The 288,358-nt window shown below is 35.8% G+C and overlaps 5 protein-coding genes across 8 annotated transcripts in view; 3 read left to right on the plus strand and 2 right to left on the minus strand.

The window, feature by feature from the left end:
* LOC149072927 (transient-receptor-potential-like protein) overlaps positions 1 to 15,812 on the plus strand; it is an 18,990-nt gene extending 3,178 nt beyond the window's left edge. For both annotated transcript variants that reach the window (XM_089246570.1, XM_089246571.1), the window contains exons 5-15: positions 1 to 164; positions 373 to 607; positions 1,465 to 1,617; positions 2,804 to 2,943; positions 3,072 to 3,187; positions 4,784 to 5,041; positions 5,686 to 5,881; positions 8,011 to 8,172; positions 8,284 to 8,325; positions 9,432 to 9,618; positions 14,356 to 15,812. The exon at positions 1 to 164 is cut by the window's left edge and continues 7 nt beyond it. In XM_089246570.1, the coding sequence (XP_089102696.1) occupies positions 1 to 164; positions 373 to 607; positions 1,465 to 1,617; positions 2,804 to 2,943; positions 3,072 to 3,187; positions 4,784 to 5,041; positions 5,686 to 5,881; positions 8,011 to 8,172; positions 8,284 to 8,325; positions 9,432 to 9,618; positions 14,356 to 15,554 (2,852 nt within the window). In that variant the 3' untranslated portion in view covers positions 15,555 to 15,812. The remainder of the gene's footprint in view (positions 165 to 372; positions 608 to 1,464; positions 1,618 to 2,803; positions 2,944 to 3,071; positions 3,188 to 4,783; positions 5,042 to 5,685; positions 5,882 to 8,010; positions 8,173 to 8,283; positions 8,326 to 9,431; positions 9,619 to 14,355) is intronic.
* Positions 15,813 to 21,941: 6,129 nt separating this feature from the next.
* sl (small wing phospholipase C gamma 1) lies at positions 21,942 to 119,270 on the minus strand. Its single transcript, XM_089246985.1, has 30 exons — positions 118,977 to 119,270; positions 110,023 to 110,172; positions 109,783 to 109,921; positions 109,212 to 109,293; positions 102,711 to 102,881; positions 101,683 to 101,778; positions 100,438 to 100,553; positions 96,203 to 96,288; positions 95,382 to 95,502; positions 90,451 to 90,536; positions 90,164 to 90,246; positions 90,000 to 90,054; positions 88,502 to 88,698; positions 87,863 to 88,032; positions 83,979 to 84,179; positions 83,310 to 83,435; positions 82,775 to 82,952; positions 76,669 to 76,740; positions 71,212 to 71,412; positions 70,649 to 70,715; positions 70,413 to 70,570; positions 63,242 to 63,338; positions 56,508 to 56,595; positions 45,995 to 46,165; positions 42,443 to 42,545; positions 33,541 to 33,655; positions 28,948 to 29,106; positions 27,391 to 27,479; positions 24,673 to 24,842; positions 21,942 to 24,272 (listed from the first exon to the last, which is right to left on the minus strand). The coding sequence occupies exons 1-30, from the start codon at positions 119,194 to 119,196 to the stop codon at positions 24,233 to 24,235; spliced, it is 3,807 nt and encodes a 1,268-aa protein (XP_089103111.1). The 5' UTR covers positions 119,197 to 119,270; the 3' UTR covers positions 21,942 to 24,232.
* A 5,324-nt stretch (positions 119,271 to 124,594) lies between these two features.
* On the plus strand, positions 124,595 to 201,115 carry LOC149072929 (src substrate cortactin-like). 2 transcript variants are annotated; one of them, XM_089247082.1, is made up of 16 exons: positions 124,595 to 124,803; positions 133,438 to 133,535; positions 142,275 to 142,351; positions 150,167 to 150,296; positions 155,376 to 155,486; positions 157,037 to 157,091; positions 160,350 to 160,571; positions 165,590 to 165,700; positions 173,065 to 173,231; positions 184,004 to 184,067; positions 188,258 to 188,415; positions 188,511 to 188,711; positions 193,599 to 193,716; positions 198,428 to 198,511; positions 198,724 to 198,779; positions 200,594 to 201,115. In XM_089247082.1, exons 2-16 carry the CDS (start codon positions 133,449 to 133,451, stop codon positions 200,675 to 200,677), a joined length of 1,725 nt encoding a protein of 574 aa, XP_089103208.1. In that variant the 5' UTR covers positions 124,595 to 124,803; positions 133,438 to 133,448; the 3' UTR covers positions 200,678 to 201,115. The 2 variants fall into 2 exon arrangements, with proteins under 2 accessions (XP_089103208.1, XP_089103209.1); XM_089247083.1 differs by lacking the exon at positions 165,590 to 165,700.
* Positions 201,116 to 213,001: 11,886 nt separating this feature from the next.
* Positions 213,002 to 248,774, plus strand: Gmer (GDP-L-fucose synthase-like protein). 2 transcript variants are annotated; one of them, XM_089246202.1, is made up of 9 exons: positions 213,002 to 213,299; positions 219,262 to 219,456; positions 228,317 to 228,431; positions 233,596 to 233,724; positions 237,057 to 237,264; positions 238,408 to 238,539; positions 238,643 to 238,722; positions 244,691 to 244,790; positions 248,569 to 248,774. In XM_089246202.1, exons 2-9 carry the CDS (start codon positions 219,272 to 219,274, stop codon positions 248,622 to 248,624), a joined length of 1,005 nt encoding a protein of 334 aa, XP_089102328.1. In that variant the 5' UTR covers positions 213,002 to 213,299; positions 219,262 to 219,271; the 3' UTR covers positions 248,625 to 248,774. The 2 variants fall into 2 exon arrangements, with proteins under 2 accessions (XP_089102328.1, XP_089102329.1); XM_089246203.1 differs by having other exon boundaries at positions 213,104 to 213,299; positions 219,249 to 219,456.
* Positions 248,775 to 251,286: 2,512 nt separating this feature from the next.
* On the minus strand, positions 251,287 to 284,427 carry LOC149072931 (solute carrier family 52, riboflavin transporter, member 3-A-like). The gene is made up of 6 exons (XM_089246634.1): positions 284,312 to 284,427; positions 283,126 to 283,418; positions 282,501 to 282,947; positions 263,282 to 263,497; positions 262,863 to 263,093; positions 251,287 to 255,123 (listed from the first exon to the last, which is right to left on the minus strand). Exons 2-6 carry the CDS (start codon positions 283,354 to 283,356, stop codon positions 254,923 to 254,925), a joined length of 1,326 nt encoding a protein of 441 aa, XP_089102760.1. The 5' UTR covers positions 283,357 to 283,418; positions 284,312 to 284,427; the 3' UTR covers positions 251,287 to 254,922.
* Between the last annotated feature and the right edge of the window lie 3,931 nt (positions 284,428 to 288,358).

Genomic DNA, 288,358 nt, shown 5'->3' on the forward strand with positions numbered 1-288,358 from the left:
GAATTCGTTGCCAGGACTTTGCAACAGCTTTGCTGGCTCAAATCAGAAGTTCAAAAGAACTCGGTGTAATTTTGACACACGACCCTGTCCGACCACCGCCGCAAGAGATTGAAAATTTGCCCTTAACCAGAGTAGAAATGGCTCTCAAGTACAGACAAAAAAAAGTGAGTTCCACTTTTGTTTTTTTATCAAATTTTGTGCCAGAGCAAGATGATTCGGTTGTTTGCAGAAAATGGCTTTCATTCACACTTATCAGTGACATTCAGCAGTTGTTCTACTCTTATGATTCATTTTATAAACCTTCTCAATGGTCTTCTATTGAGGATGTAAATTAAAACCAATATTAATGATTTATTTTTCTTCATATACCAGTTCATTGCTCATCCAAATGTTCAGCAGCTCATGAGTAAACTATGGTATGATGGCCTTCCAGGATTCAGACAAATGAACTCCGTCCAACAACTTTGGGAAATCATCAAAATCGGGGTTCTCTTCCCATTGTACGCAATACATTATATGCTTCTCCCACACAGTGAAAAAGGAAAGCTGATTAGAAAACCATTCTTCAAGTTTATTCTTCATTCTTTTTCTTATCTATTTTTTTTGTGTAAGTATGCTTTGGAATTACTGTAGTATTGATGCAACTGTTTAGCCTAGCCCATAATATAGAATTATCATTTATTTACCTTTCAGATTCTAAAGATTTTGTTACGTACTAGCAAAACACCCGGTGTTACCCGGGGAAAATAGTAAGTGATCAAAGTATGATAGAGGACTTCTCAAGCATATTTCAACAGTTTTATGGCCTCATGGTTCCACATCTTTATGGTCTCATGGTTCAGACAAGTAAAATAATAGTCCGGTCTCAAGTGAATTGTGAGAGAGTGGGATTTTTATTGGTAATAATGAAATATTTTCTCTCCTTTCACTTTTGAAAAGGGAATACCATTAACCCTATAAACTCTCCGTCACGAATACGAAAACAATGATTTGAGTGTCTTTTTTGACAAATTCTGACATTTCTTAAATTTAAAAATTCAAAGTAGAGAGAGAGAGAGCCTATCATTTGAGTCGTGTCAGATTTAATGTACATGCCAGTGATTCTCAAACTGTTGTCACCTGCGGCTCCCTTGCTCAATTCATGGTTCATCTGTGGCTCCCCAGTCCCTCCCATAGTTTAGTAGATATTTTAAACCTTATAAAAGAACTTCAAATCATAAATAGGCATACAAATTAATATCTCCACCTCACCGGGACGCCCTTGCCAAAGATTGACGACGCCCGTAGCAACCGCGACGCACACTTCGAGAACTGCTATACTTGAAGTATATGCTGTATAAAATACCGTGGAGATTAGTCGAAAATTATAGATGTGAATTAAGATCATATACACAGAGTGATAACCAGAGATAAAATATTAGGTTGATAATGATATATTTCCCCTGTATTTCTGTCTATCTCAAGTTCTATTGACACTGGCTTCTCAACGTGTGGAAACTGTACTCGTGCAGCTTTTTGGAACCGAGCGTATGAAGGTGGAACTCATAGAGACGCTTAAAAAACAGAGAGGGCAACCACCAACCATTATTGAGACGAGCATTCTTATTTTCATCATAGGTGCGTTGGAAAATTTTATTGTTTATATTAAGTTCCCGATAGATTTTTACGAATAAAAACTCAAGAATCAGTTTTTTTACTTATCCAAGCTTTAGTTCCTTGAGGGTTTGTAGGACCCCGTAGCATTTTAAGTCTTGGATTATAATTATCCACTCTTAAATGGAAGCATATTTGCAGTTTAATCACTCGATACTGCAAAAATATCCCCATCCTGATGTTAAATCTCTAAAAGATCTTTCCAAAGATGGAAAAGAGCAGTATTATGTCTCTCAAACCCCGACAAACGCCGATTTTTATACAGTTCCCCCGGCAAAGTATCTTTTCTATTTATAGTAGGAAATTTAATACTTCCAACTAAATCACTAAGGTGAAAAATATAATGAAAATTATGAACATACAAGGTGGTTATAATTTAAGTTCCCGTACTCTGAGTTGTTTTTCTCAAAAACTGATTATCCGAATAGAGCCATATTTTTAGGATATCTTAATGAGACCATGGGCGAGATCAGTGCCGTCTTAACGCATGGGTCCACCCGGGCACGGCCCAGGGCTTCAAGAGAAGAGGGGGCCCCCACAAAAATTAGATCTGGTTGAAATTTTCTAGAATTAACCAGGTGGGGCCTCAGAAAAATCACTTGGACCGGAGGCCCATGATGCTCTTAAGACGACCCTGGGAGAGAGATTTATGAAATAAAAAATAGTTCAATTTTTGACCACCTGGTGATAAAGAGGTGCTTTTTCTGGCAATTTTACATTTCCCACAGTCCATATAGCCATATACCAAGTTTCAATAGAATACGTCCTCCAAAACGGGCGCTACATAAGACGGAATAGTATCAGTATACTGAAACTACTCAGGATTATTTAGCGCCCGTTCTGATAGAAAACTTGGTATATACGCTATATGGTCGATGAAAAAAAGGAAAATTCAACAAAAAAAGTGCCACTTTTTCACCTGGTGGTTGAAAATTTAACTTTTTTTTTCAATTTCAAAAGTCTCTCTCCCATGGTATCATTAAGATATCCTAAAAATTTGATTGTACTCGGATAAGAAAAACTACTCAGAGTACGGGAACTTTAATTATAATCACCCTGTGTAATCATTAATGATACATATTGAATGTTCCGAAATAATTAATGCTTTTAATGACTGGCATATTCATGATTTCTGATATAATTTTACTAGCTCACGTATGGCAAGAAACTAGAGAACTATGGAAAAAAGGACTTGTCGAATATTTACATAATATGTGGAATGTCATAGATTTCACTAGAAACCTTCTCCACGTTGGTACTGCAGCACTTCGACTTCTAGCCTACTTTCAAGTAAGATTGCATTTAAATTTCCTCATCGTGGAATCGGTATTTTTCCTGCTGTTTCCGAACAACTAAATATTAAAATGTTCATTAATGTAAATGTGATTTCGTATATAACTTTCGCAAACTATTTCCAGGCTCAGGCTGAGATTCGGGACAATCCTTTGGCCGTATATATACCTCGAGAAGCATGGGATGCTTTCGATCCAATGCTAATTGCAGATGGACTTTTCGCTGCTGGAAATGTATTCGCGTGAGTTTTAAATTTAAAAAATGTACACACCATTCCTCGCTTTACGTGGTTTTGGTATAACGCGATCTTGAAAAGTTAATTTTAGAAGTTTTGACCCGTAAAATTTGGTCTGTAGTTTGATTTTAATCCTGGAATTGGGCTTACAAATTAGAAATATGACATAATTAAAATGACAAAATCCGTTGGATTCGCTGATGTAGATTAGACCATGGGTTTCCAACTGGTGTTCCGTAACAGGTTTTTTGGAGTTCACATGATCGAATGCCAGGGAATCCTCAAATATCCCGGCACCCAGAGAGCTTTCAAAGAAGAAAAATTTCTTGTTACTAATACTCGCAAAGCTTTTACTTTGAATTTTAATGAGATAATGCCGGGTTAACAAAAATCTACACCACTTTCTTGGATGACTAAAAAACATAGAAACAGTAACATTAAACTTTTTTCACATCGAATTTTCAAACCAGAAGCTCCAGAAGTTCGTGAATGCCATTTTCCGTTTCATCGGAAAATTTATAAGTCATAAAAATGATGGGTTTTATTGGAAATTTTTTTTATTCACGAGAAGTGAGGATTCTTGAATTACATAATTTACATGTACTTTACGGGACACTCAGGGCCATCCTACCACATGAGTGTCACACGGGCACGGCATAGGGACCTCATTTGCATACGTGCTTCCACGATAAGATCTAGCACAATGCTTTAGGACAGTAAATATGTAGATTAAGAGGTGGTGTCTCTGAGTCCTCTTTCATTTTGCCCTGGGGTTATGATGCTGTTGAGACGTCAGCAGGGACACGCTTATTTTGAATAAATATTCAAAATTTGTTTGAGTTCCGTGGAACAGCCTCGTTATCATCAAGTGTTACACGGAACATCATTATAACTAGCCTACTTTTGCAGCCTACTTTTTTTTACTAGGCTGCTGCTACCAAGGCTTCCGCATGAAGTTTTACGTTGGAAACCCCTGGATTAGATAAATATGGAAAAAACACTCGAATCCATCTTACCAGGTCTTATTCATGAACATCTTTTGGTAATACATCGCCAATGCAATCAGAATTTCAATCAAAAACGATTCTAACGAATCTAGAATTGTCATATTTGCGTGGAATATTCAGAATTCTCTAGCTTTGTTTCTAAAGTTTTCATAAAGAGACGAAGAACACTACTTGTCGGGTGAACCTTGACTGCTTTCATTAAAAATGTTATCATCCTATCACATCAGGCTCTTCATGAAAGAAAACATCAACACTCACTAGAATCAATATGCAGTAGTGAAGACAGAAGCAAAATTTATAGCCTAAATTTTTACGAAATTTATTTCTAAGCTTAGATAAATAATTCATTCAAATAATTGTATTTTGCTGCTGGAAGTTTGGTTTTCTTTTTCTTATCCTTCTGAAAAAAAAAACCCATCCCTGTCTTACCCATGCTAAATTTAAATCACTTTATGCGATTTCGTCTTTGTTTTGGGCACCAATTAATCACGTAAAGCGAGGAAGCCTGTACTCCACATCGTACTTTTCTTCCTAAAATAGTGTGTGTATTTGAGTTACCATCTTGAAAAATTAATCATGTTCTTATTTTTTCTAGGGCTCTGAAACTGGTCCATATTTTCTCAATTAACCCTTACCTTGGACCTCTACAAATTTCTCTAGGCAGAATGATCATAGATATAATCAAGTTCTTTTTCATATATACCCTCGTACTATTTGCATTCGCTTGTGGATTGAACCAACTTCTCTGGTATTACGCTGATGCGGAGAAAAAATTATGTTTTACGGGTCCTGGTGGAAAAGAAAACTGGGTTCAACAAAGAGATGCTTGCTTAGCTTGGAGACGCTTTTCGAAGTGAGTTCAGCTCATGGGCGGAGATACGGAGGGGGGGGGGGGCGTGGGGGCATTGCCCCCAGCGTCAAAGGTGGAGTCGACTGATCTAATGTATATATGAATTGACATCGTCATCATCATCTTGCCCCCAGCAATAATAACCGTGCCCCCCCCAGACTTCCAAGTCTATCTCCGCCTATGGTTCAGCATCCTGGCATAATTGATAACCATAATTTTAGAGTTTATTGAGTTTGTTTGGTATGTATCGGGATGGCCAACTTCTTTCTGTTCGCGGTCCAACATAATGGTCAGCTATAGCGTCGCGGGCCACATCAGTGGTGCAACTTCGATGTATAAGCCGCTTTATTATTAGTTGAATTAATTAGTTAGTTATTAAATTAATTTCGTCACTAGACATAAGAAGTTTGTAAGCAGTTTGTTAATCAAGAAATATCTGCTGTTGAAGAACCGATAGTTCAAATATAATGATCACAAATTTAATTCTTCACGGTACTTTCACCTTGTCGCGAGCCGCACAAAATCACTTCACAGGCCGCATGCGGCCCGCAGACCAACTGTTGACCACCCCTGGTATATATCAACTAGACTTTATAAACTTTATAAGAAGTGTCTTAATAACTAAAATGATCCATCGCATTTTTCAGTTTGTTTGAATCATCACAGACGTTATTTTGGGCAACGTTTGGTCTCGTCGATCTTAGTACGTTCGAACTAACTGGCATCAAGACCTATACTAGATTCTGGGGTCTACTTATGTTTGGATCGTATTCCGTAATCAATGTGGTGGTTCTATTGAACCTCCTCATTGCTATGATGAGCAACTCCTATCAACTAATTTCGGTAAGTTTACCTTACTTTTGATCATCACATATTATGTTTTGTTCCACCAAACTTTGGTTTTCATAGAGTTTAAATAAATTAATTCGATTCGAGGTGACTCAGAAACTCTCATGGCATCTACCTTCTTCTTTCAGAACAAAGTCACCTAAACTCTCGTGAGTAGTAGAGAAATGACTACTGCTTTTACAGATTGAAGATACGTCAGAGAATGATGCCATCTCTCAACTGAAAAATAAGGGTTGAACTATTCCCGTTATAATGTACTATACTGTATATTTGTTTGTTACGGCTTTTCGTTTAAAGGCAGCGAATTAAGAGTTACTAATTGCAGTTCCAACTGGCATGTCAAGCTCGTGATTTGCTTGAAATTTGGTAAATACAGATAGAAAGCTTTGACGCATAGTAGCCTCGTTGCCATTCAATGTTTCACAGTCACCTCTTATCGCAGTCCATATCGTACTAAAGTCCGAATGTATGTAAAAGGAGATTAATTAGTCACATATCAGCAGCAAACAGCAAATAGAGCATATCAGCTTGGGGAATGTTGCTTTTACTACCTAGCTGAATTTAAACAAGACTGGGAAGCTTGAAGTCGGAAATGATGTTTCCCAGAAGAAAGTTCATACAAGTGTTGTCTTGTACATTGTCTTGTAGCATTTAGCCATTTCTCATCAGTATTTGAACCTTTTATCGTTTCAAAAATCTGCTGCCCCTTTCCGAATGTTTTCTTAAACGCCTTTTCACCACGTCTATTTTTAATTCATCGCCAATTCTGTCATGCTTTTCTCTTTGCTTATCCCTTTCCGATTCTGGTGCCACAAATGCGTGGGTTGCTTTTTCTCATTGTAGATTTTTTTTCTTTTGACCTGAGGGAGTAAAGCCCTGACGTGAACCATTGTTGAACCAGTTTAGAGTTAGAATTATGGTGAATATGAACTTTATGGGATTTCATCAGAGGTCAGTACTTGAAGTGGAACTTTCAGGGGGTTTTTGAGATGACTTCCAGGAGAAAGTGCCTCCGGGCAAATTTTATTACATAAAATTTAGCAGTTAAAATTCTGGAAAGAATTGTATGTGAAGATGAATATACCCTGCATCATCTTGGCTGAAAAAAATTGAAGCAAGTGAATTATTCCTTCACAAAAAAAGAAACAAAATTGTAAATTTGAAAAAAAAAATTGATAAAATAGAGATTTGCTGAAACTACTGTTTTTAATGAATTTTCAAGTATCAAAAATGCAAAAACATTTTGAAAAATCCATAAAATGCATACTCGAGTCTGAAAGGGATATAGCAGTTTTTCTTAAACTTTTGCATTTGCAGCTCCCTTCTCTAGTTAACGTCTATCGGCGGCTTCCCACAATACATAGTATGACAAAGAATCCCTTCAAAGCACCGAACTGGCACTTATCGATATCGACAGCTCACTGCGAAGCACACTTTCAAACCACTGGCTTCTAGGCTACACGCACTTCAAGATATTAGGCGGGCAACGAAGCTCTTGCCAGGAATTTATTGTTTGGAAAAAAAAAAAGCAAGGAATATCTTTTCGGAAGAAAATCATAGAATATTATTCCACGGTGATGTGATTTCTTATAGACAGACAATATGACCTTGTTATAGTGTACGTGTGGCCAACACCTTCGTCTAGCGACTTTCTCTGCCCTCGCACCGGGTAATTTTCAGCTGGATTGTCGAGGGGGAATGTCCATAGTAGAAACAGTATCCTGTTGGTCTGTTCTGGCACTTACAGTGGATTCTCCGATAAGACGGAATTTATCGCAGCTTCGAAAGCACCAAGTTTGGATTTTCAGTGGAACCAAATGATGCGACGAATTTTAGATTTTTCAACAGACATTTTACACGTCTCGTATCACACCTAAAAGATACAAACAAAGAACAAAATTTAGAGTACTACTAGAACACACTTTAACGTTTCGAAAACGATTTCGAATATACAAATTGGAATGCAAACACGACTACTGCAGCTCGTCTGGCGCTACCTATCAATTATGGCAAGAACTTTGTTTCCCCCACCTAATATTACACTAATTCCCTTATTTAATCTCATGTCCACCAGAACAGCTTGAACGTGTTGATCCATTGTTGATTCATCTATCTTTCTCCAGGAACGCGCTGACGAGGAGTGGAAATTCGCTCGAACGAAACTGTTCATGAATTATTTTGAGGAAGGAGGCACCGTCCCACCACCATTTAACGTCTTTCCAACTTTCAAGAATATCATCCGTTTATTCAATAAGAAAGATTTGAGAAAAAACCTGTCTTTCAGGGTAAGAAGATTGCTGTAACAAGAATGATTTTTAAATTTGATGCCCGTCTATACATTTACTTATTTACAGACAAACAAGAATTTTTTTCAAATATTGCGTGTCTATTTGCAGAAAAAAGAAATGAAAGCGAAAGAAAGAGATGCTGTTTATCAAGTAAAATTTTTGCTCACTCTTATTTACGTAAAACGTGTAAAAATTATTTTTCATCGTTGACGATGACTTTAAGGGGTCTTCTACCTTTTTAACATGGTAAAAAAACTTTCTTATGTAGAAATATTATTATGTTAAAATTTTATTTTTTTTAATATTTATTATTATTATAAACTTTATAGTTATTCAAAAAAACACAAATACAGAAGAAACAAAAAAAACCAAGGAGCTAAATTGCTCTTACTGGAAATCACAACCTCGAATGAGAAAAAAAAATTATACATGCAAGAGGAAAAAATAAGAACAAAAATATTATTTATTCATTGATTTATTTCAAATTTTTAAAACATATATGGAATTGTGTGTGCTATCGTGTGCCGGTACAAAATTTTACATATCTTTAATGCTTAATTTTTTACAACTTTCCAAAAAAATGCATTGAAAACAGCTTGCGCGCATGATAAAACTTCATGAAATCAACATGATTGAATAAAAAAATGATTCAAAATAAAGAAAACTGTTCAGTTCATAAAAAGGTAAAAAGGATTGCGATTTTATCGACTCCTTATTCAAAATTAAATTTTTTAAATTTTAAAATTTAAAAAAATTTAACAATTTTATAACCCAGGTATTTATGAATGGATCTCAAATCTTTTTCGTCATTTTAATGAACCGAACAGTTTACTTATTTTGAATTAATTTTTATTCAATTTTATTGATGTCATGTTATTTTATCATGTGCGCAAGCTGTTTCTAATGCATTTTTTCTTTAATTTGTAAAAAATTAAGTATTGAAGATATGCAAAATTTTTTACTGGCATAGGATAGCATATACAATCAAAATATATATGGAAAACATTTGAAATAAATCAATGTAAACACGGTAGGACCCCTTAATATTACTTCAGTTAATCTAGTAATAATCGTATATGTGTCTATTACATTGTCACTTGAATGATGCGTTTACAGATATACGGTCATTTTTATAGCATTGAATCAGAAATACGACAAAAATTAGCGATATTTTGATCTATAAATCTAGCTTCTAACTATTATTATTATTGATTATGATACACTTTTTAACACAGTATAAAACTTCATTTTTCCAGAGTGTTATGTGTAACCTTGTGTGGCGCTACGTAACAGCACAGCAGAAAGCCTGTGAGACCGACGCCGTCACAGAGGATCATATCAAAGAAGTCCGTCAAGATGTGTCCTCCTTCCGCCATGACCTCATGCATATTCTTAGGTGCAATGGGATGAACACCAAAGGAATTGAGCTCAATAAAACAGATGGTAATGAGAACTCCAAGTTGGATTGAGAAATGTTCAGATGATGATTATGCTATTCTTTCAATGCTATTTCTGCCAAGCTCGCGCTATATACAGAGTGTCCTGCATGTCCTATAATTCGGCCTTTATCTCATCAACCGTTCATCGTAGAGATATAGTTCCAGTTTAAAAAATGCTCAAAATGTGTTCCAAAATCACACTGTATCAGTTTTGAGAGTGAAAATACAGTGTGTCGCAAAGAAATCAAATTTTTATACGTTTCCCTATCTTCTAAGCTCCAATTTTGCCCTTTCTCTTCTGAGCCCAACATAAAAATTCCACGTTCCTAAATGCAATATTCGCTGAGATATTTGAATTCAAAAACTGGAATAAATTTGGTAAAGAACAGTAAAAAATAACGGACAATGATCCTTTTCCTCATTTATGCTTTTCTTTCCCAGATTTTCTCCAATTTTTGAATTCAAATGTCTCAGAGAATATTAAAGTTAAAAACATTGGATTTTTTTTTTTTCGTTGGGCTCAGATCAGACAGGAAAATCCGTATAAAAATTTATATTTCTTATTCTGTACAACACTGCATTTTCATTCTCAAGACTGGTACAGATTGAACCCTGGACGCCTTTTGGGTCATTTTTAAATCGAAACCATATCTCTAAGACGAATTGTTTATGAGACAAAGGTCGAATTAGGACTTGCAGGACACCCTGTATACAAATACTAACACAAAGGCTGCAACAGGCAAAATGCCCAACGAGGTGGCCGAATCTGTATACTAATACAAATACAACGCCACAACAGGCAAATTGCCCAACGAGTTGGCTGACTTAAGAACATCATGGATCCCCGAGCCATTTTTTGGAGGCCCTACCTACTACTGCTACACCACACATGCACCCCCCCCCCCCCCGCGGAACCCCCAACGAATCGGTACATGCGGCAATGTGCGTGTACGTGTAGTGAAACCTGACGTGAAGTTTTTTTTTGTTTCTGTGTAATGCTTGTTATGTGTAGTGCTGCCATCTGTTTTTCTAACTATGAGTGAAGTGTTATGATTGAATGATTTATCGTTGTAGGACTGTTGCTCTCTGTGGCGAGACTTTTTAACGGGGAGATCGGCTCGCATTTTCACCTTGAAGTTGGGAACCACAGAAAACCAACTCAGCCGACCACCACTGTGGGGTTCGAACCCGGATCCTCACATCGCGAGTCCGTCACTATAACCACTCGACCACCACAGCGGCATCTGTACCTTGCTTGCAGTTTTTTAAAATTTAGTCGTGTTTTTTTAGTAAAACATTTTTGAAAATATTTTCATAATTTTTCAGGCTGTCATCATCTGGGGGGGGGGGGCTACCGTCATTAAGATCTATTGGCTGAGCTGGGGTGTGGGCTGCCCTTGCGCTGTCCCGTTTGGTGTACATATACTTTCTGGGGGGAAAAGAGTGCCGATACTCTGTAACTTAATGGCAGAGCAGTCGCCAGTCTGTGAGATGTTGGTGGTTCGATTCCCCGTTGAGGCAAGTGAATTAATTTTGCAAAATGCATCTTCTTCTCCGCTTGGTCGTCGTACTTTGTATGGACTGCTGGAAGTGACATCGTTTCTCTCAAAACAGTTTTGGTCGTGATTCATTGCCATCTCACAAACTATACAACTGCGGTACAAAGTTTTAAGATACCAACTGTTTTCCGATTATAGTCAGTAAATGCCGTGGCGTGTGTGTATGTAGTTGACCAACATGCATTTTTTTTTTTTAATTTTTAGGTATAATATTAGTAACCAATAGTTTGGTGTATCTTGTTATCATCTTGAAAAGTAAATGAAGTGAGAAGGAAAAAAGAAAATTCTAGGATTCATTCGAACATACATATACGTCTCCTGTTAATTATCTCAGTTAAAATATGTGAACTCGTTACTGTACTTGTTCTTTAGGCCCCCTTAATAAACTTTCAGAGAGCAGAGCATTCTCTTTCAATTTACCGTCATGCCCTTATAAGAGTGGACCGTGTCGAACGATTTGGTGAGGCTCTCGAGCCCAGGGACAGCACACTCGTGTGGTTTGAAATCGAAACACTAAGAACAACTTCTTGGCTTCTTCTCTGGCCTGTGCTATAAGCTAGATTTGTCTCCTATTGAAAATGTATGGAATCTGATCGCCACGACTGTCTTGTCTGCCCTCACCACCAGCAACAATGAACGATTAGTGGATGTGCGTTGAATCAGTATGAAATGACGTACCTCAGGCAGCAGAGGAAAAGCTCTTCTTTCTTGTCACCTGTGTTTTTCTTAGTGTTGCAATTTCAAATCACATGGGTATATAAGCGTCACACCCATGTACAGATCCGCGTGGGGGCGATGGAGGCGATCGTTCCCCCCAAGAGCAGAAAGAGGAGGAAAAAATTGATCTGGCCAATAAAATACGGGCTGATTCGACGGACCTAATGGTGTCTGCCTCGGCTTCATTCACAGCTGATGACGTCAGCATCCACTCACTTCGAAGCTTAATAGGAACTCCATTCGGAGCTGAAGATATTTGCCTCGGCTTTAATCGCAGCTGCAGATGTGTGCCACCGCTCCATTTGAAGCTGATAGTGTCTGCTCGATTTCATTCGCAGTTAATAGTGTCTGCTCGATTTCATTCGCAGTTAATAGTGTCTGCTAGATTTTATTCGTATCTGAATATATCTGCCTCCGCTCCATTCACAGTTGGAGATGTCTGCCTCGGCTACATTGGCAGCTAAAGATACCTGCCTCGGCTACAATTGACAGCTGGAAGATACCTGCCTCGGCTACAATTGACAGGTGGAAGATACCTGCCTCGGCTACAATTGACAGCTGGAAGATACCTGCCTCGGCTACAATTGACAGGTGGAAGATACCTGCCTCGGCTACAATTGACAGCTGGAAGATACCTGCCTCGGCTACATTCATATATCGCTGGAGATGCCTACATTCGTATATAGCTAGAGATACCTGCCTCTACCCTATTCAATGCTGAAGATGTCTGCTTCCACTGTATTTGTAGATGGAGATATCGCACTATCTTTATTCGCCGCTGAAGATGTCCGTCTCGGGCCCCATACGCGGATCCGGGGGGGGGGCGAGGGGGGCAAACGCCCCTTCCAAGAGGAAAATTTAGGAAACAATTTATGTCCCGTAAAAGACGGAACGATTGAACAGAACCGAACGCCCCTCCCAACACATCGACCTAGATCCGCGCCTGGCCATACTAGGTGTATGGAGGCTCTGGAAATGATAAAACGATGATAGAGGGCCATCGAGTAGTTTATCTCTGCAGTATCTTGTGTCATTTTGGTGTATCTCAGCTTCTTATCTGATGATTCAGGACTTATACGAAGCGTATTTTCATCTTCATACATCTGCTCTTTGATGTTCGTATGAAAGAAATCTGTTTTACTTCTAAAAAAACCAAGGCAAATTAATCTTGATCCGTAGAACCTTCAGGGCTGTCGGGCCCAAGGGCGTAGCGAGGGGGACTTGGGGGTCTGGCCCCCCCCCCCCCCGAAATGTGAGAAAATGACCGAAAAAAGGGGAAAAGATGGCCAAATCCATTGTTCTGTCACTTTGGTCCCCCCCCCCCGAAATGAAAGTGGTCCCCCCCCCCCCCGAACGAAATTTCTGGCTCCACCCCTGGTCGGGCCGTCATCCAAAAGAAGTTTTTCCAAGCATTTCTCCTACTTCTCCAGTAGCGACGGAAGCTAAGACGAAGTCAATCTACTTGGCTGTCCAGTTAACAGAAATTGTCTTATACTGATCTTTCTTCAGTTTTTTCTTTCATCTACGCTACTATGATATCCATCTTCGGCCGTTTCATCAAGCCTCATTCTACCAATTTATTTCGTTGAGCATTATATACGCTGTTGTTTATGCTGCTGATATGTTTCGATTTTTGTCAATTATGAGTCAGTTCATGATAACATTATACCGAACGCTTAGACCTTTCACCGTCAAATTCAATATTTTTGTACGTCCTCACTCCCATAATGACTTTGGTATTTTTTAGTGTGTGTGTGTGTGTGTGTGCAATTTAGTAGAAGTCCAAAGCATGGACAAACCTTTTTCTTTGAACAAAGAGTTGACATACATATATAATGTGTTCTAAATACAACCTAACTTATAGAGTATTTTTTACTGCAGCTAAAATAATTTCCCGTTGTGTAAACACAGTAATTACTGTAATAATACATTTTTTTAAGTTAACAATAACACTTTATTAGTATCCGCAATGTACCCTCTTACCGGCATTGATGAAATACCTCGCCTTCTTAAAAGCCTTTTATTTTAGCAGTAACAAACCCAGATGCCTTGTGAAGCTGATTTCTCAATGGAACACATTTTTTCCTATCCCCTTGACTTTGCACCTGGTGAAAATCGGAAGAAAGCTCACAACCTACAAAAAAATAATAAATGTCATAAAAAAGATGTGACATTTTAGAAGGGGGGGGGGGTGGTATAGTGGTTATTGCTATGACACTTAAAGGAACACACGAATATAAAATGCAAAGGAGAAAAAAAAACTGCCAAATAATTAAAATGTAAATTAAAAAATCCATTGTTTTTTAAGTACTGAAAACGACTTAAAGTGAATTTAATATTCTATACAACACTTAATTTTCTGATTGAATGTTAAATTTTTGAAGAAAATATAAACTTTAAAGAATAAGCATTTTTATTAATATATATACACTTAATCTCTTTTATCTTTTTCATTTATGGAACAGTCACCCCTGGTAAGATCCAAATACGCAAGCGCCGCCTGATAAATGACTTCAGCATTGGTTTAATGGAGGTGTGCGCAGAAGATGCTGCTCCAGAGATTCGAGGGAATAAAAGCGTTTTAGCACGACTTGTAGGCTTATCAGCTCCTGAAACAGCAGGAAGTCAACGATGGAGAGACCTCATACAACTGGCTAAGAAATCTAAAATAATCGGTAGGACTGACAGTCCAACAAGGCAGTCCTCAACAGTCAGTGATAATGAAGATGAAGAAAAGAATCGGGTGCCAAGTTCTCCCATTAAAATGGATGGTCAAAAAGAATTGAAGTCGAACATACCTGTTCCTAACGATACCAGTTTGATACCAGATGCAGAGATGAAAAAAACTGAGGCATCTAAGACACAGACGGCCCAAGCTAACATGCCGTTTGATGGAGGCCTTAGCACGACCTTGCGGGATAATGACTCAGCAGTTATGTCTAAAGACATCGCGCGACCAAAACCACTCCTGCAGAAATCTACTGAAAATTTTCAAAGGCAAGATAGCCCGCAAAAAATTGCTGCCAGCCATCCAGCAACCAATAAAAACATAGCTGATATTTCTCATGTACAAAAGAGCGTATCTTTCAAAACGACACCGAAAGTGGTCGAGTTGAAAAATTCTCCCACTGAAATGAGTGGGAAAAAGAGCAAGAGTGCTGCTCCTCTGCCCCCTCCAGCTTCAAAATCTACAGAAAGAACTAAATTATCAGTTCAGCAAGACTGCAAAGATGAAGTCCCAAGAACAGGGGTGTCAACAGGGACGAGAAATCCTGACCAAGTAGTAACCTTAATCGGCAGAACAACTTCAGAAGCGACTGAAGTTCAAGATTCAGGTAAACAAGTGAACAAAACACAGGCTGATCCATCAAGTATGGGAGATTCTTCCATCACAATAGACGTTCCATTTGAAGGAGACGGAAGATCGGAATCTCGACCCAGAGTCGAAAATCTAGAGTTCAAGATGTCAGAGAATTCTGTCGTTGTTTCGATCCATAGTCCAACAGGGAGTATGCCAGAAATTATGAAAATGCAAAAATCTCAAGATGGGATAAAATCATCAATACCGGTCCCGCAAAAAAAACAACAAAATGAAGATAAAAAGGATGTGAAACCTAAAACTGTAGCTCCTGATATCGAAGGGTGCCGCCATGGATGGATATAAAAATTGAATTATTATTTGTTGCAGTATATATTCAAACTAGTGATGATTCAAAATCTGTAATTAATGCTGATTTGAAGAACTGTTTCAATTTCTTACCTCGAATATCTTGACAAACTTGTATTTATCAAGTTACTTTGAATGTTTAGAAATAACTAGACTCCTGTAATTGCTCAACATCACTAAATTTATAATTTGCAATTGCTAAGAGCTTGCTTAACAATTAGTTTCATCAATAAATAAGAATTGCTTAGAATTTTTAACGAAGGAGTAATTTGACTTATTTTTCAAGCAATTTTACTTCTAATATATGTAGTAGGAACCGCAATGCATTAAAAATATGTATAAAATAACTAATAATAGCCCGAAGCTGCTGAAATATGGACTGACGGTTTTTAGTTTTTTTAAATTTCCAGCTCGATTACTCAGTACTCATCACCTATATGTAAACATCTTTATATACAGGGTGTCCTGTACGTCCTAATTCGGTCTTCATCTCATCAACCGTTCTTCGTAGAGGTATTCGTTACAATTTAAAAAAAATGCTCAAAATTGTATTCAAGAATCATTCTGTACCAACTTCACTCTTGAAACTGGTACAGAATGTATGGACGGGCTGAAGCATTAAGCGGCCCGGTGTAAAAACAGCTTTACGGCCCTCTATAACGGAGTTTCCCAATCCCCCCCCCCCCCTAGTGTCAATGAACATCTTGGTGCATGCCATGTTTACATTAGCACGAGAATGCATATCAAACTACTATTTCATCGTCATAAAAAAACCATTCGACAGTAAATTTGGACGATGATGCCCGCTGCTCAATTAAAGAATTGCAAGTGTGCCCCTAGACACTTGAAAGTTGGGGGAGGGGGAATGTCGGAGCTAGACAACCGATTATCTACCCAGGGCCGCAACTAGATACTCTTTTAGCCGGCAAGCATGTATTGCATGTATTATGGTCTTCCTCATGTAATTTTGAATAATTTTAGCGCCCTCTCTGATCCAGTGCCCAGGGCAGTAGATCCACCTCCATTATTCTCCGGGTTTGGCTTGATGGGGGGGGGGGGAAGTTCTGCGAAAATCCTAGACCAGAGGCGTCAATGCCTGAATTTTAGAGATCTTGCATGTGTGCCCCTCCCCCCATTTCCTTCAGCAGAGCCCCTAAGCTAGGATCTTTGATGGGCCCCACCATAGTGAATTTGCAATATCTAAAAACAAAAAGTTATAAGAATCGTCCCGAGCTGGAGTCCTGTCAGCCCCACCCTTATGGGGACCGTGGGTCTTGAACAGAATTCTAATCGGTTTGCTTCGTTAACGTTAGGGTAACGTCAAAATATAAGCCAAGTATTTTTATCCCGTTTTACGGCCCCTAAAATTTTGCTGCCCGGTGAGGCCGCACCCTTCACACATGCTTAAGTCTGGCCCTGACGGAATGGAAAACACAGTGCATTATAAAATAAAAAATCTAAATTTTTATACGGTCGCCTTTTCATTTAACTTCCAATCAGAAAGTTGTTGCCCTTTCTCTCCCGAGGCCAACAAAAAAAATTCCATGTCTCTAAGTGGAATATTCGTTGAAATATTTGAATTCAAAAACTCGGAGAAAAGTTCCAAAAACAGCGTAAATGAGGTAAAGAAACGTTTACCGTTAGTTTATGCTATTCTTTCCCAACTTTTCTCTTCGATTTTTTAATTCAAATATATCAGCGACACGTAGGAACGTGAGGTTTTTGGTTTTTGGTGATCTCAAGAGCGACAGGACAACAACTTTCTAATTAGAAGTTCAACGACAAAGGATCATATAAACATTTAGGTTTTTTTTATTTGATGACACATTGTATTTTCACTCTCAAAACTGGTACAGAATGATTTTTGAATACATTTTGAGCATTTTTTTAAATTAGAACCTGAAACTCAAGTTTTTAACCAATCCTTAACAGGGCGGATTTGCAGAATCGGAAACCAGCTTGCACTATGTTTCTACCCTAAAGTGCCAAAGGATGTTTAGAGATGTCGCGAGAGTTCGATACCCAAATCATTCTTGTCAGAAACGTTCCTGACTCGGGAAGGGGGGGAGGTTGCAACAGAAACGGTGACAACATGATTGCTGCAGCAGGGAGTCCCACACCGAGGGCTTAAGTCACCAACCTCTCGGTGAATATAAATAAAAAAAGCAAAATGTCGAACGCTGCCGTTCGGAATCGGCAATAACTTGTAGGTTCCACTGTAATTAGTCCTCGTGTGCAGAAAATGACTGACAAAAATTATGAATAGAGTGACAAACTGAACATTTTTACGGAAATAAGAAGACAGCCTAACCATACAAGAACGGAAAAAATGCTCATGTCCCGTAAAACGGGATGTATGGTCTTAATTTTAAAAGTCTCCATAATTACAGGTGGGCAGCTAAACGGGTTTTAACCCAGGGCGGCAAATTTGAATAGCCCGCAGGTGGCTTAACCATAAATCCGCCTCTGGTTGTGTTAAACAAGTGTTTGAAACAAAAGCATACATTTTTCTGGTTGCATCTATTGCTACTACAGTCGATGCCACTTATTAGAATCACTGATAAAATTATCATTCAGGTATTGTTATCACTTTTGCAAAGGGTGGAACGGACCTATATCATTTGATTTTCTAACATGGGTTGTGTTGATCTGAAACAAAATCATTCACGTCTAACACCACCTGGTCAAACCAAAATTAATTTTTTTTGCACGGCAACACCAACTTCTCTATCTCTCAGATCACTTATTCGTGTTTAAATGGTGCTGGAAAGGATAGGGGTGTAGCTTTCTGATGATAATTCGTACTGAGAGAGTTAGGGAATTTGAAAAACAGCAATTCTTTTGTTCTCAATGCTCAAAATCAATAGATTATGGACACTGAAATTCACTAATAAACTTGAAAATATGTTAAAATAGCCATTTATGGCAGGAAAACTTCAGAAAAGGCATTTTTACCAAAAAAGTTTGAAAAAAACAAAAAAAGGCATTTATATGGCATTTTGCTTGAACTTCGGAGCTCTAGTTATCAGATTGTAAAACAATATAGGAGACTAGAACTAGAACCTTCTCTCAGGGCCGCTACTAAATGCTTGGTCACTCGGGGCAAGTGCTCATTTTGGCGCCCCCTTGTAATATTGAAGGTAAGGTTTGAGAATGAAATTGGTGCCCCCTCAGGTACAGCGCCTGGGGCACTAGACCCGCCTGCTCTCCCCCTAGTTGCGGCCTTGCCTTCTCTATCCTTTTCGAAATGTCTGAACTTTCCCTGTTGTTGGCTAGATGTTCCGTGCCCTTTATATTGAAAGCCATAAACATTTATTGCTTCCCCGAGGCGACCGCGGATCCTGAGAGAGAGACAAAGACCTTTATTATCTTCTACTTTAATTATCTTACCCTGCGACGCGAACCAAGTAATCGTGGGATCCGTCCTTTAGATTAATTTTTTTTTTCCGAGAAACTTTCTCAGGAGATCTATAAAACATATTGTGCGTTAAAAAAGATGTTTGTGATATACATTATTTAGACAGTTCCATTCTCTACGCCTCACAATGGTTGAATAACAAAAATTCAGGATTTTAGCTGAAAGGAAGAAAAATTCCCGTTCCAAATTCCCTTGCAGATTTGTACTTATTGAAATCGTTTTGAGTGGAAAGCGTGAGTGGGTAAATAAGTGCAAGTAACACAATACTTTTGAAATGCTAACTCTTTTGCTATTCAATGCTCAATTCGTCTCATATACCTCCTTCCTGCACTTCCAAAAGTACAGCTGGACTATATCTTTTCTAGTTGCATCCATCGTTCGGGGAAGTCCGAAATCGCAATCGCATTAAGTGGTGAGAACCTGAGTGCATCTGCTTCTTCGGGTTCAGGTCTCTACATACAGTGTCGTCTTAACGCATGGATCCACCTGGGCACGGCCCGGGGGATCAATAGAAGAGGGCCTCACAAAAAATAGGATATAATATAGTTGAAATTTTCACGGAGTATGCATGGACATTTGTCGGGTAGGACCTCATCATAAACTACCACGAAAAATGTCGACACTATATCAGTGCCGAATTTGTCTCCGACATAGAAAACTTTAAATCTTTGAGTTATTTATTTTCTGTGTCTTTTCTATGGAATTGGACCAGTGTTTGTCAAAGTGTGCACCGCGAGTCCTAGGGTCCTCACGAACATTTATTGAGGACGTCACGGAGAGCTGTTAACAATGATGATTGCCTATTTAGTGCTTTGAAGTGGCTTTTTTTAGACTATTCTGGGGAGCCGCGTAGAAACGTTGTCGTGACAAGGGAGCCACGGTTGGCAGAAGTATGAAATATAGCACCCTAAATCACCGGTGTGACCCACTCCTCCCCAGGCGGTCACGATCCACACTTTAGGAGCCACTGTATTAGGGTAAAAGATGTGAAAAAAGAAAACTATTTTTAGACAGACATATTCAAAAGATGGCAAAAAAATCATTCGCCTCAGGCGGAAAAATTTCTGGGACCGGCCCTGCTTTCACCCATCTCTATTGCAGTAGAGTTCTGGGACACCATATACAACAAAAAATTATATTTTTCTTCTGGGTTAATGCGGAATGTCCTAGAGAAAACTACCATTTCAGGAAGTCACCAAAATATGGCAACCTTGCTCACATTATAGGGCGTTTGTGCTCACCTTTCTCACATTTCACACAAGGTGTGAGATTGAAAAAAATTCTTCCAGTCGTAAGAAATTACAGAGGGAAAAAATGTCTCTTTTCCTCTCTAACAGTATTATGAGTGTAGGGGAAAATATTTTTTCAACTTCCACTCTCAAAGGGTTACTTTAGGAACTTTGTTTCCCCTCCCTTTTTTCTAATGCTAATGGCTTAAATTACATAACCATGCAATAAAAAAGTCAAAAGAAAAATTGTTTGTCTAATATATTTTTAAGACGTGTACGTCCCTTCTCATTTTTCTGTAGAGTTCATAGACAAATTGTATATTTTACTGGATGAAGTACAGTTTAAAGCTAGTACCGATATGATACTTATACTATGTGCTAATGTGAGGAAAAAAAGCAAGAATGAGATGCGAATGTATGTTTAGGGATCTTGTCCTCAATAGGGTTGCAACATGGTAACTTGCTAACTGAATGAAAAGCTATTCAATTGTTGTAACCAATATTAGTAATATATATCTTTCTGAGTTGAAGTAAAAATTAAACCTTCACTTATGGTAATCATGTATCTCATTGAGAAAAATGCAAAAAAAAAGTCTGATCATAAGTACGGGATATCATTAAATGTAGCCAAAAAATAAAAATTATTACTAAAATCATTGACGGGTGAGTGAACAAAGGGTTGCTGCAAATCTAAGTAAATAAAAAATGTAATTCACACAAAAAAAAAAGAAACATTCCCCCTGACTGATTGACCATATTACCTTGATAAAAAATACCAGGAATTATGATCACCTATTGTCTCATAAAAGGGCAATTAGTCAGCAAAATTACCAATTGTTGCTAAAATAGCTGAGAGATTACTAATATACAAGAAATAAAGAGCTACTGGAAATCGCAATGAGCTGAAATAAAGGAAAGAACATTGAAAACATGAATATTTAAGATGAATAGTTATGATGAATATTTACGTATTTATAGCCATAATTATCATAATATAATTTATAAATTATGAAAATTATTTTTGTTCATGATTTTAGTAAAGATTAAAATTCAAACAAGCTTCATCGAAAAAAACAGGGTAATTTTATGAAAAACTAGAAATGGTCAAAAATATGTCATATAAAATTATGGATATTCCTGTTCACATGTATTTTATTCCTGCTTATAAATGTCTGTATTTTACTGGACATATGCATCACCCATTCTGTATGTCTGTGGTTCATCAAATTCTTTCAGGCCTTGGGTTCAAAAAGGTTGAGAAACACTGAGAGCTGTAAGTAAAGGCTCAATTTTTATTACCATTATCAAAATTATTATGTTAAACACATTTGTTCCAGAGACGCATTCAAAAGGCTGATGTCCCCCGATTTTTATGGCATGTTGGCGAATTATATTATTTTGTTCCATTGAAAAAAATGAAACAATATTCTATGAATGGGTATTTTAGCCAACTATAACAGATATGTGAATATGTTGGGCATGTAAGTCACAAATGTATTTGAATGTAGCCAATGTAATTAAAATTATAAAATCTTGAATTAGAATCACATTTATCTCTTTTGTCTTATTTTATTCAATGGTTCCATATTGCATTTTTTTTCATTATTGGATAACATGTAATCCAGTTAATGGAAAATAATTACCTTGGTCCTTTTGGTTAAATGTTAATGAAGGTTGATATATTTTATTTATACATTTTTATTTAATTTATAAAAAATGAACACAGAGAAGATGATTATGTGTCAAAAAAATTTATTTTTCGTGTGTTTTCAAAAAAGGCTTGAAAAAAAATTATAAAAACTTATACGTATATATACATATACCATATTTCTCATTATAAATGCAGCATGGTCATATGAACGCCATCAACAAAATACTTGTGAGCCTAAATTAACTGTTGCATCAATGTATGAGCTACAACTTGATACGGTAAAATTTGCCTTTCAGATTATGTCTACATTCTTTTATCCTACAAACAAGTATTTATTTGAGAATATTCAATAGACAATCAGTACAAATTTCTGTACTAGCATTACAACTCAATGAGCTGATATTTGAAAATAATATCTTATTTTTGCATATTATAGGAAAATGTGTTCCTAAAAATAATAAATGCACTGCGTCAGGGTAAGTGCCCTAACATATAAAATTATGATGAATTTGAAAAACATGAATGCTGTGTCACTCATTGCAAGAAATATGGTACTTGCTTAATGGATGGATCATGTTGAAAAACTGATATAGAACCATACTATCTATTTTTAGTGGAATTTTGAGAAAGAAACTCACAGAGATTCAGCATTCAAAAAGTAGATAAGTATGGATCAGTATCATTCAGTGATATGTCACAGTAAAAGCCTGGAGATAAGACCTAGGTTTTGCCAAGGTGAGTTGGTAAAAGCCCAAAATATGCTTGTAAATGTTTTCATTTTAGACTTTTACCAAGTCAAAGCCTGTTTTTATTGAATCAATTAACCATCATGAACAATAAGTAAATACTACTTATAATGAAGAAGTAGGTAATTAATTGTTTAACTTCATTAATTTAATTAATTTACCATGAACAGTAAAAGCTTGTTTTTCAATGAAGGTCTATTAAATTAATTAATAAGCATCTGGAACTAATAATGTGTACTAACTAATAACATGATGGTTAACTGATTCATTAAAAACAAGCTTTTATTGTTGAAGTAAATAAATAAATTAGTTAATTAACTATAAAATTGTTTGCTTAAGTAGTGTCAGGAAAGTAGTGTTCATGGTCTTATTTAATTCATTTGTTAATTATTTTGATAATTATAATTATTGATTAATTAATAAGTGGCAGCAACTAATGAGTTCATGATGGTTAATTGATTCATTAAAAATGGGCACATTGACTTGGTAAAAGTCTGAATTGAATGTTTGTTTGAAATGTAATGTTTACAAGCATATATTTCAGGCTTTTACCAACTCACCCTAGTAAAAACCTAGGTTTAACCAGTCTTCTGGCTTTTACCACAACGAATATACATATACATAGAATTAAAAAATGACTGAAGATAGGTACACCTGGAGTTGACCACAAACATGGTAAAAACAGTTATAAACAAAAACATGCCTTCATAAATGTATAAAAACTCAGTATCACCAACATTACAAACATATTATGAATAAATATCACAAGATGCTAATGCAATCAGTTTTATACATCAATTTACATCGCTATTGACAATAAAAAAAAAGAAAAGACTGATCCATTTCCATTTTTTTATGCAGCTAAATAAATAAAAATAAATTCTATTACTTCCAGCAACATTGTTTGTTCTTTTCTTTTTATTAAAAAACTCACTTTGTATTCAAGCTGCTTTTGTTTGATTAAAACGATGGAACTCATTTTTTTTAAATGTAATGTAAACATAATATAAAACATATTTCATAAATATATTGCACATAAATACACAAACAAAATTTGAACTAGAAAAATTACAGCAATACATATTACATGTCTCTTGATCAAAAAAAGGTCAATGCTATATCAAATAGGCAATTAAATTTTTTGATATTCATTTATGAGAAAAATAAAAAAAGAAAAAAACTATAAGCAGCAAACCCCCTGAATAAAATGTTTCATCAGATAAAATTAAAGTATGTATATGAAAGGGGGGGGGGGAATGTTCAGTTTTATATATATATATTTCTGGAACCCATTCAAACTTGATTTGATTACTCAAAATAATTCTATTTTATTCCAAAAACAGATGCTGCTCTAAATTATGATACACAAGAATTATAAAATTTATAAAAACGGAGTTTTAAAAACTGTTGGAAATCAACTGCACATTGTCCACAATCTTATAAAATACATGCTTCAAAGTCTTCATTGATCCAATACTGCACAGCAGCTAAAGGATTTCGATAAAGTTAATTTTCATATATACATGACAAATATTGTATTTCTAGCATCATTTATACAGCACCACATAACATATTTTGTACAACATCAAGAATGCTACTATGTCACAATTTCAGAATAATGAACTACTATGTCAGTCAATGGAACCAGATGTTGTACTTTGTGCAGCTCTCCTAAAAAAAAAAATTAAGAAAAAGTTAATTTTGCATTTTTTTTTCTAATTTTTTTAAAATACATAATTAAAACTGAAAAGGAACCTGCAGATACACTTCAACTGTAAGCCCACTATGATATCAGATTATCATATTGCAAAAAAAATGGAAATAAAAAACAGGAATGGCAGTGTACAATGTAGGTAGATGGGAGAAAACATCTCCACAAATGCAAAGTTCTTCCTCGACTTGGCATCACTTGATCACTGTGTCTTGAAGTTGTTTGTCGCTCATGCGAGTAAAAATTTTTTTTACTCATTTACAATGACCAAAGAGCACAAAATCTTCCCCTCATGGTATAAAACATAGACACGAAGTCCGATAGGTTTCATTAATTCACACTGTAAAACAAAACTCTCACCTTCTCTCCTCAAACTTGTTCAGAAGCTCTTCTTCTGTAGCACTGAGCTGAGCTCGCAGTGACTGAAGCATGGCTTCATCACCTGATTGTTGAACTTCCTCTATCTTTTGAGTGAGCTCTCTAGATTTGTCTCTCAGTTGCTGAATGCTGGCATACATATCAGCTTCTTCCTAGAAAATTAATCCAAAAAATGTGTAATAAAATTACAAAAACAAAAAATTCTTGAAAAATATGTTTATGATGAATAGAAGATGCATTCTATTCAAATTGGAATTTTATCATGCACCAAAAAAAAAAAAAAATTTACATAACTTCAGTAGAGACTTCTTACTTAGATATATTTATAACCTTAATATTTTTCTCCCAACTAAATTAAATAAAAGCACAAGCAAGTGAACAAATACAGACAAGTGATTAATAATACACTTATTCAGACATGGTGTATTTCCATGTTTCAGAACTCAAAATTTCTTCCATCAATATGTGAAGATCAGTGAAACCTGTCTAAGAAGGCACTGTATGAGATGGAAACTTGTTTGAAACGGAATCAAAATATAGTCTTTCCAATGATTCGTGATGTGATTTGCACTTTTATAAAATGGGAATCTGTCTGAAACGGAATATTATTTCAGTCTTTTGACGTTCTGTCTTGTACAGGTGGACTGTATTATGAAAGCATCTATGACATAAGCTTCTCACCAACAAATTTCTAACATATGCAATAGGAAAATCTCAACCGAGTAACTTTATATCATAAATGATAGCCTAATTATATGATAGCCTAAAACTGTGTTGATCTCGAGAAAATAAATTTATTGGATCAAAGGTGAGTATGAATTTCCTTGGCAACTATGTGTTCAAAAGGTTTGCAGCATGAGGAGGTAATTGAGATTGGCCTGAAGAATTAAGGCGGGTGCAACAGTGGAACTGATTTATGAATAGGTATTATTTCATCAATTTTCAGTCAGAAGGTAATTTGGATGTGTTTAATGAGATGTTGAAAATGATTCAGAGATAGTCTGAGATATTGGTGCACAACATTTGAGAATATAATTTGGGATCCCATTGGAGCCAATAGAGTAGGGTTTTATTATATTTTTATGAGATTCAGACATGCTTCTTTAACGAAAAAAAGAAGGACTGGAGTTTTATAATGAATTAGTAAAAGAGTATTGGAGAAAAGTGGGATCAGAAGAAAAAAACAAGGAGAAAGTCTGATTGACCTCAGAGGCAATATCTAGGGGAGAAATTATTTCTTTATTGGAAATTTTAAGAAATGAAAGGCCAACAGATTTAGGAGGAAGGAAATGCTAGAATTTGATAGGGTTTGTTTTCAGATGGTAGGACAAGGAATAAGTGAGATGACTGATTTTTTGGCAAAAAGAGAGAGAGAGAAAGAGAACTCCAAGGTAACATATGGAGATGATGTGACATGAATAATAAGCTGGAGAAGAAAAAAAGACACTTTATAAGTGGTGTATCACCTTACAATGGCTGAAAAAAAATGTGTCCATGGATATATATATATATATATAATAAAAAGCTTCTCTATTCTCATTTATAAGGATGTTGAAGATGTTGAGCAATGGATAGAAATTGATGATCAAATCCAAGAAGCAGCTACAGTCACTGAAGATGGCATTTGTGAGAGTGTGTGTGAATTGAATGATAAGAAAAAAAATTAGTCTTAGAAGGATGATATTGGAATGTCAGTCAACATCGATGAGAACCCTCTGACTAATGCCAAAATGCAAGAGGCACTGCAGACTTTCCAAAGGTAGATAGTTGTGTGTCAGATAACTTTCCAAAGGTAGATACTTGTGTTTCAGATAACTTTCCAAATGACTTTAGAAAACAGTATGGGTATGAAGCTTTTATTAATTACCTCATTCGAGGAAACTGTAAGCAAACCAAAATTGATCTGTTTTTCCTCAATCATATAACTGTATCAACTGCTGTATACATATTGCAAACAATTTTGATAATAATGATATACATATAAATTAGGGTTGGTTCAATTAATTGACTAAGGGCCGTATTCACCGACATGGTTTAAACCTGTAGTTATAATTTTTGGATAAGAGATCAACATAGATTGGTTAAAACCCTGAATTTAACCAATCCGTGTCGATCTCTTATCAAAAAATTGTGGCTATAGCTTAAACCATGTCAGTGAATACCGCCCTGAGATAATCAATTAATTGATAATAACAGTGCCCTTTATTCTTTAGCAATATCCATCAGATATAATTATATCCCACTATCCCACAAACACACATGCTAATAAGGCTCCTATGGTTCATACCCGATTCTTAAATGCTGGCTACTTGAAGGCATTAAACCTAAATTTGTCATATCAGAGGTTGGCAAACAAACTTTTTTTTCTGAAAACATATTTCCAGTCATCATCAAACAGTATTCAAACTTGCAGTTTTAATACATTTAGTTCTAATTAGTTAAAAATTTATTCACTGATACTTTAAATCAGCAGTTCTCAACCTTTTTTTTTTACTCTTCAAAGCCCCGTAAGCCTCTTTTCTTCATTTATTTATCAAATTTACTTATATATCTTGTTGCTTTGGAGCTGGCACAGACTCCAGGACTCAGCAGAGCAAAGGTTGAAATCCCCTGATTTAGATAATAAAAATGTATTTTTGCACATGCCCATACAGTTTTACAGCAGTTATATGTACAGTACACTGAAATATAAATACTTACCCTGGCATTATGAATGTCGATATGTACAAGAAGTGATGTTAGCTCTAATTCTTCACTATATTCATTTTTTAGAGGAATACTGCGGTAACCTATAATTCATCACATTTTATTTCAAATAACATTACAGATAACTCTAATCACTGATTTGTTAAAAGTTTTAAAAACATTTCAAAGGGGAAAAATAAAATGTAAACACACACAAAAACCTCTCCACAATGATATTTTTTCAAATTGCATTTGGAATTACCTAGTCTAATGTTAAACTCCTCTCAATACAACAATATCCTTTACTGTGATAAATCCCTCTATAACAATATATTTTTGAGAGATTTGGAAACTGCTACAATGATATTTCTTATGTTTTGCTTGCAATCACCTTCAATATATTTTTCATTCCTCACCATTTTTTGTTCTTTCAAGGGTGTCCAATAGCATCAGTATTTTGCACTACCTGTCCTTTAAAAGTGTAAATGAAGTCGCTGTAAAGCTACTTTCTACATAGTATACAAAAGTGTCATGCGGTAAACAACTACAGAGGGTGAAATAACTTACTGAATTTTATTCATTATCTGATCAATCATAACTTTTTGTTGTCAATAAACAGTGATAAATACATTTTTTGGTGTTACTAACAGCGGCAATTCAGAAGAGATGTTAACAGCAGCTTAAATTTGCCGGCATCTGATGATAATGCTACTCTTTGATATAATGATAACCTCTATACAACAATATTTTTTCTTGGTTTGAGATCAAGGTTTCACTGTAACTCAAATTATTTACTTTTAATTATTAAACAATCAGAAATGGAAATTAAAGAAAGTGAAATAAAAATTGCGAGTAGCTACAAGAAACAAAATATTGGTGCATTTTTGGTGGAGAAAAAAATTACAGAATTATTTCTAAAACTCTTGGAAATAGATATTGCAACACTATTTATCCTCAGAGGTGTACCTCATTTTTAATGGTTTTTAATGATTCTTTTATTAAATTAAGACCTGGAGTAAACATACGTGTACTTAATGCCAATGGTCCTAGTAAAGATATTGATTCACCTTAATTAATTAATTTGTTTATTTTTAAATTACATTTTGACAGACAATAAACACAAATCAATCAAAAAAAATTTTATAATAGTCAGTTTTGGCTCAGGTGTGAAGAGGGGAACATACAGGAATGGGCATAAAATTAGTTTAAAGTTTTCTGTATGGCATTTTGGCGGTGAGCATTTGCATAGTGCAACATGTTGGAAAGTGTTATGTTTGTCTCCTTAGTATAATGCTTGGGCTGTTTGTGTTGTTTATTCTGCCCTGTCATCTATCTTCAAATAAGAAGTGAAACTGGCTAATGCATGTACTGTGATTTTTTCTATTATGAAGCAGTGGATGCCATAAAATTTCATTTTAAGCTTTTATAACTAAATCAAATCCGCTACCTATTCAATAACTTTTTTGACATTCTGACCTCATTTATGTTTCTTTTTAGTCCAGTAAAAAAATCAAATTCTTACTTCAGAATAAGCCTAATGTTTGAAATTATTTTAATGTTCTTCTTAGTTACCTGATCTCAAACACAACACTGGATATGTTGCTTGTGCAAGAAAGTTTGGGTCAGAAAACATATCTTCATATAGAACTGTGAACTTAATAAGAGCGATATCTGGATTGCATACATCTAAGACAAATGTATCATTGAAAACTGGGTTGAATCCATTGTCATCTGTAAAGTACAATAGATGTATCTCTATGTAATATATATATGCAAACATAAACTTACACATATGTACTGAAATACAAATACAAAGACCACAACAGACAAAATGTCCAGCAAAGTGTCTGAAAAAAAGATGCCCATAAAAATATGGTTGTCGAATATAGATATAAACTATATCAAAAATACAGCAACCCAATAAGAGCAATAAAAAATAATAATTATCATAAAATATAAATATAGATACTGCCCATAAAAAATTATGGTTGTGTCATTTAGGTATGAATAGCTTCTTGATTGGGATTGATTTATCCCAATATTTTTATCATATTTGTTTTTAAACATGTCAATCATGTTGAAGTTCATGACCCCTGGAGATAAGCTATTCTATTTATTCACAACCCTATTAGAGAAAAACTCCCTGCAATACCACAAACTAGAATTATTCCTTACCAATCGGTACTGGTGTCCCCTTGTCAAAGCAGTTGATTGATGATGAAATAATAACTCATGGTCAATTTTATCCATCCCATTGAAAATTTTAAACACTTTGATCATATCCCCCCCCCCCCGACACCTGCGCTCTTCCAAAATAAACATTTCCAAAAAAATCAAGTCTCTCTTCATAACTTAAGCCCAGTGTGCCATTAAGAGCATGCATGGGTCTTCTCTGCACCCCTTTGACCAACTCAATGTCCCTCTGTAAGTATGGTCTCCAAAACCTAACGCCATACTCTAATCCAAGACAAACTGGGCCACGGAAAAATGGAAGGATTACTAATGCAAAGAGACTTTTTGAAAATGAAACAAAACATTGTTTGCTTTTTTAACCACTACTGCAGAATGTTCAGAAAACCTAAGCCGCTCGTCAATGAGAATTCCCAAATTGGTGATTTTAGTATCATCTGGAATGACACCACCATTCAACTCGTAACTAAAATGTGGGTTGTTCAAACCAAAATGAGAGACTGTGCACTTGTCAACATTAAAGGTGATACTCCAATCATTAGCCCATGCTGCAATCATATTCAAGTTTGTCTGGAACCTCTTCTTTTAATTCCTGACTACCTCCATAAGCTTCGTGTCATCTGCGAATGTGCTCACAATCCCATTCACACCCTGATCATGCTGCTTATTGATGAAATACTACAAAACCAACTATAATATATCAATATATATATTAGGGTTGGTTTTTTTTTTATAGTGGCAACTATTTATTTACTAGACACCTAGAGTCATAACATGGTTATACACTTTACAGGCTAGTTAGTCAATAACATTTCAAAACATTTACATATACATATTGCCACCAGTAATAAAGGAGCTCATGAAAGCAATTGGCGCAGTGCCATCTGTTGGTAGTGCAAAGTGAATGATCTATGATGCCTAAAAAATGTCTGCAACTATTCTGAAGCAAATGCCACAAAGTGGTTCTTTCACCTTCAAGAATGGGTCAAAGTTTCAGCATAGTCATAACCATCATGTATCAATTATACAATAATATATACAAATACAACGCCACAACAGGCAAATTGCCCAACGAGGTGGCTGACTTAAGAACATCATGGATCCCCGAGCCATTTTTTGGAGGCCCCACATACTACTGCTACACCACACATGCACCCCGCCTACACACACACCCCGCGGAACCCCCAACGAATCGGTACATGCGGGAATGTGCGTGTACGTGTAGTGAAACCTGACGTGAAGTTTTTGTTGTTTCTCTGTAATGCTTGTTATGTGTAGTGCTGCCATCTGCCACTAGTTTTTCTAACTATGAGTGAAGTGTTATGATTGAATGATTTATCGTTGGAGGACTGTTGCTCTCTGTGGCGAGACTTTTTAACGGGAAGATCAGCTCAGATTTGCGCCTTGAATTTGGGAACCACAGAAAACCAACTTCAGCCGACCACCACCGTGGGGTTCGAACCCGGATCCTCGCATCGCGAGTACGTCACTATAACCACTCGACCACCATATACGGCTTGTGCTGAATGCCGTCAGACATTCTTCATTGAAGGCTTTTACACCCTTCTTGTAACTGTTTTGCAGCATAACATGGATATCATGAAAGCTTCATGGAGTCTTTTGTGACATTGTTGTAAGACATCTAGCACATACAGTTTTTATTTCACTTCACTGCTTCATTGTGACTATACTTTAAAAAACCGCTTTTAAAAGGGTTGTCTCAGACCAGAGTAAGAAGAAACTGTTCTTCATACACAAACCAATTGCTTAAAAAATTCAAGCAGGAATATGAAGTCATCTCATCTACAGTATGTATTTGGTCCCTACTGATTACTACTGTAATTTCTGGCAAATTAGCCCCTGGTATATATATAAGCCAAACTAAGAAAAATGACAGAAGGGATTTTTTTTGTAGAAATGCTGCAGCTTTTTATATAGTTTTCATCTAAGGGAACTCTTTAGAGATATCAACACCAAAATAACATGTTGCACATTTAACTTACCATTCAAGTTTTCTTTACGAACTTTATAATATTAAGCAAAATTAGACAAATCAGCATAGAAATTTATTTTTTTTAACCGTTTCCGGCACGGTGTCCCCCATAGCGAAACCACCTTTTCAAAATTCCATCAAAAAATAACTAATTTTCGCACAGTAATCATTTAAATCCTATTAAATAGCTTAAGATTTAGATTTTCTGTCAGAGATGGCAGCATCATACTGGTTTTGTTTTGCAAGTGGTAAAAAAATCCGCCATTTTCTCTATTTTTTTGGTACTTGTTTTAAAATTTATTTCCTAATATAAATTTTTTTTTTCAAAAATTGATGATGGTTTTTTATAGATTTTGCCCTATTTGTTGAAATTAAGCCATTCAATAAACTTAAGAATAGTTTAAAATCAATTTATGAAAGTTTTAAAAAGGTCGTTCCATACTGAGGACACCGCACACCTAGAGCAATTAGATACACCAAGTGACGTCAGTGTGAAACCACCTCTCTGAGACAAAGCGACCTTGTTTTTCTTCATTTTCTCCCCTCTTTCTTGTTTACTAGAAAATGGGTGACAGCAGCAATGGTGTTGAAACATCTCAGATGTGTATTTGTGGTGGAAATTTCGGGGGTTAGAATGGAAGACACAACATATGTTATTTTTTTGTCCCACACAAAACCATTCTTTCATTCTAGTGGTTCTAGAGCAGCTTTTTCTTTTGACGACTACTTTCTATACTCTCTCTACTGCTTTAATTTTATTTTCTGGAATTTATTTTGCCCTGAGTCCCCCCCCCCCAACCGATTATTGGGCATTTGTCACTTTTATTGGTGGTGAAATGACTATAAAATTCCTAAGTACAGTTGAAGCAATATTACACTAATTTCAGAGCTTCTCTCTGATCTGGAGTCTAATGCATCTGATGATACACCAGATAAAGAAAATAAAACAAAGCATACTGCATGGATTATCACGAAAATGATGCTGATGTATACACTGCCCAATGCCTGGATCCTCTTGACAATTTCATATGGTTCAGGAGAAAAAACCAAAACCCAGATTTCAAGGAAGAAGTGGGACCATCTCAGTAAATTCTACCGATGCCGGATACATCGCCAATCTTGATGTTATTATTTTTTCAGTGCCACTGATGGAAAATTTGGCATTTCGAATAAATTTGTATGCCACTCAAGAAGGAAAATTTACACTGCCATCTCATTGAAAAAGATTTACCAGCTATCAATATGCTTATGTTGATCATTTTGGCCTACAAAATCGTTGGAAAGGGAATTTTTCAAACAAAATGTTGCTTTTCCTGCATTACACCTTAGGGAAGCTTTCAGTGTTCTAGGTGTGCGATGTCCCCGCTGCGCGACCACCTGTTATTTGCTGGATTTTTATGAAAATAAAAGAATAGTTACAAAACATATTTATATGAGTCCTATGTATCAAGTATATGAAGTTACTTCGGCCAAAAACATTTTTTTTATATGGTGCCCCTCAAAGGGTTCAGGAATTAAACAAGAAAAACATAAAAAAAGTTCATAAAAACTAATTTGAATCCCATAAAGTCAAAAAAATCAAGAAAAAAAAGATCAAATAGAAAATAGCTTCGAATTAGCTGCAAGAACTAAAAATGAACTTTTAAAGCTGTAAAAGACGCAACTTTATTACAGAAATTATGATAATCTTTTCTTTTCTTAAAAAATAATTTATGTGACATCTGATTCCATTCTGCAATGTTTTGCTACAGCAGCTGCTGTACTAGGGCTGCAATAGCACAGACATTCTTGTTTTTTAAATTAGAATGGAAAATTTGGTTATATGATCTGATAAATATCACAATCCACATAGAAATTATGTCAAAAAATAGTTTAAGTACACATGCAATGTTCAATATCTGAATTCTGGCCAGTTCACAAATTAGTAAATCAAAGTTTGAAGTAGTCTAACTTCTAAAAAACTGAATCTCATGTACAATTACCTTTTGTGCAACTCTTACAACGATTTGAATCATATTCAGCACCACATATTTCCACTTCAACATATGGACTGACTATCCCTTTGCTTGCTTTCATTAGGTGCCTTGCAGCTATGACCTATTGATGTGAACAAAAAAAATAGGAACAAAGGGAAATTAAATTTTTATTACAGATTCTGTTTAAAAATATCAAGTTAATTCTTTTTGCATTGTTTTGAATATTTGATATAAATACATAAACAAAGACAACAGGCTAGGACAAAACTAGGTGGCTAAATAAAAAAAAATTTCATAGCCAAATATGATTGTCACTTTAGGCAGCAATCTAAAGTTTTATTAAACAAACAAAAAAAACTGCAGAATTTGAAAAGAAAATACAGTACTCATAAAAATATGGTTCACAATTGAGAATGGATACTTTCTTAATCAGGGTGTCTACCACATAACCAAAGGAAAATTTTGCAACATTTTCCTCACTGTTATTTGAGCTTTCCTGGTTTAACCAAATGGGCACCCAAAAATAATGAACAGTCACCCTGTATCTTTGGTAACAACTATGTTATAGTTTATTTACATATTTATACCACATTGTTGACCCTGTAGACCTATACAAGAGAATACAAAAATAATGAACAGTCACCCTGTACCTTTGGTAACAACTATGTTACAGTTTATTTATATATTTATACCATATTGTTGACCATGTAGACCTATACAAGAGAATAAATGAAACTGCAAAATTTGAAAAGAAAATACAGTACTCATAAAAATATGATTCACAATTGAAAATGGATACTTTCTTAATCAAGGTGTCTACCTTGGAACCAAAGGAAAATTTTGCAACTTTTTCCTCACTATTATTTGACCTTTCCTGGTTTAACCAAATGGGTACCCAAAAATAATGAACAGTCACCCTGTATCTTTGGTAACAACTATGTTATAGTTTATTTATATATTTATACCATATTTTTGACCCTGTAGACCTATACAGGAGAATACGGTTGAATCAGACAGATATTGTTTGATATTGTACAAAAGATTAGTGATAGTGGGGTAATCTACCATAGAGCTGGGAAGTTTTTTCCATTCACCAATGGTATGAGGAAAGAAACTATATTTAAAGCAGTCAATTGAAGCAAAAATAGGTTTTAAAAACATATTTCAGTTTTTAATGAAGTAGAAGCATATTTAGCAATAAAATTTGGACATATGTGGCCACCACCCTTAAAAAATATTAAAAATGAATTTCTAGTCACATAAAGTTGACAAGAAAATTTAAACCTCTAAATGTTCCTTGGTACACCAACATTATGAGCTAAGGAGGTGCTGCGATTTGTATTCCACATCTTTTCCAGGCCAAAGCGTTTATTTTTTGGAATTTTCAAGATATTTTTGCATTTTTGATATTCAAAAAATGCATCAGTAGAAACATAAATGTCATCTTACGTTTATTTCTTCAAATTTTCTTATTTTTTTGTGAAGAAATAATTAATTTCATTCAAATGTTTTCAGCCAAAATGAGATGCAGGGTATATTCATCTTCACATACAATTTTTTCCAGAATGTTATTTCTAAATATTTTATGTAATAAGTCACACTTTCCCCACAGGCACTTTCTCCTGGAAGCCATCTTAAAAACCCAGAAAATTCAACTTCAGTGCTGCCCTCTAATGAAAGCCCCCAAAGTTCAGGGTGTCTACCAAATACCAAAAGCAAAATTTGATGACTTTTCTGTGACCTTTTCTCATTCGATAAAATGAACCATGCTGGACTATTTTCTTATATCAGTGGTTTCCAAACTGTGAGTAGTGAGCACCTGGGGGTAACCCTTTGAGAATAGAATAAGGGGTCTTAATGAAAGGGGGAACGCAAGTGAATTTACAAAATAAGAATATTTGATAAGAAATCAATTATTTTAATCCTTCGAAACTTCCCACAGAGCATGATGAAGATGTCGATGCAGGTACACACATATAGACATGCCAACATTGGCATGAATCCTCTCAGTAGTACTGAATCTTGAGCTTCACCATGATGTGGGGGAGGGGAAACAACCCCCTCCACCCACAGTAAAAAAAACCAATTTTTAAAAAATTTTTAAAACTTTTAAATTTAAAGATTTAAATACAACACCCCATAGGAACTGGACCCTAAGGGCTCAAGCCACATAAACTGCCTTCGCCCCCACAAAAGCATACGCGGCTACAGGTTGTTTCTTGAATGGGGGGAACAAATGTCCTTCTTTTGCTTATGCCAATATAGGCAGAAGAAGGACATTATTTGTATATAATTATATTGTATAATAATATTATATAATTATACATTATATATTTTCATGGGGGGAATCATCCCTATCACATCCCTACCCATGGCTTCAACCAACTTCCCGAGGTTGCTCAAGCGCTCAGTAGATCATAATCTATCCAATGCAATCCATCCCAGCATACACCCTTGCAGGTCATATATACGGCCGTCTGGCAACCCTACACTCCCCCCATGTTTTTGTCTTATCATAGTCAGAGTTCCTTTGGCACCTGTGAAAAAAAACTCCACAGGCTCACCCGCGCAAGTTGAAAGCGCATCCTGCAAATTCAAAACTACTGAACACACTACCGTTCAATATTAAGCTGCATGCACAACAGCAGCGTTGCATTGTGAAAGGCTGCAACACATAGCAATAGTGGGCTCAAAACAGAGCAAAAGAGCAGAGCAATGTTGAACAGAGCACAGTGGGGGAGGGGGCTGACAGGGTTCCAGTCCAGGGACTCTAGATAATGATAATTCTCCGTTTTTTTCACACAATCAATTCACTATACAGGGGGGCCAAGAAGAAAAATCTGGCCTGAGCTCGTCGTATATCTCCCTCTCCCTCTCTCTCTCTGAAGTCAAAAGAAAAAATTCTATGGTTCAGAAAAAGCAACCCACACGTTTGTGACATCAAGTTCATAAAAGGTTATCAAAAGTATGAAACTGATGATGGATGAATATTTATGATAATTTTTTTCCCTAATTTTTTTTTTTTTTTTTTTGGGTGGGCATGATTTCTGCTGGATTCTTGTCTGCTATAGGGATTTGGCTACTCAGAAAGGAATTGTTACCAAATGGAAGAAAAGGTTGGGAAAACTGATGTGATGTCTGGCGATTTTAACACTTATTTGGCAATAAATTGCAATTTAAGACTAATTTTTTGTGGCATTAGCTACTTCACACGTTATTTAGTGACATCATTAGGGAATTAACATTTTTTGTCTGGCAATATTGGAGATTTAACACTCATGATTTGGCAGAATAGCTCTTTTACTCAAAAAATAAAACATTCCATATCAGTTTGGTGCAATGATGATCAATAATGGAAGCTTGGGCTATTTCTGGTGCTTGCTGCGATGACTTTTTTTAAAACAGAAAATGACTCTGATTTACACTTTAAAGTTGGGAAACCAGATAGAACTATCATCAGCCAACCACCATGGCATAATCACAGGTACTTTTTGGGCCCTCTCGATCAGTACCATCTTAAAGCATGGACTCAGGCATGTCCTAGGGGCCTCAAGTGCTCAGGGATACTTGTGAAAATGAGATATGGTTAAAATTTTCAAAAGTTAACATGTTTTTTTAGGTAGGGGAGCCTCAGAGAAATAACTCTGCCTGAGGATAGGATGCTCTTCAGGTGACCCTGCTCCCGATGGACAGATAAAGAACATGATTTTCAGTGAATCAGTGAATAAAATTACGCATGGGAAGTTACAGAGAAATCAGAAAATTTCTTTCTCGATTCATAAAAAATCTGTTATTCATGTTAGATCTCTCTTATTTTGTGAAACTTTTTTTACCTTTTCCCATTTTGTGACCAACAGTTGTCTCCAACTATCGCTCTATGAGTTTGACTACCTCCTTCTAGAAAATACTAGTACTTCTTTACCATGAACCAACTGCAATTTACTACTAATTGAGTTGTGTCTGAAATGAAGGTGCCATTTTTATTGGTGGTCAGCTCAGGTTTGGTAGGAAAAGAACTTGTCATCTGTGTTCTTCCCCAGAATTTTTAAACATATCAAAAAATGAAAATGTACAATTATAAATGCGTACTACTGTGAGCGGAGGCTCTGTATATGTATATTATGTGTCCGTATATTGTTATTCTGTAAAAATAAGGTATGGAAAAACTGCCCAGCTCTGTGAATGGATGCTTTGTTTCCTTGTTTCCCGTCACAGTGAAGGCTCTGTATACATTTTGTACATATGGTGTATATGTTCAACCATTATCAACTCTCTCTCTCTCTCTCTCTCTCTCTCTCTTTAACATGCTGACTTCTTTTCCCTGCTCCACAGTTCTTCCTACTTTTATTTTGAACCCAAAATCCCAGACTGTAGTCTCATACTTTTAGGTGCCAGTGGGTACGTGTGCAATTACTTCTCTCTGGAAATTGAGTGCAGCTATATATTTTTGTCAAATGCCTTCTACATTTTACATAGACTTGATGGCTGCCTCTTCCAAGGAGAACAACACGAGATATTGATGCTAGTGAGCATGAGGCAGGGGGGGGGGGGAGGTTCACTGCTACAAATTTTCACTTTTTTCTTTTCCGACACAACCCTGCCTCATTTGAGGTAATGGAAGTAAGTTGCTCCACATCAGTCTGGAGGTTGTGAGCAGTTCTATCTATCTATAATCAACCTCCTTTGTCTTCATGATCAAGTGAGTAACTTTGGGCGAAGGCAAAAATTTCAAAAAGTTGTCTATCTAGATTTTTAAAAGGCATTAGATTGGGTTCAATGTGGTGAAATTTTGAAGTGTTTACATGAGATTGGGATGAGAGGGACAACTTGTTGAATTGGTTGGAATAATGGTTGAAAGATAGGTTAGAATATTATGGTGAACAGGGAATTTTAATTCGCAGATGACCTAAAACTAATGAATGGAGTCAGGAATCAGTCACGGGGAGATGCTCCAGACAAAGGTTAATATGATTGAGGCATGGGCAAATAAATGGAGCATAAATTTGAGAATTGACAAGTGCATGGTAGCTCATTTTGTTTCAAACAACTTACATTTCACTTGGTAGCTCATTTTGTTTCAAACAACCCACATTTCACTTGGTAGCTCATTTTGTTTCAAACAACCCACATTTCACTTGGTAGCTCATTTTGTTTCAAACAACCCACTTTTCACTTGGTAGCTCATTTTGTTTCAAACAACCCACATTTCACTTATAAGTGTAATGGTAAAAATTATTATGGATGAAATTAGACTCACAAATTTGTAAATTCTCATTGATGTGCAGTAAACTTCTGGTGGTGTTGTGCATGACTCCTTATTGAAAGTGCAAACTTGAAGAGTTAACAACTATTTATTAAACTATTAACAATTAAACATTCGATAATTAAACATTGAGTAAACATTAGTATTAGGGTCTATTACTAAATTACATAAAATCAAGAATTGAGATCGGCATCATCAGCACGACCAGCATGGATGTGATGGCTAGAGAAAGAGCGAGGTAGAGAGCACCGGTGCTTCCAGGTTGATTCCGGTTTATATGCAGGTGGACTGCAGTGCCAGATGTGCATGTCACAGCATGGCAATTTAGGCAGCAGGAAATTCCCACCCAAAAACCCTACTATGATCAAATTCAGTTAGTCTATAGCAAGTCCTGTCACTAGCCTTCTCAACTACACCCATTAGTTTCAATTAGTTTCAAGTCATTCAATGAATTTTCTAACACAATCTTGTCTCTCTCTACATCTTGATGAACTTTAATAAAAGTGAAGTTACTGTAAGACAGGGGTGGCCAACTTCTCACTGTTCAAGGGCCAACATAATGGTCAGCTGCAGCGCCGCGGGTGACACGAGCGACAACACTCTGTCGTATAAGCTGCACCAATAAAATTACCCAGGAAACTCGCAGATTTGTGTCTGGTATAAGTAATGTACTACAAAAGGGCAATTTAGTCATTAAAATTTTACCCTGGGCTCCACTTCATAAACTGATGCATATCCATTTTTTTCCACTCATTAGTTCATTCAATTACATTCATAGTTTGAATTTTGCAGAAAAAAACACTTTTCTTCAACATTTTTCTACAATTATTTTTATCCCTGGCTCTCAATTTAGCAACCCCTGGAGCACGAGTCGAATAGATGCTCAAGGAATTGATTCATGCACCGAAAGACTTCAAGAGGAGTTTTATTACTGGGATAGAAAGCATGCCAAAAGCCAGTTGTTTGGATAGTATTGACTATCATGGGTAAACCCATGATGGTACCAAGATAAAATGGACTAGCTTCACATGGACCAGGCAGACTACCTGTAGATGGGAAAAGATGTGCACATGCACCATTACATGGTACTCTTGTATGTCCATGAGATTACATGGAACCAGACTTGCATTACACGCATTCTTATTACTTGAGTTACCTTCTTGCAACAGAATATCAGTATTTTGGTGGTTTGAGCAAGTGTAAGTCTGCTTCAACGTGGAATGCCACCAACCTGCTATGTTGAAATTTAAAGATGCACTGCTTCTCTGTTTCAGATACAAAAATCATTGTGTATGAGTGTGGAACTCTTTTGTTCAACGGCACAATATGAACCTGACCATCCCACATGACACATTGTTGCTCTTTGGAATTCTTAGGGTTTGCGTAGCCTAGTCGGTTGCAATTTTGAAGTGTCATTGTGAGCTGGGATCCACTTCAAAAAAGTTTTGTCACTGTGAGCAAAACACCAAAGATGCACTCAGCTACAAATACACAGGCCACAAAAAAGCAACTTGCCCAATGAGGGGGTGGAGAGAAATTGGGTAAAAATCTCCATAATAAACTTTAAGAGCAATACAAGTGTACGAAACTGAATTTAAAACAATCTGTAGAGGCAAAAATAGGTTCTAATTTTTTGGGTAGTCAAGTCTATTGGAAACATAGAAAGGCTTAGTCAGAATACCAGACGTATCGAAATTTAAATGACCATGAATAATCTTCTAAAGCATGGCTAAGCGGGAGATAAGTCGGTGAGTAGAGAGTGGGTTGAGATTAAGTTAAAGTTTAAGATCGGAAACTGAACTGAAAGATGACCAGCAGTCGTGAATAAAGCGGGTAGATTTATTTTGGATAGATTCAAGTTTGTCTATGTTACTAGAGGTGTGGGGGTACCAGACCTCAGCTGCATAAGAAAGAACGGGAGAAGTTTGGTAGCAAAGAAGTCGGACGTCATGAGTAGAATGTTTGAGATTGTGGCGAAGGAAAAAAGTTTGTTGAGGCATTTTTGGTAGACATAATCGATATGATTATTCCAACGGAGATCAGCTGAGATTATGACCCCCAGATATTTAAATTGAGAAACTTAGGATATTGTCGTTGTTGATTGAGTATGAAAATTCGAGGGGAAGAGTTTTATGAGTAGCTCTCATAAAAACTGTTTTAGATAAATTAATAGGCATATGCCAACATGAGCACCAGCCTGAGATGGAAATAAGATTACATTGGAGAGTTTCTTGATTAAGATTTGTGATTAATTGTGCGGTAGATTACAAAGTCATCAGCAAAAAATCTAGTGGTGCAGCTGAGGGTTTCAGGGAGATCGTTTATATATATTAAAAACAATAAAGGTGAGAGAACAACTAATTGAGGAGTACCTGAATTAACAGTGGAAAAAGGTGAACCATGATCTTTAAAATGAAAAAATTGTTTACGATTTTTTAGGAAAGCTTCTAACCATTTGAGCAATTGTACATCAAGACCAATATTTTAAAGTTTGGTCTTAATGTAAAACTGACTGAGTGAAGAGATATAGATGTTCCAGGAAAGGGAAATTCATCTCTGCCCTCACAGGGACTCAAATCATGGTCTCTCTTGTTTGCAGGACGAGTGCTCTACCAACTAAGCTATGAAGACAGATAGAATTTAACCTCCTTGGAGCTTATGTATATGCTGAATGATTCTGTGCAATGGTCAGTGGCAACATTCTGCTAATAGCTCGCAGATGACATCAGGGCCACCAGATGGTGGTATATGACAAAATACGTCACTCTCTCTTGTTAATACAACAGAAACGGAAAACTGGCTGAATGAGGAGATATCAATGTTTTAGGAAAGGAAAATTCATCTCTGCCGTCATGGGGACTCAAACCCTGGTCTGTCGTTTGCCGGATGAGTGCTCTACCAACTAAGCTATGAAGACAGATAGAATTTCCTTTCCTTGCAGTGTCTTTTGTCACATCCATTTAAGTAGTTCCCACTTATTGGTAATTTATTAAATTTTTGAGAGTGTGTTGGTGTTAAACTAACTGGCATTCAGGTTGAAATGGCTTCCTCACTACATTTATTGAAAACTAGAACCATACATTAGCTAATTTCCAATCCTGTATGATATCCTCAACAATGCTATTTCTGTATATCTGTACAATTTTTGGGAACTGATTCTCTCTGAACTCTAATTGGCATATTCTTTTAAAATCTTGTGATAAATATTGTCTGATCCTGGTGCTTTTGATAAATTTTATAGAAGTAGAAGAACATCTTTTCTACTTGAATTTCATGGTTTTTCATGTCTACTTGAATTTAACCTTATTGCTCCATTGAGATTTGAGATTTATTATTAAGCTTATAGATTTAATTTTAAAAGATTGCATTTTGAAACAGAGGTGTCTTATTTGAAATAACTGGTGAAAGTTTAGAGCTGGTGATTTCAACTTTGAAGACCTAGAGTGCTCAGGTATACTCTCTACTACTGATGGTAGACAAATCAACAATAAATGGATGACAACTTATGCTACTTTATCTGTGAATCAGCAAAAATACTAAAAATATCAAAAAATTACCATTCAATGAGAAGTTATGCTAAAGGTTTCCTTAAAACTAAACACAAACTTCTAAGCTTTCAAATACACATTTCTCAATCATACTTACTCGTATTGAAAGTGTAATAGGTTCGACACCCCTGATTGTTTCTCTGTCATATGGATCAAAAGTATCATCAAACATGAAAGCTGGTCTTAAGACATATCCGCAACTAAGAAAAAAATTAATTTGCATATTCAGGAATTGAGATGAATAAAAATGAAGCTTCAAAACAACAAATTTCAATCATTTAAGTATTAAAAGAACATTTTAAATAAAGTTATAGTTTTAAATTAATGCTTTTTGACACAATCCATGATGGCACATTACATGTGGCACAACTAAATGTAGCTATGAAAATTTTTTATTTGAAATAAAATTGTAATGAACCTTTCATATTAATTGTAAAATAAAGTAACTGTTGTTACATTTTAATAGTAAACTGTACATTCAAGATATTTTTAGAGTATCTGAAAGAAATAGTATCATACATGAAATTTCATTGAGACGTAAAAATTGTCTTAAAAGAGACCAACCATACAATAAATCTAAAAAATCAAATTTTCTACTGGGAAAATGCTAGTAACACTAAAAAGCATGTCTGACAATAGCTTACAATACAAAGGCACTGTATCATTCCTTTTATGTTAAAGCTTAGAAATTCATGAAATAATTTGTACAGTCGATGCTTGTTATAATGACCCCATGTTATAGCAACCATTCCATTACAATGACCAGTATGATACGTCCCAATAACGACTATCATTCATGTTTTCCTTTCAATATAACAGCCCTCCCAATATTACATCCACTTTCGACAGGACGAAGGGGGTGATTATATCGAGCCTCAATCATAATATGAAAACTCCATATAAAATTTCAAGTTAAACTAAGACCTGGATTACACCATGAACTTGAAAAAATGCAGCCAATAAGCTTATTGATTACATTCGAGCAAATGCAACCAATAAGCTTATTAGTCAAACTTGTCAAATTTCATAAAAGAATTTTTATAAATCCTCTATAGTGTATATAATCCTAGTTTAATCAATAATCTTTACACAGCAGTTAAAAATGTGAATATCAATAACAGTAGCACTTAAAAGTCATTGACAACAATAAATTTTTCTATGAAATTTGTGTCTTGAATGTTTCTTAATGAAATCTATCTTATGAAGCACAAACACAACATCTTTACAATCTCTACAAACTATTATATAAACAAAAATTGTGTCTACATTTTCATAAAATCAGAAAAAAAACCACTTGCATGTTGAGTGAAAAGTGTTTCAAAAGGAAGAAACTAAAAAACAAACAACTAATTAATAATCAAATCTGCCGTGTAATTTATTATGAAAGAAAGCAAGTCAATACAGTGAAACCTTGCTACAACGATAATTTCCTCTGAAACAATATTTTCTAAGTTCTGTATGGAAATGTCTATGCTCTAATGTTAAACTGCTGTCTCTCACTACAACAATGTTTCTTCTTGGTCCACAGGGTATCTTTATATCGAGGCACCACCATACTTTGTTGGAAAAACTTTGAATTGTAGAACTACTTTGCATGTTTTGGGCATAGACTCAATGAACTTGGCTCATTGTCAGTGGGTTGTTTTTTTTCCCCAAATCGAAAAAAAAAGGTCCTAATTTAGATAATTTCTGGCTCTGACTAGTTTATCAAGCACAATCCACAAATGCATGATAGGATTCAAATCAAGAAAATGAAGCATTCCCATATCATAATACTTATGCCTTCGTGTTTGACAGTAAGAACCTACTTTAGATTGTTTTTCTTCATCAATAGGATGATGGGTATATCTTTCTCTTTGCTCCTCTGTTCTTAGCACTAACAAAAACTTTTTATTGAGCCAACAACCAAACAAGCTTGCAATGTTCAGGTGACGTTTCACAAGTGATGTACTAACATTCAGTCAATATCTCAAATTTATAAGTTTTTCTGCCCAGTAGATTTTCAAATATTCTTCCTTTGCTTTTATTTAGATTGCTCTACCTACCATATCTGTTGTTCTCTAAGGTCATATTGAAAGAAAAGTGTTTTATATGTTCCCAAGATGTTTGAACATGATTCCACACACTTGGTAACCATAGGTAGATATTCAAGTGGTTAGTAAAGGCAGCACTCTCCTTTACCCCCTTCACTTGAAAAATTATATTATTGGCACAGGTGGGAGGGCAGAGGTGAGCATTAGCCCCCCTTCACTTTACACACCTTCTGTGATCTCCCTTTTGTTCTAATAGTCTGTACCCGCCTAATCCTATCATAAAGACAAAAAAAAAGAACTAATCCCTTTCTATACACAATTAAGTATAAGATAAACCAAATAACATAATTAAATTCCAGGTTTCAACATGCAGTAAAATAAGAACCACTGGTGAGAATGACTTGAAAATTTGCATGAGGTTTCCTGAAGAAATGGAATTTTGTTTGGCGAAGGGAAAAAATACTTTGAAATTCACTAATAGATGGTGTTTTACTCGTGAAACATGGAGAGATTTTCTCGCAGAATGGAAACAATAGCCAGCCAGGGCAAAATTAAAATTTCATTAACATTGCATAATTCATGGAAGCATCACAAAAATGAAGTAATTAAACAAACACCTGACTTACACAAGAAATGTTTAATATGTTTTATACAGTGTTCTGCTATGAGATGGAAGCACAAAGATGGGACTCAAACCCAGGCCCTCTTGCATACCGGGCAAGCATGCTACCATCTACACCACTGGAGACACATGAATCTGCCTTCCTAATTTCACGCACTGTGTCATGAGGCGCTGAAGTAGAGGCATTAGTAGCCTCTCTTAACTTCAGGAAATGGCCCCTGGGTGGGACGGTTTAGAGAGATATAGATGGCTTTTTTCTCAGCCAGAGATATCAAGGAAAGAGTTATTTTCCGGATATTATGCTGAGGTGAGCTCGGAAAGAAAAGTCATCACGTCTCCGCCGGGACTCGAACCCAGGCCCTCTTGCTCTCCAGTGGTGTAGATGGTAGCATGCTTGCCCGGTATGCAAGAGGGCCTGGGTTCGAGTCCCGGCGGAGACGTGATGACTTTTCTTTCCGAGCTCACCTCAGCATAATATCCGGAAAATAACTGTTTCCTTGATATCTCTGGCTGAGAAAAAAGCCATCTATACGACTGGAGGGTGTTGGTGGTAATGCTGTGGATGTGGTGCATAATGCATGATTTCAAGTCAGCCAAGTTTGCAATCCAGCCTTTGTGCATATCATTCTTGAGGTACTCCTGAAAGCCAGCAATCTCAAGGGTTAATGTCAGGTGAACCTGACTACCAGGGGAGGTCACAAGTCACTATGGGTAGTGATTCGTATTTCACAGTGTTTTGAAATTGGAACTTCAATTATAATCACCCTGTATATTTATCAAAATAATTTCATTCCAACCCAAAACAAAAATAAGACAATAAAAGCTCACTAACCCCAAACAAAAAATTTTGATAAATAGCTTTTTTCTGCTTTATATATGTCAATTTCACAGGAATGCAGGTAAATGAACTGGCACATCTGGCAGTATTGCATTTGTCAAAAGCTTTTGAGAGCTAATGTGTATCCTGTATTTATAATAAGAAGATGCTTCCTACCTGCCATTCTTTAAAAAACGCCCTTGATTTAGCTGCATTGCTCTATCTGGAGTTTGATAGTTCAATGCACACATTTGAACACCAGCATTCCACATGTGCATTGGATCATAATTGGACGAGTCTATGCGGCTGCCTTTAGGGTAAACTCGACTGAGTTGTAATCTATGATACATGGAACAGTTAAGGTAACAACTTGCTATTTTATAATACATCATTACTTTTCCACTTAGTCATTTATCATTCATTACTTTTTCACTTAGCAATTCATCACACACATACATTACTTTTTCACTTAGCAATTCATCATACATTACTTTTCAACTTAGTCATTTATCATACATTACCTTTTCAGTTAGTCATTCATAATGTTATTTTTATAAGCATACTAAATCAGTCTTAACCCTTTAAGTGGCACAGCAGAAATTACTAAACCCCCCTTCAAAATGTCATATCTTTTTTTAATGAAGTAGGCTTCCTTTCAATTTTCAGCGGGTGTAAATAAAAGGGTATAGGTAAAAGCATTCCACTGAGAAATCAACTTTACAAAATAGATGGACGTGTCAATGCTAAAATAAGAGGCTTTTAAGGAAGCAAGATATCTTGTCAATGCTTTTTAAAGGGTTAAGACTCAATTTTTGATGTCTTATTTGTTGTGCTATCTATTAAACATCAATGTCAGTAAATACCTTGAAATGTCACTTAAGTCTCCCAATATGCTTGTTTTTTTTTGGTTTTTTTTTTGCATTCCATAATGAATTATTGTAATTTGCTTTCTTGTGTGAGATTTATTACCTTGTCACACCATCAAGCTTTAGTGACAAAACTGGAAATTTTGTACCAAAAACTTGAAAGATGATGAAAGTAATCCATGAGGCTGCATGCGCTACCTGCATCAGCATCCAAGTTTTGAAACAAAACTTTATAATAGCTTTCTCTTTCTCACTCTCTTCTCATATCAAAAAGTGATAAGGTGAAAAATAGGAACAAGAAACCACAATAACTTACCACAGAATGTAAACAACATCCACAAATTGAGTCAAGGCATTTTAGTGCAGATGGTGTGTATATACAATGAATGGCCAATTTATAATAACCAAACAGGCTTTCTACTTCTATATCCCATGCAATGCAGTTTACTGTGAACAAATTACTGTGCAGTTGTGTGGACATTGTGATGAACTGCTGTTGTGAAGACCCAGGTTTCACTCTCACGTGCAGCACAGTCATAGTCTGCAGAAGTTGTGTTGCAAATTTTCATGAAGAAACATAAGTCAGTCTCTCATTAAGAGAAAGTCCTCTACAGAAAGCCGACAGCTGTTCTAACACCAGAGATTCCATTGACGTGCTATAACGTGTCAAATACCCAGAATTTCGGAAAAGGACGCATAACAATTTCGTTTGCACGTCCTCCACTCCAGGACGTGTTCTTTCCTAGTTCTAAGAAGAAGAAAAAAGTAGAGAGAAAAACCATAGGCCGAGATAGACTTGGAAGTCTGGGGGGGGCGCGCGACACAGTCATTATTTCTGGGGGGGGGGGCACGATGATGATGTCAATTCATATATGCATATATACATTAGATCAGTCAACTTCACCTTTGACGCTGGCGGGGGAATGCCCCCCCCCCCCGTTATCTCCACCCATGAGAAAAACCTCCCAACGCAATCTAACCCATGGGATCCTATGTTACACCCGTAGCGCTTTTACCGCCCCCCCCCCGGAACATTCCATCACCCCCAAGGGGGCGTTAACACCCACATTGGGAATCACTGCTATAGTGCATGGGCGGAGATACAGGGGGCATGCCCCCCTCCCCGCGTTAAAGGTGGAGTAGACTAATCTAATGTATATATTTATATAGGAATTGACATCATTATTAGCGTGCCCCCCCCCACCCCAGACTTCCAAGTCTATCTCCGCCTATGGTATAGAGCAGCTTTTTCAAAGTGTGCGTAGCTGTTTCTAGGGGCATCGCCAACCTTTATGTGAGGCGTCACGGCGAGCTTAATATATTCATTTGTGCACCTATTTATGCTTTGAAGAAGTTACGGGAAAAGTTTATATGGGAAAATATCTATCAATCTATCTTGAAGAGCCCCTGACGAATCGTGAATTAAGCAAAGGGAGCAGTGGTCGACAAAAGTTTGTGAACCATTGGTATAGGGAAAAGTGTTCCACTGAGAGAGGGATTAACTTTACAAAATATTTGGGCTTGTCAATGCTAAAATAACAAGGTGAGATATCTTGTCAGTGCCACTCAAAGGGTTTAGATTCAACTGAAATCAGCGATGAAGCGTACTATCTCAAGTCTATTGCTGTGACTGCCGTTGTGGTATTCAGATTCTATGATGCTCATTTTATTCTCATGCTTAATGGATATACAGGGTGTATTGGATGTGAAATGACTAGCAAACAAAAGGAGCTATTTACAGCTATGCAACTCACAAGGAAAGGGTTTTTTTTCAAAAATTTTAATTAAAAAAAAAAAGCTCTTTCAGTGCAATATTTGAGCTATGTTCAAATAGTGATTGGTATGATTGGTATTGCTGAGCCGGCGTCCCTGCCACTTTCACTCAAAAAGGACCCAGATTTTTTGAATAACCTGGGTCCCAGGTAAATTAGAATACTGCAGCATCTTTGAACATGATACTGCCATAAATGCAAAAATCTGGGGAGCAGCCACTTTTACTCCTAATATAAAAGATGGTTAGCAGCATTTGTTGAGTAGCTGTCAGTGGTGGTTGAGTGGTCATAGTGACAGATTAATATCGTGGGGACCCAAGTTCAAGCCCCACCATTGCCACAGTGCTGGTTGGCTGAAGTTGGTTTTCTGTGGTTCCCAACTTTGAGGTGCAAATGCGAGCTGATCTCCCCGTTAAAAAGTCTCACCATAGAGAACAACAGCCCTACAAACAGTACAAATATTCAATAATTTCACTCCACTCACTTCATTTCTGTAATATAGATGGCAACCCTGAAAAATCAGACACAACTCTATATAAACACACTCAGACTGTTAGCTGCACCCTCACTTACACTTCCGGCACAACTCACTAGGTAGTAAATTGCCCTTGGTGATAGACCTGAGTTGGGCATGGTTTGAAAAAAAGAAAGAAAGTATTTGTTGAGCGCTGTTGTGTGGTGATAGAGGAATCATGCTGGATTTGCATCACAAGGATCCAAGTTCGTACCCTGTTGGTGGAACAGTGGTGGTTGGATAAAATTGGTTTTCCAATTTGAGAACGAATGCCAACTGGTCTTGCATTTGAAAAAAGTCTGTCAGCACACAGACCTCTTCAACACAATACTTACATAACACAAAAGATCATGATCCAAAAAATCATGCTTCTGAAATTTTCACTTTTAAAATATGAAGCAGAGATTGCAGCACCACTAGGACAAAAAGAAACCACATAATTCTGACAAAATGAATACATTGGAGCCACACATTCACTCAGAACATAGGTTTGGGAAAGTATCAATTCATTATAATTTCCCAAAGCGTTTTATGAGGTGCATGTACAGCTGATTAGTAGCAGCACCTGTTAACCCTTAACTGGCATTGCCAGTTAAATTTGATGTGTTGTGAAAATTTGGTGTGTAACTGGCATAGTGTTGTCATTTTGACCGCAGTAATTATTAATGCATTTTAAAAATCAACAAAAGAAATTTTCATAAAAGCAATAGGTATTTTACATGACTCTTCATGCATCTATCAATTAATTATACAAATACAAATACAAATACAACGCCACAACAGGCAAAATGCCCAACGAGGTGGCTGATAAAAAGATGCCCATAAAAATATGGTTGTCATATGTTTCAAAAATACAGCAACCCAATTAAAAATGCAATTAACACAAATTACAAACAATATATACACATGATAAAATATTATACAATGCCCATAAAGAATACTTATGGTTGTCTTATTCTAAGAATGGATAGCTTCTCGATTTACCCCAACATGTTTATCGTATTTCTTTTTAAACGTGTCAATTGTGTTACAATTTACTACCTCCGGGGGTAAGCTATTCCATTTATTAACAACCCTATTGGAGAAAAATTCCCTGCGACACCATAACCTTGCATTGTCCCTCACCAATCGATACTGGTGTCCCCTTGTAAAAGCGGTTGATTGGCGGTGTACTAAAAGTTCATGGTCCATCCTATCCATCCCATTGAAAATTTTGAACACTTCGATCATATCTCCTCGACACCTGCGTTCATCCAATGTAAACATATTCAAAAAATGAAGTCTCTCTTCATAACTCAAGCCCTGTGTGCCAATAAGGACACGCGTAGCTCTTCTCTGCACCCCTTCAATCAAGTCTATGTCCCTCTGTAGGTATGGTCTCCAAAACCTTACAGCATACTCCAGTCCAGGACGAACTAAGCCTCGAAAAAGCGGAAGAATGACTTTAGGAGAACGCGAAGAGACCTTTTTGAAAATGAGACCAAGCATTCTATTCGATTTTTTGACAACCGCTGAACAATGTTCAGAAAACTTAAGTCGCTCGTCAATGAGAATTCCCAAATCGGTGACTCTAGTTGCATCCGGGATAGTGACACCATTCAACTCGTAAGAGAACCGTGGGTTGTTCGAACCAAAATGAGCGACCATGCACTTATCTACGCTAAACGTCATGCTCCATTCATTTGCCCATGCTGCAATCTTGTTTAAGTTGGTCTGGAGCAACTCCCTATCGCTTTCATTTCCGATTACCCCCATTAGCTTTACATCATCTGCGAATTTGCTAGTAATTCCATCGATACCCTGATCGAGTTTGTCGATAAAAAGTGAAAAAAGTATGGGGCCAAGGACACTTCCCTGAGGAACTCCACTTGTGACGTCTGTCCAACCAGAGAATTCCCCGTTCACCATAACTCGTTGCGACCTATCTCTTAACCACGATTCTATCCAATTCAGCAAGTTGCCCCCTATTCCAATCTCGTGTAAACGCTTCAAGAGTTTGCCATGTTGGACCCGATCGAATGCCTTCTGGAAATCAAGGTAAACAACGTCGACATTTTTGCTCTTACCCAAAGCCTTAGTCACGTAATCATAGAAGCAAAGGAGGTTAGTTACACATGACTTCCCCTTCCTGAACCCATGCTGATTATCCGACAATACATTATTCTCGTCTATCCACTTCACAAACTGCCTTTTGATGATAATTTCCAAAATTTTCGAGAGGGAGCTCGTCAAACTCACTGGACGATAATTAGACACCACTTCTCTACTACCCTTCTTAAATATCGGAACAACGTTAGCCAGTTTCCAATCTCTCGGGACGATACCCTCAGCAACACTACTCCTGTATATCTGTGCGACTGGCCCCAACAATTCATTAGCACCTTCCCTGAGAACCCTGGGATAGATATCATCTGGTCCTGGTGCTTTGCTTGCACATACATTTCTTAGAAGATTTAGGACCTCCACGTCTTCAACTTGAATATCGTTGAGCGTTTTATTACCCCATGCAACACCCGTATATCGAATATCATTATCTCCATTAAAAACCGACGCGAAAAAGTCATTGAAAGCACTACACATGCCTACATTGCTCTCTACTTTTGAGCCTCCTATCGAGAGGGGGCCAACTGTCCCCTTACATCCATTATTGACGTATCGAAAAAATGATTTTGGGTCAGAGCCAATGTTATCTGCCAACCTAGATTCAACTTGCTTTTTACTATCCCTTATCGCTTTCTTCAACAGTCTTCTTTTATCAGTAAACAATGATAGGTCACCTCGTCCACTTTTATACTCTCTGAATGCTCTTTTCTTTTCAAGATAAAGGTTCCTCACGCTATCCGTGAACCATAGAGGGTGTGATGTACAAACACGCTTTTTTCGAACAAAGGGTATGACGTCGTGCAAAACAGAGGACAGCTTCGTACTAAATTCTTCCCATTGACTTACCACCCCTACTGATTCCAACCGGTCTTTGAAAACTTCCGCTAACCTTCTTCGCAAAACATCGAAGTTAGTTCTCCGAAAACAAGGAACCAGTCTTTTGTTATCAACCTTACCCGAGGAAAAGTTACAGTGAAATCTGACGATACGATGATCACTGGAAGAAAACTCTTCCCCCACCGAAACATGTTCAACTAGATCCTCAGAACTAGTAAGAACTAAATCCAAAATAGCAGTACCCCTTGTGGCTTCTGATACATGCTGATACAAAAAATTTTCGAGCACCAACTTAAGAAAGTCTCTTTCATACTGATTTCCAGATGAAAGGTTCTCCCAATCAATACCCGGGTAATTGAAATCCCCTAGTATGAGAACCCTCTTTCGCTTACACATGTAGGAAATTTCATCATGCATTTTGGCGATATAGTTTTGATCCCTATTCGGTGGATTGTAACAAACCCCAACAATAAGCTTATGACGTCTTTTGTTCTCAAGTTCAACCCATATGGTTTCAATATCACTTCTCTGCACGTTACACTCTCTAGCCTTCAAACATGATTTCACGTATATCAACACTCCACCCCCTTTCCTATCAGATCTATTTCTCAAAAAAGTATCGTATCCGGAGATGTGTAAGAAAGATTCATCCCCATCGTTTGCCCAAGATTCTGTAATGGCTATAAGATCCAAGCCCTCCACAACTATCATAGTTTCTAAAAAATCTTTCTTATTACCCAAGCTCCTGGCATTTATTAACACACATTTTAATTTGCCCGGTGGTTTGTTGTCAATCGAGAAGCCATCCAAGTCAGAGGTGGGTAATTCCCCGTCAGTACTGTTGTGATTATCATTAACTAACCCGCATTCCCGACTACGTGGTCTGGGAGTAAAAAACCTGACCTAAGACTATCGTAAACCTCCCAGACCCCTCTCTTATTTAGATGGATCCCATCCGAACGAAGCCACCTATCGGTAAATGCGGGAAGCTCCAAGAACGTGACCCCAAGTGAGGAGCAAATGTCCTTCAGGCCTATATTGAATTGGTGGATCCTACTCCTATATCCCCTACTACCCCTTGGCAGCACTGGAATCACTGCCACATCTGAACCCCCCTCCCTAGCGGATAATAGTAAATCCCGGTATTCTGACAGAGACTCACTAATATTCGCTCCTACCTGATTTGTTCCCACCCACAGAATCACCCGCAAGGGCAACTTTCGGCGATGAAAAACGTCTCGAACGTTGCCAATCTTCCCCCCAGGAAGACAACAGCGCTCGAAACCCCGAAAATCCCTACACACTCGGTTCCCAAGTTCCCTAACCATAGAATCGCCGATGATTAAACCCCTATCACTATCCCCCTCTACCTCATCCACGACCACCCATTCGCCCTCTAAAATGTCGTTGTTCGTGGAGATTGCTTCTTCATCAACAGGTGGCTCGACGACCAGAGGGTCCGTTATAACCGGGCCCTCTAGCACCCTAACTTTTTCGCGTAAAGCTTCGACCTCGAGTTCCAGCCTTTTCCTAACCAAGCACCCTTTACAATTGAAACTATCAGCTACTATGCCCCTAGACCAGGGAAACCTCCCGTCACAAGCTCTACACAACACTAGTCGAGGTCGAGGCATACTAACACTATTGCTAAAGCTAGATAAAAATAATAATACTTAAAAATAGGAAAATGAGAAACGTTAACTGGAATTTAAAATAATGTAAAATACATTACTATGCAAAATATACATAAGAGATTATACGAAAAAATTACGTAAAGTAGAATGCTCAGCACTAAATCACGAAGAATAAAATAAATATGTATATAAAGAATACAACACCCTCTAAAAAAAGTATTAAGCTACGAAGTACAATTTATACTTATTAGAATTAGCTAACTATCTCAAAACACTAACACTACAACAATAGGCCCAAATGGAAGGAAAACAACGTTATTGAGAGTACCCGGGAAAAAGTATACACTGTTTGCTAACACTAACGTCCAAAAACCTACGAACTTATATCAAAGAAGCGAGCGAACCTGGCGAAAAAACAACGAAAATGAAATGCGAACGAGAAAAATAAATATAAGTCGATCGAAAATACACAACGAAAATTTAAAAAAAAAATGAGAGCAATATAAAAAAAAAAAAAAAAACACTTATCTCACAATCCAACGTGCGCTAAAAAAAAAAAAAGAAAATCACCGCAGAATATGACCCAACAATAAACAACACGCTAAGTAAAACTCACGAGAACGAAGAAAAACACAAAGAAAGACACAAAATGGCGCACTGGCGTGTCGGTGAGCGGAGCGCGATAATAGCACGTCCGTTCCCAACGACGGCGAAGACACGAATGAATTCACTAAATAACTTTTAAAATTTTTTTAATTATTTTCCCAAAAACGGTCTGTTATTAAGAAACATTCGAAAGAAATGGAGGGATACTTTTGAATTTTTTTAAATTATATATTCAATTTTTTGAATGCAATTTCCATGATTAAAAAATTAAAAGATATGATTAAAATATACTCAGAAAATAAAATTTACAAATTTAAATAATGTTTACTATATTTTGACAAGCACAAAAATTAGTCTTATTCTAAGTTAGAAACACAGCAGTTGCAAACAACACCATGACATGTAGATTACACAAATCTTAATTCACCAGCAACAACTAATGTACAATTAAAACTAACTAATATAACTAACGTACAATTCACTAACACACTATCTTCATGCTCACATCAGATATCTGATATTTCACCATTAATTTGAAACAGTTATTGAGAAAACTGGCACTCTTCCAATATGCCAATTCGGTCTGAACACTCCGGTTGTCAGACAAAAAAAGACTTATGCAAGTGGTGTGGTGGGGTCATTTGACCTCATAGAAACTTTGATCAATGATATAGAGGGAAGAGAAAGTACAACAACATCATAAATTTGCCAAACATATGTAAACAACTAGCTTGAAAGGTACTGAAAACAAGAAGGTCCAGATCTTTCTCAAGGGGTGGCAAAATGAAGAATGTATTGGGTCAAAATGACCCCACCACGCCATTAAGGGTTAAGCACAAAACATGCCTAACTCTGTATCATAAATATGTTAGGGCCTTACATACAAACAGCAACTTGCACATGCACAAATTTGTTAGAAATTCCAATGAGAAGCTTATTTTTAAAAGGAACATTTTATTTTTTTTTTTAATTAATTTTTCAACGGTTTCTGAATTTTTGGGATGAGCTCTACTGGATTATGCAACAGGATTTATTCCAATGGAAATATTAGTGGTAAAAATTACAATGTAAAGTTAGTTATTTTTTTTTTTACCAAAAGGGAACAAATTCACCTCACCTCATTTACTTTGGTATTTCTTGATAGAACCTCTCGATAACAGTCACCCATAAGAAATAAAATTTTGTCTGCTAACAAGGAGTGTCCATTAATAGATAGTAAAATATATTGAGTCCTGTTATCCTGTTAACATAATTTAAAAAAGTGTCCACTAACAGGTGTGTCTGTTATGGTAGAATGATCATGTTTCTTATGTTAATGACAAGAGCGCAGTAAGGGTACCTTCCTGGGCTAGGTAAAACCTTCTGGAATCAACAGGTGATGTAGAAACTTCCAATTTTTCAGACGTGACCAGTCCCAATTTTACTCAAAAGGTAACATTTTCACTAATTTCCTTTCAAAAAAGAACGTTTCTACTAATTTTCATTCAAAAAAGAACATTTCTACTAATTTTCATTCAAAAAAGAACATTTCTACTAATTTTCATTCAAAGCAGAACATTTCAAAAATTCAAATATAGATAACTCCATTGAATGTTGATCAAGAAACATAGCATTTAAATATCCTTTTACCATGCCTATAATGATGCAACCTATTGGGCTATTTTCTACTTTAAATTTAGCAAAAGTAGAAATGTTTCCTTTTGAAAATAAACTCCTCTCATTTGAAAGCATCCCTGATTAAGATGTGCTATAATTTGCTACACTGTGCCTTTCTGTTATCTTTTAAAAGTCTGAATACACTATATTTTGCACAGCTATTCACTAGTCGATGATGACCACATATTTCATGTTGAAACATAGTTTTTTGGCTGACAGTCTTAAAAAACCTTTAACACCAGTTGCTCTAGAATAATTCACGAATAAAGAGTTATAAAAGGCATTGTGCTACTCAGGAGTTTTAATGTATTTTAAAATATTTAGATATTCAATCAAAATAGTCACTGGCATACAAAATAATGTGGTTGATATCGGTTATAAGGGGCCATTAAAGTATTACGTAAGTAGATTTTTAGCCATTTTTGACCCCCCCCCCCTGTCAGCAAAATTTTGTCAGCAGCTTAGAATATTTCATATCTTCAAAAAGGGTGGTTGATGGCATAAGCAACCTTCAAACCCCCCTCCCCCCTTGTCGTCAAAGTCAGCAAATCCGAAACCCCCCCCCCCCGATGCTGACATAATACTTGAATGACCCCTAATACGCAGACTGATCTATCTGCAAAAGAATGTATTGCTCACAATCAATTATTTGCACAATTTGTCTTTGAATTAATATTCATATTACCATAACCAAAAGGATATTTTAGAAAAAACTTGCAATTGGCTGGACTAACCCATTTTTCAATTTTCGTTTCAGGAAAAGATGACATTTCTGTGAAGTTTCCTATTTCTACAATAAGAAAGGAAAAAATTGATATTTCATAATATTTACTATGAAAAAAAGTTATGATGATCAATCACAAAATGTTTTTTTAATGTACAGAGCACATCAATCTAAACAACACATATAGTAGGACTAATATGTAGCAAGGACCTTAGGACTAATGAAAATGCTTGTTAAATTTGGTCACTTGTTAAATCTGTTTCTATATAAAAAAAATCAAATTTCAGAAATCAAGTTCTTGAAGTGAGTATTTATAGGGCGCGGTAGCCCAGGTTGGTAAGATACTCGCCTGAAGTACCAAAGGATGCTTAGAAGTGTTGGGAGTTTGATACCCAGTTCATCCTTGTCTGAAACTTTCCTGACTCAAGAGTACAACAGAAATGGCGACATGATCACAGAAAAAAAATTGCTACCACAGGGAGTCCCACATCAACACATCAAGGGGTTAGCGCACCAACCCCTCGATGAGTATAAAAATGCTGCTATTCAGAATCTGCCGTAAATTGTAGGTCCCAGTCTAATTAGCCCTCGTATGCAGAAAATGACTGTGGTGCGACAAAAATGATCAAGTGAGTATATAGTATAATATTGATATTTCATAACAATTATACTGCAACATGTAGCTATTCAAGATTTTCTATAAAATTTTTAGTACAGTAATTAAATACATAATGTATAGAAAATAATTCAAGTTCACATGGGGAGTTTTCTACTGAAATTCTTATACAGGTGACCCTCGCTTTACAAAATTAATTATATCTGCACAATAACCATGTAAACTGATTTCAGAATAGGTAAGACCGGAATAGTGAGTTTTTTCAAAAGGATAAAAAGAAAATGCAACTGAACACCTATCAACAAAAGAATCACTCAAACTTATAAATAAATCTTATGAAATTACTCTGAAAGAATAAATTCAATTAGCACTCTTTTATAAATATTACTAGCTGTTACCCGCGGCTTCGCTCACATGGATTTAGTAATCTAAAAATTCTTCCTTGACCCCTTTAGGACAGCGGTTCTCAACCAGTGCTCCGCGGATCCCTGGGGGCTCCTTGTGCACTCTCCAGGGGCTCTGCGGGCCGCTCGAGGAAAATAAAAAAAAACAGTAAAATTTAAAAAAATAATTATAAATATTTTCAAATAGTTAAAATAAATCTGTACCTTTGATGAATAATTAAAAAATTGGCCTTCTGGGCTCTGCCATAGAATTTTTTTACTTAAAAGGGTTCTCCGCGAGTCAAAAAAGGTTGAGAACCACTGCTTTAGGAGTTTAATTTTGAAAAATCCCTTCTTGGTAGGTCTCTACATTATAAAATAAAACAACTGACCAAATTTCATATTTATAGCTTTAGAGTTTCTTTATATAAACTTTACAGTCATGAAGGAGGGAAAAGGGAAAGGGATGTTGTTGATTCGTCCACCATTTGGGAATCCAGCTTCAGATTTTGCTCCTAATTTACAAAGCATTATTATCTAAAAAAGAAAGTAACTGCTATTTACTTTATTAAGGTGCATCAACATTGTCTCACTCCTCCTGAACATTGTTAGCAGTGGTTTTGCTTTGCAAATTTGTTATGCTCTTTCTTTTCTCCCCGTCCCGCACACAACCCATTCTGACTGCAGCCTGGGCTATACAGAAGGCAAGCTTCGCTCGTGATGACATATTTTGTGACAGGTACACATGGATGGGAAATCTGAGCAGAGCACTCAAGATCAACTCATAACGTATGTGTAGATGCACCTTTACACAATCGTTGCTATGATATCCCTGTCACCTCGGTCGTTTTGGAGTGGTTTATCCAGTTTTAAGTCAATAGACTCATTTTAAGAAAAATTAAATAATGTTTAAATGAAAATTAAATAATATTTAAATGAAAGTTAAATAATGTTTAAATGAAAGTTAAATAATGTTTAAATGAAAATTAAATAATGTTTAAATGAAAGTTAAATAATGTTTAAATGAAAATTAAATAATGTTTAAATGAAAATTAAATAATGTTTAAATGAAAATTAAATGTTATATCCTCTTTGCTCCAGAGGTATACATATGGTGATATTGCCAGAGTTGGTGTTTGGTGAAGTAGGGGTATACATATATGTATCTTTTTTCAAAATTTTTAAATGGTTTTCAAGGATTTTTTTTTTTACATTAATTCTTGAGGTATGCATAAGGATACCTAATTAATTAATCAATCAATTTTTTAAAAAGTTTCCTTTTTAAAGGGGATTTTGACACAATAAGCACAAATGAATGAAAAAAAAATTCTAATGTCAGTTTTGGCTCAGGATTGAAGAGGTTAAGAAAAATTAAATATCTTAAGAAAAAACAATGTTTCTCTCATACAAACTTTGAACATCCTTATGACCCCTCAGAGGTTGAATTTTGAAAAATCCCTTCTTAGTAGATTCTACATCATGAAATAAACTATTGACCAAATTTCATGTTTATAGCTTCAGTGGTTTCATCTTGGCAATATTGCCCCATATAACATTTGAATCCCCCTTAGGGGTCGAATTTTGAAAAACCCCTTTTTAGTGAGTCTTCACATTATAAAATGAAACTACTGATCAAATTTCATATTTATAGTTTCTGTGGTTTTTGCTCTGCATGATTTCTGTATATAAACTTTGAACTCTCTATGACCTCCTTAGCAGTCCAATTTCAAAAACCTCTTCTTACAAGGAAAGGGTACAAAGGTGTCATCCTACGAAAATTATGAAAAAATTAATACACATTCATCCCACCCAGAAACACATAGAAACAAAAAAAATAGCGGCACAGTTAAATTATTAAAGCTGCAAAAAATTATTAAAAATTACAACAGTAGGCTACTTATAGCCTCTCGCACTTCTTGGTGGTATCTATAACATTTTCTTTCCACTCCCTGGCTCCTCTTTTTGTTTTCTGTTGATAACATACTAAGCGAGGAGAAGAAAAAGAACAGAAGGGGGAAGAAAATAACAATAAAAGAAAGCAATGGAAGATAAAATAAAAATTTAAACTTCAAACCGTATAAAATAAAGATCAAATTTCAAAAATTTTTTAATGCAAATCACTTTGTAATAGCTTTGCCTTTTGTATGAACAAATTGCAAAAGTGTGGTACATCAAAAAAAATTTCAAAACAAAGACAAAATTTGCACCAGCTACATTTGGCAAATTTCGAATGAGAGCAATTTGGTTTGATACAGATGACTCTGTCAAAGTCAGAGTTAAATACAAAGTCAACTGGATTTTCAAATTCTTCGGGGGGGGGGGGGGGGGGTGTTCGTTTCTGTACAAACATGCGTGTGATGAATATTTCCACACATTTATGTAACGTGGAAATAAAAGCTGGTTGTGGACAATGGCCAGCAATTTCACAATTTTACTTCTTTCTGATAATGTGCATGAAATTTGGTCAATTATCACGATGTCCGAAAAATTTTGTACAAAGTTTGTCCAAATTCTGAACCCGTATTTTACCGAGTAGTTGAATAAGAGCAGTTGTTTTTGGTGAAATATTCAGCAGCTGAATTTTTTTTATTTGGAGGTGCACCCTCTTTAAGCTCACAATTTTTTAAATATAACCATGAATCTATGAGAAAAAGGGTTTCTCATCTGGTGTACTCTTGAAGTATATTTCTTTCAGAAATGTTGTAAATGAAATTGTTGTTCACCCATTCTCTTGTTCACCCATTTTTCCTGATTTGGAAGCAACCACGTAAATATTGGCAGATTCAAAAATCTTTTTATTCACAGTAACTCTGATTTTGCCTGTATTTTTGGGATACACAACATATAGAGGAGACAGTAATTTACCACCCTTACTCATTATGGGCATTATTGTGCATGAATGAGTCATTTAATTAACTGACTGTGCACTGCTTTCTACATGCTTCACACCCACATACCAAAGCATGCATCCTGAATGAATTTCTTTACTAAAACTGGATTGATCTGCATTGAATTTATGAGTGCTCGCCAAGGGAGGAAATTTTGCCATCACCCTACATGAAATTCTCACTGAGGAAATCATCGCCAATGTTAAAGCAGCCATAAGAAACACGCCAGAAGAACAAGCAAAAGAAATACGGGTTGAAGCATCCAGAATTCTAACAAGAGCTAACACGCCCCGGAAAAACCTAAAAGCAGCTGAACTACAAGCGATTAGGAGCCTCAATTCCACCAAAGACAGTCTCATTCTGTCAGTAGACAAGGAGAATGCAACGGTAATGATGAAGAAAGAGGAATACAACTGTAAGATGACAAGAGCTCCTGGATCCATCAACATATAGAGTGCTCAAAAAGACCCAACGCAAAAGATCCTGTGCAAGATGAAAAGTTTGGTAAAATCCTTGTCTTTACCTGAGAAAGAGAAAAAATGTATTTGTAGAATGTGGAAGCTCTTTCTCCTTGTACACATGTACAGTTTGCCAAAAATACACAACGAACTGGTTCCTTTACTGCTGATTATGCGTTCCATTGGATCACCCACCTACAACCTAGCCAATGTTCTAACTACCATCTTATAGCAGCACATAGGAAAAACAAGCACATTTGAGAAAGACTCTGGTCACTTCATTGAAAAAATAAGAGATATCAACTTGCAACCACACGACATACTGGTGAGTTTCGATGTGGTGTCATTGTTCACCTAAGTGCCACTGAGAGATGTCTTATCACAGCTTCATGAAATATTCCAAAAAGATATAGTAGGCCTTTTCCAGCTATGCCTTACTACAACCTACTACACCTGGAACATCATCTATGAACATACGGATGGAGTAGCTATGGGAAGCCCCTTGAGTCAATTGGTAGTTGCTAACTTCTTTACGGAAAAATTTGAGGAGAGGGCAATAACAACAGCGCCTTTCCAACCAACAACTTGGCTTCGCTATGTTGATGATACTTTCGTTATTTGGGGGCATGGATAAAAAATCTTCATCGATTCTTGGACCATCACAATGGAATTCATGAAAAAAATCAAGTTCACTATGGAAATAGAGAAAGAAAGACAGCTCCCATTCTCTGATGTTCTGGTCAGTCATCAGGGTCAAAGTTTAGCCCACAACATTTATTGCAAGCCCACTCAAACCAACAGATATGTTCATAAGCTTACCAATCATCATCCTCGCCAAAAACAAGGTGTACTAAAAACCCTACTAATGCTAGAACGCATTAGAGGCCGTGGAGAACGATGAATCTCATAAAACTTTTTTTCTAATTTTGTCTTTTAAACTATAAATTTACTAGAAAAGGGGTTCATGAAACTTTTTGGTCTGAAAGCATGCCATAACACTACCCAGAGACCCTATTCCAGGATGTAGAGGTCCTCTTGAATATAACTCTGATCAGTCAATTCCTCATCTTCTCATTCTCTACCCCTGTAAAGCATCTCCTAGAAAGGAGAAGGCACTGGCTTATCTCATTCTCCCCCCCCCCACTTTGAATAAAGTTCTGTGTGTTTCTGCTCAATTCACAACAAGAATTAAGATGTGACAGCCTTTTTGTTCAACCATTTGATTGACATTCATTCCTTGCCAAGTATAATATCTCTCTATTATTAGAGTATTAAAAGAAATTATAATCGTTTTTTTGTCCCCTTTAGTTCATTAATTAAATCCAGAGGATACAGAAAAAAACTTGGTCACTAAAACCAACAGAATTGAAATACAATTAATATTGTTCCAAACAAAATGCATTAATTTCCTTTCTAAATCCAGACAGTCGCTAAATATGGGCTTATTATAAGTGAATTATACTGATAACTTAGGTAAGAAATAAATCGTATTTACAGATCTTCTAAAATCGGAGTCTGGAACTTTCTTCAAAATAAGAAATGCCTACAAGTTTATTATTTTCAGTCACTTGACAGAATATGTACAGTATACAAAGGTTTTTAACAGCTGGATGATGCAAAGAGATGTATTTAGGAAAGAGAGAAAATTCAACTGCTCTTGCGGAGAATTGAACCCCCATCCTTTTACTTTCCGTGTGAATGCCCTAGACCACTAGATTACAAAGGCAACGAATATCTCACCATCTGGTGGCAGTGTCTGCGGTTGTGAACTTTGGCCTGAGTTAGGTCTGACCATCCATGCATGGTCCAGTTCAGAGCACACGAACTCCAAGGAAAGATTGAGATATCCGTTGCCTTTGTAGTCTACTAGTCTAGAGCATTCACCCGGAAAGTGAAAGGGCGTGGGTTTGATTCCCTGCAAAAGCAGTTGAATTTTCTCTCTTTCCTAAATAATCTTCACATCAGCCAGCTTTTAAAAACCTTTGTATGGATAGCAGAGAGTGACATCATCCTCAGATAAAGGGAAAATAAAAACTAGTCATGGCACTCCATGGCATGTTTTACTCTGATTTAGCAATCACATATAGAAAATTTTAAGTGCCAATACTGACTTTCTCGTTACCATGGTGACCTAGTGCCTGGGATTTCCCAGGCCCAGGCTTAGAGACTAAGCTGGATTCATTTTGTCGCCTCACAGAATTGTGAACCATATTTCAGCATCAGAAAAACAACCCAGATTATAACATTTCCTCTGAGACTTGCATAGTGGGTAACACTGCTTTTTTGTCTGCTTATGTATATTATTATATGTGAATGTGACCTCTATCTCATCAAATAATCATATGATAACTATGTGGATGAACATACTTTCTGCACAGAAAGGCATTGATCTGCAATAAATGATCAGGTTGGATAGCTCTTTAGCAATACGCAATGTCCTTTCCATTTTCCTAGATTCTCTGAGCTAAAGAAAAAATAAAAATAACAAGATTAATTAGATAATCTAATTAAATTTTTCAACCTGATTAAAACTAAATTTATTAAACCTCTCCAATGTCTAACCTGAAATCAATAAAAGCTGTTCTTTACATACACTGTGTTCATTTTATAACCAGTTGATGTAAAAAAAAATTATTTACAGAAAAATACTTCAGAAATGTTTTTGTTTTTATTAATAATCAAAATAGGATATGTTCCAAATATCCAATTAGTTTTTGAAAGTGTATATTCAGAAATCAATCACATTTTTAATTTCATCAATTATTTTACGTCTGAATTCAAATGAATAGCAATCAGAATTTTTTTAATATTTGTTTCGGTGGAAAAAACAGTGACACAGAGAGGGTCACTAAATTAGGGGTCATCATGGACAAGTGTTTACAGTTCTCAGAAGAACATTGTGCAGCTGCACTTGAGAAATGAAAGAGAATGTTGGATCTCATTTTAGAAATAGTTTGCTCAAGGTCAGAAAAAATTATCATCCCCTTGCTTGAAGGTTTAGTTATGCTTTACTTGAAGAATGCAATGAAGTTTTGGAAGCCCTATCTATGACATTGACTTGATTGAAGGTGTACAAAGATATATAGTAAAGATCATTGTCATGCACACACACATACTGAGTAAAAACTATAGAGAAAGATTATAGACACTTAACAAGTTTTCTTTAGAAGAAAGATGCGATCATAGGAAATAATGAAAAAACATTCAAAATTTTGAAAGATATAGACAGGACAGACATTACCTATAGGGATACATAATTTTTGTATTTATGAAATAGATGTGATAAATGCAAAATTTCCTAATTTTTGCATGTAAATATGAAAAGTTAATTTTTACTACTTTTTTTCAAATCTTGATAATTTACACTTTTTAAAGTGAAAATATGTCATAATTGTGCTGAGCACTTGAATTCTAGCTCTTGAAATACAAGTTAATTTGACTTTAACTCCTCAATTCTGTTCCAAAATTATGAAACTAATAAAACAATTTTGAAGGATCAAACTACCCAGTCAAGCAAGTTTTGTGCAGTAAGTTAGTAAATTTAGTCTTCTCTTGAAAACAATATTATTCTGAAGGCAGATGAGTTTAAATACACTAGTATTTCAATGAGCTCTATATAGTGAGTGTTTCAAACCAAAAAAAGTTTCATATTATTATTTGTGCTCAATTTTTTTGATGTATCGCCACCAAAAAAATCTATGGAATTGAATCATTTAATGTTTCCTTAAACTGCCCAACTAGGCACAAACTTAATGATTTTTAATTTATAGGAGTTTCCTAAAAATATATCTGGAAAGAGAGGTTTTTAGAGGAACTTTTAATCTTTTTTTTTTACCCATGCTGTAGGCATCTAGCCTCAGGGGTACAAAGATTCAACAAATAATGGATTTTTTTGGCATCAGTATCACACAGCAATAATATTTATTTAAATACATAAGTGCTGGAAAAAAAACTGAAGTTAAATTCGTAAAAATTTTAAATTTTGTCCTGATATCCATACAAACACACTAGGGACGGAGGTGTACACAGGATTGGTTTTCGGAGGGGGAGGGGCCACAAGTAATCTCTTTCAAAGAATTAGTGTTTCTAACCTTCAAAAAGCATGGTATTAAATTAATAAAAATTGGTTAAGGTAGCATAAAAAGGCATTTTCATTCAATAATTCTTTTCTTGCGAAAATATTTAATAACATTTCAATTTTTGATCAGGTAAAACGGTACCCCAGGCCCCTTATACATGGGAAGAAGTGCCTTTTTTTCCCAAGTGGCCCACCAGTGAAAATTTCTTATAAAATGGCCTGGTACACAGGAAATGTTTAAAAAAAAAGACTAAAAACAACAAGAAAAAGAATTAGATGGGTATTTTTTCCAACTAAATGGCTGAAAAAAAGAGCAGATCTGGTTGGAAAATAATTAAGTTGGTAACACTGGTTGAGATACAAATACAAATACAACGCCACAACAGGCAAAATGCCCAATGAGGTGGCTGAGAAAAAGATGCCCATACAAGAGTGATATCTCAATATATATATATCACCATTGTGTTACTGACAGGAGACAAACACTTAACCAGTCAACTGTCCAATTAATTTCTCCGAGCGTTACCCGCAGTGCCCACTTTTTTTTGAAGATGCACGCGCTTTTTACCTTTTTTTTCCCCTTTTCTTGGAAGTTTGAAATATTAAAATATTTTTTATAGCTCCAATGTGTCTAGACATAATATGACACCCCAAAAGTGGGGAGGGGCGGTCATAATGTCCTGTGACTAAAAGAAATGCTGTTGATGGATTTATGTGGAACCATAGTAATTGAATCTTTGCTAAAAGATACATGAGTAATAAAACAGATGCATCTTCGTAAGGGAATCGGAAAAAAAAACAAACGATGAGGATGCAGCTTCGCAAAACATGACAAAGATAATAGTAATAATAATCTCAGACCTTGAAATATAATTGTCAACTCCATCTAGTGATGAGATAATAAAGTAGAAGGATGGCTGTACAGAGATGGCAGCACATGTATGACAAATTATTTCGTCATATCTGTGAAAAAGACAGAAAAGTCTTCATGTCGGCAAATGCTGCCGTAGGCAACACCATTACATATATCAGCGTCGGCAAATGCCATCGTAGGCACCAACATTACGTATGGCAGCGACGGCAAATGCCGTCATAACCACTTGACTGGTTAAGGAAGAGAATGTGGGGACTACTAAAATATAAGCTTTTAACTAAATACTTCAATACTTAACCTTGTAACTAAAATTGAAAAAAAAATGTGCCATTACTTTTGTTTTTGCAAATAAATGTAAAATTTTTTCAATTCGGAAATTTTTATTTCCAAATTTCAGCTATCTTTCTAACTATAACATATTTTTGTACAGACCAGCAAGTTATCAGGCGAAGGAGGAACATCAATCAAGAATAATGAAAGATAGGGATAGGTAGGGTTTTTGGGTGGGAATTCCCTCCTGCATGTTCTTGGGAATTTTTTAAATTTCCTAATCCTGAGAAATCGGGAAAATTAATGTAGTAAAAAAAAGGCCACAGTGTTATGATTCCGGGTCTGTTTTGATTTCCAAATGTGTTGTAGCACGTCAATAGCTATCCCAATTATCCTATGTGTGGGGTCTGTTCATTTCTGAAAAAGACGGAAACTCTCTCTGCTCTCTCTCTCTCTGTCTATTCTAAAGTCAAACATACATAATCACCAATATTTTTCCTCACTCATAAGCACTCTTACTTTATGGCCTTACTTAAGGGTCACTTTTTCCATGGAGAATAATTGTGTAATACCCTCTAATACTTTCTCTCTCCGCAACCTTAATCATTAGAAACTTCTCCTTTTTGTCTAACCACCTGCAAGTGATTGAGAGAGGAAGTTTTATAGCTTTATACAGCCCAATTTTGTGCCTGTGAATCCTGCACTGGAAAAATTTGTTGTTCACAACTTACCTCTGTTTTTTAAGCAATCCTACAGGAAAATAAAAGAGCGATTACGGAAGATGGTCATTTCTTTTTGTTACTTTTAAAAGGGATGACCACTGACCATGATGAGCCTTTCAATCTGGGGTCTAGGTCAATTCGTCGCGCTCAACTTGTCGCGGGACAATTCGTCGCGTTCAATTTGTCGCAGCGTCAATTCGTCGTGCTACAAACTCGTCGCGGTACAATTTTGTCACGATTTCAATTCGTTGCGACAAATTTAAATTGCTTTAAAATTCATATGTTTGTTGTGATCTTATAAATATAGGGTAGTTGTTTTATGCGTAAAAAATTGAATCAATTTCTTTTCTCATTTATTGGAAATGTTCCCCCTTCCCATCTCTGTTTTAATTTTTAACAAATGAAGGAAAGTATTCATTGAAGTCATTGAGGGACATTGGAACGTACACCAAGATAACAAATTGGGATCCAATAAATTTTTAAAATTTAATTTCCACCGTATAAGTCGCATTTCCCACTTTTTTGTCGGGATTTCCATTTCTCGCAGTGAGGGGCGTTGGGGAGCTCACCCAAATAATAAATTGGGATCAAATAAATTTTGAAAATTTAGTTTCCATCGTATAGGCCACGCTTCCCGCTCTCTGTAGGGATTTCCATTTCTTGCAGCGAGGGGCGTTGGGGGTGCACATTGAAACAATAATTTGCTATTAATATGCCTCCAGCACGATTTCCGTAATTCACTATTAAATGTATCCATGCATAGAATATATCTTTAAGTAATTTTTTATCGACAATGTATTTAAGTTTTATGTGTAACAGCTGCGAAAAGTCTTATTTTCAAATTATTTTTGTTGCAACGCAATGTACATCCAAATCACTTTGTATTATCACATCGAAATACTATTCAAACACTCTGACCATAGGCGCCAGAAACTGGGGGCTGATGCCATTCGCGTCCCTCCTCACTCCAATAACTCATGAATATACAATGCAATGTACCATTTCGCCTTCTGAGTACGGGTTTGAGTCCCTTATATATGGAATGAATGGCGATTTTCAGCCCCCTCCTTCCTCAATATTTCCTTCATGTAGGCGCCTTTGATTGGCCAAGGATGCCGCAAGTGTTTGGAACTTGTGGGTTCTTGTCTTGAACTTGAAGTAGGAAATTTTGATTTCTGAATCATTTTTCTGGGTGCTCATACCCATTTCATAAAGTACCGTGGGTATAAATTATTATATTTATCAGTATTAAAAGTGATGTGTAAGCATGTGATCAGTATAATTGGAATGAAGTTATCTTAGTGTCACATAGGCAAGTTGGAATTCAAACTATACAAAAGCTAAGGCATTATTATTTTTTTTCTTCTTTGCTAAGGATTCATTCAACTATTACGGCAGCATCCATGGGGGGAAAAGCGGTTTCAGGTTTCTGAACTTTTGATGCCAAGGGGGAGGGATTTGAATGATGCTTATGTCATCGACCACCCTTTATAAAAATATGAAATATTCTTAATGGCATCTTACTTGGTGTGCCAAAAACTAGAAAAACCTTTCCCTAGTTTGTGAGCACTTGAACTAACATTTTCCCTATTGATAAGCTCTCTGTAGAGCCTTTTTAGTGATCTTTAAATGTTCCACAGACAGGGGCGTCGGAAGTGTTTCAAAACTGTGGGTGCTCGTCTTTAGTTTTATATCAGAAATTTTAATTTCTGGATCAATTCTGGGGGTGCTCGGATCCATGTCACAAATTACTGTGGGTGCTTGAGCCCCCACAGCACCCCCGGCTCCGACGCCACTGTCCACAGATCCTTCTGATCAAGAAATGTGTCCAGACTGCTCAAGTGTTCTTTAAATGTGTTGCAGGCTGCTAAGTACTCTGAAACTGTGTCACAGGCCACTAAGTATTTTAGAATTTTATTGCATGATCCATAATCATGCCATGAATCACTTAAGTAATCTGGGAATGTGCCACAGATAACTGTATGTAATGTAGAACTGCACTGTGGACTGCTTAAGTGTTCTGGAACTGTGCTGGGGACCACACAAGTGATCTGTGAATGTGCCATGGGCCTACTTGAGTGATCTGAAAATGTGCCACAGGCCACTTGTATGCTCTGGAATTGTGCCATGGGTCAATTATGTGATCTCTAAATGTGCCGGTTTGGTTCATTTTACAAAATTAGGTTTGATGTGGCGGGCCACGTCAGACAACCCCAAGGACACCATTTGGCCAGCGAGCCATGGGTTTAGCATATGTGGCTTAGAGGGTGGGTCGCAATGAATTTCTTAAAGAGAAATTTTGAGTTCTTAGCCTTCAAATAGCATAGAAATTAAAAAAAATTGATTAGGTATTTTCTTCCAGAATTTTAATTTTTTTAAAAATATTTTTTGCATCAAAAACATTTTTTCAATCGTCTGCGGGGGGGGGGGGGGGCATAGGGAGGCTCATGCCCCCAATCCCACATACCCCTATGTCTCTGATCCCAATATGCATTATGAGATAGGGGGGCAGAGCTGACGAAATTTTTCTGACAAGGAGAAGAGGGGGCAGGTTTGCTGACTTTTGCTGCCAAGAGGGAAGGGGGTCAAAAATGGCTAAAAATCTGCTCGTGTTATACTTGAACGACCCCTAACTGAGGGAAAATTAGAGAAAATAATATTTCATGCTGCGTAAACCTAATTTACTCTGCAACAGGAAAAATATGAAATTGTAGACAGGTATGTATATGAATTTAGGACAGGTACCAGGGCTGCCACCAAGAGAGTTGAGTACAACATGAGAGTGCAATAGTCACTCTTTAGCACAAAGATTTGCAAATCTTCTACATTTAATTGCATGGATCATTAATATAATAATAATATATAAATATAATAATAATAATATAATATCAATAAATTAATTATAAAATTTGGGATTCATGTCGTGAAAGTATTGTGTAATTGAAGTTGTGGGGTGCATAAAAGAAATATGAGTATAGTGTATAAAGAGTAATCAAGGGAGAAAATAACATTGTATAAACGGAGGGAGTTGTGTAAACAGGGTTCGTTCCACTGCAAGCAAGTGATTTCCCATTCCAGAAGGCTTCAAAATATCGGGACTTTGGAAACCCTAGGGCTAGGCTCTGATGCTGTAGCAGATTTTTCTCAAACAAGGTAGTCAATGATGGGAATGGCGCGCCATCTGGTGTGATTAATTGTCAGTCTATAAATACATTTAAAACTAAGTACAATAATCACATCAGGCACATAAAAGACAACAGCAGGAGGCAATTTTAAGACAATTAGGAAAAGAGGGAAGAAGATTGGGAATTTTAAAATTTTCTTAGAGAATTCTTAAAACTTTGAAGAAGGAAGAAACTGGGCCAGTTTCATACAGCTGCCTGCTGGGCCAATGGCCTCTTGTGACTGTTTAGTATTGTATAGTATAACTTATAGCTGAAACATTTTGTTTCGTCATCTATCTGTAATTTATATAAAAGAAATATAAAAATAGGATCATAAAAGTGAAACAATAATCATAAAATGCAAAATTACTAAACAAACATTTATTCATAGCTAGATTTACACAAAAGATCAGAAACAGGACAAACTCACCAGATCATTAGCACACTGAGCTGTCTCTCGAATTTTTTGTACCCATTCGGTCATTTCCACATTTGAAGCTGCTGCTATTTCAATTGGTGTAACCTGTGTTGGTGAGACTATGCGAAAAACATGTTCTCTGCCTCTGTTTGAAGCATTTTGCAGAATGTCTGTGGATTTAAGAAAAAAAAATTGTTATACTGAACATTAAAATTGTTTTAATTACAATTAAAAAGAAAACTTCTTACCCACAGTACAGTCAACTATGTCTATGCTTCCTTTTTGTAAGCTTCCTAGAGGCATAGTTTCCCCGCACTAAAAAAAAATATTAATTATGCATTAGATGTATTAGATCACGAGAGAGTATTTGAAAAGTGAAGTAAATTGGGAGATAGCAAGAAAATATAAAGTCCCTAACTTTTTCTAAATAAACATGATTTTTGTCCCTTTGAATTCTCATTTTAGAGTATATATAACATATTTATCCAAAAAAACAAGCACAATAATAATTTCTTTCAAATGCATTCTGGATTACAAATAGTGATGTTTTATATTAACACACTAAAACTTTTATCTGCATCAAGCATAAACACCTATTGTTTTAATCTTGGTAATATATTTTTATTATCTGTGTTTTTTTGTCCACATATATCATTGCCACAAACATAAAATATGAAATTTATGGTGAAACTAAAAAAATTATCACTTCATTTTAAAATTCTGTCTAAGGATATTCCAATCATATTTTTCATAGATTTGTTCTCTGTATGATTTTTACATTACAATGAAAATATGCAATAATATTATTTACAGCTTCATCCATATGTGTATGTTCTTGGGGTTCGATTTCTTCCACATAATTAGCAGGAAGGTAATGCTGCTTTTTGCCACCATAATCGCCTTTCCACCATCCACCATCTTGTTTCATGACATTAGTTATAATGGCATGCTTACAGAAAGACAACTCATCCTCTCTTTGAGCTCGATAATCATACATTGCTTTTACTGTTATCTGTCAACATAAATAAAAAATAAAGAAAAACCAGAGAATTTGTTAAATTTACTATTTGTTTCATACATACTATACACTATGGATGCAAAATATTTTAGGTAAAAACCATGTAAGAGGCAGTATTTGAAGTTTACTTGGTATGAAACTCTTGTAATAAATGTATGTAGCATTTTATTTAGGAACATTTGGGCATGCTGCTTTTCAAGTCTTACGCAGTTCATGAAGTCAAATAAATGTGATATTCATAATACAATATATGCAAATAGAACAAAATTTAGGCTTTCTTAGTCTCAAGATTAAAAGTAAGTGTGTGTGCATGCGTGCTCTGCTATTCTCCTTCTATAAAAATGTTTTGTCAGTGCAGTCAACACCATCTATAGCAGAAAGCCACCACACAAAGCTTGTGACGTCACTGAAGAAGTTATTTCACTCATAGTCATTAGATATATTGCAAAAAAGGAAAGGTAAAGATATCGCATGTGTCGGACTGCTATATTCAATGGGTACAGGTGAAACAACTTCATTAGTGATGTCAAAGCTTTGCGCAGAAGCCTTTTGTTACAGATGGTGTTGGCACATCACCCTCTTCCTAAGCAATTCTAATCAAACTTGATCTGCTTTGTTTTGATCACCCTGAAATATCTCAAGTTCTTAACACGCTTTTATTTCCAATGTATCTGTTATAATGTGGATCAGGGAAATTTTAAAAAACCGTTTAAAGGGTTAAAAAACACTAATCTTCATTATGACTGCACAATGCTTTTTTTTGGGTTGTTATGCAGTGATCTAGAAGTATGAATACAATATTAATGTTGATTAATGAATTTTGTTCTACCACGGAGGAAATAATAGAAATCGTCTTTAGTTTACCTTGGTTAGTTTGGTACTTGATTGTATCATAAATTAGTGATCTTATATTTTATTCTAGTTTTTATATCTTCACACAGAAATTTTTCAATCTGTTAACCTATTATTCTCAAACTGATTTACTGGATTGATGCAAGGCTTGCTGAAAAATAAGACCATAAAATTCAACTCGCATTGATGCGGCTTTTTGGATTTTTCAGGGCATAGTGACCCTCTTTCATGTTGGCAGATATGCTGCTATGAATTCCAAATATTTTGTGCTGCTGTCAGCCTGCAATATAATAACTACACAAAAAAAAATTTTAGGCACCAATACCAATTTTTAGTCACCATGGTGACCTGGGATTGGTCCAGCCCTGTCCTACACAGCCAAACATTCAAATTAAGAGTGTGTGTGTAATTTACATCATATCTTAAAACTAGTTACCAACATTCAGTAGGATTCAGTGGTTCACTGTTACTTCTACTGGTTTCCTTTCTAAGCGTAAACGTTCAAAGTCTGACTTTTGAAAGAAATCAGGCATAGCTGATCTTGATAACAGACATAGCTGATTTGATGTAGTCATCTCCAGCTTCATGTCCATATACTATGGTTGAGGCTTCGGTAACAAGTTTCGATTGTCTGAGTGTGACAGGAAACTTTTGTGTCTCTAATGGGGCTAGTATTAGAACTGATGAGTGATGTAATATCATTATCACATACTTCCTGTAGCATTGGGGAGAATACAACAGGCCTCCAGTAAATAATTTCAGTATAATCGGTAACTTCAAAGTTTATCTTAGGTGACATGAAACATCTAATAGTTTTTCCTTTACAGATGGATTTTGTCTTACTTTTGAAACTCTCTTATATCCAAGCTCTCTTATGTGTTCTCTACCATTAACAATCATAGCCAACAGTGAATTTTTAGGGTAAGGACGTAATTTTTAGATGTGTAAAGGACATAATGTGTTAAATTACTGGATTAACAACTTGAAGTAAGTCGTCAGATAAATACCACAATGTTTGAATTGCTATAAAAACATGTTTTGGGCTATCAGTAAAATAATTGTTCTTTTTTAAGTTGAACTACACTACTATGTATAATTTCAAGATGAAGATTTGAAGATGACTATTTGTTTCAAGTTCTCAGAAGGATTGAGCAAACTTATGTACAACCTAAGCACTCTATTGGCCATAGTTAGCAATCTAGAAAGTGACACAGGATATTGAATTGACAAATCCCTGTACAATGTCCTGACTTAATTGCTTCAGATATGTCTAATACAGGGTTTTCCAATGTGGAAGCTTGAGCAGAACCCTTGATGATTACAAGGCTATTCTGTGGAGCCCTTAACAAATTTTGAAAATTTCTTCACTATACAGGGTGTCCCAAAAGTCTACATTAGCTTTGCGGAACAAGAATCCTCACTTGTAGTAGATAAAAGTGTCAAAGAAATATATTTGAGTTACACATAGAGAGTGACCATATGACCCATATTTTACAGGAGAGAATTATTTTTTCATTGGCTATCTCATCGTTTTAATAACAATGTTGATTTTGTGAAGCTTGCTAAAAAAAACTCACTTTGAAATTTTTAAATCGTGAATTTATTTTAACATGAACTGTGCATCAATGAAAATGTGTTTTTTCAGGTTTTTTTTTCATTTGGTCATTCTACTTATATACATAGCTTCTGGATAATGAAAAACATGGTCATTTAATTTTTTTTTTCCTACAACCTTTATTTTCTGCCCAATAAAACTAATAAGACTGTTACTTATAAAGTTCACAGCTGAGTCTGAACGGCTTTTTTATGTTTCTTACTGAGAGGTTCACACACCAAATGTTTGGTGTGCAGATTTTCTACAATAGCTATGTGCTGTTTGATCATCATGGCTCTGTTTTAGCAATTGTTCTTTGTATCAGAAAAGGCACTCACAAGGACAAAAGAGGGTATTGAGCACACAACATCTCTGAGCATCTTGTGGCACAATTTGTGAGTATCCTACCAACATGCCTTGTGAAGTGACTCATTCAGCCATTCTTAAAAAATATTCTTTTTGCTGATTCATTCTTCTAAACTAATTAGGCCTGTACAATCAATTATGAACTTTTTACAGAAACTCAGATGAAACTCCTTTGATTGTGAAAGCAACTTTCCTTGTTTCATTAACTACAGCTTGCAAGGTACTGCAATAGCAATGTCGCAATAACAAATTAATAAATGGAAAGACAATAAATAAAATTTAAATAAATATTATGAAATGAAAAATTAATTTAACCTGATAAATAATAAATAAATTGACAGGTAAATTTAAATGGAAACAATAACTCAATTTGATTACGTAGATAATTAATATCATCAAGTGTTGATTCTATTTATTTTAATTTTTATTTTCGTCAAGTTTTTTTTCTCCCTTCTACATTATTAACAATTTGTCGTTGAATTAATGTGAAAAAAAAGTTGTTAGCACAAAATTCTGTTATATCAACTTTTGGTTGCCATAATTCACTTTTTAATTTTAATTTAATTAATAAATATATTTACACCTATTGGGCCGATATACTTCGTTCTTTTTATCTTTCTTTCAGGTCAAAAGAAATAAGAAGATATATGTGTGCCACCTATAGAGATGTCATCATAGGGTCGAAAGCCTTTTACTAGATTTTAGCTACTGCACTCTTACCTGTCCCAGCTTTCTTCATCACATTATATGAATTCTACCATATTAATCAGTGTCATGAGTTCTACCATGTCAATTAAAATATAATTTATTATTTCTCTCTGTATTTTCTTTCAAATATTGTAAAATATGCAATTTAATTGTAAACTCTAATTTGTATAGTTTTATCATAATTGACTGGAGACAAATGAATTATGTTGTTATCGACCTAGGCTACCATATTCTACTGCTATGTATTTTTAATCCCATGGTTTTTAATCATGACAACTGATATGCAAGTATCACTGATTTTTGTGTATTCATATTAAAATTCATGAGATGCAAGAATCTGTCAAAAGAATAAGAAAATAGTAAAAAAAAAAAATGTTTGATGAAATCTGGGCCGGAACAAGAGGGGGGAAAAGGGGGGGATTGCTCAAGGTGCCAAATTTTAGGGAGTGAAAAATATTAGGAAAGAACACAATAATACAGTTATATACAAAATCATTGGAATCAGAAGTGGAGAGGGTGGCAAAATCATGTTTGCCCCTCCTAACAAAAATCTTATGACCCAGGATGAAATCCCTGGTCATAAGAGGAAAAAAATTACTACTCACTATACTTGGTCAGCAGCATTGAGTGTGAATTTTGGCATACACCATTCTCATCCGAAATGTAGAATGAGTGGTCAAAGGATTAGAAAGAGTGAATTCCTTCCCCCCGATCCATTTTGCCAAACCGGCACCAGCTATAGTAAATATGAACAGAAACTATTTAGTGTTACACTTCTGCAGAGTAAAACTAGACGAGCTGAGGTGCTTCACACAAAAAAGAACACAACGAGAACTACATCAAAATCGCTAGATCACTTCTCCTCTGATGAAAGAGAAAAAAAAACTGAAATCACACATGGTGCCAGAGGAGCAAAAAATTAGAACTTGAGCAAAACAAGAAGAAGCATGAAGTGAAGGGAGAGTCAGTTTTTAGCAATTGACCATGTAGGTTTTTTTCCCTGGAGCATGCTAAATGTTTGCTTGCCACGTGATGCTATATGACCAGCACTGATTGGACATTGAGAGAGATTATGTGTTAATTGGGTGCAGAATCGTGAAATTTTCTGTGAACTCACCCACCTACAATGACGGTTACTCATCAGAAATTTCTTTTACACTTTTCTTTCAACATTAAACAAAAGAATAATTGGAAGAAAAAAATTCTGTTCAATGCCAATGCCTTTCTCGATTTGAATGACCTGATGCTAACACTCTAGGGTTGCCAGATTTTTCAAGTCATTATTGGCCTCTATCGGCATTCAAAATAGCAATACTTAAATTTCTTTTGACTGACCCATGATAATTCTGCCAGATTTTTTCATATTTTTGGGCATATTTAAAAGAGTAGAATCAGTGGTAATTTTTTCAAAACTTTTTGAAGCCGTCAACTTGAGACCCTTTCCTTGTAAGAGAGACAGCTAAAGTTATAATACAAAATCTTTTGATTTTTTTTCATGTAATGATATTATGTATATGGAGAGATCTTTTCATTGTTGGTTGGTAATATAAAAAAACAAGATATGTTTAATATTATGAACTCACAAAAATATTACAAGCATTTTTCGATTTTTGGCATACACATTTTGAAAACTTTGAGGTATCATAACATTTAGTTTTCATAGAGACGAAAATCAAAGACACAATTATCAAGCAAAAGAAAGCTTTTGAACATTTGGAAAGAAAAGTTACCTTTGATGTGAATGACTCTGGGTCCATGTACATTGCATCTAACCCATATGCTGGTGAATAATTTGGGGGCTCCTTTAAAATAAAGAAATAGACCAAACTCACATAACCAAATGTGTTACATATAAAAAAGCAAAATAACTTTACAAGATAAATTAGGGTATACTTCACAAAAGGGATTTTTTTCTGGTCTGATTAATGTAATTTTTATGCATTCTGTAAACTTTCATATTCAAGCATTTACATCTTAACAATATGATGTCTATCTCGGAACCTGACGTTGACATGAAGGAGCAGTGCACAAAGTAGAAATTAAGGGGGTACCTGCAACTGGGTCAGAGGTGCTTGGTTAGTTACTATAAATATATGTTATTTAAAGTTTGGACCTACAAAATTATGGGGCCTGGGTAAATGCCCAACTTTCCCATGTGAAAATCAGGCCCCACTGTTACGATCGCACCCCTCTCTCTCCCCCATAGCGAAACCACATGCTTACACACACAGATACATTAAGCAACACGTAGAGTAGGGTGGAACGAAAAAGGGTGTTTTTTCACTTTTTTTGGAAATTGATGTTGCCTTAGTATTCAAAAGATGCCTTTCTAGGTTTTACAAAGTTATACCAAAATCTAGGACAATATTTTGATCTCTTGAGGTTCCTCACAGACCCTAAAGGTCGAACAAAAAGACTTTTCTAAGTACACATTATAAAAATCTTTCCAAACATAAACGAAGTTGATGATTTTTAAAAAGTATTTTTTAAAAAGAAAAACATTTAATTTAAAAGTTATTCAGTACTCATGAGGCAAAACTGAATATATATATATATATATATATACACCCAGAGAAATATATATATACTCACAAGTTAAAAAAGAGTTCCATTTTATATAAGTTATAACTCACAAGAATATTTGCTTATTTGCAGCTGTCATGGCAGTTGAAAGGAGAATTTTTCAAGCACTCCAAACATAGTGATTGGTAGAGGGAGATGAAAATAAACTTCTTTTTTTTTGGGGGGGGGGGGGTTGGGGACAAAACTATAACCATGTTCCAAATTAGAAAAAAACATAGTTTGATGATATAGGTATCAGGAGAATGCCTCTATTGCTTCCTCTGTTATCACATTGTTATTACATTTCCCTTTTTTGCAAAATAGTTAACTTTTTTTCAAACGATGGAAGAGTACTCCTTGATTTCATTCTGGCTTGAATGAAGCCTTCACAACTCTCGGTTGTTGATACGGCAAGCGATGCTTCAATTATGAGTCATACGCACCGTTCAACTGCTTGTGTGTGACATAGAAAATTCTGTATAGATGGGAAAAGCAGGTTCAGATCATTTTTGTTGGTCCATTTTCTGATTTTTTATAATAGGTTGTTCAGTCACTTGCACTTGATCCCATGAAATTAGTTCCGAATACTGCTTAGCAGAAAAGTTTATTTTAAGAACATGGAATGTACAAATTTCTGCTTCTTATAATCCTTCATTTCTAATTTTCATATTGAAATTGATGAACTAGTTTCTGCTGTTTCTTCTTGAGATGACTTCAAACGGGATACCATTTTCATTTTCCTTTGTTGATTGTTTTTCAATTTCTTCGTTGTTAGGACATCTTGCGTGTACTTCTTTGATCTTGCAAGAAATCTCGCTCTATAAATTTGGGATCTTTCTCAACTTGTTACACTTAGTCTTCAAAATCACATTTGCATGCTGCAATGTCAAAAAATTTCTGTGCTTCGCACTGAAAGGATTTCACGTTCAACTTGAAAGTTTGAGAATCTTTCCTTTTTTTCATATTTTTCTGAAGATTCTTGTATTTACAGTAAAAGTCTTTGAAAATTTTGCATATCCGTTGGTGAGAAACTGTAGGAATTGAAACAGTTTTCCAAATATTTTCTGTGTTTGGCATGATAGTTTCAAGAATGTCTGCAATAGCTGGATCTTTTCTTGATTGTTGTGTCTTCATACTGCGTTGAGTCAGCAAATAACATCGCCATAGGTGGGCGAGACCCGAGAATCTCACTCTTCAGGTAATTCTTAAAATGTCACAACAAGAAAAGCTTCTGGTCATCATTTTGACTGCTATACACCCTCTCAGTTAAGGCGTAAGATTGAAGATGAATACTGAAAACAAGGGGAAAACATCGGGGTCACTGAACAAATCACGAGTTCAGGGGAATAGCAAAGCCTCCTAAGCGGTGTCATGTTAGAGAATTCCACATGTGCTTAAAACTTCAGGGGCGATGAGGAACCTCAAGAAGTTTGAATTTTGGGGAAAAAAATTAGGAATGGCATTTCTTCATATAAAGGCATATTTTAAATTCTATTACGATGGCAATTTCGGAGAAAAAAAATTTCGTTCCACCCTAAAGTAGAGTTCCCTTTTCCTTCGCCAGGAATTCTACGACACATTTTTCTTGTACTGAGATATGTATAAGATTGCACAACATGAGCACATTTTTCTTGCAATAGAAATCACATTTTCATACATGTGTGTACCTCTGAGCCAATGAAAACCCTTGATAGATATCAGGTGATTGCTTTCAACCAATAGCAGGAGTTTCCACCAACTTGGTGTGAAAACACATGATGTTTTTTTCGGCAGAGAGATTCTAGGAGTTGGTCTGCCAAAATGTCGCGTATGAGTATGTTTTGTAACGCTCTCTCTCTCTCTTTCTACCCCGGGTTGAGGGCACCTTATGATGACTGGTGGGTGAAAGAAATCGTCGTTGAGACCTCTAATGGAGATGATGGTGAGTGAACCAAATTTCAATATTGATTATTATGTGACCTTTTCTGTATAAATCATTGTGTGAGAGTGCCCTTATTTGATTATATTCTATATTGAGTTTAGTGTAATGTACAATGATTAGGGATTTCCATGAATGAATAAAATTAACTTGTACTTCTCTAAGTGAAAGTGAAGTATCATTATTTTTCGCAATGTCCTTTTCATAATTTTTGTATCATAATATGTTGCGCAAAAGCTTGAGAAGATGCTCATGTGGTGCTGTTTGACCAGTCAAACCTGTTGTAAAATTTTTTGTGTGGTACTCTTAAATATTATCAGGATTAACCTGGGGTAGTTACACGTTTATTTTGATTTTGAATTGTGGTGACGTGTTTTGCCAGGGTTGATGAAATCAACTGTTTTATTTATTTATTTTGGAACTCTATTGATTATATATGGTTTGAAATGTCGCTGACATGCTCGGTATTGTGATATTATGTAATCTTCTGCTTATTGTGTTGCCATGCAAATTTTTTTTCTTCTCTTGTTGAATATGATTTTGAGTTTCATATTTTTTTTTTTTTTTTTGTGTCTCATTGCGGAAAAACATGTGAATTTACCATTTTTTTTTCTATGAGTCTCTATGTGAGGGGAATTTTTTTTTGTCTTCCCCTTTGCAATGATGGCCACTGCGTTTATTTTTCAAGGACACGCCCTTCATTTTTTTTCTCTCTTCCCTTCGTTCGTCTCCTCCCTCATAACCCACTCTGTGTTTCCCAGAGAAATTTTTATTAATGTTTCGTTGGTTGTGTTTTCTTGATCACCGTTTAGCCGCACTTAACTTGAATTTTATATTTTTTACATATATTTGTCCCTAAGTGTTGTCATTGACAGTCGGCTAGATTTTTCCCCCCCACACAACCACTGATGGTGCAACGCAAAAAGGTTGCATTCCCGGTTCAATTAATCATTTATGTATTCCAATATTGCACCACAGATGACAAGAATGAATTAACACATTTGTTTTAAAACATTTATTTTAACACTCCGAGATCAGGTCGCACATAAATAATATTTCATTCAAACTTGGTTATGAATATTAGACTTTTTGTTAAAGTTCTTTTAGCAACAGTTTCTAGAAAAAGTTTCAGTCTCACCAATTACATATCATCGGACCACCGTCACAAGAGTGAAATGATTCAATTGAGAGGTTCATCCCAACCATCTCTCGATGATGTCACCACGGCATCGGGCAAACAACGGCAACTCTGACGAACTTACATGTTAGTAGAGTCGATGTATTCAAATTCAATCAGTAATGTAGCGGCCATGTGAAATCTGCCGACCACCATTAGCACATGATGTCTGTAGAGGCGATCGGCAACCAGGCGGAGCCGTACCTGAGTCTGCTACTCAATCAACGGTTGATGACGATGCAAAAGGCGATGTCCGGCGCGCACCTGACCGGGCAAAACGCCTTAGTAAGAGCAGTTCAGTGCATTGGTGATTCGGTATATTTGCGCCGTTTCCAGCATGCCGCAGCTATTTAAAGGGCTATTCCCAGCATCCCCTGCTTCACCATCGAATCAGGATGCGCGATCTTCTGCTGTGGAAAGGCAAGTGCTATTTGCATAAATATTCAGAATAAAAATGCAGTGACATGAAATCTTGCAATACTGATATGTAAACAATGGCGGCCAATCAGTGAAAATCTACAGCGGACTGGTTCTCGGAGGTGAATTAAAAGTAAATAAAGATTTCAAAATGACTAGATCTACAACTATTCCGTGGGGGGCCCAAAGTAATGTTACAATGGCTCATAAAGAACCCCGAGCTCAGAATGCTAAGCTGTTCGAAAAGCCACATTGTTTTGTAATGTAATGTATGTATATATTGTAATACATATATACATACACACCATGTAAAATTGTCTTTGAAATTGCATAGCACTACATTTTGTTTGCTTGTTGTACACCACATTATGCTTACCCATGTTTACGTTATCGTTGTCATATATATATGTTGATTCACTCTCATCTTATCTATCCCCCCTTCCCGTAGGTAATATGTCCCGATTGCACCTCTATATCTCCCCCATAGTGAAACCCCAAGCACACGCTTACAAACACAGATACATTAAGCAACGCGTTGAGCTCTTTTTTCCCTCGCCAGGAATTCTACGATGCATTTTGCTTGTAATGAGATATGTATTCAATTGCGCAACATGAGCACATTTCTCTCACAATAGAAATCACGTTTTCATGCATGTGCCTCTGAGCCAATGAAAACCCTTGATAGATATTATGCAATTGCTTTCAACCAATAGCAGGAGCTGCCACCGACTTTTTCGGCAGAGAGATTCTAGGAGTTGGTCTGCCAAAATGTTGTGTTTGAGTATGCTGTAACTCTCTTTCTTTCTACCCCAGGTTGAGGGCACCTAATGATGACTGGTGGATGAAAGAAATCATCATGGAGATGTTGGTGAGTGAACAAAATTTTAATATTGATTATTGTATGACCTTTTCTGTATAAGTCATTGTGTGAGAGTGCCCTTGTTCGATTATATTCTATATTGAGTTCAGTGTAATGTACCACAATTAGGAATTTCCATGAATGAATAAAATTAACTTGTAATTCTCTAAGTGAAAGTGAAGTATTATTTTTCACAATGTCTTTTTTATAATTTCTGTATCATATTATGCCGTGCAAAAACTTGAGAAGTCACTCTGCAATTGATGTATTTTGAAATTTTTTACAAAAGTTACATTTTAGGTATTCGATATTATTATTTTTAAAAAATTCATGCAATATGACTCAAAATAGTAAAAATACCAGGTGGTTACAAAAGTTTGTCTACAATTTGAAACCAAAACACAATATTGAAAAATACAAAAGTTATATACAAAGTATAACAGTTTTGTTGATCAATTTTATAGCCACACTATTTTCTATAATAGCCTGTCAATTTTACTGGCTTATGAAACACTTATTCATTAAATATTAAGTGGTTTTTCTTCAAAGAATGGCATGTGGTAGTTTTCTACTGTCTGCATGGAACTAAACTTCTCACATTTCATACCGCACTGCAGATAACTGAGTAGTAAAAAATTCAACACAGCTGGCAATGAAGAACATAACATTTAGTGGAGAACTTCCCATTTTAACTTGCGCTGAAGGAGAACAATTCTTTTCAATTGTCCAAAACCAGAATTTTTTTTCTAAGTTTATACCAAACTTTGCCTTAACTAAGGTCTTAGATATGTTCAATGGGAATGACAAATACATTTTTTTTAAATTTCTGTAATTAATATTTAATTACAGCTTTTATAATTAGAAAACATTAAGCAAAAAAAAGAATATCTTTGACAAGCATACCCTGCCAATCCTACGAACAACTTCATCATTCACTGGATATCGCAACTTCACTCTCCTGTAGAAATTATGGTTTTCGTAATAATTTACAAGCTGAACAAGGTCTTGAAAATGAGCTGTTCCCAAAACAAACAATCTGCCTTCTTGCTTTACTCTGCAATGCTTGATTTTATTTTCAGCTCTATGAAAAAACATAATATATGTATAATAAATATTTTTTCTACATTTGTAATGAATTTAAATGTAAAATCAAGACCAAATTCCACTTCACCAGTTGCTGTTTAATGATTTCCAATATTTTTGAGAGGGAGATAGTCAAACACAAAATAAAATAAACACATAGTATAAAAGATTCTGTACTATCTTATAAAAGGAAAATGGATCTCTTTCTGTATGTCAATCAAGAGTTAGCCTATAAGAAGTAAAAAAGAGCCATCACACCCACAAAATAATCTCTAATTATATTGTTTTATGCAGGAGAAAACCCTATTCTTTAACTTTAAAGAAAACTATGCTTTTTCTCCCATAACAAGCTTACCTGAATGATATTGAGTAGCAGTTATCTTTTTCTTTTTCACTAGGTCGAACCAAAAAGCAACCATCATAATTTACTCGTCTCAGCATATCTTCTGCCTGTGCTCTTGTCATACTAGGATGATACCACCTGTCACATGCACAATAGCAAAGAACAAGTTTATTTTTCATATTTGCATCATATAGAATAATTTTAAATTCAGTTGGATACACTTATAATGAACAGTGAATTTTCAAATTTTTTTCCACTCTCTTTCTGTTTATAATGCTGCTTTGCACCTATTTCAAGTATAGTCCAAATTTGTTGCTAAAAGCCTGTAAATAAAGGAGGTTGAAGGTATTTGTGGCTTGATTTCACCAAAAACAATGTTCTCTACTTGAGATTACACATGTGCTGTTAGTACTTAATGTTCTAACCAAATACAGCTATTAACTTATGGATACACAAAATTTTTCTTCTTGCCAGTATTGCTTTTGTGGACCACATATGCGCTAAATTAGGTCTTTGATAGCAAAATATAAATGAAAAGTACAAATAAAATAAATTTAAACACACTTGTTTTGAACGGTGCACAGTTCTACATGATTATTATTTAATTTGTGTAACTTTGTATTTAAAAAATAATAACTAATTGCTTTACAGTTAATGTAATTCTACAGTTAATGCACTCACTCTTTTCCTTCGTGTTTGTTAGGTTGAGGTACCGGTTCTGTTAGGCACATTTGAAAATCTTGACTGCGTAACGGATGACTTTGATAATATGTTATCAGACTATACAAATTATCAAACGTCACTGTATCTATCAAATAATATTTGGTTTGTCCCCGTTCTTTTTTTGAACGAATACGACAGTGATTAACTCTGCCTTCTCGCCTGAAATATAGAGAAGAAAATAACAGATAGCCAGATATGCCAGAATAATAAATTAAATATAATCAGTCTTGCAAAACTTTTTTTTCAATATAAAGTAAAAATAAACATTAACCCTCTGGCTGCTCATCCCGTGATTTCCGCGGGCATGTGTTTTTCTTGCTTTATTGAGGAGCGCATCCCGTTTTTTCCCCGTTTAACCACTGAAATAAATTATATACAGTATTAAACGTTTCATTAATGTTTTGGCCAACAGATGTCGTTAGTTGTCCACTAAATTGCGGCATTTGAACGCACGTGGTATTACCGCTCAAACTTCACTTTTTGAGTGAAAAAAATTAGACAATTTTTGAAGCAATTTCGGTCCACAAATTGAGCAATCAGAGGGTTAAGATCAATCTACATAGCTATTTGTTTATACAAAAATTTGCACAAAAAATATCCCAAAACCTCACCAATTCCTTCCTTATTCAATTAGATACCATCCCTATTGGCCCCATGTGTATGAAAAATCATACTAATCCAAACAAACAAATTTTTTCATATTTATCTCTTGGTGCTGGTTTGATCATGAAAATGTTATCCAGCACGTTAAACTCATATTCCACCTAGGTAAAAAGAAAGTATTATAACCTTAGCTACACCTTTTCAACAGTTCTTTTACAAATTCCTTACGTAAGTCACCAAGAATGGACTAGTATCCCCTAGCTTGTTCATTTTGTAACTATGTTCCATAATGATACAACTGCTTCTGTTTTTCTGTTTTAATGAAAAAAATAATAATGATCTAATAACCTAAATTTAAAACTAAACATAATTTTTCACAATGAAATTAATATTATGTTTGTTTGCAAGTAAAATAATAGTGAAAAAATACATAGAGTAGAACCCTGATTTAAAGAGTCAGATAAAATTGACATTTTTATTTGTTAAATCGAGGAAAATTGTTATATCGGAGTAGAGATAATTCAAATATACATACAGGGACATCTAAAAACATTCATTAAACCGAGGAATTTGTTGATTTGGACTTCATTATATCAAGGCACATATATAATTTTTTAAAATAAAAAATATTCAAATCAAGCATTTAAAAATTTGTTTATGACATATAGCCTCTTGATAAAATAGTTTGCAAATGAGTGTCAGCAAAATTAGAAGCCACTACATCTTGAATTTTTGCAAAATACAAATATCAGAAACTTTATACAGCAATATCTCAAATTATGCTCTACCCTGACTTAGATAACTCTGACTTCCACAATTTCCTGTGAAAAATGCACATTCCCCAAATTCAAGCGTAATCACTGGATTATTGCTAACATGGTAGTGATAAAAAGTAATAATCATGTAAGAATTAGTTAGTTGATCGGAAAAACCCATGCATAACAAAACCCATGCTACTTTTCAATGGACTACAGTATGAGCTGGCAAAGCTGAAAAAACATGAAAACTGTCATGATTTAGATATGGAATCTAAACACTTGTACATCATCTGTCATTTTGACAGACTGTTCGTAGTTTCATACCTGTGATCCATCATTATTGCCAGTCTTAAAAATTAAAAAAATATTAATTTCCTGCAATGCTCATTATTGACAATGCACCTAGTCTGTAACTCTCAATCAATTTCAATCTGCAAGTAAAAGTTGTTTTCCCTGCCTATGCAAGTAAAAGTTGTTTTCCCTGCCTATGCAAGTAAAAGTTGTTTTCCCTGCCTATGCAAACAAGAAGCTTATTATTGTTATTTATTTTTATTTGATAGATCAGGGCATTCTTAAAACATTCAAAGCACATTAAATGTGACATTTGTTTGTATATGCCTCTACAAAGTACTACCCAACAGAATCAATATATGCTGCATACATAATTGGTTTCATAGTGTTTTTTTTTTTTTTTTTCAAACCGAGCACAACTCAGGTCTATTGCCATAGGCAATTTACTACCTAGTGAGTTGTGCCGGAAGTGTAAGTGCGTGTACCTAACAGTCTGAGTGCGTATCTAGTGTTGTGTATGATTTTTCAGTGCTGCCATCTATATCTCAGAAGTGAAGTGAGTGATGTGTAGTGACTGAATATTTGTACTGTTTGTAGGACTGTTGCTCTCTGTGGCGAGACTTTTTAACTCGCATTTGCGCCTTGAAGTTGGGAACCACAGAAAACCAACTTCAGCCGACCACCACTGTGGTGACGGTGGTTTCATAGTGGTTGCAATTTTTTGTTTAAACATGCAGTAAAACCTCCGAACAACAGCCACCAACAGGGCCATGAAAATTTGATCACTATTGGGAATGGCCATTTTATTTCTGAAAAAACCACTAAAATTTGTGATCTATATAACATGTACAATGATTATCCATTCTGTAATTTATTATAACTATATAATTCATTATATTAGAATATGTGATTATATTTATACCGTAATATTATAATAATTGATTAATCATCAGGGCCCCATGCCTTGGGCACCAAAATGAGTGCTTGCCCTGGCTGACCAAGCATCTAGTTGTGGCCCTGTTAATCAATCTACAGAGCTATTTTGGCATCCTAAAATTTAGGCTTACAGTGCTGAGATAGAACACAACACAAACGATTTGGTATGAACTTGGTGTACCAGCAACTTCCAAATAATTCTTAATTCCCACCCATGATCAACTAGACCAGTGGTTCTCAACCTGGGTCCATATGGCCCCCTTGTGTTCCTGGCTGATGAAATGTGAGCCACGACAAGTGGTGAAGGGACCACAGAGAGATGTGATTTTTTCACATCTTTTACACTTGAAAACAAAAGTTTTGAAGTGAAATATGTTGGGGGGGGGGGGGGAAATGTGACTACTTTCAAAATCCAGCAGAGCTGTTCATTGAGCCATGGAGCCAGTTTCATCTTAACTCATGTGGGCATGGCTTAGGATCCTCAAGTAGATATCTGTCCTCCCACCTCCAGAGTGAGCCTACATGATGACATATGGTACTTTGATTTTTGAGTGTAAATATGTAAGCTGTTACACTTACTTTAGGCCAAGTATAGGGCCCCAGAATATCACTTTGCCCAGGAACCCAGAATGGTGAGACGGCCATGCATATAACCCCCACAAGAACCCAGTCACTTCACTGAACTCTAGCCCAAGGTAGGGCAGACCCATGGTGATGTGTCGGGAAGAGCGATATATTGTGTAGGTTAGTTGGATCGTCCTGTATTATTAGTCCATGCTGCAATCATATTCAAGTTGGACTGGAGCAGACTACCCCCATTAGCTTCATCTGTGAATTTGTTAACGATCCTGTCTATACCTTGATCGAGCGTATCAATAAAAAGTGAAAAAGTATGGGCCCAAGGATACTTCCTTGAGCGACTCAGAAAGTTCAGAAAATTAGAAAATTCCCCATTTACCATATCTCATTGTGACCTATCTCTCAACCACAATTCTATCCAATTCAACAAGTTGCCCCCAATCACAATCTCATCTAAATGCTTCAAGAGTTTACCATGTTGGACCTGATCAAATAAATGCCTGCTAGAAATCAAGAAAAACAACATCAACGTTTTTGCTTTTTTCCAAAGTCTTAGTCACATGATAATAGAAGCAAAGGCAGTTAGTTACACATGACTTCCCCTACCTAAACCCGTCTTATCATTATGAAACACATTGTACATGAAATATGAAATACAAGTTGAATACAACTTACGAAAATGACAATGAATAGTCTCCAATAAACGTTTCACTCTCTCGAACCAAATATGTGCCATCACCTAGAAAGGAATATTTATTTAGCAGCTCTTGGGCTTGATTCCGTCCACCTGGTAGCTTGCCATGGAACCATTTTTCCCCAAAATGCAGTTCATCACTTGGCACATTCTATAACATAAGAAAAAGAAATGAAAAAAACCTACAAAACTGATTAGATATTATTGAAATTATTCTTTGTAACACAATTCTTAAATAAGTAGGTGTATTTGTTATATTGTCAGCATTCAAGTCCAAAAATGTTTTTGGATAGACTTCTGCAGTTGATTGAAAATTCTAATTAATTATTTCATAATATGAACAGTTATGAATGACAAATCAGTTATCTAAACATCAGTGAATCTACTTTAGGAGTTAGAAATCTTTAAAATAATTATTACTATTTTTCATAAGGACTAAAAAGTTTAAATTTAAAACATCTTAAAACAGGATTTAGTGACTTTTGCTTGAACGCCAACGATATAATGTCTCTCAAGAATATTTTATATCAAATTGTTACATTTTATTTACTGGATATATATGCGTGCGTGCGTGCATATATATATATATATTTAACATTTTAAGGTGGAAAAATAATTACTTCTCTTGCTTGGGTAGCATTTGAAGGTGCTTCATCAAAATTTTCTTCTTCTTCGTCAAAGCCTTGCTGTTCTTCTGCATAATACATTTTTCTCTGTGTCAGCATAAAGAAATGGGGCTTCCATTCCCTATCAAGAGGATCTTCCAAATAAAGAATGCCATTTTTCACTGCATTGCTTATATCTGTCTCTGCTCCACCTAAAAAAAAATAAAAACGTGTGGAAGGTTAACTATATATTTTGGGCAGTCAATTAAGGATACATACAAGCATAAACACACATATTTGAAAGAAAATTCCTCCTTCATGAATAGTTTCTTCTAAATTTGTAATTTTATATCATCCTCTCTCATGCTAGATGCATGAATGAATGAATTTCCAAAATGTGAAAAATGTCGTTTGATTGGTTACTCTACCCATTTACTCTATGATTATCATTTCCCTAAAATGCTTTGTAAAATGTGTTTAATAGAGGTTAAACATTAACATTTTTCTGGCTAAACCTAGCTGATAAAACAGAAAAGTTAAAATTTGCACAGTCATGCTTCTGACATGAGGGGGCTGATATGAAAAAAGATGTCAACCTAAAGACTGTTCTCAATATAAACAAAAAATATCAAATTTTATCTCATGAATAAAAATCAATTAGTATGAATGAATTTCATCTTGATAAAAATGTCAGCCAATCTAATCTTATTTGAGCCTCTCATTGCAAAAATAATACCACTTATCTTAAAAACTTTTCACTGGAACTAAACACCCAAGCAGAAATCACAGTAACCAAAATTTCTGGTGAAGTTAAACACTCTCTTCAAATAGTAGACATTTATTGAACAGAAATTTATTTCAAAGAAATGAGAAGAAATTTGTAACATGTTTTGAAGATAAATATATGAATTTTTTTCTTTTACTGGTTTGTGTGTTTAGGCCCCACAATAAAAATCTGTCTGCAGAACATCATGGTCTGAAACCACAAAAAAAAACAACATTGGAGCGAGGAGTGGTCTTTATTGTCGGTCATCTGGATAAAAGTTTGCCTTTATATTAACTGAGCTTGATTGGGATTTTGAATGCAAATTGGGGTGCCATCTGTTGAAAAGTGTGAAAAACCTTTTCTCTGCTTTGGTCTATCAAGTTTGCCAAAGCTGGTGGTATATATATATATATTTGACATCTGTATTTTTATGGGTATTTTTTTTCAGTCTCCTTGTTGGGCATTTTGTCTGCTGTGGACTTTTTACTTGTATATTTCTTCCATCATTTATAAAGAAATCTTGGCAAGTTCTAATGAAATATCTCTCGAGAAAATTCCGATTAGAATTATGTGTTACTTTATTGTATACAGAAGCTTTTTCAAAATCAAAATTATATGGCAGCTACCAATAATGTTGAGCAATGGCTGAACTTTATTAGACAATGAGAAATTTATAAATAGTGAACACAAAACATATTTTTTTTATTTAAATGTAAGTTCAAATCATACAATACTCAAATTGCTCACTTTCTTCATTTCGCACCACTATTTTTTCATCTGTACCTTCAGGTAATTTTTTATGCTGAAAAATAGGGACATAAAAAATTAATATTCTGATATCAATTAAGAAATAAAAGAACTGTGAATGATATATCTAATGCTCAAAACTAAACATCTTCATTCTCATTTACCTTTATTATAATCCTTCTTTTAAGTTGGCTCGGCGAAGGCATTTTTGTACCATTTTTTTCAATAGGACTGGTTACAAGCATTTCTGAAAAAACACATTGGAAATAAATGAACTTACATACTAATAAATAGATGGCCAAATAAATACAATGCATATTTAATAATTCATTACTTTTTCAATATTTTGTACAACATTGAAAAAAAATTTCTGATTCAACTATTTTCTTAAAAAGTTTATTTTTATTATACAGTTACAGAAAGTTTTTATGATTCCCCATCAAACACTTACCACCAAAAACTTCTAGAAATGCAGCTGCCATATTCCTCTGTTGAGGTAGGGTGCAATGATTTTCAATGGAAAGTATAACAGGATACCTATGAAATATATTTTATTTATTAAATTGAAATAAGAATTTTATATAAATTCATTATTAACTTTAATAATGAAACTCAATATAAATTGCCAATTTACAAAAAGAATATACAAAATTTTGTTGTGAGAAAATTTATTATTATACAGGGTGATTCAGAAAAGATGGGAAACAGTTTAAGAGCTGGTAGAACATACAAAAACAAAAAAAATGCTGCCTCTGTGGTACTTCCATTTGCAGCCCTGTAAATGAAATGCATGTCTGCTTTTTCAGTATTACTAAAGTGCGCCATTATCCCGTATGTTACAACTGTTAGAACGGTTCCACACTGGAATAACTTCACAGGGCTGGTGTCCGTGCATTTTATTTACTGTGACGCAGATTCGCATATGGTTTCTTCTTCTTCCTCAGGTTACATTTGCATGTACGGTGTTCTTTTTTTCCTGATAAATTTCAACAGGAATGCTGTTTTAACATTAGAGGAGCAGCCGTTTCGAAATGCACTAGCCCGTTTGCATTTCATGTTAGACCATGCACTCTTTGATGACAATTGTCTGTATTGGTGTGTACTATCACCTCTTAAAGTTTTTCCCATCTTTTCTGAATCACCCTGTATACAGAGAAAAGGATACATACATAGGGTGGTTCTAAATACTACTGAAAAAAAAAATACGAAGTGATAGTGCATATCAAGGGAAACAGTTTTTGCTATGGAACACAAGATGACAATCCACTGAATTAGAATGGATTGTGACCTAGATATTTTTCTAATTCGATAAGAAAAATATTAAAAAATAAAAACAATGAAGCCCATGATAAAACAAGTGACAAGATTAACATCATAACAAGGATCTAAGAAAGAGAGACAATGTGAAAATTTTTCATTCACTGGTGTTCATGTCAGCTGACACTGGTGAATGAAAAATTGGTCATTCCCTCTATTAGATTCCTGATATTATGTTAATCTTATCACTTGCTTTAATGGTGAATTCAAGACCACCCAGTAAATTTTTATATCTTGAAGTGCTTCCAGAAATTTATGTCACTTCAAGTTATCAAAAAGTTGAGCGATTTTTAGGGAAATTTTCATTTATACAGGAAAATCCTTTCAGCTATTAAAAATTCAGGTCAGAGCCAGTTTTTAACAAAGTGGCCCCTGTGCAAGAAAATTATGTTGGCGCTCCACCCTCATTTGTTTTATTTTTTATTGTGGACCCAATGTTGTATTGCCGTTCCATGGGTGCCCAATAGGAATCACAAAAATATTTTCCTATCACATAGGCCCAAATCATCTGAGCATACTGATAAGAAAAATTCCCTCTTCACCTTTTTCGACCCAAAACCTTAACCACCCAAAATCAATAACACGATCAACTTCGCAACCCATTGGTCTATTTTCAATTTGAAAAATGTTAGTTCCAACATTAGTAGAACCAGTCCAGGGCACGTAATTACAATCCCTACTTTCTTAGTAACACAGGAAGCGTTAGCAAGCCGGTGATTGGTTACTGCGAGCAAAAAAGCTAGCAAGATGTCATGAGAGACAGAGTTTTTGGCGAAACTGAATTTTAAAGTTCATTAACGAAAAATGAAAGAATTTTTTATTGAATCAGTAAATGATAGCTGGGCGCTCGCTTCGCGAGATGTTATCATTGTCTTCTTGATGCATGTGAACCACATTTGATTAAATCAGAAAAAAAAAATTGAAACATTTTCAGTAATGACAGCAAAGATGTAAAAAAACTTGGGATGGGTTTCAGACCGAATGAACACAAAACCTTTGGTACATTAGTCTCGTACTATAACCATTACTCCAACGGTGGATGTCGAATTCAAGCACAATTAAATTATTCTATTGTTAAACGTTGCCAGCAAAAATTTCACCATGAGTGACGTAATGATTCATCACTCATTTCGACCAATCCTGATACGCTAAATTTCTACAATGTAGCTAGAAATCATCATTTGGTGTCCCATAAGGGAAAAGCCTACGCAAATTTTGCCCATTGCTCTAACACCAAGTGGTTTAACATGAGTTGTGGGTCATGTGAAAATGAAGAGAAACATTATTCTGTGGAAATTCCCAGAGTTTGGTGGCTGCTCCGGGGACGAAAGTTATGGTATCTGTTACCACATTATATTGAATCTCTGTATGTGGGAGATTATGGAAAACTGCAACCGGTAAAGGCCATATCAGAAAATTTGAGGCTGCTCCTGTCTGCGGTGCCTTTTTTAGAAAAGGAGCAGAGAAGGTCTTGGAGAGATATGGCCAAGAACTCAACATGAAGTTATTAAATAGTAACACGTGAGAGTTCAAGTTAGAGCAGAATTGAAACTCACCATGAATTTAGGTGTTTAGTGTAATTGAGAAAATTTACCAGGTTGTAAATGCTGGGAGCATTTACAACTTCATTTAGTGTCACCTGATGATCACCAAAGTAGTTTCTTCTCGGGATAGAGAAGGCGGAACATCGTCCCACATAGTGGAGTGGAGTTTCGTCTTCTTCTCCACACGCAGGACAAATAGGTGAATCTGCATAGCCACAGTTGTGTAGGTGTTTCGCTAGGTTAGCATGACCAGTGATGATCTGTATAACCTGTCGAATTTGTTTCATGTTCAATGAGATATGTTTTTTGGCAATATTCAGATAGGTTCCCAAGGCCAGCTTGGCCTATCTGCAGTCCTGCCTTGAGTTCCATTGCCGCATGTGTTTGTCTTCTATCCATTGTTTGACATCTCCTTTGATGGTTGACATTGAAACAGGATAGAAAGGTTCAGGTCCAGATAGCTTCATGTTCACTGTCTCTTTGGCTATCTGGTCTGCGAGTTCATTTCCCTGGAAATTTACGTGACCAGGAACCCAGTAAAGGTTGATGTTGTTGCCCAATGCTGCCAAGTTATTCAGCATGTCAGTACAGTATTTTACACACAGTTGAAACTTGAGGAAGTTGTCAAGAGCCAATAGTGCTGCTTGGCTGTCAGAAAAGATAACAATTTGTTTGCCATAATACCCTTTGGTAATCAGACTTTCAGCCAGTATGGCTATTGCTAATACTTCAGCTTGAAAGACTGTGGTCGTTTTGCCTAGATACAAATGTATCTTATGGTAGTCGTGATCCACTCCAAAGATGCGGAAAATTGCTCCGACCCTAGTATCAGTAATCCTAGAGTCCCATCGGTGTAACACTCAATAACTCCTGTTGAGATGTTGAGATTGTTGAGACTGTTGAGATTGTTGCTCACATAATTATCAATTATGTGAGCAACTTCATTTCTCCTGGGTATGTGGATAGTGAAATTTTTTGTTTTGGAACAGGAGTCTTTTGGCATTAGTAGAGAGGGGATCTCCACTTTTCCCAGTAGACAGCTGTCAAGGTGATTCTTGAAAGAAGGTTTGTATCCCATATAAGGGCGACTGCACCATGTACCATTTCTTTCCATCCTATATATGGTTTTAAAAGCTTCTCCTTGTAGGTACCATCTCAGAGGTGGTATCTTAAGAGTAGTTTCAGGGGCGATGGAGGGAGAGCTGGGTAAGGCTCCTGTAATAAGAATGCAAGCTAGTCTTTGCACTTTTTATGTAGCTAGAAATGTAGGGATTGTGAATGAGCATCCAGGGCTTCTTAACAGATTGGGCAACAGGGCCTGATTCCAGAGCCCTGAATCAAACAGGGACCCCCTAAATAGATGAATTTTTTCATCAATTCTAATAATATATTGTTCATTAAGTCTGAATTTTAATTAATTTGCAAATTATTTTTATCATTAATTTTCATTTTATTTTGCATTAATTCTAGAATTGCTTTGCATTAATTCTAGAATTGCTTTGCATTAATTCTAGAATTGTTTTGCATTAATTCTAGAATTGTTTTTCATTAATACTCGAATTACTTTCTTCGACTTACTACAATTCTAGAATTGTTTTGCATTAATTCTAGAATTGTTTTTCATTAATACTCGAATTACTTTCTATTAATTATGAAATTTTTTTTCATTAATTCTGGAGAATAATGTTGTCCCTTTATTAATTTCAAACTTCATACAGGGCCACAGTGAATTAACCTTATAGTTACCGGGATACGTGATCAGTGGCATATGCAAAAAGGGGAGAAAATTCTATTTTAATATATTCCTACGCGTAAAATACATGTGAACTTTAATTTTTCCCTTTTATTTATCTTCATGATCATTTCTTGAACAATAAAAATTATTTGAACCATCAATTATTTTAAAATTTCCAATGCGTTTTAGCACCCCCTAACAGGTTGCACTTCCCTAAAATCACTGCAGCACCCATGGCCCCACATTTGGCAGTAGGTCCCCAGATCAGAATTTTCATGGGCCCTCCTCTATAGTTAATTTATAGTGTGAAAAAGCAAAAAATTATAAGAATCGTCCCGAGGCTGTAGTTTTGTCAGCCCACTCTAGTAGGAATGTCATGCTGCACTCCACAGAACTCAGGGTGTGTAACTTTCCCAACTTTTTGCACCTCCCTAAGACTGCCCTTGATTCAGGTCAGTAGTGGACAGATGTTTTCTCCTATACGTTATATCATGTGGCCCGAACATATAAACCAAATAGGTTAATAATTTTTAATTCTCATCCTTTTCATTATTACCAGAGAATTATCTTAACAAATGATATAATCATGCTATTTTTTTTGATCAACTAACTACAGTAGAATACTTAACATTAATATAAAGCACAATTTTTCTACACTTCAATTGTTAGACATTGTTATTATTTTTTGCAAATTAAAATATATATAGATGCATTTTAATTTATAAAAATGTGAACAGTTAATTTAATTAAAACAGTTGAAAAGTGCCAAAAATTTGCTGAACTTACTCTGAAGTAACAAAAGCGTGATCTTTAATGGTTCGAATGACATCCAAGAATTTAATTTTGCTTGTCAAGGTGTGTCCATGGTATATCCATGGAATACCTTCTGGGCCATCCCAAAGGTCTACTGCAAATTAAAGAAAGTAATACTCTGATCAACAAATTTTTTAAATTTTAACTATCAGTAGCATTAATTTTTATAGATTTGTAGGGTTTTAATAAATATGTTCCACAATTATAGAAGGTGACGTAACATGAAAAAGTGAATATGATGAAATGAGTAAAAGATGTTTACCAATTTTTACCCTATTTTCAAATAAAAAAAAGAGGTAAATAGTTTTATACCAGCACTGCGCACTATCCATAACGAAAATCCATAAGATTTTTTATGCTCATTTCTATATAATATGAATTCATTTTTTTTGATCCGAAGCCTCTCCTTGATTCTTATTGATAACAGAATCACCACTTTATATAGTTTACATCTCTGAGTTTTAATATAAAAAAAGTTGTTGGTCAAACTTGTACACATAGAGAAACCTGAAATATTAATAGTTCCTCTCAGTTAATAATAGAATTGAATGAAGTTGAAAGTTAAAGAAATTGCAGTTGGAAAAAAAAAATTTCCTGCTTATTTCTGATTACGTTCACATTTGATTGCATTATGATAATTTTAGCCAAATGAGTGCAGCTTTTGTTAAAATAACATGCTATCTATCCCATCTTTTGTCAAAATAACATGTTATCTATCCTCAATCTAAAATATAAGAATAAAGAATTAATCTTTCCAAAAATAAAAAATATACTTTTTTTTTACTATTTCTTACATTCAATACATCTACACCCCATTCTAAGACATCTTGCATAAGCTTCTGTTGAAGATTCACTCTTCACTTGATCACCTGATAGATATCTGTAAAATAAAGTTCATGCATATTATGAGTATTTTAAGCAGTTTTGTTCAACTATTGTCAAGAAACAACATGCAAGTGAGGATTTATAAATTTTTCTAGTAACTTGTTCACAGTAACCTTCTGCTTAAATAAGTTGTGTAAATGTTATTGATTCATAAAACCTCATTATGGTCCCATAGAGCTAGGATGTGAGTAATCAAATTAATTAATGCACGCACACAACTCTATCTAATTTCAAAACCTTTTCTACAGCTTCCGACATCACTACTTTCTTTAAAACCGAAAACAACTCCAGTTTATTGCCACAAGCAATTTACTATTGAATGAGTTGTGTCAGAAGTGTACATGTGTACATAAGTCTGAGCATGTATCTAGTATTGTGCATAAATTTTGATGCTGCTATCATATTTTCAAACTATGGCAGCACTAAAATTCATCTTTGGGTAGTCAACATCACTGCTCGAAGAGTAAGATTTTAACAGCTGGATAATTCTATACAGAGTATGCCAAGACAATGTACTGCATGTACTGTGGTATCAGATGACCATACTGAAAACCTTTAGATTTATGAAATCTTAGAGTTTATTACATCAGATTTGCATTGTTCATTATCTCTATAGGAATATTTTTCTCTCCTTTCTTGCCTGTGTGGAAGTCTAGCAATATTTTTCTCTTTTTTTATAATCATTTCTTTTATCATTCTTTATATATATACATGTTTACCAGTTCTTTAGGTTTATCTTTTTTAATGTTACATCCCTCTAGTTGTAGTTCTGGGAATCGAACTGCCTAAATTGACGATATCATTAATCTTTGCATGTGAGCATATTTCTGTATTATTTGTATTTTGTATATACAGGACAGGGTAATGAAAAGAAAGGATAGGCAAAACTTTGAAAGGTGATAAAACAAACCAAAACAATGATTTTTTCATTGACTGAAACCATGAAGGTGCTAGAAGGCACTTGAGGGTGAAACTGAAGAAGTAAGGCACAAGATTGATACAAGAAATGAAAAACCAAGTTTAATTAAGAATAATCAAAGTAATTGCTTCAAGGAATGACTGACAGTCATAGTGATCACCTCATGATGGTGAAGGAGGGATTAGCGGGCATTCTGTCACACAACAGCAGGCATTTCGAGCATAGCTGCTGCAGCAAACTAAATTCTGTAAGTTTAACTAAATTCATGAGTTTATGATCAGATTTGAAAGGAACCTAAAGAAAAGCTCTTGAGATATTCCCACAAAAACTGTGATATGGGGCCGTTCAAGTATTAAGTAAGCAAAATTTCATCATCAGCTCTGCCCTTCTGAATCCTAATGCATATTGGTGAGATCAGAGATGTGCACATGGGGGGGGGGGAGCAAGGGGGGTTCGTGCCCCCCTCCCCCACGATCAAAAATTTATTTTTTTAATGCAAAAAAATATTTTTTAATCGAAATTTTGGAAGAAAATACCTTTATATGTTATTATAATCAATTTCTGTTCATTTCATTTTTATTTGAAGACTATGAACTCAAAATTTATCTTTAATAAATTCATTGCGATTAATGAATTTATCCTCGAAGCCATATAATCATAAATCCCATAAAGGCACTCGGCCCGCAAAACCAAATATGGCCCTGGGGGTTATCTGATGCAGCCTGCCCTCTTCAAACCTAATTTTGTAAAAATGAACTAAGCGGCACATTTACAGATCACTTGTGTCCTGTGGTACAATTCTAGAACATTCAAGCGGCCCGTGGCACATTTTCAGATCACTTTAATGATAACTCGGTTAATATACGAGTATGCTCTTACCGACCCGCGTACACAGTTTCAGAAAACTTAAGCGATCCGTGACATATTTAGGGATCCCTTGAGTGACATATGACATAGTTTTGGAGCACTTAAGTGGCCCCCCAGTGTGGTTCTACATCACTCAAGTTACCCACAGCACATTCTCAGATTATTTAAGTGATCCGCGGCATATAATTACAGATCACTTGAGTGATGTGTGGCACAGTTCCAGAGCACTTGAGCGGCCCAGACACATTTCCAGATCACTTGGAACCACGAAAAAATTAGAGATCACTAAAGTGGCTCTGTAGGGCACTTATCAATAGTGGGGGGGGGGGGTGTTACTTCAAGTGCCCACAAACTATCGAAAGGTTTTTCTCGTTTTTGGCTCACAGAGTAAGATGCCACTAAGAATATTTCATATTTTCATAAAGGGTGGTTGATGACATAAGCATTATCCAAACCCCCTCTCCCCCCTTGTCATCAAAAGTCAGCAAATTGGAAACCTCCTCCCCCCCGCCCATCGATGATGATGTAATACTTGAACAGCCCCTATGACAGATTGGAAGATTGTAAGGAGCCATGTTATGGAACTCTTCCACCCAATCTACCAATCCTGTAGGAGAATTTCCCAATTTTTTGTTTCATTTCCCTCTTCAGATTTTTTTTTCTCATCACCCCCCTCCATGTTAAGATTCTATGTTACAGCCTATGACAGATTGGGAGATTGTAAGGAGCCATGTTATGGAACTCTTCCACCCAATCTACCAACCCTATAGGAGAATTTCCCAATTTTTTGTTCCATTTCCCTCTTCTTCAGATTTTTTTTTCTCATCACTCCCTCCATGTTAAGATTCTATGTTACAGCCGTAGCTTTTCCCGCCTCCTTAGATATACCCCGCCGAGGGTGAGACTGATATGGTTCCAGCCCTGGGGCAATTACCATAAGTTTTTGTTTTTTCATGCTATAAATTCACTACAGAATGACACGTGAAAATTCTAGTTTGGGGGTCCGCTAAAGATCCCAGAATAGGGGGGCTCTGCTCCAGGAGGGGGGCTATGCATGGATCATTCCATCACCCCCCTCAAAGGAAGTAATATTGTCCACTTTGAGAAACACTGCTCTAGCACCTTTATATTTGGTTTTTTATTATCCATTACACTTCAAAAGATAATTATTTTTGCAAGTTCTATCACACCTCAAAGTTTTTCTCATCTTTTACTTTCCTTACTAACCTCATGTGTTTACACAAACATAAAATATATAATGAATGAAAATCTAACTGTTACAAAGCTTTGTTACGGTAATAGAACTCATATAAAAAGAATCACACAACAAATAAAAAATATCAAGATGGTGAGAAAGCAAATCAAATTTTCTAGAAACTCTATTACCTTTGTAATGCTGTCAAATATTAGTATAAGCCTTAACACCAAATAAACTTGCAGATCTGGTGTGGTGACTTTTGATATTGAACTCATATAAAATTTTATGCTAAACCTACTGCATAGGGAGGTGGCGTATGCAATACTATTATATAATCCAGTGTTGTTGTTGTTTTTGTAAAATAAATAATCTTAGGCTGGGATTACACTATGAAAGTATTATAAAATACCTTCAAAAAAACTTGAAAAAAGCAACCAATAAGCCTACTGGTAGCATTTCAAGCTTTATAAAAAAACTTTTATCAAATTTTTATTGTGCAATCCGGGTACTAGAAAACTATTATAGCTGTTGCGAAAGAGATTTCAGATTATTGATGCAAATTTTAATTTAGCTATAATTAAGGCATCAAAGAGTTAAAAAACTAAAGTGTCAATATTCTTTAACTCTGTTAAATTTTTTTAGCATACGAAGATTCCAAAATAGCTCTACATTTTTATCAAGAAGTCGATTATTCATCATAGCTGAAGTAACAACAGTTCATTATGAAGGCAACAGAAAACTATGATCTAACTCAGTTTCCCAAACTGAGCTATTTTTTATATAGTTTTGCTCCATCGCCCCTTTCTTCAGAAATTTTTTTCTCTCATCGCACCCCCAACTGAACCCATAGGATCCCATGTTAGATTTGTAACTTCTATCACCCCCACTGGACCATTCCATTGCCTATTGGGGCAATATTGCCCACTTTGGGAAACACTGATCTAAATAATTGGATCATAAATCATACAGTGAGTCAAACATACAGCGTCTTCAAGTTCATTAGAGGAAAGGGTTTGACTACAAATCTTTCCACAGTAAATAGATGATAATCTATTATTCTTATAAGTCTAAATTTTTTCCTTAACCATCTTCTATTATTAATGTGATAGTTGACTGTAACAATATAGCACTAATTACATGCATATAATAAACACACTCACGTATTATGTGATGCTGCAATGTAATAATGTGCCAAAGGTTGTGTCATGTCTTCATTAACTAGATCATGTTGGCTATCAAATGCTTGATTTTGTTTTGAAAATAGGAAACCTAAAAACTAAATAAAATAACAAAAGTACTTGAAACAATGGATAAAAATAAACAAAACAAATATGTTAATGATACAAAATTTTCTATAGATCCCACTAACAAATGTACATATTGCAATCTTTTGGTTTTTGAGGATTGGAATCATGTATTTTTTCACTGCCCTTTTTACTCTAATCCCAGATCAAAATATTTAAATTCCTCTTCAGGTCCCGTTAATATAGTTCAATTACTTTCAACAACTGACAATGTAGTAGAGCGTTCACCCTTTTTTTCTAATTGAATTTTTATATTTAAAATAGATATGGTGAACATACTTAAGAAAAAAAAAAAGGAAAAGTTGACAATAAAAAACCCACATTCCAGCATAATGTTTGAAAAGTGAAACTTCTCAATTAAATTGTTAAATCAAAGAACAAACAGTAGATTTCAATGGAGTTCTATCTGGAACATATAATTTCATTGTTGTGTGTATGTGAATTGAAATTTTTCCCTATAGTTTCATAAAATATTTATTTGCACTTATAATAACACTTCCTCCTTCTTTTTCAATTGGTTTTATCAATATCTACAGCTTAGATTCCTGAACAATGTACTTGCAGCACTTTAGAACATTTTGGCATTGCTCAATTTAAGTGAAATTATAAAGCACAAAAACCTATAAACATAAAACCTTTTGTATCATGATATAAATCCTTAAAGCGCTCCCATCATCTATAGATGATGAGCGTAGTAGCCTGCTACATCATTCTCTTTTAATTTCAATTGCTTATTTTAAGATGAAATTCTTAAGATGATGAAAATTAATGACATATGCATATATGCTCTAGTTTTATTCATTATTTCTCTATTCTCTGACAGATTTGCTTGTACTGTATGAAATGGGTGCACATGGGACGATGTAGTGGTAGAGCACCAGCCTCCAATCAATACTGCGTTGTTACAGTAAGTTTGAACCCAGGTTTTGCATTTTTATCACTTCCTTTTTTTTATGGTATTAAATTTTCTATGTCTGAGTTTGATTGCCATATGTTTTTCACAAACAAAAAATGGAAAAAAGAAGTATTTTTATTTTTTGCTCCTGCATAGAACATTCCTGAGACTATTTGTGCAGCTAAAGGGTTAAGGGAAATATTTACCTCGGGTACAGTAAAAAATGGCTCTTGTGCATCTCTTGATGGATCTTGTAAATACATTCTCATGAATTTACTGACACTTTGATCAGATAAAATTTCCTTTAATTGAAAAGAAAAAAATTTCAGAATATATTAAAATTTTGACAAAAATAAAATAAGAAAACACAGCAATGGCGTAAATAAATAATCAAAATGTGCAAGATGCGTAAGAAAGTACTTCTGACTTGAAAATAGCTGGTGGATAGAGAGAGCTACAGTTATACAAATTATACAATGGTATAGCAATGTGACTGCTTAACCAGATGCAATAAACAGCAGAGTTTAAAATAATAACTGGTGGGGGGGAGGATAAAAATTTATATACAGCTCCTTCTCCAAAAAATTCCAATTAGCAAAATTTGTGCGTCTCTTGTTATACTAAAAAAATTTACCCCTATAACCATTCAGATGAAATTCTTCAAAGTTATTGATAATTGATGCTCTTGATTTGTACTTCTTTTTAACCAATATCTCCATATTCCTTTTAAGACAAAGTTATTTTAGCACATGAATGGGGGCAAAAATGAATTAATTTCTAATTACTGATAACAACAAAAATTTGTAATGTAGAGGAAGATGTCCTCCCCACCTATTAATACAAGATTTTTCAGAAGACTAGTTATATTTAGAGATGATTTTAGGAAGAAAAGTCATTGCTGCCTCAGGGGGACTGGAACAGTCGGTTTCTCATGTGTCAGATGAGTGCTATATCCCTAAGCTATGAAAACACATAAAATATTTCTTCCTTGGAGCATATATATATACATGTTGAATGACTCTGTACATGGACAGCGGCAACAATCAACTAATAGCTCAATTATTACTACTTAAAATCCATAAGTATCCAAAAATTTTCATAAGAAATGGTGACAAAATGTTATAAAAATATTTTTTATCATATAGCACATATTTTTCATATAAAGTGAGTTATAGTTTTAATTGCTTGGATTAATTTGTGACTACAAATATTTTATAAAATATTTCAGCAATACCTTTTGCTGCTCTCGAAGGAAGTTTTGAAATTCTTGGAGGGTGACTCTTTGCCCATCTGTTGTGTATTGTAAAAATTCTGCGTTGAAGAGCTGTTCATCATGTATCAAATTATAATAAAGCTGAGCAAAACCATCGAACCCTATTTCTCCAATCCTCCTAGTGTCAACCTCCTGTTTTCAGTTAAATAGTTAAATAAGAAAATAAACTAAACATAAAATATATCACTAAAGTGAAAAGTTTATACACCTAATAAAATCCCATTTTTTAAAGAACATAGAATGAATTCTCACAGCGTTTCTCTCATATTTTTCTATATACAAACACTTTATATATAAAATAAAAAAATTTTAATCAAACAAAAAAAAACATGAAGTGTGAAGTCTAAAAATAGTATTGCCTCAAAAATTTAGACAAAATTCTATTTGGTAGTTCTAAGCACTATTTGTTAAGTAACTAAGCAAAGGAAAATGTCCATGATTTAGTCTCTGTTCTTAAAGTATTCTCTATTTTTTTCCAAAACTTTGAGCTATCGTTTACTCTGTTATTACATCCATATAGAATGAAGCTAGTTTGGAGGCAAAAAATATCATTATATTATACCAATATTTTTATACAAAGAAAGCCCAGTGTCATGATGAAAGAAAAGTACTAGGCTAAGAGAAATGGTACAGTGTAATTTCAATTCCCAAAAAATTTGTTCTAGAGCTACAGCAGCCATTATCAGTGGATAGTTTACATCAACAAATAAAGATAAGAATCTTTTTTTCTTGTTCAGCATGTGTTTGAGTCTATTTGTACACAACAATTCAATGTCTTCTGCTGGAGTCTATGGAATACCTTGTTCTTGCAGCTTTATGTATATTAGAATTTCTGAAGCAATGGAATTTTTTTTAGCAAAGGGGGAAAAAATACTTAAAAATGCACCAATAAATAGTGTTATACTTGTCCAACAGGGGATAATTTGATCACAGAATGGAAACAATAGCCATGCAGGGGCAAAACTGAAGATTTACTTGGCATCGCATGATTTCAGGATTCATGGAAACACCATGAAAATGAAATCATTATACAAACACCTAGGATTTATGCAAGAAATGTTAAAAATTTTGTGCACCATGTTCCAGTACAAGGTGAAGCACAAAACTGCATGTTAAGATAATGCTGTGGATATGCTTTGAAATCAGCTAAGTTTGCAATCCGACCACTACACAACATTCTTCAGGTACCCCCAAAGCCAGTATGTGGCGGCCAGGTGTCATGTCATCATGTTATTTTTGAAATGGTTCTTCAGCAGCTGCTACACTGATGTTGTTACAATGTGCATCTTGATAAAAGTTGTATTATCCCCACACTGATACTGTTGAAGTGCCAAAAGTATGTGGTGTTGTAAAAGAAATTAAACTGCTGGCCAGTGACAGGACCCACAGAACCTATCTCCTCGAAAAAATATGGGCTGATCAACGCAGCCTCAAAACTGCACTATACAGTGATGCAGAATAGTTGCAATAGTAAGGGATTCTTGTTAGTCCATATTCTGCAATTTTACGTATTGACAGCATCTTACAGATAGAAATCTTCTTCCTCTGCCCACAAAATGTTTATTTTGATTTGGCTGACTATTGTATCCATTTTGCAAACAAATTTTAATAACTCACAAGTACAGCACCATCTGTTGATACATTTTTAAAGTTTTTATTCTTTGCCTAATAAAATTCCATTGCTTCAAAAGTATTCATGCAAACTTTCATGTCATTCTCACTAGTGGTTCTTATTTTGAAGCATTCTGAAATCTGAACGTGATTATAATCACCCTGAATATATCTGATTATTTTTATAAACCACTTACTACAATACAGTAGAACCTCAATTAACTGAGGGGTTATGGTGACTAATAAAACTAATGAATATTATACCTGGTGGTGATATATCAGGGTTCATACAAAATTTTCAAAACAAAAAGTAAGGAGTTTTTCAGGAGTCATGGCCGACTCCCCCCCCCATAAAAAAATTGCATCACTAATGGCCCGCATGTGGATTTATTTTCTTTTAAATGTCCTTTTTTTAATTTCTAGTCCAATGGTTCCAAGATTTCAATTTTCAGAATTAAAAGTATGGTGTATAGAAATTTATTGAACAGCTGCTGAGAGAGAGAGAAAAGGAAGAGGTATGCTGCAACTGTATGTGCAAGTAACAAGCTACTGATATCATCCATATTTTTATGGGCATCTTTTTCTCAGCCACCTCGTTGGGCATTTTGCCTGTTGTGGCGTTGTATTTGTATTTGATTGAGAACACAAATTCGAACACTAAGAGAACATTATGATCAGGATTAGGTATTGAGAAGTTCAGTAAGAAAGAAGAAAGTGTGAGTTGTGGCAGTAGCATTGAAGTGATTTAAAGAAGTCTGAAGTGAAGTACTGAGTTGGCAATAAATTTATTTTTTATCGTAAAAATAATTAGAGTTCATTGCTTTAGCCACGGCCACCCCTGCGAGAGAGAGATAACAGATGTTAAATAAATGAGAGTTAAATCACTGTTTAGGAAAATATGCTAATGAGATGCAAAATAACTAACAACTTCATTAATTTACTTTCATATAGTTTTTTTATGGAGCCACAAAATGTATTTTTAAGAAAACTCATCTAGTTTTTTCTTATGCAAGTCATGGGAGCTTCCCATGATCTGCATTTGTGAATAAGTCAAACATTTTTTATTAAAATTAAATATCAGGGAAAAGTTTATGAATACAGCTATATTGGGGGGGGGGGGCAAACCCTCCTGCACCCTTCGGTAGCCAATCCTGCCTTTCTCTTCAAATCATATCTTTTTAATTTCGTCCTACTCTGTCAGAGTGCTATGAAAAGTGGCATGTGAAAGTACCAGCTTACTGATGAATTTTACTCTCTTAAAGCAATAAAAAATCAAGGAGATTCATCAAGCACCCCCTCCAACTTCCCCATGGGGGTCCCCAGACTGGAGTCCTGTTACTCCCCCCCCCCCAGTGAGGGTAACGAAAATTTTTAATTCATATTTATTTTACCAATGAATAAAATCCAAGGGGCTCCCAACCAAGAAGCGAGAAGTCAATACATGGATTTATAGCAAGCTTCCGCTTTAGCAAACTTTCACTGCTAAAGCAACAAAAAACAATGAGATTCATCTAGGGCCCCCAAAATGAAGCCTGTCAACTTCCCCATGAGACCCCCCCAATCTGGAGGTTTGTCAGACACCCCACTCTATCCATAAAAAGCATAACACGGCCCGTTTACAAATTCACGGAAAAAAGAGGTGGTTGGGGGGGGGGGTGTAACACCATACTAAAAATTCATTACAAAGTTATATAATTACAATCAGAAGAAGTAATTGCTGCATAGGAAAAGAAGTTACGGTTTAATTTAAAAAAAGAAAGGTAGAGTATAATTTAAAAAATAAAGAAAAAAACATTCGAGAACCACTCAGTAACGAAAAAAATTGTTTGCTTGTTCACGAAAACCTTTTGACATTTTCACTCTACCGTAATATTTTATCTAAAATGAAATGAGTCCCTTGATCACGCAAAAACATCAAAAAGATAATAGTTGATTAGATGGAGGCTAAAGGGTTGAAAATCAGACATTCTAGTCACCTGAATTTTAATAGAAACAGTGAAACCTCTCTTTCTCAAAAACTCCATATCTCGAAAAATGAAAAATCCTTGCATTTACTATACTAAGTCAATGCATTTTCACCTCTCTGTTTTGAAATAATTTTCGGAAACTCTCTATCTATCTTGAAGGCTAAGCCCAATCATAGTAAAAAGAAAACATGGAAATTCATTTTCTTTTGCGCTAATTTGGCTTTTCTCCAGAGGTGAAAAAACTGATTAAAAAAGGATTATTCGTTATTACAGTTCATTGTGTTACTGGATCTTGTCAATCATAGGCAGATACTATAATTGACAAGGGTGGATTCCATGTGGATGGCTTGTTCAGCATGGCAAAAAGTCAGCCAACAGACAATTCAAAATGACTTCAAGAAAACTGTGGGTTTGGAATCAGTCATCTCAGTGATGAAGGATCAGATCTGGTGGGGTTCACCCGAATTTCAACACATAGGGACATTACTAAAACACACTTGAAAAACTAGAAATTTCATTAATTTCTGATTGATTTTTTGGAAATGGACCAAGTTCACTACAAACTTGCAGCACCTTAACAGAAAACTGAAATGTGTCCACCCACAGGGTGACAAAAATACTGTAGAATATGATTTAGAGGAACTAATAACAGTGAAAACTAGGAACCATAAAAGTAACAGTGAAACTGCCGAACATTCTGCAAAAACGCTGAGGCATTTTTTACAATAAACTGAGAGAAGATAGGGCCCGAAATATTTGTAGCTCTTACTAGTATGGACAAAATTTTGAAGTCTCTAAGAGCAAAAAATATGCATCGATCTAAGCTTATGGATTATTTTAAAAAAATAAAGTATGTAAATAAAATTGAATTGAAAGAAATTCAAATGCAATTTAGTGTATTTGCACACAGTGTGACTGAACATTGAATGTGTAACTGATTGTGCAACCAATAATGTCATTAGCATGTGATATTACATGATCAGCACTGATTGGACATTGAGAGCCATTATGTGTTACTGGGGTACAGAATCTTGAAATTTTCGGTGAATTCACTCACATACAATGATGGTCACTTGTCGGAAATTTCCCTTACGCTTTTCATTCAACATTCAACAAAAGAATAACTGGAAGAAAAAAAATGCAGTTCAATGCCAATGCTCTTCTCGGGTGGTACATACCCGAGTCCCTCACAGATGAGAACGGGAGCAAAAAAGGAGGCAACACGACATTTATGAGTGGGAAAACTTAAATTATTCAATGTTTACATTTCAACTCGAACTCCAAATGCTTGGAAAATTATCGTTTCTATAAGTTGAATCGATGTAATTATTCTGAATTACAAAAATGTGTACAACTATAATAGTTTTTAATTGCATATCGTCAACTCAAAAGCCTTAAATTTTGATGATTGCCTAATTGACAGAGATACGGTATCCAGGCCGCTATTCGATATTTAGTCAGCCGGGGCAAGCACACAATTTGGAGAGGCTAAAGGGTGAAATTTGTGCTACTTCTGATCCAGCGCCATTGACACTAGACCCCCCTATCCCTTTGAAACACTAAACAGACAATCAGCAATGTCGACAGCTAGCCGCGATGCCCTTGACAAAGTTTGGCGATGCACCCTGAGAGGCGCAACACATGGTTTGAGAAACACTAATGTCCAATATTTCAGTTCTTTTCTTTTAGACAACCTTTAAAGAGCTAAATTTGATTCATTGTCTGCTTTGCTTTTAGATATGGGAAACAAAAAAAAATTTTCTTCTTGAAAAAGTAAAAAATTATGTTTTTTCTTTCAAATATTCAGAAAATCAATATAAGAATACTCAAGATTTAAGCAACAGTGATGTAATGCGAATTACAGTTATTTAAGTAATTTATAATATGATTTTGAAAAATTTAATGTGGGGGGTGGGGTAATTATTCTCAAAAATGATTATTATATATATATATATATATAACAATGCAAATGCAATTAAAACCATTGAATTTTTGTGATATTGTCTTTGAGATCTACGGGGCAGGGGAGGGATCATTTTCAGCGAAGTTCCAGTTGTACGATTTTCACTCGTATATAATGTTTTGACGTGGCCTTGTGAACGTTGTATAAACAAGGTGCCATTTGTGGTAAAGAATCTGTAGAGTGGGAGAAATCACCTCAGGCAAGTTAGAAAGTGAAGTTTTTCCATTTCTGTGTCTTACGATTGCTATTTAAGATTTGCTATTCAGAAAAGCGATAAGAATCCGACATCATGAAGCTCAACTGGACATCCCAAAGAAGAGGGGGGACCACAGAGAATGCAAAGAAACAATTTAAAAGTTCCACATCTTTGGAGGAAAGTCCTCATAAAATCTGCATGTAGGTGTTGAGTTTTGGGAATACCAATTCCGAGGAGGTCTTCTTATTAAAAATTGCTTCAGGTGAAATAGTAACAAGAAAAATTTCAGAAAAAATCAGGGTTCTGGGATTTTTGGGGTTCCATCACTTTTGATTCCGCAGAACCCCAAAAAAGCTCTTACGGAACCCTAGGGATCTGCGGAACACCAGTTGGAAACCCTGCATTAGCATATCCAATGCGCAAAAAACAATTTTGAGCATTTGTATGCAATATAGTTTGATATTCAAAAGTTGTACAATATTGTCATGTTTTCATTGTTCATGGTCAATTTATTTGAAATTATATTTTTCAAAACAAAAATCAATGTATGTGCAACACAGTGTAAGTGTGCTGTAAAGCATTCAAAATTAACTTCTTAAAAACAAGCATTTAGATGCTTGTTCTAAAAATGTGTTATTTCTAGAATAATTTTAATTAAAAGAAAACATTCAACGGATAAGAAAGAATCAAACATCAATAAGAAAAATCATAAGATAGAATCAAACCTGGAAATATTCTTTTAACCTGTTGGTTGGCAGTTTGTAATTGATCCGAGGCAGAAATGCCTTCAAATCTTTGATGGTTATCCTAGAAGAAAAATCAAAATTATCAGACAGCATGAAAATGAAAATTAATTTGTTGTATTAAGATGAAACATTTTCTTGTTTTTAAGATGCACATCATGTTTTATTTATTTCTGTTAATGTGTTGGAAAATTGTGCAAAATTAAATGATAAATGCACTAATAGGCATCATGGATTCTAACCCAGTGATTCGGGTTTTAACACTTTTATGCAGCTGTACACTTGGAAATGAACAAGTAAACTTACTATTATTTTAGAGATAAGCTATTGTGTTTATACAGTTTTAAAAGTAAAAATTCTGGCTTAATGAAAACTGATGATACATCAAAAATGTAGATATTCATAAATTAAAATGCCTTGACCAGAACAAACACACACACGTTTCATTTTATTTATTTCTGTAAGAAAAAGAAAAATTTAAAAAAAATTTACTCTATGCATTACTAACAAAATTAGAACTGTAGGCCTATATACATAAAGTTAAGACACCTACACTCCTCTGGAATTTTCCATCCTGTAAAATTCTTTCCTCAGATACCTTTCTGCCAGCAAAGGGTATGGTGCTTTGGCACTGTCAACAGCAAGATGTCGTATACCTTTGACCCATTGTTCAGCTTCTTTGCTGGACATGGCTTAAATGGTCACAAAAATATTTTCTTATCAATAAAAATAAGAATATAAATTAAATTACAGATTTATACTAATACAAAGATAACTCAACAAATTTACTAACCTACACAGGACAAAGTTTTCAAAGTGAATGTATTTCCATAAAATACAATGAAACACTGAGAATGCTCCCATCTACGTAATTCATCCGGAAATCTCTCAAACATTTTTGAATTCTTTCCAATGCGAACTTCTTTCACTTCTCTTAGATCAACTAAAAAAAGTAATAAGAAATATATATTTATAACTCTGCACTGCATCATCACTCAGAATATTTTCAAGGGCAATTGTATAGCTTTCAAAAAATAAAAAAAAGTTTAACTAGACTTACAAAAGTTAATACATTCTTGTGAATTATCGTTACAAAAATTATGCAAATAGTCCTAATTTGTCCTTAATTATGCAATTTTTTGCCTTAAATAATGTAAATAGTCATTATTTTATGTAAATAAAACAACACGTTTTCCTATAAATTACGCCAAGTTGGCGGCTTTTTAACTTGGTGAGTTTGGTGACAACGCTGATATTCAATGACGTCATAAGAAAAAGAAACCAGTAAAAATGTACTGAGAAGACTGGAAATTTCTCAAGCATTTGCATTTTTTTCTCCCTCGTACATATATAAGCATGAGCCAAGCAGGATGTGTTGTAGTTAGAAAGAAGAGAAACTCTTGTATACTCTTGAGAAGCTGCCTGACAGGAGCTCTCTGTTTAGCATGTATAGTCAAATCTCTGCTTGTTCATACTTGCAAATAGCTTTTGTAAATAAATCTGTGTCATCCTGCATTCTGTTTCATCCTTTACTCATTTCAAGAACTTGTGCGAGAGATTGGAACACTATGTATTGTCAATTGTATAATGGTCAAAGATATACAGTAAAACCTCCCAACAATTACCACTGACAGGACCGTGAAAATGAGGCTATTATTGGGAGTTGACCGTTATTGGGAGTGGTAGTTTTGTTTTTCTGGAAAAAAACAACAACTAAAATTTGCAATCTATGTGTATAGCATGTGAAATGACAATCTATTCTGTACCTGATTACAATACTTATATAATTTATTATATTGAAATACATGATATATTTGATAATATAATAATTGGTTAATTGATCTACAGCACTATTATGACATCCTAAAATTCCAGCAACCCCAAATAGTTCTTTGTTCACATTGGACCTTCAACTAGACCTTCTTTCCAGGATATTCCCAAGTCCAATCGGATAGCTGAAGACATATGCACTGACATACATTCTTGTTTAAAGAAAAAAAAAAGATTGGCATCTCTCTCAAAAAATTAATACCCTGGACATTTCTATTCCTATTGGCAAGCACAGTTTTTTTTTTGGATGAAACCACCCCTTGGAGTAGGGAGTACCAAATAAACAAAGGGTTTCTAGTAATTGGATAACTTGCATATCCTTCTAGTGATTAGAGTGTTGACAAGGGGTCTCTTCTGTTGTCCCCTATATTATCTCCAAGTGTTTTCTCGCTCTACAGCCTTCAATATACCCATCTAGCATCTGTACCCAGGAAAGAATTCATACATCTTTTTCCCTCCCATAAAGTTCGGGGAGAAAAATTCAGCTAGAAATTTTTTTTTCTCAATGTGATGTGCACATTTTTTTCCAGACTCTATGTCCAAAGTGGCCATTGTCCAGAGGTAATGTTAAGTTTATGGGACGTGTTTGGTTCCAACAAAGCGTGCCCATTGTTCGAAGATTACAGTTATTCGGGGGAAGTTTTACTGTATATTAGTGGTCAAAGATAGGCCCGTAACTAGGCTGAGGCAACAGGGTCACTGCCATAGGGCCCCCAAGCCAAATAGAGGCCCACAAAACATGTACACTTATTTTGCATAATAATAACCTTTTCAAGAGGGCCTCCAGAGAAGGCACGCTACGTTCCTGGTCAAAGATATATAATAATATTAAATACAAACTTTTCAAGTTGAATTACTGAGCACACCATCTTTTGAAGTTGCAAGTTCTGTAATCCCAATACATGTAAAAAAAATTAAACTGTTTTCTTCTTTTTTTATCACTTTTTGAACTAATATTCAAAATACCACCACAAAATTTCGTAAAATTGAAAGTTCCTAAATGGGAAAGACGTTTGAAGGAATAGTATATTGCGTGGTACCAAAGAGAATTTGTTTGAAAAAATATGTGATTCATAAATTGGGTGTTCATAAAATCAGGTGTTGACTGAATATATAGTCAACGTTAATCATAATGACATGTTATCCAATATAATGACATGCAAAGACCACTCAATTCAATATAATGACATGCAAAGACCACTCAATTCAATATAATGACATAAAAAGACCACTCAATTCAAGATAATGACATAAAAAGACCATTCAATCCAATATAATATTCAAACTCTACTCTGCCCTGCCCATAGCCCCCACAAGGGTGGGGTTGATTGGGCGGCTGCAGCCCTGTGGCTCAGGACAAATACCATCATTTTTCAATTTTTCATGATATAAATTCGTTATTAAAAAAACCTATAAAAGTCTGGCTTGGGGGCCTGCCAAAGATAAGAGCCTGGGGGGGGGGGGGCTACCCAGGACGTGGGACCCATTTTTGTGAAGAAATGACCAAAATCTATCCTTGAGTGTGTTTGAACATGTCAATTTGGCATATCAAGTAAATATAAATAAATTACAATATTGCAACTTTATTATTTTACTAGCTGTTACCTGCGGCTTGCTCACATGGAATTTGTAAGCTGGACATTGTTCGAGATGATTTCCCCAATATAATATTTGAGCCCTCATGTGACCTTGGGGTTTAATTTTTATAAATCCTGTCTTAGTGAGTATAAAATACTAGCTTACGTGCTGCTGCGATCTCAGAAGAAAGGAAATTCAAGGAAACTCTTTCATTATGATAACATTCAATTTACATTGTGTCATTTTTATTGAAACTTATTCATTTTCATATGGAAAACATGTCAAAGCATCGTTTTAATTCTGTTTATTAGAGTGCTTGTGGATACACGATATTTTTTGTTTTTCCGTCTGGTGCATACACGAATAAATCAGAAGGTTTTCCGACACGTGAGCTGGCCACATACAGTTGTCCATGTGAGAAGCACGGATTCTCCAAATCTAGCCCACACACTTGCAGCGATTGTCCTTGTGCTATGTTGATGGTCATTGCAAAAATGTGAGTGGCACCGGAAACTGTAAAGGTTTGAATTCAAATGGCATATCTGTTGGAATCATTGGAATATGTGGCAACAATACATCTTCCCCCTTGAACTCACAAAAAATAAATGAGTGAACAGCGTGCAAAAAATTTTTTTACCTTATCGCTAGTTGGAATGGAAACCCCAGTTGTAGTGGATATGCCACACCTGATTTTTGTTATTTTAAATATTTCTTTTTTTTTTAATAAATCAATATGTTTAATATAATAAAAAAATTATTTTTAATATTAATCGCCATTAATTAATTTTAACATATTAATCGCAGTTGTGTAGCACCCGCTACAAACTATGCCAGAAACCTTCGACACGCGCGCCACCTATCGTAGGATAGATATACTATGTCAGAAACCTTCGCGGGAGTGTACTCAACAACTTCCCAAAGTTTCATGGCGATCGGATGAATGGTGTAGTAATGCATAAAGGACAAACAGACATACACATTCGTTTATATATATATAGATGATACGGACCAAATTTCATCTTTATAGCTTCAACGGTTTGAACTCAGCAATGATTGCCTCATATAACCTTTGAACCCTTCCCCCACTTATGAACCCCCTTTAGATGCAGTGGCGGTTCCGGAGACTGTCTGGGAGGGGGGTTTTCTTTTTTTCAGAAAGGATTTACTAATCCTGGGGGGGGGGGGTTTAATAACTTTTTACGATGATTTGTGCTATGACTTTTTTCCTATTTGATACTTCATCAAAACTGACTTTGTATATGTGTGTGTGGTTGCATGTTCTCATTTATTTTTTCTCCCAGAATTGCAAAAAAAGAAAAATCAATTTAACCGAACGTCTGGGAAAGGGGATAATTACCCTGATTATGCCCTGCTCTCATGAAACCACCACAGCTTGGATGTTGAATTTTGAAAAATCCCTTTTTAATAAGTCTATATACATTACAAAAGAAAACTACTCACCAAATTTCATATTTGTAGCTTAAGTGGTTTCGGCTTGCCGTGATTTCTCTGTGTAACCTCTAAGCCCTAATCAGGGATCAAATTTCGAAAAACTACTTACAGAGTCTTTACATGATGAAAGGAAGATATTTATCAAATTTCATATTTATAGTTTCAGCAGTTTCAGCCTGGCATGATTTCTCCATTTAACCTATAACATAGGCGTACGAAGAATTTTCCTGGGGGGGGGGGGTTCAGATTTTTTCATTCTGAGGGGAGGGGGTTTAAGTTTTTCCTGCAAAATAATACTATAATCTTGTCTCAAGAGGGGTTGGAACCCTAAACCCCCCCCCCCCTTGCATACGCCAATGACCTATGAACATCCTCATGACCCCCTTAGGGATCAAATTACCAAAAATCATTCTCACTGAGTCTTGACATGATAAAATGAAAGTACTGACCAAATTTGATACGTACAATTTCAGCAGGTTTGGCTCGCATGATTTCTCTACATAGCCTTTGAATACTTTTATTACCCCCTTAGAGGTCAAATTTAAAAAAAAGAAAAAAACCCTTCTTACTTAGTCTTTACATGATAAAATAAAACCGTTGACCAAATTTCATGTTTATACCAGGTGTACAAGTATGAAATGCAGATTTTTTTTTTAAAAAAACACGTTAAATTCGGAAGAATGATAAAAAGTGCTTTATTCAAAGTATGCTCCATTGCTTGTTATACATTTCCCCCATCTTTCCTGAAATTTGTGAATACCACACCAGTAAAAATCTTCCCCTTTTTCTGTGACCCATTCATCGAGATATTTTTTCACATCTTCGTATGAACCAAAGCGTTGCTCAGAAATTGCATGACCCATCAATGCAAACAAGTGGTAATCGGAAGGAGCCAAGTCTGGTGAGTAAGCTGCATAGGGTAGAACTTCTAGCTGAGTGCTTCCAACGTGCCACGAACCGCTTTTGCTGTATGTGATGGAGCATTGCACATTGACAATTGAACATTGTCAAGGAGCATTTCACGTTATCATGGGGCACTGCGATTGGAAACAGCTTGTTGACTAACGCCCAATTGCTCTGCGAGTTGTTTTTGTGTCTGTGTAGCATCATCTTCATCCAACAATGCTTCCAATTCCACATCTTCTTTTTTTTTTGGCGGTTTTCCATGTTCCTTGTCTGCAACAGCGAAGTCGCCACTTTTGAAACACCGAAACCATCATTCACACGTATCTTGCGATGGAGCATGTTCACCATAAGCTTCTCAAAGTAATCGGTATGATTCAGCAGCAGTTTTCTTCAAATGAAAACAAAAAAATTAATGCTGTCCGCAAATGCTCTTTGTTCAGTATAACTTTCGACATATTGAACACAACAATACAACACTATGCACACACTTTTCCAATTTAACACTCGTGCGCATCTGACACTTGTTGATGACACAACAAAATGGCGCAGTGTCAAATCTTTATAGCACAAACTGCATTGATGCACCATCTGTTTTCTGAAATCCGCATTTCATACTTGTACACCTGGTAGTTCATGACCCCGTTTGGAGAGTATAAGTTCGGAAAACAACTTCTTACTGAGTCTTCACACGACAAAATGACAGTATTGACCAAATTTCATAGTTTCAGCGGTTCCAGCTTCGCATGATTTATCTATATAACCTTTGAACCCCCTTATGACTGCCCTTAATGGGTCAATATTTAAAAAACCTCTTCTTAGTAAGTCCTTATATCATAAAATGAAACTATTAATTGAATTTCATATTTATAGCTTCAGTAGTTTTGGCTTGGCTATGATGAATCAGTCAGTCAGGATATGTTACTTTATATACAGGGCGTATGGCATTTTAATGGCGAACCATTAATCCTAGAGGAATAATTCCAGTTAGAAAAAGTTTTCAAATAACGTGTAGTACTCAGATATGTTACTTATGTTGCAAGGGATTGTTTACTTATTAAAATATAAAAATTACAGGAACATACTTCCAATTAGAAAAAGTTTCCAAATAATGTATAGTATAATATATGTCATTCATGTTGCAAGAGGTTGTATAGTTTTTAAAATATAAAAATTAACTTTTTTCCAGTCAATGTGTTTCAAAACCCAATTAGAAAGTTGTTGCCCTATCTTTCCTGGTGCCAACTTCCAAAACTTCCTGGTCCAAAACTTCCATGTCTTTAAGTGCACTATTCACTGAGATATTCAAAACACAGAGGAAAGTTGAAAAAAACAGCATTAAATGCGGGAAAACGGTTTACCCATATTCAAAGCTCTTTTTTCAGAACTTTCCTCCATTTTTTGAATTCGAATATCTCAGTGAATATTGCACTCAGAAACAAGAATTTTTTTTAATTGGCATCAGGAGAGACAGACTGCATAAAAAGTTAATTTTTATATTTTAATAACTATACAATCCCTTGCAACATGAATGACATATCTGAGTACATGTTATTTGGAAATTTTTTATAATTGGAATTATGCCCTCCAGGATGAACGGTTCACCAGTAAAATGCCATACTCCCTGTTTGCTATGAATCCTGTATATACCCTAAAGCAGAATATGCCGAAATCTGTGACATATCTTGAGAACAATCAGTGCTGCTACAGAAAAATCTGGAAGAATTTTAAGAAAAGTAAAGAAAAATTAATATGGGAATTTTTCACAGCAGAACATTTCCACTCAGCCGAGGCTCATTGCAGAACAATGCCAAGCATTCTGCTTTGGGGTATTTATAGATAACCAGATGCATTTTCATTGCATCTGCTCATCTGCTTACATTATAATAAAATGATTGACATAGTTTATTCTGTCCAAATTTAAAGTCGACATGATATAATTTCCAAATATAACACCCATTTTTGGTGGAATAATGGGGGTCATCACAATGACTTTTGACTGTATTTTATCACTGCTAATTACAGTACACTGGCAGGAAAATTATAGAAAAAGAACATGATTTCATGTTTAAGTCTCTTTAACTTCTTTACGATCACAGGCATAATATTACATCCAAACACCAGTGGAATAAATTCAAACAAGTTCTCTGTGTTTTCTTTGCTTGCTCTTCACCATTGCAAAGCTTTATAGTAACCCTATTTCTACAGAAGTTGCTCTTTTTTTCCCCTCTTTTATTCCTACACTCCTGTTAAAGATTTTTTTTAAAACATATATAATGTATCTTTCTACTATACATACATATAAGAGTGACAAAGAACCCGTAGGCTGAGGGTGACAAGAGGACTCTAAAAAAATAACTCTTATCTACTTCATCTATTATACTTTTTCCTTTTTCTAACATGTAGTTAGGTTAGCACAAGGATACCAGATTTATCGCTGATTCGTCAAATAGAGATAGTCCAGATTTCTTGCCAAAAACCTTGTATGTGAAGTGGTTAATGTTGAAAGATGGGTTCATGAATGTATGACACGAAGAACAACTGATGATAAAAATATAACAAGTTATATTTAACAAGCGTGATTAAAGGTTACATGCAGGGCCGCAACTGGGGAGAGCAGGTGGGTCTTGTTCCCCAGGAGCTGGACCAGAGGGGATACAAATATACAAATTTCATTCTGAAACCACTCCTTCAACATTACAAGAGGGCGTCAAAATGCCCCGGGTAACCAAGCATCTAGTTGCAGCCCTGGTTACATGACTAGAGAACAAATGCAACATACAAATATGATGTTCATATTTGGCTCTATTACATTACTCACTAAAACGTGATATGAGAAGCCTTCAAACTTTATTCAAAATGTGTCTAAATGAGAAAAATATAATTTTTAGGATCAGATCACATAAAAGAAGGAGTATTACTATATTAGTGTATTTTTTCTTGAATATTCGTATTTTTTCTGTAATTTTACCTTGTTTCAAGGTACAAGACCCATGTTATAACTCGGGTCCTCATTTTAGCCTTCTCTAAAATTCTATATTTTATCATTACAGTAACAAAGAAAATTAATTGAAATTCATATGTGAAAGAGATGGTGTATATAGATACTAAAAATCAATTTAGTGAAATTTTAGGATATAAACTGACTGACTCTCTCTCTCTCTGGGAAAAGTTTGAAAGTAATGTTCTATGGCAGTGGTACTCAAAGTGTGTGCCGCCAGCCATTGTCAAGGGCACCGCAGAGAGCCATCCTTATTAACCCCTTTGCTTACAAGTGGTTGTCAACAAATTTATGTGATCCGTATTTGATGAATTGGCAATAAATATGGTAACCTTGTCCTAACCTAACCACACAATAGAAAAGAAGCCACAAAAGGAAGGAATGAAAGCATATAATAGTACAATAGATAATAAGATAAAAGAGTGGGTGTCGTGTACAAGTAGATTTCTCTTTTTATCCTCACCCTACCTGTTCTCTTTCACTCTTACATGTACATAGTAGAAAGATACATCATATACTGGAGAAAAAAAATCACTGTCAAGGTATAGAAAACGCAAAGAGGAAAAAATATAAGGTTACAACAAAGCTTTACAATGATAAGGAGAGAGGAAAGGAAACTTGTTCAAATTTATTCCAAAACATAATATTGCGTTCAAACGCAATATTATATTTATATGGGTCCTTATGGTCCCTGATCGTAAAGTAGTTAATGTGTGCCTATTTAATATCATGAAACGGTTCTTAGTTAAATTATTCTGGGGAACCGCGGACCCACTGTTCTATGGTATAACAGTCTCCCCTACTTTCATCCCTTACACAGAATGTAAAAATGAGATAGAACTGATTTAATCTAACTTTTTAACGTGTCAAGGTCCCTTTAGAATGATAGAAATAAAAACACTTTACTTCTTGAGAGATGGTAATTTTAAAGGCATGTATGTTCCATGGCCTGAGTGAGTTAAATGGAATGTAAACAAACATACCAGCTCCTTCTACAACACTACGCCCTGCAACAGGTCTGAAGCAGATAATTTCTCTGGTTTCTAATTTTACACAGAAGTTCCGACGTTCAGGTCTCCGTTTTAAATACAGTTTGACCAAGACGCTGCCTTGTTCTAATTTACGAATAGTTTGGTCCATTTCGGACGAACAGGACGCAACGTGAACGCCGTTCATTGCGGTGGAAGCGGCCATATTTACCATGAACCAGGCCGTCCAGACGATAACTCGTCCTAAGAAATGAACGGATCGCACAGATTACCGGTCCGATCCGAAATCAAGTTCAATACGAGAAATTCATCGTTATTCTTTATTTTCCTTTCACGGTTTCGTTTCTCCTTTCAATTCTTCTTTTTTTAATTAATTTTTTTAAATTATCATTTTATTTTTATTGTTTTTTTTAATCATTGACTCTTTTTTCTTCTTTTTAATCATTGTTTCGTTTTTCTTCTTTTTAATCATTGTTTCCTTTTTCTTTTTTTTTTCTTTTTAATCATTTTGTTTCGTTTTTCTTTTTTTTTTCTTTTTAATCATTGTTTCGTTTTTCTTCCTTTTTCTTTTTAATCATTGTTTCATGTTTCTTTGCAACCATTTTGTTTCATGTTTCTTTGCAACCATTTGGTTTCACGTTTCTTCTTTACCTTTTTTTATTCGTCTTTTTCTTTTCGAGATGATAATTCATTCATAAAAGAGGTGATAATTCATTTTTTCTTTCTTTATTCATATTTTTTCCTCTGTATGAGTTATTTTTTCTCATTATTAAAAAACCAAAGTTTATTCTAGTCGGTGGCGTCTTTTAACTCATGGGCCCACCCGGGCTCAGCTCGGGGGGGGGGGGGGGCTCATGATAATGAGATCTGGTTAAGAATTTCGAGATTGAATCTCCCTTTCCTTTTTCATTCATTTTTGTGTCCTTTTTTATTATTTACTTTTCCTTATCCTTTCTTTTTATTCATTTTTCTTTTCCGAATTCCTCTTTTCCTTTTTTATCTTTTCATATCCTTTTCAATTACTTCTTTTTGTCTGATTCTTTCTTTTTTATCGATTTTTCTATTTGATCTTTTATTTTATTTTCCACTATATTCGTACTTTTTTTGTACTTCGCCTTTTCTCTTTTAAATTATAAATAACCTCTTTTATCTTCTTATCAAAATTATTTATTACATGAATAATTTTAAGCATCTTTTTCTTCTTCACCACTTATTTTTTAACGCCTATTCTTTTTCATTTTTATTCATCTCTTTTTTTATTCTTCCACTTCCTTTTTTCTTCTTTACTGTGATTCGAGGAAAAAAGAGGTGATAATTATAGACGTGATTACTCATGATGGCACGCAAACACGAAGCACAAGTTGCGTGTATTGTATGGTTCCCTGTAGAAAATAGATATCATCTAAATAGGTACATCTGTAGAAAGTAGTTCAGCCAGTGGCCATAGCCCCCACAAGGGGTGGGCTGACAAGGCTCCAGCCTTGGGGCCCTGGAGGATTTTAATCATTTTTTTTTGTTTTTTCACGCTATAAATTCATCATAAAGGGGGCCCCGTGAAAGTCTGGTCGGGAAGCCCGTAAAAGATCCCAGCCTAGGGGCCCTGCTTCAGGATGTGGGGGTAATGGTAGGGCTCCCTGCCTGGAGTCCGGGACGATTCTTATAATTTTTTGTTTTTCACACTATAAATTCACTATAGAGGGGGCCCGTAAAAAAAATCTGCCTGTGCCCTCCGCTAAACGCCCCAGCCTTGGGGCCCTGTTGCCGGATGTGGGAAGACGCATGCTGATGGCAGCATAGGCTTACGCAGAATTTTCTCGAGGGGGGGGGGTGTATTTACGTTTTTTCCTGCAAAATAACACTGTAATCTTGGTTCTTTCCCCTTGCGTACGCCAATGGGTGGCAGGCTTTGTGTTATGCTGTAAACAAGCTTATGATTTTATTTCGGATGATTCAGCAGAGTTGCTAAAGTTGGTAATTCTTTAACTTCGATGAAGAATGTACGGACATGGTCGAGCATTTGATAACGTCGTCGGGTTTCGATTTGCTTGGTCGCCTGGAAATTTCTTTTTTGTTTTTTCTTCCTAAAAGTAATTTTACAGGAGACAGGATTTGAGCACAGCCTGACGCGCAAAACGTCGGTAATGCCGGGTTTTCCTAAGAGCAGGTTTTATGCACGCGCGTGCAGCGTGAAAATGTTGATTGGTTAAAAACCTGAATTTCAGGTTTTTCAATCAATCAGCGTTAATTTTAAAACAAAATGCAAGAAACCGTCCAAGTTTAGTGGTGGTTTGAAAGTTTGGAAAAATCAAAATCGTTTTGACTCCACGGAATAAATGATTTCCAGAAACTTGAAAATGAGTACAAAAGGGGGAAATACAGTAAAACCTCTTTTTTGCGGACACCGGTGAGACAAAAAAAAAAATCGTCCGTGAAAGAGGGGGGTGACCACTGATCAGGGGTTTGAAATGCATATTAATATTATACCAAGGGAAATTATTATTTTTCCGTAAAAGAGGGGTGACCGCATTTGAGGAGTATCCATTAAGAGGAGTTTTACCGTATTTGAAACGTACGTGAGAGGACGGCCAAAACAACATAAAAAATGAGGATGCCTGTAACCCTATATGTGTAACTTGAACTTAATGTTATGCAGGGTAGAAACACACACATGCACCTCATCCATATTCTCTTCTAACAAATTGGCAGATGTTAGAATGTGCGTGTGCATGTTATGAATTCAGAACCTAACGTGAAGTTGTTACAGTGCTGCCATCTATTTTTTGAACTATGAGTGAAGTGTAGACTGAATATTGTACCGTTATAGGCCTGTTGTTCTCTAGACATTTAGGCAAGACGTTGGCAAGACTTTTTAACGGGGAGACCGGCTCCCAAAGACTAGAGATCGTTCTTTGCTAGTCTACCACCATGAAAGCTGTCGTCAGGTTCGTGGGTTTGATACTGGAGAAGGACAAAGAGGGCGTGTTCTTTCCCTACCGAACCCGAGGTGACACGAACCTGACCCCCCCCCCCCGAACACCGGGAGATGACGCTTTCATTTCCGACCCAACTCGATCGCTAGTAATTTGCTGTATGGTGCATGGAGGGGGTAATGCCCTCCTCCCCCACACCAGCGTCAGTGGTATATGCACCATGGCCCCCATATCCTGAAGCAGGGCTCCTAGGCTGGGATCTTTTACGGGTCCCCGACTAGACTTTCACGGGGCCCCCTTTATGATGAATTTATAGCGTGAAAAAACAAAAAAAAAATGATTTAAATCCTCCCGGGCCCCAGGGCTGGAGCCTTGTCAGCCCACCCCTTGTGGGGGCCATGATATGCACTTCTATCAATTGGCATCATCATCATCATGCCCCCCACCAACTTTCATTATCGTATGTCATGGAGGAAAGAATAACAGGAGGTGACATCAGGCAGGAAAATTGAAGCCGTTGTGGCAACCCTATGGACTGACAAGTAAGCCCAAACAAACCGCTCTTTTCCCTATACTTAACATGGGTTTTGCCGGATCGAATTCTCTTAAAATATTAATATCTAAATAAATTTAAGCACCATGACTGTTTAATGCGTCTTCAGGTAATCTACATGATCCGATAAAGGGGAAAGATAAAAGTTTATCCTTGCATAAGGGGTTTTTATATTTTTAATTTATTTTTGAAAGGGGAAGATGATTTTTCGCTCTCAACTCGTCACAAGTTTTTAGTTCAGTGCCTTCAATTTATTTTAAAAATTCGATGTATCACATTAATGTCTATGGAAATATGATTAATTAAAATAATATGAAGCTCCAATAAAATGCAATTTTCATAATTTTTTCTTTTAACTGTTTATTTTGTCTTTTTGTTTTGTTCATCATTATCATAGATCCGGGACATTTCGAAAGTGTTTGAGGCCCGTGGGCGCTCGTCTTGAGCTTAACATGAGGAATTTTGATTTCTGAATAAATCCTGAGGTGCTCGAGCACCTTCTGACGGGGACGTAGCTAGGATTTTTGCCACACGGGGCAAAGAGCATTTTGCCGCCCCTGTGCCTCAAAGTACTGGAAGTGCTCGAGCGTTCTCCGCCACTGTGTATTTATGGTTTTGCTGCCTGTAGGCTGTACAAATTTCGCCACCCTTCTTCCGTTCCACTCTCATATTCTTGAATACGTATGATTGAAATATATGCCGCCCATCCGAACCTTCCGCTATGTAGATGTACTATTGAGAAAAAAAATATTAAAAATAAAAAAACTTTTTTTACGAGCCGCGATGTCATCTTTCTGGCCTATAGTATTTAGGAAAATAATCACTTGGGCTGTTTTTTTCCCCCTCTTCATTTTGTACCTATTACTTTGCTTTTAAAGTGGTATGTGTACAAAAATTTGAAAAAAAAAAAAAACAGTTTCGAATTGAATTTGAAATCTAAAATTGTCTGTGTTCGAGTTTTTGTTGTTCTACCTGGACTGGAAGTATTTCTACAATATTTTAATATAAACAGCTGAAAAGCATTATATATGCTAATGTTTTGCATATATAATGTTTTTCGCAAAAAAAAAGTCAGATTTTTTCAAACACCACTTGTCAAGTGTCTTTAAACATTGTGTCACTCTCAGCACTGTGGTATTACATGCTTTGGCATAATATTTTTAAAATTAAAATGCCGAGAAGTAATTTTAGGGCACAAGATATGGGTAAATTTTGGTTATTTTTGCAAAAGGTTCCATGTTGTTGAAGTTAATATTCGAAAACAAATAACAACTAAAATTGTAAAAGCTCTCGTTCAATCGTATAAATATATCCACAGAATTTGAGGGAAAAAAATAGAGTTCCTAAAGTGAATAGTAAATTTTTAAATGATTTTTAAAAACGGGGATGTTTCTCATAGGAAAGCATGGGAAGCCACGGTTTGTTTGGGCTTACTTGGTCCCTTTAATAGAGCGATCACTGGCTTCATCTGGCAACCCAGATTTCCCATGCTTTCTCAACGGAGGCGCTGGTCGCGTCACCTCCTGTTATTCATTCCTCCATGATCGTATGTGTCCATTCATTCCTCCATGATGTATACCCCAGAATTTCATGTTTATCTCCACCTGTGGTATGATGATGTGACCGGAGTTGCTATGCGACAAAGCAGCGGTTCTCAGCCTTTTTTGACTCGTGGAGCCCTTTTTAGTAAAAAAATTCTTTGGCGGAGCCCCGTGGGAAATTTTTTTAATTACTGATTTATTTTTACTATTTAAAAATATTTATAATCATTTTTTAAAATTTTACTGTTTTTTTATTATTTTCCTCGAGCATCCGCGGAGCCCCTGGAGAGTGCACAAGGAGCCCCAAGTGCTCCGTTGAGCACCGGTTGAGAACATCGAGAAGAAATATAATTTTTTTAATATTTTACTGTATATTGTATATATTTTATTATATTTTATTTATTTCTCCTCTAAGGTTGAGAACCGCTGCCATAAAGTAATATGTAGTCATTCAGTGAAAAATGCGCATCGCCCGTTTAATTGACTTTAGTGAATCCATTATACAGGGCTTTCAGCTTCTAAGGCTATATTCTCTATAATTAATGACTCCTGAAAGTATTCGTAATTCACATGTCTGAGTAAACCGCGACTGTGAGGATACCGCAAAACAGACTTGGGTGGGTGTGTTGACAGTAGTGTATTGTAACTAAAGTCCTCTTGGTAAAAAGTTTAAGTTTCATGATCGCCTTCGAATATCGCATAAGGTTTTTGTTTCTTCATTGAAAAACGTACCAGCAATGGTTTTTGCTTCAATATAAGATTGATACCACTTTTTTCCCCCTTATCTATCATATCCGGTACGTTAAATTTTCCAGAATATTTACTTGAATTGTTTGTTTCTTTTATTATTATGCGATGTTTCTTGATGGTTGACTCAATAAAAAATTTTAATAATTATTTTGGTTTGTGAATAAAATTTAATATTACTAAAGGCGGATAGAATGAATTCCTTCGGTATGATAATCAAATGACGTAGCGCTCAGTGGTTCTAAAACTTTTTTTTCCTACCCGCTGCTCCCCAAAGTAGTCTTGAAAAAGAAACATTTCTCATGGTATTGAATAGGCACACATAAATGAGGACAGCATACCGTCGATTCCCATGAGAATGGTTGGCGGCATCCACTTTGAGAACCACTGAGATAACATGAAGGCATTGCCATTATCTTGGGCCAGTGCTGGATTTCCCTATAGGCTAGACCAGGGTTTTCCAACGTGAAAGCTTGCGCGGAACCCTTAAATATATTTGAATATTTCTTCAATATATAGGGTGTCGCAAAAGTCCGCATTCGATCTGAGGAACAAGAATCCTCACTTGTAGATAAAAGTGTCAAAAATGCTCATATTTATATTCGTGAGTTACACATGGTGTGACTATATGATCCATAATTTACGGGGCAGTATTTTTTCATAACATTCGGCTATTTCATCGTTTTAATGAAAATGTTAATTTTGTCAAGCTTGCTAAAAAAACTCACTTTGACAATTTTAAATCGTGAATTCGTTATTGAATGAGCTATGCATCAATGAAAATGTCTGTTTCTTTTCATTTGGTCATCCAATACACATAGCTTCAGGATAACAAAAAAAATGCTCATTTAATCCTTTTTTTTCTACTACCTTCATTTTCTGCACAATATGAATAATTATACCGTTACTTATACAGTTCACAGCCTATTCTGAACGGCTTGTTTCTCACCTAGAGTTTTGAAAGCCAAACGTTTAATGTGCAGACTTTTTCCAGAGTGCCAAACCAGCAGCAACTATAGTGAATATGAACAAAAGCTATTTGTTCTTACACTTCTGCAGAGAAAACAAGACGAGCTGAGGCTTCAAACAAATAAGAATACAGTGAAAACTAAAACTACACCAAATAGCTAGATCACTTGTCCTCTGATGAAAGAGAGCACAAACTCTGATATTGTGGTTTCAGAGGAGCAAAAAATTCCAACTTCAGCAAAATCATGAAAGTGAAAAGTTGGTCAGTTTTTAGCAATTGACCATGTAGGGTTTTTTCCTAGAAAATTTTTAAATGTTTGTTTGACAAGTGATGTTACATGACCAGCACTGATTGGACATTGAGAGCGATTATATGTTACTGGGGGGGGGGTGTGGAAATCTGGAAATTTTCGGTGAACCACATACAATGATGGTCACTCGTGGGAACTTCACCGTACATTTGTCTTTTAACATCAAACAAAGGAATGATTGGAAGAAAGAAAATGTCATTCAATGTCAATGCCTTTCTTTGAGACCTGAGAAGGATAGACAAAGATCTTCCCCTTCATGTGATTCATGACCAGAGTCCCTCTCAGAGGAGGTCAGGAGCAAAAAAGGTGACATGACATTTATAAGTTGTAAAAACTTCAATTACTCGACATTTTCACTTCAACTCAAACGTCACATGTGTGGAAAATGATGATTTCTATGCATTGAATCGATGTAATTATTGTAGATTACACAAAAATGTGTTGCTATAATAGTTTTTCATTGCATATTGTCACTTCAAAATCTAAACTTTGATGATCGACTAATTGACTGATTGTTGCAGAGATACGGTATCAGGACACAACCAGATGCTTGGTCAGCTGGGGTAAGTACGCATTTAAGTGTGAGGCCCTTTTAATGTTGAGGTAGAGGTTGCAGTGTGAAATTTGTGCCCCCCTCTGGTCCGGCACCTGGATCAACAGAACTCTCAAGTTGTGGCACTGCCTAGAATAGCTTAGAAAAAACACCCCTTCAAAGCACTAAACAGGCAATCAGCAGCTATATCGACAGCTTGCCGTGTCGCCAGCTGCGACACATGGTTTGAGAAACACTGATATATATAGTATTTCGGTTCTTTTCTTTTAGACAACTTTTGAAGTGTTGGATTCAATTTATTATCTGCTTTGCTTAGATATAGAAAATAAAACAAGAAAAAACTTTTTCGAAAAAGTGAAAAGTTACATTTTTTCTTTTAAATCTTCAGGAGAATAATATAAGAATACTCAAAATTTAAACAACGGTGATGTAATGCTAATTACAGTAATTTAAAAGTTATTTATACATATATTTTTTTATATTATATTATATTATAAAAAACATGATTTTTAAAAATTTTATGTTATGGGTAATTTTTTCAAGAATTATACAACAAACGAAATACTATTGAAACTATTGAATTTTTGTGATATTTTCTGTGGGGCGGGGGTCATTTTCATTTTCACCCTTATATGACGTTTTGACGTAACTTCTTAAACGTCGTGTTAACAAGATTTCATTTGTGGTAAGGAATCTGTAAAAGGGGAGAAATATAACCTCGGGCAAGTTAGAAAGTAAAGCTTTTCCTTTTTTTCTGTCTTAGAATTGCTATTTAGGATTTGCTATTCAGAAAAGCAATAAGAATTCGACACCCATAAATCTCAATTGGTGATCCTAAGGAAGAGAGGCAGTCGGGGGCATAGAATGCAAAGGAACAATTTGAAAGTTCCGAATCTTTGAAGGAAGACCATCATAAAATCTGTATGTAGGTCTTGGAGTTTCGGGAATACCAATTTCCAGGAAGTCATCTTGACTGTTGTTATCTGAAGGACTTGTGTGTGAGAATAGGAAGAAGAAAAGAGCCAAAACAAATATTGCCTCTTACTGGTAGATTATCTCAATATGTTGTCTGAATTTTTTTAGAGTACACACACACACACATTCTCAACAAGTAACGAGAAAATGAGGAAATTTTTGCAGCTACCAGAATTCCGAAATTTTTGGGGTTTCCTTCTCTTTTGATTCCGCGGAACCCCAAAAAAGCTATTCTGGAACCCTATGGTTCCGCGGGACACCGGTTGGAAAACCCTGGGCTAGACAGACTGCAGATGAGGACCTCAAAAAATCTTCAACTGTTATTTTTTTTTGGAAACGCTGAAAGATGGAATTTAACACATTGAAGTAGGAAGTTTAACTTACTGTATATCATATATTCACCACAAAAAACACCGAAAATTTGTTGACATAGGACAGCTGAGTTGGATATACAGTAAAACCTCCCAACACAGCAACCACGGGACTGAAAATGTGGCCATTGTTGGGAATAGCTGGTTTTTATTCCGAAAACACAAAAACCAGTGCCATCTTAATGCATGAGCCCACCTGCGCCCTCAAGAGAAGAGGGGCCACAGAAAAATGAGAAGTAAGGCCCGTTTACACGAGGCAAGCGCTTTAGTTGGTAACTTAATTTCAACTTACCGATTCTTCTTGAAACTGTCCACACGATAAGTGGTAAGTAGGCGCTCATTGGATAATTTTTACGGAGGTGAGCGCAGTTAGCGCATGCGCGCTTCAGTCTACTCAAATCCACGGAAAGAGACAGATGCACAACGCGCGGGAGAATAATAGTAATAATTTTTTATTTATCTGGCATTCAGAGAGGTGCTTTTTTTAAAGCTCATAGCTTTCGTAACGATGGATGAAGATGATCAGGTAGAACTTACGATTACTGTGATCAGAGCCACATTATATGATATTTTTTTTAAAGAATATCAATTTATTCATTTTCACTTACTCAAGGGGGGTATAGTTATATGATACACATTGAGGACGATGTATATTCTGACTCCAATTGAAAAAAACGGTTGATAATATTTAAGTTCATTTAATTTTAAAAAACTATTTACATAGGTTAACAATATTAATTCCACATAATAAAAAAGGAGAAACTCTTTTCTCACTTGCGCGAGAGCAACACACTGAGCAAGAAGTAGGTCACGCAAGGGAAACAGTTCGCTTGTCCCCTTTTTTCGCCTCTGCCACCCACGCAAGGGGGCGAGAGATGACGCCACAGGGGAAAAAAGAACACACAACATATTATAAACTTAAGTAAGTCATCGAGAAGAAATATAAGATTTCTCTATTTCTCCTCTAAGTTGTAAATACCGATTATATGATGTTTTAATCGATGTTAAAGAGCAGATAATTATGAATTATGTAAGCCGAAAATATGGGAGAAGATTCTTGGCATTCCTAGGAAATTCTAAGGGTTAAAAATTAAATAATAAAAATTCATTAAACAAAAATTATTTCCAAATTTTCGAAATCATTATTATTTTTTAATTTGATCTATAGAGATGATATCTTTATGTTGAATATTTGATCGTGTATTTTTACAACAGATGGCAGCAAATTCGTTCTGGACGAGAGAAATATTCGAAACCCCCCTCTCCAGTTTTTAATACATAAATCCTCCCCAAAAAAATTGAAGGTTCAAAAATATATAACTCCTGACATCACGTCGACAGAATATTCCATAGCTTTTCCCAACATCGAATAATTTTATCTTGTTTGAACAAGGTAATTTCCATTTCTATAGTTTAACAAACATTCATGGCGAAGATATTTTTCAATAAACTTGAAGATTGTGTCCTCTGGGCCACCTCACCATCCAATATTTCGGCGGAATTCTAGCGAAACTTCAGGAGACGACGGAGTATGAACAGCTTCACGCTTGAGATCAAAATAAACCCCTCCGTGAGAGAGCAAAATGACCCCTCCAGCGCGGCAGGTCACGCCCACTGGTGCATGCGCATACGTCTACTTAACCGGAAAAAATAGAACCGTTCGTATCTCACTTACCACTAAATCACTTGTGCACTTGCCAACTAAAGCCGTGTAAACGGCCCTTATCGTCTGCATACATCGTATCGTACTTGGCAACTAAAAATTAAGTTACCAACTAAAGCGCTTGTGTCGTGTAAACGGGCCTGTAGTTGAATTTTTCGAGAATTTGCCAGGGCCTCCGAAAAATCACTTGGCACGGGGACCCATGTTGCTCGTAAAATGACCCTGACAAAAACATTAAAAATTTGTGATCTATATAACGTAAAAAGCTAATTCGATCTGTAATTGATTATATGATAATTATGTAATTGATTATATGATAATTATGTAATTGATTATATGATAATTATGTAATTGATTATATGATAATTATGTAATTGATTATATGATAATTATGTAATTGATTATATGATAATTATGTAATTGATTATATGATAATTATGTAATTGATTATATTAGAATGTACGATTACCTTGATAAATACTATAATAATTTATTAATTGATCTAGGCAGCATTATTTTGGCATCCTAAAATTTAGGGTTGCAATACTGAGATAGAGCACAACAGAAACAACTTTGCAAAAAAAAACAAACTGATATTGACCAACGATGTACTAACAACTGCAAATAAGTTCTTTGTTAATACTTATGATCAACTAGACCAGCGGTTCTTAACCTTTTTCCCATCCTGCATTCCCTAGAGCGATGTGACTTATCTTGTCACAGCCCTTTAGATAATGCATTTTCCTATTTGTTATGAAATTTAGTTTTGATAATTAATTACATTAATTATTCATTAATTTTTACAGATTATTCATTAATTTTTACAGATTATTCATTAATTTTTACAGATTATTCATTAATTTTTATAGATTATTCATTAATTTCTATAGATTATCTTTTAAATATTATTAAAAATCTAAATCTTTTTCAAATTTTAATTTTTGAGTTTTTTGCCTTTCATAGAACTTCGACTTTCAACAAATATTTGCTTTCCTAACCAGTTTTAATTTCCCTGACTTTCCTTAATTTTCCCTAACTTTCCAAGTCACTGAGAACTCTGTAATTTAAAAAATATATATTTTTAAAACCACTCAGAACTTCAAAGAAAAAGATTCAATGAAATGTTGTAAACTTATTGATTCCAGCCAGAACATCACAATGTTGTTTGGCACTTGATTAAATTTTTTGACGTTTTTCCAGAGTTTGTTCATGACAGCATCAGATCTAAGTGCAGTATGCAAAAAGATGAGAAATAACCACAAAATACTTTGGGTATTAATAGAATTTTTCCTCATTTAAAATGGAAAGCAAGTATAGCTAACCGAAAAAGAAACTTTTGTGACACAAATTTTGCACAACACATTTCTATAAGCCAAAGCTTAAAAATGCCGGTATAATCCATGTTTTCTGAAGAACTGAAAAATTCAATTTTTCTCATCGTCTCAATTTTCTTGAATAATCTGATCGCATTTTATAATTTGTTTTCCATCTTGCACCCCACCCGGCACTCCTGTTTAAGAACCACTGAACTAGCCCATACATGCTCAACCCATGATGCATGGGCCAAATGTAGCCCACGGTCATGGCCCCCACATGGGGTAGACTAACAAGTCTCTAGCCCTGGGGCCATTTTAATCATTTTTTTGTTTTTTCACGCTATAAATTCATCATAAAGGGCCCCGTAAAAGTCTGATGGGGGGGGGGGGCGTAAAAGATCCCAGTCTAGAGGCCCTGCTTCGGGATGTGAGGGCCATGCCCACGGTATCGAATCTAATCTTGTAAGATGGTGATCTTGTAAGTGGCACAATCTCATATCACTTTAGTGACTCATAGCACATTTACAGATCACTTTAGTGACTCATAGTACATTTACAGATCACTTAAGTGACTCGGGACATATTTACAGATCACTTAAGTCTGTGGTTCTCAACATTTGGAAGCCTGTGGCCTGGTAAATCTCTTGGGTAAGTGAAAAGGCCCAGTCGTACACACAACTAACAAGAAATTAATGGGAAAAATAAAACTGAATCACTCATGGCCCAGTATGACTATTGTTACAGCCCAGCGGTTGAGAAACACTTTTTTTTCAAACTGAGCGTAATTCAGGTGTATCTCCATCTGTAGGCAATTTACTACCTTGTGAGTTGTGCTAGAAGTGTAAGTGTGTACCTAACAGTCTGAGTGCGTATCTAGTGTTGTGTCTGATTTTTCAGTGCTACCATCTATATTTCTGAAGTAAAGTGTAATGACTGAATTACATTTGTACCTGTTTGTAGGTCTGTTATTCTCTGTTGCGAGACTTTTTTTAAGTTAAGATGAGTCCACATTCACGCCTCAAAGTTGGGAACCACAGAATACCAACTTCAGCCGACCACCACTGTGGTGAAGGTGGGGTTCGAACTCAGGACCTGTTAAATGCGAGTCCGTCACTATGACCACTCAACCACCACAGCAGCAGTTGAGAAACACTGACTTAAGTGACCCACAGTGAATTTAGAGATGACTTGAATAGCCAGCAGCATAACTATAGATCACTTAAGTAGCTTTTTCCCTCTCCACTGCCTTCAATAAACCCATCTAGCATTTGTGCCCAGGAAAAGAGAGCATACATAATATTTTTCCCCATAGAGTTAGAGGGAGAAAAAAATCCTTGAAAATCAGCTTCAGAGTTATTTTTCTTATAGTGATATGCATGTCCGAAGTGGCTGTTGTTCTGAGGTTACTTGTAGTGTTATGTCATAAGGGGCACGTTCGGTTCCAACAAACTGTGGCCGTTGTTTGGAGGTGGCCATTAGAGGAGGTTTTATTGTAAGGAATAATCATTGATGGAAGACCATGATCTATTGATGCTTTGGTTAAAGTGTCTTTTAAGGAGGTCATTTCATCATCTGCTTGCCCCCATCTGCACCATTATGTCCACCACAGTAGTGGACGAAATGTCTGCTTATCTAAAAAGCTTTGCATGCGGCATAAAAGCCTAAAAAGCATAGATACGATTATAAACTCTGACCGTGAAGGCCTGCCTTCTCTTTTCAATAAGATCTTTATAATCATGCATAAAAATCGTGCTTTCAGAAGCTTCAGGAAGATCACATAGAAAAATATTTTCTACAGAAGAGAAAAAAAAAATATTAGAAAAGTAGTAACCAGCAGCATATTCCAAAGATTGTCTGAACCTGAATTGTTATGAATATAAAATTTTTGCTGTTCCCACATGTATTAAAGTTAAATCTCCACCAATCAATGATACATCTATCTTGGTCCTAGGTATTGAGAGGGAAAAAAGAAACATGCATAATCCTGAAAATGACTTGCAAATGGCTTGTCATGCCGAATTTTTCAAGCCCCCATGAATTCATAAATTAACTCTTTAAAGTCATGTTATAAATTAGTTGAATCATTTGAAGTGGGATTACACATGAAGCAGTGGACACCTGTACTTTCCTTATGCAGTGGAACTTTAGTTTACTAACACACACACACACATATATATATATAATTTATATTCCATAAACATGCTTGTAATCTGAAGCACCTGCATATTAAAACACACTTCTCCATGAGACAAAATGTAAACTCAAATGGTTAGTTCATCATCAAACCACCTCTCTCTCATCCTAGCCACAATCAAAGAAAAAGTGCCTGTTGATTTGTTTTATATTATTGTGTTTTTGCTTATTTTATATTGAATGCTTGAGTATTTTCAAAATAATTAAAAGAGCAGGGGTTTCAATTTAAGCCTGTTTTAATTTCTGATTTAAGCTAATCTTTTTATGTGGAGTTGATGATTTTGTATAGTGTTTGTATGCATTTATCATTGCTCTGCCCTGTATATTTTGTAGGTTAGAGTAAAATGTGGCGAGCTACTGTTGGGTATGACGTGAAAGATTCTACAAAAACTGGCGAAGGTGATGATTGGGAGACAGATCCGGATTTCATAGTATGCTTTTGAAAAATTTATTTCTATCATGGAAGTAGCCTATATACCAGGGCTGGACAAATCTATTGCCTGACATGCCCGTGGCATGTAAAAAGTCTTACTGTGGGCTTGTATTTTTTTCAATTACATGTCCAGCACGGGCATACACACACAAAAAATCCAAACATTAAAACACCTTAGTGCTTTTATTATGATTAATGATTAGATCATCAGCGTTGATGCAAGTGTTTAACCAGCATCCCATGTTTGTGACATTTGAAATGAAATACTTTAAAAGACTAATTTTGATGTTACTGAAATTGCCACAAGGCCAGGATCGGTAATTTTAAGATTCACCACAATAACTGTATGGTATGTAATAAGGCAATTATGGGGTTTTACCTATCAATCTATATATATATATATATATATATATATATAATAACATGTCCTGACTGATTCATCATCGCCATGCCGAAACTGCTGAAGCTATAAATATCAAATTTTGTCAATAGTTTTGTTTCATGACGTAAACACTCACTAAAAAAGGGTTTTTCGAAATTCTACCCCTAAGGGGATCAAAGGTAACATAGAGAAATCAGGCCGAGCCAAAACCGCTGAATCTATATTCATGAAATTTATCAGAAGTTTTATTTTGTGATGTTGAAAAACTATCTAAGAAGGGGTCAGAGATGTCACTGTACTTTAATTTAGGACCCAGGTTATTCAAAGAATCTGGGTCTTTTTTGAGTGAAAGTGGGTCCCTCTCAAAAAAAATTTATCTTGAAAAAATTATGCCCCCCCCCCCATAATTCACTGGTATATTTTCTTCCAACATGCCCCAGGTCTTTGCTTATCACCTGCTTATATTTCTTCATTGAGACTGAGCGGTGGGTCCTGTTCTGGGTAGGAGAAGAAGGTACCCTGTGAATCAAGTAATTCATTTCTAATAACGTGTTCTATCCAAAGGTTCATTTACTTTTATTGTCTACTAGTAGGAAAAGCTTGCAAAGAAACCCATTAACTGAGAATTTAACATGGAATTTAGCACATGTAATAAATCTAAAACAAATATGCAGTCAATCCCGCTTATAACTTTCCCATTTAGAACGTTTTTCCACTTGGTAGTGAGACTCATTTTTGTGGTCCCAACTCCAAGTGTAATTCTCATTAAGATTTCCCGTTTAAAGTGTTTTCCTGCTTCCAATGTTTTTTATGATGGTCTTTTGAAAAACATTATAAGCAGGATCCACTTTAATTAACAGTTGCAGGCACACATTTATATATATATATACTAATAAATCAATCTATAAATTCCCTTCTGATTGATTTTATATTTCGTTAAAAAAATCTTAGCACTTTCAATATCTTCTGATCAAATTTAAATCAAATTAGATTCTCTCTCCTCTCTCAGATACTTATCTTCTTATTCCCTATTCATACTTTGGTTTTTCTGGTAAAATGATTTTATTTTCTTTCCCTAATGGTCCACCAGTCTGAGCCGTCAACATTTAACTACTGCATATTTTCACACTTGAATATGGGATGGGAGCTATGTCAGATTTGTAATGGTGAAATTTAACAGTGTGCTTGCGTGTGCCCAGCATTTGGCATGTTTTGTGTTCAGTAGGTGGTGCCATATATCTAGGGCCTTTCTCAAATTGTCAGTTGGCAATTCCTTTGAAAAAATGCTGTGGTTGTAATGATGATCACACAGACCTACAACACAAATATGTATATGTTACTGGCAAAATATGAAATCCGCCATTCTATAGAATGCCTGGTCGTTTCAGGCAAAAGTATGAAATACCGGTTTTATTTTATAGAATGACTAGTCATTCTATAGAATGCCTAAACACAATCCAGGCTAAGTATGAAATATCTTCTTCCAACAAAACATCCACTGACAAAATTTTCATTATATAAGCCTCAGGATGCCAAATGCGCCAAACAAAATAAGTGATTCTTGTTGAATTATCAATTTTAATAGATTTCTGAGATGAATGACACATTTTTTTTTCTCCAGAAAAATTTTCTTTTCGCTCTCGTGAGAAAGGGATCTGTTGAGGGGTGGTATAAAATATTACAATTTTATCGAATCAAAATTTCTCAGAATTTTCGTAATTTTTTTTCCGGAAACGTTTCCTTTTAGCTCCCATGAAAACGGATCTGTTGAGGGGGCAGTATAAAATATTACAATTTCATCGAATTAAAATTTCACAGAATTTTCGTCATTTTTTTCCGGAAACGTTTCCCTTTGGCTCTCGTGAAAACGGATCTGTTGAGGGGGCGGTATAAAATATTACAATTTCATCAAATTAAAATTTCACAGAATTTTCGGGGGCGCGGTAGCCCAGGTCGATAAGGTACTCGCCTAATGTACCAAAGGATGTTTAGCGGTGTCGCAAGGTCGATACCGGTTCGTCCTTGTCAGAAAACTTTCCTGACACAGAAGTACAACAGACACGGCGACATTACCGCAGAAAAAATTGCTACTGCAGGGAGTCCCCCATCGAGGGGTTAGCGCACCAACCTCTCGATGAGTATAAAAAACAAGCCTGCCGTTCGGAATCGGCAATAAATTGTAGGTCCTGGTCTAATTAGCCCTCGTGTGTAGAAAATGACCGTGGTGCGACAAAAATGAACAATGATCACAGAATTTTCACCATTTTTTTCCGGAAACGTTTCCCTTTCGCTCTCGTGAAAAGGGATTTGTTGAGGGGTGGTATAAAATATTACAATTTCGCAAATTAGAATTTCACAGAATTTTTGTCTTTTTTTTTGGAAAACATGCATCGGCCAGCGACGACTTCCATTCTTAGTGGTGTATAATCGCACCATTTGATCCACGATGTCGATTCCATATTTAATTTCATTATAGTAGGCAACTGTTTCTGGGGTCTTTTTCATGTTTTCTTTGAAAGTTACATCAGTATGAAGTGAACTTAGAACTAGAACATTTTTAATCTTTTTTCTCTGATAGCTGAGTTTTTCTCTGATAGATGATTTTTCTCTGTCAGCGTGATATCAGTTCTAGTTTTGAATACTATCGACGAGTATAGATCCTGTGCTCCTGTTTTCGCAGTTGGAGGTACCTCACGACGGTCTTTTCGAAGGGTCCCAACCAAGCTTTTCGATTTCGAAAATTCACATAATCTCAGTGATGTAAAATAATTATCTGTTGTTTCAACATTCTCCTAGATAAGGTTCGACCAATTGAATTACATGTTCATAGATAAGTTGATTTGCTGGTCTGGTGTTATCTGCCCCTGTGTAATCCAAACGGATTTTCTATCCATTTAGAATACATTTGGAATCAACGCAGGCAAGAAGCCAGAATTTTATTCCAAATTTATCTGGCTTACTTGGGATATACTGTGTAAATGGACATCTTGCTTTTGAGTGTAGAAGTTGTTCTTCCACAGTTAGATTGGGCCCTGGTTTGTAGCAAGTCACACTGTATTCTATGAATGAATTCCATAGTGAACGTGCAAGAGCAAATTGGTCAGTTTTTAATATTTCAGACCTTTCAGATTGAATTGCATGAATTTCAAAATTTCTTTGAAATGATCTCTTGTCATTGTTTGGGGAAAAAATAGGGGACCCCAAATCAACGACCACAATGAATTCAGTAGGAAGTTTTTTGCACCTTTTGCATATACATAATAGATATCATTGCATCCAGTTCAAGCAAAGAAATTGACCAATAAGTTTCATTTAGACGACGATGGGCTTCAGCTTCTGTATATTTCTGTATATGTTGAATCATTTTATCGCAGAAAATAAGGCGTCTTGAACTCGGAACACTTTCATTTATGTTTTTTTGACGCATAAAATGTGGGGCCTTGATTTTCTCTCAATATATTTTGCGATCCTCGACATCCTAAAGTTGAGGAAGGTTCTATGATTTTCCATATGCTCCTATCTGCTGCAGTTTCTTAGATCGTTTCTGTGGTTTCAACGAGTTATAACGAGTAGCACCATGGTAATTTTCTGCACATGAGGGCTAATTAGACCGGGACTTACAATTTGTTGCCGATTCCGAATGGCAGGCTTGTTTTTTATACTCATCGAGAGGTTGGTGCGCTAACTCCTTGATGGGGGACTTCCTGCGGTAGCAGTTTTTTCTGCGGTCATGTCGCCGTGTCTGTTGTACCCCTGTGTCAGGAAAGTTTTCTGACAAAGACGAACCGGGTATCGAACTCATGACACCTCTAAACATTCTTTGGTACTTTAGGCGAGTATCTTATCGACCTGGGCTACCGCGCCCGAGAAATAATTTCATTTTGATTTAAATCTTCGTCATCAAAACCAAGATTTTTATCTACGGATTATGAACGAAAAATATAATGTATAAAGCGCGCGTTAACTCATCTATTTGAGGGAAAGTGACCATGGTATGCCAGTCACAGAAAACAAATTGGTATACGTAGTTTTACCATATTTTATCGGTGGAAATATGAGAGATAGAGATCCTAAATAAAGAATTGCTATTGCTAGACCGACCATTTGCTCGAAAAAAAATACGTGAAATTGGGATTCGAAATACGGGACAATGTCAATTATCGCTAAATGATGCTAAAAGTAAGCGAAGTCGTTAACTCGTGCTAAAATCACAGGAAAGTCGCCAATCGCAGGAAATAAAGCGTCACTTCAAATTGCAGCGAATTAAAAAAAACATGACAAATGTGTGAGATGAATATTCTTGTTTGTAGTCTCGTAATGAGGCTTTTTGAATCACGTGATGTTTCCCTTTTTCGTGAGGGACATACAAAGCAACCAATATGGCGACTTCCTGTGCAGCTCATGAAAGACATAAATCAAAATTAAAGAAACATAGAAATGAATTGTTTTTTTTTTCTTTTTTGATGGGTGCTAGATATTTCGAAACTTTTCTTGAAGCTCAAGTTATCGATTTGCCTGCTTTTGCTTCAAAAAATGCTTGATTAAAGCTGCAGAATTTCTTCAGTGTAATTTATAGGCCCATAATTAATTTCAAAACATCTTATACTATATGGATTGATGATATTGGATATTATAAAACAATACGGAGACATTAATTTTCATTTTTGTGCTTGAGAAGATATAAATAAAAAGTTGAAATCAATGTTATTGCATGAATATCTAACTCAAAAATAAGTCCGGCTAATTATTTTATATTCAATTTTCTGTGCTTCATATTTCTAAGCGAAATCAATATTTCGAAAATCGAGAATTAGTTCAATTTTTAAAATTATTGATGAGGCGGAAAACCCTACTAAAAATTTCTATATTTCTACGGTAAATTCTGCAATTTTAACATTGATTTCTATAGGAGAAACATGCTGTGCTTGTCCCTCCAAGTGATGCTGATGATCATAGGCGTACACGAAATTTTGTCAGGGGGGGGGGGGGTTTCAGATTTTTTTTCCTTCTGAGGGTTGGGTTTACCTTTTTTCCTGTAAAATATCACTATAATCTTGGCTCGGGGGGGGGGTGTTAGAACCCCCAAACCCCCCTTTGCATACGCCAATGCTGATGATGATTATGACGTCTATTCCAAGAGCCTCATTATCGTGATGTAATTTCTAAGTTGGAAAGATAATTTTAATCGTTGATTTTAAGAATAAAAAGTCAAGTTGGCTTCATTGAAAATACTTGAAAACCCGGGACATTTCTGCAAAAAAGTCGCGACAGCAAAAAAACAGAAAAACACAGACTATCCTGAGAAATACGGGATGCATGGTCACCCTACTTATTGCTATTCTATCTCTCATAATAAATTGTCAAATGTTGAAAAAATTTCTAAATATGGTTAAAATTGATGGCAAAGCAATGCCAATGGGTATGTACGAAGAAGGAATACAATAAATTGCAGTAAATAAAGATGTATTTCACGAAATAAATGTTATTGATATTTTTAAAAAAAATGTCTTGTTTTTGTTATTTAAAAAAGAAACACATCACAAATATGTGACATGAACATTGTTTTACAATCACAATTAATCGTACCATGATTTGTAAGAAATTAAAATTATATTCCTCCCCGTTTTCAGTCGAGTTTGTGTGAGTCAAGTGAATTTAGTCGAAAATACGGGGCATTTTGAAAAAAACAAATTCGGGACAGTGAAAATAAAAGATAAATAGCGAAATATACTTAGCAAATGTTTTGTGGTGACCTTATGCATATGTCCCATACGTCACACTGTATACACGTTATTTTGGCTGTCCCGACTTTTTTGCAAGAATGCCGCGGTTTATCGCAAATGTTCTACATTGTATAATCTACAAAGCCTACTTAAATGCTTATAGTTTTATACTTTATTAAAATCAACTATTAAATGATTTTTCAACTCATAAATTATATCATGATAATTACAACTATGAATAAGAATATTCACCTCACATATGCCATGTTTTTTTTACTTTTTTGATAAAGTGATCCTCACATATGTTCAAGAGATCCTGTATGATCTGTCCAGGGAATTTGTTAATGTTAGTAAACATCCATGCCCGAATCGGGGTTCGAACCAACACTTGCACAGTAAAAGGCTAGCTCCCAAACTACTCCACTGCAAGGCGGCGAAACGTTTATTCAATTGTTTGCCTCTTCAAACATTTTATTTTGTTACGTTAAATGTTTTACTTCGTGGAATCCATTTTTATCCACTGCAATTCAGAGTAATGCTTCGTTTCCTGCCATTGGCGTTTTTTTAGTGATTTCTGCAAAAGGTGGCAACTTTGCTTACATTTGGCGTCATTTATGGCGATGATTGGAAATGTCCCGTATTTGAAATCCTGAGTTCCTGTATTTTTCTTGAAGAAATTTGGTTTGCCTAAATGTGCAATAAAACTTAGCGACGCGGTTTTTACAATCTACCAAAATTATGTGAATTCTTTGGATAGCAATGAAATCATTTTCCTCGGCTTTGGGGCTTATGTCAGTGGTGAAATAATTGACGTTATGTGTCTCATCAGGCCCGTAGCCAGAAATTTCATTCAAAGGGGGACCACTTTCATTTCGTGGGAAGGGACCACTTTGGTGGACCACCTAGAAAACTGGTTCCAAAACTTTTTATATCGCAGGGCACTTTTCAGAATTGTTATCATTGAGCACTAATTTTGACAACATTTACATGTTGGTGCCATGTATAAAATACAGTAATTGTGATGAATCTGGTGATTATGCATAATTGCCGGTTATTATGCACAATAATTTCATCCGTTTTGTTCTGTGATTATGCATAGTAACCGATATAAACTGGTGATTATGCGTAATTACTGATTTATGCCGTTTTGTTTACAGTAACATATAAAAGGTATTCCACGAAAAGCGTCCGAAAGCAATAAAATGTTGTCCGTATCCGATTTGAAATTCCAAAAGGAAATTACCCGATTAAATTCAGTTGTGATTTATTTTGACAAATTAATTTTAATTTGACAAAAATGTGACATGTTATGTCGTCCATCCACACATCCCTTGTCAGGAAAGCCAAAGGAAAAGTTTACAGAAAAAAATTAAGAAAAATTATATTAAATTGTATAATCATATAAATTGAATATTTTATACTGCCCCTAAACAGATCCCTTCTCCCAAGAGCCAGGGGTTAACGTTTCTGGGAAAAATCGAAGAAAACTGCACGAAATTTTTATTTGACGACACCGCCCCTTAAGGGATCCCTTCTCAAGAGAGCTAAAGGGAAACTTTTAAAATTGAAAACTGTGTGAAATTTTAATTTGACGACACCGCCCCTCAAGGGATCCCTTCTCAAAAGAGCTAAAGGGAAACATTTCCGGAAAAGAAATGACGAAAATTCAGTGAAATTTTAATTTGACAAAATTATAATATTTCATACCGCCCCTCAACAGATCCCTTTTCACTCTCGTGAAAAGGAAACGTTTCCGGGAAAAAAAGACGAAAATTCTGTGAAATTTTAATATTTTATACCACCCCTCAACAGATTCCTTTTCACGTGAGCTAAAAGGAAACGTTTCCGGAAAAAAAATTACGAAAATTCTGTGAAATTTTGATTCGATGAAATTGTAATATTTTATACCACCCCTCAACAGATCCCTTTCTCACGAGAGCGAAAAGGAAATTTTTCTGGAGAAAAAAAAATGTGTCATTCATATCAGAAATCTATTAAAATTGATAATTCAACAAGAATCACTTATTTTGTTTGGCGCATTTGGCATCCTGAGGCTTATATAATGAAAATTTTGTCAGTGGATGTTTCGTTGGGAGAAGATATTTCATACTTAGCCTGGATTGTGTTTAGGCATTCTATAGAATGACTAGTCATTCTATAAAATAAAACCGGTATTTCATACTTTGCCTGAAACGACCAGGCATTCTATAGAATGGCGGATTTCATATTTTGCCAGTAACATATACATATTTGTGTTGTAGGTCTGTGTGATCATCGTTACAACCAGAGCATTTTTTCAAAGGAATTGCCAACTGAAAATTTGAAAACCTTAAAAAATTGTATTTTTAGCTGATTATTACTATGCAATCGCGGGTTCCAAACCCGGATTTTCACTAAAGGCAAAATCTTGGGGGGGGGGAAGTTATGGGGTTCCGTGAAACCCCCCCCCCTCCCAAGAAGGTAAAAAATTTTGAAAAAAATTGTAGGAAATTAAAATTTTGGAAAAAAATATTATATGGAATACATAAAAATTAAACAAATTTACACTTGTGCCACTTTTTATTAAGCATGACTTGATTTTCATACTAAACATATGTATATACCTATTTATTTTTAAATAAAACTATTTTAGAATGATGTCACTGAAGAAGAACAAAGGTGGGGATCAAAAACTGTTGAAGGATCGGGTAGGACTGCAGCTGCTATCAAGTAAATAATTTTAAATATCTATGCAACAAAATATAAGATAATATCAAAATGAAGAGCTTTGAGATTGCTAATATATATGAGTATGCTTGTAATAAAAATTAGTTGGTTATTTTCTTTCTGGCTGTCGTCTTTATTAGAGTAATGGGATCCCCAAGTAGTACTCACTTTCATTGTCTCTTCTTTTTGATTTATGTTGGTACTGTGCTTGAAGATTTTGATTGCTTCTCTGAGAAAGGGGATATGCTAGTGCACGTTGAATCTTTCGGCATCCGAAATGCCAACATGTATTCGGCAACTCATTATGACAAAACATTAATCTGTGTAGCTATTGATATTATTTTCCTATTTATAATGGTTTTAAAACGTGACAGACCAGAGCTATGTCCAGTACAAAAAGAAAGTTTGTATCGATTGTTCCTTACCAACAAAAATTCATTCTCTAAAATTTCTTGACAGAGGTTGTATCATTTATACAGGGTGGGCAAAATGTCTGTAGAAACTTTAAAAATTCATAAAAACTGGCAAAATAACTGAAATAAAAAACGGTTTGCGGGGTTAGCATCGCTAGGTCACAGGAAGTTTTTAAGACAGGAAAAAACCCCTCAAAAAACAGCCGATAGGTGGCGCTAACGTACACAAGTCAAAGAAAAGATACAAAAGTAATGAACAGAATGCCTCCAAATTGTTTATTACAGCAGTATGTGTTCCACATGACCACCACCACAGAGGATAACACATTACAGCGAGTCACAACTTCAGCAACAGCAGAGCGTAGTAGGTTCGGATGTATACACAGACCTGCCAACCTCAGAAGAAAAAAAATTGTACTCTATCCATGGGTACCCCATACTAAAATTTATTAGGAGGAAATCATAGATCATTTATAATCAGAAAAAATAATTGCTTCATGAAAAAAAAAAATGGTTTACTTAAAAAAGAACATTCTCAGGAAGACAACAGATTAGTAAAAATTTGTTCTCTTGTCTATCTTTTGATATTTTTGCACTACTGTTTCATCTAAAATGAAATATGATTTCGCTCACTGGGACAGTCTCCTGATCCTGTAAAAACATTTAAAAAAATTCATTAGATGAAAGCCAAAGTGTTGAAAACCATCCGATATTCATAACTCAAAATTTAACATTTTAGTCACCTGAATGATTGATATTAATAGAATATCAATCATAGAATATAATAGAATAATATCGCACTGGAATCAAGTGCATTATTTTTTGTCAAAAATTTCCAAAAATCTTGAAAACTCTCGACCCTGAATAACTAATCAATAAAAAGTAATTCTATATTTCAGACATGGTGAAATTTCGACGATACTCAAATATCGAGAAAATAATGGTTTATTATTGTAAATCAAAAATATGTGAACTATGAATAATTTTTCCGCACAAGTTCATTTAGAAAATTTGGCCTGAATTAAAAAAATAAAACTGATTAAATAAAATGAAACCATAAAGAGTTAGGATGGCATGCAAATTTCGGAAAAATATTGATCCATCAAATGGATGCTAAAGGATTGGTGCATCACTCAGTATACTGTCTAATACATAGGCGGGCTTGAGACATGGTTTCGGCGCATAAGCTGCACCAGTAAAACTGCCGCAAAAACTCCCAGCGGTGTTCCAATGTTTCTCACAGTGCGGGAATTTTTGGCTAGATTCTGCACAGTGATGTCGACCAATAGACTATCGATTATTCCAATGCCAAACAGATTGCGACATAAGCAAGAAATCATCAATATTAATGATTCGGTAAAAAATCATATTTTTAGAAGCAAAGGTGTATTTCTCTCAAAGGTGTATAATCACATTAACTTGCTGAAATTGTACTAAATATGATGAAATTGTAACCGTTGTTAGGTATGTATAACATGAGACCTCTCAGGTGATCGCATCTTTCAGTTCTGACAGATTGGATGGACCGGATCAATACACCCAGAATTTCAAATATCCCCATAACCAGAAGTCTGCTGGTGTCAAATCTACAGACTTGGGAACCTGCAATGCCTGCTAATGATTTTGTCTTCTCCGAACATATGTATCAGGAATGCCTTGACCGGAGTAACAGTGTCACTAGTTGCTCCATCTTGCATAAACGTGATGGTAGAAAGCGCATCTCTTTCATGCAAACATGGCACAACCTTCTCGCGCAGAAGCGTTAAATAACGTTGTGCATTCACCGTAGGCGTTTTCCATCCATTTACTGGGCACTGCGTTTCAAAGATGAAGGATCCTATGATGAACAAATCTGTGATCACACACCACCCTGTCACTTTTGGGGAATGCAATGATTTCTGCATGTACTCAAGGGGATTAGATGTCTCCCAGATGTGACAGTTATGGGTATTAACGTCGCCATGAAGCAAAAAATGAACTTTATCTGCCCACAAAATGTTAAAGACCAAGGTGTGATTCCATTCGATTTTGGAGAAAGCCCAAATGCTTTCCTCTGTATAGTATCCGCTGGTAAAAGTTCATGGCACGACTGCAATTTGTATGGGTACAGATTAAGGATTCCATGTGTAACATTACCTTGGGGCCCCTGCAGAGTAATCCTAGATCTAGTCATTTTGAAATCTTTATTTATTGTCTGACCTATAATTCATCGCAGAGAACGCGCTGTACATTTTCACCGATCGGCCGGCATTGTTTACATATCAGTATTGCCAGATTTCATGTCATAATTTTATTTTTATTCTGAATAGTTATGCAAATAGCACTTGCCTTTCGTTATATGTTAAGTTTTCCACAGCAGAAGATCGCGCGTCCTGATTCAATGGTGAGGTAGGGGATGCCGGGAATGGTCCCTTTAAATAGTGGCAGTATGCTGGAAACGGATGCAAATATACAAGAGTCACAACTGTACTGAATTGCTCTTACTAAGGCTTTTTGCCCGGTGAGATGCGTGCCGGACATAGCCTCTTGCATCATCATGAACTGTTGATTGAGTAGCGAACTGTTCGGTTTATTTTTCATTCATGCAAATTAAATGAACTCAACCGTAACCGGATCGATCACGATCCGATATGCAAATCATGACGCGATCGCACATGTTTGTAATGTGTATATATGTATATATATGAACTGTTCGGGATCTTATGTTTTTGTTCTTGTTATGTTTGCATTGTTTCACCAGTCGTTAGTTTCATGTTAGACGTAATATGGACTTTAATTTTCAATGATTTCCAAAGGAGATCAATATGCTTCCATTAAATAAATCTGTTAATTTGCTGATTATTATTTAAACAAGTTCTGGGCAGAAGCAATAATTTGTTTTACTTATGTTTGGAATAGAGTCTGTCACAAGAACCAAACAAAAACGCCATTTGAGTTTTATGGGGGAGGGGGGAACAAACCAACGGTATCCCATTTGAAGGTTTTTGGCAGTACTGTTTATGTAGGAGTTCCAAAACAAAAAAGAAAGAAACTAGACATGAGAGCGTGTTTAGGAACCATGATGGGATATGCCCAAAGAACACATGGTTATAGAATTTGGTTAAGAGATGAACACAATGATTGAGACTATAGGTCAGCTATTACGTAGGAAACTGGAGGCGCACATCTAAGGGTAGCCAGTCTGGCCACTAAGGCGACAGGATCACGACGACGTTGGATTATCACATGAAGTTGTAGAGCCTCAATATTCTTATGTTTTATTATTATTATTATACTTTGCACATTGGCTCTCTTAACAAGCATGCTCTGGTCACGTGAAAGAATCTCAGTACATTCTGTGCTAAAACATGAGATGATCACATGACTGGATACTCCTCCTTCAGAGGGTCCGAAGGGCCATGTGTGTGAGAACACCAGTTCAGCTCCAGCTCTCACACGTGATGCATCTACGTCGTCTTTCTCTCTCTTTATATATGTACCATGTAAATAATATCTTCTATATAGCATCATAATTAAAGATAACGTATCTAAAACTATGTCTCATTCATACGGACTCAGATACGCTACTGTCACCACTTAGCATTAGCATTGGTGGCCGCAGATGTTTAAACGCAAATAATGATGCCTTCTGAATATTCTTCAAAAGACGGCATTACGGTGAGAGCAGCAGCAGAGGATTTTTCTCCCAGCAACAGTGGACCACGGAGCATCCTCCCTCATAAGGTCACTTCCGCCTGACCTCTTGGTTCTCTTCTCTCCAAAGCAACAGGATGATGGCAGCAGAAGGGGACAATACCGTTCCCCAAGTTTCCAGTGTCGCTCTCCGCCTTCCCCCATTTTGGAAGACAAACGTTTCTCTCTGGGTGAGGCAATGCGAGCAAGCTTTCCTCCTCAGCCGCATTACAAGTGATACCAAATTCGCTGCTCTCGTTGCTAATATTGACTCAGAAACAGTACATACATGTGGTTGCCGAATTTGTCGTCAATCTTCCTGAGACCGGGAATTTCCAGGCTCTTTCGGACCGGCTGATACAAGAGTTTGCCGAAACTGAATCGGCCAAAATCAAGAAGTTGCTCACGGAAATTAAACTCAGAGATGATAAACCATCACAGCTGCTACGGAAAATGCGCCAACTTTCGGGATCTCGACTAACCGATGATTTCTTAAAGACATTGTGGCTGCAACGTCTTCCCACTCAAATCCAAACTGTCCTCTCAATATTGACTGGATAAACTCGCGGAATTGGCTGACAAAATCGCGGAAATAAGCCAAAATGCATTCGTTTGTGCTGTTTCTCCACCGCCGGATCAAGATGACTTGCGTGCACAAATCGCAATGCTCACCAAACAGCGCCTTCACTTCCAACCCATCTCACTAATGGCAGTAAATTGCAATATAGTGATATGGCCAGAGTTGGTGTTTGGTGAAGTAGTAGTTCCAGAAACAAGAAAAATTCCTCCGGAATGTGCTACTATACCATCATCGTTTCGGTAAAAATGCTCGGCGCTGCACTGTACCGTGCAACTTCAGTGCACCAAAAAACCAAGGAGCTCCGTCATAGCTGGCATGGCGAACATGAGCTCAGAGACCAGCAGGTTGTTCATCCATGATCGTAAAATGGGAATAAAATATCTTGTTGACACAGGCAGTGAAATTAGTGCTTCCACCACTCCCTGCTCCACATTTCGTCTCTACGCAGCAAACCAGACGTCAATACCGACCTACGGTACCAAAAATATTGTCCTAGATCTGGATTTGCGACAAAATTTTCCATGGACATTTGTCGTTGCCAAGGTTTCGTGCCCTATCATTGGAGCAGATTTTCTGCGCAATTTCAATCTCATGGTAGATTTGTAAAAGCGTCGTCTCATTAGCTCTAGCACATAACTTCATTCCCTGGGATCAGTGCATCAAACGGCTCATATCTCAATTTCCACAGTGGGCTCATCTCAGTACGAGAAAATTCTTTCTGAATTCCCAGACATCACAAATCCATGCTTAATAGGCGAACCTGCATTGCACGACACAGTTCACCACATAGTGACTAAAGGTCCTCCAATATGTTCTCGACCAAGACGGCTTCACCCTCAACAATTTGAGAAGGTGAAGACGGAATTCGATTTTTTGTTACAACAAGGAATAATTCGTCCTTCAAAAAGTTTGTGGTCTTCACCATTGCATATTGTTCCGAAGTCGGAAACATCTGTACGACGAGTGGGAAGTTATCGAAAATTAAATTCTGTCACAGAGTTTGATTCCTATCCCATCCCATATCTAAGTGATTTCAGCAATGCCCTTCATGGTAAGTCAATTTTTTCAAAATTAGACATTTTCAAAGCGTACCATCAGATCCCTATTTTTGAACCTGATATTCCTAAAACAGCGGTGACAACACCATGGGGTCTGTTCGAATATACTAGGCTTTGTTTTGGCTTAGTAAGTGCGCCTCAAACATTTATGCATTTTATGCATGAGGTGTTGAGAGGTTTATCTTTTTGTTATGCATATATAGATGATATCCTCGTATATTCATCATCTGTTGAAGAGCACAAAAATCACCTAAGGCAAATATTTGAGCGTTTACACAAGTATGGCTTAAAACATACAGGGTCCAAAGGTTACATAGAGAAATCACATCGAGCCGAAACCGCTCAAGCTATAATTATGAACTTTGGTCAGTAGTTTACATGGAAAACTCACTAAGGTTTTCTTTTAATTCAACCTCTAAGGGAGTTCAAAGGTAACCTAGAAAAATCATGTTGAGCCAAAACTGCTGAAATTATAAATATGAAATTTGGTCAGTATTTTTACTTTATAATGTAGATACCCACTAAATTTCTGAAAATTCAGCCCTCAAGGGAGTCATGAGGCCTTCAAATGTTATATGGAGGAATCATCGGTGTGCAATTTTCAGATTACCAAATTCATGCCAGCGAAGCCACAGGTGACAGCAAGTCCAGATTTGTAGAGAGTTCAATTTAACGCCCAGCGTCGTGTGTAACTTATGAAAACAGTTCCAGGACACCGGATCCATCGAGAGAAAGCCTAGACAAGGTTGTCCAAGAGCCACGATGGCCAGAGAAGATCGCCATTTGTCGATTATAGCGAGGCATAACAGGAGTGCTACAGCTTCTCAGCTCTCTCGTGACTTGTATGCAGCCACAGGAACCCGTGTATCAAGGGTGACTGTTTCCAAAAGACTTCATGAGAGAGGGTTGTTTGCAAGAAGACCTGCTGTTTGCGTCCCGCTCACTTCTACGGACAGGAGAATCCATTTATCATGGTGCAGAGAGCATAGAGATTGAAGTATGGATCAATGGGCGACCGATCTCTTTACTGATGAGTCCCAGTTCAGCCTAAGCACTCATTTTCGCCGTACGTTCATATGGAGAGAACCAGGGAAATGCTACCTACCCTCCAATGTCCGTGAAATCGACCATTATTGGCGGAGGAGGTTTAATGGTCTGGGCAGGCATCATGTTGGATGGCCGCCCACCTCTCCATGTCTTTGAAAGAGGCACTGTGACTGGTGTGAGGTATAGGGATAAGGTCTTGGGGCCATATGTTCGCCTTTTCAGGGATGCAGTTGGCCCTGAGTTCATTGTAATGGACGATAACGTGAGGCCACATAGAGCTCTTCTGCTCGACGATTTTCTAGAGAGTGAGGATATTCGCCGGATGGATTGGCCAGCCAGATCTCCAGACCTTAACCCTATAGAGCATGTCTGGGACGCTCTGGGGAGGGCAATTGCAACTCGCAACTCCCCTCCGGGAACCATCCAGGGAATGAAAACAGCGTTGCTGAATGAGTGGGACCAATTGCCACAGAAAATGATAAACTGCCTTATTTCAAGTATGAAATCACACTGTGAGACCTGTATATCTGTAAGAGGGGACCATACCCCCTATTAACCAATTTTTTTGTTTATTCTGCAACCGTTGTTTCATACCTTCCGACTCCAATGAGTGAATGGTTATTTGTTTTGTACCAATGTATGTACATATCAAATTTCATTAAAATCGGTACAGTAGTTCTAGAGATAATCGACCAAGTCTGCAAATTCTCTTAATTTCTTACACCAGTGTATATATACATACATATAACAAACATTCTAAAAGAATTTTTTTTTTTTCATATGTTTTAGTTTTGTCATGAATATTGCTTTTGTTTGGGGCTGCTGATTTTTTATATATATTTGGCATCTATAATTTTTGTGGGCATTATTTCTTCAGTCATCTAGTTGGGCAATTTGCCAGTTGTGGTATTTGTATTTAAGAGAGTGAAGTAAATAAAGGTCAAATGTTCTTTTTTTATACAAGTATAAAAATATATTTTTTATTTAAATATATATTTATTATAATTATATTTTATACATAACGTAGGAATGTTTATTTATTTCTAAGCATCCATGCACTGAGAAGCGAAGTTGCCAAAGATGATGCTGAAATCAAAAAGAAAATTCTGGAGTCTGGACCCAAAGCTTCATATGGCTATGGAGGAAAATTTGGTTTACAGCAAGACAGGATGGATAAGGTACTATCATGTGATAAATATAGACATGAACATGAATGTAGATTCTAATATTTTATTAGCATTGTGAGGTTTAAAAATGAGCATATCATCGAGACTAAATAAACTGATGTTGCTTTAATTCTTTGTGAAAAAGTAGTCCATTGTTGCTGTAAGGGGACAGTTGGCCCCCTCTTGATAGGAAGCTCTAGGTTAGAGAGCAATGTAGGCATGTGTAGTGCTTTCAATGACTTTTTGTTTACCTTGATTTCCAGAAGGCATTCGATCGGGTCCAACATGGTAAACTCTTGAAGCATTTACACGAGATTGAAATTGGGGGCAACTTGCTAAATTGGATAGAATCGTGGTTAAGAGATATGTCGCAACGAGTTATGGTGAACGGGGAATTTTCTGGTTGGACGGACGTCACAAGTGGAGTTCCTCAAGGAAGTGTCCTTAGTCCCATACTTTTTTCACTTTTTATCGATAAACTTGATCAGGTTATCGATGGGATTACTAGCAAATTCGCAAATGATGGGAAGCTAATTGGGGTAATCGGGAATCAAAGCGATAGGGAGTTGCTCCAGACCAACTTAAACAGGATTGCAGCATGGGCAAATGAATGGAGCATGACGTTTAGCGTTGATAAGTGCATGGTCGCTCATTTTGGTTCGAACAACCCACGGTTCTCTTACGAGTTGAAGGGTGTCACTATCCCGGATGCAACCAGGGTCACCGATTTGGGAATTCTCATTGACGAGCGGCTTAAGTTTTCTGAACATTGTTCAGCGGTGGTCAAAAAAGCGAACAGAATGCTTGGTCTCATTTTCAAAAAGGTCTCTTCGCGTTCTCCTAAAGTCATTCTTCCGCTTTTTCAAGGCTTAGTTCGCCTGGACTGGAGTATGCTGTAAGGTTTTGGAGACCACACCTACAGAGGGACATAGACTTGGTTGAAGGGTTGCAGAGAAGAGCTACGTGTGTCCTTATTGGCACACGACGCTTGAGTTATGAAGAGAGACTTCATTTTTTGAATATGTTTACATTGGATGAACGCAGGTGTCGAGGCGATATGATCGAAGTGTTCAAAATTTTCAATGGGATCGATAGGATTTACCATGAACTTTTAGTACACCGCCAATCGACTGCTTTTACAAGGGGACACCAGTATCGATTGGTGAGGGACAATGCAAGGTTATGGTGTTGCAGGGAATTTTTCTCTAATAGGGTTGTTAATAAATGGAATAGTTTACCCCCGGTAGTACATTGTAACACAATTGACACGTTTAAAAAGAAATACGATAAACATGTTGGGGTAAATCGAGAAGCTATCCATACTTAGAATAAGACAACCATAAGTATTCTTTATGGGCATTGTATAATTTTTATCATGTGTGTATATAGTTTATAATTTTTATTTATTGCATTTTTAATTGGGTTGCTGTATTTTTGAAATATATGACATCCATATTTTTATGGGCATCTTTTTCTCAGCCACCTCGTTGGGCATTTTGCCTGTTGTGCTACATCAATATAGTTTTGTGTGGCGGAGTATCACCAATGTTTGGCACCCGTAATCTGCAGAGTCCCTTGTAACGCCAAGCGTTGATGTAACTCAGCCACAGAACTCCCCTGCCAGTCTCACACTTCATTTGTGAGACGAAACCGAACTTTTTGCGGCCGTATCGGGAGATGTAAGTTTTGTTCTTATCACTAGAACTGTCACTGAAACGTGGTGAGTCATCCTGAACGGCTTCATCTAACAACAAAAATGCCAGCTTTAATCTGCCGATGTTGACCACCTTGTCTTTGTCATTTACTTCCACCACAGTCCTTGGTCAATCTACGCACGACACACTTTTAATGCCAAGCATTGGCGAAACTCCGCCGCATTTCAGTCATATAAGCACTAAGCAGAATATATCGAGTGCCACTATTAACTATATTCATCAAAAATATATCTTAGAGCACTTCGTTAATATCATACTGTGATGTATTAATATACTGTATCAAAACATTAATAAAAACAAAGTATTTGAATCACAAAATGCATGTAAAATAGATTAATTCCTTCCAAATTCAAAACTGTTTATTGTTATGAATTATTGGTGTGCATTCTATGCTATTGTTTGTTGTTCAGACTATAAGTAAATAGTTTTAAAAAAAATCTGGAAGAATCTCCCTCTTCTTTAGAGAATCAGGAGAATTCACTGTATATAACTGGAAACATTCGTATTGAATTCCAGAAAATCTTGGCAGAGCCGAGATGATTCGCATCCTTCTCAAACCCAGTCTATGGCAAGCATTGCATGAATATCTAAATCAATTATTAAAAAAATATCAAAATCCATTATTGAAAGTCCTCCATTATATCGGAGTCCATCCAATATTGCATTGCAATGTTAACTCCTTGATTGCCGAATTATACTGAAGTTAGGTCTGATGCAATGAAACATTGATGGGGGAAGAGAAGTACATCCAGTAATACAGAATTTAAGGTTATGTGCAGGGAAGAGTGTTTTGCATTATATATTCATAAGTTATTGGGATGTAGGTGTTTAGCCCGCTAACATATCTTTTTGCTAGGAAGACTCGAATAGTCTGAGATCGCTATTCCAGCTCCTATGATTGTAACTGACACTTTTCTCATATACCTTTGATACACTGAGCTGGAAGTCAGCTTATGATACTAAGCCTCATATTCATTCAATTTATTGATTGTTTTGTGGCCAACAATTTTAATGACTTTCACAAATTTACCCTTGTTTCGTAAAGTAAGATGCATTTTAAGTCAAAATTGTTTTTTGACCTTATTCAGAACACTTGAAGCCAAGCTTACTATACTAATTTAAAAATGACAAGCTGAGTTCATTACTCTTTCTGTATTTGATTGCATAAAACTTTGGATCTAACCAAAAAAAATTGTAAATATGTACTTGTTAACTTTATATTGTGTGTGTTGATTGAGTTGCAAGAACGATCTATTTTGGTCTGCGTGTTGGGCAGTTGGACACCCATGCTTTAAAACAGTAGTTCCCAATGTTTTCAACTCACAGAGTGCCTTGGGCCTCTTTTTAATATTTATTCATGGAATTGACTGATTCATTTATTTTCCCATAGCGACCTTAGAGCCCATTGAAAGTGTACAAAGCTCTGCGGAGCACAGGTTGGGAACCACTGCTTTATTCTCTGTACATTCTGACTTCAGTCCTGATGTAAACAAAAGCATGTGTGCAATACTCAAAATTACTTGAAAATTTCACCTCTTCTACAGTACAAAACTGCAAAAATATAGTCCTTTGATCGTTTGCCCTTCGTATCATAAAATTTCTCATAATTTTTATTTTTTTATTTATTCAGTATTATTTCAAAGTCATCTGGAAGGTAGAATTTTTTTTTTTAAAGATTGGTCAAAGTATTTTTGCTGTTATGTCTTCAAGGTGGGTGTTCACAGGATACGCCTTTCTCACTCAAACATTACTGCCTCTCTTTTAACAGAAGTATCATGGGTTTTTTCTTTATTATTATTATTTCTGGTCACAAAGAGATTTGATATATACTTCTCTTCAAGAGTTCTCACAAGAGGTGCTTTCTTCTTCGTGGTTTGATGACATATAAATGAAATGTGCTTGTCGATCTCGCTTGACAGAGGCATTTGAAAATTCATTTCTTTGCAGCTGCTCGGCGACTCCTATAAACAATAGGGATTCAAGGATTTGTTGCTGTTAACAAGATTTTTTTTTCTTGCCCACGCGCTTTGACATACACTGAATGGGGGTCACTTATCGTGGTGAATATGCGCATTTCCAAAGAACTCGCAGTTCTGCTTCAGCAGCTTGCTGGGAAGGGTAGGAGGCAGAGTGATGTTGGTTTCACGGAAGGCAGCGAGTTGAAAAACTCTAATGATTATTACGAGACATAAAAGTAAAGTTTTGAAAACCTGATTCAAAAGCATACTACTCATTTTTGATCCAGTCAGCATCATTGTGAAAATCATCCACTAAAGATTCCAGTCCATAGTCCCCTGCTGCTGAATGTTGGGGCCATAACTCGGGGCACACGCAAGGATAAGAAACCGAAGTTGTCACGGCAGAAACAAGATATCAACAACAGGTTGAAGTAAAGAAAAAAAGTACTGGAGAACTCCCTCATCCAACTGGAACTGCTACAGCCCGTGAAAAATTATGAAATATTCAAATATACAGACTCGCAAGAAAAATAAAAAAACGGCAATGCAACAATAAGTTATTCATAATTTGTTTTATGTTATAATTGATAGCATGTTGGTTCCAGAAAAATCATTTGGTGTAAATTAGCTCAGAAACTAAATTGTAGAATTTTGAGGAAAACAAAAGTAATTAGAAAAAATGAGTTGAGGATTTCTCAGTATCTGCCGTTCTCTGGATAGATCATGTGGATCTCTTGGGAATATGTGAGATAGGATCAAAAATAAAATAAAGTCTCACAAGCTTTTATAATGACCATGGCCCCCCATATCCTGCAGCAATTCTCTCTAGGCTGGGATCTTTGGTAGGCCCTCTATAGCAAAGTTGTGGTCGGGAAAAACGAAAATGACAAGAATTGTCCCAGGCCCCTGGGTCAGAGCCCCGTCATCTCAATTCTTACTGAGGTGGCATTATAATGACAGAATGTCTATCAATTTTTTTTCTTGATATATGCCTCTTTCTATTTTAGTGTTATCAACTGTTTTTATATCAACAAAATTTGGTAAACAGTGAAAAAAATTTTATCTCTGTAAATTCATTATAAAAGAATTTTCCTATCGCACATTTGAGGAAAAAATTCATGTGTTCCTTAACATGTAATGTGAAGGGGCGGGTAAAATTACAACCAATAGAGATAAAGGATGCAGAGTGAAAAATCAAAAATTGGCACAGCGGTTTGTTTACACGAGGACAGAAAATATTATGAATGAACTATAGATTATAGTTTGTTTCCTTGGTTATTTAATATTCAATACATGCATGTTACTATGCTTTTGTTAATATTTTAAATAGTGATCAATTCAATAACAAGCTCAGATCACAAATTTGCTAAATACCCCACTATTGATTTAATGCATATTTATTAATTTGATCTTAACAGTCTGCTGTAGGTCATGATTACATAGCACAAGTAGAAAAGCATGGGTCACAGGTAGATGCAGTGAAAGGCTTTGGTGGAAAGTATGGTGTGCAATCTGATCGTCAGGACAAGGTTTGTTCAATATACCATATAGAAGTTATATTATTAAGTCTAACTTTTATTTGTATACCGATTCCACTGACCCTACTAACATTTCCATTAATTTTTATGTTCATAAATGAAAGTTTATTTTTTTTTTATAATAGTTGGGTATATTATATGTACACAATTGAGTCACATTATTCTGACCACTTCCTATTTTTGACATCAACTGGGTGTAGCTAGTAAAATAAGACAAGACAAGGCAAGTCAAGCTGGCTTGGTGCAAATGTAAGATAATATGCAAGCATTTTGAAAATGTATCTATCATTACTGTCACAAATAAAACAAGCTATTTATTAGATATAAGAAAATGCACAATTGTGTCAGCTTTCAAGCCAAGCATCATAGAATGTGTGAAACTAAGCAGTTTGAAATATCCCTGAGATGGTATTATAACTCAATCATCAATGTTTTCTCTATAGATCTTCCGCCACATACTTTCAAGCAGCTATTGAATGAACTGCAATCTACTTGTAGCTAGCTGAATGCAAAAACAATAATAACTAAATCTTTACATTTTGCTGTATGTGATCCGACTAGTGAAAGGTTAGTTTTAGTACACCTCTATGCTGTAAACCGGGATTCAAACCCAGACCTGCACAGCTAAAGACCAGTATGCTAACCATTCAACTGCCAGATGACAAAAACCTTCTAGCATCTTATTGTATCACTTCCAGACCATTTTGTTCATGCTCAGACTGCATAAAACAATTTTTCTGGATATAAGATATGATGCCTACACAGACCAAGCCATCTTTGCCGCCATAGTAAACCCCTTAACCTTATGTTGAAAGAATCGTATAGGATCCTAGGTTCTTTCTAGAATAAATGTCAAGAATCAGTGTCTAGACTGAATCAAGACTCGTCACAAAAGAGAACTTGGGAAATTTGGTCAAGGGCCAAAGATCTCTATACCATGCCAGACAACCTTTCTTGTGTAAGGGCGTGAGCAAGATGCAAACAGAAAGGTTTGGCAAAAAGCCTTCTGAGAAGGCTTTGGGAAACAGTAATCCTTTGTAATAGACCTTTGGTCGCAGTGCTAGGTTCTATGAAACCACCTACCCATAAGTCTAAGTGTAACAGTAATCCTTGAAACTATAAACAAAGAGAACTCTCTGGAATTGTCATTGGATGACTAAAAAGTATCAGATGGAGGAAAATGGATAAATTTAAGAGACCTACATCTAGCAATGGATGACAATGAGTGAGCTAAGCATTTGGAGTACTCTCTGCTTTATATATATGCACATCGACTTGACGATGTATAAATACATGCTGGGTCCAAATGAAATCAATGTCAAAGTTTTAAGAAAAGAAAACATTCTCTGATGATGTTAAGTACTGGAATTGGAAAAAGGCCTAGTGAATACTCAAACTTACGATCGCTCTTCAGTTCAAAAAACATTCACATGTTTGCATTAATTTATCACTTTTCACGGCTTTCAAAAAAATTAATTTTTTATGTGCAATTTTTTAAATTTGAATTTTATTTCATTTTCAAAAATTTTATTCTGATATAGTCTGCTCTTGGCTGGGATCATCATGAAAAAGTTGACAAACATGCTTCTCAGAAAGGTGAGAAAAAGTCTTCTAAACAACTTATATTTACTGTAGAATCTGTATGTAACAAACTTCTATTTATAACAAAAATTTTATAGGAAATAACAAAAATTTTTAATGGAAAAAGCAAATTTGTAAAATTACAGTCGGGTCTCCATATGTAAAACACATTCTGACATGAGTAATGTTTTGTTAGTTCATTTTATAGATACAAAGTTTTCTAACTGTATATGGTGTGTGTGCTAGTGCATTCCAGGGCTTGGAAAATCCCAGGTCTCCATGGCAACTAAAAAATCACTATTGGGGCCTAAAATTTTCTGCATGTGATTGCTAAATTGAAGTCCAAAGATGACACAAAGTTTTCTGATTTTTTTTTACAGTGTGTCTTTCAAAAAGAAGCCATTAAGTGCTAGAAAAATAAAAGAAAAAAAATTAGGAATGTTTTTCATGAGAAAAAAATCATGCTTGGCTCCTAGGAAATGCTGCTGGCACCTAAATATTTTTTTTTGATTTTTCAATTCTCTGATGTATTTTCAGTGAAAGAAACAAACACGCACATATATGGTGATTCACCCTGTTCTCAGGGGGTACATCACCATATTGCTAATTAAGTTATTAGGGGCTGTTCAAGTATTACGTCATCATCGATGGGGGGGAAGGGGCTTTTCGATTTGCTGACTTTTGATGACAAGGGGGGGGGGAAGGGGGATTTGGATAATGCTTACGTCATCAACCATACTTTATGAAAATATGAGTTGAATTCAGAGGGGCATAGCTGATAACGAAATTTTGCTGACAAGGGGGGGAGGGGCAAAAATGGCTAAAAATTTGCTTACATAATACTTCAATGGCCCCTTACACAAAGTTTGTATACAAACATATTTTAAACAAGCATCATGATCTCTTGGGCAAAGTGAAGTTCTGTGACTCTCTTGAGAGACTGGGAGCATTAGCCTGTCAGTTTACATAATATGAAAAATTATAGCACTAGATTTCACTATCACCAAGTATTTTTATGCCTGGAAGATCCCAAATCATGCCCCTCGAGGCAGCCCTGATTTTAAAAAAAGGAGAGATTCATTTTCCATTCTTTTTTATTAGGCAGGTAAATATCAATGCCAACCTCAATCCGCTATACTGTAAGGGATGTTTCATAAATGGGTTTTTTCCAGGGATAAACTTAAATAAAGAGAACGACCATATTGGGTCCAAACTGAAAGATATACATATTTTCAGGCTACCTGAATACATGATGAAAGGATCCAGAGCAGAGGTTAAGGTGCACATGTGCTTAGTGCTGGAGAAGAGCGACAGCAGACACATGTGCTCACACATAGTTGAATTGGAAATTCAGTGAGATGTGAGTTGGCAGTGAGATGTGTTCTGGAATGATATCAAATTATTAGGCGTGTGGAAAGTGTGTGATGCAACGCCAGGTTCAGACGGGTTTGGTGTCTCAAAACATACGTTGAGGCTACAGGTCAGCCACTGCTTAAGAAACTGGAGGCAGACGTCCAAGGGTAGCCGGTCTGGCCACTAACCAATCCACAGAAGACTGGATCATCACATGAAGTCAAACGATGAGACGGGTGAGGTGCCAGGGGCACACTTTTCCAATTTTAACACATTGTTCTGTCTGAGAGACGATCTGGCTCACACCTCAATAGGGCGCGACGCCTTAGTGATGAAGACAGGAAGTAGTAGAGTAAGTCGTGATTGTGCACATCTCCATCTAGTTTTTATACAAGAGTGTTCCCACAATGCTTTATGACAGAACCAATCACAAGATCGAAGATGCGGTATTGAGCTTGCATCTAATTTACATAACTTCATGAGAGAAAAGGAAATATTGTAAAAAATATAATATTGAATCTGTCAACCAAACATAACAAATTGGAGATCTGGCCAGGATCCACAACTCTTAGGCCTATTGCACATTGTATAAGCTCATGACATTATAGACCGTGAGATGGTCCTAGGACCCACAGACAGCGTAGAGGTAAAATTATATTGCACGTTTATATAACACTTTGCTGAACATTTACATTAACTTACACTAATATATTGCACAATTAATTAGATACTGAGTTTGACGACGATGACTCGACGCGGTTCCCACTGACGAGCCACGGGAATCCCCCAGAGGGAAAGAGAAGGTAACTAGACGAGCTATTGTGGGATCTCTGACATGGATGTAAAGCGGAATTTATATGGGACATTGGCAGCCCGATCTCTGGCCCCATTCTCATCCGACAGCCAGGAGACCCCACCCCCCGACCATCAGACCAAGCGAACTGGATCACCAGCATAAGCCTTTGGTGGTTTCCGGTAGCCAACGAACCCTGGGGCCTAAACAAGATTAAATGAAAATTGAGATATTTTTGTAAGAGATCCCAGATCATAATGTTACAGTGACAGATATACATAGCTATTTACAGAGTGTCTATGGTGACATCCTGTCAAAAGGTTGGGTCCTGGTGTGCAATATTTGATGACGGAATGCAGCGATCCAACAGTTTAGCAAGAATTTTGTCAAATCCCATGACAGAACAAGAAGGGTTTCTTCAAATTGATTGCATGACACAATAATAGCATAAATAAAGGAAATACTTTTTTCTAGATATAATGCCAAGATGAACTTGGAAAGAAAAGTCTATTGATCTCAGCTGGGAATTGAACCCAGTCCTCTTGCAAGAGAGGAAGCATTCTTAATTTCAATGGGAAGGGGGTTATAAAACTTAGCTATTAGGTAAGAGAAATGAATTTTTTTAATTTTTTTGTGAATAATTAGAAAAGAATATGTGGTTTTACGCCTAGCAGAAGATTGAGTGGATATTAATGGCAGGGAGTATTGACATTTAAAGAGAAGCAAACAGGGATTTATAAAAATATAAGTATGTAAGTGGTAGGATTTCTATATTTTTGAAGAGAGTGATGGAAGGACTATAATAGTCATTAAAAATTAGCCTTATAATTTTCTTGTGTAGTGATATAATAGGTTTTAAGTTAGTCAAATAATCACTATTCCAAATAGGTAGACCGGTTCTTTAGGTAACAATACCTGAAGAATAACATTATCGGCAGTTCTAACAAGCAGCATCTACTGTGTTATTCCAATAGGCTTTTACATCTTGCTTCTAGTAATCTGGCGATTTTGATAATACGGCACACCCTGGTTTGATATGTGCCGGATTTGTGAGTCTACTGTATATAGAGCGATTACTTACATGTTTGTGATACAATTATTTAAAACAAATTTCTGCTTATTTACAGACTATGCTTCTGGATTTGGAGGAAAGTATGGGGTTCAAACTGATCGTGTTGACAAGAATGCTGTAGGATGGGACCATGTAGAAAAGACAGAAAAACATGAATCACAGAAAGATTACGCCAAAGGATTTGGAGGAAAATTTGGTGTAGATAAAGACAGACAAGACAAATCTGCTGTTGGATGGGAATATCATGAAAAGACAGAGAAACATCCTTCTCAAAGAGGTAATTTCTGTTCTAAAAATAAATGTTTATGTATGTAAATTTATAGTAAAATTATTTTCAAGTTTAAAAGTGTACAAACCTATTAAAAAAATGATAAGATCAGATCCAAATTTTTAAAAAGGAAAGGTTAAAACCTTGTGTTGGATTCTAAAGGGAAGTTTGTATAAGTTTGAATTATCCAAAATTCGAATTAACAAAGTTCGAGTTGACCAAATTCTACTGCATTAAAATGTAAACCATCCCAAGATGGTCTCTCTAGGCGGTCATGTCTGTCTGCATTAAAATGTGGTTAACTTTTCATCATTTTTTTTTAAAATTCTAATATCTCTGTGAACGTTACATTTAGAAACGTTGAAATTTTTAGTTGGCATCAGGACATACAGGGAAAAAACTTTCTAATTGGGTTTTTGGGCACACAAGGACAGTATAAAAAGTTATTTTTTTTATTTTAATAGCTATACAACCCCTTGCAATAGGAATGACATATCTGAGTACTACATGTCATTTGAATACTTTTTCTAATTGGAAGTATGCCTCTAGGACCAACAGTTCACCAGTAAAATGTCATACGCACTGTTACCTATGCACCCTGTATACTCTACATATTTATGATAGAACATTAATCAGGTTTCACTCACAAGTCAATATTGGAAAGTCGAATTGGAAAATGCATATATGGGTTTGGTGATAATATTACTCAAATCTAATTTCTTTGTTCAAATTTCATTAAGTGATTTTTTTATGTACTAAATATGTTGCAGGGCTCCCACTCATCCTACTTTTTGATAAAATGTCCTACTTTCTCGATTTTGTCCTTTTTTTACCAATTCCTATCAACAAAATTCATGTAACTGATTTTAATTGAGCAGGGAATCATCGATATATTGCCAAATGTTGTAGATTGGAATTAATGATTCTGCCAAAGCAGAAATTGTATCGTTTTTAAGGTTATTTAGGTGGTGTATGTGGACCATTTGGTTTATTAATTTTTCATTTGCTTCGTTTGGGGGTTCAACAAGTGAAGCAGCTGTCATTAAAAACGTCTGGCTGGATGGAAAAATAATTTTGTATTTGCTATTTCATGGTCTTGTATAGTAACTAACATTCATCATTCAAAATTATGGTGCACATTTTGTGTATAGGTGAAACAATAGTTTGCATTGCAAAACAATTGGATACATGGGTCTATTCTAAGTTTGGCGATTCTGATGCTACCTAATAGCATTCAGTTGTCTTGTATATTTTTAAGGCATGAAGAGGCTTAAACAATATATACAATGCTCAGTAAAGAACTAGAAATGGTTTCACTGGCATTGAATAAAACTGAATGTAAAAAAATATTTAAAAAATTCCTTTAAAAAAAAATATGGGTGATATAGTAAAACCATCCAGTTCACCTTTACATTAGACTTTGTAATTTAAAAATTTTTCACTGTGCTTTCGAAGTGATCTTGAAAGAGCGTCATTCTTAAAAACACTTACATGCCTTCATAATTTGCTGTGCACTGTTGAAGAGAGTTGACAAACTGGACTGTGAAAGACTAAAAAAGGAATGTAATAAATATTACAATAGACAAAAGAATTATTTGTGTTTTGACCAAAAATTGTTTTTATAACTAAGTCATTTCTGTCATTTTGATTTGGCTTGAGTCAATTTTATAGGATACTGAAATAATGCTATGAAAAAAAAAAGTTTTTTTGTTAAATAAAAATTTTTTTTAGCGATTTTCTTTACTTATTCTATGATTGTGGTGTCGAAGAGGGGCACTTCTTCATCCTACTTTTAGTCCAACTTTTTCTAATTTTTTGAGTGGGAACCCTGATGTTGTTTATGTGATCTTCTGTGCTTGCTTTTGAAGTTTGTAATGAGAGAGGGCTTTCCAAATAATATATTCTACTAATAAAAGGTTTTGTTCAAAATATCTAATATTGTTTTTATTTTGCATCTACATTGTGTAAAAGAATGTTTCATTCTATTGCAGTGGAACTTCGGTTAACGAGCGGTTTGGTGAACAAACAAAAATTTTGAACAAATTTTGACTCGGTTAATGAGCAATGATTCGCATTACTAGCAAAAATTTTGTGCTTTGTTTATTTATTTTCACATTATCACAGTTGAGCTGATGGTTTTTTGCTTTCACCCACACACATGTTATGGAATTGTGGGTAATATTTTCCCCTGCAGTCTCCGATAAGCGTGCCTCACTCGGAAAATTAACACACGTGCGAGTGTGAATATTTACGATACAAAACTAGATGTAGCTTTGCAGCCATGTGGTATATGCTCTTGAAGGTTTTTTAAGGTTTTTCTCAATTCTACTTGGAGAAAACTGTGGGCTGATTGCATTATTGAACGTGACTTTGAGGGGGCTAGCTCATGAGCAGGAGCCACTACTTGTCAAAGAGATTGTGTGTTTGGGGAAGACCATAGACTAGAGGTGCATGAGGATGACATTCAAGAACTAGTGGTGGAAAATGTCTAGAAGTTGACGGTAGATGAAGTGATGGATCTCTCATGCATGTACCAGCAAGAGTTTATGGACGGTATCTTATCTGAGAACGAGAGAAGTAAGGACATGGCAAATGTCGAGCACCAACTTAAGAAAGTCTCTTTCATACTGACCTCTAGATGAAAGGTTCTCCCAATCAATACCTGGGTAATTGAAATCCCCTAGTATGAGAACCCTCTTATGCTTACACATGTAGGAAATTTCATCATGCAATTTGGCGATGTAGTTTGGATTTGTAGTAGATTTTTTTTGTTGTTTGGTCGGTGTAGTATTTCATTATATTATTTATTATTATTATTGTGGTGAATCATTGATTGAATGCAGTTTTTATTAGTCATTTTTATGTGAATGAATAATTGTGAAACAAATTATTTGAGTTCCCATTATTTCCTATGGGGGGAGTTTGATTCGAATAACGAGCGATTTGGATAATGAGCACGTTTGTGAAACAAATTGACCTCGTTAACCGAAGTTCAACTGTACTTGGAATATAACAGAGTGCTCATGTCACAGACATCCTCTTTGATTATTATTTAAACTTGGAATTACTAGTATTTAGCTTTAACTACATGTTATTGGAATTATTTGATTTTTTTTTAGTAATTACAATTTTTGAAGTTGTTAGATAAGGGTTTTTTTACTTCTCTATAGTAAAAGTTTGTGCAAACACATGTGCACTTGAATCATTAAACATGTATTTAATTCTTTTTAATAATTATTTTTAAATATAGTCAAACTCCATTATAAAAAACTTAGGGACAAAAGATTTTGTTCCTCATCCCATCTCATAAGAAAATGCATGTGATCTTGCAAAAAAAAGCATGGTCATACCCACCAAAAAAAGATTTGTTACCGGTTTATTTGTTGTTTCCAACCGGTTTAATCTCCAAAGACATTTCTTGGCTATTGCTGTACTCATCAAAATAAGTTAATTTTCAGTTTCAACTGAGTAAAAATTATAAAAATATAAAAACTTTTAAAGGAAGAGCTGATAAAGTTTATCATATCAGATTTTTAAATGTTTTAGGTTTTGCTATAGTGGTATATAAAATAATCTTGCATGTATTAGAAATCCGGCAAGACCAGTTGATCAATAAATAAACTTTGTTCATTATATCCGGAAATTTTTTATTAACCAAGCTTGGTATAAAATGTAGTCTGACTATTATTTATATCTCTCACCCTTAAATAAAGAGTTTATTTGCAAAAGGTAACATTTCCACAATCACTGAATTTACAGTAAAAGTGGAAAACGTATTCTGCTGGAATGTGCTGCTTTACAAAAGAGGAAAATAGCCCAACAGGTAGCATGTGGGAGTGGTATAAGAATATTTCAATACTATGTTTCTTGATCAGCATTCGAGAGTGTTATCTGCATTTGAATTTCGGAAATGTTTTTTTGTTTTTTTTTTGAAAGAAAATTAGTTGAAGAAAATTAGATCTATGTATTCAAGTCTGAAAAATCCAGAAGGTTTCACCTAGCCAAGAAAGGTACTCTTATTGCTCTCTCTCATGCATAACATGAACACAATCATTCTGAAATGTGATCTCGAGCACTTCTGAAAATGTGCCATTTTGAAAAAAAAAAATCCCTCTTAATGCAAGTAAGACAACCGTTTTGTTATGTTTTCTTTTGAATGAAAATTACTGAGGTAAATGAAAGAGGTGGATATGTTCCTTTTTGGTGAAAATGACCAACTTTACATTGGAATTTCTACCAAAAACATCCCCATTTAAATAAACCCTGTTGCATAATCTGACAGAGCTCATCCGAAAGATTCAAAAACCGTTGAAAAGGGAATTTCGAGAAAAAAATGGAAATGTTCCCTTTTTTGAAAATAAACTCCTCAACTGGCATGTTGAAAGCAAAAAATAATCACAGCAAAAGATAATCAAAAAATAATCACAGCAAAAGATAATCAAAAAATATTCACAGCATATTTTATAAAATTTTAATTCTGATGTTTTATTTACATTGTTAGATGCAGTCAGCCAATCATTTTGAATATTATTTGATTATTATGCATATAAATTTATAATTTTTTTTACACTTCACAGGTTGTATACCTTGATGGATTCTATAATGTAATTTAATAGTTCCTTTTCATTTAAACATTGATTCATAGTATTCCAGAGGTCAGTAATATTTCAAAAATTTTATTAAGGAAAATGCATAGCACCCCCCTTTTTTTCAAAATTTCGATCTTTGTTTGCTTCATTAGTGAGCATAGAAAAAATGGGATCTGGGGCTTGGTGAGAAAAAAAAATTTGACCCATAAAATTTGAAAAATTGAAAACACTCAACTTGGATGCATCAAGTATTAATTTTTTTACTGAAAATTCTCATTATAAAACCTATTTTCTTTTTCCAAATTTTAAACTCTTACTTTCTTAGAAAATGTGTAATAAAACTCTGGGTAAAAAATATGCTTTCTTTTTCTATTTCCTTTCCTTCTGAAGTTTGCTTAATGAATGTAAGTTTGTTTCACAAAAATTCTGATTTCACAGATTATGCATTTGGCTTTGGTGGGAAGTTTGGCCTTCACTCTGACCGCCAAGACAAGTCTGCTGTTGGATGGCAGTATATAGAGAATGTGCCAAAACACCAATCACAGATTGGTCAGTTATTACTTTTCTTGTGTAGCATGCCTAACCTATGACTACTCAGATCTACTAGAGGCATATTAGTAATACTTAGCTCCTCTAATACTTAGGCATCATGTCTAACATAAAAAAAATTCAAAATTTTGACAATCATTTACATAATATTTCAGGTTGGATGGTATTCTCCAATTAATAAAAATGAGTTTTGGGATGTAATGTAGGTTTTTGCATGGGCAGAGGTACAGGGGAGGGGCATTGCCCCTCTCCCCCCAGCATCAGAGGTGGAATCATCTAATCTAATGTATATGTGTATATATGAATTGACATCATCGTGCCCCCCAGATTTCCAAGTCTATCTCTGCCTATGGGTTTTTGTTTGCTCATTTTGTTATATAAAAGGTGAGATCAATATGGTTTCTAATTTCAATAACAATTATTGCTCATTGCTTGATAATACTGTTCATAATTAATTTTTGATATTATTTTGCTTGCTTTATTTTTCTATTTTTTCTCATTTATTGCTATAATAGGTGAATGCTTCATTTTAATTCAGAATGTTATATATTTTTTTATACTACTTTATATATATGAGTATTGAGGTTTTCTTCCTTGTATCATATGCTTATCCAAAGTAAAGTGAAAAAATTATTTTTATGTAGCCATTTCTATATAGAACATGATGGAAAAATAAATTGTAATGCTGTACTACACCATTTAGTTTGTTTTTTCAGAATTTTGTTTGTACAACAAATACTTTTCAATCAACGTCTCAGACAAGTGTTTCTTAAACACCTTTGTCTGTAAAAGGGTGTACTCAGGGGTGAGAACTCTGCGCCAATTGCGCCACATTGCACCAAAATTAACATCTTGCGCCATCCTGCTCCAATAGTGTATTTTCGTATTTCTAAATAGTGAATTTTGCTTCAGTATGCTGGGAATTTCAAAAAGGATGGCGAAAAAAAATTTGTTTCCTGCAAAACGATTCTTTACGAGAAGAGCGTGTTTTTTCCACTGTACTTAAACTATATATCTGGCTTTCCATCGCAAAACCCCAATAACATCTGTGATCGTGCAACTGAAGATGGTTTGCAATGGTCTTTCAGCTTTAAAGCGCAAATGTGAGTCAGTTCCCGTTTTCAAAAAATATATACAAAAAGTCGCCACTGGAAGCAGCAGAAATTATTACTGTAGTTGATCGTCATTGCATCAAATCCAGATGTTTCGTGAAAAAAATTTTCATTCCGGGAGTAAAAAGCGCATGTCCGCCGAATTACGAATGCTAATTTAGAAACCTGGCAGAATAAACAGCGTTGAATTGCCAATATCGCCAAACAACGAGTGTCAGATCGTCAATCTTGCCAAATAATGAGTGCTGAATCGCCAAACATTGTGTTGATTTGCCAAACATCGTGTTGATTTGCCAAACATCGTGTTGATTCGCCAAACATAGTGTTGATTCGCCAAACATCGTGTTGATTCTTTCGAAATTCCCTCCCATTTTGCAACAGTTTCCTTCCGAGTATAAAAAAATTGAAAACTTATAGAAAATTTTTAGCCCATTTGAAGTGCTGCTGGAAAGTAAAAATCTTGCAATATCAAGTGCCCTCAGTAAGCAAAAATCATCTTAAATAGACTGGTGTGAAAAATTTTATGACAGCTGCTCTTTCAAACAAGGTGTCAAAAGCCTGAAACACCAAAAACATAAAACAAGCTGATAAAAAGATGTTTAATAATAAAAGACAGTACAGTTGTTTTATTTTGAAAAGGGGTGGGGGTCAATGAAAATATTCTTGTAAGTTAATTTTGCTGCTCCAATTTATAAGTATCTACTCAGAATCCTATATTTTGCTTCTCCAAAACTGCTCTGAATCCTGAATTTGCTGCTCCAAATCCTGAATTTTGCTGCTCCGAAATGGACTTTGCCACTTCTCACCCCTCTGTACTAAATAATGAAAAATTTTCTATACGTAGATGCTATTAGCATCTATTTTTCTTGTAAACGTTTAAGTGTATACATACAGTCATACCCCAATATAACAAATAGGAAAAAGTCAATAATTTCATTCGTTAAATTGAGGAAATTGTTCTATCAAGGTCAAATTGATCAGGAGCGTAAACACTCGAAAGGGCAAATTTTAAAAGCTACTTACTTTGAGAGTTCCTGTTAAAAATTATTTCTGACAACAATTGAAAAAAAAAATGCATAATATAATAAAGTCAGGATGCATGAAAAAATTGTTTGATAGAAGTTTGATATGTCCAACATTTTTATCAAACTTTTTCTAACTTGTCAAGGCAGAACACAAACTTGAAGTAACTTTATTTTTTTACTGAAATGTAAACATACAGACAGCACAATTTTTCATGGTATTGATGTTACACCATTTGCTGAAACCTTCCCATGTGCATTTTGAATGGCTTTATTATCTCCTTTACTTAAAAAAGAGCAGATTCCTGTTCTTTTTTATTTTGTCTCTAAAGAAGGGCTGAAGGTCAATTCCTTGGAAATCAAATCTTCTGATTGTGGTTTTGATTGACGAGAAATGAGAGAAAATGTTTTGGATAGTTTAAAAAATATTTGTTATATAAAGGTTTTTTATTCGTTAAATAGGGGGGTTTGATCACTATTTTCATCAGAATTTCAGAAAAAATTAGTTAAATTGAGGAATTCGTTGAATCAGAGTTTGTTAAATTCAGTGTCCGACTGTATGAAAAAGTTAATGTTTTGGTATTTTTATCTGTGAATTTAGCTTTTGCCCTAGGGTTGCAGTGCAATCATTGCAAATGAAAAAAATCAATAATCTAATTTTATGCGTTTTTTTGCTTATTTGATATTATATCATGAAAATTTGATTCCTTTCAACCAAAATAACGGAAGTAGTTATTTTGACCGCAGAGCTACGTTGACAAGTGAATTTGACACATCAACTAAATTCCAGCTCATTGAAATTTATTACTTTTTAAATCTTCTCTAGGCTTTCAAAATTTCTAAAGACATGTTCTAAATTTTAAAGCGAAGCACATCAATGAATGTTCTACCTGAAACGATGATAGCAATCAAAGTTAATGCTATAGAGATTGTGTATGAATTTGGTCATACAATTATGTATTAAATCTTTTAAGTAAACTGCTCTTTTCAATTTATAAGATTATATTTGAAAATATTTTATCTATTCAACATTATCAACAGAATTAGTCATCTTAAGGCTTTTACTGGCTTCACATTAAGCTGTGGACATGACTCCTTGACTGTATCTATACTGTATTGGTGTAATGAAGAGCTCTATATACATTTTTGTGCAGTGTTCACAGATAAAGATCGTTTATTTTGTCCCTCTCTCACTGACAGATTTGTTCTACCAGGTTTCCTAAAAGCAAAAGGATCTTTTTTATTGGGAATGTTCCCACTTTGGGGAACACTGGACCAAAGGATCTTTTTACCCCCTTATGACTACTAATCTTGTCTTATGAGCAATGTTCTGAGTCATTTGTTGGAGAACTGTGTCAATTCATTATGAGTGTAAAAAAGTCATGATTAATGAGCTATGATAAACCAGTGCATCAACATAACTAATTGGCAATGATTCCTATGAGTGTGAGACGAGTGTCAGAAATGCTTTCTGATCTAACTTCTAAACCCTGCTCACAAAACCTTAGTTTGTCTAAAGAAATTTGTAGCCTCATTTTCTGTTGCATGCACACTTTTTCGTGGCAGAATCAAATAAGAGAAATAGCTTTGCATCTTCCAGCCAGCGCAGAAAAGGATTGTAGGTATCAAAGCACCCATTAGCATGGTCCTGTTACTTGAGTGTCATCACAAAATATCACCCTCGTGTCAGTTTTACTGCAAAATATCGCTCTCGTGTCAGTGTTACTACAAAATCATGTTCATCCATCATCATCATCAAACACATTTCAAATAAATAAATTGAAGTGGAAGGTTTTAGGATTCCAGGGGACAATCAGTTTGTTACCCAAACATCATACCTTCGGACTGTGTAACATTTCTAGGCTCAACAGTGGTTCACCACATTTGTCATTCTTTGAAAATTTTCTAATTGCATACATTTTCTATGGATAATTTTAATTTTTTTAACTTGATATAGTAAAAGAATGATTTTTCTCCAAATAGGGAGTATAAAATTTTTATAACTTTTATAAGACATCAACATTTTTCTGAAAAAAAAAACATTTTATTAAAAAAAAACGGAAATTTCCCAGCTGAAACTTTATTTTCAAGAGAAATAAAATTCATGCGTTCAACAAAATATAGTTTTTGCATTCAACAAAATATAGTTTTTGCATTCAAAATATAATTTTTCTGTAGATTTTTGTGTATGTTCTATTACATTTTTTTGTTCTAACATTTATGTTTTTTAATAATATAAAATTTTTTAATGCTGTCTGCTCTTTTTAATGACATGCTATGACGTACAGTTCAGCTGGCATAAAATAAATTCAGATATTAAAGTTTTACATGCATAATTTTTTTTATGTATGTTCCTTGAATTTCTTATTATTTACCTGTATTAAGGATCTATTCACACACATCAGTCACAACTTGTCTCTGCTCGGAGAGCAGATCTCATCTTTCTGAAGTGCATTAGAATCAGATTCTGAACTGTGCCTGACAAGTGTGAATGAATAAGTTAGTTAAAAAAATATTCTTCTATCTACTGAGACAAGATTGATTTCTTGGAGCAAAGATTGGTCATAATTAATGTATGTGAATAAACTTTTGCTTTGCATTTTTATAATGAGTAACTGATTTTGCAAATAAAATTTTCAAATGCCTTTTAGTCAAACATCTAATGTTATTGAAAACTTGTAACCTTATCTACTAATTTTCTTGAATGCAAATAAATTATTTCTATTTGTATCTAAAATTGATAATGTTTTTCATTTTGCTAAGCTGGTCATAAGCAGCAGTCAACAGTTATGCCCTCATCAGATTACTTCGCAAATGCATTAGAATACATCTGATAACTAGATGTATACAAACTACTTGCACAAACCAATGTGTATCTGGGAAATAATACAATGATTTCAGTCTATCTTACTGTATTCCCCCTGCTTTAGCCACCATGCCGGGAAAATCAAATCACAGATTCCAGATAATTCTTAATCCCTTTGCTTACAAGCGAATTGGCAAGAAATTCTGATGCTATCTATTTGATGAAGCAGCAATAAATATAGTAACCTTGTCCTAACCTAACCGCACGTTTGAAAAAGGGAAGGAAAAAAACCCAAATAAAAGAGTAAGACGGTATAAAAGGTAATAAGAATGTATTGGTATAAAGAAAATTTCTTTTTACCCTTACCCTAGCTGTTCTTTCACTCTTATAAGAAAGATACAAATACACCGCCACAACAGGCAAATTGCCCAACGAGGTGGCTGACATCATGGATCCCCGAACCCTTTTTTACCCTACCTACGAGCCCTACCTACTACTGCTACACCACACATGCACCCCGCCCACAACCCCCCGCGGAACCCCCAACGAATCGGTACATGCGGGAATGTGCGTGTACGTGTAGTGAAACCTGACGTGAAGGTTTTTTTTTTTTTCTTTCTTTTCTTTCTCTGTAATGCTTGTTATGTGTAGTGCTGCCATCTGCCACCAGTTTTTTTTTCAAACTATGAGTGAAGTGTTATGATTGAAAGATTTTTCGTTGTGGGACTGTTGCTCTCTGTGGCGAGACTTTTTAACGGGGAGATCGGCTCGCATTTGCGCCTTGAAGTTGGGAACCACAGAAAACCAACTTCAGCCGACCACCACTGTGGGGTTCGAACCCGGATACATCATATGTGAGGAAAAAATCACTATCAGGGTATACAAAAACCTAAAGAAAAAAAGTTGTAATATTGTAATAACGCTCCGGGATGATCAGGAGAGCGGAAAGAAAACAGAGTGAACTTGTTTGTATTTATTCCACTGATGTTTTGATGCAATATTACGTCCTTTGATCGTAAAGTGGTTGAATATTTGGATTCTAAGAATTAATTGAGTCAGCATATTTGAACCCTGTCTTTTCTTTGGATATTAGAGTCCTTTCTGTTTTATGAAATAGGTTCAGGTAGTTCTAACTGTTTAATTTTACTACCACAAATCTTGATTTATTAGAAATGTCTGAAACTAAGCATATTCATTTATGTGAATTAGATGAGTTAAATGGAAATGCATGTAGACTTCTGTGTACACATATGCTAAAATGTGTGTAAAATTAGATTGAGCTGGGAAAATTACACTGCAAAACACGATGTTCTAATAACAAAAAATGAGAAAGCGTATTTCTTCAGTATCTGAACACACAGAGAAATGTGCCAGATACAGTATGTGTCTTTCATATTGAGTTGACGATAATTGATTTGGAGCATAGTTTCCAACCAACCTTTTTTTGTCCCATCGCTCCTTCAGAAATTTTTTTTCTCCCATCGTTCCCCAACACAATTTAACCCATACGATCTTATGTTATACCCGTAGCTTCTACCAACCCCCTGGAACATTCCATTGTCTCCCATGAGGCGTCAACTCCCACATTGGGAATCACTGATTTGGAGTAATAAGTAAATGCTCAATTTTCATTATTGTTATCAAATTCCTATGCAAACTTGTTTGTTATAGGCAAAAATCATTATTTTATTCTTATTCACTTGTGTATTCAGTTTTTAATATAAAATGGTATCAGTCTATTATATGCATTCTGTGATCCTTATTGAACCTCACTTTGCCCGGAATGCCAGCTAATATGGCACTTGTTTTGCTCAACTAAAACTTCAATAGAGAAAAAGGACATTCATAATCACTGAGTGAGACCATATAAAAAAAACATGAAACATGACTGCTTTGAAAAGTATGTACCCCAAAGCAGAATATTTTTTGATCTGCAACAACCACTCAGCCGACTGAAAATCTTCTGTGGCAAATTTTCCATAATAGTGTTTTCTACACAGAGTTCTTTTCTTAAAATTCTTCCTGAGATTGTTTTGCAACTTGCATCACAGTTTTCAGCATATTCTGCTTTGAGGATGTATACAGAAATTGTGATTGAGATTATAAATTTTTTTTATTATTCCCATGTTTAATTGCAGTCATTTAATGTCTTGCTCCTAAACATGTCAGATTAAAAAAAAAGATTCTTGGTGTTGGAAAACGTAGAAATTTTATTTCATGTTAATTAAAATCTCAGTGTACTCCTGAAAAATATAACTAATACTACACAAACACGTAAATGTGTATATTAGGCAAAGCTGTGACTTTTTTCTAACATCCTCAGGTCGACAATTTTTTCTGGTCATGTGACTGACATTTTATCAAGTCTACTTTATATACATATTCTTATTTTTTCATAAGTTTTACTTTTTTTTATCTTTGCAGATTACGCTAAAGGATTTGGGGGGAAGTATGGAGTTCAGGAAGACAGGAAAGACAAGTCTGCATTAGGTTGGGACTCTGTGACCAAAGTAGAAGCCCACCCTTCCCAGACAGATATGAAGCATGGTTTTGGTGGTAAATTTGGGGTAGAAAAGGATAGACAAGACAAGGTGAGAGCATTTTTATTTCATAAATCTTGGACATTCAGACATGTTCTCACTAGAGTGATGATTATGATATACTGCATATGTACTCACAGATGTCTAAAAATTCCACCTAAAAACTTTATGGGGGTGATGGAAAAATATTTAAATAAACCACATTCACACACACATAAGAAAGTGTAACCAGAAACTCATAGGAAAGTGATATTTGATGCTGTTCACTAGTAGTATGATTGGCTTGTCACATGGTTCCCCCATGATCACTGAATTAATTTCTTTCTATGCAGAACCCTTAGCAGAGGTGTACAGAATGTCTGCTACCTGTAACATGGATCTTGTGGCCAGAATCTCTGATCTTAAAGACTCAGCTAATGAATATCAGTTACAAAAAATCTTTGTTAGCTGATGCATTTGTAAACTGAATTATCATTGCACATCAATCATTTTCGAATGAGAAGAAAAGCTTCAATTTCTTTATTGTAAATTACAATGTATGATACAAAAGCACAATACCAGGAGAAGCTGTAACTTAGTTGTACTTACAATGGCTTTGTCCTGTTTTTGATTCTAAATTGGCATCTTATTGCTTAGCACAGCCGTTCTCAACCTTTTTTGACTCGCAGAGCCCTTTTTAGTATATAATTTCTATGACGGAGCATGTAGACCTTGTTTTTTTTCATTTATTTATAAAATTTATTGATTCATTTTATTTTTCTTGAGCGGCCGCAGAGCCGCGGGAAGTGCACACAGAGCACCGGTTAACCACCAATTTCGCTTAGAGTAGAGTAGTAGCAGGTATATATATATATATATAATTTAACCTTTTAACTCATAAACTTTTGGCAACAAATTTGGGTAATGTTTAGTCAAGATTCAAGCAATAACTATTCAAATTTGGTACCTTTGTATAGTGAATTGACTCGCTACAGTGGAACCTCTCTTAACGGACACATTTCGTGTCCCTGGTTTTGTGGAATAGGGCTTTAATGTATTTCACTCCCAGTTAGCGGACACTCTCGATAGCAGACAGTAAAATCAGGCGAACTAATTTTTTTCCAAACTCTAATTTGTAAATTTTTGTTCATAAATCGAGAATTTACCATACTCAATGGTGATTATGTATAATCCAAAGCTTTTATTGGTAAATATGATAATCCGTCAATTAATTAATTCATTAACTGAATATAACTATGGTCCAGGATGCTGATTTCAAATGGTAATGTTAGTTTTGTTTGCACATGTTGATACGTGTGAAGAAAGCCTACATAACTGATAATGTTATTATGAACGTTTATTTCTTTTTCACACTTATTTTAATTTAATTTTTATTGCCAAATATGTGTTGTTCATACGTATTATGTTTGGGAAAAATAATTAATTGGTTTAATGAAGAGAAGAAAGGTTATAAATTTTTCTACATTTTATTAGACTTTCCAACTTTGTTTGTGAATTATGCATGATCGCCAGTAAAAGGGATAAAATGTTGTAAAATTTAATGAAACTTTCTAATCAAGACGATTGATGGTTATATATAACCATCGGTGTATCATTTTTACACACAGTAATATATAGGAACAAATTGCGACCAAAGCCAAACATTGTGTAAATGTGAAAGTCGTATAAACAAGGTTTTACTGTATATTGTACCTCCCCAATAGCAGACAAAAGTTTTGGTCCTATGGGTGTCCATTATCGAGAGGTTCTACTGTATGCGTAAATTATGTTTGTTAGATATATAAAGAGATAGCGCTGCATTCTCACCACTTTCCATCTGCACAGTAGCGCGACATACCAGTGTGACATGAGAGTCGATTGTGTACACATAGCCACATGTTTTGTTAATCTATTTGTATAAATAATAATATAAATATAAATAATACTTGAGTTAATTCTCATTCTTAAATGGAGTCGTATTATTCAACGTCTCCCATCGGATCATTTCATCATGAAACCAAGCACAAAAATGGTCACCTGGATGCTCCCATGGTATCATAATCATCAAAGGTGGGTTTAGTTTTCGTCTTAATGGTTTATAGGCATCACCTTCATCGGCAAAGCAGTAAGCATTATTTTTCATTTACATTTTGTCATCCCTCATTTAATATACCAGCATGTAAGATAATATTTCTGAAGGAACTCCAAGTTTCCTGTGTGGTCCTAGAGGTACCTCCGTTTTGGAAGACTAACCACAGTTTTTGGCAGTTTCCGGTCAACTATTGCAGTCATGTATGCAACAGATCATGCTCCTGTTTCAGATCGTTCCGCGAACCCAAAGACAACATGTGCTTTTACCACACGAACTTCGGTGACAAGGCAAGAAAATGTTTGTTTCCTTGCCAGTTTCAACAATCTGGAAACTAGCTGGGCAGCCGCTTTCAGCTACAAGTAGTGAATGCCCCGACAGAATTTTCAAATTTGATTCATTTGCCTCAATCAACAAATGCCTATACATGAAAGATAAACAATCAAACTTGTGTGTGTATCCTTCCTGGTGAATACAGACAGCTATGGTTGTAACCAGCAACCACTTCTGAGCATAAACAATGACCAATTCAAGCATTTGTCACCACTAATTCATCTGCAATCAGTGTTTATTGTCAATGACTACTTTTGCTGGATTTCAATTTGTGAAGAAATTTTTCATGGCCCTTTTACATAGCAGATGTTTCCACACCAATACTCAGAGCCGATTTTTGTATCATTTTCATCTTTCATTGGACTTGTATAATTCTCGCCTATTAGATCTGTCAACCAATTTAAGTGCCTACGGTAAAATCCTGCATGCTAGTGAACATTCTGTCAAATTAGTAGATGGTGATTCAGTGTACCATGACTTATTGCGCCAGTTTCCTAAAATTACAAATCCTTGCTCATGTGACCAACCTATCAAGCACAATACTGTGTATTTTATTGAGACAGTTGGTGCTTCAATCACAGCAAAAACCTGTAGACTTGACCCTGCAAAATTCAAGCTCGCCAAACAAGCCTTACAGCACATGTTAGGTCTAGGACGCATCAGCCCATCAAAAACCAACCATGCATCATTGCTTCACATGGTTAAAAAAAATGGTTGTGATGACTGGTATCCTGTCTGAGACTACAGAGCATTGAATGCGAAAACCATCAAGGACAGATACGCTGTACCCAACATACAAGATTTCATGTCTGAACTTCATGGAAAAACAATCTTCTCTCATGTAGACCTAGTGAGTGCTTATCATCAAATTCTAATTCATCCAGATCACATTCATAAGACTGCAATCATCACATGATTTGGACTCTATGAAAATGCACGAATGTCTTTTGGTCTGTGCAACGCAGCATCCATTTTCCAATGTTTTAGGGATGAAGTGTTGCAAGATCTTCCATTCACATAGGCTTTTGTTGGTGATATACTCATTCCATCATCATCAGCTGAAGAGAACCATAATGTAAGAGCACTTTTTCAGTGACTATGATCTCTCGCTGAAGCCTTCCAAGTGTGTGTTTGAACTTTCTACAGTTGACTTACTTGGAGTACAGGTTTCGCCAACTGGCATCAAAGCTCTTCCAGATCGTGTCGAAGCTATCACAAAATATCATGAGCCAACCACTCTCACACAACTTATAAAATTCTTGGGTCTTTTCAACTTCTAAGGTCGCTTTGTTCCGAAGGCCACTCATATCTTGGCACCTTTAGTGAAATTTTTAGATATTTTTATTTATCGTCTTGTTTGCATGTCTTTCTTTGCGTGGACAAGATCCGCCTCTCTCTGAGGCCGCCACATAAGAAGTGTGTACATTCACAAATATTTCTCGTCTTGTTTGCATGTCTTCCTTTGCGTGGACAAGATCCGCCTCTCTACTCCAGACCGTATGAGGTAATGAAACATGGCAACAAGAAGTTTGTTATAAAGAACAGTGGTAAATTTGTGACAGTATCAATCCACAGAGTTAAACCCGCTTACGTAATTGATGAGAATATTCGACCATCGACACTGTCTAGTCCCTTAATGGTTGTTTCCAAAACAAATGACACCAAGATTGTAAAACCTGAAGAGAATGACCAGATCAGAAAGAAAAGTGCATTTCCTGAAAAACTCACTCACTACTAAGATTGAGTGAATCTGTTTTGTATGCTTTCAGTTTTTCAAATCATTCATTGTGCCTATTTTTGCATTCAGTATATACATTTCGGCCTTCAATATACATATATATTTCATTCATTATACATATTATTGCATTTATTTTCACCAATTTTGCAAAAAAAACATGAATATTACACACAGTAGTTGTACTTGTGTCATCTATTAAGGAAACAGAGCTGAAGCGCATATTCAATGCTCTATACCCCCTCTGGAATGTATAGCGCATATTCAATGCGCTATACATTCCAGTGAATACATTCCAGTATTGTGACTGTAATTGATCGATAAAGACTTCTATCGCAGATTTCAACACCATCTGGGAATGAAAGGTCCAGCATCCCCATGTAAGTAAGGTTTTGCTAATGACTGGTCATTATTAGAGCCATCGTCCCCCACAAAAGTGCAGCTGGTATCAGTGTTCTGGTTTCAGGACCCCGAGACGATTCTCATCATTTTTTTTCACAAATTCAATACAGCTGTGGCCTGCCAAAGTGCCTAGCCTAGGGACCCTGCAGCAGGATGCGGGTGGGGGGGGGCATGATTTTAGCATCACTGTTTATTCACCTATGGCTATGGCCTTTTTGTATGCTGTTTTTTTTATAAAAGAACCAGTTAGGAACAAACGCAAACATCAATGGTCTTAAACCCAAAGATAATGTGTGTGGAAGTTAATATGAATTACAGACGAGCAGTCTTAAATTTTCGTGTAAAAAAAGTCACATATCTAAAGTGTTTGTTACACAACGGATGGACCTCCATATCATGGTTCAAACATGCATATCAGTTTCAGCCACCTTGTGGGTAATTTGCCTCTTGGGGACTTTATGTTTGTATTTATAATTTCAATGATGTCTGAAAAAAAATGTATGGTATGTAATGTGGAAGAAGATGTTTGTGTGTTGAATTCATACTGTAAGTACAATAATGTGTTTTTTTCCATCAAATTTTTTATGTTTCTACATCCTTTTATATTGACCAATTTTCATTACTTAAGTAAGGCACTTGGGCAGTACTATCTATCAGAGTCACCGACATGAAAAAAATATTGGAGGGGGAAGGCTGAAAGTTGCTTTTCGTCCTATATACACTGGACTCAAATGTGTACGCAGGGCATATAGAAGGTGGATTGCATTTTTTCTAGAAATTAATTGAAGGAGAGGCTCAGTACTCCTTAAAAAATTTATTGGGGGGAGGGGCTCAAAAGGCCTCAGCTCCTAGGTTTTGGTGCCGTTACTATCCATTCATGCTTATCAAGAATGTTATCCGTAGCCGCACTGATTATGACGATAAGGATAAAAGGGAAATTTTGGTACTTTCTCAGAAAACAAGCATCGTTTCTCTTTTGAATAATTCAAATAATATACGGAAGGGGGAAAACACACTCCATCATCGGATGATAATTTCTCGACTCATATATATCGACTCATTCTTAAGTATTGTAGTATATTAATAGTAAGATGGAATTACATTTTTAGCAATGTAGACTGCAAAAAACCAATGATGTTCGCTAAAAATACACGGAAATGAATGACAATGAATTTCTGGGTATTTTTAGTGAACATAGTTGGTGTTTTCAATGATATAATTGTATTATCAATCATATCTCTCTCAAAGGATATTTTTACGTTTAATTAGTGTGGTTTCATCTGGATATTTTTCTTTTAATGTTTGAGCTAAAAGGGTAGAAATTCATTGCAATCTAACAATATTTCAGATATGTTCATTAAACAATGGTAATATTCAATGACATTCATTCAGAATTACATGTAAAAGTTTTAATCAAGAAAGAGTTGAGACACCTGCATTTGAAATAATGTAAAATTCCATTTTCTTAAAATATGGACCTATATAATATCGCAGTAACACTGGTGATTTGAAAAATGAATTACTGATAGCTGTAGCTCGACTTAGACACGAAGAGGTCGGGCAAGGCAAGAACTAGGGCCTCTGTGATGTGAGTCCAAATATTTTGGTTATCTAGTGCAGTGTTTCTTAACCTTTTTCAGCTCATGACCCCCCGACGGATCACATTTTTTTCTCGTGCCCCCCCCCCCCCCCCCGTCCTATCCAGGGCCCCCTCTACCCTCATCCAAGAGTGAGATACTTTCTATTTTCTTTATTATGAATGAAATTTTAATAAATCAGGTCAATCTCTAGAATCCTGGCTAGGCACGGATTCAAATGATGGATTATCTTCTCTCCCAGGAGTCAAATTATATGGTAAAAACGGGTCTGTGTAAAATATGGGACGATCCAACGAACATGCACAATAAATTGACCCTCCCAACACATCAACTGTTGCTCTGGCGGCCTTCCATACTAAGCTGGTACTAGATTTGGTACTATGATTTTCACATGTAAGCTGTTCTTACATATGAAAATTATAGTACTAGATCCCATATAGTGCAGTCCCTATCCCTCCATTATAGACATGAAGACCCGGGTCATGCCCACATATACCCACGGGTTAAGATGCACCTGGTTCTATGGACAGATCTGATGAATTCTGAAAGTAGTAATATTTTTCAACCATGTTTCACTTTTAAAGCTTTTTTTTTTCACATCTCTCTATGACTCCCTTCACCACCTGTCGTGGATCACCTTACTTTTGATTTTCTCCCGTGGCCCCCTAGAATATCCCAGGACCGCAAGGGGGCCATATGGCCCCAGGTTGAGAACCACTGATCTAGTGAATAATACCAGAATAATGTTTTGTATAGGAAATTATCTAAATAAAATATCAGATGTCTTCTTTTTTTTTTCATTTCATTATCTTGCTTGGGGGAGAAACTCCATTTTCTCCTTTGGAACCATTCACACCCGAAATAACATGACAGAAAATAAGGTGATATAACAAGAAAATACTTGTATTCGAATTCGTTTCAAAATTTACTTGGATAACGCACCAAAAACACCAGATAATGTCTCACAAGTAGCTTGATTGGTAATTTCAATAATAAATTTATTTTAACGATTAAATTTTGAATTTTTTTCAAAAACTTTCCTGTTGAACATTTTGAGTTCAAATCATTTATTAGTGTTGTTGCTAATCAAAATGAATAATTATGTGTCACATTTTATTAAATGACCAATTTTGTTTATATGAGCAAAGTAGGCCGTGGGCAGAATGCCTACCTGAAGGACACATGTGATTCTGACTTGAAGTGACATATTTTTTCCCATGTGCGTAAAATTTGGTAGTCAACCTCGGTCAGCGTTGATAGTGATTGTATTAATCTTTTGAAGATGGCACCCATAGCGTATCAAAATACTTTGTGAATGCATGGCATTTTCCTCCTTATTTGCCTTTATCATTGGTTCTTTCTTTGATTTACAAGGGAAAGGATTACGATTATTGAAATTCTAAATTGTAAATGTATTCAATTGCAAATGTACAAGATTGGCAAAAATCCAATTGACAATTGAATCAACAATCCAAAGACAAAACTAGAATAATTTTTTTGGCAGTATTCTAGTGTTTAAAATAAAAGCAACGAAATAGCTGGGACTCGTGTTCCACCTCTGATCACTTCGAAAGGGAAAAGTCATAAAGCAGTAGGTGTGCCAGGTAAATTTGGTTGCAGACCCATGCTTCAAAGAGTGTGAACACGATTGCGTATTTAGTGCGTTACAACAACACACTAATTCTAATTGGATAGCCATGTGCGTATATTTCTAAGATGGTCACTATAAAATCGAAACCGCCAAGTAGTTTGCATCAATTCCATTAGAAATTTATTCATATATGTATACACTGAAGAGCCAAAAAAACTGTTAACCTACCTAATATCGTTTAGGGCCCCTGCGAGCACGCAGAAGTGCCGCAACACGACGTGGCATGGACTCGACTAATGTCTGAAGTAGTGCTGGAGGTAATTGAATCCTGCAGGGCTGTCCATAAATCCAGAGGAGTAAGAGGGGGTGGAGATCTCTTCTGAACAGCACGTTCCAAGGCATCCCAGATATGTTCAATAATGTTCATGTCTGGGGATTTAGGTGGCCAGCGGAAGTGTCTAAAGTCAGAAGAGTGTTCCTGGAGCCACTTTGTAGCAATTCTGGACGTGTGGGGTGTCGCATTGTCCTGCTGAAATTGTCCAAGTCCGTCGGAATGCACAATGGACATGAATGGGTGCAGGTGATCAGGCAGGATGCTTACGTACCTGTCACCTGTCAGAGTCGTATCTAGACGTATCAGGGGTCCCATATTGCGCCAACTGCACATGCCCCATACCATCACAGAGCCTCCACCAGCTTGAACAGTCCCCTGTTGACATGTAGGGTCCATGGATTCATGAAGCAATTGGAACCGAGACTCGTCAGACCAGGCAACGTGTTTCCAGTCCTCAACAGTCCAATGTCGGTGTTGTTGGGCCCAGGCGAGGCGTAAAGCTTTGTGTCGTGCAGTCATCAAGGGTACACGAGTGGGCCTTCAGCTCCGAAAGCCCATATCGATGATGTTTCGTTGAATGGTTCGCACGCCGACACTTGTTGATAGCCCAGCATTGAAATCTGCAGCAATTTGCGGAAGGGTTACACGTCTGTCACGTTTAATGATTCTCGTCAGTCGTCGTTGGTCTCGTTCGTGCATGATCTTTTTCCGGCTGCAGCGATGTCGTAGATTCAATTTTTTACCGGATTCCCGATATTCACGGTACACTCGTGAAATGGTCGTACGTGAAAATCCAAATTTCATCACTACCTCGGAGATGCTATGTCCCATCTCTCGTGCGCCGACTATGACACGACATTCAAACTCACTTAAATCTTGATAACCTGCCATTGTAGCAGCAGTAACCGATCTAACAACTATGCCAGACACTTGTTGTATTATATAGGAATTGCCGACTGCAGTGCCGTACTCTGATTGGTTTCATATCTCTATATTTGCATACGCATGCCTTTACCAGTTTCTTTGGCTCTTCAAATACAAATACAAATACAACGCCACAACAGGCAAATTGCCCAACGAGGTGGCTGCATCATGGATCCCCGAGCCCCTACCTACTACTGCTACACCCCCCCCCCCCGCGGAACCCCCCAACGAATCGTTACATGCGGGAATGTGCGTGTACGTGTAGTGCAACCTGACGTAAAGTTTTGTTTTCTGTGTAATGCTTGTTATGTGTAGTGCTGTCATCTGCCCCCAGTTTTACTAACTATGAGTGAAGTGTTATGGTTGAATGATTTTACCGTTGTAGGACTGTTGCTCTCTGTGGCGAGACTTTTTAACGGGGAGATCGGCTCGCATTTGCGCCTTGAAGTTGGGAACCACAGAAAACCAACTTCAGCCGACCACCACTGTGGGGTTCGAACCCGGATCCTCGCATCACGAGTCCGGCACTATAACCACTCGACCACCACAGCGGCTCAGTTTATATAGATATATATATTTTTTTTCTAATTAAGCTGTGTGCAAGTGGCTTTGTTTGAACTTGAGTAATCAGGATTGGCTGAAATTTATCAATAAAGGTTAAGCATTCGCTGGAACTCATGTCATCAAAACCTTATTTTATGCTCCATGTCAAAGTAGAGCACAACTTCAACATGCTTTTGTGTGAATAATTTTATGTAAAATTAAATTTTTTTTCCGAATACGCGATTTCATATAGAAGTACATAACACATGTTAAATCTAGTTTTTAAATTGTTTCAGGAATGTATGAGGTGCGGTTGACAATGGGGGGGGGCATAGAGGGAAGATTAATATTTATTTTTTTATATAATGTGATTATCACGTATTCCCAAGAGATGCTTACAATCTGTAATTAAATAGATAATCTGTACTAAATGAAGATAACAATTTTCAATACTTTTTTCAATCTCCAACAATAAAAATTATCACATTTACAAGAAAAATTGACATAAATTGCATTAAAAGAGGGATTGAAGTTCAAATTTGAAGATGGCTATTAATTTTTCTGGCTGCAAAAGCAAATACTGTACCTGGACTTTATAGGATATACAGTGGAACCTCCTATAAGGGACAACTCCAGTTACCAAAAACTTCCTGAATTATGTCAATGGGACTCTGGATATGCGACTGATTATTTTACCATCCATTAACGGACACTCCTCATTAGCGGAGAAAATTTTCGGTCCCGTGAGACTTACGGCATGATTTGTTGTCATTAATTTCAATATTAATAGATATTTTTGTGATGCGAACATTACTTTGACCACAATCAATGTACAACTAAATGCATATGTTTTGTACTATATGCATATGTTTATAATTTTATAATTCACAAATTTATTTTTTTTTGTTTTGTAATGAAGTTCACTGTAATTTTTTTATTGTAATTATTTTCAAATTTTTAACCCTTTTTATACTACCCTGTTGCAGGAAAACATTGATGCAAAAAAATAGAAAATTAGTTACTGCATCTTTCAACTTTTTTATGTGGATTTTTAATATCCCTACCAGGGGGGGGAAGATGAAAAATTTTGTTTTTGAGGGGGGGGGGATGGGCTGAATAAGTTTGGGAAACACTGGTCTAATTTATCCTTACAGCATAAAAATTTTCTGAACAAACTTCATGTATATTCAGATTTTTATATTTTTTTCCTTAATTTGTAAGAAGCCAGTGTATTTCTAATTCAAATGTTGAATGATGATATTAAGTTTTTTATCATGTTGTCTTCTCTTTTTCAGTCTGCATATTCGTTTCAAGATGCCGACAAAATATCTTCGAAAGATACAATAAAAGCTGAGCCAGGTATATATTTCATCATAATACATTTTTTTAATTTCTTTTCATTATTGCAAGCTGTACAAAAAATATTGGCATTAGGAATTGCACTTCTCAAAAATGCTAGAAAATAAAAGCTCTTTATGATCAAATCTGAAAACATTTTGCACAAGGGATTTAGGGATTGTTAAAAAGTATTTAAAAGTTATTTTTAGTACAAATAAAATTAATTTTGGCTGCTTTATGGGAATTTTGAATCAAAAAGTGTCAAATATTGTTATTAAAAAGAATGTGATATTTGAAATCAGTAAAACCAGTTACACAAGTGGATTTGTACAAACCATTTGGGAAAGCCGTGCAACGCAATTTGTGATTCATAGGTTAAGAGCTCCTGGCCAAATGCATCGTCTAAATTTGTTCTTAAATGTGTGTATGTAGAGGAGTTAAAAAAATCAACTCATAAAAAAAATTTGCTGCAACTTTGGACCAAAGAAACACAACATACAAAGTAAACAAGATAGCCCCAAAAGTGTCATGTATATCATTGAATTGAAATGGGAAATTTAATGTCTTCATGTCGTTGAACACTGCATCCTCCAACATACTTCAAACCAATTGAATATCATCAAACATGCCCCTGCAATCATGGTAAAATCTGATATTCATTCTGTTAAGCCCAGAATGTTCACACAAGCATCTCATCTACACATGCAAACTCTGGTCTAAGCTAAATACTGAAAATTAATTGCATATCTCAAAAAATAAATACAGCAATATATAACACATATTGCCATAAGTCATATGTAAAATTTGGTATCCAGTACCTCAATCACTTTAATAACAATCTAATATCTTTATACTTGTAACCTATGTGTGTGCATCTAGCACCGGATATGACTGGTTACATACCTTCTTTTTTTTATCTTTCCCCACTCCTTTAATGATTCGTCTATAGGTCTAATTCAGTATGGTTGAGTGGTCATAATGACAGACTTGCATCACAAGGACCCAGGTCCAAACCTCACTGTAGCCACAGTGGTGGTTGCGGCAGAAGTTGGTTTTCTGTGCTTCCCAACTTCAAGGTGCAAATCCGGGCCAAACTCCCCGTTAAAAAGTCTCGCTACACAGAGAGCAACAGGTGTAAAACGATACAATTATTCAATCATCACACTTCAGTCATAGTTAAAAAAATTTATGGCAGTACTACACATAACAAGAATTACACAAACTTCACATTAGATTCACAACATGTACACACACACATTTCAACATGTACCAATTCGTTAGAAATTCCACAGAGGAATATGAACAAGGTGCATGTGTGGTTTAGTAGTAGTCTAATTCAGTGCCACTGTCATAGTCGATTGGTCATAGTGACAGACTCTCATCATGAGGACCTGGGTCTGAACTCTACCGTTACCACAGTGGTGGTCTGCTGAAGTTGGTTTACTGTGGTTCTTGCCCAACTTCAAGGTGCAAATGCAAGCCAATCTCCTCATTAAAAAGTCTTACCACAGAAAGCAACAGGATTACAATGATACAATTATTCAATCATTACACTTCACTCATAGTTTGAAAAATTGATGGCAGGTGGCAGCACTACACATAACAAGAATTACACGGAAACAAACTTCACATTAGGTTCACTACATGTACACGCGCATTCCAACATGTACCAATTCGTTAGAAATTCCATGGAGGAATGTGGACGAGGAGCATGTGTGATTTTAGTTGTCTAATTCTGTGTTTCTGAAAGTGTGCTCCTAGCAGTGCCGTCTTAAGGCATGGGCCCACCCGGGCACGGTCCGGGGGCCTCAAGAGAAAAGGGGCCTCACAAAAATGAAATCTGGTTGAAATTTTCAAGAATTTGCCTGGTAGGGCCTCAGAAAAATCACTTGGCCCGGGGGCCCATGATGCTCTTAAGACGGCCCTGGCTCCTAGGGGTGTCGTAGCGAGATGAAGATATTCATTTGTGTCTCTTTTTATGTTTTGAAGTTTCTTTTATAAATGAAAATATCTACTAAACTATTCTGGGAAGCCGCAGATGAATCATGAATTGAGCAAGAGTGAGTCGTGAGTGACAAAGGTTTGAGAACCACTGATTTAATTTATTACTGCAAACTGTATGGTCTCTGAGAAGGAATCGTAAACCCCAGAATATAAAATGCAAAAAATTACCTGTTTTAATTCCATGTTGTTGTTTTTTTGTCACCTGCATGATTTTAACCCTATAATACTAAAATAGCTGATAAAAACTGTATATTAACTACGTCTACATTTCTGACACATAGAGTTAGTATTCTAGGGTTAAGAATACTAACAGTTAGAGCTCCAAATATTTGACTTTTAAATACTGTTATATATATATTTTTGTATTCTCTTTTATATCAATCTTTATGGCTTCTTATTTCATGTACATTTTACTGATTTCTCTCATACCCAAAAAACTTATTAAAGACAATATATTCAATAAAATTAAAATTATTTCCATTAATGGTATCCTCAAAACTATAATAAATCGCAAAAACAATTGAGAAATTTTAGGGGAAAAAATGGCCCATGAAAGGATTAAATATCTTACTTTCCTGCATATAATCCATGGATCAGGTATTAAAAAGCATTGGAATTTTATAGTGCAGATTATATACTGCTGTGTTTTATCTGCAGCTTTTTTTCTGATTAGTTAGAATTGAAATAAATATTTAGCGATCAATTTGGAAGAAATGTTTTTTTTTCAATATTTATGGATTGCGTATCAAAAAGAAAATTAATGTTTTTCCCTTCAAAAACATGACATGTAACCCTTTCCATTCCTTAAGGGTTTTCATTATTGATAAATGAAATTTTCACATGCGGATTATAAGGGTCATAGCTAACAGCTGGCACCACAATTTACCGGCAAACCGTTGATGCTAGGGGCATAATTGCAATTAGAAAATAGATATCCAAATAACATGTGAACCTCAGATACATCATTCATATTACAAGGGGCTGTATAGTTATTAAAATAAAGAAATTATATTTTTATATAGACATCCTGTGCTCAAAAAATCAATTAGAAAGTTATTTCCTTTGCTGTCCTGAGGCCAACAAAAGAAATTTCATGTTTCCAAGTGTAATATTTGCTGAGATATTTAAATTCAGAAAATGGAGAAAAAACAGCATAAACTAACGAAAAATACTTTTTACCCTGATTTATGCTTCCCCTAATTTTTCTCCATTTTTCAAATTTAAATATTTCAGAAATATTACTTAGAAATATGAAATTTCTTTTGTTGACCTCAGGAGAGACAGGGCAATGACTTTCTGATTGATTTTTTAAGCACAGGATGTCCATATAAAAAGTTGTTTTTTTTATTTTAATAACTATACAGCCCCTTGTAATAAGAATGATGCATCTGAGGTCCACATGTTATTTGGATACTTTTTCTAATTCAAAGTATGCCTCTATGATAAACTCTTTGTCAGTAAATTGCAGTGCCAGACTATAATGATATTTTTTCTCAAAGGAACAAAATTTGCGTCTGCAGATTATATGCAGAAATTTATAGTAGTATGATAGAATGCATTTTATGTCTCACTTAAAAGGTGGAAGCATGACTTCCAACTTCTTTCTCATCAGCCTTTTGTATTGTTGCTCATGACAATGATTGTCATCTTCTTGTATAGTCGATGGTCTATATTACACACATACAATCTCTGTGATGAATATACAAATACAACGCCACAACAGGCAAAATGCCCAAAGGGGTGGCTGAGAAAAAGATGCCCATAATAAATATGGATGTCATATATTTCAAAAATACAGCAACCCAAGTGGCTGTATGTTATGCTGCTGCTATATGTTGAACATAAAATTTTAAAATACTCGCATTTAAGGGGCGAATTTTGACCTTAGTTGAGGTGGTGTGGATTTTTTGCTCAATACTTACTCTGGGTTATAAGTAAAATTGATTTTAGACCTCCAGCTGCACGAGATCGCCCTCACAAGTTCAATCTTCAGAATCCCTAGTGAATGCCCTCGGGGGCAAGTCGTGTATTGTTCATACATTACCATCTGTCCTGAGTTGTTAGAAAGACAGAAAAAGAACTTAACTAATCTTATTTGATTATGTACCATCTCACGCACATTTGTATTGTTTAATCAAATTTTTTGTAAATATTGAACTTTGATGTGTTTCAATATGAATTTATCATCCTTTGTTCATTTTACATAGCAGTGGTAGTTGCTGGGAAAGCTAGTAGTCTCAGGTCTCGTTTTGAAAACATGGCTAAAGCTGAAGAAGAGGAAGCAAAAAAACGTGCGGATGAAGAACGAACTCGTAGAATTCTTAGGGAACAAAAAGAAAAGGAAGTTGCACAAAAAGATGAGGAAGTATGACACCATACTATATCGTGATGAATGTTGATGCAGGAAAATGCTGGGTAATATTGAAGCTATTCTATAACAATATCATTTTTTAATATTAGGAAAGGCAACGTCGTTTGAGCTTGAGAGAAGAATCTGGGGAAGCTGAAGAAGACAAAGAACCAGTTTCAAACCCTGTTCGACGAACTGTTGCTGTACCTACTCCTCTTGTCCAGGCTACCACTGCCAAAAGTGCTTCACCTGAAAATATTTCTTTCCACCATGGAGCTTCAGTATTAACACATCCTCCAGCTCAGTTCGAAGTGAGTTTCTCTGATTAATAATTCAAAGGTTTTTTCCATAAAATTTCAAATTTTCTGAAGTCGTTTATATCTGTCCACTCTATCATAGTATAAGTGTTGCTTTGGATAATGTCAAGATTTCAGTTTAAATTTCTTTTTTAAATCAAAGTATACTGTATATATGACAAAGCAACTGTAACCATCTGTTTGGATAAAGGAAGAGATAAATGAGAAAGATTAAAGTTTTGGCAAAGGTGTTCAACAGGATGCTACTATCTCACCAAAAATTTTTACCGCTGTTTTAGAAGAAGTATTCAGGAAACTGGATTGGTACTAGAAAAGAATTAAAATAAATGGAGAATTTCTCAACCATTTGCATTTTTCAGATGACATTGTCATTATCAGCAGTAATCCAGAGGAACTAGAAGAAATGATACAAGAACTGGAGAAGGCAAGTATTCAGGTGGGTTTGAAAATTACCTTGCTCAACAACACAGAGGTGGAAGAAGTAGAAAGCTATGTATACCTGGGACAAGAAATTACCATGGACAACGGAATCATTAATGAAATAAGCAGATGAATCAGGATTGAATGGAGCACTTCTGGCAAAAACTGTGTAATTCTGAATCACATGCCATTATGCCTGAAAAGAAAAGTGTTTAACCAGTGTGTGTTACCATCACTCACTTATGGAGCTGAAACATGGACACTCACAAACAAGACAATAAAAAAGCTACGGACAACATAAAGGAGCATGGAAAGATGCACGTTAAGCATCACAAAAAGAGACAAAAAATGAATCACTTGGATAAGAAGCCACACTAAGGTATATGATATCATGGAAAGAATTAAACATTTAAAATGGAAATGGGCTGGACATATTGCTAGAAGACAGGACAAGATATTGACCGCAAGTATTCTGGGTTGGTATTAGCCCCAGTGGTATTAAACGTCTGAGAAGGCGTCCCCATACAATATTGATAGTCGAGATCAGAAAAGTGGCTGAAGTCAACTGGATAGCTAAAGCATCAGACAGAATACCATGGAAAAATTTAGAGGAGACCTTCATCCAGCAGTGGATGGAAAAAATGGATGATGATACTGTGTTTACCCAACTATAAAATGACTTTACATGTAAGACACCCCCCCCCCCGCCCCCTTCAAATATCCGTCTGAACAACAGGCATATGATGGTCGTCCTAATGTTATAATTTTTAACCATCATATAAATAACATCTAATTTTGAAGACGCATTCAGGTAAAAAAGCTATGTGTAATACTCAGGTAAATATATGTTAATTTTCACAACAAGATAGAATATTGGTACAGATTATCAAGAACTTTTTGTTTCAAATATAATTCAGCTCTTACTCCAGAAAATTGCTAAAAGTGAAATCTTTGAATTCCATTGTTGCTATTTCTTTTATGTTCTGTGAGTCTGATTTTTGTGTTACATGGAGCAGTTTCTTTATACATGGAGACATTAACACAAGAGCCGTATCCTCTTCATAATTGAAGCTTCGAAAACAGCTAAAACAATATTTGTTGATTTTATGTTTCTTTAGTATTTGTAGACTGTAATAGAAAAGAAAAATTGTCTGTAAGCATTCAGTATTTGGGGACTAGAAATTTTAGGTACACATATGTATACTTCAGGATTCAAATGAGTAGAAACATTTTAATCGTAGAATAGTAGTATTTTAACAGTAGAATTTTAATCATAGTGAAATGTATAGTTAGATGTATACTTATTATTTACAAATCTAAAACACAACATCATATGACATCACCTCACAGCAGGATTCAGGAATTTACTTGTTAGTTTATTACACAGTGGTAATTATCAAATGGAGCAATATATATATACTATACTCTGCCGTTGATTTTATATTTGGAGTCTCATTTCCAGTTTTTTTAATTGTTGAGGTAATGATTCTCATATCAGAACAAAATATAAGTTTTATGTGTTAAATAAACGTTTGAAATGTTCCTGTTAAAGGTTTTTCTGGTGCTGCTGAAAATAATAGTACAAAACTTGTTTAAAAGTTTCTTATGGGGAAAAACTTGTAAGGAAAATTTGAAATATTGACAAAAGGTTAGCTTCGTTGCTGTGGTTTCCTGGTATTATGGCATCAATGAGTCTACAGTAAAATATAACCGTTGCTGTAGCTACACCTGCTACTAGCCATGGCTCCACAAATCTCATGTAGAAAGTGCTGTTCTATGGATGCAATAAAAAAGGTATACAAGTTATGTTTCGCATAACTTGCACACTATAGCCGTCCTTATTTAGTCTGCAAATCCATGAGGTAATGATGAAAAGAATAAGTCGCATCTCCCAGTATTTTGTATGAACAATGGAAAAGCTTGAACTGTACACGAAAATACTTTTTTTCGATTGTTAATGGAGAAGGGTTTGCTGATGTAGAAATACAAGAAATAGAAGTAATTCAGAAATTGACGGAGGAGGGATTAATTGAGCTGACTGCTACTGAAACCAAAGCTATATCTTATGAAAGTGATCTAGATTGAGATTTAGATGACAAGTTCATTATGAGCATCAGCAAAGTTTTGAAAGCTTTGCCAATGTTTTTTAAGTTTAAATCGCCAATAGATTGTTTCCATGAAATAGACTCATCTTTAGTATGTTTTTCTCATTTGGAAAAATCGGTAAAGGAAGCCTTGTCACTATACTCTAACAAATTAGCTTAGAAGAAACAACTAACAGACATCATGTTGTCCTTTCAAAAGCATTACCTTGAATCACTGAACCCCTTCCCTTCAACTTTTTACACACAAAGCAGATACTGTAAATGAGATGAGAGAACAAAATTTTAGGGTTTGGATTATTTACTGATATTTTTATATTTTCCCCGTATTCGCTGTCACCCTGTGGAAGGTAACACCCCCCCCCTCCCCGCAAATATGGAGGAACAACTGTACATCAAATGGTAGTTTTCAAAACACGCAAATACATTGGGCATTTTGTACAGATCACCCTGGTTCTTCATTTGCATCCTGGTTATCTCCATTTTGTTTTCATCGTCCATGTATTAGGGAAAGTGATTCACTCCATCCAGGCAAACATCTTTCATGGGTTGAGGAACAACTTTTTGCTGCTTTTGCTCAGGTTCTTCCTTATCTTCCGAACATTTCAAAAGTGGAGGCTGTTCTCTGCATGGAACTATATTCTCTTCATACTTGCAAAATTCTGATGCAACAACCATTCTATATTCAAGAAGGGCTTATAGGCACTTCTTCTATTTTTTTATAAATACAAATACAACGCCATAACAGGCAAAATGCCCAACGAGGTGGCTGAGAAAAAGATGCCCATAAAATTTTATACTTAACATACATCGCTCAACAATTCAAAATAACAAGATCGACAAAGTGAGTGAAAATGCTTAATAGGCTATTTGTTGTTTGTTCTTAGCACACACCGGTAATATGTCAGGTATCTATCACACAGCTCTATTCCTCCCATGCATGTATTACTGTATAAGCTTTGACTATCACAGGCTGAAGAATGTAGACATTTTTTTTTCAATATGAGTTCCTTGGCTTTTTTATTTATGCTGCTTTATCAGCAACTGTAGTTTCATCATCTGAATCAGATTTATCTTCTGAACCACATTCTTTAGTCAACTTCTTCACTGAAAATTAGGCCAACACTCTCATCAGAAAAATCTGTAAGACCACTGTGTTGCAGAAAAGCTTCTATTTCATCAGGACTGAAAATCTTAATAAAATACATGCATCGGATAATTCGAGTAACTAATAAAGTGCACAATGCATATGAATTTTTATTTAAAAGGGGGCATTGCAATAGTATCAGAAAGCTCAGATGAAAATTCAGGACAGAGAAAAAAAGCCTCATATACCTTTTAATTACTTTACATTATTATTGCATAATTAATCATTTGATGTAATCAGTTATTTTATATATAATAATTATTACTTTTATTTTCTTGTTTTGATTTTTTAAAGTAATTTTTTCGAATACTGATTATGCTTAACCAATATCTGTAAAAACAATATGATAATTAATAGTGAAACCTTATCATAATTAATAAAAAATTTATTTCTTAAGGAAGGTAATATGCATTTCACTAACATAAAACCTTTCATCATTCATATGTATCTCTGAAAACAATGTTTTCCCCCAAAATAGTACAAAAAATCTCACATGAAATACTGTGGTGTAACCACGCTTAAATTTACCGCTCAACATCAAAGGTACATATGTACGTGTGCCTTCATACAATTCAATGTGTTGCATTTAAAAATGACTTAAACAACTAGAAATAATTATTTTCAATATGCCCTTACATTTGGTTATCTCAAAATGTATCATTTTTAACTACAAAATTCTTGAAAGTAAATTAAAAATTACTTACTCTTTCAAGTATGTTTCGTCGCCACCATTGCGTCGACCTGCCTTTGTTTTCACTTGTTTTCTCTGGTATTATCATTATAAGCCACATTCGACCCAAATCGATAAGAAGTTTTAACTTCCAGGTATGTCTTAGAAAGGGGTTGGAATTAAGTATTATCTACGAAATAATTAGAAACACGCACACAGGAAATCATATAAAGGTCTTCATATATGTACCTCTGGAGCGAAATGGTTATGTATATGCCAGCAAAGTGAAAGGGGTCTCTGGAATCTTTCAACAGAGTTAATTATTTGTTGTAGATAATGGATAGGCTTGTAGATTTTATTCCATTATGTGTTTTCAGTAACCCTCCATGTGGTCCTTTGATGTTATGAAATAAAACATTGTGCACTGAAAATATTTATTATAATACAGCTTTGAATAAGAGAAACTAAATTGAAATTATATGAATTCATGTTGTTTCATCATGCAGTCATTAATTTTCAGTTTTTTATATTGAAAATTTAAGGATACCCATATGGAACAAAAAGTGTCAAGTTCTTCCCAAGAAACATTTCTTGAACCTGTAATAGAAGAAATTAATGATTCTGAACTATTCAAACCACCACATTCCTATGATGAACCAGGTACAAAGTTACTATAAAATTAAAAATTTTATGATATGGGTCTCAGTGGCACATATTTTTTACCTGTTTAGTTAATTATTTAAACCAAACTTTAATTTCTTTTGTTTAAGACTTATTATTTTGTCACGATTCATTTTATTTTTAAATAAATGTGTGCCATTTACTGGTTTTATTTGATTTCACAAAGTGCACATAGTTTTTCATTACTTTTTCATAGAACATTCATTTCCTATATCAGAAACAATCTATACATGTATGTATATGAAGTTTTAATATTAGCATATTAGAATTGATAATAGACCTGTATATTTATGTAGCCCTCTTGAAGCTCCAATTTCTTACTATAGAAAAACTTTGTAGCCTAATAATAAAAAAGAATAAGTATTAATGAAAAAGGTTTTGTAGTATCACAAATAAATCTGCAGAAATAATTATTGTTACATATAGTCTATGTAAAACTATTAATACATTATATGCACATTATAGATTAGGTCTTAACCCTTTAAACAACATTAACAAGATATCTCGTCTCCTTAAAAGCCCCTTATTTAAGCATTGACAAACCCAGAAATTTTGATTTGTAAAGTTGATTTCTCAATGGAACACTTTTTCTTGTATCCTTAAGTTTGCACCTGCTGAAATTTGAAAGAAAGCCTACTTCTCATTGAAGAAGATATGGCATTTTCTGAAGGATGTTTAGCGATTTCTGCAGTGCAGCTTAAAGGGCAAGAGAAGGCACCAGGGGTCCAGTACCTCCCCTACAGGAAATGTTAGAAACTGGCAGATATATTATGGAATAGCATACATAAGTGTATTGTTTTATCACTTTGTTTCCCCCAAGAATGTCAGTTGTTTCCCTTCAAAATAAATTTCTGACTACTTTCCTGTTAAAGGGTTGAGCCATTTGCATCTGGAATAATTTGCTTATTCCAGATTGTTAGTGCCTTTTATTGCAGAAGATTGGAATTATCCACTTGCAGAGTATGTAGGAAACGAGTTTCCTTATCGTAATACAGAACAGGCAGCAAATTTAGAGGAGGTGTGTAAGTGGGTTAAGAAAGGTTTTCTCATTTTTTATGATCCGTAAAATTGAAGCTAAATGTATAAATAAAAAAAAAATGTAATGCTTATTGTTGAGACAGAACATGAGCATACTACACCCCTATTCAAGATTAATCTTTTTATAATTGTAAAGTTGTCCATATGGTTTTTTGTACCCATATTATATTTGTCATTCTATTGAGCTTATTTCAAATATCTTTAATACCATCCTTCATCCTCCCTTTACATATCATCATGCAACAAATACAAAGCCACATCAGGCAAAATGCCCAACAAAGTGGCTAAGAAAATGATGCCCATAACAAATATGGATGTCATATATTTCAAAAATACAGCAACCCAATTCAAAATGCTATAAAAAACAATATATACATGATAAAATATTATACAATGCCCATAAAGAATACTTATGGTTGTCTAATTCTAAGTATGGATAGCTTCTCGATTTACCCCAACATGTTTATCATATTTCTTTTTAAACATGCCATTTGTGTTAGAATTTACTACCTCCGGGGGTAAGCTATTCCATTTATTAACAACCCTATTAGAGAAAAATTCCCTGCAACACCATAACCTCGCATTGTCCCTTACTAATCGATACTGGTGTCCTCTTGTCGAAGCAGTTGCTTGACAGAGAATAAATAACTCATGTTCCATCCTATCCAGGTCAAACTAAGCCTCGGAAAAGCGGAAGAATGACTTTAGGAGAACGCGAAGAGACCTTTTTGAAAATGAAACCAAGCATTCTATTCACTTTTTTGACCACCGCTGTACAATGTTCAGAAAACCTAAGCTGCTCGTCAATGAGAATTCCCAAATCGGTGACCCTAGTTGCATCCGGGATAATGACACCATTTAACTCGTAAGAGAACCGTAGGTTGTTCGAACAAAATGAGCGACCATGCACTTGTCAACGCTAAACGTCATGCTCCATTCATTTTCCCAGGCTGCAATCCTGTTTCAGTTGTTCTGGAACAACTCCCTATCGCTTTCATTTCAGATCATCCCCATTAGGTTCACGTCATCTGCAAATTTGCTAGCAATCCCATCGATACCCTTATCGAGTTTATTGATAAAATGTGAAAAAAGAGTATGGGGAAGAACTCCACTTGTGACACCTGTCCAACCAGAGAACTCCCTGTTCACCATAACTCGTTGTGACCTATCTCTTAACCATGATTCTATTTAATTCAGCAAGTTGCTCCAAATCTCATGTAAATGCTTCAAGAGTTTACAATGTTGAACCTGATCAAATGCCTTCTGGAAATCAAGGTAAATAACATCCACATTTTTGCCCTTACCTAAAGCCTTTGTCACATGATCATAGAAGCAAAGGAGATTAGTCACACATGACTTCTTCCTGAACCCATGCTGATTATCCAACAATACATTATTCTCGTCTATCCACTTCACAAACTGCCTTTCGATGATAATTTCCAAAATTTTCGAGAGGGAGCTCGTCAAACTCACTGGACGATAATTGGACACAGCTACTCTACCACCCTTCTTAAATATTGGAACAACATTAGCAAGTTTCCAATCCCTTGGGTGATGATACCCTCAGCAACACTGCTCTTGTAGATCTGTGCGACTGGCCCCAACAATTCATTAGCACATTCCCTGAGGACCCTGGGATAGATATCTCCTCGTGCTTTGCTTGCACATAAATTTTTTAGAAGATTTAGAATCTCCATGTCTTTCACTTGAATATTAATTAGGATTTTATTACTCCACGCAACACCTGTATATTGAAAATCATTATCTCCATTAAAAACCGATGCGAAAAAGTCATTCAAAGCACTACACATGCCTACATTGCTCTCTAACCTAGACCCTTCTATCGAGAGGGAGCCAACTGCCCCCTACATCCATTATTGACGTATCTAAAAAATGATTTTGGGTCAGAGCCAATGTTATCTGCCAACCTAGATTCAACTTCCTTTTTGCTATTCCTTATTGCTCTCTTCAACACTATTCTTTTATCAGTAAGCAATGATAGGTCACCTCGTCCACCTTTATACTCTCTGAATGCTCTTTTCTTTTCAAGATAAAGGTTACGCACGCTATCCGTGATCCATAGAGGGTGCGATGTACAAACACGCTTTTTTTGAAAAAAGGGTATGACATCTTGCAAAACAGAGGACAGCTTCGTACTGAATTCTTCCCTTTGACTTACCACCCCGACTGATTCCAACCAGTCTTTGAAAACTTCTACTAACCTTCCTCTTAAAACAAGTGTTGTTGACAATGTAGACAGTAAATTTCTGTCTTCTAAACTGCCTTTAAATTTAAAACCAAAACCATCAACCAGTTTTCCCCAAATTGACTTGTATTTTTCCATGGAAAAAAAAAAAAAAATGAATTGATTATTTTAGAAGTACGTATTGCTAGTGATAAAACTATCATTAGAATTGAAAAACACGTGAAAATACAAGAAGTTGACTCTCTACTATTCTGATAAATACAATTTAAAAGAGAGTAAATGTACTGGCCAAATGCATGTGCTTATGTATCATCAGCTAAGCACTCATCCCCCTGACCTCTTTGTCGATTTATAAACTTTAAGTGTATTACAGTCTATGCTTGATTTTATGAACCTTGAATTTACAAATCACACATTTTTACTCACCAATCTTCTGATCCCATACAATATACTATTCCTTTTTATAAACGCCTTTCCCATTTACAAATAGGAAATACATCCATACGTGTTCATAAAAATGAGCGTCGATTGTATCAAGTGCAGGGGGTACATACCTAGAGCCAAAGGAAGCAAAAATGTTATGTGCATTTTGTCCAATTTATTAAATGTTTCATCTGTGATCAGTTTGTTTTGAAAGTTATAATTTTGATCTAGTCAGTCTTATGAAATAAAGTTAGAGAGAAACAATGTTATTTTTCACTGTTAGATTGCTTTTGGAAACTCATCTTCATCTTTGCTTGGTTCCAGTTCTTTATACTTTATAATTACAATGAGAGTGACATAGTTTCTGTCTGTGTCACCATCTGGTAGCTATTTAGCTGAGTTAGGAGGCTACCTATACGCAGTCCCATTCAGTGCACACGTAAACTCTAAGGCAGTGGTTCTCAACTGGTGCTCTGCGGAGACGTTGGGGCTCCTTGTGCACTCTCGAGGGGCTCTGTGGATGCTCAAGAAAAAAAAAACCAGTAAAATTTAAAAAAAGAATTTTAAATAGTAAAAATAAATCAGTAACTTTGATGAATAATTAAAAAATTGGCCTAGCGGCTCCGCCATAGGTTTTTTTTTACTTAAAAGGGTTCCGCGAGTCAAAAAATGTTGAGAACCGCTGCTGTAAGGGAAGGAAATATTCATAGCTTAATGCCATTGCACTCACTTGGACCGTGAGAGGACAGAGGTTCTATTCCCCACAGAGGCATGTGAATTTTCTTCTAGAAATTTATCTTCATTTGGTTAGTCTTTGTACTTTGTAAATCAAGTTAATTTTTAAAATCTTTTAATAGAGTGAGAAAATCTCTTTTATGAGTCAATTACCTTGATTAAAAATTTTTTTAGACACACAATTAACAATTGATCCATTACAATCATTTTAATTAATCAGATTACCTCTAATTACATACTAACAAATAAAATAAAAGTTACTTTGTTGTATTTTGTAATTTTATTTAGCATATGAAACACTTGAAGATGTTCAGGAAGAATTATCGGAGGAAACTGGTTTGTCTGCTGTTGCACTTTATGATTATCAAGCAGGTAACAATGTTTTAGTAGAAATCATCTTGTTTCTCTCTTTTTGAAAAACAATTTAATTGAAAAACTGTTGCTAAAAATACTACCTGACTGCTTTATTGCTGAATTTTAATTCGCTTTTATTGAAAATTGTGTGGATAGATATCCCATACTGATTTTTTTTAAATGATTAGTATTTGTTATTGCCTCTTTACATATATGTATCTATATTGCAGCTGACAGTGATGAAATATCATTTGATCCAGATGACATTATAACCAATATAGAAATGGTAAGTTTTTATCGAAGGGCCTGTCTATTTTGTACGTTATTTTGTTCCTTACAGAGCATTTTTTATATGACTGAAAAATGGAGCATTGGTTTATGTGTTTCTAAAAAAACTTATTGCACATACCTTTCTGCATGTATAGTTATGTTAGAAAATTGTAAAAACATCAAGAATTTTTTTAATAATTTACAAATGTTCCAGAGTTTTGCTGTGCATGTTCAAAAATCCATTTAAAATAATGGCTATATAAATATTGCCATTAGGGGCCGTTCAAGTATTACGTAAGCAAATTTTTAGCCATTTTTGGCCCACTCCTCCCCTTGTCAGCAAAAGCTGACCCCCCCCCCCTTCCCGTCAGCAAAATTTTGTCATCAGCTCTGCCCCTCTGAATCCTAACTCATATTTTCATAAAGGGTGGTTGATGACGTAAGCATTATCCAAACCCCCCTCCCCATCAAAAGTCAGCAAATCAGAAACCCCCCCCCCCCATCGATGATGACGTAATACTTGCACGGCCCCTTATGGAAGACTACAAAATCTGTACTTATCACTTTGGTTTTAAAAATATATATACAAAATAAAGTGTTTGGAAAATATATATGAAACTGCACTGAAAATTTGCATATTTTTGCAATTAGCAGATAGGTTATATGTAAAAACAGAGTAATTTGAGACTTTAAAGAAAATGGGAAGACCAGTTTTAGATTCATAGCTCATAAACCATAAATAAGAGAGCTATCCAGAGCTTAGATGAGGAAAAATTATATATCCATAAAGTTATTTGTAAATGTAAAAGAGAAATAGCTAAAATATTTTTTTTTAAAAAAAGCTGTCTATACTGTTCTTATGAACTTGAAAACTATAGTGTTTGTTAGCTTTTCCCATGAAAGTGAAATTCTGATTCAGGATTCCCAAAGCTCTGATCCTACCATTTTCTATGCCAGCTGCAGGCTGTCATTTGTTGGGAAGTGCTTTTGTTGATTTGCATAGTCTTACTCTCAGATGTGTATAGTAATTTTTCCTTTCATTGCACATACAAACAAACAAGTGAACATGAGGAGACATTTTTACTTCTGTAAAGGTGCCTTACCATGTAATTTTGACTTCTCAGACCCTAAGAAGATATGATTGGATAATGTAATGTATTCAGTTTAAAAAATTTTACATTATACAATATTTCTCTGGTGGATACAGTGGTAAATTGATCATTATATATTTTTAGTTTTAAAGAAATTAATAGAAATAAATTCATGTTATTCTATTTTGTTAGATTTTGAAATTCAATATTGTTGATGACCTATGAAAAAAGTTATCGTTCTTTTATCTCATGGTATACCAAAACCAATATGCTCATTATGTTGCTATTGTTGCTATGTTGACTATCATCTGTTCTGTTTTTTAATTCCAACTTCCGTGGCACATCAATTGAAAACTGGTGAGAAGGGGATTTTTTGATGGTGATGTGAGAGTGTTTAGTAATACAAACATTTTCCTAATAATGAAATTCATATTTTATTTTATATCTGTTCTTTCCACATTAAAATATTTGTTAGGAAGTATTTATTCAATGATTAGTATTGGTTCCAAATAAACTTGAAATTGCAATGGGCAATGTTCATTAATATTCTGAAGAGCTTGTCTTTAATTAATTTCTAAAATAAATACAGTACTGGAATATTTGTCACATCAGAGTAAATAACTTCAGTTTAAAATTGTTTTTGAAAAAAATATGTGCTGTAATAGAGAGATGGTATTTAAAATTCATATTTTCTGATTTGATTTTATTATTCATGCTTAAACATTTTTCCATCATTCAGATTGATGAGGGTTGGTGGCGTGGTGAATGTCATGGTCAAGTAGGATTATTTCCTGCCAATTATGTTCAACTCCTTCAGCAATGAATATATTTTCTTGATACTGTGAAGTACTTAACAAAATTTATATAAGTCATTTATAGATTTCGTTTTCTTTCGACTCGAACATTATAACTCCTGTTATGTAAAAGAAAATTAGAAAGGATGATTGGTTTCAAGTGTCATTATGGCAGTATTCACATTCAGAGTTGGAAGTGTATGAGGCACTGCAACTAGCAATATTTTTTAAATGTATCGCTCATATTTTAACTTTAATGAACTTGATCTATTAATGGTTGTTGATAGCTTCTATGATGGTGATATATATTTTTTCTGTTGTGCCTAAAATAGCCAAATTCTTTGTCACCTTGAAAAATTCTATGTATTGTTCAATGTATGTGTATTTTAACTTTATAAAGGAGTATATCATATCGACAGATTGTATATTATAGTATGTGAATAAAATCAAGTATTTTTTACTGCAAATTCTGTGAACCTTCATTCTGTAGAAGCGGTACTAAAGTAGTATACCATTCTTATACAAGATATGGCAATCAAATTATATCAATACTGTTCTACCTACAGTAGTATTGATAAACACTGAAATATAACACAAATATTAATGTATTTAATAAAAAAAACTATAAACACGATAAATATATGAATTGAGCATTTTTACATTTAAAGTATTAAACCTTTCAGCTCGCATTCTCAAACAAGGGAAGCAAATATATCGGCACCTTGAGTGTCAGAGAGTTAAGGTATGTGAATTGTCTATACCAGTTTCCCAAACTTTTTGTTCCATGGCTCACTTCTTCATAATTTTTTTTCTCTTATCACCCCACAACTAAAGCAAACCCATAGGATCCTATGTTATACCCGTAGCTTCTATCATCTCTCTGGACCATTCCAAAACCCACTGGGGACGATATTGCCCACTTTGGGAAACACTGGTCTATACCCACAATTTCAACAAGATTTTCATTTCCCATCTTTTCTTATTAAAGTACCCTGTATTTTCAATGGAGCTTACTTGAACTTGTATCCCTTAACCCCTTTGCTTACAAGCGAATTGGCAAGAAATTTGGATACACTCTATTTGACAAATTGGTAATAAATATAGTAATCTTGTCTTAACCTAACCACATGTCAGAAAAGGAAAGGAAAAAACATACACAAATGAAAGAGTATGACAGTATAATAGATAAGGTGATAAGAATGTAGGTACAAAGTTAGATTTCTTTTCGCCTTCACTCCGCCTGTTCTCTTTCACTCTTATAAGTTACATCATATGTGTGAGAAAAAAACCACTATCAGGGTATACAAAGAAAAAAAATTTTAAGGATACACCAGAGGTTCAGGATAATTAGAGAGGAAACAAAACAGAGTGAACTTGTTTGAATTCATTCCACTTCTGCCATTTGGATGCAATATTACGCCTTTTGATCATAAAGTGGTTAATTAAATAAAAAATTAAGATTACTTCAATAACTTGTAAAAAGCATTATATAACTAAAAAAAATTTTTTTTTTCATATGTTTGTCATGTTAAGTCTTTCAGACCCAGTATGTACTTAATGTACAATGACTTGTACTTAATGTACATACTGGGTCTGTAACAACCACAGAGTAAGAATAACATAGAGAGCGCGCGAGGGGTTACAATGTGAAGCAAAGATCCGGAGTCACGTGACTCCGGTCGAAAGGCTGGTCAGGGAATCTCGCTGGCAATGCTTTCCTTATGGCTGTTCGTATGACGATCTCCAAGTGCTGTCTTATTTTTCATTAGAATGGTCACCACGTGTGCAGCTTTCGGATGTTCTGAACAGTTTAGGAAAGGAGGAACATTATCCTTTCACAAAGGAATACTTTTTTGCTTATTCCCCTTCTTATAAATTAAAAATTGGAATATTAAATTGACGATGCAATGGATATCTGATGTAATCTCAGTTTTTAACGACTCCATTTTGGATTTAATTCAATTAAAGTTCCAAGTTTTGGTAAAATTCAAATGTCATGAATCATTATTAAATGTTTTAATAGAATTTTTGGCAATAAATGATTGAAATTGTGAGTTTTATGAAGTTTTAACTGAAATATACGTCTCCGCAAGATTTGGCGAGCTAGTGAGTTCATTCGAGTTTTGCTCAACTTGGAAGAAAATATGCTTTTCAGAAGGAGAAATTTATGAAAAATATTCTATTTAAATAGAATGTGAGGAAAACTCCCCCCCCCCCCCCCCTCTAGACAATTGCAGTTTTGCATAAAAATGCATAACAACCTCTAAAAATAATAGTATTTTTACCCCTCTTCGTAACGGTTATGTTTGCATATGCTGATAAATACAGCAAAAGCCAACATGAACTAAGCCGATGAAAAAAAATCTCTCTCTATCTTCGCATTTATTGTTAATTTAATTTTTATGGCGAAATATGTGTAGTGCACGCATCTCATACGGACAGAACTAAGTTGTTGAAATAAAGTGATATTTCAGCATGGATTTTTTCCATATTCATTAAACTTACTAACTTCATTTTGAGAATTATTCGATTCATTCGTAAAAAGTGATAAATGCTACGAAATTCATCAAACTTACTAAAAATATTGGTAATTATGCATATATTTACCAACTATTATGCATAATTTCTGAAGATAACGCGCACTACGGATTTATCAAATTTACAGTAACATAAACATTATCTATTTGTTGTACACAATATTTTGTTTCCTGTGTGTGTATAGATATTTAGAAAGCTATTAAAAACTGTGCCAAAAAAATTTATTTCATGAAATTTATACTGTTTATATTCACTTCCTTCAAATATTATGTATTCAATTAAAATTTAAAAACCCATGTGTTAAGAAATTATTAAGAATTATCCCTTAATGGAAAATAAAAAAATTCCGTTTTCCAATATTTGTTTATTTTATAGAATTTATTTTTTTCAAATCTGATACTCCCTAAATATTTCACATAAAAATGAGTGAAATTCATTGAAAAAATGAAGGAAAGTTTTCATCAACTTGATCGAATTGAGTCAAATTTCGTTACAGCAACATCCTAGCTTCTGCGAAAACGCGCCAAATGTAATAGCGCAGAACCTGTTCTTTCCCCGACAATACTGCTCATCTTTTCTTCACGTTCGACAAGTTTTATGAATAGCGTGCGCGGTCTATTTATATCTTTAGTCTATGGTAACAACCAACTATGGCTGCTCGCCAGGTGTCAGGAAATGAATGACTAACCCAGATCCGATTAAATAAAATGAGTAAATGTGAGAGTGATTCAGATGAGAGATGCCGAATCATGGAATAATGAATGGCATCGGGCCCTACAGCAGAGTCAGGACTTCGCTGCAAGGCCGTCGTCAGTTCATGAAGGGTGAACAATGAATTGTACCCCTGCGGTGTAAAAGGCCGGAAGGTGTACGATGTACGTTCGGCAGATGATTTAATGTGATGAAACGATGGAGGATAATTTTCATCACTGGAAACAGCGGCGATGGTGTCCACAATATCCCTCACATAGCTGATGATAGCGTCATTGGTGTTTAAAATGGTGATCGGATGAGACTGATAATAGCCATTTATTTTTCGGATCCGGTCCCAAATGACTTTAGATGAAGTTGATGAATTTATTCCCGTGGTAAACTTTTGCCAGGACTCGCGTTGAGCCTGGCGCCTGGTTCTTCTCACTATCGCCTTTGCTTTTAAAAATGCCAACTTGTTGTCATGGGTAGGATACCGCCGGAACCTACTCCATGCTTTCTTTTGTGCTTTAATTGGAAGATTGCATTTGTGATTCTACCAAGGTTTAGGAAATTTAGGAAGTTTCGAGGAGATTTTCGGAATTGTTTCATTAGCTGTAGAGATCATACAACTGGTCACAAGGTCGACGTCGGGTTGCGAAACCATATCCTCCGTGATTTCTGCCTTGACCGTGAAGTCCCTCAGGAATGGAATGGCGTTGGTCAAGGCACTTAACCACTAGAGGAAGATGATTGCTCCCGTGGAGGTCCGGATCAACCGACCAGGACCAGTTGGGCAAGAGTGAAGCTGAGCATAACGACAAATCTATTGCAGTGAAACTATTGTTTGGGGCATGGAAATGAGTGAAACTACCATCATTCATGATGGCGAGGTCCATATTGTCTAACAGCCGTTCGACCATATACCCACGAGAGGTGTTGCTGTTAGAACCCCAAATCATATTATGTGCATTGAAGTCTCCAAGAAAAAAAAAATGGTGGTGATAATTGATCAATCAGTTCTTCTAGGTCTCTCTATAAAATGGTGTCATTTGGTGGCAAATAAATGGAACAGATGGTAACTCTTAGGCCTGTAGAGATTTCCACCGCGATGGCTTGCAGGTTCGTGCGCAACGTTAAAACGCGCGACGACACGTGATGTGGAACCAGCAGAGCAACACCGCGGCAAGCCCTACTCCCGTCATCGTAGTCAATACGAAACAGGGAATGTCGCCTGATGTTTCATGTCTCCGAGGGCTTCGTAAAAGTTTCCTGGAGTGCCACGCAAACAGGATGATAACGATTGATCAAATCCTTGAGATCTTCGTAATTGGATCTAAGACCACGAATGTTCCATTGAATTATGTTGGCCATAAATTTAAATTTCAAATAGAAGTAGACGGTTCAAGGTCATTGAATTTATTCCGGTCAATCTTGCGGCGAGTAGTACCGGATTCTGTAGGATTATCGAGGTCCATGTCACCAATCGATGTATCATCGATAAGTGACATATTTTTAGTTGCGGGATATTTCAGAGCTCTGGCTTTTATGACTTTCTTGTATTTCTTGTATGGCTTTTTTCGAATATCCGGTCTTGAATGGTTTCTTTTTTGATTTATTTCCAGAACTAATTTTTGGTTTTGTACCAGTAGATATTTTGCACGTGTTCGCCGTTGCTTTTCCCGCTTCTTCTTCGAAGGTAGTGGACTCCCTCCGGAATCCGGCGGAGCAAAAGCAGCCACGCATGGTTGGTTAGATGAAGTTTGAGTTGATGTGTCAGCTATGGGTTCAGTTTGAGTTGTTCTAGAAACTTTGGCGACATTATTAGTCTTAGCTATGATGGAGTTGTCGCCATATTCGCGTATGATCTTGCAACTATGAGAACTTGATTAGATGTTATACGACGGCGTGCTTCGATATACGAAATGTTATCAAGGACCTTGATTTTCTGAATCTCTTTTTCTTCGCTCCATTTCGGACATTTTCTGTCATATGCAGGGTGTTCACCACCGCAATTGACGCACTTGAATGGTGAATTAGTGCAGTTGTCCGAAATGTGGTCCTTCTCACCGCATTTTGCGCAGGTGGGTTGACTGCAGAACGCCGTTCGTGAGTGACCAAATTTCTGGCAGTTAAAGCATCTAACAGGGTTAGGAATGTATGGCCGGATTTTGAGGCTGTAATAGCCAATCTTGATATCTTTCGGCAATGTTGGTGATGAAAATGTCAGGATTGTGTTACGTGATGGAGCTGGATTGCCATCTTTGCGGCTCATGATATGTTTGGCAGATGTTACGCCTTGAGACGCCAGCTCTTTTGTTAGTAGTTCTTCTTCCATGTTAATCAAGTTAGTATCTGAAATGACACCACGTGAATAATTCAACGTGGGATGAATTTTTACTGTTATGGGAATATTCCCAAGAGATGTGAGCTTTTGAATAAGTTCAGATTGTTTCGGTGTGTTAGTTTCAATTAGAAGGTCTCCTGAACGAAGAGCCTTCACTGATTTTAATGTGCCTATTGCGCCATAGAGAGCTTTGTCTATTAAGAATGGTGATGCTTTTGCCAGCGGTTTATCAGTGTCAGTAGAATGCAGGAAGAAAAATGAAACAGTAGGAGCAGGTTCAGTGACAATAGTTTCGCTCATAGCAATTCGTTGACGTTTTGGTGCATTTTGTGTTTTCCCCATTTTGGAGATAATGTGTTCGGCCCCTACCGACCATGCCCACCATGGAGCCCTACGAGGGGACGCGCACACGTAACCGATGAAGGTTAGTAGCAGCGTCAGGTTAGGTAGGAACTATACACCACCGAAACAGGCGAGCAGACTTGTTCAAGATCCAAGATCGTCGTGAAGCAGCCCCAACAAACCTCAACGACGTCCGGCAGGCCCGGCCCCTCTACCTGCCCAGTAGTGTAACCCCTTCAGCCACCCAGGCGACCAGCCGATTGACCCAGACGGGGCTAATCCAGGCCTCCCGTTTCGGCTGAATCCGAGGCCAAAGCTAGCGCATCAGGCTAACCACTTCCCGCAAAGAGCAGGCAGGCTTTCACCGTGGTATTTGCATAACACGAAACTTCAGACATCTGTCAGTTTTACTTCTAATATGGAAGACGGCAAACCTCTCGAACTGAAACCATGCATAACTATGACATCATGGGATGTAATGTGATAGGCCTCCTCGTGGTGCACTCTGGGTAATGCTAAATCTATCACACGTCATTGTCATCGCTTATTTGTGCTCATATCCTCCACTTTCAATAACCCAGATTACATGTATATTTCCAAACATCTTACAATACTTGTCTTGCGTCTGTCTGTCCTGTACATGTCCTTGTGTTTTGTGCGCAACTCCTCATTCTGGGCCCCGCTCAGGCGGGGAGGGGTCCTCCCAGATTGGGGTATTACTTCTAGTGTATGCCCTATCTGGGACGCTGTCTACCTGCGTGTTTGCAGTGCGTGGAGACCCGTAAGGCTGGAGATGGGGATCTTTGTTTTGTTTTTTTTAAATTCGATTTTATTCAGTTGGTTCCATTTTTAGTTTTGATTCGTTTAGGGAGATGAACGATCTATGTTAATTGGAGAGGGTTGAGTAAGTTTATTTCATAATGTATATAATAATTTTATCCTTAATCCTCTTACATGAATACTGAGTAAGTTTTATATATAATAATTTTATCTTTAATTCTTTTACATTGTTTTTTTTTTTTTAAATCTGGTTTTCTCTCTCTTTTTTTTTCAGCACCCTCTGTGGCCTTTGATGAAGGCCACCAAATTGCAGACTCTGATAAGGAATTATTTTTATTTTTCCATTCATTGTCGGTAGCCAGCCTCTTGAAATTTTTCCACAATGTACTTGGTACGAGTTTTCATAAGAATTTCATGTGTTGGGAACTTTGATAATATTTACATCGTTTTTTAAGCACATCGTTAAGCGCTTGCTGTAAGCACACAATGTAAGACATATCCTTATTCATTGGCATTTCGTCAAGAACATAACTACTTACTTGATCCATCAGATAACTTGGATATCCCTTCAAGATGATGTCTAACTCAGAGAGCACAAAATTTGGTAAATGTTTTCTTGCTGTAGATATTTTTAATCTAGTGAGTTTAGCCCTGACTTCAAGGACTGTAGGTGTGTTATTGTTGAAGTCAGGCCTGAAAGGGTAATAGCATTCTTTTTTTTATAGGCTACAATATTCCTGTCAGAAAAGCGATACCCAAATTCTTTTACATTTCTAAAATTCAATGTTATTTTAAATATCTTTCCACTTCTTGAATATCATCAAAATTCAAGAACCAAGATCTGGTGAATATAAACAAATTAAAACAGTAATGAAAAATAGGCATCAGATATATGTGTAGAAAAATTTTAAAGATCTAACAATCTTATAGAAGCACCCCCCCCCCACTCTAAATCCTAGCAAGTCTTGAGAGAGTTCAATGGAAATTTCACATCATTTTTGTAAATAAATCACAAAATAAATTGAAACTGAAGTATTTATTGATGAAAAAATATCAGCTAACGTTCATTTACAATGTGTACAATTGCAGCCACTATGCACATACAAAAGACTAAACTTTTGATCATTTCCGCTTTCTTAGCATAAAAGTGTCGAACACCTGTTGATGTTGTCTTTTTTGGAGATTGTTTCCTCTCCAGAACTGAAACTAACAAATCTCTGGACTAACAAATCTAAAGGACACGTGCAGGACGGCCACGAGTGATAAAAGATTATGTATGAAAGGAAAAGAACGTGCTGTAGGCCAACTGCCGATGAAGCACAATTCATCTGACAAGGTATGAAGCTATGAAATAAGAATGTAAGATGGAAAATACATTAATAGTGTGTGTTAATAGATTCGGGAACTCCACTGGAAAGAAGATGCAATTTGAACGCAACTTGAAAAGAAAGAGGGTATCGAAGAGCGAGAATATTAGAAACAGATCAAATCGTCATGCATAGGTTACCCTTAAGCAAACTGCCGGTGCGACTTTCACACGGGTGTGTAATAATCACCTGGCGATGAATGGGGCAGGCCCAGGGCTTGGTGAGAGGAGAAAGGTGTTTTTCTAAAGTACATAAATAGGAGCTGTCACGGAATGAGATTCGATTCTTGAGGCGTAGATGTGGAGAAGTTATGGAGAGCGAGAATAATGAAATGTTAGAATTGATGAATAGTAAGGATATTGCTCATTTAGAAATGGATGCAAGAGAGGAAATCTTGCACAAAGCGGCATTGCCCATTAGAGCACCTGTGCTTTGCAGGTAACATGGCCTTTGGTATTAATATGAAGTTGACAGGTGCGCGTTGACCTTCTAATTATTTAGAAAGTGTCGAAATTTAGTCGGCAGATGAATAGCACAGATCTTCTCAGGAATGGTCATGCGAAAGTCCAATGGAATTGCCCTTGCTTGAGGCCTCAAATTAAAATTCAGTACAGAAAGAAAATTTACAAGATGAACGAATCCGGGGTTCTAGGGAGGAGCCGAAGAGAATGTAAAATCAGGAGGCTCGGTGGTAGAAGGGGAGATAGAATGGAGGTGGTTTTGGAATAGCGAGGAGTGGAGTAGAGACTGGAGTAGATAGTAGCGGGACTATGAGCCGAGAATGACCGTATGTCCAAGGACATGAAGAATCAAAGTGTCGTAGTACCGTGTTGGGACACCAGTACGTCTAAGTAAAACTGTGAACTTACCCATATTGTGCGAGTGATTGAGCTGATCGAGGATGTTAACTACCGCATCCCAGACGAGGACCGAGGGCGAGTACACCAATCTATTGTTTCGTTAACCGTAATGTCCAGTTATGTAATTGGTAGCACTGTTGAATTGGTATGTAATGTGTAACGTCTCAGATACATTAGATAAAGGTTACTTGCGATTTTGCTGATAGCATTAATAAATTTAAAGTGTTAAGGAGATACATTATAGTCTATATTGATGTCTGCTGTGTTGTATCATTTCTAAATTAAATATTTATATACTTCAACCGTGCCTCCGTGCGTTTAATCACTGGGTTACTTTAATTATGTTTCTTTTGTCGGAAACAACGCAATTTACGACCACTATACGATCGAAATATTGATAATTACTAATTGGTTAATTATATATGTTAGTTAGTGGAAGTCACCCGATAGAGGAATGTGTTGACACTCCTCTTCTCTCTTACCTTCATAGAATTAAGAAAGCTGGTAGTCCTTTGTGTAAACATTGCCATATTGACGAAACATCTACTCACTTTTTGTTTCACTGTTCAAAGTATGATTCTCTCAGGAAATCCACATTTCAGAAATTCTCTCCTCTGCTTCATAGTTGGAAAGATTTTTTTTCTGCTCCACCACATGATATTGTAGTTTGTTTTGAAAAATTTGTTTTGCTTAGCTCCCGATTCTCATGATTCCCCCTCCCCCTCTTTCTCTTGTTTTCTCATCCATTTGGTCTTTTGGGCTCCTTTTCTTTTTGCACACACACACTCATCTAGGGACACCATGTCATAATTCTCATTTAAAGTGGCCTGACATCGTGCCCCAGACCTGAAGAATCCTACATATTGTACACTCACCGTTTTCATCTCTCATGACATGACATTTTTTTTTTTATTACGTCCTTTATACCTACAAGGTCTTTTTCATCTTTCATTTCCAATATTCTTGTCTTTTTGTGACTTGCTTTGTATTTTCAAAAGGAATCAAGAATATATTGAACTGAGTCAGCGAATCGAGCTGTTTGTTAAAATAAATTTTGTTTATATGAAAATAAATTTTAACTGTCTATAATCCAGGGGTCTTCAACCCTATCAAGGATTTCGGGAAAAGAGAAATCTTTTCACAAAGCCCACGAGCCAACTTCGAATCCAGATTCACAACAGCTTAATTCAATGTACAATGGCATGGGCCACCAGGGGCCCAAATTAATTGAAAATTTTTAATTATTCTGGATTTTTTACATTTTATTTTTCATTTACTTTTTATTTATTATTTTTTTTGCTTATATTTTTTTTGCTTATATTTTTTTTTATATTGTATCGATTTTTTACATTTTATTTTTCATTTACTTTTTATTTATTATTTTTTTTTGCTTATATTTTTTTTATATTGTATGTATTTTTTATTTCTTTTATATGTTATTTCTTTCAGTTCTGATCAATTTCTTTCAGCAATTAAAATTTGCATTTTCATCATTTATGAATAACTAACTGGTTCATAAAATTTATTCATAAATGATAAAAATACTGATAATAATTTGGATGAATTAATGATAATCATTTATTTAATTCATAATAATGAAAAAAATGTTTGAAAGCAGTTATAGATTCATCATGGGGGAGGGGGTTCCCGAGGCTGTGGCAATATCGGCCTCCCCATGTAAGGACTATGCATATAGTTAGGGCTTTCTTTCACGAATAAGCCCGCCAGGGCAATGTCTATGGCCGGGGCCGCAACTAGATGATTGGTCAGTCGGGGCAAGGAAGCATTTTGGCACAACCCCATGTAACGTTGAAGGAGAGGGAGAGGTTACAAGGGAAATTTGTGCCTTCTCTGGTCCGGCGCCCGGGACATCAGATTTGCCTCTCCCCAGTTTTGACCCTGTATACAGCCTCAGATTTATAGGAATGAGGGTCATGGCCCCCCACAAGGGCAGGGTTGAAGGGCCCGAAACAATTATTATCATTTTTCCACACGCTACAAAATTACTACAGAGAGGCCAGGGCCGTCATTTCAACTTTTTCCGGGGTGGGGGGCAAACAACATTTACTCAATGTACGTATATATATATATTTGTATATATATATATATGTACCATTTTTAGTGTATTTTCAAAAGCCGGGGGGGGGGGGCAACGGTCCTCCTGACCCCCCAAATGACGGGCCTGAGAGAGGTCCGTGAAAAGTTTGGCCTGGAAGCCCGCAAAAGACCCCAGCCTAAGGGCCCCCTGCTGCAGAAAGGGAGAACCATGGTGAGGGCCATTTTGGCATGGAACTACTCGGGCATAGCTCGGGGCCTCGAGTGCAAAGGCAGCCTCCTATGCAGAATCGCCCTTGAAGGTGTGCAACAGAAGCGGTCGCGCCGGGCCCCGCACTTACGGTAAATTATTGGGGGCTTTCATCAAGTCTTAAATTATTAATTTCATTAATTCTTAATTTTATGAATTAAGGCATCTCCCCCCGTTAGTTATGAATTTTATTTTTATCAATTCTGGAATTGCTTCTTTCATCACTTTTGAAATTATTGTTTCCATTGGTTTTGAATTTTTGTTAATTCTGGTGTTATTTCTTCCATTAATTCGGAATTTTCATCAATTATAGATTTTTTTTACCTTTAATTCTGAATTATTATCAATTCCATAATTTTTCTTCCATTAATTTTAAATTTTAATCGATTCTGGAAGTATTTCTTTAATAAATCCTGGAATTATTTCTTTCGTTAATTCTGAATTTTCATTGTCATTAAAAAAATTATCCCCACAAAATATATAAAATGTCCCAAAATTGTTGAGACCCACTTGGCTCCACAATTTTTTTGCCCCGGGTTCCGCGTGTAGTAAGGGCGGCCCTGCTCCTATGATAATGAGACTTGGTTGTATTTTTCGAGTGCAAGTAATATGATAAATTTGAATAAAGGTAGCTCCAGCGAGGTGAGTCTCCAGAAAAAGTAGTAGTAGTAGTAGTAGTACTGTAGTTGATTATAATACGATTCCAAAGCATGAAATACCCATACACATGGAGGAGAAAACACAACATTATCCATTCTTATACACTTATATAGTGCTTGAAAGAAATCGTTTTCCTCCCGTAAATTGCATTAGAAACTAAACATTTTTAAATTAGATCTTCTAAATATAATCCAACTATCTGCAACATTATTTGGCATTTAAAATTAATTCGAAATTTAAAAGAGGTCTCCAAAGTTCAGAAAATTCTCATAGAAAAGCATTAGGCACTTGCAATGCTCGTGCCGACGTAAAACGCGATAAATGCCAGGAAAAAACAAACCGGAATCATCTAATCTTTGTCGCGTTGCCACTTCCATGGTTGGAACTTGCCCCTCAAAGTGATGCTGATGTTAATCATGACGTCTGATGCTAAAAAGTGGATAAATTCGGCGCGTCGGTTCGGGACGCTTTCACGCTTCAGATTGCAAAGCGAGATCTTGATGTTATTCGGAAAAAGTAAATAAAAACCCCGCCGGATACAAAGCTAAACTTGACTGTAGATAAGAGAGAGAGAAGCCGGAAATTATGGTCTACTGTGTGTAAAACTATTAAATTTTAATCGCGCTTTTTTGCTTAAATTTTGTGGCCGCAGGCAAAAGACGCGAAACCGTCAGAAGCTGCTTTGGTCAGAAGTCTCCATTGGCCGAAAGCGTGGCATACTAAGTATACGTGTCCCTGTCTGTACTAGTTGTAGCTTGTCGAGTAAGGCGTTTTATTTCTAAATTAAATAGATAATTAACATTAATTAAGTTGAAAAATATTTAATTGGAAATTCGTGATTGATTTTTGTTAATATTTTTGTATGTTGATTAATTCGTGGAGTTGTATAATATCGTTGATTGAGTACGATTCCCTTCATAAAATCATGGGATTACTTTTTTGCAGTAGGGTGTATTAATGGCACATTATGTGAGGCAAAGGGGTTTATCAAACTTCCATTCAGTGGCCACGGGATGAATGATGTATAAATTTTTTGTATTTTTGTGTGCTCTATGGAAGAACTTGGTTAGATGGATGGGCCTCCAATCCAAGATGCTTTGAATCTTTGTGAATTGAATTAAAGTAAAGTTTAGAGAAATGCATAGGCCTTAAGTTTTTGGAAATATTGGGAAAAATATCGGAGGGGGTGGGGCTTCAAACCTAACATACCTATAGGTATTATTTAGATCACATACATGCTCAACCCATGGCCCTCGATGTCATCTAACGTGGCCTGCGACCTGAAACTTAATTTTGTAAAACTGAATTAAGCAGCACATAATTCCTTGTGAAAAAAATGATCCACGGCACATTTACAGGTCACTGAAGTGACCTCGGCCTGTTTCAGATTACTTAGGTGACCGCAGCACACTTACATATCATCTCGGATTTCATTCTAGTTCACTTAACTGATCCATGGCACATTTACAGGTCACTTATGTGGCCCTTGAGAGAGAGACGTATTCAAACCAATGAAGTGAAACCCTCTTCAAAAGGTTGAGCACTTTTGATTTAGATGGCGGCAAATATTTGACAGGGGGAGGTCAGGCCCACGGGCTGGAAACAAGTTTATAACTATACTTTTACATAGCTGCCAAGTCTCCCGAATTTCAGTTTCATCTCCGGACCTTCAAAAAAGTTCTTAAATCTCCCGAATTTTTATAAAAATCACAAAAATCCCTAATTGTCCCAAAACTTTCCCTACTTCATTTAAAAAGAATCCCCACTTCTGAAAACAATTCCTAAGGAATTTCTTGTGGGCAAAAAGTCTTTTGCCTCGGTTTCTTTTTCCCCTTTCGAAATGACGTCACACGTCGTAAATGGGATAATAGTGGGAAATTCCTTTTTTTAAGGAAGCTTTACAAACCCTCTGATGGTAACAAGAAAAGTTGTTTGTCTTATCGTGCAGGGAAACAGCTTAGCAGCCAATAGTCCTGGATAATAATTGAATATTATAGTGACACGCATGCGTACGTGCGATAAGAAAATATGAATACTTATTTCTTTCAAACCAAGCACAACTCAGGTCTGTCCCGATGTATGGCAGATTTTGCTGCCTAGTGAATTGTGCCGGAAGTGTAACTGTGTGTGTACCTAACAGTCTGAATGAGTATGTAGTGTTTGATTTTTCAGTGCCGCCATCTATATTTCAGAAGTGAAGTGAGTGATGTGTTATGATTGAATCCTTGCGATGCGAGTCCATCACTATGACCACTCGGCCAATATGAATACTGATAAGAAAAAAAATATTTAATAAATTTTAAAGATACTTATTCCAATGAATTTTTTTTCATGAAACATCGGTCATGGTGGAAAGACTGACATCACCCATGTGAAATCAAAACAACATCACGCAAGTGTCACAAAAAGTCAGTCTTCTTCAAAAATTAATATTTTTTTCCTTCATCTTCCGATGATTTTGGGGTCATTCGCACAATGTTCACATTGTTTCTGATTGCACACAATATATATTGTTTTAGATCACCATTGAAGTTTTAACCTCCAATTTCACTTGTTTTTTCCGTAGGGATTTTATTCCCAAGGGTTTAACTTCTATGTGTGTAAATTCCCTATTTTACTTGATTTTAATTTTTAAATAGGGATTTTATTCTCTACACTTTAACTTTTTATGTGGGAAATCCCTATTTTATTTTGAAAAATCCCTTTTGTATTTATTAGGGAGTGGTTTTAGTATAAAATTTGGGTCTGCAGGAAAATCTCCCTAATTTTCTTTTTCAAAAGTTGGCAGCTATGCTTTTATCTGAGAATGAAATGGCACCCAAAAAGAAATTGAATTTTTTTGATAATGTAATAAATTTTTTAAAATAACATAATATATGAGCAGGGCTTGACAAATCGAAAAATAAGTTTAGGTGCCAGACAAATTTCTTGAGCCAAGCATTTATTTTTCAGGCTAAGATTCCGTGAGTTCCAATTTCACTTAAGTTTTGGCCCTTCCGAGGCAATTTTTTACTTGCTCAGAGATGCCGATCGAATCTAAATTGCCCGGGACCAGGGTTGGTATGGTATTAACCATAGTTTTTACCACCTTGAGGGAAAAACTCATGTTTTTTTACCAATTTCAGAAGAAAAAAAAAATCACCTTCTGCCATTATTTAAAAATTTTATCTACTCATTCTTTGTTTTTTCTGGACAAAATGCATAATTTTAAGCCACTTAAATTACAGAAAACCAATTATGCCTATTATATTCTTACTACCATGTCTATTAAAGTACCTAGATATGCTCATTTCATCGTATAAATTTCATATTATAAATTCTGTTGACAGAAAGATTATATTGTTATCATATGCTGATATGGATGGAAGTAGAAACAAGTAGGCTATATAAATTCTTGTCAAAATATCTGTTTATAAATAGTCTTTCAAAAAGTAATCTTATGAGTTCTTAGAGGTAATAAAAAATTGGGAAAGAACTGCAATATATTTATTAAAATTGATTGAACTAAATATTTTTATCATAATAATTGAGAAAAATATTGAGCATCAACTGTATTAACCAATAATTTCTATTTAAGTCTCTATCTCTTTACCAAAAATAATATAGTATGTGTGTGCATGCATATTGCACAAAGTACATTTTAATTTAAAATGAATTTATATGTACAAAAAGGAAGGGTAAAAGAAATAAAAATAGGTTTTTACATCTCATGAGTTCAAGGAGTCCTGCTGATGAAGACCCAAGCATTTGGTATGTTACAACAATTTAGTTTTTATAATTTTTATTTTTCAATTAAGACATACGTTTTTAAACTTTTCTGGTGGTTATCAGCTGTATACATTATATATAGCCTATGTTTAATAAACTAATACCTTATTGCAGGGCTTGACAAATCTTAGTTCCCAGGTCTCCATTGTGATTAAGAAATCAATATTGGTGCTTAAAATTATCTGTTTGTGGTTACTAGCTCTGGAAAAAAAATTACACTTGGTCATTTGATAAATTTGGGCTGACTGAACAAATCATTCATGTCAATGTTAGGTTGATAGAGCGTTATTATTTTTTCGTGTCATAGATACCAGTGATTTATTAAAAAATTGACTAATGAAATAGTAAATTATATTTATCAAGCAGGGCTTGACAAATCTCAGGTCTCCATGGCTGCTAAAAAATCTGTTTAGGTGCCTAGAATATATTCAATATGTGAAATGCTAAATCAAGAGTCTAAGGATAACAAAAAATTTTCTGATGTCCCAACTGTGTTTTTTAACATGTAAAGAGGGTATTAAGTTCTGGAAAGTTGAAAAAAAAAATTCAAGACTGTTTTTCTTGAGCAAAAACCATGTTTGCTCCTTAGAAATTTTCTGACGCCAAATTTTTTTATTTGTCAAGCCCTGGTATCTAGGACCATAGGAATAAACTTCGGCGCATTGACTCTAAGTTTTCTTCCTCCAATATATTATTTGCCACCATCTCCCTAATACCTATAGAAATATTCTATAAATATATATAGGTTTGAGCCCTCCCAATGTTTCCAATAACTTTACTCCTATGTCCAGGAACTGAGTTTGATGCGAGGGGACCTTAGGCAAAGAAATCAATAGGACTCCTGCAACTAAGTTCAAAGATGTTTGCCAGTGAATATATATTGATTAAATATTAGTGTCCCCAAAATCATGAGGCCTTAGGCAAATGCTGTACTTGCTATGAGTAAATCAAGCTCTATCCTTATAATAAAATGCAAAACAATTTTTTCACCCCATCCAGAATTTTCTGTTACGAGCCCCTACTGAAAAAATCTAGGTATTCACAAAACCTGTAGAGGCATCGGCAACTTTTGTCATAGGTGTCAGTCCTAAAGCGGTACTTCCTTGAATTCCGCAATGTACGCCACAGAACAATCGGGAAAATTTTTAAGAAAACACTTTTATGTAGAAAATACTATTATGGGAACTTTGACTTTGAGAGAACATTTCCAGTCAGGCAAGGGCTTGTTGCAGAACAATGCAAATTGCATTGTGCTTTGGGGGAGGTGTCTGTAGAGATGCGAGGTGAGAATATTCTCCTGGATGTAAAAATTGGAGAATAATCAAGAATATATTCATTTTTCTCTTGAATAATTAGATATTTTTTTACTAATTGTTTATATAATGAAATATAATTGTTTTCATTTGCCAGAAACATTTTAAACAAAACAATTTTTGGCATAATCACCTCGTAATGACAACTTTTAGTTTGAGAATATTCTCAGAATTTTTGAGAATATTCTGTTTGCCTAGTGAGCAGTTTCAAAAGTTCTACATAGGTGCCAATGCTTCCAATTTTTCAGCCTTATTAAAATCTTCTGGTCGGAAATCAGATTCTTCCGATTTTTCGTATCTTCATAGAAAAATCCCTAATAGTCCAAATTGTGTTTTGTTTGAATAGAAAACCCCTAAAGAAAATACTCTTCCAGTCCTTTCAATTTCAGGCTAACCCTGGTTTCTTGGTGAAAAATATGGGGAATGAGGATTTCAAGTTCGAAAAATCTGTAATTGTCACCAAATATGATGCCAAAAGCATGTGAAGTGGCCAATTATTGCTAAAAAAATCAGTTCAGCAAAATATTCATCCCGGAAAATGTGATTTACATATGGTCACTTGATGAAATTTAAAAAAAAAGTGCCCGGATTTTCCCTTTTTTGTGACTTGTTTTCTTTGATTTGGAATGTGCCCTCATGTGATAAACTACAGATTTTTCAAGTCTGTGAATTGGCACCTATGGTTTTGTTATTAGGATTTTGAAAACCTGTAATGATTAAGAAATTTCTTTTTGAAATTAGATAAATTTTCAGGAATAAGAGTTGAAAACAAAAAGTTAAATCAAAGTTGATTGACAAAGGAAGCTATTCTCTATTCTTATAATCACCTCCATTCTAAGATACAGAACTGTTATTTTCTTCAATATATGTAAATTTTAATTTTGTATCACTTTGCAAGTTGTGCAATTCAGCCATGTTGGTTTAATTTTCTTGCTTTTAAAGTTTAATATTGTGAGCTCTTTTCCCTGTCTTCTTGACGGGGAAAGGAGGACTACTATTCCAAATTACTGGAGAGTATTAATATCGAAAATAATAACTGTTCTCAAGTTATTTATAATAGTAGTCCTTCCAGAGAATATTCTGAAGTTGTTTATAGAAATTATTTATACATTATCATATTATTAATATTCTCAAGAACATTCTCTGGGAGGACCACTGTTATAAATTACTGGAGAATATTCTTGTCGAAAATAATGAATTATTCTTAAGTTATTTAAATAGTCCTTTCAGAGAATATTCTTGTTGATGGGGATTATATATTTTCAAGTTGATTATAAAGATTATGTATTATAGTATATATTATTATAAATATTCTTGAGAATATTATCTGGAAGGACTATTATAAATAACTGGAGAATATTCTCATCAAGAATAATAAGAATATTCAAGTTTTTTATAATAGTAGTCTTTCTTTCAATGAGAATTTTACATCTCTAGGTGTCGGGTTAGATTTGGGGGGGGGGAAACAAGAACATTGGAAACAAGTTCTTTGCTTGGGGCTGCCATTGATAGATGACGCCTTCATCTCCTATTAAACTTCATCAGTTCGAAATTGCTGTGTGGCGATATGACCGGTGTTTGTGTGTAGTAAAGTAGTACTTCCATGTAAGTGATGTAACTTTCTGAGTAGTTTTATTTTTCAGATTTTATGAGATGGCTGAGTTAGGTGAGAAAATTCCTGTTAAAGAGATGGAGGAACTTTCTGTTAAAGAGAAGAAGATTGTTCTTGTTACTGGTGGCACTGGGCTTGTGGGAAGAGCAGTAGAAAAAGTTATTGAGGAAGAAAAGCCTGAAAATGAAGAGTGGATCTTTGTTTCATCTAAAGATGCTGATTTGAGGTTTTAAATTTTTTGATATTATAATTTTGTACTTTTGGAATTTGTGGTGGTATAGGTCACACATGTGATATTATGAGTTACAATATCTATGATATTACAATAATAAATACTATATTACAATATAATTACATTACATCACTTAATATCTTAGTTGAGACGGATGGATGATTTTTTGCTCGGCTAAGATACATGAAATCAATAGGCTCTCTGAATATTATGCCGAGGTGAACAGAAAGTGTTTCTCTCAACCGGGAATCGAACCCAGGACCTCTTACAATGTCTCTACTCAGCAAGTCATGCTACTATGAGTGTTTTCAGGAGAAAAGGATTGCCTCTCTCTTGTATAATGGTAAGTGCGCTTGCCCGGTATGCAAGAGGTCCTGGGTTCAGTTCCCAGTGGAGAGAAATACTTTTTTCCTGTTCACCTTGGCATAATATCCAGAAAGCCTATTGATGTCAAATATCTGTTTCTCAGAATTATTTGGAAAAAAAAAACCTGCAAAGAAAACATGTCTCTGTTGTTGAATAACAAGTTTGAGTCCTTATAATATATTCTTTTATTGTTAATGTCCAAATAATTAAATAGATCTGTCTAGAAATTTTTTAAAAGGTCCTGTTTTTGTGAAAATGATATTTTGTGGAAAGCAAAATAATATATTGTATACATTGAAGTACGTTAGTTATACTCGTGTATAATCACCAAGCAGAATTTTTTGTTGAAAAATTCATTCTCCCACATTTGGGGGTCGGCTTTATACGAGTTGGTTTTTGAGAAAAAATGCAATCTTAGTTTTACCAACATTCCCCCTTATAGAAGAGGTACAGTACCCACAACTTTTAACCAATTGATGGCGAAATATTGGGTTGTATTTGTTGTAAAAAAAAAAAAGAAAGGTAGCATTCTTCTTCGTTTAAGATCTTGCATAAGTGTACTAAGTTAATTTTTTCTTAAGGGGCCATCTAGATGTTGAAACAAGATCCAACTTTTGAAAGTTCAATGGTAACCCTATTTTTTTCTTCTATATTTGGATTTAGAATCTCAAGAAATACCGAAATACCAAATTTCATCAATTTCAAACGAACAGCTAGTGAAATATAAATTATTGAAAAACGAGTGGCGTAATGTTAAACAGAAACATCTTGTTTTTCAGCATAATTGTTGAAATAATATAGGTATCTCATTAATTTTTATTTTACATGATAGATTCTAACGGGCCGAACATAATTTTGTTATTCATTTTGAATTTGGCTTTTTTTAAATATGAATTATTAAAACATAAAACATATTTTAAAAATTTGTGAATAGAAGCATACATTAATTTTTACTTCATTCGAATCAACATAGTCGAAAACCCAACAGAATTAATTTTCGCTCTAATCTGACCTCTATTTCGCAAGATATGAGCGATTATATGAAAATGGCCACTTTTAGGGACTATATACTAGATATAAATTTGAAACTCATTCAAAAATTTCTCATGACAAATTATGCGAAAACGTTTAAATATGAAGCTCATAACTTTACTGAAATGGGTAATGTTTTAAGTATACAGTGACACGATAAATAAGTCATCCATCCAGTTTTTTTTAAACATTTTTTTTTATTTTTAAAAATTTGAGTAAACAAATAAACAACGAAATTTTGAAATTTTTCGCTATTTCAGAAATTCGTTTCATTCCTTAGACAATATTCATGAGCTGAAATGGTAAATATAATAACGTGCAAAGAATTCACAAATTAATACCATATAATTAGATTGATTATTATCACCATAAATATTAACATCATTCTCAATAATCACAAATTTCAATAATCGTTCTCAATCTCAACAAAAATAATGGTTCTCCCAATAGCGTAAACCATCTTAGTGTGTGCCAAGTTTAGGGTAGTGGCTATCGGTGGAGTCGTCTCTGCTAAAACCACAGCATTTCATTTCATCTGTATGTTTTTTATGCATTATTGAAAATTGGGGAATTGCGAAATGAAACAAAATTATAATATAAAACAGTGCAATGTGTTAGACAAATTTTTTTTTTCTAAATTGATGAAATTGTCGTCACAAACAATTGCTTTGTCACGCATCGTTCGAAATAATTATGGTATAAATATTCGTCCAATCACAGATATAAAATCACTAAAATGAAGAGTAATAAAAAAAGTTTGTTTTTCGCCCCCATAAAATAAAAACCATTCCTTTTTTAACAGCACTAAATCCAAACACTCACGTAGTATATGGAGTATTTATCATTCGAAACTTGTTTATATCTGTGATGGAATAGCTTACCCCCGGAGGTAGTAAATTGTAACACAATTGACACGTTTAAAAAGAAATACGATAAACATGTTGGGGTAAATCGAGAAGCTATCCATTCTTAGAATAAGACAACCATAAGTATTCTTTATGGGCATTGTATAATATTTTATCAGTGTATATATTGTTTGTAATTTGTGTTAATTGCATTTTTAATTGGGTTGCTGTATTTTTGAAACATATGACAACCATATTTTTATGGGCATCTTTTTATCAGCCACCTCGTTGGGCATTTTGCCTGTTGTGGCGTTGTATTTGTATTTGTTTAGTGTGTGTTTTTTCCCTTGCAATCAACCTTCAAATTCAGTTTATCAATGTTTGGAGTGTCCCCAAACACATTTTCACTAATATTTCTCTCATTTTTACACTTACAGCGATGAAATTTTATTTTTAGGGTAAATGTGCGATGCGGTAAATTAGATAAGATGGAAAAAAAATAAGGGTTTACATTGAAGATTTTGAAGTTTGAACAATAATCATAATATATGTAGATAACCCCTCATCAAGATGAATCGCACATAGTCGGGTAGAAAATCACAAACAATAATTTTTGGTGAAAACCGCTTCATTCTACAACTTTTAGAACTCAAGATATCACCATCGTTTGGTTAAAAGTTCTGCGTACTGTACATCAATTCCGAGCCATGTAATGGGTTCCATCCTGTGCACAAAATAGTCATGAAAGGCCTTCCCATGCTGAGCAATACCCAGAGACTCGCTAAAAGTTTGACACAATTGATGGTATTTTCAATGCAAGGCCATATAATACCCCCCCCCCCATGCAGAGAGATGTCCTTGGGCAATGTCCAGGCGATTCAGATAGTCCTAGTGTGAAAGGAGTTTCCATTCCAAGAAAATATTAATCCACAAAACACTATAGTTACATGAGTTAATGTTCTATGCACAATAACTATCTTGCTTTTCCAGCCAGCAGAGTACTACTAAACCGCACATGCACTTGGTAAATATTCATCTGAGCAGCTTCGGCCAGCATACTTAAATTGGTCACCCATGCCTTCTTGCCCATGCAGCAACCATTGATATGATAGAAAAATTTATTACTACTGTCTCGTAAAGTGTCAGTCGAATAAATTTGAAGGTTTTGATTTGATTATTTTTCATTGTAACTTTCGTATCTTAGAAATACAATTTTTTTTCTCTGAAATGTATCTAATTTAATGGGGATTAACCCTCTGGCTGCTCATCCCGCGATTTCCACGGGCAACTCAAATGTAGCAAAATCTGCTCATCCCGCGATTTCCGCGGGCATGTGTTTTTCTTCCTTTATTGAGAAGCGCATCCCGTTTTTACCCCGTTTAACCACTGAAATAAATAATATACAGTATTAGACGTTTAATTTACGTTTTGGCCAACAGATGTCGTTAGTTGTCCACTAAATTGCGGCATTTGAAGGCACGTGGTATTACCGCTCAAACTTCACTTTTTGCCGCTTTTTTCTTATCAGAAATGGCTGCTAGAAAACGTTCAGCGATTGACAGATTGTATATTCCTGATGACTTATCAGATTCTGAAAGCGATTTTAGTTTTGATAGTAATAGTGATATAGATTTTTCGGACTGCTCCTCATATAGCGATGAATCTGATCATGATTCAATAAACTTGCAAAGCGTTAGGCAGTGGTGCAAAATTGATATGAAGAATATTCCTCCTCCTCCTCCTTCAGTTCCTTTTCGTGGAAATCCGGGAATTACTGTGAATATAGCTGACAATGCAAGTATGTTGAATTATTTTGAACTTTTTTTTGATGATCAAATATTACAAATGATAGTCCGAGAAACCAATAATTCCTGGAAGACCGAGTTCTACTCTGAACCCTTTGAGATTGACAGCTCGTCATTTTGCAAGCCACATACCACCTAACCCCATAAAAAGAGAGCCTCGAAGACAGTGTGCTGTTTGCTGTTCAAGAAAGGATGCAAATGGAAAAAAAATTCGCAAAGAAACACGAATCTGGTGCAAAGACTGTGAAGTTGGACTTTGCCTTGAACCCTGTTTCGAACTCTATCATACTAAACTACATTTCTAAGATATTTTTTTCTCAGTGCTTTATATTTTCTTAAATTTTATACATTTTACTTTTTTATATTATGCAATAGATAGAAATTAACTGTAATTCAATTGAAATTTCTTTAAAAAAATTTTTTTTTGATGATTACATCTGAAATTGGTTTTTCTGGCAACTTAGATTCTCATGATAAAAATCTATATAAAAAATCTTTTCTAGAAAGAAAAAATGCATTTTTGAATTCTCCAATATATATAGATATAAAATATGCAAAAAAAAAATACACAATTTTTGAAGCAATTTCGGTCCACAAATTGAGCAGTCAGAGGGTTAATGGGATCAGCTGAAGCTGACCCCCCACACGGGTAAAGGGCTTATATCCCGGAAGGGACAGAGCCCTGGTCTTGTCTGGTTTGATATCTTCAGCTGATACAGTAAAACATCTTTTTTGCGGTCACCGGCAGGATAAAAAAATTTGTCCATTAAAAAGGGGTGACCATTAATCAGGGTTTTGAAATGTATACTTTATTATGTGAGGGAGGGGAAATTATTATTTGGCCATAAAAAAAGTGACATCTGAGGAATGTCCATTAAGATCGGTTTTACCGTAAACTGATTTTGTTTTTTGTCATTTTTGGTGGCTATCAAGTAAAGAGAGGGAGGAGGGTTCATCTTATACATAGAGAAGCTTATGCACAAGTATATATGTATTTATTTTGGCACAGCTTGACCTAGATGGTCTTTGCGCCAAAAAAATCAAAATCCAATCTATATATGTATTTAATTTTGTAAAAAATGAATGTGTCAAATTTATGGCTTTTTAGATGAAAACTCCACAGTTTATTCCAATGTGATTGTGGGAAAAGTTTTATTAGGAGAAAAATTCATCACTGAAATAAAAGGGGGAAAAAACATGAAAAGCAGAACCTCTGAATGGTCTTTAAAATGTATCCAGATTTCAGCTGGAAATTCCTCTGAATTCCTGTTTCTCACTATTTTACTCTTACATTTAAATATTGTGATGATAATAAATATATATATAAAAATTTAAATACCATATTCCTCCACATTGCCCTTCATGCCTGAAAAATCGGGAAGGGGGACACCAGCTCTTTGAATGTTGGAGCCTTGTTCATTCCCAGCATGTGCTGGGAAAAGCAAGGTTCTGTAAGTATTATCACGTTACATTCAGAAGACTGATATTAGTCTGTATTGAATACTGTATGAATATGTGAATTGGAATAAAATAATAGGTTTCACTGTAGCAAACATATTTTGTCTGGAATTTGATGATAATAATGAAAATTATGCATTTACTTATTGCTCAAACCTGATTATCACCAGCCTAATACAAAATACAGATAGTGTTTTGCATTTTTTTTTTTTTGATACTCAGAGATTGAAGAAATATATTTTCACTTATCACAATATGTTTTGCAGTGCAATTAATTATTTTTTTGCTTTGATTATTCAAAACATAATGTGATCAAAGAATACAAATAATTCAAAGTCTAATTTTTTTTCATTTACCTCGTCTAATTTAAGAGGACAAACATGCTTAGTGGAGATGTGAGGTGAGAATATTCTCCTGAATGTAAAAATTGGAGAATAATCGAGAATATTCATTTTTCTTTTAAATAATTAAAATTTTTTATTAATTTTGTTTATATTGTGAAATATAAATCGGTTTTCATTGCCTGAAACATTTACAACAAAACAATTTTTGGTATAATCACCCCCAATGACAACTTTTAGTTAGAGAATATTCTCCAGGTCATGATGATAGGTTTTAAAAGTTTGGTTTTAAAGATTTTAGAAACCTTTGGATTAAAACCTTGAAAAAATATTTTAAAATTAGATAAATTTTCAGAAATAAGTTCACAGCAAAAGAAATTAAATCAAGTTTATTGATAAAGGAAGCTATTCTTATATAATCACCTTCATTCTAAGATACAGAACTGCTGTTTTCTTCAATGCACATACACTTAAATTCTGTTTCACACATTCTTTACAAGTTATGCAATTTAGCCCCATGTTGGTTTCATTTTCTTGCTTTCAAACTTTAATATTGTGGTCTACAAATTTCAATATACCCATCATCTTGACGGGAAGAGAGACAGGGACAGAGAATGTTGAGAATATTCTCTATCAGAACTGTTGTTTTCTTCAATGCACATACACTTAAATTCTGTTTCTCACTCTCTTCAGGAAGAGAGACGGACAAAGAATATTGAGATTATTCTCTGTCCCTTTCTCTCCTCCTGTCAAGATGATGGGTATATTGAAGTTTGTAGACCACAATATTAAAGTTTGAAAGCAAGAAAATGAAACCAACATGGGGCTGAATTGCATAACTTGCAAAGAAATGTGTGATACAGAATTTAAGTTATCGAACTCGCGACACCTCTAAACATTCTTTGGTACTTCAGGTAAGTATCTTATCGACCTGGGCTACAGTGCCCTAGAAGTTTGTGAACCTGATGCTGAGACACCCTGTATAGTTCGAATTTCAGTTCACTTTTGCTACCATAAATCTTGGTTTATTGCAAAAATTGGACACTAAGCATTAGAGATGTAAAATTCTTGAGAATATTTTCCCAAAGGACTATTATAAATTACTAGAGAATATTGTTATTGAAAATAATAATTATTCTCAAGTTATTTATCGAGATTATTTATTGTAATACATGTTATTACATATATTCTTGACAATACTCTCTGGAAAGATTTCTGTAACTGAAGAATATTCTCATTGAGGAACTATTATTAATAACTTAAGAGAATAATTCTTATTATTTTCTATAAGAATATTCCCCAGTAATTTATGAAAGTAGTCCTTCCAGAGAATATTCTCAAGGATATTATATGTAACTACATTATAAATAACAGGAGAATATTCTCATCAAGAACGTATAAGAATATTCTCAAGTTATTCATAATAGTAGTCCTACCAGAGAATATTCGAGAATATTCTCTGAAATTCTCCTCGATGAGAATATTCTCCAAAAGATCAATCTCGAGAATTTTACATCTCTAATGCTTAGTGTCCAACTTTTGCAAGAAACCAAGATTTATGGTAGCAAAAGTGAACTGAAATTCGAACTATACAGGGTGTCTCAGCATCAGGTTTACAAACTTCTAGGGCACTGTAGCCCAGGTCGATAAGATGCTCACCTGAAATACCAAAGGATGTTTAGAGGTGTCGCGAGTTCGATACTCAATTCATCCTTGTTAGAAACTTTCCTGACGCAGGGGTACAGCAGAAACGGTGACATGACCACAGAAAAAGATTACTGTCTCAGGAAGTCCCACATTAAGGGGTTAGCACTCCAACCTCTGAGTATAAAAAAGGCTGTCATTCGGGATCGGCAATAAATTGTAGGTCCCGGTCTAATTAGCCTTCGCATGTAGAAAATGTCTGCTGTGCGACAAAAATGATGAAATACAAACTTCTAGGAGGGGTAGAGTATGCCTAGATGACTCAGAATTACACAGCAATGCATGGTTAGAAATGCTTCACTGATGCTGTAGGATGCACCGAAAACACTAGAAGTGAAAGGACACTACGTAAGTGAACACATATTTTAATAATAAATGTGCATTAAAAAATGTAGCAGAAGCGAAAAGTGTTCAAAGTGTCAACCACGAGCTGTAATGTAGGCACCAGAGTAGAGCACAGTGGTAAGATGCTAGTCTTCCACTATGAAAGTTACCATTAAGGTCCATGGGTTCGATTTCGGGCAAAGGAACATCAGAAACAAGTTCTTTACCTACAGAACCCGGGGCGACCACCGATGGATGGCCTTTATTTCCCACCCAACTCCACTGGTTGGAAACTGCTGCATGGTGGTATATGACCGGAGTTTGTGTGTGGTAAAGTAGAGCTGTAATGCAGGTCTCACATCTCAGGCACATTGGATTTTGAACATTCTGGAAGATTCTGAGCATGTCTAGGACTTACAAGATTCATTGAAAGACTGGTTATTTGTGGAGATGAAGATTACAAGGGAGAAAATTCATCTCTGCCCCCACAGCTACTCGAACCTTGGTCTCTCGCTTGCCAGACGAGTGCTCTACTATCTAAGCTATGGACACATATAGAATATTCAACCTTGGAGCATATATATGTGCTGAAAGGCTCCGTACATGGACGGTGGCAGCAATAAACTAATAGCTCATGAATGACATAGGCCACCAGATGGCCACATGCATATAGAAATGTCCTTCCACTTGTTAATACAAGATTCATTGAAAGATTGGTTATTTGTAGAGATGAAGATTACAAGGAAGAAATGCATGAAATGCAAAATCTATGAATTTCCTATAATGCTGGGAATATAAATAATGATAAATAATTATCATGTAAATTATTTGATAGGTCATTTTAGTTCTAATTAAAGATGAAAAAATTAAATACTGTTTTTCAAACAATTACATAAAAAATTATCTAACCTGGTACTTATAAGTACCTTCAGTAGATAAAAGGTAACGTTTTTTTTGACATATATATTAATTTTTATAGTAATAAGCAACAAGTAGCAGCTTTGTTCAAAAACACCCAGCCTACTCATGTTCTTCATCTGGCTGCATTGTGTGGGGGACTGTACAAGAATATGGACAGCAATCTGGAATTCTTTGTAAGTATAATTTATATTTATATATTTTTATTATATTTATAAATTTATATTTTGATAAGTGCATGGTCGCTCATTTTAGTTCAAGCAACCCATGTTTCACTTGCAAGTTGAATGGTATTACTGTCCTGGATGCAACTAGGGTCAATTTTTAAAATGAATTTTAAAAATTGAACCGAATTCTTAACTTCTGAAATCTTGAGTTTACTTAGATATAAGAAGCCAAGGAAATTTTTAATACAAAAACAATGGCACTACAAGCAAATGCCCAACAAATTGGCTGAGAAAAAGATGCTCGTAACAAATATGGATGCATATATTTCTAAAATACAGCAACCCCCATTAAAAATGCAATTATAAAAACCAAATACTATATACATATGATAAAATATTATACAATGCTATAAAAAATATTTATGGTTATTTTATTGTAAGTATGGATAGCTTCTTAATTTACCCCAATATGTTTATCATATTTCTTTTTAAACATGTCAATTGTGTTAGAATGTAATACCCCTGGGGATAAGCTATTACATTTATTAACAATCGTATTAGAGAAAAATTCCCTGAGACACCACAACCTAGAATTGTCCCTTACCAATCTATATACTGCAGGGTTCGCACATCCTTACAAACTCCTTAAAAACTCCTAACTTTTCATTTCCCTCTGGAAGGGCCCTTATAACTCCTTACTTTTTGCAGCCACACCTGAAAAGGTCCTTTTTTTCTTTCTCTGCAGGGATGGATGATCTTTCTTAGAATATTCATTCCCCATGGTGATGAATAGCGTTGCCTAGAAAAATAAGAGGAAGCTTCCCCCGAATATAAAGAGGAAGAAAAGAGGAAAAAAAACGCTCTCTCCCTTTGTAATAGGAAATGTGAAAGCAGGGGATGGGATTGGAACATCCAATGGTTGTGCATACCTGCCAACCGTTACGATTTTGTCGTATTTAGTAAATTAATACGATTATACGCTTTTGCTTCTAAAAATAAGATTTTTTACTGAATCGCTAGTTTTGACGTGTTTTCCTGCCTATGTCGCAAACTGGTCAGCGTTGGAAATCGATGGTCCGTAGAACGACATCACTCCGCTGAACCAGTAGCCGAAAATTCCCCCATGCCCAGTGGTGAGAAAGTTTTTTTAAGTTTTTACTTATGCGGAGAAACGATGTCTCGAACCTCTTATATTACGCAGTATACTGAGTGCAGACCTCGCAGCTTTCCTATTTTTCCTACTTTCGCCGCAATCGTCTTTTTTTTTACCGCAATTCTCTCCTACTATTCCTATTTTATCCCTCCTTCCCATTTGCTTACAGCCAATATCTCACTACGAAAATTCAGAGAAACTGCAAAATGTCACTGCTTTCCGCAGTTTTTTGTGACGTGTTTTATGTGTTTTATTCACATTACAACTCGCTACTGAAAAAGAAGAAAGGAAAAAAAAATTCAGTTCCACTGGAGTAAGGGGCGACGACAAGCGTATCTTTTCGCCGCCGCGCCTAAAAGTGCTAAAAACTGAAGTCCAGTGTGGAAAGCGAATCTGTTTCGCAGATTGGTTGCCGTAAATAAAAAGGCAAAAAAAAAAAAAGAGGAACAGGCTCTATCCACACACAAGAAATTCTATGAGAGACAATGGGTTTATCTCTCCTGGGATCCCATAACGAGCGTTCATCCCCTAAGCCAGGTTTTCCTAGGAGTAGGCTTTTTGCGCTGCGTGAACCTAACTGGATCATTTCGTGTCGGCAGAAATGAGTTACATAATGACGTTACGCATTTGCGTTTTCCAACCATGGCGCATCGGCTCAGGACGGCTATATAGTATATGACCCTGGCGTCATATACTCTATCGGCTGCATGCTCCGGTTTAAAGGGAAGAGACACAACACGAAAATGAAGGGAAGATCGCTGAAACGCGCGGCACACGACACTTAACTCCTCCAGAAGCAGTCTGCCAATCACGCCCGACGTAAAGCGCTGTCGTGAGCGGTATTGCGCTCTGTAGGAAAACAGTCGTACTGCTTTTCATATCGATGAATTGATGGCATGTCGCGCTGGGTGATTCACGTTGCGCGCGGCATAGAAAACCTGCTAGTAAAACCCGGCTTTTAAAAGTGACAGCCCGAGCCACGTCTGGTTTTACGGGAGGGGGGGGGGAGGACGAGCCGATCAGCCGCTATAGCTGAACCCACTTGTTTTTTAACCTTCAGAAAATAACTTTTGGGTATCTTTATGTTAGGGGGTCATTCAAGTATTACGTCAGCATGGAATGGGGATTTTCGATTTGTTGACTTGATGACGTGGAGGGGGGGGGGTGGTGGTGGATGATTCTTACGTCATCAACCACCCTTTATAAAAAATATGAAATATTCTTAATGGCGTCTTACTCAGTATGCGAAAAACGAGTAAAACTTTTCACTAGTTTGTGGGCACCTGAACTAACAATCTCCCTATCCTATTGAGTCCGCTACAGAGCCACTCTAGTGATCTTCAAATACTTAGTGGATCCAAATGCTCTGGAGCTGTGCCGCGCGTCATGTAAGTGATCCATGATTATGCCACAGATCACTTAAGTAATCTGGGAATGTGCAGCGGATAACATGAGTGATGTAGAACCGCACTGGTGGCAGGACCAATGCTCTAAAACTTTGTCACATGTCACTCAAGGGATCGCTTAATGTGCTACAGATCGCTTAAATGGTCTGGAATTGTGCCACGAGTCACTTAAGCGATCTGTAAATGTGCCACGAGTCACTTAAGCGATCTGTAAATGTGTCACTTGGTTCATTGTTACAAAAATAGATTTAGGGGCACGCCACATCATAATGCCAGGGCCACATTTGGTCCGCACAGGCCGAATGTTTACAGCGGGTCAAGGGTTACCAAGGGCTTAGGGAGGTAGGGTCGCAATGAATTTCTTGAGCAATTTTGGGTTCTTAGCCTTCAAATAGCATTGAAATTAATAAAAATTGATTATAATAACATATAAAGATATTTTGTTTCGAAATTGTAAAAAATATTTTTACAATTCTTTTAAAAAATATTTTGTGGATTAAGAAAATAAATTTTTGATCATCTGGGGGGAAGCCCCCAATTCAGATTCAGATTCCACCAATAAGCGTTAGGAGGAAGGGGACAGAGCGCTGACAGGGGGAGGGTGAGAGTTTTGCTGACTTTTTCTGACAAGAGGGGTGAGTCAAAAATTGCTGAAAATTTGCTGACCTAACACTTGAACAGCCCCTTATTTTAAAGCATACATGTGCTCAACACATGGCCTAAATGTGGCCTGCCTCAAGTGGCTCCTGGCAAATTCTTACTTCAATTGAGCGGCCCGCGGCACATTCCCAGATTGTTTGAGTGAGTGATTTCCGGAGGGGGCTTTCTTTCTTTCAAACCAAGCACAACTCAGGTCCATTACCATCTATGGGCAATTTACTATCTAGGAAGTTGTGCTGGAAGTGTATGTGTGTGCCTAGGGTTGCTGCAAATATAAATAATTTTGTAAGAAAAATCTTTGTCGGCTGTGGTTTTTATTTTGAATAATTGGAGGGGGAATGAATATCACTTTTAGAATTTGATAATTTATGTGATGCTATTATGAGTTATATTTTTGACTAATACTTGAAGGTTTTAGAACACTTTGGTGACAACAGAAAGCATTCATGTGGATTGATTATTTTATGAATTCTTATGATGCTGGGTAACAAATCAAAACTTGTAATTTTTGAACCACTTCTACATCTATATTTTTGAGAAGAGGGAAAGTTTGTTTGAAAATTAAAAATAAATTTGCATATGTGCCCCGCCCCTTTTTTTGCTGTAAAACTTGTAAGTTATAAAGTTTGCCATGACTCCTTAAAAAAGTCCTTAAAAACTCCTTACTTTTCATTTTGAAAATTTTGTATGAACCCTGCACTGGTGTTCCCTTGTCAAAGCAGTTGATTGACAGCGTATTAACAATTCATGGACCATCCTATTCATCTTGTTGAAAATTTTTAACACTTGTCATATCCCCAGACATCTGCATTCTTCCAATGTTCCTTCAAAAAATGAAAGGCAGCTTTTCTCTGTCTTCCCCCCCCCCCTTCAACCAAGTCTATGTCCCTCTGTAGGTATGGTCAAATAGATCAATTAGATAGGATGTAGTCGATTTCACTTGTCCTAGTTGGGCTTCTTCACATTTACTTTCTGAATTCATGATGTATAGCTGTTTGCTCTCTGAGAATTTGACAAGTCTGTTTCTTCGGTCATTTCGTGCACTGTAACCATGACTTCCAACTGAGCTTCCACCACATTTCTGCTCTCTCCAATTCTAGCATTGAAGTCACTACTGTTTTGATGTAGTGGTCTCCTTTATTATTCATTTTGTCTCATTTTTCATAAAAGTCTTCTTCGGAATGGCTTGTTGGTGCGTAGACTTGAATAATCTGTATCCAGTATCTGCTTGATATTTTTATAACCAATTTCCCAACTCTATCAGATGTGCTATCTATCTCAACAAATTAATTTTTCCCTTTTTATACGAGAAATCCTACAACCCACTAGTTCTTTCATTATCTGTTGTTCTATAGTAAAATACATGCCCACTGGCACAAGTTTTATTTTCTCTTCTTACTTCACGGATGCCTAAGATGTCCCAATTTGTTTTTTCCAGTTCTTCCAACTCCTTCAAACAATTTTCAGATGAAAAAGATTGTCCATTATACATGGTCAAGGTCATCTTCTGGACCTACTCAGACATACCCAGTGATTATCATCACTCTGTCTTCATGTCTTGTGGTTGCTACCGTAACTAGGGACACTTACACTGCTGGGGACTGAGGGCCTTATTTTAGTCACAGAGTTCACGTTTCTTTTTACTCTAGTCCTCCACTGTGGCTAGTGTGGGGTGGAGGAAGCCTATCTGCTTCCGTTCACCATGGCTACTTACAGGCTGCACCACAAGGTGTGGATTGGACCTTTAATCTCCATTCTTAGTCAATTCCTTCAAGTCCTCAATAAGGCAATTGAAGGATCTTCTAATTAACAAGTAGAGACTATTCAACAGCCCTATTTATGTTATATTGTATATTAAATTGTGTATTAGCTATTTTAGACATTGAGTAAAACAAAGGCAACAAAAAAATGTCAAATTTATTTCAGATTTACATTCATGCAATTTCCATTACAGCGCCAGAATATGTACATCAATGATCACGTGTTGAATGAAAGTTTTATTCATGGCTGTAAGAAAGTTATCTCGTGTATGTCAACTTGTATTTTTCCAGATAAGGCAAACTATCCAATTAATGAAGAATGTGTAAGTTACTATTTTCATGTTCATTAAAACCTTTTTTAATTGGAATAATTGTTCCTATTAAAATTCTCAAATTATTGATACCTTTTTATTCGAATATTTTCATTATTTTCTATAAAATATAAGATTTTTTTGTGGCAAATTTATGTATTTTATATTGAAGGCTCAAATATTTTGAGAACGATGCAAAAGAGCAGAGACTTCACTTTTAAATACCTTCTTGCATCCACACAAAACGGGGGGGGGGGGGGGCGGCAAAGTCTTTCATGGTCTTGTGCTAAGAATTCCACTCCTATATGTAGAGAAAGACGTCCTTTCCATTTGTTAATACAATATATACAGAAAACTGGCTATATGAAGGGATATTCATGATATATATATATATATATATATTTTTTTTTTTTAGAGGAAAGGAAATTCATTTCTTCCTTTCCCCGGGGACTCAAACCCTGGTCTCTCATATGCCAGACAAAGACAAGTACTCTACCACTAAGTTATGAAAGCAGAAAGACTATTCCCTCCTTAGAGCAGTGAGCCGCTCTCCCTGAGAGGGCAGAGTTGAATTTTTCTTTCCTGAACATCAATATCTTTTCATACAGACAGTTCTCCGTATAATGAGGAGCACTTCTTTCTCTACATATACATAACCAACTGGTGGCCTTAATGTAATTTATCAGCTATCGGCCAAATGTTATCATCCATTGCACAGAGTCATTCAGCAAAAATATAAGCTCCAAGGAGGAAATCTATAAGCTTTCATAGCTTAGTAATAGAGTACTCGTCCAGCATATGATAGACCAGGGTTTGAGTCCCTATGAGGGCAGAGATGAATTTTTCTTTCCTAAACATCAATATCTCTTCATACAGCCAGTTTTATGTTTATATTGTATCAGGGTTAGGTTTTTGACATGACAGGCAAAAAACCTAAATGAATGCTTTTGGATAATATTTTAAACACAATGGGTTTATAACATTATGAGAAACTTACTTTTTTTCGCATTACAATGTTCTATTTTTAAACACTAATTTATGACAATAATTGAAACAAAATATTTTTTGCTATTTCAAATTTTTCATCATTCAAAGAGTCTAGAACAGATAATTTATAATTTTATGGTCCATTTTATCTGAAGTACCATTTGGGAGGAGTTTCTAGGACAACAAGCAACAGTATGAAGATAGAAAGTTGTTTCGAAATCACTTACAATGATTAACCTAAAATAACTAAAATTTTTTTTTTTTTTTTTTCAAACCGAGCACAACTCAGGTCTATTGCCATAGGCAATTTACTACCTAGTGAGTTGTGCCGGAAGTGTAAGTGCATGTACCTAACAGTCTGAGTGCGTATCTAGTGTTGTGTATGATTTTTCAGTGCTGCCATCTATATCTCAGACGTGAAGTGAGTGATGTGTAGTGACTGAATATTTGTACTGTTTGTAGGACTGTTGCTCTCTGTGGCGAGACTTTTTAACGGGGAGATTGGCTCGCATTTGCGCCTTGAAGTTGGGAACCACAGAAAACCAACTTCAGCCGACCACCACTGTGATGACGGTGGGGCTCGAACCTGGGTCCCCGCAATGCGAGTCCATCGTTATGACCACTTGACCACCACAGCGGCAACTAACTTAAATAGAATCCCAGTGAAAAATTTCCAAGACTTGATAAATATGTTCAGCGTATTAAATTGCTTCATGCAGGCAGCCATAATTTATCATGGCTATTAAACTATATTTTTATGGCACCAGTTACTGCTATATAGTTACAAAAATATATAATTAAAATCCAATTAATCAGTTCATTAACTGATCAAATTTTTGATTAGCCAGTTAAAAATTTTAATCGATTTCCAGCCCTGGTTAAAACATTTAAAATTTTTGCTTGTCTTCTGAAACACTTGTAAATCAAGTTACTTGTTAAATTAAATTTGACTGTGCACTGGTAAAAACATACTTAAATTGTAAAAAATAGTCTAATTTTTTACAGGATCAATTTGATTAATTTTTCATTGTATTGATCAAATATCTTGTTAATTTATTTATTTCTGAGACCAGTCTTTAAAAGTACAGTGAAACCTGTCTAAGATGGATACTGTGTAAGATGGAAACCTGTCTTGAACGGAACAGAAAAATAGTCTAGTGGATAACTAATGCTTTTTCAATTATGGGTAACCTCTTTAAGACAAACTGTCTAATGCAGAAAAAGAAGGCATATTTGGTCAATTTTTAGATTTAAAAAACCTGCCAAAACGGATAGAATTTTAGGCCAGTTACAAGTTTTCGTCTTTTGAATGGGAGGAAGTTAAGTCACCCCCTTTTGTTAAGAAACTCTTTTACTTCTTGGAAACAGGATGAATTCTTATCTATCTGAACTGATCCTGGAAGTAAGGGCTTGGGGTGGGGAAGCCTTATTACAAACAACTATTATTACTATTCAAAATTTAGTGAAAGCTTATTTAGCATTTCATCTACGATTGAAATGGTGGCTTTTGTTAGGAAACACTCCTGTTTCTTGGTAAAATGTTGATAATTTCCATTTGAATTAGTTTGGAAGAGAAATAGGTAAGGGAGACAATTATTGTTCACAATTTAGCGATACTGTTTTCTTAGTATGTGTATTTCATTCAGTGTAAAGATGATGACCAGTCGCAAGAAGCACGGCTTGGATTTAAACACAAAAATGAAGGTTGTAGAGACATGAGAAAGGCAGAATTTTAAGTGTTAGAGATATATAATCTTTTTTTCAAAAATGTTATTGGTTGCTGATCAAAATGCCACTATTTTTAAAAAGGTGCACAATTTCTCATTCTATTTTAAAAATGAAAAATGTTTAATATTTGACAAAAGTAAGTGTTCATTTTATTGTTATTCAGGAGAACATTTTATATTGAAGTTTACCTATTAGCACATTAAATGGGAAATTTCGAATGCATATTAATTTGAAACAGCAAACATGAAAAAATTCAATATAATAATATGCATGTCTCTGTTCGATACTCGTTGGTTTATAGTAATTAGGGTTATATTTCCAAAATCAGGTTTCGCAAACGACAGAAATCACCTACATATATTTTTGGGTGCACCTTTATAAAATGGAAACCGTTCTGGAACAGAAAATAATTTGTCTTTTGACGTTCCATTTTGTATAGATTTCACTGTATTAGAAAGCTGCTAATTTAGTAATCATTTTAATTCTTTAAAAGTTTGTTATGAAGTCGATAAAAATTGAAGTTAGGAAGAGAATCAATTGAAATTTCTGTAATTAATAATGGAAAATGTAGCTTTTAAGCCAGTAATAACCTCAGAATATGGTAATTTAATGAACATTTATTTTTTTAGATTCATGATGGACCACCTCATATGTCCAACTTTGGATATGCTTATGCAAAACGAATGCTGGACGTTCTAAATCAAGGTTACAATGGTTACAAGAAAGGTATCTACACCTCTGTGATACCGACCAATGTATTTGGACCTCATGACAACTTCAACCTGGCTGAGAGTCATGTCATTCCTGCATTGATTCACAAAACATATCTTGCTAAAGGTGAGTGTTTTTCCTTTTACTAGATAAAATGCAGCAGAAACTTTGTAGTCCAGACTCCTCTGACCTAAGTAGTTGGAGAGTTTTCTGTATTATGGATCTAGTGTGTTCATATTTCATAAATTTTTGTACCTAGATCAATGTTTCTCATTTGTAATTCCTAATTTGCATACTGTTAGTACTAATTCACAACCACTGTACTTTCAAACATTTACTACCGGAATCACTCTTAACACACTGAAATGTGTGTAAGATGAAATCACCCTAAACGTAGCATTTTGAGAGACCATAAATACTTATAACATTTTTTTTTCACAGGTAGAATTCAATGAACTATAATAATGTTTATGTAATTCTGTATTCCAAATATCAATCGTTTCATTACGATTCTATTTCCAGAGATATGTCCTGTAGAAATTCTTTTGATACTGCTATTTCATTACTGGGCAACTACAACAAACTAGAAATTTAAAAAATGCCTAAATAAAAAATATGTAGAAGTTATTTGCATATGCAAGTATGTACATATGTGGGGATATTTTTTGTACATGTAACTAAGAAATAGAAAACACATTTTTTTAAAACGTATCTGCATTTTTCCATGATGATAATGTCTATTTTCTCATTTTTGATACATATTTTGAAATTTTTAATTTTTTTCAGGATGTTTTAGCGCATATTTTGGGGGTTTTATACACATTTAGGGGTTTTTAATGCACATTTTGACATTTTAAAGTGTATATTTGCATATTTTTTAGAGGATATTTTGTCACTTTTTTAGTGCATATAATCCACACTCTATCATTACTTTAGCTCATCAAAATACTAAGTTTTTGTTCTTTTGTGGAAACATTTTTTTTAATGTTCATCCTTTTTTATTTTAAATATTACGTTCATTTTTATGTGGAAAGCAATACAGCATTTATTGTTAATTGCTATTTGTTTCTAAAATGTTAGTTATTTACTATGTAAGGCAATGATGTGAGAGAGTGCTCAATAGTGAATATTGTATTTTAGCAAGAAATATTACAGTATATAAAACAAATTTTCTGATTTTACCATTTTTATTCTGTTTTTGCTTATTCTGTCATTGATTGAAGGCTGTTAGAATGCATGAGAACAAATTCTTATTTAATTTTTTTTAAGCTCAAAACCAGCCCCTGAATGTATTGGGCGCAGGCAAATCATTCAGACAGTTCATATATTCTATGGATTTAGCGAAACTTATGATATGGGCTGTAAGGAATTATGAGGAAGAAACTCCTATCATTCTGTCAGGTTGGTGATAATTTTGTTTACAAAAATAAAATTTTTGGATCTTTTATTTCTACTTTTCAAATTTTAAGTTTCAATTATACATCTATACACATTACTTTACTAGTGGATGAATCAGAAGAAATCACCATAGACAAAGCTAGAGAGAAAATTGCTGAAGCTTTTGATTTCACTGGTGAGGTACATGTATCCTTGAGCTCTTTTAACATGTGATAAGTATTTTGATAAGTTTATTTTTTTTCATATGAGTATTTTATGTATAGCGAAACTTTGATATAACTATACTCTGCGGATCAAGAAAAAATATTGCTGTTGGGGGGGGACGCGATCGATACATCAAATGGTAACATTACAATCATATGCCACCAAATTCATGTTCTTAGCATCTCTTCTTGTCAGCATTGTTAGTACCACCAGAAAATGTTCTTATAAATATTTGTTTGCAAATTATTTAATCGTTAAAAATACAATTAATAAAATTCAGTTGTTTCGCCCCTGTAAAGAGGTTTACCCCATCACACTTTCATATTCACTATTCCTAAAAGTAGTTTCATGACAATTTTAACTCTTTCAGATGGCACATTGCGCAAAATGCCTGTTATTAGATGCCCTTGGAAGAACGAAAACTTAATGAGGAATTTAGAAATACATTAGAACCTCATTAAGTTGTTTTTTTTTCTTCACTCTCTCATTCAGTTTTCATATATAACAATGTGCATAAACCCTCATTTACTCATTGTTAATTTCGGTTAACTCATCACTGGAAAAGGTTGAGAGAGGAATATATTATTTCTATGGCTCCCTTTAAAGAAAGAGCTTGTGATAACAGCATTGCCATATGTTAAAAGTGACCATAAAAGCCTCGTATCCCAAAACGGAGCAGCTAAACGAACAAAAATTATGATTAGGAAGTTAATTCGCCAACTAAAAAAAAGTTTTTGAAACGTTAGGAACTGTTTGAGCCTGACCAGATTTCTGCATGTGCTCCACTAATTTAGGGCTCTGAATTTAAACGAAATATCTTTGTTGAAAAACCAAGAATTTTTTTCCAAAGTTGAAGCCTTTTAATTTCTGCTTTTCATAAAATAATATATAATTTTTTCACCATTTCATCTCAGGTTTAGTGCTCTTCAAATGGGTAGACAAATATATATATATATATTTTTTCAATCAACTTTTTTTTTTGCCCTTTCATCTCAAATTTGGTATCCCACCCAAGAGCCTCCTCTACGTCCTAGCAACAGAGCTTTTTTCAAATAAAAGTGGCCTAAATATAATTTTTTTCCTTGAAAAACATCATATTGGTTCATTATTAGCCAAAATGTTTCATTCTTGCCATATTTTATATTCTTGGGGTACATTCTGATGGTATATTTTTAGATGGTATAATTGGTTTTTTCCAAGAAGTCTCATAAAAGTGGCCTGAATATATAGATATACAGTGGAATCCTGTTTTAATGAATACCAATATAGTGAAAATCTCATTTCAGCGTTTTATCAAACCCATTTGCTCACCAGGGAGGTGTTAAGCGAGATGACTCACTCCGATGGATATTTTATATTTCACAATAAGATTCTCATTTCGGTTTTTTTTTTGTATCCTATGTATTGAGACCCCTCCCATTGCTTTTAAAATATACCTCCATCTTAATATACATACATTCATCCATCATAATGGGGAAAATATGTTGCAAAACTTTTGTATGTTTTTTTTACACCAAGTGTTCCAGACTCTGCCATGAAGCTAGGCTGAAAGAGATCTCGGCAACAGGATAAGTCCAGTGGCAAAGTTCTGGCGTTCATTCATTGTATAGTAGTAACAGATTTACGGAAAATCATCAGTTATATACAGGGTGATTGTAATTAAAGTTTTGATTCCAAAACTATACAATAAGAACTACTACTTCACCAAACACCAACTCTGGCCATATCGCTATGTTGCAATTTACTGCCATTAATAAGATGGGTTGGAAATGAAGGCACTGTCTATCGCCTCAAGCTCGTTAGGGAAAATATCTATATCCTCCCTCAGGTTTGAACCTGGGACCATGACAGCAACCTTCATGGTGGTTGACTAGCATCTTGCCAACACACCACTCGGGTTCTAATAAGAACTACTAGTAAGAATGACTTGGAAAATTGCGTGCATACTCCTGAAGCCATGGCAATTTCTTTGGCAAAAGAAAAGTGCAAGTAGTGCAAAAATGTGCAAGTAGATGATGATGTACTTGGCCAGCAGTATAATATATTTTGTTCAACCCCATCATTTCAGCACGCCAAAAGCATCAGTGTGTGGATAGCACAACTTTTATCAACATGCACATTGTAATACCATACCAGCAAAGCAGCTGCTGAAGAATCATTTTGACAATAACAGGATGACACGACATCTGGCCGGCCGTCAGCTCACCTGACCTTAAAATGTGTTTACTTGCAACTTCTGGCTGTGAGGGGTACCTCAGAATGTTATGAACAGTGGTCGGATCGCAAACTTCGATGAATTGCAAGCACATCCACATCATGATCATGGCATACTCTGATCTGTTGTTGAACAAGCATTTTTGTCCTTTCACCTAATAGCCAGAGCATGGTGGATAATATATCTAACATTTCTTGAGTGAGTTGTAGTTATTTGTTGAATTACTTCGTTCTTGTAATGTTTCCATGAATTATGAAATTGTGCAATGCTAATTAAGTTACAATTTTGTTAATAATTTTTAAGTTAATGAATTTTTTGGGGGGTTTGAACTTTTTCTTAATAGATGAAAAAAAAATTAGAATTTTTTTATCAGTCTATGAGCTGGGGCTCTCGGAAGAATCTCTGGATTTCTGAATCATCACACTTAACTTTTGTTTTGTAAGATCAGCAATAACATTGGACTTGAGTGTGAAATTGTGCAAAATGCTTTCTCTGCAAAAATGACAGATGCCATACAAGCCTTGGGATTTCATTTCTAAATGCACTACTACTAAACTACACATACCCCTTGTCCACATTCCTCTGGAATTTCTAACAAATTGGTACATGATGAAATATGCATGTATGTGTTGCGAATCTAACTAATTTCTACCATAAAATACAGAATTGCTGTGAATAGTGAAAAACTAAGCAAGTCAAGTTTTTTTTCAATTTTTTTTTTTGAGATTTCCCTCTATTATCCTATCAAGTAAAAAATGTCACACAAAGGCTGCATCTCCAAAGAATGAATATTTTTATATTATTTCTTATTATATTGAGCTGAATTTGAAATGAAGTGAAGCTTGTTTTTGATAAGGTTTACTTTGTTTGGCTGTCTGCAAGTTGCCCCAGGTAGGCCAACATATACCAAAAACATTTTAATCACTGAATTGGGGAAAAAAAATGAATGGGCAAAAGTTTAATTTCTAAAATTTCTTAACATTTTTCATGGATAAGTTTCTACAAAGAAAGCATAAAACGGGATGTCAGTGGCAATGATAGCATCTTATTCAATGCTATTTGTAGTACGTTTCCTTGCTTGTTCCATCTGACTACCATATAGACATATGCTGGGCATTTCAAGGTGGACATATTGAGCACCTTTAATTTGATTTGTAAAAACATTTTGATTGGTCATGTAATATAAAATTAATCTTAAGTGTCTATGTTCGATATTTTTTGTAATATACACATTTCAAATCGAGTGATTCTTTTTGAAATACCCTGTATTGTTTGTAATTGCATTTTTAATTGGGTTGCTGTATTTTTGAAATATATGAAATCCATATTTGTTATGAGCATCTTTTCCTCAAGCCACCTCGTTGGGCATTTTGTTTGTTGTGGCGTAGTATTTGTATAAAAAAATCGAACTTTCATTGATTTTGTGACAAATATTCATGGCAAGCAAGCCCAAACAAACAAAAGGTACTTTAAATGTTCGTCAGAGCTGGGTAAATGCCCGATATGGTCAAGTTAAAGAAAATAAGAGAATTGATTTGAATTTTCAAAATAGTCATGATAGGGGAAAAAGTTGGGGGGTGTACAATCTTCTCCTCCTAGTGGCGAACAAGTCTACTATGGAAAGGCTTGGTCCAGCAGCACCTAGAGATAGAAGGCTTCCGCATGCTGCTTGTGATATCAGCACGTAGTCCATTTTCCCTCAGAATATTCAGGGGAAAAAATTCCCTGCTCGTGCCAGTACCATCGTTCTGCGGAAAAGAAATGATCGGGATCAGAATTGGCGATTTTTATGCCCCACATCCAATCACCATGCGGTATTTGTGATCCAACCAGGAAGATTCTACGCCAAAATAAAAAGGAACGAAATAGGATGCTGTGGTTCAAAATGTGGCAAACTTGCTAGGTACTCTTAATGACGTTACAGATGAACTTGTATGGAGGCCTTCTATCTCTAGGAGGTGCTGCTTGGTTCCAAGGCTGGCATGTATGGGTATTACTGTATATCAGGGAATTACAGTGATTTTAAGATTTTTAATCCCATCCAATTGTTTATGAATGCTGCACAAGAACTATAATTCCATTTATTTAAAGAAGTGAAGTTCTATTATTTTTAACTTCTATCTGAGCTGAAAACAACTGTGGTCTATTGTCATGTGATGATAAAAAGTGCCACTGCTGTTTTTTTTAAAGAACATCCACAATTCATTTGTTATACATTCATGCACACATATTGCTCATTTCTAAATATACCCAATAATTTTTTATGTATATACTGAAGTTTTCATACATGGTATATAAATTCCCAAATGGATGAGTTTTTTTTGGAATGAAATGAGTAGAATGTTGGGAGGGATAAATTTTTGTTTTGAATGAATTATAAGTGCTAGAATAATAGCATTGGTTGATGAAAATGCAACAGCTTTGCTGACTTGGGTCTCTAATAACTAAAAACTTATACATTGCAATTTCAATTTTTAAGATTTTTTTTATTTATTTTTTTTATTAAGTTACACTGCTACAGATTTTCTTTAGTTTCTACATAGCTACTTTCAATAATATGGAAGTAGTTTTTTCTTTCGATTTTTTTTTTTTTTTTCCTTGAAAAAGAATTGGGTCTTTTTGAGTTTCCTGTTATTTTCCTCAAGTTTGTTGTTACTATTTTGTTCACCTGCCATTAAGAATGTTGCGGGGGAATATTTGGGCCAAATATAAAGTGACGTGCTTACAATCTAGGCAGACACTAGAGAATGACGATAGATCTAATAGGAATTGCTGCCTGGCAGTCGATTGGTTAGGAAGCTAGCCTCCGATTGTGCAGGTCTGGGTTCAAATCCCAGTTCAAGCCTTAAAGGCATGAATGTCTACTTAACACTAAAAAATTCTCTGAACAGATCATATGGACTCTTGAAAATATGTGAGGATCATGTTATTTAGAAAAACAAAATTAGTATTGGGACTTAAGAATCAAGAAATCTGAAAAGTATAAAGAATATGTAAAATCCGTCTTTCAAAGTGGTGAGTGGTTAGCACTGGTCCCCCAAATCTAGTAAAAGCAGTTTTAGATCCATAACATCAACAATTGGTTTTATAGCTGATTAACAGAATTGTGATGAGTGAGGGCAGATTTTGAGTTCCATGTTTTTACTGTGTTTATCTGCTTTATGTAGTGTCACTAAAGCATGGAAAGCGATTACTCAATGGAAAGGAAATGATGAAAAAACAATGCAGAATGGCAACCCTAGAATGGTTTCGGTATTCATAATTTTTTTTCCAATCAATATTGATCTGTTTTATCTTTGCAATTAGGCAACCTGAAATATGCACCAATAATGTATTTAGTTGTTTTGCATGTGTAGGATGTATTTACAATCTCTATGAAGCCATGCCTGCTTGTTTCTGAAAAAACGTTTCATCATAGATGCTGCAGAAGAACTTATGATGAAGAAAACATTAGTGAAGGGTCTAGGTTTGCTAGATGTCTATATATGTGACCCGAAAGGGTGTATGCGTTTGATATTCATGAATTACTGACAGACTGTGACCCACAGAGATGCATGGGTAAGGGGTTCCCCCACTCTCATGGCAGAACTCAACATTCATCACTACTGTAAGGCTTCATAGCAATGTGGGCATGTCTGTTAGTTTTATATAACCACTGATTTGATAGCGCCTGACCCTTCGCTTCAAAACTTATCTTTGTTAATTATTGATATATAATCCTTAAGATTATTCTAGTATACACTGTATATGTCAGAAGGACAGTACAAGAAAACTTGTGATAATTCAAAATTAAGGAAGTACTTGCCAGAGTTCAAGTTCACGCCTTTTGAAATTGGTATGTATTCAATCTGTTAACTAAGCTGCCTGTGTGAAAATAATTTTATTTATTTCAAACTTTATGTGTTTTGACTTATATATGATGCATTGTTTGGTAGACATGAAGTTTTTGTCGACAGGCAAGGAAATGCAAAATCTTCCAGTAGGCTGACAATCACTTAAAATGGGCACCAAAGTGATTTTTTTATTTTCTATTTCTGGGAAATCTGGAAGTGCTGAGAGACTTGAAGAGAATGTAATTTTTCGATAGGTGACTATATCAGTCTCTTGGGTTTTCCTTCATGTCTTCCTTTTTTTTCCTTCATTCTCTGTGCTTTGTTTGAGTTTGAATGAGTCTTCAAACACTTGGTAGGTACAGGTTTGCTAATAACAAAAACATACACAATTTCAGTGTTCTTTCTTTTATTTCCATTAGAATTTCCTCTGGTTTTTGTACTTTGCTAGCTGGCTGCATCAAATTCTCTGTTAATTATGTGAAAAAAATTGACAAACTGTATTGAAAATGAAAATTTCAGATAAACTCTGAATCAAAGCAAAAATGAAACTCCCAAAAAAAGAGAAAGAATTGAAGTAGGTGTCACAAGTGGAGTCCCTCAAGGAAGTGTCCTTGGTCCCATACTCTTTTCACCTTATCAATTAATTAAATCACGGTATTGTGATGGGAATGTTAGCAAATTTGATGACATTAAATTAATGTGTGTAGTCTGGAATCAAAACAATAGAGTTGCTCCAGACCAACTTAAATAGAATTGTAGCATGAGCAAATGGATGGAGCATGACTTTAGTCTTGATATAAGTGCATGGTTGCTCATTTTGGTTTCAACAACCCATGCTTCTCACGAGTTGAATGGTAAAATTATTCCTGATGCAACTAGGATCACTAATTTCTGCATTCTCATTGATGAACGACTCAGGTTTTCTGAACATTGTTTTGCAGTGGTCAAAAACAGCAAATAGAATGCTAGATTTCATTGTGAAAAAGGTGTCTGCGTTTAATTAATATTATTCTTCCACTTTTCTGAGGCTTAGTTTGACCTGATCTGGAGTATGTTGTATGGTTTGAAAGACCCTACCTATAAATGGAATTGGTCGAGGGGTTGCAGAGAAGAGCTACAGGTCTTGTTGATACAAAGGGATTGAGCTATGCAGAGAGACATAATTTTTTTTAAAAATATGTTTACATTGGAAGAACGCAGGTAAGGGGGATTTGATCAAAGTATTTAAAATTTTCAGCTGGATGTATTGGGTGAACCACGAGTGATTTATACACCAATCAAGGGTAGATAAACGAAAAAATTGGGAAAATCAAAGTTTTAATTTGACCTGTAAATGGAATGAATCCCTGAATTCAGTTATTTGGATATCTTTGTCTAAAACATGTGATTAGGAAACAGTAGAAATTGCTACAGATGAAGGGGTGGTTATTAATGGACACTGGCAAAAAATGCTCTCAAGTATGTGAAAGAAAAGGATGTTAAGTAAAGAAAGCAGAATGTGTGGCAAGCTTCACATATGACTAAAAGCGACAAGAAAACAAATTGCAATCAACGATCCGGAAAAAAAATTTGGGAAATGTGCTAAAACAGCATTTCTCAACCTATGGTCTGCAACAATGGCATAGGTAATTCATAGGCAGACTGGATGGAAATTATTTACCCGTTGTAATTGATGTAACATCCATATGGGTTCAAATAAAATTATACCTTCATATATGATAGATTCACCATACATGATAGACAAGAATGCAAGAAACTTCAACCCTAAATTTGGTGGATCACTAAATTTTGCCAAAAATAGCAAATTGCATTTAAAACAATATATTGCAAAGTACTGCTAAAATTGCTGAAGGGTGTGGAAATAAAGGGCTGCTACAAATTGCAGTAAACAAAAATGTATTTCAGGAAAAAAATATTCAAATGATCTGATGACCATATTTCATTGAGAAAAATACGGTAAACTGAGATCTTAAATAATAATCCAACATCTGTCCGTAAAATACAGGACATTGCCAATTGTCATCAAAAACCTTGTCAGAAGTAAGCACAATCGCCATTCGTAATTAAAGTTACAAAAAAAAAAAATCGTACAAAACTTCAAATCTGGCAAATATGCGAGATGAATATTTGATTTTTGCCGTAATTATCATAATTTAATTTATATTATGAAAGCGCTGCATGTGTATTCACAACTTAAGCCAATGTTACAAATTCAAAAAGAATTGTTGAAAAAACAGGACAGGTTTAATGTATAAAAAAAAATCGGAACAATGAAAATTACAGGAATGTCCCATAATATGGGACATGAGTGGTCCATAAAATTGTTTTAGACGTTTTACTGGTCCTTGTTTGCAAAAAGGTTGAGAAACACTGCGTTAAACCGCTCTGCAATATAGTACGTCTAATTACTGTCCATATTGATGTAGAGGGATGAGAACATGTTTTGTTCTACACAAAATTATTCTTTTTACTAATCTGTATTAACTTCTTCATGTACAGGTTTTTGGCAATAAATTTGGATGATCTGTATTAGAAGTATCAGCAGTAAAACTGGTTCCCTTGCTCGTATTCCAGAAATAAAAGGGGGAAAAATATCTTGCTCTCCTCTACTTCAACAGAAATGTAGATAATTGTTCCTTTCCTCCTCCATGTCCTTTTATATACATATATATAAATTTGCATTATAATGGAGGGATTACTAAACAGGAGCATAGAAACATAAGGGAAAAAGCAGTCCTGTTCAATAATAAAGTTTGGCGAAGATAAGAAAAGAGGTAAAGGAAACAAATGATAGTTTCTGCCACTGGTATTTGGAAGAGAGATTTGGGATCATAAAGGCCTTGTTTTGCCCATGTTTAGATGCAGCCTCAAATGGAAAACCATTGCATTATGAATGCTAGCAAATATACCATATCAAACCAACTTAGTCAACAAACATATCAGTCAAACTTAATTATTTTTACTTTGGCATTAAGAATAAGTTACAGGAATTTCATGTACAAGCCAGCACTGGCAAATTAAAGGACATTCCAGTCCTACAAATTTAGTATTTTGATTGCCAGATATATTCTAATGTTATGCAGAATAAGGGTATTCTTTTAAGTATCAGTGTGTGATTATTTAGATAATTTAATAATAACAGAAATCTACATTTACATGTATGGTGTAGAACTTTTTAAACAACTGTTATAAATATTTGTGGTACTCTTTTTTAAATATCTATACACATGTACAAGCAGTAGAAGAAATTTTAGTTCAAGAATGATCTTGAATTGACGAGTATCAAATAGTTCCATAGTTTTCCTTCAGTGTTTATGCTATGCTCTATTTAAATTGTATATTTTACAAGAAAAAAAAACATTTTGCCCAAAATAATTCTGTCCAGAGTAGAAAATTATTTTACAATCATATTAAGTATTTACTCTTTGTATAACATAGTCACTTTGAACATTACATGCAATTAACATGTGTATTTCCAATGGAAATTTTTACACTGAAAAGCAATGTTTGAGGTTTTTGATGTGACAGTTTAAACCATCAAAACTGCCATGCGTCAGAAACCTGCCAACCCTGGCTGAGGTAAGGGGGAAAAAAATCAGTTCCCATTTACAGGTTACCAATGAGGAGTCTCGATAGAAGTGGGAAGAGAGCTAGAATTCTTCCATCTACTCAGGGACAAGATATTTTGCCCTGTATGTAAAGGGGTTAAATTATAATGTTTGTAATTACAAGCTCATTGTGCAATTTAAATTTTCTCTGATTTTTCGTCATGTGTTCCAGCAATCAAAGAAACTGTGAATTGGTTTGTGGAAAATTATGAAACTGCAAGGAAGTAATTTGGAGAACAAAAACCAATTTTTTTTTTGGTGAAGATAAAGAAGTTCACAGATTTCCTTTCCTTTAAAATGTTGCTCCATTATTTTTTCATTCATTATTTCTTGATTTATTTTGTTAAGCTGAGATAAAATAAAGGATATTTTCCATTTTGTGGAGGTTTACATGGTTTTTATATTAAAGAAATGTTCAATAAATATTTCTGCTATTGTTGGGGGGGGGGGGAATGTTTCATGCATGAAATTTGATGAGATTGTCTGAAAAAACCATCGTAATGATGGAATTTTCAACATATTAAAAGATTGTTATTTTTTTTATTTAATTGATTGAAAAGAGGTTTTGAAAAAATCAAATGTATAAAACTGAATTTATTCAATCTGTACTTGGCTAAGTTTGTGACCTGGTATCTTCCAATAAACAATACGTTTTAAAGATACCATTAAAGTGCCATATAACTGCTGATGTTGAAATTTATACGCTGTGAATGTGCCCCAATCAGCCAAATGAAAGGGAGTGATAGACCTCCTTTTTGATGTCATTTCAACCATCCTCTTATGGTTTAGCAGAGATGCCATTGTACTCTAAGTTCCCGGGACCCATATTTGAAAAATCGGTCTTTTTTTGAGTGAAAGTAGGTCCCTCTCGAAAAAAATTATCTTGAAAAAGGTATGATCCCCCAGTGCCGTCTTAAGAAAACAGGGGCCTCACAAAAATCAGATCTGGTTGAAATTTTTGAAAATTTGCCTAGCTGGAGATATTGATTTGTGCGCCTATTTATGGTTCAAAGTGGTTCTTTTATAAGGGAAAATATCTCCTCAACTATTTTGGAGAGCCGCAGATGATCCATGAATCGGGCAAGGAAGACGCTATTGACGAAAGTTTGAGAACCACTTATACGAATTGTTTCAGTACATACGCCAGTTCTTAATACCGAATTGGACGACTTTTATATAAAAGGAACCAAGAGCGCCATGAAATCAAAACTGAGAAAAAAAAGCTATTTAAAGTTATCTTTTCGATTCTCCAGTTATCTCTTCAGTTTGGTAGTTGGTTCAAGTGCACACAGACGGCACCACAGCCTATATGTCACTTGGTTCTATTTAGATAAAAAAATCCCGCCTTTTTCAATGGTTCAAATGTCGGCATATCTCAAAAATGTTAAAAATGGCGCTTGGTTCCTTTTTATAAAAGCCGTCCAATTAAACATTCTGGACATTCTATAAAACAGGCCATTTTATAAGAAATTTAAACTGGTGGAGAAAAAAAAAGCGCTCGAAGTAGAGTAAGCTCCAGTGTGTTCATACAAATGACATAGCAGGTGAAAATTTCAAATTATAAAATTAATAGAAATATTAATTAACAAATTAATTAATAGAAATATTAATTAATAAAAGTATTAACTAATAAAATGATTAAACTCGTTAATTATAATTCGCTCTCTGTGTGTAATGCATAACATATGCAAAACGGAGGGTGGCGATATACAAACTTGAAAAAACGCATAGCAAGAAATCTATCAGAAGTTTACAGAGCGAGATGCAACCAAAAATTATGCACAATGGGGATAATGACACATTGTGTTGGCATTTGTTCAAAAGAATACAAAAAAATGTGCGAGGTAGAAAATTATTGCATATACAAAAGGATGGAAGGTGAAATTGTATAGCACATGCAGAACAGGAGTGTGTAACATTTGCAAAAATAGATAAACGAAGTTACGCAAAAAATGCACTAAATAGGCAAAAAAGTGTGTGGCATGATCGGAGAGGGTTGCGTGGTGCTGGCATTGATTCAAAACAATATAAAAAACGTGAGGTAGAAAATTATTGCAAGTACAAAAGGAAGCAAGATGATATTGTTTTGCACATGTAGAAAAATTATGAATTTTTTCAAAAAAGAGATTCATCTCTGTATCAAATTAATTTTAATCATTATTTGGATAACCATACGTCTCGTATTTCCCGGAACATTCCTGTATTTTCACGTGATTTAATAATAGACTACTAGTATACATACAGGAAATTTTTTTGAAAGACTAGCAACTAGATTGATATTTTTTCCATCCAAATGGCTAAGAAAAAGTCTAGTTGGAAAATAACTAAGTTGTCAACACTGTTCTAGTTCAAGCAGGCACTAAAGAAACACATGCAAACACTGAAAATAGAAAATAAAAACAAGAAAAAATTCTTTTTTTTTTTTAATGTTAAAATATGTGGATGTTGATTTCTATCCTTTTTCAATGATATAGAAAACAATCCAAAAAGGACGCAACAAGAGATGAAAAACAAATATTCAATTAAAAAAAAAACCTGAACAAAAATAAAGTTTACACGAGTCCGCATCTCAGCATGAAATTCCTGGTTAATCATCTCAAATTTCATCTTGCATAACACAGTTCCTCCTAAAAAGGCATTGACATATGATATCCCAGGTTTTGATTGACATTTTTTTTATGGTTTGTTATACTGTATGGCCCCGCTTGAGTGACCATTGGCTAGCTTCTTCACAAAGAGATACTGTCACCAACACATCCCCCCAAAAAGACACGCCATGCCATTCTCCCCTTCCCCACCTCTCTCATTTGTACAAACATTTCAGATTCAATAGTGACGGAATCAAGGGCGTAGCGAGGGGGGGGGGGACTTGGGGGGGTCTGGTCCCCCCCCCCCGAAATGTGAGAAAATGACCGAAAAAAGGGAAAAAGTTGGCCAAATCAATTGTTCTGTCACTTTGGTCCCCCCCGAACGAAATTTCTGGCTACGCCCCTGGACGGAATTACTCTTCAAGTATTGTATACTCACATAGTGGGGTTCAGTATACACAGAAACATTCATAAAACCACAGTACAGTGGAACACTCGATGTTAAAATATTTAATTTATTAGACGCGCAACATCAATTACACGGCGTTTTTATTTCAACTGGAACCCTGAAACTCGGTAAAAGTTTCATTTCTGTCAATAGGATTTAAATTTTTTTGTAGGTAGCAAAAGACGTCACTGAAATGAATATTTTTACGAATATTATCGCCAGAAAAGCCAGAATTTTTAGTATGATTGTAAACGGATACCTAAACACAATTCAGCAAGCTGATGACCCCTTTCAAGTGGGCTCTAAAATGGTTTGTTTATTGTAAGTTTTTGAGTACTACGGAAACGCGCGCGGCGAGCCATAAACAAAATAATTTACATTTGTCGAAAGGCAACTATACTAGATGTATAGACCATACTACTTCTTCGCGTACTATATGTTCTTTCCGAGTTTTTTCCATTGTGTTAGTTAAGCAAGATGAGCTCCAAAACTGTACTTTGAGAAAATCGCGTTCAAAGCGTTTTTTCTTGTTCACGTTTACACTATAATACATTAATTTTTAATTTTATTTTGAAAAAAAAAAAAACCAATTAACCCGTCTACATGAAATTTTTTGCATTTGATTTTCACAATTGAAGGAAATATTTTTTAGTCATTGTTTTTAGTAACACCGTTTTTAGTCATTTTTGAAAAATCGACTTCGGGGGTCATGACATCCCTAAAATGAATAAAGTACCGCCAACAATTTTGTCATATGAGGTTTTTTCCACTTCCAATAAAGAAGTTTTGGAAGACTTATATGTTGTGCCACAGCTTTTCATTGTAATTCTGCAACACAGTAAGCATAATGAATTAAATAGATCGCAATTACAAATTGTTACGATCAAGTCTAACAATTACAGTTTAGAATTTTTACGGCATCTCATTTATGTTATGAATGTGCGTATGAAACGGTAGGCCCTACTCAAAATTATGTTTAGAACAACAGACAGTAAAGCCATGGCTTTTATTTTGAAAATGGAGAGCTGGGGAGATAAGCATGATCTTTTCGCAAAAAATTAAGAAACGGAATACGTATAAGAGCATCTCAAAGGAGCGGCAAAATTAGTAGCGCCTAGGTTGGCGACATCCTTCAGTGTCTCTGTAAAGCGGGGCCCGGGGTTACTGTCCCCTTATAAATACGCCTCCTTTCCTGACATGCCAAGAACAATTATTTTTAATTGGTCCATTTGTTTTGGTGCAGTTTGATTGATCCTTGCGCCGCACAAATGACAATCAAATCCAATAAATACGCCCCAGAATAAACCATCTGAAAAAATGACCAAGTTCTGCGCAAATCATGCAGGCTGGAATAAATTTCAAAGTCGTCCAAATCTTTCTTGTGATAAAGTAAATATTTATTAATATGCTAGCACCATAAAAATCAACTGCAGTCAAATGGAAAATCTTCATTGCAACATGCAGATATTGGTATGAAAATGCGATTCGATTAATAATCAATAGAAAAATCCGAAACCACTAATTATTTTGAATACGTCAATTCATAAAATGACAAGTTTGGTTAAAAGCTTCTGATTGAATCGTTGTTATTATTTTACACTGTTTTTACAAGTAAACTTCGTCAAGCTTCCATTTTTTCAATCTTCGTTGAAGTTTTTTATACGTAACTGTTTTGATGAAATTTTAAAATAATTCAAAAATATTGCCCTGTTTCATTGATCAATATGTGATTTGATCGAAAGATCTAGAAGCATAACGATATCGTTAGGATATCGTACCGATACTAGTCCGACGTCGAAACATTGAATGAATACCGAATGTCGGAAAGAGGTCGAAAATTTTTACATGCCCGATATCGAACGATATAGCAAAAATGTATTCACTCAATAAACGCTAATCTTCTTGTTTTCTCTAAAATAGTTGTACTCTCATTTTTATAGCATTTCGTTTCGAAGGAGAAATGTTGTATAATAATTTAATGTATGCCATTTCTACGTCGAACGATATCGGAAACGACGTTGAACGGTATCGAGACCTCTATGTCGTTCTATATCGGTGTGCTATTGGGAGACAGCGTAGAAAAACGATCGCGTAGTAAACACGTACGCACTGCATGTACCTACCCTAAAAAATTTCACTTGATATTAAAAGAGAACAAATTATATACATTTTTTTTGTAAAACCACTATACCACAAGTGGCAAGTATGTATGTTGGCGCTCTCAAACAGTAATTTTTCCGGAACAGTCAAACAAACGCAAAAGAAATGATTAGGCTTCTAACTTGCCTGGTCCCTGGAGCACCAGAAACGCACTTCGAAAAAATAAATTTTTAAATAAAAATCGCCTCATTATTCATCATCTTTACAGGATAAATGTAAATAATAATGCCTCATCAATAAGTGCTGTTTTGTGGATTAAGTTATTTGGCATAGTTAAGAATGGTAAAATAATTACGGGCGAGAAAAACAAGTAAGATAATCGTACTATGCATTTTCTTCAGAAACGGGACGTATGGTCACCCACATTTTGCTCGATATACAATGGTGTGCAGGTTTCTTCTAAAAACAAAATAGGTTTATGCCATGGTCCTTTCGGCTTTTGTCCTAACATCCTTCTGCCAGGGTAATCTTTAGGGGAATCGATATTCTTTCAATATCGATTTCGATAGGGATCACTCAGCACCTCGTAGAGATAGAAGGCCTCTGCACTGTTTGCCATAAACGTAATTCAGACTACTTAGCAAGTTTGCCGTATTTTGAAACACGGCATTCTATTTCGTTTCTTCTTATTTTGGCGTAGAATCTTCCTGATTGACTCACAAATCACTATAGTGATTGGATGTGGGGTATAGAAATCGCCAATTCTGAGCCCGATCATTTCTTTTCCTCACAACCATGATACTGAGGGAAAATGGACTACTTACTGGCGTCACAAGCAGACTGCGGAGGCCTTCTATCTCTAGGAGGTGCTGCCTCGGCACGCTACTCGTGACGTGAGCAAGTAGTCTATATTTTCCTTCAGAATATTCAGGGGAAAAAATCCCTGCTCCATCGTTGTGCAGAAAAGAAATGATCGGGATCAGAATTGGCGACTTCTATGCCCCACATCATCACCATGCGGTATTTGTGAGCCAACCAGGAAGATTTTACGCCAAAATAAGAAGAAAGAAATTAGGATGCCGTGGTTCAAAATGTGCTACTTGCACTTGATAGGTAGTCTTAATGACGTTACAAATGAACTTGGCAACCCGTGCGGAGGTCTTCTATCCATAGGAGGTGCTGGATCATTCCGTGCTTGTCCCTCGAAGTGATTATGATGATTATGACATCTAAGACTCATGAAATAGTTGGACGTTTGGAAAGTATTCATTCCTGTTCAGGTTATCCGACGTTCTTCGAGTATAAATATATAAATATATATATAAATTATACATATAATTTCTAAATATCGATTCCCATTTTAACCCTTTGCTTATGTGATTGAGATTTATCAGCTGCAAGTCGGTTTCGAATGAAAGATGTGCCCATCGTTAACGAGGATGAAAGAAACTAGTGCACCCAATGCCGAACCGAACTGAGTTACGGCACCACACCAGAACAGAGCGTTTTCTCTTCTATCCTTTCGTAGAGCAGCAGCTATAGTAACTTTGGTGTACGACGTTAAAGTTGCTACGATAATCCATGATGAGACCTAGAGGAAAAATTGTTTTATTACAAAATAATTTTAGAATGATATTCGATATTTTATATTCTAAATATGTATACTGTATAGAAAGAGATCAATCGGTTGTTTGGCTCGCGTGTTTCTTGAATCCAAGTTAATGAAAATTTGACTTCTTGAATTTTTTAGTTATTGATTTAGGTTTGTGTGAATGCTTTAGACTAGACAGGGGCGACTCGAGCACACATGCCACCCAGGTGCAAAGCCTCATGTGTCGCCCTTAAAGACGACACTGTTGGGAGGCTGAAAGAGCTTTAGCCTAGGAGACTCTGGAATAATCTTGAATTTATTTTTTATCAATCCATAGCTGCACACCCCGTATTCAACAACCAAAATACGATTGACCACATGTCCCGCTTTAAAAGAAAATGTTTAGTTTTTTTTAGAATTATTTTACCGTTCTCAATTACGCCAGATAACTTTTCCACATTACAGAAGCTGATCTCATTGATGAGCCATGATATTTTCTTTATTTTTGGGGTTAAATTTTCTAATAAATCTCTCAGATCTGTAACATAGAGAACATTGATGACAAAATACCTACTCCAAGGTTCCCACGGTAGAAACTAGGGGCAAGGCGAAGAAGTTCTGGTGCTACAGGCATGATGCAAGTGAGAACCAAAATTCTTTCTTTTCCTGCTCTTAAAAAATTACTGATTGCACCAAAATGCATTCTTGTCCCATGTGATAGAATAAATTTTTATTTCAAGTATTACGGCCCCAGGCCCTGTCTGTTCCCTCACGTTTTGTCAACATCTTTGTTCTCAAGGCATGGCTCGAAAAAGTGTGACAGCGTGGAGTGTGTTGTGAACTTTTATTATGACTAGGCTAACACCCCTTCCAACCAGTCATCCAGATCCACCCCATACCGTACACCCTCACTTAGGCCACCCCTGAGACCAAGTATCTGCAACCTGCACCCAAGAGTATTCACTTGTGCCCGATTTTGTGTTCTTACGAGGTATTGATATACAGGGTGGGCAAAAAGTCCGTAGAAACTTTAAAAATGAATAAAAACCGGAAAAATAACCGAAATAACGGTATGAAGGGTTAGCATCGCCATGTCACGGGAATTTTTTAACACAGGGAAAAAATTTAAAAAACAGCCGATAGGTAGCACTGGTATGAGCGACATCGGTGGAAATATATGCAAATGAGACGGTTATAAGAACTTGCGCGCTCCTAATCCACAACCAGTTCACCGTTGTAAACCGTGTATGTGGACCTGCTGTACTCTGCAGTTGCTGGATTTGTGGCATTCCACCACCCCCTGTGGTGGTGGTCACGTGGAAGACACACCGCTGTAATAAACGATTTGGAGACATTCTGTTTGTTAATTGCGTATCTTTTCTTTGACTTGTGTACGTCAGCGCCACCTGTTAGCTGTTTTTTTTTTTTCCCAGTCTCAGAAAAATTCCCGTGACCCATCTATGCTAACCCTACAAACCGTTTTTATTTCTGTTATTTTTCCGGTTTTTATTCATTTTTAAAGTTTCTACGGACTTTTTGCCAACCATGTATTTCCAAAATGAGCACCCTTTTTGAAGATTGACATTGTCCTGACTCAAGTTTGAGCATATGCTAGAATTGTCATATCGGTCAGGTGACCATATTTCCTTAAGCCAAATACAAGATTTTAATCAAGTAAATACATAACAAGATGTCGCCCTTTTTTAATTATCTCAATCAATCGCCCTCAATATATTCTCAAAGTCGTCTCCCTCGTTGGTTAGCTTGGATACGGTTCGTATATCAAAACCACAGCTAAATGAGGAAAATATCCGATGTGTGCATAGGGGGATCTAGAGCTCGCTGTTGGGAGGGGTGATAGTAGTATAAAAAGGACAGTTCTGGCACAGGGTGAGGCGCGAGGCACGTGCCTCACATCCGCCCCCTCACGCGCCTCATATCCGCCCCCTCACACACCTCAAATCCTTACCCTCACGCACCTCATATTCTTCCCCTCATTCCTCTTATCACCCTAGGTTACCGCGTTGGAAGGGAATTCAACCAATTACATTATGCACCGCACCAAACAACGTAGACTTTGATTTTTGAGGAACAATTTCATACACGCGGTAAACGCCAACTTTGCGTAACTCGTTATTTATTTATTTAAATGTGTCGCTATTGCACTGCAACGCGACTTCATTTTACTCAACTTTTCGCCTGTTTGAGTTCTCTCACTCTGTATTTTTGATGCGATAGGATCTAATTGTTTGGTTCTTATTAGGGATAATTCGCTCTCCATAAAAAAAATTTTCCAACGAGAGAGGACCCTTTTTTTAAAATCGATGTTTTGTCTTGGTCACATGATCAGCCCCCGGGGAATCTGAGACAGACGCCTCGTTATTTCAGGTGTAATTCTTTAAATCGAGAAAGCACTGAACGTTTTTTTAATTTGAAACAGATACACAAATTGAATTGACATGGCTTCCCTATCCCGTTAATGTGATTGTGACACGCCTCTTGAATTAGACATCTCCACGGACCTTTCGTATTACCCCTAACGTATATATAATCAATCTTTTAATTACCACCCAGATGTCGGTTTCATGATTAAAGTTAAAAAAAAAACTTAAAAAATGATAAAACTGATAAAAAATGATTCAAACAAAATAATTAGCAAGGAGTTTTTGGTCAGGAAGACTTCAACTACCAGTATGAAAGTCCTTTTTTACTGTTTTTAAATCGCTATTGAACATGGTATATCGTGACTTAGAACGTGACCTACGTGAGTGACACATATTACTTTCGAAGGTCACGCTTAGACCACGTTCACCAACTGTGCATTATTTCTCCCTAACTATTCAGTGTGAATGCAGCATTCATATTGTTTCTTTCATAAAAGTTCTCACAGTGAATGCTTTCCAAAATCAGTTTTTGCTTTCCAATCTTTAATTCCGACGTATTCCATTTCTCGAGATTAACGAATTCTCAGCGGTTTACTCTCATTCAATTTACTATCTTTTACTAATTTTAACACATTCTATTTCAAATGAAATTAAATTTATCCTTTTTATACATACAGAAAAAAATATGAAATGAATTTATGAGAAACATATATACCATCTAGAGGCAAATGCCTGTACCGACGATTAAAAAAAAATTATATTTTAATTAAGGGATAAAAATAAAATATTTATAAAATAAACAAAAAATTATATTAAAAAAAGCACAAGATAAAATTACTGATGTCAAATAAAAAATACAAAATATCACAGAAAAAACACACACATGCATAATATATATAAGAAAAAATTCTTAATTTATAATGAAAAATGCAAGAAAAGCAAGACACTTTTACGTTCACATAAAATTCCAAGATTTAACGAAATGAAATGATGTGCAGCTGTTTTCATAAAGTACTCCGGATATCACACTATAAACAGAGTTAAAATGTCGTGAAGAATGTCCACTCTTAAAAATTTAGTTGACACACATCATATCGGATAGTTTAGTTAGTAGTTTTTTTTTAGCCTTTTCAGTGGTCTTATTCTCATCAGTACTCGAAAAACTATGAATTTTGTGGTCTGCTAAGAAACGTAAAATTCATGGAAAAAAAACTCGAATAAACATACAGATATAATATTTTATAGCATGAAAGCCGGAGTAACTTCCCGGCAGTGAATTGGTAAACATTAAAAATCTTTTCAGCAGAAATGCAGGTTTTATTTAACGTTGATATTTCATAAAACGGCAATAGGCAGCTGATGAATATTTTCTTAAGTAATGAAAATTTCTCGAACCAGTTTTAAAATTTTATTCCTTGAGATACGTCAGAGACACGATTTCCACACCTAATATATATTCAACGTAAATACAATATAACAATAGAAAGACCACGTCGATTTTTCATAATGAAGTATATTAATTGCTGAAATCCTGCTAACATTTTGCATTTCTAGTGGATAGCGTGATAAATACAGAGGGCAGAGTGTCTCGTTATGAAAGACGTGTCAAAGAAGACGGATAGTGCTGTGACGGCCCAAAGAAAATGTTTTAGCTGTGAAGAGACCGGGAAAGCCTTGATCGGTACAATCGTTGCGTCCGTGATTAAAATTATCACTTTATCTAGCGTTGCATTGACTGTGTACGACGACCCAGGCTTCAAATTTAGAGGAAACTGTTCTCGTTCCCAACCTCTTGGTGGTGTTTTGTTTTGTTTTTTTCACGAGATGTAATACAATTTATGACATTCGTGTTTTTGTCAATAACACACCAACGATAAAAGGTAGCAATTGTCTAACAAGCCTGTTTGGTTCAGTGATTAGCACACCAGCCTGAAATAACGAGATGGCAGCATATAGTGTAGGGTGGAAATTATTAAGCATTGCTGGTGAAATCAGAATACCAGTGTTATTAATACCGAACAACGGTGTCCGTTGACATAAACCAACCTATAATCATAAAAAAATAATAACGACACCAATGAGTATGAAATACAACGGATGGGTGCGTCAGTGCCCATAGCAAATTTTATTGTTATATGTCTGTTTGAATCGATAACAAAACGAAATGACATCACGATACAACATTTACATGTCGCTGCAAGTAAATCAAATAAAAACGAAACGGAATAATCATGAAACCGACATCTGGGTGGTAATTAAAAGATTGACTATATACGTTAGAGGTAATACGAAAGGTCTGTGGAGATGTCTAATTCGAGAGGCGTGTCACAATAACATTAATGGGATAGGGAAGCCGTGTCAACTAAATTTGTGTATCTGTTTCAAATTAAAAAAACGTTCAGTGCTTTTTTCGATTTAAAGAATTACACCTGAAATAACGAGAGGCGTCTGTCTCAGATTCCCCGGGGGCTGATCATGTGACCAAGACAAAACATCGATTTAAAAAAAAAAGGGTACTCTCTGGTTGGAAAATTTTTTTTTATGGAGAGCGACTTATCCCTGATGAGAACCAAACAATTAGATCCTATCGCATCAAAAATACTGAGTGAGAGAACTCAAACAGGCGAAAAGTTGAGTAAAATGAAGTCGCGTTGCAGTGCAATAGCGACACGTTTAAATAAATAAATAACGAGTTACGCCAAGTTGGCGTTTACCGCGTGTATGAAATTGTTCCTCAAAAATCAAAGTCTACGTTGTTTGGTGCGGTGCATAATGTAATTGGTGGGATTCCCTTCCAACGCGGTAACCTAGGGTGATAAGAGGAATGAGGGGAAGAATATGAGGTGCGTGAGGCTAAGGATATGAGGCGCGTGAGGGGATGGATGTGAGGCGCGTGAGGGGGAGGCGCGCGCCTCGCGCCCCACCCTGTGCCAGAACTGTCCTTTTTATACTACTGGTGATTTTAGAAATCGCCAAAAAATTAGCCACAGCACAATGTGGCCGCATGTCCCGCATTTTTCATGACAGTCCCGTTTTTCTGTTTTGTTTCTCCATCCCGACTTTTTTGAAAAATACCCCGGTTTTACCCTTTTTTTAGAATTTCTTGTTGTATAGAAGTTCCGAATATTTCATGAGTTATAGCTTTCGTTTGGGGGGGGGAATGATCACCCCACCATAGATCCGCCACTGAATGTGTGATCTAAAAAGCCTCATTGCCGATTATTTTTCATGAGTATATCTTGACAGTTTTAGAAACATATTAGGCTTAATTTTGGCCACATAATAAGCTAGGGAGGATCGCAACCGAAAGATTAGATGACAGTCACGCATCTCAAGGCAAGGCCGTTTCAAGAGTATCATGGGCCCTCGGGCAAAGTGATTTTTCTGAGGCCCTACGTGGCAATTTCTCGAAAATTTCATTTAAATCTCATTTTTGTGAGGCCCTTATTCTCTTAAGGCCCCAGGCCGTACCCAGGGAGGCCATGCATAAAGACGGCACTGTAGGGTTACACATTCGAAAACTGAGAAAGGAGGACGCCTGCGCGCACCCTCAGTAACGTCACTTTTCCAAATTTTCACAACAGATGGCACCACTATTCCGACCAATAAAACCGGTCACAGCAATAATGTTTCGCAACTAAAACAGAACCGCTAAAAAAACAGTAAAAACAAAAAATTCGGGGAATTTAGGCGGCTATTGGTCAATAGAAAAAAAAACAGAAAAACATTTATATGAATGAAGATATACGTTTTCAAACGGAAAAAATTTTTTCCTAAGAAAAAAAAATAATTCCGGAGACCTGAAAAGCATGACAAAAGGGCAAATTTTCCGAAACGTAAGATGATGTTTGAAATGACATCAAAAAGGAGGACGTGTGGTAACAATATGCGTGGCCGGTTTTACTGGTTGATATAGTGGCGTCATCTGCTGTTGAAATTGGGAAAAGTGACGTTTTTAAGGATGCGCGCAGCGTTCTCCTCTCAGTTTTCAAATTTGGTTACTTCCTCGAGGGTGAGTGAGTTTGACCGGCAGTGTGTACAGAAATGTTGTAAATTTAGTGCCGCCATCATCGAATTGAGAGTGAAGTGCAATGATTGGATATTTTTATACCGTTAGGAAGTCTGTTGTTGTCTATAGTGAGACTTTTTAACGGAGAGATCAGTTCACATTCGTGCTTTGTATATCCTGCCAGGGCTATTTTTAACCCGTTGACAAAGTCCTTGACCAAGGCGTTAGACCCATTCCATTCGGCATTCGTAATAAACCACCCTTCAATCGAACACCAATGTGCCGACTGCACGGGGATTAAATCCGAGTCAATTACAATGCCCACGCGGCAGCATGGCAGGGCTGTCTTAATGCTTGGGCCCATTCGAATACTTCCCGGGGGCTTAAGGGGCATAGGGACCTCGGGATAATAAGATTTGGTGCTATAATTTTCAAGAGTATAAATATGGAAATTGGTACGATGGACCTCGAGCTAGGTAGGGGCACCTGAATATCATTTTGCCCACGGACCCATGTTGGTGTTAAGACGGTGGTGGCTAGCAGCATGATGGCTAGTGGTATGATCGGCTGAATTTGGTTTTCCAAACGTTCTCGATTTCTGAGTTCTCACCATAGAGAGCACCAGGCCCTATACATTAGGCAATATTCAATCATTATACTTCACTTACAATTTCAAATAGAGATGGTAGCACCAACTTCACGCGCAACCTTAAATACATAAGCACACGTATGTACAGTATTCACAAACTTCCGTCGCAACTAACTTTCTACTGAAACCCGTAAAAACGGTAGTAAATTGCCATCAATGACGACAAACCTTCGTTGTGCTTGATTTACGGCCGTATTCACCGACAGAGTTTAAACTACAATCACAGGTGAAAGGATTGAAGATCGAGACTGATTGGTTAAATTCAGGATTTTAACTAATCTGTGTCGATCGCTAATCATTTAACCTACGATTGTAGTTTAAACTCTGTCGGTGAATATGGCCGTGAGAAGAAAAAGCACACACACACACACACACACACACAAGATAAGTTCAAAAATATTTCAACCCAGATACAACTTATCTCTTCATCAGTGAACGGTAGTTGATTTCCCTATGGCGATAAAAAGGGGCTGCATGAGATTTCTCAGTCAACGTCGTTTGCATAAAATGATCAAAATGCATAGTGCGTACTAAAATCAGGGCCGCAACCAGGTGGGTCTGGTGTCCCGGGCGCTGGACCAGTGGGGGCACAAATTTCACCCTTTAACCACTTCTTCAACATTACAAGGGGGCGCTAAAGTGCTGACCAAGCATCTAGTTGCGACCCTGAATAAACTAAAAGTCGAATATAACTTACCACGAGGACGGATCCTGATGTGAGATTCACTAACGGTGGATTAGGACTAAGAACTGCAGTTGCGAATATGTAAGCTGAACATCCGGATATCATTAAAACTAATGAAGAAATTGAGGTCAGGGATCTGACTGCCCCAAAGAGAGTAATGAGCGACCCAACAGGATTTGCGATACTAGATAAGTTCACTGTCAAATGGTAGGCCAAGCTTCCATATGGTAAGCAAGAGTAAGTCTACAAAACAACAATGAAAATTCGTTACAGTTACGTTTCACAAAACCACGCTACGCTGATCACAATTCAAGGGCTTAGACCACAAGGGGTAAAAAACACATATACTTCACATTTCACTTATACCATTTGTGATTTAGACCCCTCAATTAATATCCTAATGTTAGTACAAATGATAAATAACAACATACTTGTATGGACAACTGGCTGTTCTGTAGAAAACAGATATAAGTTTGCAGAACTAGAAGTGCGTAGTATTTACACTCATTGAGCTGTTTTTTGGTCTTTATTAGGCTGTTTGATTGCATCATTTCATTAGAGCTAAAACTTTTACTCAGTGAACAAGAATTGGCAAAATTTTCATCTACAGCTGGATTCGAAGCGATGCTGATTCGATGCGTCGATATCTGCAAAATAATTTAGTATTCATATCAGTAATTCCAGTCAAGTTATAAACACACTAGTGTATGATTATATAGCAATTACCCAATCAGGGTTGTCATCTGGGCCTTCTTAAGAGCACTATGGGTCCACGTGCTAGGTGATTTTTCTGAGGCCCTACCTGGGAAATTTACACGCTTTTCTCGAAAATTTCAGCCAGATCTCATTTTTTATGACGTTATCTTCTCTCGAGGCCCGGGGTGGGCCCCATACGTCAAGACGGACTGGTTGCCATATTTCGAAATATCCATATACAACTGTATGTACAGTAGTCACATATTTCTTGGACAGCTGTTAATTTAAAATATAGATGGTAGCATCTCAACTATCTTGCATTAGAGCAGTGATCTTTAACCGCTGGTTCGGGAGAATTTCCTGCCTGTCCATGAAACACTTCTCCAAATTCTAAATCACTGCATGATTAGGGAGCTGCATTGTTGCGGGGTGAGAAGGATGCTTTTGAAATCTCTATTTAGATGTATGTGGAAAAATTAGTTCATGCGTATCAATTCCTAACAGAGGAATCAAAAATTGTTGATTTTCATGCTGCACACCGGTTTAAATCCAGTAATGAATTTTACTTCAAGAATTATAACAGATAGTTTTGTTTTTATGTGATAGGTGGCAGTAGTGTTACATCGGACTACTGGAAGAATATATATATGTAATTATCTAGATTTACCCAGGTTCCTAGTGGTCCAACACACATTTAGAAATAAAAAAAACTATGACTCATAAAAAAGAAAGAAACACGTAACAGTTAAATTTCAATAGCATTTAATATTTAATCAAAGAATTATGAAAAGAACGATTTATTTACGAACACAAACAAAAAAAGTCAATTAAAAAAAATCAAACGTCACGATACCAACATCGGCATATTACACATACAGAATACTATATGTTCAATTATAATATTTTTAACTTGATGTTGGAGAATAACTCTCTTTCCGTCTTTATATTTAAAACATTACACAGAAACAAACTTTACGTCAGGTTGCACTACACGTACACGCACATTACCGCATGTACCGATTCGTTGGGGGGGTTCCGCGGGCGGGGGGGGGGGTGTATTTGTGGTGTAGCAGTAGTAGGTAGGGCCTCCAAAAAATGGCTCGGGGATCCATGATGTTCTTAAGTCAGCCACCTCGTTGGGCAATTTGCCTGTTGTGGCGTTGTATTTGTATTTGTAGTTAATTTCACCATCTCCCTCCTGTTAATTCGCAGTTTGGGTTTTAATTAAACCTCCATAGTTTACTTAGAATATGGTAAGAATTTCTTTCCTACCTTTTTTCCATCCTCATCGTGTCGGATATCCCCAACGTCCGATGGTAATTACAATGTCCACAAAACAACCACTCAAAAGCTACTTCATTTTTTTTCTAACTTGATTCCTAACTTGCACTAATCAATCTGCTCTGAGTTTTTCAAAAAACTTCCTAAAGTAAAGTTTTGAGGGGCACCAACCCTCTTTTTCCCATTGGTAGTCCGGCTTCAAAAAAAAATCCTTCTATTGGGTGATGAGGATTACGTAGGTACAAATTAGTATTAAAAGCCATACCGCCAAGTATGGCTGCAAACGCGAATGACACGTGTGTCATCAAGCTCTTCAAAAATAAGTTAGATTTGGTGCTTTCAGCACTCTCTTCGAAGCATAATATGGATAAGATGATACGTGATGGTGCTAAAGCAGCAACGAGTGAAATGTTAGGTTCTCTTCAGTTGTTAGAAGCTTTAATTATTTCAAAAAGCTCTAGTGTCGCATCGTGCTCATTGTCCATCTCTGGTGCCAAGCAAGTGAAGCCTATCACCTACTCTGCCGCCGTCGTCAAATCGTCGCCAAGAGGGAAAGTTCTTGATGATGATATTCAAGATGCCAGCTTGCCCAGCTGTCCTTCGAGAATTCTTCCTCCTATAGTGACGTCGTCGGAAGCTGTTAAGGAATCCCCTGGGGCTACGTCTATTGATGTCCTCAAGCCTAAAAATGTGGTTGACTATGCTGCTACCTCTGCCTCCAATGAAGATGGTTTTCGATTGGCTGTGAATCGGCGTCGTAGACGTCGAGGGGAAATTCTCGGTTCTCGTACAACGTCTTGCTTATTTGCGGCAGCTCCACCACGTCGACCCCCTTCGCAGAGTATTTATATTGGTCGTTGCGCTCCTAGTACATCTGCTGAAGACATACAGGAGTTTTTAAAACAGGAAAACGTAGTTATAAATGAATGCTTGCTACTAAGCTCCAGTAGCGCTGCATATGCCTCTTTCCGCATTGAAACGGAAACCAGGAATGCTGATTTCTTGCTCTCGACACCGTCCTTTTGGCCCAGAGGAGTGATTGTGAGGAAATTCTTCTACCCAAGAAGAGGAGTACAAAATCTTTCAGATGAAGAAGCCCATGCTTCTGGTGAATCTGCTAAGGCTACTTAGCAGAAAATGCCATGCGACAATGCGCATCCCAACACTGACATTGAAATTGAACCGCCTTCTGGGATTCTAACAGCGGAGATAGCGAATTCTGTCAATGAGTCTTCAAGTGTTACTCCACAGAACGAAATTCCTGGGGAACCAGCAGATAACTTGAGTAACACTAACATCGACTGACTATCAAGCACTTCTAAAACAAGCACTACAATCACTGGTAAAAATTTCACTATGTACTATCAAAACGTTAGGGGTCTCAGAACTAAATTATCCATGATCAAATCGTCTATTTCGGCTCATAGTCACGATATTATTTGTTTGACTGAGACTTGGCTTCATCATGACATCATGAATAGGGAATTCATTGATGATAGGTATACGGTTTTTAGAAAAGACAGGTATTCCAACTCCTTCAATGAAGGAGGGGGTGTACTGATAGCAGTTAAAACTAAATTCGTGGTCACCGAGATAAATCTTGATGGAGTTTCCTGCGAGGCAATTTGTATCAAGATTTTCCTTGAATCGGGTAAAGTTTTATTTTTGTGTATTGCTTATTTTATTCCCAATTGTAGCCCTCAATGTTATATTGATTTTTTTAATCTTTTTGAAAGAATGAATTTGTGTGATAATTATGATCTTCTTGTGGTGGGCGACTTTAATCTCTCTGAAATCAATTGGTTCACTAATTTTAATTACTCTAATTCTAGATCTGTTTCAGATCTTTCAAATTTTATGCATTTGTTTGATTTAAAACAATTGAATTTTATATTTAATCACTTTAACAGAATACTTGATCTTGTACTATTTTCTAGTCGTTTTTTCTCAATTGAAGTTACAAAAGATGATTTACCGATTGTGCCTATAGATAAACATCACCCGGCTTTGATATGCTCTTTTTCCGGTATTCGTTATATTAGACGTACTGTTAATAATTCTCGTCGTAGTTATTATGATTTCAAAAATAGCGATTTTAGATCATTGTATTCAGTTTTTAGTAATTACGATTGGAACTTTTTAAACTTGTGCAATAATGTTGATGATGCTGTTGACATGTTTTATTCTTGCATCTACTCTGCCTTCAACAATTATGTCCCCATCAAATTTTCATCTAAACATAGGTATCCTCCTTGGTTCTCCAAATATATTATACATTGTATTAGACTAAAGAAAAAATTCCGCAATAGGTATTTGAAATTTAATAGAATTTTTGACTTAATGCAGTATAAACTTTACAGAGCCAGAATTAAATCTGAAGTTATGAAGGAGTATAAAAAATATATTTTTCATATTGAATCATCTCTGAAAAATGACCCTAAAAAATTTTGGTCTTTCTGCACTATCAAAAATAGAAATGTTCCTTTAAATATGAAATGTAATAATAATTTTTTGTCGACTACTTCTGATACTGCAACTGCATTTGAGAATTTTTTCAAGTCTAGCTACATCACCAGTGCTACAAATGATATCTATATCTCCGATATGGCTTTTCCCAATTCTTCTAATGTTACCATTGATAATGTTTCTGTGGATGATATTGTTCATAGTATAAAGAAACTTAAAGGCTCTTCTCTAGGTATGGATGGTGTTCCTTCTTATATAGTTAAAGCTTGTGCTATAAATTTTGTTTTTCCGTTGCTAATTATTTTCAATTTATCAATTACTACCAAAATTTTTCCTGCCGAGTGGAAGAGAGCAAAAGTTGTTCCCATCTTCAAAAAAGGTGACAAATCTTGTATCGAGAACTATAGACCTGTTGTTATTTTATCTCCGTTCGCTAAAATCTTCGAATCGATACTACACAAAAAAATTTTCAATCAGATCAAGTCCTGTATTTCCTCGAATCAACATGGTTTTGTCAATGGTATTATTATGGTTACTGTCACTAATCTCCTGAGTCTTAATGCCTGTATTATCGACGCCATACATAAAAAACGACAACTTGATGTAATATATACTGATTTTTCAAAAGCTTTTGATCATATCGATCATGGAATTCTTATAAGCAAAATTAGTAAAATCGGTTTTAACTCTGACTTAGTGAATTGGTTCATTTCCTACTTATCCAACAGAAGGTTGTATGTTTCCTATAAATCCAATTTAAGCCAAGGTTTTGTTGCTAGTTTTGGTGTCCCTCAGGGATCTGTGCTAGGCCCGTTGTTATTTATCATTTTTATCAATGATCTATCCGCACTTTTCAAAAATTGTCTACTCTTTGCTGATGATTTGAAGATTTTTAAAAGTATTGATTGTATTGATGTATGTTATGGCCTTCAAAATGAGCTGTCTTTACTTCACGAATGGTGTTTACTTAATAGACTTAATCTCAATATTGATAAATGTTTTGTTCTTTCATTCACTCACAAAAAGGATCCAATCTTTTTTACGTATAACATTAATAATAGCCAATTGCTTAGAAGAACCTCTGCGACCGATTTGGGAGTTATTTATAGTACCAATTTTAACTTTGCTGATCACATTAAAAATCTTTGCTCTGTGTCATATAAAAAACTTGGTTTCCTTAAAAGAATGTCGAGAGATTTCAAGGATAGTAATACATTAATATCCCTTTTTAATACGCTTATAAGATCTAAACTTGAATATGCTTCAATTATCTGGAACCTATTTCACGCTTGCCATATTTTGAGTCTTGAAATTATTCAAAACAATTTTCTAAGGTATTTATATTTCAAAAAATATGGTCCTTATATCAATATTCTATCTGCCACTCATCTACGAAACAGTTTCAATGTCAGTAGCTTACAAAAACGCAGAGAGTACTTGCTCGTTATCTTTTTCAAGAAACTGTTGACTAACCAAATTGATTGTATACCAATTCTTAATGAAATCTGTTTCAATATTAAGTGTTACAATACAAGATCTAATTGTTTATTTGCCATCAAATCATATAATACGAATATTGGTAATTTCTGTGCTGTAAACAGATTTTCCGAATTTTATAATGCGCTTCCTCAACATCTGGATATTTTTCATTCGTCTGTTACCGACTTTAGAAGATTTTTGCTGTGATTGCGTTGTATATATCTTTGTATAGAATTTTTGTATTTTGCGTAATTCTTTGTTACTTTTTATTTGTCTTTTGTGTACTTTATCATGTAGTTTTTTTCTATTCTGTGTAAATTTTTATTTTTACTGCAAGCTGTAATTGGGTTTAAACCTGTAGCTTTGTTTTATAAATAAATAAATAAAAATAAAATAAATAAAAATAAATAAAATTAAAACCATTGGTCAGGTTCACCCCCTACGATCTTCCGAAGCATATGTGAGTATAGCCACTACAATAGGGCCCTTATCAAGTCGCCTTATATGGGAGGAAGACGTTTTTTCTGTGGGGGTTTGTACAAGAAAAAAAGAAGGAAAGGAAAAGAAGAGAGGAAGCAAAGAAAGAGTCAGAAGAGACACATATTCCCACGGAAGGGATGCGTAAATAGATGAAGTAAAACCATAAAGTCAATTGCCTGCAGGTGGCAATACAATGGTTAAGAGATAGGTTTCAGAATTAGGGAGAGAGAGAGAGAGAGAGAAAAGAACGAGAATACAGAGGGGCTATATTACGCAATCTTTGCAGGGGCCCTTTAAGTAAGTGGCCATAAAATTAAGGAGTGTTGATGATGGAGGCAAAAGATCATGTTTTGTACATTTAAATGGATAAAGGCCCTTTTCCTTTTTTCTCTTTATTATTATTATTATTATATTGGACAGGAAATTGGAACTGTCCCGTATCTATTATGAACCAGAATCAGAATTTTTCGTTGATGCCTGGCCCTTAAAGCGGGCCATCAATCAACATACGGGCTGGGACCCCTTGGGGACCCCCGGTGAAGGGAAAGACAAGGGAGTAATGCATGTGTAGAAGTGAGTGAGTGTATGTGAAGTGGAAGGTTTGGCATATAGCTCTTTTAAGTCAACATCGGGAAAAAGGTTCATTTAAATGGTTCTTGGAATTTTTTGATTAAATTTTAAAATTTAACGACTAGTAAAATGCCGCCACTGCCTCACGTGATTATTATTATTATATTAGCTTACTGTGTCTCCCGCATCTATTATGAATGGCGATGGCTATCGACGCCATAGCAGTAGGAGTTCTAGCTCAACGCTGTTTCTCTCTCGCAAGTATAATAGTAAACAAGTCAGAGAGAGAACGCTAGGAAATTTTCTTCCTAATATTGTTTTTTTCCCCTGTTCGCAAATTGTTTCCCCCAGTCATTGCCGGTAATTATTCACTTAATTTCTCAGGTCCGCAAGTAGAATTTGTTGTAAAAGGTTAAAGAAAACTGTATTATGAATTCGACGGAATTCGATTGTCTCTGTCTTCAACAGATGGCGTCACTCAAAATATATAAACTTTCTCTTCTAGTATTCGATGATGCGTTGTATTTAGGATGACCATACGTCCCGTATTTCCCGGGACAGTCCCGGTATTTTCTGTTTTTTTGGTCGTCCCGACTTTTTGGCAAAAGTGTCCCGGTTTTTCCCGTATTTTACACGAAGCCTACTATAATTTTTATTCTTTATTGAAGTCAAAGATTGACATTATTTTTCAACTCATAAATTATTTTATGATAATTACAACTATATATGAGAATATTAATCTTCCACATTTGCCTTGGTTAACGTTTTTTGTTTTCGTGGAATATATTTTAATCCAATGCAATTTGCAGTAATGCATCATTTCCCGCCATTGTGATTTTTCCGTAATTTCAACAATATTTGGCAACCTTGTTTGTTTTTGGCGATAATTGGCGATGTCCCGTATTTTCCCGTATTTGGAATCCCAATGTCCCATATTTTTCTCGAGGAAATATGGTCAGCTTAGTTGTATTATTACTTCAATTCCAGTAAATGGCACATTTATAAATTAATAAAAAATCAACAGAAATTGCCATTTGAAAGAATGGTCTATGGCTGCGGTAGGTGCGGATTCAGATAAGGGCGATCGTCTCGAGAGAAATTTAATGGAAAATAATGGTGCTTTCCCGTATATATAAAATACGGGACGCCCTTTTTTCTAGGGTTATCAGACGTCTTCCTACGTTTGGGAAAATTCGTCCTTTTGTCTTCCTTTTCAAGTTTCCGGAATTATTTTTCTTTTTTTTTCTTAGGAATTTTTTCCTCCATTTTGAAACATGTATCTCTCCACTGACATGAGTGCTTTTGTGATTTTTTTCACTTTGACCAATAGCCATGAAAATTGCGGTTCTGGTTTAGTTGGGAAATATTATTGTTGTGGCCGGTTTTATTGGTCAGAATAGTGGTGCCATCTGTTGTGGAAATTCAGAAAAGTGACGCTACTGAGGGTGCGTGCGCAGGCATCCTCCTTACCCAGTTTTCTCTCGAATAACCCTACTTCATTTTCACCAAAGCTTTTAAGAGCCTTCAGTAATTCTGTAATTATGTCTTTCATAAATTACTAATTCTATTCCTCTTTTTTCTTCACCTTCAAACTAATTTTGAATTAATAAATTGTATTTTTGTGTATTTTCATTTCTTTTCAGCCAATCCCTTTTCAGATACTCAACCGACCAATGAGGTTGAGGCACGGCGAATCCAAGATTGCGTCGCTGAAGCAGTTCACTTTTCCTGCCGAAAATAATAATTAATAAGTAATATGACTAACAAGTTCAGAAGGACATGTTGAGTTTTTCCTGGATAATTAATTAAATTTAATTAACGTCAACTGAATTCCCGGACTCTAACCAAATTACATGCACTTCACAAAACACACACATTAGCTCCCTTGCCTTTTCCCTTCACATTGGCCCCCCGCGGGCCTGTTTAGAGGGCAGCTAATGCTCGCAAACGAGTAGGCACTGCCAAAAATTGGGATACATGTTCTCATGTTCCCTAGTCCTTATCCTTATCCTATCCTTTCATAAATTCTGGATTTGCATCATTTCTTAATACAGCTTTGATTCCCACTAACTCGACTTCCCCGACGTATAGTCTTGGACCAGTGCCTGGGCTGCTGCAGAAAGCTTGACATGGTCAAGAATTTTATTTAAAAATAATTAAATTATGTATAAAATAGTGAAAAAATTTTACGCGAAGATGGTGTTCTAGCGTCTGTAATTGGTTAACATTGCACACCTGCAAAACACGTAAGGTAATTGAGACTCTACCGCCACTTATATCAGCGAATGCAGCGTTCTCAACCGGTGCTCTGTATGCCTTTTCGAGGGGCTCGGCGCATAGGCGGAGATAGACTTGGAAGTCTGGGGGAGGGGCACGATGATGATGATGATGATGATGTCAATTCATCTATACATATATGTATTAGATCAGTAGATTTCACTTTTGATGCTGGGAGGCATTGCCCCCCCCTCACGCCCCCTCCCCCGTATCTCCGCCCATGCCTGGCATAGTGATGTTCTGGAGCCCCATACTTGGCTGGTAGTAACAGCTTACATGATTGCATACTTACGCTCGAAAATCACAGCACCAGATCTCTTCCTGTAGGCCCTATTTAGATGAAGTCCCGGGCTGTAAAGACATTGGTTAAGGTTGCCCTGGTAATGGTTGCCCTTAAACGGACAGCAATGCTAGATCCTGAAAGCAGTGGCCATTTTTTCTCACCATATTTCACTTGAAAGCCCTATTTCTTCACAGTTCTCTGTGGCCCACTTCATCACTTGTCGTGGCCCCCCAGGACCACAAGGTGGCCATAGGGCCCCAAGTTGAGAAACACTGGGTTAAACGACTGTTGTAACGTGAAGTTCATAATCATCCATACTTGAGAAAAAAAATTCTTAAAGACTGTCTGACGAGTACACAAAACTTTTTATCACTAACAGTTTTCGAAGCAACCGATTTTTTTTAAAATTAACCCTTTCCGGACACCCTGCACATAAACGTAGGTTATGCCCCCCCCAAGAAGGATGCTTACAGAGCTCTCTAGTCAGGGGCTCTACCTTATTATTACGTTTTTAATTTCTTACGTTATGAATTTACTAGAAAATATGTATATGAGGACTCTTTATAGCAGTTTTTCAACCACCGGGTAGCGGCCCGGTATCGGGCCCTAGCATCAGTCAAACCGGGCAGTGAGAGATTCATCGTTTAATTTTTCCCTATTTATTTCCCATTGGTCGTGTTTATGACCAGGCCTTCCACTCAAAAAAAGAATTGAGAACCACTGCTTAAAAGTCTTGGTATTGGGGCGAAGGGGGACTACAAAGAAACCCTGGCCTAGGGGTCTCCACATTAGGATGACCCTACATCGGGGGGTCCTGATGTATACATGTTACGGTAAATGTGATAAATTGGTTATATATATATATTATGCATACTTGCCAATCGTCTTGGTAAGTTTGAATAATTTATCACTTTTAATAATACCCAAGCGTAGTTGGTAAATTTCATAAATGCTGGGAAAAAAATATCACTTTTTTACCAGCGATTAGGCATAATAACCAAGTGTAATTGGTGAGTTTGGTAAATATGAGAAAATTCCAAAGGAGTCTAGTGTGATGAATATATAGTCAGACTCCGATATAATGGTAACAAATTTTACTATCGTATCCCAATATAATGATACAATACACGTATAAATTAATATGTATTGTATATCACATAGTACGATTTATCATGTTCACCAGCGACGCGACGCTTAGGTATTATGCATAATCGCAGATGAAAGTGATAATTTATTTAGTAGGTTATTTATTAAATTTACCAACGACGCTTGGGTACCATGCATAATCACCGGTAAAAGTGATAAATTTAGAGAAATATATCAAACTTACCGAAATTCTCGACGATTATGCATAATAACCGGATTTATCACATTTACCGTAACATACAAATCACGTCGAGAAATAATTCTAAGATTTCCATGTTCTCTTCCATTCAATTTAGATTTAGCTGTTCGGATGAGGGCAAAATTTAAGTTGACTAGACGTTCATATATACAAGGCAGGGGGGGGGGGGGCTCAAGAGCCGTGCAACCCGTGCAGCAAGGTGGGGTACCAAACTAGAATTATGAAAAAAATATAAAAAAAAATTCCGTTTGTAAAGTTTCAACTATGAATGTATTGCAGGGCGCGGTAGCCTGGTTGATAAGGTATTCGCGCGCGCGACGAAAGCACCAAAGAATATTTAGATATATTAATTAGTGTCGCAAGTTCGATACCCGATTCGTCCTTGTCAGAAAAATTCCTGACGCGGAGGTGAAACAGAAACGGCACCAACATGATTACAGAAAAAAAGATTGCTATCGCAAAAGAGTCCCACACCAAGAGGTTAGCGCAACTACCTCTCGGTGAGTAAAAAAAAAAGCCAAATGTCGAACGCTGCCGTTCGGAATCGGCAACAAATTGTAGGCACGGCGTAATCAGCTCTCGTGTGCAAAAAATAATAGTGGTGCGACAAAAACGATCCGATGAATATATTGGATGGAACAATTTGCATAGGAAACTGTAATTTTTTATGTACACTAATGGCGTATACGAACCTATGAGTTTCTCTGAGACATTTTACCGATGCGGCTTATACACCGCAAAGATGTGTAGCATCGGGAGGCATTGTGCCTCAAGTCGCACCTGGCTTCACTGTTGGTTAAAAATGGCTTCTCTGCAACGAGGGGATGGTGGAGAAGCGACTCAGAATTTTAATGGATAACGATACGAACTTCGAACTGGTCATGGGGAGCAGAGTGTCAGCAAACAGGAATTGAAAAAAGAATGAAATAGCACTATACTATATGATGCTGTCGACGTTACGACAGTAACCCAGCGGCTAGTGCTCCTTAGTATAACGCTAATGGTGTATGCACTGAGCTTGGAGTGCGTGTCAGTCGCGTCTAAGTAACGTATAAAGAGCTCTTATTGGAACTGAAGTTTCTGTGGCTTTCTGAGCCCGCGCAAACTTGTACAAAAGTTGCCGCTGCCTTCTGAACTAGCAAACCAGAACGAAAGTTATTATGGTATCTAAACCAGAAAGTTGCAGTGGTTTTCTGAACGGTGAACCCGAAAGAAAGCTTGCTAAATACTACATCATGGGAGAAAGTTGCCATTGAACTGGATTTCCATCGTTGCTTGAAATTATTGGTTCCCGTGGAGCTTCGGTTCTTGGAACGTGGACCGAAGATTATATTCGCGTTTCAATTTAGTTTCGAGAAGTCCCACGTGAATCAAAATAAATGGGGAAAGGGCACTGCTGGTTAAATTTGGCTTCTCGGCAACTAAGGAGAGGATAGTGGGGGGAGAGACTGAGAATCGGAATGGATGACGATACAAACTTCGTGACCGGTTACGGGGAGTAGAGCGTTAGCGAAGAGGAGTAGAAAAGTTGGACAGCGTTAGGTGATTTGATGCTGTCTACGTTACGACAATAAACCAGCTGCCGCAGTTTGCAGTCTTTTTTTGTGGTTTTGCAGCCGCGGTCTTGTGCTAATCGTATATGCACTGAACTTGGATTCCAAGCCCGTCACTTATAAGAAACAAATAAAGGACGCTAATCGCGGAACGGAAGTTGCCGTGACTTCCGGAAGTTACTGAGCCCACGAACTAAAACGAAAGTTTCTGGTGCTGCTCAAGCTTGTAAACCAGAACGGATGTTTCCGCGGCTTTCTCGGTAGGCAAACAAGAACAAAAATTTGGCGGGCAAGTAAGAAAGTTGTCGTAGCTTTCTGAATCCACTAACCAAAAGAGCGGTTACCACCGTGGTCCAGGGCCACACACCAGAACGAAAGTTCAATTTGATCATTTTTGTCGCACCATGGTCATTTTCTGCCCACGAGGGCTAATTAGACTGGGACCTACAATTTATTGCCAAATCCGAACGGCAGCCTTTTTTTTTAATACTCATCGAGGGTTGGTGCACTAACTCCTTGATGGGGGACTCCCTGCGGTAGCAATTTTTTCCTGTGGTCATATCACCATTTCTGTTGTACTTTTCCTGTGGTCATATCACCATTTCTGTTGTACTTTTCCTGTGGTCTTATCACCATTTCTGTTGTACTTTTCCTGTGGTCATATCACCCCATTTCTGTCGTACTTTTCCTGTGGTCATATCACCATTTCTGTTGTACTTTTCCTGTGGTCATATCACCATTTCTGTTGTACTTTTCCTGTGGTCATATCACCCCATTTCTGTTGTACTTTTCGTGTGGTCATATCACCATTTCTGTTGTACTTTTCCTGTGGTCATATCACCATTTCTGTTGTACTTTTCCTGTGGTCATATCACCCCATTTCTGTTGTACTTTTCCTGTGGTCATATCATCATTTCTGTTGTACTTTTCCTGTGGTCATATCCCCATTTCTGTTGTACTTTTCCTGTGGTCATATCACCCCATTTCTGTTGTACTTTTCCTGTGGTCATATCACCATTTCTGTTGTACTTTTCCTGTGGTCATATCACCATTTCTGTTGTACCCTTGTGTACGACAGTTCAATGGCTTTATGAGTTCGCAAACCAGTACGAGTGTTAGTGGTGTCTAGACCTGAAAACTCGTAAGTTGAAGCGGTTTCTTAAACGGTAAACCTGAAAAAATTTGCTGCTTTTCAAGTTCGCAGGAAAGCTACACCATAAAAATGGTTTTCAGTTGAACTGGATCTTCACCATTGCTTGAAAGTTGCCGGGGGGGGGGGGTGTCGCTTTGGTTCTTTGGTTGACACGGCGTTCTGAGTTTGCAAATAACGAATGTTTTTCTGGGTTGCCGAGGTCCGCAAAACAGAAGGTTGAAGCGGTTTTCTGAACGGTAAACCCGAAAGAAAGCTTGCTAAGTACACAGTGGGAGAAAGTTCAAGTTGAACTGGATCTCCACCATTGTTTGAAGTTATTGGTTCCCATGAGGCTTCGGTTCTCGAAACGTGGACCGTAGATAATATTCGTTTCAGTTTCCTGTTTCGAGAAGCCCCCAAGAGAATCAAAATAAATTGGGGGGTAGGGAGGACACCACTGGTTAGAGCCGGTTTCTTGGCAATTGGAGAGGGAACGGTGGAGGAAAGACAGAATTGCTGTAGATGACGATACAAACTTCGGGATTGATTTTGGGAAGCAGACTATCAGGGGAAATGAGAGGAAAAGATTCTGTAGTAGCGCTAGAAGATCAGCTGCTGCCTAGGCCTGCAAATCCGGACGAAAGTTGCCATAGTGGTTGAGTAAAAAAACAAAAATTGTTGCAGTTAGTCAAATCCGCAAACCATGTGTTTTATGAAGTGTAACAGAAAGACTAACATACTCTAATCGCTAAAATTTGAAGACTACACCGTGGATGACTATTTTAGTGGAACTGGACTTCCACTATTGTTTGAGGTAATTGGTTCTTGTAGGACTTTGTTTCTTGAATGGGGTCTAACGCCACTTGAACTTGGTTCGAGAAGTCCCACGAGAATCAGAATATAAGTAGGGTAAATATTATTGAAGTGAAACTTCTTTAGGGACATAGTAGTGAAATTTTGTGAGGGAAAGAAAAGAAGTCAGAGAAAGTGAAACACTTTCTTGTCCTCAAAACCGGTTCCGTAGAATAACTGACGTGTGATAAAGTTACGAGAAGCAGCTGGGTTAGTGGTGGTGGAGGGGGACTTTAATATTGACTCGGCAATATGTAAGGAAATAAAGTTGGCGGGGAAGGACTGTATGCAGTACTACCCTACTTACGCTACCCAGAGTTATGTGAACTCAGAGTTTCGCGATTTTCAAGTATAATCATAGGATAACTGCTGAAAATTGGTAGCGATTATTAAATTATAAGCATTTGTTTCCCTGCGGAATTCACATTTGCAAGAGTGGTGGGAAATATCCAAATAAAAAATTAATGAAAATGGAAATTAATTCAAGACGTAACTCCAGAACTAATGAGAATTTTGACTTCTGGAAATTGATAAAAAAAATTCGACATTTATTATAAATTCAAAATTGACAAAAAACTGTATTATAAATTAAGGAATAAAATAGTGGAAAGTTAATGCGAAAAACACAATCGGAAATTTATGAACAAAACAATCAGAAATTCGTGAATAAAACAATTGAAAATTCGTGAATAAAACAATTGAAAATTCGTGAATAAAACAATTGAAAATTCGTGAATAAAACAATTGAAAATTCGTGAATAAAACAAGCAGCTAACAAACAATTAATGAGAGAAATAGTTTTAGAATCGATGGAAAAATCCAGAATTTATGGAAGACATAATTACATAATTACTGAAAGCTCTCTGATTGATTCAGGACCCTGGGCTAGACTCGGGGATCCCAACAGTGATGTTAGAGCGGGGGTTGCAGTATTTTGTAAAACCGTTCTGAGCTTCTTATTGAGAATTCGAAATCTTCTATGTAAAGCAGTGTTTCCCAAAGTGGGCAATATCGCCTCTGGAGGGCGACGGAATGATCCGGGGGAGGGGGCGATAGAAGCTCTGGGTATAACATAGGATCCAATGGGTCCGCTTGTATTGGGGGTGATGAGAGGAAAGAATTCCTGAAGGAGGGGACGATGGAAGAAAAAGTTTGGGAAACTATGATGAAAAGGTATGGTTGATCACTCACGAGTGCATATACATTTCCAACACCTCTTGATCCCAATTAATTTTGATCTGGATCAGTGACGTGAAAGTCATGCTTTGATTTGCATCATTTCGCAATTTGTTCGTGAAAGTTCCAAGGACATCAAACACCCGTTTAACCCTTTAAGCGGTTTTTAAAATTTTCCTGATCCGCATTATAACTGCCATAGTAGAGATCACTTAACCTTCTACAAATTGCCACCCGTTTTCAAGAAGAATATTTTTTTTCTGATTTGCGAGCTGATAAATGCTTTTCCCCTACAGGTTGGTGCGCTAACCACTCGGTGTGGGACTCTCTGCGGCAGCAATCTTTTTCTGTGATCATGTCACCGTTTCTGTTGTTCCTCGTGTCAGGAAAGTTTCTGACATGGTCGAACCAGGAATCGAACTCGCGACACCTCTAAACATCCTTTGGTACTTTGGGCGAGAGACTTAGAGACTTATCGACCTCTACTGAGCCCGCCAAGACAAAATAATGATAAACAAAAACAAGGGAAATAAAAAAGTATTGTTCTCTGTTATTTATGCTGTAAGTATGAACGTATACTACCTCGGGGAAAGAGGAATCACTTCCTTTCTCTCCCGCATGTGTTATCAGACTGTGAACAGAAGCTGATTAGAAGTTGATGGACATGACGGGGAAGGGGGGAAAGGCAGGAAAACATGTTATCAGGAGAAGAAAACTTGCATCGGTATGTGAGCTCAGGGTTGCCGTTTTGATAGAGTTTTAAGATTCTATGAGATATGTCGGGATTGCCGCAGTAAGGGTTAACGTGTAATTATGCGGAATTAGGAAGTTTTTATACACATAAATCTCATTCCAGCTAGCACAAACTAACTAGTTTAGAAGATTGTACTTGGGCTCAATCTAGAAGTTTCATTTAACTCACGCCAGATTTTTTTTTTTGGCTCCCGTGTTGTTTTTCAAAATGGGGAAATGTTTCAAAGGAATATCTTTAAAAGACAGAAAATTTTTGAAAAAAAAATAATTGGAATTTATCTTTAATGTTTCTACCCACGCGAAAAAAACCTATTCTCAGCATCAGTGGCGGCTCTAATAGCGATGCGGCTTCACAGTGTAGTGCTATAGGAGGAGGTCCCAAATCTCAAGGGTAAAAAGAAAAAATAATTGCATATAAAATTTTTTTTTAGAAAATGTGTTGTCTGTAGAACTTTAACATTGAATGCATGGTTAGAATGAATCGCAGAGAAAAATGTAATTTTTGATGCATATCATCTAGCTGGGAACACAGGTTTGTTGGTGCGGCTTATACTCCGAAAGAGTGCCGAAATTATATCGCGTACGGGTGAGAATTTTGTTCCGATTTTTTTTGTTACAAGGTGAACCAAAAGTGTGTGTTACTGAAGTTTTAAAAACTCACAAAATTTGAATAAATTGTGGCTTGTATCAAAATACGTGTAATAAATTCCAATTTTGTTTCGGCAATAAAAACAAATTTTATCGTGGATTTAAAGCTTTCCTATAGAGGTCGTTTTTCCAACAGAAATATGGATATACGTACATATGGTATTACCTTTCAAAACAGCTTTTCTATTTCCTCTTAATTTTAGTTGATGTTTTTGAGACTTATGGAGTTCTTACAAAAATTGTGTTTGCTTGATAAAGTATTGCTAAAGAAATTATTCGACACGAACCGAAATCAGTTTTTTAGCTTTACGGAAGTTTTGTATGCAGATGAAAATATCATCAGAAAAATAGTATGTCAGAGCCAGCACCAACCACCCAACAGCGAAATTTCGAACAAATTTTGTATTCGTTGCCATAAAAAGAGTAATGAATTTTGGCGCAAACCGCACTCTCGTACGACAATTCATTCAATTTTCATGAAGTTTTGAAAAGTCCAATGACTTTTGGTTCACCCTGTAGTGAAGAATTTTCTAGTGTTGAGATTTTTATCTCTACGAGAACCAAAAACTAACATAAAATTTCGAAATCAAATGATATTTTCATTTAAATGGCAACAGAAGTAACATCGTGTTTATCTTCTTGTCAGATTTTTGATTGTGTGTGGTTTATCTTTCAAGTGATTTATCACACGATACATTATTTTACCCCCACGCAAAGTTCCAATTTATTTATAAGAATCAGACATATATATATAGTTTTGTTTTTTCTAAATTATATGTCAGATATGTGACTACAAGAGGTCAAGTTGTGAGTGATCGGAATCGTTAAAATTATCAAACCAATTGATCTTTGATGTTCAACGACAATAATCATCTGTTGACATGAGAGAGAGAGAGAGAAAGAGAGATTTCCAATTCTCGAATGTTTTTCAGTTTAGCTAAGAAGTACCAAAAACCGAATTTCGTTCGTGATGGACATATGAAAGTTTAAATCGATGTTAGGCCGGGATTACACTATAAAAGTTTGATAAAAGATCTTTTACAAAGCTTAAAAAAAAAAACAACCACTAAAGCCTTTTGGAATTATTTTTTGTATCCTATCGGTTTTCGTATTGATCTTCAAATGTTTTCTATTTTTATTATCACTGTCATCAATTTTTCGGTGTGTATTAAAACTGATAAAAACAGTTAGACACTGATTAACACGCGAATAAACTACCAAGGAACATTTTGTATTAAAGAAATTGAAAATTTCATGTGATCCAACAAATACAGAAACATTTATGAAAAACGTTCTCGCTCTAAAACGTGCTAAAAGACTTCATCGACATTTTAAAAGATACTTGAAGAAAAACCAGCAATTTGTTTTCAATAACAACTAGTAGCCAATTTCATTCATACAATCATAAAGTGTTTCCTTGGTTAGTGCAATTTAAATGTAAAAAATCTCATTTTATTCGGTGTCGATAATACACACGTCAATTACGGGAAAAATAATTCTGTAATGATGGTGTAAGTCAGCATTTCTTAACCTTTCTGAACACAAGGAGCACTAAAATTTCTGAAACAATTCGACGGATCACTAATTTACAGTATGTGGTTGAATTTATTGTTCAAATCTAGGAGGTGAATATCATTAATATTAGTGTTGCACATACAACTGAATAATTTTAATTTCCTCAGAATTAAATATTCAAGTCTGCCGGCGGACCACCTATCTTATCTTCACGGACCACTTTTGGTCTGCGGACACTCGGTTGAGGAAGGAACGCTGGTATAAGGCTATAACCTAAATCGTCATTTCATATTTCGAATATAAATCATCCCATCAGTTAAGGTAAGATTCATGTCCCAAAAATTTTCCTAAAATTTGTTTGTGCCCCAATTAATTTCCGTTGTTTTCATGTTCAAAAGTTGGTCTCCCTACGTACTGTGCATCTAGAAAACATTCATTTACGAGCAAAACTGGAAATTTGGAATTCATATCCTAAAATGAGAGAGAATCCCGATGAAAAAACACACTTCTACCTTATAAAATTATCGATTATAAAATTATCGGTTTGCAGACTTGAAACACGTGCAACTGATGAAAATGTCTTTGAAACATTTAAGTTTGATCATTTCTGTCGTACCACAGTCATTTTCTGCCACGAGGGCTAATTAGACCCCGGGACCTACAATTTATTGCCGATTCCGAACGGCAGGCTTGTTTTTTTATACTCATCGAGAGGTTGGTGCGCTAACCCCTCAATGGGGACTCCCTGCGGTAGCAATTTTTTTCTGCGGCCATGTCGCCGTTTCTGTTGTACTCATGTGTCAGGAAAGTTTTCTGACAAGGACGAACCGGGTATCGAACTCGTGACACCTCTAAACATCTTTTGGTACTTTAGGCAAGTATCTTATCGACCTGGGCTACCGCGTCCAATATTTAAGAGCCTACAATCTTTTTTATAGATGATTAACATAATTAGCTATTGCAGTGACATGGACAAAACAGAGTAAGGAATGCCGTTTGCATCTGCCTGCGAGATTAGTAGAAGATTGAAAAGTTTTAATGATACCCTTTAAGATTTTCCAGGAATTTTAAATGTTTTAAAAGAATCTAGCAGATTAGAAATGCATCAAACTGTTTGAAATAATGAACAATTTATTTTACTTACCCATTGTTTCTTCGCTCGAGGCAAAACATTCAGAAGAATGAAAGAGATCCAACTCATCAATATCATTAAAGCTAAGATGAGATAAAATGTCATGGCAGAAAATCTTGGAGGATTGTAATATGGTTCTAGGTTCCCCTCCGTATTGTTTCGGCATTCTGGATCTCCTCCGACACCTTGCGCCAAGGCCACGAGACTAGGCAACAAACCACTCATCCCTTGTCCCACGAAATATAAAATGGTGTATCTTTCACAAAAATTTGTCATAAACGGTAGGTACAGCACAGACGATGTACAATCTACTACGGATAAAAAGAAAGTCAAAATCAGCAAAACTGTACTGTGTTCCCAGCCACCGACTAATGTTGTCTTGTTCCAGAAGAATGCTAATAAAACAGAAGCCACGATCCCTACTAATAATGTCAAGTGTATAGATGGTACCTCTAGAACCTATAAACGAGAATAGAAACCATTACAACTTTTACTTTTTACAACCATAAAAAAGAAATCGGTTGTATTTTTGGAAGAAAATACGTGCATAAAAAGTACAGTAAATATATTTTTCCGTTTGATATAACTATCAGATCACTGGATATGGATTTCCACGCAAAAAATTGACAAAACATACCCTTTGTGAGACCCACCGCCGTATTAGACTGAATAGGAGTGGACCTATGTTGGCCAATTGACTCGTTATAACTATGAAGGATGCAAGACTCCATCGTTCAGGAAGCTCTCCAACCATCACTGGTAACTCGACCCAAAGTCCTCTGACAGCAACCCATGAGCTCACACCAAAGACAACCACCAGGATATCGACAAGGATATCTGCAGATCGCTTTTGGTCAGAGGGAATCATTTTTCGTAGTTTTCACAAAGGACTCTAGAAATATGTATCACTCATCTTTCATGAAGCCATCTCTAAAAAATAAAATTAGAATACCAATATAATACTTATTACTTAAAATTCAATTGTTTCATGAGCCAGTGGCGTATTTACAGGGGACTTCGCGGGCTACAGCCCAGAGCGGCAAGTTCAGAGAGGCGGCAAATTTGAGGAATGAGTGGCGAAGAAAGTTAGTGAAATGGCATAAGGGTGGCAAAGTTTGTGTAAACCTCAATAAATCTGTCTCTGCCCAGAGAGTAAGGGGATAGGTCAGTGAGTGACCTAGAGCGTGTGAAAGCACGTGAATGACCAAAACAGAGAACTAGAGCGTGTGAAAGCATATGAATGACCAAAAAAACAGTAATCTGGAGCGCTTTTAATCATGTGTATGACCAAAAGAATGACCTCGGGCACGTGCAAACGTGTAAATGATCAAAAGAGTAACCTATAAAGCAAGGAACCATGTCAGTGAGCAACCAAAAGAGTGACCAAGAGCGTATGCAATTATATGAGAGATAAAAACAGTGTACAAGCACGTGAGTTACCAAAACAGTGTGCTAGCATGTGAGTTACCAAAACAGTGTGCAAGCATGTGAGTGACCAAAAGTCCAAAACAGTGACTTAGAGAGTGTGTGAGCATGGAAGGGACAAAAAAAAAAATGAATGGAGGTACAGGTGTACTTGCTGGAGTGGGGGGCGGGGTGGACCAAGTGGGTTATAGCACAGGGTGGCGAATTCGAGGAAAGATTAGTCACAAGAAAATTAGGAATTTAGGACTAGAGTGGGAGAAGGGCGAGAAAAATTCGTGTAGTCCACAGGAAAAAAAACCATAAATGCGCCTCTGTTAAGTGCTCAATATATACACTGCACGTGCTAAAAAAATTACTGCTAATCTATTTTGAAGTGAATAATTCGAATTTGTACTTACAATCCGATTAATAATTCTATATTGGCGTTAGTTACTACAAAAGCATTCTTCTTGAAACAATTGCAGGCATGCGTTAGCCGCGTGTGTGCGATTCTTTCGATGACACAATGTTTTATCAGTTAACACAAAACAAAAATCAACATCGCCCAGTTTTGTAAACGGTTTATCTATGATCTTTTTACTTTAGCTTCCTATAGGCGCACTCTCGTTTTTGAAGAAAAAAAAAATTGCAAAAATTGTTTTATCATTATTACTATCTTTACGAAAGATAAAAACTGACTGTTTTTTCTAGCTATTTTAAAAAAACCTTGCACATCTAGCTATAAATTCAACATAATTTGAGCAATATGATAACAATAGGCCTTTTGGTCTGAGCTGAGCTCTTGTCCTTGTTGTTTGTGATGCACCTGATAGTGATTCGTGATGTGCTGCGGGTTCATGCTAACAATCGGTTGTCCGTAATTAAGCCGGGTTTTCCTAGGAGTAGAATTTCTGCGCCGTGTGCAGAGTGAAAATGCTGATTGGTTAAAAACCTGAAATTCAGGTTTTATTTACCAATGAGCGTTTTCACGCTGCGCGCGCTGTTGAAACCTGCTCCTAGGAAAACCCGGCTATACTGACATTTTGAGTTGGTAACAGCGTGGTTTTTACCATCCGTACGTATCAGAAAGCGTAGGCTTTTTTGACTTTTTACTACATGGTCAGGGCCGTCTTTACAACATCATGGGCTCCAAAGGCGGCTCGCGACAAAATTTTCACACTCTTGAGACATCTTTTCGATGGTTCTCCGGCTTATAAGCCGCATCTGTAAAACGACCCGGAATACTCGCTAATTTGTTTTCTCCATGTGAAAGGTAACACAGGCAATTTAGTCTTCAAAGCTCTCACCCTGGGCGTATTTTTCCCAATTCTTCATAAACTGATGCATACATACAGAGTGTCCTGCAAATCCTAATGCACCCGTTATCTCATCAACCGTTCGTCGTATAGAGGTATGGTTTCAATTTAAAACATACTCAAAATATGTTCAAAAATCACCCTGTACCAGTTTTGAGAGTGAAAATGCAGCGTGTCACAAAATAAAAAAATCTGAATTTTTATACGGTCCTCATGTTCTCTAACTGTCGGTTAGAAAGTTGTTGCCCTGTCTCTTCTGGGCCCAAAAAGAAAAAAAAATCCCATGTTTTTAGTTGCAATATTAGCTGAGATATTTAAATTCCAAAATCGGATAAAAGTTGGGGGGAAAAAAACAGCATAACTAAGGGAAAGTAGTGTTGTCCGTTAGTTTATGCCTGTCTGTCCCACCTTTCCTCTGGTTTTTGAATTCCAATATCTCAGTCAACTTGCATTTATACACGTAAACGTAGCATTTTTTTGTTGGCCTCAAAAGAGACAGGGCAACAAATTTCTAATTGAAAGTTAGAGGACTGGGGGACCGTATAAAAAGTAAGATTTTTTTATTTTGTGACACACTGTACTTTCAATCTCAAAACTGGTACAAGGTGATTTTTGAACACATTTTGAGCATGTTTTAAATCGGAACTATACCTCTACGACGATTAGTTGACGAGATCAAGGATGTATTAGGACCTACAGGACACCCTATATACTTATGTCTGATAATAACTATCTGTGCAGTAATATGTGGCAGTAAATGCCATGCATAGCTAGATGCAATATATGAAAAATTGTAGTTTTCTCTGCAAATCGCTCCATCCAATAGTTTGAAATCGTATAGACAATATACTTATTTTTTCGAAATTTTTCCATTATTTTTTCGTAACCCTGATTTGGTGCCCCTCTTATAGTTGTGCCCCGTGCAACCACATGAGTCACACATCCCTAGAGCCACATCTGTATGGGTTCCTTGAAAAGTGATATTTTGAGACCCTTACCAGGTTAGAAGTACCACCTATCAATTTATGTGTTCCTATTCTCGAAAATCACTGCTAGATCCCATTATCATGAAGTCCCCTTAGGCACCTGAGGCCCCCCATGCCATGCCCTGTTGAACAAGACATGTTCTGTTCCGGTTTTTCAAATTTTTTAAATCAAATATTCAATGAAGACTGTGCTTTCTTGCCCTCAAATCGTGAAATAAATTAGTGTTTTCTGCCTTTGTTTACAGTACGCATGACTCATAACCACGCTCTTTTCAACTTAGTACCGACTTCATACTGCCAGCAATTAGAACAACTGATTTTGAGCACGAACCTGCAATCGTACACAAACTAACACGAACCACTATCAGGTGTGCCACAACAGCAGGGGCCGTTACCTCCTAGAAGCCATCTAGGAGGTGACGCTAGAGCTCAAACTGAAAGCTCACATCCAAAAAGCGGCATTTATAATTCACCAGCTTTGCCAACGTCTTTACGATTGACAGTTAAGAACAGAATCGTCCAGACTTCCACGAAAGGACTAGAGAGATAATGGTGTCACTTTCAATGAAATCAACATGCTTCTTTTTCATAGACTACTACCACTTAACCGTACACATTTCTCTGCGGAATTTCTAACGAATCGATACGTGCTGGAATGTGTGTTCTGAGTAATGTATATGTATGCCCTAACGTATTTATGTTGTCAGAGTTGTGCTTGTTTTGTGTTCTTGCTGGTGCTGCCATCTGTCACTTATAGACTGATGTACGGTAGAGCTTCTACAAATACGAGGCGATTCATAAAGAAGAAAACAGCTCACAATACAACGATAACAATTGAAGACACGGGCCACAACTAAGATCCGTATAGTAGATGTATTCATAAAGTTCGTGTCCTGCTATTGAGGGAAGTGGCGTAGGTGGTATCACGCGTGTCACGTGCAGGGCCAACTGCACGTTTAACAGGTTCAACTGGAGAGAAGCAGGCAGGTCTGGTGCCCCGGGCGCTGGACAAGTGGGATTGCTGAATTCACTCCTTAACACTGCTCCTTCTACATTACATTGGGGTGTCAGATGCGTGCGTGCCCCTGCTGACAAAGTACCTAGTTGCTGCCCTTGTCATGTGACTAGTCGGTTAAAATGACTGCACCTGCAGTGGAGGAGGCGTTTTGCGCTCTTGAATTGAATCAAACGGAATCTGTAGCCGTTGCGCAGGGTCGTCATTTCAATTTTTTTCAGGGGGGGGGGGGGCAAAGCACATGTACTCAATGTATGTATATATATTTGTATATATATATATATACACCATTTCTAGTGTATTTTCAAAAGCCAGGGGGGCGAGGGACGGGGGGCGTTGCGCAATGACATTTTCAATCCAGTTGGAGAATAAAGTTGCCACTATCATTCTGCAACTGCGGCATCAACCAAAGACTTAACATATCTAGAAAAGAGGTGACAATTATTGCGTGAAAAAAAGAAGGGTGTTACACACTTTTTTTTTGTGGACGCAGTATTAGAACAGACTAGCCATGTGGCACACGCGTTTCCGTCTACGTCACTTCTTTTAGAAGCGGAACACAAACTATATGAGTACATCTACCAAACAGATCACAGTTGTGGTCTGTGTCTTAGGCCGGGATTACACTATAAAAGTTTGATAAAAGATCTTTCAGAAAATTTGAAAAAAAACAAACAATAAGCGTATTTTACATTCGCTCAAATGTAACCGTTATGCTTATTGATTGCATTTTTCAAGTTTTGTAAACGATCTTTCATCAAACTTATATAGTTAAGTTTCCATCTTTTTTTAATCTCGGCCTTCTGTTTACATCCCTTAGAAACTGTATAAATCTCTATGAATCGCCCTTTACCTTTACAGGCCACCTCAGACCAATATATGTCCGCAGCGAATTTCAGCAAATTTTGAGTAATAGTTTGATTTTTATAAGCAAAAACCTGGTGCCCAGAGCGGGTGGAACATACTGTATAGCAATGATGGGCCTTCAAATCAATATTTGTATTATTTATACAAGCGTGTGATGAGACGAATGATTCTAGATACAGTGGGTAATATTTTTTATAACAATAAGTTCACAAAAAAACTTTTTTCAATGAAGTACAACATTGCGTCATTCAAATGAATAATTCGTGGGACTATTCATTTGAA

Source organism: Pholcus phalangioides, unplaced genomic scaffold, assembly GCF_987345545.1.
Source record: "Pholcus phalangioides strain wild (caught in Gottingen) unplaced genomic scaffold, Ppha-v1.0 ptg000017l_1, whole genome shotgun sequence".
Classification (NCBI taxonomy): Eukaryota; Metazoa; Arthropoda; class Arachnida; order Araneae; family Pholcidae; genus Pholcus; species Pholcus phalangioides.

Coding starts and splice junctions, on each gene's coding strand:
- sl (XM_089246985.1), bottom strand. CDS start 119,196: ATGGTAAATATGGCCGCTTCCACCGCAATGAACGGCGTTCACGTTGCG. Junction 90,247..90,450: donor ATTTCTAGAAGTTTTTGGTG/GTAAGTGTTTGA, acceptor GTGTTTTTTCAG/AAATGCTTGTAACCAGTCCT. Junction 56,596..63,241: donor AATGCCTTTCTGTGCAGAAA/GTATGTTCATCC, acceptor TTCTTATTGTAG/AAATAGGAAACTTCACAGAA.
- LOC149072929 (XM_089247082.1), top strand. CDS start 133,449: ATGTGGCGAGCTACTGTTGGGTATGACGTGAAAGATTCTACAAAAACT. Junction 150,297..155,375: donor AGCAAGACAGGATGGATAAG/GTACTATCATGT, acceptor TGATCTTAACAG/TCTGCTGTAGGTCATGATTA. Junction 173,232..184,003: donor AAAAGGATAGACAAGACAAG/GTGAGAGCATTT, acceptor TCTCTTTTTCAG/TCTGCATATTCGTTTCAAGA.
- Gmer (XM_089246202.1), top strand. CDS start 219,272: ATGGCTGAGTTAGGTGAGAAAATTCCTGTTAAAGAGATGGAGGAACTT. Junction 237,265..238,407: donor CAAAACATATCTTGCTAAAG/GTGAGTGTTTTT, acceptor ATTTTTTTTAAG/CTCAAAACCAGCCCCTGAAT. Junction 244,791..248,568: donor GTTCACGCCTTTTGAAATTG/GTATGTATTCAA, acceptor CATGTGTTCCAG/CAATCAAAGAAACTGTGAAT.
- LOC149072931 (XM_089246634.1), bottom strand. CDS start 283,356: ATGATTCCCTCTGACCAAAAGCGATCTGCAGATATCCTTGTCGATATC. Junction 282,948..283,125: donor GGCGGTGGGTCTCACAAAGG/GTATGTTTTGTC, acceptor TCTCGTTTATAG/GTTCTAGAGGTACCATCTAT. Junction 255,124..262,862: donor CATCAGGATCCGTCCTCGTG/GTAAGTTATATT, acceptor TTTTTCCTCTAG/GTCTCATCATGGATTATCGT.